The 256876-nt window shown below is 37.7% G+C and overlaps 7 protein-coding genes, 2 long non-coding RNA genes and 2 pseudogenes across 19 annotated transcripts; 9 read left to right on the forward strand and 2 right to left on the reverse strand.

Moving 5' to 3' along the window:
• Positions 1–3882: 3882 nt before the first annotated feature.
• ZBTB41 (zinc finger and BTB domain containing 41) lies at positions 3883–23176 on the reverse strand. Of its 3 annotated transcripts, none has more exons than XM_087890055.1 (12): positions 22887–23176; positions 20679–20848; positions 18667–19871; positions 15787–15994; positions 15004–15073; positions 13775–13922; positions 11152–11281; positions 9562–9658; positions 8900–9005; positions 8046–8151; positions 6599–6687; positions 3883–5550 (listed from the first exon to the last, which is right to left on the reverse strand). In XM_087890055.1, exons 3-12 carry the CDS (start codon positions 19778–19780, stop codon positions 4898–4900), a joined length of 2721 nt encoding a protein of 906 aa, XP_087746181.1. In that variant the 5' UTR covers positions 19781–19871; positions 20679–20848; positions 22887–23176; the 3' UTR covers positions 3883–4897. The 3 variants fall into 3 exon arrangements, with proteins under 3 accessions (XP_087746181.1, XP_060546063.2, XP_087746180.1); XM_060690080.2 differs by lacking the exon at positions 22887–23176 and adding an exon at positions 22452–22835; XM_087890054.1 differs by lacking the exon at positions 20679–20848 and having other exon boundaries at positions 22887–23153.
• Positions 23177–23265: 89 nt separating this feature from the next.
• Positions 23266–51010, forward strand: ASPM (assembly factor for spindle microtubules). The gene is made up of 24 exons (XM_034437472.3): positions 23266–24932; positions 29172–29315; positions 30355–31603; positions 31801–31896; positions 33896–34042; positions 34410–34652; positions 34973–35040; positions 35466–35607; positions 35900–36030; positions 36385–36560; positions 36655–36800; positions 36884–36969; positions 37886–38095; positions 39416–39620; positions 39722–39867; positions 39955–40074; positions 40168–40293; positions 40508–44635; positions 45114–45284; positions 46614–46806; positions 47432–47586; positions 48650–48826; positions 50388–50551; positions 50634–51010. Exons 1-24 carry the CDS (start codon positions 24636–24638, stop codon positions 50737–50739), a joined length of 8826 nt encoding a protein of 2941 aa, XP_034293363.3. The 5' UTR covers positions 23266–24635; the 3' UTR covers positions 50740–51010.
• Positions 38281–106420, reverse strand: LOC117677316 (uncharacterized). Of its 4 annotated transcripts, none has more exons than XR_015733168.1 (4): positions 106378–106420; positions 102386–102487; positions 44060–44110; positions 38281–38425 (listed from the first exon to the last, which is right to left on the reverse strand). It is a non-coding gene; the product is annotated as an uncharacterized LOC117677316 (long non-coding RNA). The 4 variants fall into 4 exon arrangements; XR_009622182.2 differs by lacking the exon at positions 106378–106420 and adding an exon at positions 106314–106370; XR_009622181.2 differs by lacking the exons at positions 38281–38425; positions 44060–44110; positions 106378–106420 and adding exons at positions 50356–50729; positions 52000–52104; positions 106314–106370.
• Positions 66668–83137, forward strand: F13B (coagulation factor XIII B chain). Its single transcript, XM_034437473.2, has 11 exons — positions 66668–66779; positions 70799–70999; positions 71503–71700; positions 72383–72559; positions 72682–72858; positions 75000–75179; positions 75965–76195; positions 77174–77380; positions 80484–80666; positions 81712–81925; positions 82890–83137. Exons 1-11 carry the CDS (start codon positions 66710–66712, stop codon positions 82891–82893), a joined length of 1842 nt encoding a protein of 613 aa, XP_034293364.2. The 5' UTR covers positions 66668–66709; the 3' UTR covers positions 82894–83137.
• On the forward strand, positions 99506–107529 carry LOC117677315 (complement factor H-related protein 2-like). The gene is made up of 4 exons (XM_034437475.3): positions 99506–99629; positions 102417–102473; positions 104195–104377; positions 105326–107529. Exons 1-4 carry the CDS (start codon positions 99569–99571, stop codon positions 105520–105522), a joined length of 498 nt encoding a protein of 165 aa, XP_034293366.1. The 5' UTR covers positions 99506–99568; the 3' UTR covers positions 105523–107529.
• Positions 107530–107874: 345 nt separating this feature from the next.
• On the forward strand, positions 107875–123960 carry LOC132711355 (complement factor H-like). Of its 4 annotated transcripts, XM_060690086.2 has the most exons (8): positions 107910–108306; positions 109789–109966; positions 110694–110861; positions 111869–112060; positions 114142–114312; positions 117681–117881; positions 118521–118703; positions 123279–123960. In XM_060690086.2, the coding sequence occupies exons 2-8, from the start codon at positions 109906–109908 to the stop codon at positions 123299–123301; spliced, it is 999 nt and encodes a 332-aa protein (XP_060546069.1). In that variant the 5' UTR covers positions 107910–108306; positions 109789–109905; the 3' UTR covers positions 123302–123960. The 4 variants fall into 4 exon arrangements, with proteins under 4 accessions (XP_087746183.1, XP_087746184.1, XP_060546069.1 ...); XM_087890057.1 differs by lacking the exon at positions 123279–123960 and having other exon boundaries at positions 107875–108306; positions 118521–118833; XM_087890058.1 differs by lacking the exons at positions 118521–118703; positions 123279–123960 and adding an exon at positions 118704–118833 and having other exon boundaries at positions 107893–109966.
• A 10152-nt stretch (positions 123961–134112) lies between these two features.
• On the forward strand, positions 134113–155456 carry LOC117677341 (complement factor H-related protein 2-like). 2 transcript variants are annotated; one of them, XM_060690082.2, is made up of 9 exons: positions 134113–134507; positions 137006–137179; positions 137763–137951; positions 140598–140780; positions 141057–141263; positions 146123–146302; positions 150155–150328; positions 153356–153523; positions 155033–155456. In XM_060690082.2, the coding sequence occupies exons 1-8, from the start codon at positions 134444–134446 to the stop codon at positions 153520–153522; spliced, it is 1338 nt and encodes a 445-aa protein (XP_060546065.2). In that variant the 5' UTR covers positions 134113–134443; the 3' UTR covers position 153523; positions 155033–155456. The 2 variants fall into 2 exon arrangements, with proteins under 2 accessions (XP_060546065.2, XP_087746182.1); XM_087890056.1 differs by lacking the exon at positions 137763–137951.
• An 8652-nt stretch (positions 155457–164108) lies between these two features.
• On the forward strand, positions 164109–191153 carry LOC117677314 (complement factor H-related protein 2-like; annotated as a pseudogene). The gene is made up of 9 exons (XR_015733165.1): positions 164109–164459; positions 166614–166787; positions 167368–167556; positions 170198–170380; positions 170646–170852; positions 171515–171695; positions 173923–174096; positions 176303–176470; positions 191120–191153. The product of XR_015733165.1 is annotated as a complement factor H-related protein 2-like (transcript).
• LOC148114667 (complement factor H-like) lies at positions 191086–231927 on the forward strand. The gene is made up of 12 exons (XM_087890059.1): positions 191086–191300; positions 193115–193288; positions 195936–196124; positions 199235–199417; positions 199671–199877; positions 201512–201691; positions 220161–220337; positions 220688–220864; positions 224465–224641; positions 227238–227420; positions 228399–228595; positions 231672–231927. The coding sequence occupies exons 1-12, from the start codon at positions 191237–191239 to the stop codon at positions 231681–231683; spliced, it is 1920 nt and encodes a 639-aa protein (XP_087746185.1). The 5' UTR covers positions 191086–191236; the 3' UTR covers positions 231684–231927.
• On the forward strand, positions 202458–214776 carry LOC148114668 (uncharacterized; annotated as a pseudogene).
• A 10469-nt stretch (positions 231928–242396) lies between the features above and the next one.
• Positions 242397–247268, forward strand: LOC148114669 (uncharacterized). The gene is made up of 3 exons (XR_015733166.1): positions 242397–242639; positions 243672–243738; positions 246790–247268. It is a non-coding gene; the product is annotated as an uncharacterized LOC148114669 (long non-coding RNA).
• Positions 247269–256876: the final 9608 nt, after the last annotated feature.

The raw sequence follows: 256876 nt of genomic DNA on the forward strand, positions 1-256876 counted from the left end.
CAAACCTCTTTTTACGCAGACAGTTTCAGCGCCCTCAGACTTTCCTTTTCTGCGCCGGCTAGACGAGCTCTGTGCCTTGGCAAACTGCTCTTTGATCTCCAGCGCCGCTCATTTCCACTCTGAGCCCCTCGCTCTCGTCTACGCCAACCTCTTTTTGATGTTTAAATCCACATAGGCAGGGAAAGTAGGTTTCGATCACGCCATTGCAACCTCCGATCTTCCTTGCTTCCTTCTAGTTGTCAGCTCCCCACAGCTTCAAGTCAGCCATTAAAAGGCTGACTCACTCACGCTGGTTTGACAGAGCCGCCCAGATTTTGCGAGAAGTGCTTGCGCTTCACTTTCTCGCTCGCCGGACTCCCTCTATTGTCCGCGGGGCTCTCCAGGTCCCGCGCCCCCGAAGGGATCCCCAAAACGTGGTGACAGGCAGTGTTGAGGAGTAGTGATCACTCACTCAGCACCATGTCGCCGCAGTTCACCAACCGGAAGTCCCTAAATGCTAAAGTAGGAAGCCAAAAGATAACCGGAATAACAGGCAAGTTTGGCCTTGGAGTACAAAATGAAACAGGGCACAGGCTGATAGAATTTTGTCAAGAGAATATGATGGTCATAGCAAACACCCTTTTCCAACAACCCAAGAGACGACTCTACACATGGACATCACCAGACGGTCAGCATAGAAATCAGATTGACTATGTGCTCTGCAGCCAAAGATGGAGAACTCTATACAGTCAGTAAAAACAAGACCAGGAGCTGACTGTGGCTCAGATCATGAGCTTCTCGTTGCAAAATTTAGGCTTAAATTGAAGAAAGTAGGGGAAAGTACTAGGCCACTCAGGTATGAACTAAATCATATCCCTGATGAATATACAGTAGAGGTGACAAATAGATTTAAGGAATTAGATCTGATAGATAGAGTGCCTGAAGAACTATGGACGGAGGTTTGCAACTTGACTTGTTAAGGTAATCCTCAATCTGTATAAATAAAAATGTAAATGTTCATTTGTTCAAAATTGTAAATCTCTGAAAGTTCTTCACCAATTGCCTTGAAATTTTGACACAACGTTGCATTTGAATACGTGCGTGTTTTTATATACCTATATTATATAGATGTCACACCTGTAACAGGTAAAAACATGCTTTCTTGAAAAACAGCGCCATCTGTTGGACGTAAAAGCAACACACGCTATACTAAATATTTTACGATTCCATTTCAATGTTTCCGATTGCATTGTTAAATTGAATTTTCATAGATTTTGATTTATTTTCATTTTGATTTAATTATTTTGTGCAACATTGCGTTGGAATTGAGCTGTGCCGTATCCCTCTGTAGCTCAGGTCATGCCTACTTTGCCTCCGTTCCACCAGTCTTTTCATTCGGTCGATTGGATTCAGACCTGAGTTGCCTTTCTCTACGTTTCTTTTTGGACTTTAACTTCACAGCACCACAATGGTAAGCGCGAGCTGGGTCTTTTCCCCTCAGCGCCACCGCCGCCAAACCCACAAGCAAAATGGCGGGAAATGTCAACCGCCGCGAAGCGTCCTCCCGACTAACCGAGTATGCCATACCTTTGGCAGGGACCCCGATGCCGCCTGTGGTGTGGAGAGCTGCGAAGGTGAAGGCGGTTATACTGGCAAGCCGGGAAACCAGCTCTTACACCCGCGGCAAAGTATCCTCGGAGGCGTCCGAAGACAAACCTCTGGAGCCCCAGGAATGCAAACTCACTGACGGCAGCCCAGGCAGATGCCTCCGCCAATCCCATGATGCGCAGCTCTCCCAACACAAGCACTAAATAGGTAAAAATCCAATAAAGCAATTGATTAAGCGACGTTAAAGTCCAAAAAGAAACGTAAAGAAAGACAACTCAGGTCTGAATCCAATCGACTGAGTGAAAAGACTGGTGGGACGGAGACAAAGTAGGCGTGACCTACAGAGGGACATTATTGGCACTCGGACAAAAAATATTGTATACCCATAAGACTGGGCCACATCAACGCGTGGCCAGGTACAGCTAGTTTACAATAAAAATTGAGGCCAAAATTTCTGTTGTTTAGACATTTGTTAAATGAATTTTACAACCTTTCTTGCCCCAGTGAATGACTACAGTTGTTAAGTTAACAACACAGTTAAGTCAACTGGCTTCCCTCTTGACTTTGCTTATCAGAAGGTCGCAAAAGGTGATCATATGACCCCAGGACACTGCAACTGTCATAAATATAAGTCAGTTGCCAAGCATCTGATCACATGACCTTAGGGATGCTGTGATGGTCATGTGAAAAATAGGCATGTCACTTTTTTCAGTGCTGTTGTAACTTTGAATGGTGACTAAATGAACTGTTGTAAGTCGAGGACTACCTGTAATTGTGGAGAATGGCAGTTGCCTCTGCGGAAGCCAGGTGTCTAGTGTCAAACTAAAGCTCCGGTTTCTGCTGCAATAGCCTCCTGCAGCCCTCTGCCAGTGAAAACCGAGCTCTCCCAAGCTCCATTTTCGCTGAAAGATGGCTGCTGGAGGCCATCATTTGGCACTCTCTCTGGTCTTGCCTGCCTCCGCTGGAGACAGTGGATCCCCCGTTCTGCCCGGGCCACAAGTGCCCCCGACATGAGTGACGTTGAGCTGGCCATGTCCCCCGAGGTCAAACACACAATGAAATCAAGTTTGACACCCCTGCTGTATTGCTATTCCATGCTTATGTCGAAGAGTCCAAAAAAACAATAAACTCATTAAAAGCCGTGGTGACGCAGTAGTTAGAATACAGCAGTGCAAGCTAACTCACTGCTCACTCCAGTTCGATCCTGACCAGCTCAAGGTTGACTCAGCCTTACATCCTGAGGTCAGTAAAATGAGGAGCTAGATTGTTGGGGCAATATGCTGACTCTGTAAACTGCTGAGAGCTGTGAAGGACTGTGAAGTGGTATATAAGTCTAAGGAGTATTGCTATTATTATGGCTGTCACAAACCAAACCTCTCCTGAAACTGCTTGGCCTTCATCTACGGTTCTTCCACCATGCTTCAAAGGAATCACATCACACCCAGATGGCTACATGAAACTTCTTCCAATCTTTACCAAAGTTAGAAAATTTATTATATTTAAAGTATGTCTTGCAACACACCAGTTTGGAAATAATCTTCAAATTAAATCCTTGTATGCAGATAGTATTATTAGGTTGCAATAGGTAAAAGACTCTAATCTGTATAGACCTGATTTAAGCACTAACCAGTATTATTTTATGTTTAGTTTTCAATTATATGGATTTTTTTCCTCATGCTCAACAAAGTTCCTTTCCCTTTTTATAATAAAAGCAATTGAAATTAGTATTTCAATTCCACAAGCCTTCATTTGTGCAGGTTTTATTTACAACGAATTATATTTAAATTATTATTATTTTCCCCAAAACACTCCATAAAAAAGCAAGATTAAGGAAGCCACAAACAAAAGCCAGGTTTACATGGTTGATTCCTGGATGGATTTTAGATTGCTAACAGCAATGACTCCTTCTGATACCAAAGACATTGTCTAGGAAGCAGTATTGCTACCTTGATTGTTTTTATTTTTTTTATTTTTTAAAAATTTGATTTATATGCCGCCCTTCTCCGGAGACTCAGGGCGGCTTACAATGCGTTAAGCAATAGCCTTCATTCTTTTGTATATTTTATACAAAGTCAGCTTATTGCCCCCACAAACTGGGTCCTCATTTCACCTACCTTAGAAAGGATGGAAGGCTGAGTCAACCTTGAGCCTTGGAGAGATTCGAACCAGCAGAAATTGCAGGCAGCTGTGTTAATGACAGGGTGCACTAAACCATTGTATTATCAAGGCTCTTATTTCACCTTATATTGAAATAGAAATGGTTTTAAAATTGTAACAAAAGAAATACAAATATAGTTTTAACTGTAAAGCTTTTTATAACATACAAAATGAGATATGTGCACAGTGAAAACATATGGGGAGGGGACTTCAATCCATAATTGATTAAATCTATATTTTTTACTCTTCAAGAATTTATTTTTAAAAAATTACAATTTTTAAGAAAAATACATGATTTTGAAAGCTAAACCACTGCATTAAAATGTCAACAATAATTTTTCATGCTCAACAGCTTTAAAATAACTGAAGTCAAAGAAAATATAGATATATTAACTTTTCAATTGTTAAGAGAATTTTCAGTAGAACACTTGTTTTAGTTTGTTGTAGCAAACAGACACCATAAAGGCCAACTGTGTTATAAATTTTTTGCACTATAGCTTTCTTCATGTAATGAACGGAATATTAATTCTCTCTCTTGGTCTCTCTCTATACGCCCACATTCACACAGAATAGCATATACTGCAGTCAGAAAAAAATTCATTAGAGAAATTATAAATAATTTTCTTTACAACGGCTGTGCATGTCTTAAAAATGATTTAGAATAAGTGTTTTTGATCTCAGATAACCACAGCACTTTTACACTGTTCATTAAAAGCAGCTGCTTCTTTTTCACATTTTTGACCAAATCTGAATAAAAATGTGGCTCTTTTAAGAGTGTGATAATGGAATTTGGTCTCCATTTAGTGATTAAACAAAAATTGAACTTATTTCATTTAAATGATTTTAAAATCTAAATTAGTTAACTAAATACAGTTTGTATAGTTACTTTTATATCCAGTATTTTTTTGTCTTCTGTCATACAGAAGAATGCTAGGATCCCTGACAAGAAGACACTTGTCACAATCTCTATTCTCTGCATTCCATTTCCCCCCTCTTCCTCTCTCTCCATACACACACACACACACACATCCCTATTTCAACATAATACCCCATTCATTTAATGAAATAGACAACAGTTTATATAATACTGTTAGCCATCAAAATGGCTAACAGCTGAAGACTAATGAAATATCACATTTCACAGACATGATCATTAATGTTCATTATTTGAAATGTTCTGTACAGAAGGAGCTGAATCAAGACCTAGTAACGTTCCGAGGTAAGTTTGTTCTCTAGGATCCAATATTTGTTCAGGTTTAACTGGATGAACTATATTTGCTGGTTGTGGAGTAAGAGTATATTTTTCAAGAAATTCCAGATCTGTTGTTTGCTGATAATCTGTTGGAGGGGGTTGTGAAGGAAGAATTGAGTGAGATGAAGTTGTAACAGGAGGCTGCGGTTGTACAAGATCAGACTGAGTTTCACGCATTCGAACAGATATCAGTGTCACTGGCACACATGTGTCTGATGGTACATTCTGTAGCATTGCCTTGGTATCCACTTGATAAGTTGTGTTCTGATCCACAAATGGTTTAGAATCACCTTGAAAAGCCTTATCATCTGATGTGTACTGAGCTGGTAATGACACAATTTTTTCATCTGACAATGAATTTTGCAGTTCATCTGCAGACTTCCCTCCATGTACGTGATCAGTATGGTATTTTAGTTTATCTTTTCGTTTAAATGTTGAATTGCAGTATTGACAGTTGAAAGGGCGAGCATCTGAATGAATAACCATGTGTTTAGTTAATGTCTTCTTAATCCTGAAGGACTGGTTACAAATTTGGCATTTGTATGGTTTCTCACCTGCATTAAAAAGTCAATATTAATAGAATAAATGTGCTATCTTTTATATCTTACCTATCATTTTTAATCTTTGTTATATAGCTAAACATTGTTTCAAATAATTTCTATAGAATACAGAACATCTGACACTGAGAAAAAAACGCAAGTCATTTTAATGTTTATTATTTCATTTTTTAAAAAATACATAATTTATTTTAAAAATACAGGAAACCTTCCATTTATTCCAAACTTTGTTTCAGGTGAGAACAAAGCATTGAGATATGCAAAACTGATATACAACATCATTAATTGATACTCTGTGACTTGCAATACATTCAGACAAGCTGATGCACGCTGATTGCCAGCCTTAGATCAAAAATGTGCTGAGCTACCTAGGTTAACAGAAAGCATTGTAGGGCATGGGGAGGCAAGGATGGGTGGGAAGTGAGTTTTAATTTTGTAGTTTTACTTCAAGAGGATTTTTTTTCCCCTCAAAAGTTCATCAAATAAAAAATAACTTTAAAATTCACACCTCAATGATCACACAGTTTATTAGTTTTGTTAGTGTTTGCTTGATTGTGTGATTTAGTGTGCTTGATTGTTTTGTGTCTTGCATTAGGGTTATGAATGAGAAGTCAAAATAGCTTCTTATCTTAATGATGACAGAGGGGATAGAAATCCATGCTGAATAGTATCAGCCATTCAACTTGCAGGAAGGTGGGCCAAAAGAACTGTTTTAAAACATTTCGACAACATTCTTTAATGAAAGCATTGGATTGGGAAAAATACTTAGTTAACTGGGGAAACTTGGAGAGTCCAACAACATGGAATATAGCATAAAGCAAGGAAGGGAATTGGGATAGATTAAGAATCCAAGAGATTCTTTAGCAAATCGTTGAACTGTGAGAATTAAGAACAATGCTCAAAATGTTCTGGATTAATTATTTTCACTACCCAAAATAGAGGAAACTGAAAAATAAAGAAATGCAAGCATTCTCTTCTGCTGCAAGCAAGTTTTTAAAAATAGAAGAGATCACAACTGAGTTTTTAGGCTACTCTGATTGTTTACCTGAATGTGTCCTAAAATGCATTTCTAAACTTGATTTCCCCTTAAAAACTTTCTTGCAGACTTCACATTGATGAAATGTTGCTTTGTACCTTTGAAGAAAAGCAAGTAAATAAAATATATTAGAAAATAGATTTTTTTACCAAGGAATGTTTTCAGGCTTACATAAACTAAATTACTATTATAGGCTTATTCTCATTTTCCCCTGTTTTTAAATTGTTTCTTAGAAATATATGTGCATTTAATTGTTTGCTTGTGGACAATTTCAATACCTTCACAAGGAGTGTTAACGCAAATAAATGTGTAACCCATCAAGAAATTCAGTTCTACCCAGTGATGGGGCTGGAGTCACAGTAGCCAGTTGTTAAAATTTTGGGGCAAATTTGTGAGTCAACTTGAAGGCAGAGCTGAGCCACATGTATTAATCAGATTTTGATGGCTAGCAGCATGGTGGCAGCAATGGAGCTGGCAGAGCTGGTCCTTAAACATTTACTAGTTCTGGTTCTATCTCTTGTAAATGGAACATTTTAAAGAAAGAAAAAGACCCTTAATGATGCTGTGATTCTATGTACTGTATATAACACTGCCTAGGAGTAAACCACTCTGTTATGTTTTTCATTTTTCATTTTTCTGAAATGATATAGGGTTTCCTGCTTGAGCAGAGGGTTGGAGTAGAAGACCTCCAAGGTCCCTTTCAACTCTGCTATTCTGTTAATCATATATAGGGTTGTATATAGGGTTGTAAACATTCATATTCTCCAGTACAAGGGTAAAGGATTAATGCAAAATCCAGCTATTCTATGCTGATTTAGGAACTTCATGACTCAAAGGCTACCTATCACAACAGTTGGAGAAGAATGAGAGTTATTATTAATTAAATATTGAAGTACACTTTCTATATCTTATTTTCCTTGGCCTTGTTGCTTTCAATTTCATGTCCCCTTTCAGCTGTCTGATACACACCCGTTTAGGATAAAAATTCATACATCTAAAGTAAAAAACCCCATAGAAAATCAAATTAGATAAGGCATTTAGATCTATAATTAGTATCTTCTCTGTTTGCTTCTCACTGTTTTGGATATGAAGAAACAGATGTCATGTATTATTGAAACCTTTTCTCCCAATGAAGTTTTCCCTGACTTGAAATGTCCCACCTGTAGGTATGCATATTTTGCTTTATATGTGATATCTAAATTATATTTTCATATTTTTATAATAATTGAAAATTATATCTTATACCATAATACACTATATTTTTTCAGCATTAGTATTCAAGGGGTAAAAAGAATGCATTCATATAAGACTATTTTTGGATCAATTAAACCATGATTTAACCAGAACCTAACCCTGGTTCTATTTGGTACAAATCAATCTAACATATCCTCAGATGTTGGATATGTTACAACAATATATCAATATTGAATATATTTCAATATTAAATTAAACTTACTTTTGCCACACTTTTTCTCCTAGATGAACACTTTTATAATGAACAGTGAGATGATCTCTTCGGCCAAAGCATTTTCCACATTCCTCACATTGATGGGCTTTCTCTCCTAAGGTGAAGCAATTATATATTCTGAATTAATTTAATAAAAGTTCCAGGAAGCATCCCAAAAAATGTCAGAGGCATCCAACTATTTCTGATTTTGGGCCAGTCACTCTCGCTCAGTCTAACCTACCTATACAAGATTATTGGGGGGAGGAGGGGGAGAGGAGGTCACCTTGAGCTGTATAAAGTAAAGCAGGATATAAATAAAATAAATAAATTAGGGATCAATGTCCACGGCTCGCCAGTATGTGATGATATATGTGTCACCAAGACTGGGAGCAGGGGGAAAAAGTAGGATTTGTCAAAAAATATAATAATAAATAAACTGCGGATAGGCTTAACATGTCTTTTAAAATTAAATTTATTATCCCAAAGGTAGGTGTGTGTGGGGGGTGGGGGTGGGGGGTGGGGGCAGGAAGGGATGGAATTGAGATTACTGTGTCCTGATTCCACCACTGATCTCCCTTCTGTGACCCTTGGCTGTTGAAAAAATAACTTTAAAATGTGCAGTTCCTTCATGAGAAAACAGTTGCATTCTAGTATACCTCAGTGTTTTCCATTAGTAGGAGCCTTTTCATTCATGGAATAACAGTCTGGCCACATATATTGGCATACATCCTCTTCATCTCTAACCAGTCATGGTGAAAACAGATATCCTTTCTTTCAGTAAGCCATTATTTTGTGAAATATAAACGAACGCTATGTTCCTAGATTCTTTGATTGAAAAAGGTAATGTCAATGCCACTCCTTACCTGAATGTATCTTTTTGTGTTTTGTAAGGTGATCATGGCGAATAAATGTTTTTCCACATTCTTCACATTCATATCTCTTATCATCATGGTGGACTCGCAGATGAAGCCAGTATTAACAGGAATACAAGATTAGCATCTGCATGCTTAATGTGCCATGATATTCAAATTTGAAAATCTAAATTAGTATAACTTACACTAAGGTTACATAACTTATATTAACTATAACTTAAATCTGAAAATCTAAATTAGTATAACTCAATAATGACACCATCTACTCTGAGAGGTTGCTATACTATTTCTGAGTAGATACTGTATGCCGCTACTGATTTTATTAAGTCTAAATAGTTTTAAATTTTGGAAAAAATGGGTCATGGAGTCTAGTTGTCTTATTTCCAAGTAGATGGGTAAAAATTATATTTAAATTTTGTACTTGTCTACTTGGAAATAGATGACCATTCAGATGAGCAAACTTTGGTAAAGATTGCTCATCAATAGTCCATTTTTTGCTAAAATCTAAAAATAACTTCCATAGGGATTTCTCTTATTGTAGTAATTAGTACTGAATTTTAATTCTACTTTTTAATGACAAGCTAGCTATAAATTGTATAACAATGTCGTTTCAAAGCATAACTGATTGTGGCATAACAGAATAGAAAGTATTACCTATAGGAGCTTCCATGACGAAAACTCTGCCCACAAATACTACATAGATGTGGTTTTTCTCCACTGTGAATTCTCAAATGTTCTTTTAAAGTTGTTCTGTAAGGAAGAAATTCAAATATAAGGAGGAAATTATTTCCTAATGCTTTTACGATACAATAATACATTTCATTCTAATACATTTAAAATGGCCACAATCTGATTTTCTGCAAAGTATAACTGACATCTATTGATAATGGACAAACTGTTACCAGACACTGTCAATCCATTGCCAATGATCACCGGATTTGGCTTTTTTTTTTCAGAAATACATGTATGGTTCTGGCATTTCTGCCATCATAGCATGTAGCACCCAGGACATTCTAAAAGTTTTAGTGCAATACTTTGGGACACCATGTACTGTACATCCAGTCTCTGGGGTCACTGTAGAAGTGTCTGTGTTAATGAAGATAAGTATTTTTATTTAAAAAATTTAAAGTTATAAGATTCTGTCATTTTATTTGGTGAATAGATTAAATTTTAATTTTAAAAATCAATCTGTTGTTCAATCCCATTCCTAATAAAATCACTGTTCATATTGATAGAAGTACAGGAGAACACTACCTTATTTATCATTTTAAGTCCCATGGAGTCACAAAGTTGAGAATTCTGCTATGCTATATAGTTGAATATGTAAATACATGGCATATAAAATAAACTTAGTAAGTGTGCCTATAGCACATAAAATGTGAGAAGAGGAAGAATCTGAAAAAGGCCGTTTAACACATTGATCAAAGGCTAGGCCTCTGCCTGTCCATATTCTTGTCTAATTCTATTGAGAATCAAGCCTCTGCTGATCTGAAGAGTCTTTATTTGGGTTCTGTCTTTTAGCCTTTCTTAGTATGTACCAATAGTCAAGTCTATCTTTATTAAGTAGGCAAAGCCTTCGATACAAAGAAGAAAATGATGATTTGGATAGCGTTTCCCAAAATAAAATGCATCTTTCTTCAGGATCATTCTTCAACTGTATAATCCCAGAACAGGTTGCTGACATATTAATGAGTGTCTTCTAAACTGCAAAGCACTCTTTCTTTTTTAATTCAAAGTGCTGTACAACACTCATTTGGTCTAACTTAAATAGGAGAAAGACAAAAAATTCACTGATATAAAAATGGAGAGCCAGTTTGGTGCAGTAAATGCTGGATTAGAAACTGGGAGATCCTGAACTCTGGTCTTCCCTTAGGTACAGAAACTGGCTGGATGATTTTAGGCAGTCTCTCTTTTTTAGCCCAACCTATTTCAAAGGTTGTTGTGAAGATCATAGGAGGAAGGAGCATTATGCATTCTGCCTTGAGTTATACAAAATAAAGAAGGTATGTACATCGAATAAAAACATACACCTGAAACCCTAAAAGTCATTAGAGTTTCCCTCGGCTCAGTAGATACAAATGATTGATGAGTAAAGACTTGGGAAGTAAATGGTATGAAATATTCTGAGAAACATATAGGTGCTGATCAACTACCTTTACAATATTTTTTTTAAAATATTGGTGAATTCATTGATCTACTTTCTGTTTAATTTATATAAAACACAGCATGTGTATTCAGCATACCTTTCTCTAACTGATTTTCCACAAATAAAGCAAGTCCATTTTCTCTTTCCTCCATGAGTGCATTCAATATGGCGCTTCAGATTTCCAGTGTCATTAAACTGACGACCACAAATATCACATGGAAAAGGTCCTAAAAAGACACAGGGATTCAATTTTACATTTATGCAATTTGAGCAAGTGATTCGAATAATTAACAAACACATATTTTGGAACACAAAAATACAAAACTGAACAAAATACTCTCTTATTTTGAAAAACCTAACCACAAGCACATTAATATTTCATTTTTAAACAGTCCATCATTTCTTCCCCAGAAGTTGCTTTTGATAATTCTGACACAAGTTTACCAAAACTTAACTACCAAAAAGGAAAATATTTTGTACAGATTTGTATTTTTTTGCATTCTCTTATTTTTTGTAAAACTTAAGCATAAACATATTGATACTACATTTTTATGGACAACTTGGTAAGCCATTAAATTATGGCGTCATAACTACCAAGAGTGACTCCCTGGACCAGTTTATCTATGAATTGTCTGCCATGTGATTGTTTTCTATATTTTTGCCAATATCTAAAACTATAGGTCTGACATAGCCAAAGTGGGCTGATCTGCCACTAAGATTTTTAAAACTTGATTGTATGACTCAAATAATCGTTTAGCATTATATTAGGAAAAACAGCCATGCTGCCTCTTGAAGTCTTCTTGGAAAGGAGAAAGCAATTGTTTTAACAGATGTTTATTAAATGAACAATTTCCTTCAAAATGTACCAAATTACCAATAGTGACTTGCAGAAAAGAAATGCCAGATTGAAGATGGCTCTTGAAAAGCAGAGGCATGATTTATCTTTATAAAATCCATTTATCCTTAAACAAAATTAGAAATACGATAGCTATTCATGCACTGGGTAAGTGGCCACTTTCTTAAATATTATTTGAAAAGCTAGGGAAAACATCCCTTAAGCTTCACAGTGCAAATCCCACATTCTTTGATTCAATTCTGCTTGATTTTCTAAGGGCCAGTAGATTTACCAAATTGCAGAATGTATGATGGTACTTTCCAGTATCATTTGTCTTAAAAATATCAAAGTCCTGCTGGAAAGCAGAGTTTATATTTTTCTTTATGAAAATTACCATTCTTGAAACAGGTATTCTAGTACCATGATGAAGGGATAAGTAGAAGACATTACAATAGAGAAAAAATTGGAAATGGTTATCCCCTCTTCTGTAGCCTGTGAATCCAAGCAAATCTGATGTTTCTATGTCAACATCACAACTACAGCTTTTAAAGCTCCAAAAACAAGGAGAGTGGAAAAATGCTAGGAAGTGCAGTTATATCTTCCAAGTTACATGTATTGTAGAAGGCCAATAACTCTAAGTCCTTCTCTGTTATTTTTTTATATTGAGAGGTACTTCAAAAAATAAATGTCATCTAATATTTCTATTTCAAATGTAATATAGTTGTGCTGATGCTGTCAGGTTTCGATATCGTCTTCAAATAAAAAAAATTGCATTTCCAAACAGATAGTCTTTGAAGAAATCTTTCATTTTATTAAGCACGACAATCTGGCCCCGATCGTGGCGTAGCCAGCTCTGGTTTCCTGACCCCAAACCCTCCCTTTCCGTTCCCCAAATCTCTGTGTCTCATTGGCCTTCTCCCAAATCACTCTCCCCATATCTACTACCTAAGCTCCCAGGAATGCCCCCCCCCTCATCTCCTAGGGGATATTATCTTCTAGGAAAATAAGTAGGTGAAGTGTCAAGCGTCCTCTTGCCAGCTGGCCCCTCTTCTCCTGCTTATGTCAGCACTAGAGTAAATGCAGGTTGAAGTGCTGACAGATGCATTAAATAGAATTGCAGCAATTTTTTTCCTAATAGATTTTAATGACAAAATTGACAAAAAAAAATGTCAATGTTCTTTTACTTGTCTGATTATTCAGTAAATGCACAAATTTATTACATGCGATTAAACAAATAATGAAATATAAACAGGTCAATGTTTCATATGTTACTTAGTTCTCAGCAATGAAGAAAATGGTTTAGGAGAAAATTTTTAATCATTTCTGGTCAAAGTTTACTGTTTCCAAGAAAACTGGGAAAACAATATGTCCAAAGGTTTAGTAGCTCACAAAGCTATTACATTTTTTTAAAACAAACAGAAAGTGACCCTGATAAGTTTCCCCACCTCTCTTCTGTTGTTGGGCTTTTATTTTTTTGCATTTTTCAGAATGCATTGAAAAACAGTTTTTGTAATTTTAAACTAGTGTTAAAAATCAAGTAATTGGTGAGGTTCATGGAAAATTGGCCTTCCACCAACTTCAGAATGAAGTGGTGAAATCAAATAGATAAGCTGAAGTGGAGGATGGGAAAAATACCCTGTGAGCTGCAAAACATGTATTGTAAATCCCTAACTATAACTAGATTAACTGAAATTTTCTGGGGTTTTTACTCAAACACCTCTAAAGAAGGATTCGTTTAATTAATTTGTCCAAAAATTGAACCTCATATCTTTAAAGCAGTTTAAAGAATTGTTCAAACACTGTGAATAGAGATTTGGAAAATTGGTATACAGAATTCAATTCAGCTAATGAATTAAAAACATATATGCACTGAATATTTTCTTACCTAAATGGAACTTTTCTTGATGTTTCAATCTCGTAAAGCGGGATTTAAAATGCTCTTCACAATAGGTACATTTGAAAGGCTTATTCTGAGTGTGAAGAATTCTGTGTTCTTCCAAGTGAGGTCTTCGTGTGAAAGACTTATTGCAAATCTATAGCAACAACAATATGCAATGATTAAGTAAAATACACAATCTTGAGCTTTCTGAAAAAAGTCAAGTTATCTGTGAAAATATATACACAAATCCAATCTTATCACTCAAAGGAATGAATTATAAATCAGCATATTACATTTACATTTGCAAATAAGCTGAGAATTTTAGGTGCCAAAATGTACCAAAGGGTTTGCCTTATCCAAGTATAGGCTTATCCATAGATATATACAGTAATATTTTAAAAGTACTTGTAATTCTTGTATATACTCACATGAATCTATCTGTAAATAAATTGACTCTCAAATATTTTAACCACAATACAATGAAAAATGTGGATTGGCTTATCCATAGATGATGCATTTTTCATACTCTTTTGGTTAAAAATTTGAGGGTTGGCTTATCTACTGATAGTTGTATATGTATGCATACATATGGCAGCTTTCTGGAAATAACTGTACTATCCAATTGCATAGTTATGACTATTTGCTTCTCTGTTAATCTTGTTAATTTCAAGTTTTATCATAACTTTAGCATATACAGTGTGGATTGCTACATACTATTTTCTCCATTAAAGTTACCTTATTAAACCATTGACCAAAAAAGACCATGCATCAATAAGCCACTAAGTCATATTACAGTACTTTTTATTTTTATTATCCTGAACCCAACTGCACCATGCACTATTTACACACTAAAGCACATAATGAAATGTAGGATTTCCCATTTATCCCTAACGTTATGATTTAGTAACTTTAACATAAATTGTTTTAGGCACTTATTACTTATCAGGTCCATGTACTCAAACAATATCTACATATTACTCTCACAGCATAAAAACAGCAACATAACGGAGAGCATGGAGCGAAGCTTTTGTCCATGCTCAAGAATTTCAGAGATTCCTTTCCTACTGCAGCTCCTTGACAAACATTCTAAAACAATTTACAATAATTCTAAATAGCAGTTAAAACAGAAAATTCAAGAACTTCAGTAAATAAATGCACAGCCTCTGATCTGGATTCAAGTCATAGATAAAAAAAAGCAGAAGTATCAAATAATTTCAGTGAAACCAAAAACATACCTCACATTTCCATCCTTCACTTTTTTTCTTCCTGGTAGACAGAAACTCTTGTACATTTTCAGGATGAAATCTGAGGAGGAAATCTACTAAGACATTATTTATTTAATAAATATAACACAACAAGAAAATCACTAGTTTGCATTTTGTTACTGCTTGCTGGCCTAATTGTATAATTATTAAAAAGAAATATTATCCTGTACTGCGTATAAAGAAAGCAAAATATTTGAAATTTCTTAATCTATATTCCCATTTGAAAAATTATGTATATAACCCAAGCTGAAATTTACAATTCGGCACCAGCACAAATGTTAACTGTTTTTTTAATCTGCTTTTAGTCATCCTCTTTAAGCACTTTTTGCCCCAATTTACTTAAACCACCTTTCAATATTCACCAAATAGCAGGACATACATTAAAAAGAATATGTAATACTACTGAACATACTGATATCTCATTTCACATGTGTACATGTTTGGTGGAGAGCATTATCCTGATTTAAGGTGCCTACACTACTGATATACTACTTTATAAATATACACAATTTTACCCAGCCTGAAGTCCTCTAGGTTTTCATTGACTCCAGGCAGGGTATGATTGGGAAAGGATCATGTATGTTATGCATGCTTTTAACATCCTACACATTTAAAATAAGTTGCCATGTATTTAACTGGATTATTGTTTATAACTAATATCCTGCAGCATTCAGTTATATAATTTTATAATAAAAGGAAACCAAATGACCATTCTATATTACCCAAAATGCAGTATGATTCAATGATACTTGCCTTTTTACATGCTTTATCAGGGTCTTTTTGGTGGCGTGCAGTTTGTTACAATATGAACATTTGTGTTCCTTTTTATGAAATTCCAATTCACTGTTGTGTTTTTTTCTGTGTACTGTTAAGTTAGATTTGGTTGAATAACGCTGCTGGCAAATATCACATTCAAAAGGCTTTTCACCCGTATGTACTCGAGCATGGCTTTCAAATTTTCCTACAGAATAAAAGATATATATTTTTAAATGAAAAACAGCTGATAAATATTAACCTCTAATATTATCACAATAATAGTATGTGCTATATGAAGTCTGTGAGAAAGTTTTAATACAGATTATTTTATAATGTATTATTTTTTAAAGAAGCCTTTCTAATTACTGGCTGGAACATCACCTTTTTTCATATAGCATATAGTGATAGGAATGTGATGATATATACCGTATTTTTTGGAGTATAAGACACACCTACCTTTTTTGGCGAGGAAAACAAGAAAAAGAAATCTGCCTCTGCCTCCCAGCAATTTTGCCTCGTAACAGTAAACAGCAAACAGCCTGCTTTACTTTCATTTTCGTTTTCAGCATAGCTTGATTAGCACAAGGAAAAAAAAAAAAATCTGCTCCAGCAATTTACCCCCTTGCAGCAAGAGCAGAGGCCCACGCAAAACAACTGAGAGTTGGGAGGCTGATCCAATCAACTTGTGCAAATTAGGCTGTGCTGAAGCTGAAAGGAGCTGTTTTTTCTTGCTGCTTGCTGCAAGGAGGTAACTGCTGAGAGGCAGAGGCCAAAGGATGGGGGCCAGTGGGTGGGCGGGGCTACATTCGGTGTATAAGATGCACCTAAATTTTCACCCCCTTTTAGGGAGGAAAAATACGGTAACTGCCATTCTTATACTCCGAAAAATACGCTAACTGCCATCCTACTGTATCATTTAACACTAGCTCTCAATCTATACAAAGGAGACTTATATAAAGGGCTGGAATACACAGTGAGTTGTTACTGTTGTGTATACACATTATTTTCATAAAGGTGGAACCATTCTTGTCTTAAAACAAGTTGCTAAAGAATGTCTGGGATTCTTTTTCTTACTATAATCTTACACATTCCTATTCCTATAGTCCTGGAACACAAAGCGACTAAGGATTGAAGATCATTATCTGAATATGATTGTATAAACGTGTCTAGAACTATATTAAGATTTAATTTAATTTTAAATAAACTAAGATTCTAAGCCCATACTACAATACGATGATAAACCAATGCAACTTTATTTTTATCTTGAATTGTTCAAATGTTTGATCATCCATAGGAGAATGCAGTTTGGTTAGTCTTCATGTAGGTGTTTATATTTGATATTACCAGGTACATGAGCTTTGGCAGCCATAAAAGGCAAATGATTTCATGTGTTTGTATTGTTCAAAAATATTTTAATTGTAGCATATTTTTTGAATTGTTAAACTGCCTAGAGTTATTGATTGAGATGGGCAGTTATAAAAATTAAATAAATAAAATAAAGGTTCAATTGAACTGCAAGCCTAAAATTGCATATTGGGCAAAAGGGTATCCAGAATCAGGGCTAGACTTTTTCTTCTCTAAGAGAGATTGCTATGCTTCTATTGATACAATAATAAATCGATAAGGTTACCAAAGTTACCACATACCAGTTGAGAAGCAATAATTTAAAGGGCAGGCCAATAATCTGTAGGCTCTCCAGTTACTGTTCAATTGTAGTTCCGAACAATCCGTTAGTACAACCAATGGTGATGGGTAAAAAATTATACAATTCAGTAGTATAACAGCCAAAAATTTCTACAACTAAATAGTACCAAAAACGTGCAAGTCTGCTGCAGTGTTTGAAATGAGCTATATGCATTTTACTTTGCATGGAGTTTATATACCAGTGAAGCTAATTACCGTAGGTTTCACAATGCATAGAATTTAGTAATGCTTATAGTGTATATCACAATGCTAATATATTTTCACAAAATGTAGGGACACATTCCTACATTGATTGAAGGCCCCAAATGGCACAGGTAGAATTTGAGTGGAGATGAAATATTTGAAGTATTTCAATATAGACAAATATAGACAAATATTTGAAATATTTGTCTATATTTGAATTATATAAACAAATATATATTTGTCTATATTTCTGAGGTCTTTCTAATTTAACATTACCTATTAATCTGAATACTGTTTGCCTGCAATTTGGGCATATGTGTGAGAGCACGCACAGTGTTCTTGAAATCTACTTGTAGGCAGATTCAAAATAAGATAACATTTAATGTGACACGTATAGCAATGTAGATACCTTACAGTTCATTTTTATTGTATTTGTTAATAAGGCCTAATGAAGTGATTCATTTACTAGACCTATAGTTCAATTAGGTCAAGACAACTGTACAGATGTGGTCATTAAATAATCTAACTTCCCAGGCTGTGACTGTCTGTTATTTCAGCAGCTAGGAGTTTCTCTAACTGCTTTCTGAGCATTTGAAAAATGACTCTTATAAAGCAGGAAAAGCTGTAAAAAAAATCTAACCTCTTCCAACTAGCAATCTGATAGCCAGCTGGGTCTTCCTCAGCTCAATTAACTGCAGGATTGTTACTGTGGGTAAAATAGGAAGGAGCATTATGTATGCTGCCTTGAATGGTACAGAGATATTGTGTCAGCTTGTTGATTTAAGGATTCAGTGAAGCATTAATTTTTACAAGGGATGCCTAAAGTTTTGCATGTACTGTTAAGTGCACCATGGATATATTTCAGATCTAATCACAATTCTATATATTGAATCTGGCCCTGGATGTTAACCCAAGATTGACTTTTTGATTGCTTTTAAACCTTTCTCAGCCACCCTGCAAAGGTAAAAGACAAAACATATTCTGATTTACCTGGTCGATCAAATATTTTATCACACTTAGGACACTGCAAACATTTTTTGCTGCTGTTCTGAAGAATAGGTGGAATACATGTGGAAAGATTATCTTCAGAAATATTTCCTGCTGGACCTTCTGGCTCATGGACCTCTCCACCACATTCTTTTTCACTGTGTTGTTCAGACTCAGTATCATCTCCCAAAGTGTCCTCTTCCTGCCCATCAGTGTTGTATTCACTTCCACTGTTCTCGGATTCATTGCTCTCCTTATTAGCAGCAATTGTATCTAAATTGGTATCTGATGCATTGCCACTTTCATTGTCACTCTGATCAAACTTGGCTGGGCATTTACGATTTCGCACTGATCGTCTAGTACAAATCCCTGACTTCTCAACCATTTTTAGCCCATGTTCTTTTTCCTGTGCAGAAGATTTGTGTGCTTTGGACAAATGATTTTCTAATGATTTCTTGTAACAAAAATTACGATTGCATAAAGTGCACTGATGATTGTTGGCTATTTTAGGTGTTTGTTCAATTGTCTTTTCTATCCGAGATGGGTTTTTTGTTTTCTTTTCAGTTTGTGAAATGGAAACATTTTCACTATTTAGCAATTTAACTGCATCAATAATATCTAAAAATTTTGCTGCTTCTAAAATTAAAGGTATTTCATTTTTATTTAAGAAAAACTGTGATGTGTAAAGAAACTCAAGCAGATGATGGAAAACTGAATGTGTTACATGATCCAAGGTAATAACATTTGTATTTGGATTTTTGCTCAAATAAGCATGAAAGTAACTGCTCCCAACAGCAACTACTACTTTATGGGAGCTAAATTCTTTTCCATCAACAATTATAAGAAGATCACAAAAAGACGTCTGCTTCTGTCGATCATCATTTAAATATTTAAGTAGATTTTTATTGTATTGCAAAGAAGTTAAAAGCTTTCTTTGATCAGACAGCAGAGAAAGTTCTTTGGAATATATGAGCTGGTCTGCAGTAGCAACTTCTGCAGGATCAACATGAGCTTCCTGTTCAGAGTCTGTTACAGGAATCTTATCAGTTTGCTCCCTTGGGTGACCAAGATGTATTTTGTCATCTACATTTACATTAAGCCTTCTTCTCTTCTTCATTGCAATTGTGCCACGTTAAAATCAGAACTGTTATCAATAAGCCAAACTTTTCCAAACAAATAGTTGCTTCAGTGATACTTGAAGTTATGACCTGCAAATGGATCAAATAGTTTTCTTTAAAACTAATGAAAAAAATTGATTCATTCCAGTTTAACACCAGTTAATTTACTTCCACATTTGATGAGGTCCTACGAATTGGCATCCACCCTCTCTTTCTAGAAAGCAAAAATTCACCTTGAATTGAACCAAAACATTTAAGTCACATGCATGATATCAAATTGTAAATAGTACTTATTCCTTTATTTGTCAACAGAAGTAATCAGAAAAATAGACAAGAAAAGCTGTTGTACCAGGAAACATTTAGATCCGTCTCCAGCTGCATCATCTCTTTCAAATGTTGCCACTAGTAACATTATTCAATGTACCTTGGACTGCAAGGTGATCAATTTGTGTGCCATTCATCTCATCAGAGTAATATTACTCTGGGCTGCTTACAAATATTAAAGCAGTAGGACAATAAATAAAAACAATACTGTTAAAAGATGGGGAGGAGGGGAACATGAAGCACATGGGGAGAGGTGAGTTCTTTCCTAACCCAATAGCTACCTCCAAAATGGGATACCCCACTGGAGCCCCAGGTCAACTGGCAGAACCAGATCTTCAGGCTCTTATGGAAGATCAAAAGAGTGGGTGCAGATCTCACCTTGAAATGTATGAGGCAGGAGCCATAGCAGAAAAGGCTCTTCTCCTGGACCTCATCAGTCAAAAATTCTTGACTAGTGGGGTCTGCAGCCTGCCTGCTCTACCAGTACTGGTAGGGCGAGCCAATCCCATTGGGATAGGATGGCTCTTCAGAAAACGGGCCGAGCCATGAAGGGCTTTAAAGGTGATAACCAACCTGTTGAACTGCAACTGGAAGCAAGCTGGCAGCCAATGTTACACTGGAATTAGGGGTCCCAAGAACTGCTTGTGGTGCTGCATCCTGCACTGATTGTACCTTCCAAATACTCTTCAAGGGTAACCCCATGTGGAGTGCATTGAAATAGTCCAGGCATGAAATGACCAGGGCTTGAATGCACAAAGATATTTATTTTTATTCACTGCAGAATAAACAGTTGGTCACTTAAAAAGCAGTCATCTCTACTCACTGATCTGTTTGACTAGTTATAATTGCCCAAGACATATACAAATGAGTATATGACTTAATTCTAATCCTTTTTCTTGTACTTAAAAATTAACATATGCAAGCAATAAAATGGAGTGCATGGATTTATCACCAAGAGAGAAAGTTGCCGAGAGCTAATAAGCAGTAAATGTGAATAATATCACATATCTTGCTAAACTATGATTTAATACATATTAAATTATTAAACCACAATTAGTGGGTTTACACATGACTCATCAAACAAATCAACCCAGACTTATCCCTTGAGGCACAAATTACCAATAATAATTATCAAATTATTCTACTCATGTACACATTACATGAAGATCTAACTCTCTGGAGAAAACTCTAATGCTGGGAAAGATGGAAGGAAAGAGAAAAAGAAGATGACCAGCAGCAACATGGATGAACTCAATTGAAGTGGCAATGACTGCATCCTTGGAAAACCTGAAATACCTGGTTAAGAAGAGATCATGGATAAAATCTGTGTCTATGCTAACAGCTGCAATGATTTGATGGCCCATAATAATATCAAAGTAATAACTATGCTTTACAAACAAGGGCTGGGTTCACACAACCCAGAACCAAAGAAACTACCATATAATTTAGTGTGTTATGTGAACCAACTTAATCATTCCTTATAAGGAAGACTCAGTGTATAAAAACAGCTGTTTCTTTTTTCCAGGCTGCAATTGTTATTTCCTCTATTCAGGTTCTTTTGCTCTTTTGCTTAAATGCTATTGCTCTAGGTCTAGAATACCACCCAGACAGCATGTTACCATGACTGCTCAACTGTTATTATTACCTGCCCCTCACATAACTGCTCGTTTTTTCTCCTTTTCAGTGTTTTATCTAATGCCTTTTGTCTGCACGATTCCAGAAACATAGCCTTAGCCACATAAAGGAATGGGAACATGTTCACCATCATCCTCACCCTAGATATTATTGGTCCTATCTTCCCTGCTATGCTTAGATGAGCAAGTGAGATGTGATAGATGGCCTTAAACAAGCAAAATCAGCCTTATCTGCAAGTAGCTGCTCCTTTGCTCTTTCTTTCAGTGGGTGATGAACATAATACCCGGCCCAATTGTCACATTATTAGTGTAAGGAGCAGATCAGAGAGGAAGCAACTTCCATCACAGTCCTCTAGGACAGCTGTCACAAACTTGTGGTCTCTGGACCACTGGTGGTCCGCGAGAAAATTTTGGTGTTCCGCAGAAAAATTATTTGCATTTTTTATATTATATTTATCTTTTTTTTAAAAAATCATATTAGTGGTCCGCAGGATTTAAAATTATGATTTTAGTGGTCCCTGAGGTCCGAAAGGCTGGTGACCCCTGCTCTAGGAAGCAACTTGGACAGGAGGGGGAAAAAAAAAAAAAGGCTAGCGGGACTGTTTTAAGTTTTATCCTTCCTGGGCCTAATCCTTCCTTCCATTGTGCTAGCAGAGATTGAGCAAGGAGAAAGGCGGCAGGAGCGTAAAAACATTTTGTTTAGCCTGCATACCGATGCAACACAACGGGAGAGGGAAGAAAAGGGGGGGTGGACGGGCTTCAAGGGACTTCCACACGAGGGGAACCCTCTCCATCGCTGCTTCCCCGACCTCTGTCGCAGGGTGGGCGGCAGAGGAAATTGCCAGGTGCCTTTCCTTTCTCAACGAGGTAGTGACAGCGTCCCCCTTTCCTTCACCACCACCCACAACAACCTTTAACCATGATCCGGCCTTCAAGGCTGATAAAACTAGGTTTAAACTAGATTTAACAGGTCAGATTCGCTCAGAAGCGGCCAGCAAATTAAAGCCGAGCCTCAGGCACGTCGGACTGTCGCCTCCCTCTTCAAACCACCCCCACCCCCGACCGGGATGGCGAGAGTAAAACTGCGCCCCTCGGAAACCCCCTGAACCCACCCGGCTTCCAACAAGGGGAGGAGCCTCTTACCTACCTTCCTCCCCTCGCCGAGGAAAGGGGCAAATAACGGTCCCAGGCGCGCGCTCTGGGAAAACGCGCTTCTTCCCCATTTGCCGTCGCCAGGCCGGCCTCCAGATTCCGAAAGGCAGCCGTGGCAAAAAAGAGGAAAGAAAAAAAAAATACACCTCCCCCCCTCAAAAAAAACACACCAAAAACAAAAAAAAAAAACACCCCACCGTCGCGCACCGTTAACCCCCCTCAGGTTTCGTCATCACTTCCGGGTTCCATGCAGGAGGGTGGGAGGGTGGGTGAGTAAAGGGTGACGTCACTCAGACCGAGTTTTTTTGACAGGAAGCTGGGCAGGTTTGTCGTTCCGGCTCTATGGCACGTGGGTGGAAAAAAGGAGGCGGAGCAAGAGGAAAAACGGAGGGATGGCGAATACGCGGGGAGTTTTTTTTTTCTCTTTGCCCTCCGGCTCCCAATGGGCGTTTGCGGAATGTTCACTGCAAAGCCATCAGCCGCCCCAGAAGCGAGTACTACTGTAATAACAGCGGTGCCCAACCTTTTCCGACTTGGCGGATCGGCGGCGACAGCAGCGGCGGGGTGGGGCGGAGAGATGAGAGAGGGAATGGTTCCGCGAAGGCAGCGGGCGAGCGCGCTCGCAGCTCTTATTTGCGCAAATGGACCGCGGTTCAGAACGGACCGCGGTCCCGCCGGGACCCCTGATTTATGTTAACGATAAGTGACTGGTATGTTTTGTGTTAAGTCACAGTAAATTGGCCTTATGGGTATTTTGACAAGATAAGTTTCTATTCTCTAGTCCCAGAAATAAATGACTTTGATAAACGTTCAAAGAGAACCAAGTTTTTTTAAAAAGGGGAGGGGCCAAACATTGAGCACGGATTCCAAATCACCACGAATATTTCCAAGGTTTATTTATTTACTAACATAAATAAAATTTCGAGAGGCTTTCAAGAAAAAGGATCTTTTCCAGACGGCATTGGTGGCTCTTCACTGGCAATTCAGACGGGGGGGTGGGGGGAAACATTTCCGAACTTATTTCAGGATGAAGCTGGAGCAGAAAGGCGGACTTGAGCGGAATAAACAACCGAAAGAAGAGTGTTTATATGGAGATTCTCAAGTCATCTTAAGTCGTGGTTGTCCCAAAGGTGCTTTTTCTAGAGGCAACTGGACTTTCTGGTTTTTTCTTTGAAGACGTTTCGCTTCTCATCCAAGAAGCTTCTTCGGCTCTTGAATGGATGGTGGGATCCAATCAGAGCTGGAGAAGCTTCTTGGATAAGAAGCAAAACGTCTTCAGAGAAAAAACCAGAAAGTCCAGTTGCCTCTTGAAAAAACACAATTGGAACAACCGAAACAAGACAAGTCATTTTCTCGAGAGAGAGAGAGACGGTTTTAAATTGAGCGCTCGCTTTGTTACTGATGCATTACATGATGAGTTCGGCAGTATTGAAGTGGGAAAAAGGCATGAAACCAGGATGGCAAAAAACAAAACCAAACATCTCAAGCTATTGGTCGAATCTTTGTTCAGAGCCGCTTGGCGATTGGAGGAAAAAAAAATGTTACGTGACAACTGGCTGCGGTTTTTTTTTTTTTTGTCAATCTCCCCTGATTGGCGGAGGCTGCTTGTTTGAATTCTCGAACGGCGGTTGCGAATCCGATTTTTTTGCGGGGGGAGGGGGAAGGAATTTGTGAATTCATTTCGGACGGGCGAAGAGCCTTCTGGTTGTCAACGGGAGACGTTGACGACGGTCGTTTCCCCCGTATGGACGAAAGAAGGCAGGCTGTGGGACCAGCCGGGCTTCAGGAACCGTGTCCTCCGGAGCGGAGCAAGCGCAGCGCTGCCTCCCCAGGCTGCGAGGATGGAAACGACGCCGTGCTATTACTCGGCCACTTCTCCCGGCCTCCCTTCCTCAGTTTCGGCTCTGTCCGCGTCGGTACTTCGTGCGTTCGCCGCCTGGCCGTGGAGAACCCCAACGCAGAGGCTATCCACGGGGCCGTCTACCGCCCGCCGCCCGCCTCCAAAGGCTTCACGGTGCAGCAGGACGGTTTCCTCCTTCAGGTGCTTTTTTTTTTTTAAGCAGGGGAAGGCGAGGCGGCGATGTGGTCTGGGAGGGGTCTGCTCAAATGCTAATGCTGAGGTCTAAGCCGAAGGCGGACAGTTGTTAACGGTCATGTAGCATTGGTAGCCTGAAAAATTGCCCGGTATGCAGGGACGGTTAAATGTCAACGACAAATGTAGCAATACTCCGCACTTATTTGTAGGTTTTGCTCCATAAATTTCAATTGATCAGGGACTGAATAATCTTTAGTTTATGGATGCCGTCTGCTGATGCTCTCCCAAAATCCTACTTATTTTTAAAGGGTGTGGTAAATTAACTTCTTGTTTACTGTTTCTAAGAAAGGGAACCTTGGGGTATGTTAATGGTTAATAAATGTATAGCCTCCCCAAACGAGGCTCCTTCTATGAGGATGGTTTTTTGCTGGATGTAAACTTCATGAATACAGGTAGTCCTCGACTTACAACGGTCTGTTTAGTGACTGTTCAAAGTTAGAATGGCATTGAAAAAAAGTGACTTACCACAGCTTTTCACACTTATGACCTTTCCAGCATCCCCATTATCATCTGATCAAAATTCAGATGATGGCAACTGATTCATATTTAGGACTGTTGCTGTGTCCCAAGATCATGTGATCACCTTTTGTGACTTTCTGACAAGCAAAGTCAATCGGGAAGTTTGTTACTAAATTTTAAACTAAATTTTGGGGCTCAGTTGTGGTTGTAAATCAAGGACTACCTGTACTTATTTATTTTATTTATTTATTTAATCAAATTTCTATACCGCCCTACTCCCGAAGGACTCAGGGCGGTGAACAGCCAAGATAAAATACAGATAATACAAATATTAAAATATTACTTCTTATATTAGGGCTTGTTAAAAGAATTTTTCGGATCCCTTTTCCAAGCCGGAATAAAAATAAGATGCAAGGTATCTGGCAGGTGAAAAGGAGATCCATTTATTCCCCAAAGCAAAGAGGCTTGTTCTTGGTGGTAGGCTGCAGAGAAAATGGGCTACTTTTATAGGGCTACTGGTCCTTGGTGTGGACTTAGAGAAGGCGGGAGTATATATATGAGCTGGTTCTAGTGCTTCAGTGTATCAAAATGTCAGTCTTAATTAGTATCTGTTGACTTGCCTTTTGCTGTGTCTGGACAGCCTATTTGTGGATATGGGGAAGGTGATTGAATAGGTTCTTGATAATTTTTGCTCAGGTACTTGGTTTTACTATTGTCAGTTGATAGCAGAGGTGCAATTTGCCCATAGTTTCCAGTCTCAGTGAATCATGGATTTGTGTTGACTAAGAGATAATTGTGGTGTAAAGAATATATATAATTATGATTATTAAAATAAAATACTTTACAGAGACTAACAGTTAACATGAACATTTAACAGTTAACACGAACATGCAATTTGGTGTGTGTGGGGAGGGGTTGCCTTCAACTCAGTATTGATTCCTGCCCACTACTTGGGCAGAATGGATGGATACAGTGCGTGCAGTTTTATTGGCAAGATTTCAGAAGTTTACCATTGTCTTTTCCTAGGCTGAACAAGAGTGACTGACCCAAGCTATCTTAGTGCCTATTGACTAGAATTCATGGTTTCCCAGTCTCTAGCCTGATGACTAAACCATTTACACCAAAGTGGTTTTTACTATACAACTTAACTTGTAATATCAGATATTGAGAGTAAGAGTCAAAAGTAGGTCTATCTATTTTTCTAGCTAGAATGTAGTACATAGTTACAATGATGAATCTCCAAAAGCTAAGCAGTTTTTGCATGGATAGAAATCTGTCAGAAAATCTCACTACAATGGGAGAAAAGTTGGGAAGTTGAAAAAAATGTGAAGAAGGCAATGTCATAATACCATTTCTGCATATAATATTGTCAAGAAAACTGCTATACATATGGTCTTTCTGTAACCTTGATCTTCACTTCAAGATGAAGAAAATCAATTTCAATTTGCTTATAGAAAAATCCTTTTTTCCTTCCTTTCCTTTTTCTCTTTGCCCTTGTTGGGAGAATTTCCCTGGGTTCCTTTCTTGAGCTGGGAGAGCATTAGCAGTTTTCCTGGGAAAGTATAACCATCCCCAAAATCAAGACGTGGAGTATGGCTGCTTTGGGGGCAACTGGCAACAGACTGGCCCACCAGCAAGTTTTTGATATGATTTTAAACCTTTGGTGAAAGACATGCTGTGAGGAAAATATATGGTTTTATGACTGGGAGAAAGAAAAAAAAAGGAAACGTGGCTTTCTATAGTTATAGGAAATATCCTTGTTATCTCCTTTATCAAAAAAGTTCTTCCTGGCCAGGGCATGGTGAAAAGAGCATGGGCATAGGTGTCAAAATTCCCAAATCTTTTAAGTGTTGATTCCAGGCTGCCTTTCAGGGTTCAATTGCCTTTAAGGACACATTCTAGATAAGGCTGTTAAAAGGCATGGTGGGGGGAACAGATCAGAAGCTTTTTAAACTGCTATCAACCTTTTCACAAATGTATATGTTAGTGGCTGGTAAATTATTTGAACTTTGGAGGCTTGTATAGGTTATTAAGAATTAAGTGTGCTTTTAGTGGTTTTTTTTTTTCTTTTTGTAAACTAATGTTGTTACAAATATTATTTATAGAGCACAGTCTTGGTCTGAATTTATATGAGTACGTGGTATTATAAAGATATTAATTGTGACAAAGTTGTCAAGATCTTGTTTCAGAAGGCCTTTTTTGTTTTTGGAATTGAGTGGCATAGAAATCAAATTTGCAGATGACACTAAGCTGGCAGGAATAGCCAACACCCCAGAAGACAAGTTCAGGATCCAAAAAGATCCTGACAGACTTGAACAATGAGCCCTTTCCAATAATATGAAATTTAATGTGGAGAAAAGCAAGGTTTTACACCTAGGCAGGAAAAACTAAAGATGTAAGTACAGAGTAGGTGAATCCTGGGTCAAAAACAGTAACCGTGAGAGGAGTCCTAGTGGACAATCACTTAAACATGAGCCAGCAGGGTCTTGGTTGTATAAATAGAGGCATAGAATCAAAAGAATGTGAAGTATTAGGACTGCTTTATAAAGCCTTTATAAGGCCACACCTGGAATACTGCATCATTTTGGTCACCACATTAAAAAAAGATGTTGGGACTTTGGAAAAAGTGCAAAGAAGAGCAACTAAGATGATTAAAGGCATGGAGACAAGAACATATGAAGAACAGTTGCAGGAATTGCATATGGGCAGTCTTAAGAAAAGAAGGACTAGGAATGATGGATTTTTAAAATTTAAATTGTATTTTAAAAAATTTTTATCATTTATTTTAATAAAATGATTTTTGAGTAAAAATCTATCTAAAGATAGTTTTCTATTTAAGATACATTAATAATTTAGTTTATTCATCATGAAATGGAGCTTATGTAGCATGGGGCTATATATTCTGCAATATTGGGTGAGTCAACAACAGGTCAGAGGAGGAGCCGCTGCGGGACAGATATGACAGTTGGTCTTTAAAAATTATGATTTAAATCGAGTTGATTCAAATCAAACCCACCCTATTCCTAACAGTAAGAACAATTAACCAGTGGAACAGCTTGCTTTCAGAAATTGTAGGGGCTTCATCACTGGAGGTTTTTAAGAAAAGTCTGGACAGCCACCTATCTGAAATGATACAAAGTCTCCTGCTTGAGCAAGAGGTTAAGCTAGAACAGGGGTCTCCAACCTTGGCAACTTTAAGCCTTGTGGATTTCAACTCCCAGAATTCCTCAGCCAGCAAAGCTCCAATTCTGGGAGTTGAAGTCCACAAGGCTTAAAGTTGCCAAGGTTGGAGACCCCTGGGCTAGAAGACCTCCAAGGTTTCTTCCAACTCTATTCCAATTGATTGATTTTGACATTTTGTTGCTACCTATTGGGAAACATTGTGCCATACCCGCAAAATATATAAGCATGATTTTATTCTCGTACAATATTTTAAAGAGCTATAATTTGACTATATTTAGGGCTACACTATGAAAGCCACAGTTCTGCTATGGAAAGCTCCTAAGTTTCAAAGCAAATTTGGAGATTGTACACAAAGCAAAATTTGATCTATTAGTGAGCCCTACTTTTCTGGAGAATGATACAATTAAATATACTCCTGGAATATAATTTTTAGCATTCAAGGAAATTAGGTTCATACAAGATTGCACTTGTAACTGGATATATTCATCATGTATTTGTCACAGACACCATGCCAACTGCTTATTTCATGTTTTTCTTTTGCAGCCTGGAGAGAGGATCTCTATATTAATAACATGGACACCACTAGAAGGCGGCAAAGTTCGAGAGCTCATAACTTTTATTGTAAATGATGTTGTAAAACATCAAGCAGTTTTGCTGGGGAATGCTGAGCAACCTATAAAGAAAAAGGTAAGATGCTCTGTAGGAAAGCCCACCCCCCATCCTGAATAAAATATTCTTTATTCTTAATATTAAAAAGAGGCAGAATAGAATATTTTCCCTAAAGGAGGAGAAACATCTTAAAGGCAGAAAGCAGCCCCACTCTTCCTGCTATAGGAAAACAGTCTCAAGCAGAAGCCTGAAGAGGCTAGGCTTTACGAATGGATATTTTGTATCCATTCAGAAAGCTGGACCATGACCCCATAGGAATTTGGCAACAGCCATTAAAATATTAAAGGGCATGTTCTTGCACAGGAACATGCATCTCAATCACAAAGTCCAAAGAATGTATAAAAGCCCACCTACTCTCTCTCAACCCTTTTTATCAGCCACCCCAGAAACATACTGCTGTAATTGGTTCCTGGCTACCAAATAAATAGAAACCTCCTTTCCAAAATGCAGCCTGCCTCCAGTTCATTTCTACAATGTCCTTCTCCCAGTTTGAAACAGGACCAGATTTTTCTTCCAACAGCTCTTTAAAATCTTTCTTGTTCTGATTTTTTAATAAAGTCAGTCTCTTCATTTGCAGGCAGGATATCCATTTATGTAATAAGCTTTTCTGCATAAATTGTTAGCATATTTGAAAAGGCATGTTTGGTTTTATTGAAAGCACAAAATCATATACCAATGTAATTAACGACGCAGAAATGTCATAGGTCTATGAGTTTTATAAATATTTAAAGTCTCCACAACACTTACATCTGCTATATACGTATTCTTGTCTGTCCTCTAAAATTTTGAATATAGCTCCCTTGGTTTTAAGCATCTTGAATTTCCCCCAACATTGGATTCAACAAAATGAAAAAATAGCTATTGTAAATAAAATATGCAGTAGAGATACAAACATAGTAGAGTTAAAATGTTGCAATCCTGATGCCAATTTTAAAAATGAGAATCAGTGTTCCTTTATATTTATTTCTAAATATGTCAGGAAGTATGAGCTTTTAATTTTATAGGGAAAATAAGGAAAAGTATAATACTTGCCTATGTGTATTTAATGTCATTTCAGAAAAATCTTTGGGATACTATTAAAAGAAGAACACCTGCACAGCAATCACGAAAAAGAGTGCCAGTCATTAAAAATATAAATAAAACATTTCAGATGTCTGAAAAAATAGAGAAAAATAGAAGCCCTCTTCAGTCTTGTGAGAATCTGGAAGTGAATTCAAACAGAATTTCACCTAATGGAAATTCCTTAATCATTTCCGAACATAACCTATCTCTTTCCCCTATTAGTCCCATCAGTCAGAAAAACCAACATGTCATTTATACTCCCCTATCAACTACATATTCTGTTCCAGAAGCACCAGCATGTCTTAAGTTATTAAATAATGTAACAGAAACCCCTACTGTTACAACTCTATATGATAATGTTTTGGAAAAAAAGAAAGTATGCCAACATAATATTATTAACTCAGCAGAAATGAATGCAAAATCCATTGGTACACCAGAACAATTGAATATATCTTTGAATCATAGGAAGATTTTAAGTCCTGATTCTTTTATAAACAATAGTTATGAAGTGACAGAAGATGCAGCTATAGCAATACCTATTCTTTCGCCTGATCAGTTTTTAAGAGAAAATCAAATGGTTATTCAGCCAAACTCAGAATGTAAAACAGTATCCTTTTCTTCAGATGTGAAATCATGTATGTCAACAGCAAAATTTTTGAAACAGAAAGAAAAGGTGCAAGTTTCCTTTTTTATGGAACCTCAGCTTTCCACCAAAGCTCCCAGCAATATAAATGAAAGAAATCCTACAACACATTGCTATGATAAGATTGAACAAAATGTCAAATCCAAGGCAAGTGATCAAGTTTTCTGCCTTCAGAACAAAAAAAAGCCTTTGCTTTCTAGCACTGTTATCAAAACTAAACCTAATCCTGAAGGAAAAGAAACAAAGATGTTAAAACTAAAATCTAAAAAAAGTCTTTCTAGTGCAATCGAGCATTGTGTGGACATTGTCCCTAAAAATGCAGACCTGGACACATTGCCAAGACTTCCAGTTATAGAAAGTGTTTCAAATGAAACTAAATGTATCAAAGATAAAGCCGGATTCATTTATTTGGAATCATCTCATAATCGTAAAAGAAAAAGTGGAGAATATTTAGAGGATGTTAAGAATGGAAGAGAAGAATATGCAGAAAATTTAAGAAGAAAAAGAACTTTGAAGTCCTGTGACGGAAATGGAAGCAAGAGTGCTTTGAAATTATCAGTTTCCAAATCTCAGAATGGAGATAAGCAAAAGAAGAGACATGGTAATGTAAAAAAAAAAAAGCATTTAATTTTCAATTGGTATTCTGTTAGAAAAAATAGTATTTTATGAAGCTCAGAGTGAGGCAATCTTTGGTTCGCATTCTGTCTTTTGTGATTATAAAGTGATAGAATAATTTGCTTATATAAATTATTGATCTTTTGCTTCAATTTCATGTTTACATGAATTTTTACCCCCCAGGTTCTGCATCACAAAAATCTAAGAATTTTAAAAGGACAAAAAATATTGTTCCTGTTGCACAGTCTCAACTGACTTTTGTGAAGCCTTTAAAAACAGGTAAACATAAATTCCTGGCATTTTGCACTTTGAAAGAAAGAGGCTTTTTAAAAAAATATATCATTTGAAATAATTTTCATAAAGTTTATCTAAAATACATTGAGTGAAATAGTAAAAATAGCAAAAGTTAGTAGAATTATATGGTTTGCATTCTTTTCATTTTCGTACTACAGGAGATAAAGAGCCACACCCTGTTTTTTAGCCTTTTAGGAAAAGCCTTAAAACAGCTGTGGTGACTGGCATGAGGTCCTGAAGGAGAAGCTGTTGACTGGAGTGGTTGGTGCTCAACAGAGAAGGCACCACCACGTCTCCATTTCAAACCCATTTAATTTTTATTTATTTTTTTGTAATTTTAATCTGTTTTTATATTTATAACTTTGAATATTTGTATATTTTATCTCACTGTAAGCTGTTCAGAACCCCTTGAACTGGGAGATAGGTGCCAAATAAATTTAATAATATTTTCACAGTGGTTCAAATATTTAATGAAGAATAGTTCTTTTTTGGGAAATATGTGGCATTAATTTTAATTTGTCTTATTAAACTAACATTACATACCAAGTTTCATAGTCTTCAGCATGAATTGATGAGTTAATAAATTGCCACATAATTAGCCTCCTTATTTCCTTGCCTAGATGGTAATTCTGATATATGGAATTTAACTTCTGCTCCAGTAGGTTCTTCTATAGCGTAGGCAGCCTTCCAGCATCCATCAGTATTTATCTGGCTAGCATCCTTGCAGCAAACAGCCTGGTCAGCTTCAGCATGTTATCGCAGCCTGATTTAGCAGGAGCAGCTGATTGACGGTTGAATCCGCCTCCCGGCATACTGCCAATCAGCTGTTCCAGGTGTGGGGATTGTCGCCGCCTCCCCACGTCCCATTTTCGGCCCGTTCCAGGCAGCGGCAATTGCCACTGCTCGCTGCCTGAAAGGGCCAAAAACAGGATGTGCAGAGGCTGAAAAGGGCTCATGGAGGCCAAAAACTGCTGAAGGGTGGGGGTGGGTGGGCGGGGCTTCAGCAACACTCGCTAAGATGCACAGACATTTCCACCCACTTTTTTGGGGCGGGAAAGTACATCTTTATAGTGCGAAAAATATGGTATATAAAAAACCTTTCTGGGCTCCAACTTTAGACTATCTCAGGGCTTCTGAAAAAAGCCAGGTTTTCATGGCTTGTGGAAGGGGGAGATTGTTCCATGTTACTGATGCTGGAATTTTTTGGTGCTCATCCTCTGAACTCCGTGAATGATATGGCAGAGATCAAAAAATTATTGTGTAGTGATTTAGACCCACGAAGAAGCAGAGTGAAGACTGATTTGAGAGAGTGAAAGGTGTGCTAAAGATGCCATTTTCAATCCAAAATGGGTAATTCCTGCTTACAATCATATATATTCATATGAGTGTAGACATAGTGTACAAACTGATGAGTTCCATATGTAGAACTATTGGTTGCATACACAGTTTGAACAAGAAAGCTAAGTGTAATAAAAAAGGAAGAATTTAAACAGAATTCACCTCAAGCTTGAAAATTTTTGGAGAATAATGGAGAATTATGTGAAATCTTAAAACAATTGTTCCATTACAATTGTTCATCTGTTCCGTTATCTCATATTTTGTGGTACTGTACAAAACATTGGAAAGAGACACTTCACAATCTTATTTAACATAAGCAAATCAACATTTAATCAGTGTTAAAGCAACCATGTGATTTGAAAGGCTTGTACTGCTCCTTTGCAAGTTTGTCTCCACAACTTTTTGTGCATTACATTTGATTGTAGCCAAAAGGCCGAGAAGCATGCAAAGCAGTCATACTAAATAGAAGAGCCAGTTACAGTGGAAGGGTTTATGTACTTCAAGAAATGTCAGTTTCCAATCCTTTGCTCAGCACTCCTAGTCTCCATCTACAGTTAGAAATGGAGCTTTGATATATTCTCATTAGGTGATAAGGATTTCAATGTTTCAGCAAAAACAATAATATAACTTTTAATTATTTTAAAAGATATTCCTAGGCATCCAATGCCTTTTGCAGCAAAGAATATGTTTTATGATGAGCAGTGGAAAGAAAAACAACAACGAGGTTTTACATGGTGGTTGAATTTTGTACTTACTCCTGATGATTTTACTCTGAAAACAGACATTTCACAAGGTAAAGTTGATCAATGGCATCTTATTATTTCAAGGGTTAAGAGTAGTTAAGAACTGTCCTGTGTTCCAGAAATTAGCTGTGTGTATATATGCACAAAAACTTTTCATTATAGTTCTTTCATGCATCTGCACATTTATTACAATCAGCTAGAAATATAGTTGTGTTGGACCTGGTACTATTATCTGAAGTCAGCCTAGCAATCAGATTAAAAGGTCTTTTCTTTTGATTGCTGGACTTTCTTAGGATTTGGTGTCATTTGTGCTCAGCAAACTTTAGCCATCTGGCCATCCTTCTAATGGTAATTCAATTATTTTTAAGATGAGATTTAAAGTAAGTTTTAAACTCACAACCATTTTCTCTTTATTAGTTAATACAGCATGTCTCATCCTGGGAACAGAGACTTATAAAACCAGTGTTCCTAAAGCACCAACAAAAGAAGAAGCATCATTAAGATCATATACAACTCGATGCAAATTAAACAAACTTCGTAGGTCAGCTTGCCGCTTGTTTACCTGTGATGAAATGGTGAAAGCAATAAAAAGGCTGGAGATTGAAATTGAAGTGAAACGTTTGCTAGTTCGAAAAGACAGACACCTGTGGAAGGATATTGGTAAGAATATAACTGTTTTAGAGCAGGGGTCCCCAATCTCCAGTTCATGGACTGGCACCCGTCCACGGCATGCCAGCAACCAGGCTGTGCAAACAAATGAAGCTCCATCCGCGGGATACAGGAAAAATATTTCTTCATGGAACTGGTCCCTGGTGTCCAAAAGGTTGGGGACTGCTGTTTTAGGAGGGGGCAGGGTTGGCTTAAGAAAATTGATGAATAAATTGATCGTGCCTCTGCTACTGATGTGATCAATATCTTTCTGTAACAATATTAAGAAATGCTTTCACTACATAATTCTTTTGCGTTTGTCTTTCTTTCAGGAGAACGACAGAAAATCCTCAACTGGCTTTTATGTTACAATCCACTGTGGTTGCGCATCGGCCTAGAAGTGAGTTTGTACTTTGTAATGATTATTCTGTAAGCAATATGCTATTCTGTAAAGTCTAATGATTGTGTTACAAGGAACTGTTCAAGATCAGGATAAGATATTCTTTAATGCAAAATTCTTCTGCTTGAGAACATAATGCTTAAATAGGCATCAGTGGCCAAAACAAGCGCAGTATTTTGTGGCTCATTAAGTTGATTTTCAGTGATGAGAACAGCTGCATTAACATAATAATATAGTATATTGTTTTCTTCCTTTCCCATACATTGTTCTATTGCTTCCTAAAATATTCTGTGAGGATAATATAGCAATGCAGACTTAGTGAATATGTTCAAGTTCCAAATTGTTGCAAAAATTTGAATGTCATCCTATTGCTACAATAGTTTTATTCATATTTTGAATTATTTTCACCCTTTTATCTTTGTCAGACAATCTTTGGTGAACTGATTGCTTTGGAAAGTAACAGTGATGTGATGGGTTTGGCAGTATTTATACTAAATCGCTTGTTGTGGAACCCAGATATAGCAGCTGAATACCGACACCCAACTGTGCCTCACCTTTATCGAGATGGTAAACTTTTTCTTCGCTATTATAATAGTAGTATTTCAAAATTGAGAGCAAGTTTGGTATAGTGGTTAAAGGCACCAGGTTAGAAACTGGAAGATTATGAGTTTTAGTGCTGCCTTAGCCATGAATCTAGCCAGGTGTCCTTGGGTCAGTCATTGTCTTTATCCTAAGAAGGAAATGGCAAACATTTCCAAAAATGTTTAAAAAATCCATGTACAAATCCAGATTGACTGAAAGAACAAAGGTAAAAAAATAGTTACAAGAAGCATCTCTATATAAAATATTGCATTTATAGGTCATGAAGAAGCATTGTCCAAATTTACACTGAAAAAACTTCTGCTACTGGTTTGTTTCCTTGATCGTGCCAAAGTGTCTCGAATTATTGAACACGACCCTTGCTTATTCTTCAAAAATGCAGAATTTAAGGTATTCTCACTTAAAATTGTCTTGAATTATGTTTGCCTATAATCTGTATGCATTTGTGTGTTTGAAAGACACAAGCCATGCTTATTTCTTTAGAATATTTTTTAAAAATAATAGATATCCGGTACAAGAATTTTTCAGGGCTGATTAAAATTTAATCAACAATGGGTTTATTACAAGTTTTTGATAATATGTAACTGGCAGTTTCATTAATGATTGTAATTAATGTCCATAATATTAAAAACAAAGTATACAGCTAGCAGTAATATTTATATTATAGTTCAGTGACTTAATTATGTAGGATAATAAATTATTGTATATGTGTACTGATTCCCTCCCCCCCCTTTTTTTTCCTAGTCTAGTAAAGAAATATTACTAGCATTTTCCCGTGACTTTTTAAGTGGAGAAGGTGATCTTTCACGTCACCTTGGCTTCATGGGTTTCCCTGTTAATCACGTACAGACTCCGCTTGATGAATTTGACTTTGCTGTTACAAATTTAGCTACAGACTTACAATGTGGCATTCGTCTTGTGTAAGTTTTTGCTGAATTTTGTCATTACAATTATAAAAATATATTGCATGAAGAAATTAATTACTTTTTAATATGAAATATTAATGTATTTAAGGAGAACTTTAGAACTGCTGTCATCAGATTGGACTCTTTCTGAAAAATTAAGAGTGCCTGCAATCAGCAGACTTCAGAAGATGCATAATGTTAAACTTGCTTTTGAGGCATTGAATAATCAGGGAATTCAGTTGAAAGATGAACATGGTAAGTACCAGACAGTAATGTGGAGTGGTATCCTATAAGTCTGTTGATTTTGCTTTTCATTAATCTGTTTCATTGGTTTATAGGTTCAACCATTGACACAAAGGATATTGTAGATCGACATAGAGAGAAAACATTTGCTTTGTTATGGAAAATAGTGTTCGCTTTTCAGGTACTGCATAATCATTGGTTTAATTTATCTTTAGAGCATAAAATAAAAAAGTATATTCTCTATCTTCAGAATTTCAGCAAACAATAAATAGTCTGTGCATGAAACTTAACATGGTATTACGTCTGCTTCATGCATAAAGCCGATGTATAAAAGTAGATGGCCTATACATAGAATTTGAGAGGAAAAATTCAAAATAGATGACAGCACCGATGAGGGTATATTTATTTACATTTGGAGGGCATTCATGAAAAGCTGTCATACAAAGTAGCAACTATAGATATTAAGATTTGAAACCTTTAAAATATACATATACATTATCAAGAAATTGAGTGCTATCGTTATTTAGATCTTAATTTTCAATCATTTTTCAGCACTGTGTGCAACTTTTTAAAGCAACCATATCTTATAACCATATGGCAACTGAAAGGTAGCTGCATAATTCCAAGGGAAAAAAAACAATTGCTTTAAAGCATTACAGGTAGAGTCAACTGTAGTGCTCTTTCATATTTCGGAGCATCTTTTTAGAATTGAGAACAAAGCACTGCAGAGTCCTGATTAATTTTTAAATAATGTATACATATGTATACACATATATGTATACACATATAGCTATATAGGACTGGTTTCCTAGATTAAGACATTATTTTCATAGCCTCTCTGAATTATTAGAACTTTCTGTAGGCTCTTTTCACAACCTGAACAAAATCAACATTTTTGAAAATGTGTAATATCCAAAACCTGTTGCCATTTTAGTTTTGATAATTTGTCTTAGCAATTTGTTAAGAGTTGGTATGTTTTAACATCCTAAACATTACTCAGAATGATTTTTAAAATTCCATCAGTAATACTCTCAGTTTAATTATTTCACTATATAAGGAATGTGTTATGAATAAAATTGTGGTTGGACCTTGTTTAGGTGAATATTTCTCTTGACGTGGATCAGTTAAAAGCAGAAATTGCTTTCTTAAAAAACATGCAAGTTACAAAATTAAAAAGACCTGATGTGGAATGTGTTAACAGCATGGGAAATGACACCAGCAGGACTTATTCATATGAAAGCTTTGGTGAAAATGTAAAACTGCTGATGGACTGGGTGAATGTTGTCTGTGGATTTTACAATATTAAGGTAAATAATTATTTCCTTAAACAATTTCACAAAGCACACTGTTCTGAGTATGATAATTATTAAACTTAACCAAATGTAATAAACGTGAATTGAAATGTTGAGACAAGTATATTTATGTTTTGATCATATACAGTATTTGTTATGTGGATTATTACTGCTGTGAAAACTAAAATATTAAAGTAAGAGTTGATTATGATAATTTATTCGTAACAGTATAGCATTTGCTACTGCCTTGTCTCTTCTTGGTATACTTCATTGATGCTAAATGGCATCATATGAATAGTTGCTTGCTGGTGGGTGGAAGATGATGGTGATGATGATTTAAGCAACCTATGGCACAGGAAAAAAGGTATAAATATAATGGCCTGGCAGTATGATTGGGCTTAATATATAAAAGATAATACTATGTTATTCAAAAATATATTCCATATTGTTACATTAAATCATTTGTCTGTACATTACTTTCGTTAAGAGATTATGTGACACTGATTCTTTTTAAAAACATTAAATTTTCTACTACTTAATGTGTATGCTCTTAAGGTAAGTTAATTATTTAACTTGATCTAAATTTTTAAATAGCCTTATAATATGTTCATATATTCTTCTGTTTTAGTTCCAACAAGTTGTTAAAAAACACTAAAGATAAATCTGAAATCTTTAAATAAGAAGAGCTTAAATACAAAGTTGATGCTTCAGTTTAGTTTAGCAAAAGTCAAGGATAAGATCTGTCTCACTGTGTCCTCCCCCCTCCCCAAATCCACGGCATCATCTAGTTGTGGAATAATATCTCAGAGTAATATTCTCTAGAAACCTGACACAAGAATTTCCAAATCATTTGGTATTACGTTTTTTATTTTTTATTTATTTTTAGAAAATGCACAAATCTTCCTAGCTGTCATTTAAGACTACCCACTTACAACAAATTTTCTTTCATAGTTAAAATTGAACAGACAATATTTGTAGAAGTAAAATGAATTTGCCCTTCCTTCCTCCTTCCCATCAGCTGACCTAGCCTTTCTGCCACAATTTACTATTCATACAGCCTTGTTTCTTTCCTATCAGCTTGCTTGTCTCCCAATCCTAAACTGCCTGAAAAAAATAATTTTAGGCTAGTACGTAAGAAAAGGTAGATTACTTTTTTAAAATAAAAGATCTTTGTAAAAAAAATATCCAGAGGAATACATCCCACGGAAGTTATTTATCTCAGAATAACTCCTTCAAGAACTGTTTTAACATAGATTTATTTACTTACAGATTTATAGATTTAGATTTTTACAACCATCACAGAGCTACCATTGTTTTTATGTTCCTTTATTCTAGGTGGAAAATTTCACAGTGTCCTTTTCAGACGGAAGAGTATTATGTTATTTGATTCATCATTATCACCCATGTTATGTACCTTTGGAGGCTATATGTAAACACACTACTCAAACAGTAGAATGTACCAGAAGTGGCACTCTTGGGATGAATTCTTCTTCTGAATCTGATGCTTCTCTAAATCTAATAAATGGAACTTTTGATCAAAGTGAGTTCATTAGAAACAGAGCTGGCTTCAAAGCAGGCTGGAATTATGAGTTACTATTTCTTCTTTAATATATTCCATTTTTCATGTTTCTGTTTACAAAGATATAAGTACTTCCGTGCTTTATAAAGAACTCCTTGATAATGAAAAGAGAAATTTTCAATTGATCAATGCTGCAGTTTCTGATCTGGGAGGTGTTCCAGCTATGATTCAGCATTCAGACATGTCTAATACAATACCTGACGAGAAGGTAAGCAGTACCTTCATTAAAATTCAAAGTTGTTTTATTTCCTCACAACATATAGTAAGTTTCTGTTTATATGTCCTTTCTTTTTAGGTAGTCATTATTTATGTGTCATTTCTGTGTTCAAGACTTATAAGTCTTTCTAAAGAGATTCGAGCAGCTCAGTTGATTCAATCTGCTTGGAGAAAATACAGATTGAAAATACTTGCTGAGGTATTCAGTTGCATTCTATTTTGCTCTTTATTGTCAACTCAGACTACTGCTAATGGAAGGAAAGAGGATTGTTTATATTATTATTTTTTTCAGATCAAGAAGCAAAAATGTAATGCTGTAGTTGTACTTCAAAAGCACTGGAGAAGATATTTGGCTGTTCTGGAACTTCAGAAATTAAAAAAGGCAAAGCAAGAAGAAACTGAAAGAATTGCAATCCAGGTATAATTGACTTTGTATAAAACCACTTGATCAAAATGAATCCATTTTTTACTTAAGGTAGTTAAGATATTAAGTTTTAATTCCTGAAGCCATTAGATTTCAAGTTCAAGTAAATAAAGGTTTTACTAATATAACATTTGTTGGTCCTCATACTTTATAAAACAAAACCTTGAACAAACAAATGTATAACTTGTGTTTTCTTCTTGTTATTTAGAGATGTCAAGAGGCTGTAATTGTCCTTCAAGCTTGGTACAGAATGAAGAGAGAGAGGCAGCGGTTTTTAAAAATGTGTGGAGCAGCATCTGTCATTCAAACATACTATCGTGCACATAGAGAAGAAACCTTTCAGAGACAGAAATTTTTGCAAATCAAAAAGGCAACTTTATGTTTGCAAGCAAGCTACAGGGGCTTTAAAGTACGAAGAATGCTAAGACACCAACACATGGCTGCTACTAAAATCCAGGCTACGTACAGGGCTTATGCTGCTAGAATGAAATATCAAAGTTTGATTCAAGCTTCCATTGTGATTCAGAAATGGTACAGGACTTCTAAAAGTGGATCCAAAATAAGAACAACATTCCAGGAGACAAAAGCAGCTGTGATTTCCTTACAGGCAGTTTTGCGTGGTTGGCAAGTGAGAAAATGGCTTCAGAGGCAGCATGCTGCTGCAATTACTATTCAATCTGCCTACAGAAAGTATAAAGCTATGAAAAGATTCAGGCTGGTGAGACGTGCTGCTCTTACTATACAGCAACATTATCGGGCTTACATCTCAAGTAAAAAACAACAACAGGAATATATTGTTCTTTACAATAGCATTTTATTATTCCAGGCAACTTGGAGAGGAATTATTGTGAGGAAGCAAATAGAAACACAGCATCAGGCTGCAGTGACTATTCAGTCCTATTATAGGATGCATGTGAATCAAGCTAAATTTAAACATTTCAAGAAAGCTGCAATTACAATTCAGAGATGGTATCATGCTGTTACTCAAGCCCGTAACACACGACAAAAATACCTTGCTTTAAAGGAAACAACTGTTAAAATGCAGGCAATTTACCGAGGTTTGAGAGAAAGGCAAAAAATCCAGTGCATGAATCAAGCAGCTATTTGTATCCAAGCCATGTTTAAAATGCATCGATGTAATGTTCAATATAGGACCTTGAAAAGGTCAGCTACTATAATTCAAGCACGATACAGAGCTTTCTGCAGAGGACAGAAAGATCGGAAAAAATATCTGGCACTTAGAAAGTCATCTCTCATCCTTCAAGCAGCTTACAGAAGCACGAAAATTAGACAGGAATTGAGAAGTAGTCACCAGTGCATACTAGTTATTCAGTCATATTATCGAATGTACAGAGAACGGAAAGCTTATTTAAAGCTAGTTGCAGCAACAAAAGTGATTCAGCGATGGTATCGTGCTTCCAGAGATACAAATGCTCAGATGTATAAATACAAAATGATGAAGGTTTCTGCTCTCCGAATCCAGGCGGCTTTCCGAGGTATGAAAACTAGAGTCCTTTTGAAAAAGATGCACATGGCTGCTATCATCATTCAAAGGAATTTTAAAGCTTTTGTTCAGAGGCGTAAATTTATTTTTCTTAAATCAGCTGCTGTGACAATTCAAAGCAGGTATCGAGCAACAGTACTCTCAAAACAGCAACGTGAGAAGTTCCTTATTTTGCGTAGAGCAGTGATTGTAATACAGTCTACCATCAGAGGCCTGCTTGTTAGGAGATATGTAAAGCAAATGCATCTAGCTGCTGCAGTTATCCAAGCAACCTTTCGAATGCACATAACCTACACTCAATACAGAACAATTAAGTCTGCTTGTATTGTAATACAGCACCATTATAGAGCATACCAAACAGTTAAGCAAACCAGAGATTTGTACTTAAAACAGTGTCACTCTGCTCTAATTCTTCAGGCTGCTTATAGAGGAATGAAAGTGAGGCATATGTTAAAGAAAAAGCATGAAGCTGCAGTAGTCATACAAAGTAACTATAGAAAACACAGGCAATGGAAATCCTACAAAAATATTCAATGGGCAGTCAGACTCATCCAGGCAAGATTCAGAGCCAACCAAGAGAGCAAAATGGCATCTCAGCAATATTCTTCCATTAAGAAAGCTACCATCTGCATTCAGAAAGCTTTTCGCAGGATGAAGGTAAGAAACCAAAAAAGACAGGAAGCTGCTATCTTGCTTCAGCGGAATTTTAAAATGCAAAGATCACGTAAAAATTACCTTGCCTTAAAAGCGGCTGCTATATCTCTTCAGAGAAAATATCGAGCAACAGTACTCTCAAAACGGCAACGTGAGAAGTTCCTTAATTTGCGTAGAGCAGTAATTATAATACAATCTACTATCAGAGGCCTGCTTGTTAGGAGATGTGTAAAGCAAATGCATCTGGCTGCTACAGTTATCCAAGCAACCTTTCGAATGCACACAACCTATACTCAATATAGAACAATGAAGTCTGCTTGTGTTGTAATACAGCATCGTTATAGAGCATACCAAACAGCTAAGCAAATGAGAGATTTGTACTTAAAACAGTGTCGCTCTGCTCTAATTCTTCAGGCTGCTTATAGAGGAATGAAAGTTAGGCATATGTTAAAGAAAAAGCATGAAGCTGCAGTAGTCATACAAGGTAACTATAGAAAACACAGGCAATGGAAATCCTACAGAAATATTCAATGGGCAGTCAGACTCATCCAGGCAAGATTCAGAGCCAACCAAGAGAGCAAAATGGCAGCCCAGCAATATTCTTCCATTAAGAAAGCTACCATCTGCATTCAGAAAGGTTTTCGCAGGATGAAGGCAAGAAATCAAAAAAGACAGGAAGCTGCTATCTTGCTTCAGCGGAATTTTAAAATGCAAAGAGCACGTAAAAATTACCTTGCCTTAAAAGCGGCTGCTATATCTCTTCAGAGAAAGTATCGAGCAACAGTACTCTCAAAACGGCAACGTGAGAAGTTCCTTAATTTGCGTAGAGCAGTGATTATAATACAATCTACCATCAGAGGCCTGCTTGTTAGGAGATGTGTAAAGCAAATGCATCTGGCTGCTGCAGTTATCCAAGCAACCTTTCGAATGCACACAACCTATACTCAATACAGAACAATTAAGTCTGCTTGTGTTGTAATACAGCATCGTTATAGAGCATATCAAACAGCTAAGCAAACCAGAGATTTGTACTTAAAACAGTGTCGCTCTGCTCTAATTCTTCAGGCTGCTTATAGAGGAATGAAAGTGAGGCATATGTTAAAGAAAAAGCATGAAGCTGCAGTAGTCATACAAAGTAACTATAGAAAACACAGGCAATGGAAATCCTACAAAAATATTCAATGGGCAGTCAGACTCATCCAGGCAAGATTCAGAGCCAACCAAGAGAGCAAAATGGCATCTCAGCAATATTCTTCCATTAAGAAAGCTACCATCTGCATTCAGAAAGCTTTTCGCAGGATGAAGGTAAGAAACCAAAAAAGACAGGAAGCTGCTATCTTGCTTCAGCGGAATTTTAAAATGCAAAGATCACGTAAAAATTACCTTGCCTTAAAAGCGGCTGCTATATCTCTTCAGAGAAAGTACAGAGCATTGGTTGTGATGAGAAGACAAACTAAAGAATATGCTTCTGTTCATGCAAAAATTATTTTTTTGCAGTCTGTCTATAGAGGCTTTAAAATACGGAAAGAAATCAGATGCCAGCATTTAGCAGCAACAGTGATTCAAGCAACATTTAAAATGTATAAAGTTAAACTAGCTTACCGGAAACTGAGATATGCTACTATCACCATGCAGAAGTACTATCGATCACATCTAAAGGAGAAACAAAAAAATACACATCAGGAAATTCAGAAATCTATAATAAGCCAGGTCACTTGCAGAGGAACAAAAATACAGCCAGAATTGGACATCATGCATATTTCGGCAACTGTCATCCAATCTCTTTATCGGATGTATGTACAGCAAAAGCATTACAAATTGATATGCTGGGCTGTGATAACTATTCAGTCTGCCTATCGTGGAATGATAGCACGCAAAAAAACAAAGAAAATGCGTGCAGCAAGAAACAGGCAGTTGTGTCATATAGCTGTGAATGATAGAACTGAAGCTATTGAATCAAAGAGTCAGTGCTATACAAATGAAGTCGGAGAACAATACCAGAAATATTGGAAAGCTGTAGTTTTAATACAACATTACCGATCTTACCCGACTATGAAACATCATTCAACGGTTTACTTGCAAACACATAAGAGAATAGTTCTTTTGCAAGCTACAGTGAGAGGTTTCATTGAACGGCAGAAGTTTTCCAGAATGAAAAGAAGTACAATAAAAATACAGGTATTTAAAAATTCAGTTTTCTCCAGCATTAATTGTTTCCAGTGACAATAGAATAAGCTTGAATAAATAGCAATAGCACTTAGACTTATATACCGCTTCACAGTGATAGCCCTCTCTAAGTGGTTTATAGAGTCAGCATATTGCCCCCAACAATCTGGGTCCTCAATTTACCCACCTCGGAAGGATGGCTGGTTGAGTCAACCTTGAGCCTGGTGACATTCAAACTGCCAAACTGCGGCAGCTGGTGATCAGCAGAAGTAGCCTGCAGTACTGCATTCTAACTGTGCCACTATGGCTCTTGTAGATTTCCTTGGATACAATTTAACTACAAATTAAAAGCAAAATTATGTAAGTCCACTACCTTTAAGATATGGAATATCCTTTTATAGCTGTCCCTCACCTATGTTAGGCTGCTGCTTTCATAATTTTATATTATGAGGCTATGAGCTCAAGTTTCATTTATATCCCTTTAAAACAGAGATGGTATCGAGGAAACTGGCAGAGGAAGAAATACCTGCAATATCGTAAGAAAATTATTATAATACAAAGAATGGTGAGAAGATGGATTAGCCACAGAAATACAAATACAGGTGGAATTCCAAAAGACATAACCCCCCAAAATGTTAATACTGGAATAACTAAATTTCAGGTAAGTAAATTTTCAGAAAAATGATACTGTTTAGAAATGTGCATAAAAGACAAACAAATTTATTTTCAAACCCAAATATTTTCTTTTGGAATTTTTTTTCTTAGGCATGCAGTGATCCAGATAAACGAAATCGCTTGTAATGAAGTTTCTGTTGTTCATAATTTAATTATGAATAAGAGGGCTGATGTGACCTATATTTGATGAAACCCAGCTGCGTATTTGGGAGGGAGGTTCCCCTCTCTGCAGTGTATTTCCCCAAGTTTCATTTAACTTAAATATTGCCATCTTGTTGGACTTTAGAAGTGCACCATTTCTATAATAGCTCCTCTCTTCTGAGTGTCAGGGTTCTTACCAATGCCCTAATAAAAGCAGGAGCCTCAAGCCAGTTTTCACGGAAAATCCAGTTATTTATTAGGAGCGCCATGTCGGTACGGACCTAGTTGAAGCCAGCTTTGACCCCACAGTTTGCGCCTTGCCTTTGACCCTGTTTCCCCCTCCCTCCCAAGGTGTGTCATTAGTCAACAAAGCAATTTTGTGGGTCATAGAAGTCACTCCCTCCGGCTGTTCCTGGTTTCTGTGGAGATGACTTTGACTTTGGCCTGCTAGGATGTACGTTGTTTTGACTGAGGGGCAAATTCCTCAATGCAGCTGTGAGGCTCGATTCCCCATCCCCCTGCCTATGGCAACTCGGGAGCAGATTAGGAAAGTTTAGTGAGTTGACACTGAGGTCTAACAGACCCCTATCCTTCTATTCTCCCAGAGAGTACTTAAAACCTGGCTCTTTCTCAAGGCAATAGAATAGGGCAAGCCCAGGTTAGGATGAGAATATCTGCGCATAAAAGAAATGGGGCTGAGGCATAGGGTTTTTCTGTTTTTATTGTTATTGTTGGTTTTTATAATTGTTTATATTGCTTTATTTGTAAGCTATTGTAAGTTTTAAGATGGGCAGCTATATGAATATTTTAAAAGAATAAAAAATAGTCAAATGATTTGCTCATTCTGTTTCAGACAACTTACTCTAAAAACTGCAAACATGAAAACAATTATCTTTCTCTAGGATATTCTGTGAACTAAATTTAAAATCTTGCATATTGCTCATTGGAGCAATTGGAAATGTTTTATGAATAGCTCATTCCCTAAAACTGTCTATTTGCAAATTTTCATCAAGTGACTTTCAGAATTTTTTTTTGAGAAAAACAATTGCCTGAAAAAATAGTGGAATTTATTTTTAATAAGCTATATATAGCTTATTAAATAAAGCTATCTTCTGGGAAGTTTCTGCCTCTTTTATTCCTTAAACATGTAACTTTTCCCTTCTCCCCTTATAAGGCACTGTGGAGAGGATATTCTTGGAGGAAGAAGACTGATACTCCAGAAACCAGATCTCTGCGAGACAGTTTGATCATTGCCAATAAAGAAAGCAAAGAAGAGAAGAAGCTTTATAATAGAACTGCAGTTGCCATTGATTATCTTCTTAAATATAAACATTTTTCTTATATTCTAGCAGCTCTAAAAGATCTAGGTTAGTAATTTGATTCAAGGGCAGTCATATTTTTAAATATCAGTATACAAACATTCTTCTATGTACAAAGTGAAAAACAGGAAAAACTAAAAACTAGTTCTTTTTATCGTCTTTAAAAGCATTGGTGTCTCAAATAAAAAAAAAATCAGAGAGATAGCTGGGCCAAAATTAATGTGTCTGAAAGAAATATTTCACCACTGGGTTGTTCCCATAATCAATTGCAATATATGGTGCAATTTGATTCATATATGTGGAAGGGAGGGAATATTTATGTTTTGATAACTTATCTTGACTTATTGATAGTTTTCTGATCATCTTCCACATGTGAGGCTGAAATTTGTGCAGTTGAGAAGTCCTCAGGCTATAGAAATTGGGTTTAAATAATGGTATGACTAGCAATGTAGAATGTAGTAACTCTAAATTCTAAATAATGTTGCATTTGAATTTTGTAAGATGCAATAAATAGAATATTATAGCACTAGACTAAGAGTTGACATGTGCAATCAGTTCTGGGGTTTCAGTTATATGAGGAATAGATTGGCCACTGAATTTATATTTCTTTCTGCAATATATTTAGGTATTAGTTTGAAAAGATGTAATATTTTTCCTATTTTTCTCTTGTCAGAGATAGTTACAAGATTGTCTCCTGTTTGCTGTGAAAATATGGCCCAAAGTAAAGCAGTCTGCATTATTTTTACTTTGATACGGAGCTGCAATAGAAGTGTCCCTAGTATGGATGTTATTAAATATTCTGTCCAAGTCTTGCTTAATTTATCAAAGGTATTAATTTATTTTCATGTTTGTTGAAATTAAGCTTTTTTATTGTTTGTAAGTTTGTATTATAAAGTTTACAACTGTTATTATTTTCTCATTTATAATAAGCGCCAGAATTTAAATTTCAGGTTATATTGCAAATGAGAGCTAAACTCATTTACACTATTGAAGCTTATTTCAAGTTTAATTTAGCACAATTCTAAACTGCCAAATTATGCTGTGAAAAGTACCAGTGATACTGGTTTTCAAAAAAATATTTCAGTCTAAAATTGATTAGAATTTTACGTAATGTGCAATGATTCAAATTGCAAAAAAAATTACTCATTATTCTTGTAGCTTGTATCAATCTGCCAAATAGTTAAAAAGCCCTTGTACAAAACATTTCAAAAAATTAGGGAAAGTATATTTTAAATTAAGGATGTTACTTAGTCCCACATAGTTACTGGAACTGCTTATCAAATAATTTATGATAATGTACCTTTAGTGAGTGTTAGTTGAATCTGTCTTGTATTGGGGGGGGCGGGATTTGCAGATGATGAAAAAGTACCAATCTAGAAGCACTGTTGCAGTTCCCTATACTGTCAAGCTATGGTTTGGAAAAACTGTATTTTGAGAGAAAGTTAAGAAAAGAAAGCCCTGTTTAAGCATTAGAAAAGAAATTGAATTTCATTAGGCAATAAAAAATCTTCTAATTTTCAAAACATTTAAGTAGTAAGACATTTATATATCCTAGAGGTGGGGGAGGGCAAGATCTTATTTTTGCTAGTAAAAGAAGACACTTGCTGTCCTCTCAATTCATAAGTTATAGTTAATTCATACGAATATATATTATAATAGTCATTGTCCTGCCTAAGTACAATCTGGAATTTAAAATATTTGCTAGAATAAACTTAGTTGATTCTGCTTATATTGTTTATACTTAACTAACAAATAGACACGAATGAGTTTTGATGCTGTAAATCATTGACATTTGTTTGTCATTCTACAGTTTCCATAATGATTTCACAAATGATGAACAATCCTAGGATTTTTTTTGAGAATTAACTTACAACTCTTCTCATCTGTTTAGTATGAAAGGACTACTGATGCTGTTTATTCAGTGGAAAATTCAGTAGAAACACTGTTGGATTTACTTCAGATGTACCGGGAAAGACCTGGGGACAAAACTTCAGAAAAAAGTGGTAGCATTTTTACCAAGACCTGCTGCTTATTTGCTCATCTCTCAAAGGACTCAAGAAGAGCTTCTGTAAGTTTTTTTGTTAACTTTTTGTGTCTTCATTCTGTAGGAATTGCCAAAGTATATATTCAAATATAAATAGAATAGAATAGAATAACAGAGTTGGAAGGGATCTTGGAGTTGTATATGTATTCAAAAATTGGAACGCAAATTCTTTTTCCTTGTTTGGGCCTGCATGCCAAAAAATAGAACTAGCCTTCAGGTTCAGATACAGAAACTAGTACTTAAGAGGTAGCAGTGTAGTTGCTGGAAATTTTTTAAAAACAGACATTCTAAAATAAAGTATTTTAGAACTGAATAGTGAGCAAATATTCCTACTTGCTCTCTCTCACACAGTGAAATTGGTTGTTTTAAATTAAAATGTATTTTCTGAGTAGGCAAAATAACAAGTTTACTATGTTATTATTTCACATATATCTGGCCAACTAATACTTGCTTATATATAATGGTTTCATATAGGATGTCGCTGATTCATCTTAAGTACAGCTAATCCTCATTTAGCAACCACAATTGGGACTGACAACTTGGTTATTAAACAAAGCAGTTGCTAAGTGAAACCATGACTGTGCTTACTTCAGCTTTCCTTTGCTTTCAGACCTGTGGAGGTTGTAAATTTGAGGGCTGGTTGCAAAGCTATTTTTTCATCATTTCATTGACTAACTGTTCAGGCACTAAATGAGGCAGTCACTAAATTAGGACTACCCTATAGTTAAAAGTAAATCCTGGCTATTAGATTCTAATAATGGGATTTGCTTCTCTTAGCTATGCTGAAGATAGGAAGTTGCTTCTTTGGGGGGCTCTGACAATTCACCACACCAACTTGCATGACCATTCACCACAGGACAACTTGGTGCAGGACAAGAGTTACACTAATATCAAAGAAATGGTGGAATAGAATAATTAAAGAAAGGATGCAAAAGGAAGGACAGAATGAAATGTGAATGGCAAAAATTAAAATATTTTTATTTATTTTAAATAATTAAATGTAATTGTTAAATTGTCTTGTGGCAAGTTGTCCCACAGGGAGTTGGCCATGACGAGTTGTCCCACAGCAGGTTGGCTGTGGTGAGATGGCCATGGTGAATTGGCTGTAGAAAGTTGGCTATGGCAAGTTGTCCCATTCCCTCTTTGGGGAATATAGTTGAATGTAGATAATTTCTACTGAACTTTGCCTTTTAATATATAGATTATAAATCAGGTTGACTGGATCCCACAATATTTAACAGCCTTTAAAAGTAGAACTTAGTTCAAACTATTCACAATTGATAGACCATACTACTTTAGGGGATGTTTTTTGAAAAATTACTAGCTCTTCCCGTTCTATACAATTCTGTGTTTTAACAAAATATGTCTTATTTTAAGTGTTTGAAATTGTCCTTTTCTATAGAGTAAATCCTGAATTTTGTGTAATATAGCTGAGACTAGCTTTAAAATGAAGTACTTGGTGTAAATGAGGCATACTGACTAAATTGGTCCAATTGAAAATTTGAAAGGATTTTCAAAGATGTACAGCTATGAGATTTCATTGAACAAAATACTATATTTTAACAACTGTGGTTTATTTTTTTAGGAGATTCGAAACAATCATAAAACAGTTGCTAGCCTTCGGAGATTGTTTAAACTTACAGCCCGTAAACATCAAATGGATGTCCAAAGAATGCGTGCCAAACAAAAAAAAGTTGCATACACAAATGGACAGAGTTCCATTGCTGTAAAAACAAAAATAGTTTCAAGGTAAGTCTAAATTGTTGTAACTTTAAATTTTCTGTTTCAAATCATACTTTTATTTTTATGGATTTTTTTTTTCATCCTATAGGCAGAGGCCGGATTGGGATTTAAGGAAAGATAATATAAGAGAGATAGTTGATCCATTGCAAGCCATTGAGATGGTAGTGTACACACTTGGAATTTCCTGCAATTAAAACATGGAAGAGTTTACAATTATGACATTTTCAGAAAAAAATGGCCTGGACTTCTTGTATCAATGTACATATTATGCATTTGTTTCATAAAGCTTGTTTACCTGTGTTTGAACTCATCTGTCAGTTAAACTAAACTTCTTATTGACATTTATCTGTTGAATTAATAAAATCTCAAATATTACTTTTATATAATTTAGAGCTAAGAAAAGTATATATTTTATACTGTGTACAATATAGATTGTTATTTTATACAATAAAACGGAAAAACTAAGGTTGTTAGTTAATGTAAAGTGTGGTTTTTTTTTTGTTTTAGAGAGAAATTTGAAACAAATATTAACAGCTTAATAGCATAAAATGAGCATGTAAAACTTGATTAAGACTGAGGGTTTGTCTGTGGGAAATTGCATTCTAAAGAACTGAACAGGATTATTGAAAGACAACACCAGAAAAAAATAATTAAAGCTCTGATAGGATTACTTCCCAAAAAATTATTCATTTTTCCCCTTTGCAACACTTTAAAAATAATATTTTTTTATATTTTGTTTTTACTTAATAAAATTATTTTCTGGTTTACAAATGGAAAGTAGCTTTTCTTATCTGTAAAATTCTTAGTTTTGCTTTACCACTATGAACCCTAAGTTTCCTATTGTTACTTCATGATAAGTTCTTTCACAAGATATGACTACTAAATGGAAACATCAAAAGTATGAAAAAAAACCCCTATCAGTAGTTGCAAGTCTATTCATATTCAGTTCATCTCACACTCTTCAATTACTAGTTTTATTGTCATCTTTTGTATCTTCTTCCACTGATATATCTGATGCCTACATATTCCTTTTTCTGTGGCTGGACCCATATTGTGAAACAAACTGTCTGGAGTTTAAGTAAACCTCATTCCCCATAATTTAGTAACAGACTCAAAACATTTGTTTATTATGGCTTTTTAATTGTATCAGTTGTTTTGATTTTTATTGTTTTTAACATAAACACATTATCTATCTATATCTATCTATCTATCTATCCACACACATATAATGTTTATATAATGTGATAGATAGATAGATAGATAGATAGATAGATAGATAGATAGATAGATAGATCACACAAGTTGGTAGAATCCTTTCTTAAATAATTTGACTTCAAATAAGCTTTTGATTTTCCTTCAACCACAAAAGATTTAAAAGTAATTCCTACATGTTTAAATGCCTTGGTCTGTTTGGTGGTAGTATTATTGTCTGTCAATGAGTATGGCTAACGAACCTTTTAGTAAACACTTCTTTTATTTTTTTAATAGTTGATTGCAAAGCTTCCTTTCAATAAAATGCATCAGCCCAAGGATTTGACCTATTATTTATTTTCTTCATCCTAGAGGAGCCCAGAAGAAAACAAAACATAAGGCTACTGCAATAAAGCAACACTCAATAATAGATACAAAAATAATGCAAATTTCATTTTAACAGAAACAAAGTAATAGCTAATCTAAAAGTTATGCTTATTTGCAATGTCTTGGTAAATATGATTTTACTTTAAAAAATTTATATATGTGATGGGGAGGAGGCAGCTAACATCCCTTTAGAAGAGTTCTATAATTAGAAAATGTTCTATTGCTGGCAACTGCGGAAAAGTTGAACCATCTGAGATTTTGAACAATTCCAGCCCAATTTATTTTACTTTACATTCATAAATAGTTTAAGGGGCAATTGAATGTCAATGTTTACAATGAACTTGTACCATAGTATTTTTAGGAATAGTGCTATTTAGTCCTGTTTAGCTTTCAGTTTAACAGTCTAGGAACCCCATCACTGGTTAAAATATGCTACCTTATTTAATTATTTTATTTATTTTATTAAATTTATATACGCCCTACTCCCGAAGGACTCAGGGCGGTGAACAGCCAAAAAATAAAACACATAGATTCTATTCTATGCGCATGCCCAAGATGGCGACGGTTGCCGAGATCGCAGCTTGAGGATGGGGACTGATCTACCCTTTGGGGTCTTTTGGGGGTCGTTGTGAAGATCTACGACCCCAGGCCCGGTTAGGAGAACTCTCTGCCTACACGGAGAGGGTCTTTTCCCCTCCGGATATTGAGGTTGGGCAGAGAGAGAGAGCGTCGGGCGATGTTGGGAGCAGCGGACTGCATCAGCTGGGCGTCGGCAGCGTTTTCCTCCAGCTGGAGCCCACGTGGGCGTCTGAATCGGCATGGCGGCGTTTTTGCCTGGGGCGCTGCTGTACGGCGATTTCCCAGGCTGAGGGGTTGCCCGGAGTGCTGGGGGAGTTGCCGGATTTCCCAGAAGATCTTTGGGACGCTGCCAGTCCTTTTGGGTGTTACGGCGGCGATGGCATGACTACGGCAGCTGTGATGGCAGTCCAGAGGGCCTGGCAGGGAGGAGACACCCCCCCCAGGAAGCTGGGGATGGGGGGGCAACGAGGCCGGGGGATCATCTGCCTTTTGGGTTGGGCGAGGACCTGGCATGAGACGCTTTTAGATCTTGGGAGGCCTCCATTGCTTATGTGGGGGCTGGAGGGGGGGCTAGAGATAACTGCCCCTGCTTCTCCCCAATGCTTCTCTGCCGGGACTATGCCCACCTTGGATTGTCGGCTAGCTCACTGACTCACTTGACGCCAAGTTTATCTGAATGGGGGCTGGTACATGGCTCCATCCCATCAGCTGAGAGGGCTGGGCTCAGTTAAACCACCGTGAGAGGGTGGCTCTGACGTCGGGGCCCTAGGGGCTGAACTGGGATGATATCGAATTTCTTGCATCTGCCAGCAGAGGGGACTTGACCATCGGACCAACCGCCGTGAGAGGGCGGTTTTTGGACCTGAGCCCCAGGTGCTGTGCTGTCTGCATTGGTTCATTGCTCCCATCTCACCACAAGAGGGGGTCGACTGGTTGATCGGACCACCGTGAGAGGGTGGTTGGGTCTATCGCCCCCCCTTGGACTGTGGTCGACCTGGAACCTGAATTCATCCTCTGTTGTGAGGGGACAGTGGACCTGGTCTTGTTGAAAATGCTTTTGAGACTCCCATTCCATGTCTCTCCCCTGGACCTTCTATATGGACCCCTAGGATATGGTTGCTCCCATCCTCTGTGGTCAAGATGTATTCCGCAGCGGAGCTTCTTGGTCTGCGAGACTCCCACCTCTTGCAGGCTTGGCCCTCCACTCTATTGAGGGCCTACCTCGATGACGGGCTTTGGAACCCCGAGAGGTAGCATGTCGCAAAGAGGGGGTTGTGGGGTTTTTTAAAATTGTCTTTTTGTAATCTTTTAAGGGGTTTAGGGCGGGGGGTGGGGAGGGAGGGGCATAGGTCAGGCTTGTTACAGGGGCATGGAACGGAAGGCGGGGAGCAGGGTGTGGAGCTCAGTGCTGGTGGGGTGGCGGGCAATTCCATCAGGACCGTGGTTGGGAGGGGCAGATATGGCGGGAGTAGGGGGCCACATCAGGTGGTGGGGGCACGCACCCGCTATCTCCAAGCGGTGGCATGCCTCGGCCTCCATGACTCTTCTCGTCTCCTCGGCTGTCCAGAGTCTCAGAGCCCAGGCCTTAGACTGATGCTGTGCAACGCCAGGTTCGTGGTTAATAAGGCCCCCCTCATTTGTGAGCATTGTGAGTTCCTGAAACTCTGGCTCACGACTCGGCTGAAGATCTGGTGGCTGCCTGGGATAGGATGGCCGCCGGTGGTCTGGACCGAGTCGTGCCTTTGCGGACTCTGACCCGACACCGAACCTGCCCAGCCCCTTGGTTTTTCGAGGAGCTGAGGGAGATGAAGCGCTGGAAAAGACGCCTAGAGAGCGGTTGGAGGGCTAGTCACTCCGAATCCGACCAAACACTAGTTAGGTCTCATATTAAGACCTATGTAGTAGCGATAAAAGCGGCAAAGCGTAACCACTTTTCCGCTCTTATTGCATCGGCAGATAACCGCCCAGCCGCCTTGTTTAGGGTGACTCGCTCCCTCCTACATCAGGGAGCGTGGGAAGACCCCTTGCAAGGGCAGGCTGAGGATTTTGCACAGTATCTGCACGATAAAATCGCTCAGATTCGGGAAGGCTTGGACTCTGACTGGGTAGATCCCGGCGGGGTGACTGAGGCTGGTCTTGAGAATGTTACCTGGGATGAGTTCGACCCTGTGACTCCTGAGGACGTGGACAGGATTCTGGGGAGGTTAAACGCAACCACATGTTTATTGGACCCGTGCCCCTCCTGGCTGGTACTGGCCACCCGGGAGGTAACACGAGGCTGGCTCCAGAGGATTATAAATGCTTCTCTGAGTGAGGGTTTCTTGCCTCCCGCCTTGAAAGAGGCGGTGGTGAGGCCCCTCCTCAAGAAGCCTTCTCTGGACCCGGCCGTTTTGGCAAACTACCATCCAGTCTCCAACCTTCGCTTTGTTGCGAAGGTTGTGGAGAGTGTGGTTGCGCGACAGCTCCCACAGTACCTGGATGAAACCGTCTATCTAGATCTTCAGGCCTGGGTACAGCACGGAGACGGCATTGGTCGCATTGGTGGATGATCTCTGGAGGGCTCGGGACAGGGGTTGTTCCTCTGTTCTGGTCCTGTTAGACCTCTCAGTGGCTTTTGATACCATCGACCATGGTATCATGCTACGCCGGCTGAAGGGATTGGGGGTGGGAGGCACCGTGTTGCGGTGGTTCTCCTCCTATCTCTCTGACCGGTCTCAGTCTGTGTTGGCAGGGGGGCAGAGGTCGACCTCGAGGCGCCTTGCTTGCGGGGTGCCGCAAGGGTCGGTCCTCTCGCCGCTCCTGTTCAACATTTATGTGAAGCCGCTGGGTGACATCATCCGTGGTTTTGGGGTGCGATGCCATCTGTACGCTGATGATACTGAGCTGTACATCTCCACCCCAGACCACCCCAATGATGCCCTCAAAGTGATGTCCCTGTGTCTGGAGGCCGTGCGGGTCTGGATGGGGAGGAACAGGCTTCGGCTCAACCCTTCCAAGACCGAGTGGCTGTGGATGCCGGCATCCCGGTATAGCCAGCTGGTGCCATCGCTGGCTATTGGGGGCGAGTCACTGACCCCCACAGAGGGGGCTCGCAACTTGGGCGTCCTCCTGGACACATGGCTGTCTTTAGAAGAGCATATGACGGCCGTGGCCAGGGGGGCTTTTTATCAGGTTCGCCTGATACGCCAGTTGCGCCCCTTTCTGGATCGGGACTCCTTGTGCACAGTCACTCATGCCTTGGTCACGTCACGCCTGGACTACTGCAACACTCTCTACATGGGGCTCCCCCTGAGGAGCACCCGGAGGCTCCAGCTGGTGCAGAATGCGGCCACGCGGGTGATTGTGGGAGCGATGTGGCGCTCCCACGTAACACCTCTCCTGCGTGAGCTGCATTGGCTCCCAGTGGTCTTCCGGGTGCGCTTTAAAGTGTTGGTTCTCATCTTTAAAGCGCTCCATGGCTTAGGGCCAGGGTATTTGCGAAACCGCCTGCTGCTACTGATAACCTCCCACCGGCCAATATGCTCTCACAGAGAGGGCCTCCTCATGGTGCCGTCGGTCAGGCAATGTCGGCTGGCGGCCCCCAGGGGGAGAGCCTTCTCTGTGGTGGCACCCGCCCTGTGGAATGAGCTGCCTCCTGGAATATGATTGATCCCGGACCTCCGGACCTTCCGCAAAGCCCTGAAGACATTTTTATTCCATCAAGCCAGCCTAGCCTAAATGGTTTTTAAATTGGGATTTTAAATTTTATGGATTTGGGGGTTTTAAATTGGGAAGCTAGTGATCTGACCGGACACTGGTAAGATCTCATATTAAGAATTACCTAGTGGCGATAAAAGCAGCGAAATGTACTCATCTTGCTGCTCTTATTGCGTCATCAGATAACCGCCCGGCCGCCCTGTTTAGGGTGACCCGCTCCCTGCTCCACCAGGAAGCGAGGGAGGACCCCTTGGAGGGGAGAGCTGAGGATTTTGTTCAGTATCTGTATGACAAAATCACTCAGATTCGGGAAGATCTGGACTCTGACTGGGTAGATCCAGTGGGGATGACGGAGGCAGGTCCTGAGAATGTTATCTGGGATGAGTTTGACTCTGTGACCCCTGAGGACGTGGACAGGATTCTGGGTAGACTGAATGCGACCACATGTTTGTTGGACCCGTGCCCCTCCTGGTTAGTGCTGGCTTCCCGGGAGGTGACGCGAGGCTGGCTCCAGGGGATTATAAATGCTTCATTGAGTGAGGGTGTCTTTCCCGCCGCCTTGAAAGAGGCGGTGGTGAGACCTCTCCTCAAGAAGCCTTCCCTGGACCCGGCAATATTGGCTAATTATCGTCCAGTCTCCAACCTTCGCTTTGTTGCGAAGGTTGTTGAGAGTGTGGTGGCACGACAGTTTCCCCGGTACCTGGATGAAACGACGTATCTAGATCCGTTCCAGTCGGGCTTCAGGCCTGGGTAGAGCACGGAAACGGCATTGGTCGCGTTGGTGGATGATCTCTGGAGGGCTCGGGACAGAGGTTGTTCCTCTATCCTGGTCCTATTAGATCTCTCAGCGGCTTTTGATACCATCGACCATGGTATCATGCTGCACCGGTTGGGGGGGTTGGGGGTGGGAGGCACCGTACTACGGTGGTTCTCCTCCTTTCTCTCCGACCGGTCGCAGTCTGTGTTGACAGGGGGGCAGAGGTCGACCCCGAGGCCCCTTATATGTGGGGTGCCACAAGGATCGGTCCTCTCGCCCCTTTTGTTCAACATTTATGTGAAGCCGTTGGGCGAGATCATCCGTGGTTTCGGGGTGGAGTACCATCAGTACGCTGACGACACCCAGCTGTACATCTCCACCCCGGACCACCCCAACGATGCCCTTGAAGTGATGTCCCAGTGCCTGGAGGCCGTACGGATCTGGATGGGGAGAAACAGGCTCAGACTCAACCCATCCAAGACCGAGTGGCTGTGGTTTCCGACATCCCGATATAGTCAGCTGGTGCCATCGCTGACTATTGGGGGCGAAGTATTGGCCCCCACGGAGAGGGCTCGCAACTTGGGTGTCCTCCTGGATTCACGGCTGTCTTTAGAAGAGCACTTGACGGCCGTGACCGGGAGGATTTTTCATCAGGTTCGCCTGATTCGCCAGTTGCGTCCCTTTCTGGATCGGGACTCGTTACGCACGGTCACTCATGCCCTCGTCACCTCCCGTCTGGACTATTGTAACGCTCTCTACATGGGGCTCCCCTTGAGGAGCACTCGGAGGCTCCAACTGGCGCAGAGTGCGGCCGCGCGGGTGGTGATGGGAGCGACGTGGCGCTCCCATGTAACGCCTCTCCTGCGCGAGCTGCACTGGCTCCCGGTGGTCTTCCGAGTGCGCTTCAAGGTTTTGGTCATCACCTTTAGAGCGCTCCATGGCTTAGGACCTGGTTATCTACGGGACCGCCTGCTACCACCAATAGCCTCCCACCGACCAGTACGCTCCCATAGAGAGGGGCTCCTCCGGGTGCCGTCGGCCAAACAATGTCGACTGGCGGCCCCCAGGGGGAGAGCCTTCTCTGTGGGGGCACCTACTATCTGGAACGAGCTCCCCCCCGAGATACGGAGGATTCCGGATCTGCGTACCTTCCGTCGCACGCTGAAGACGTTCCTATTCCAGCAAGCCGGCCTGACCTAAACTTCTCCTCTTTTAAATGGGAATTTTAAATTTGGTTTTAAATTATTGGGGTTTTAAATATGGTTCAGCCAAATTTATCTAACTTGTTTTATTTCTATTTTAAATTTTGTATTGATATGTTTTATTTCATGGCTGTTCACCGCCCTGAGTCCTTCGGGAGTAGGGCGGTATACAAATCTAATATTAATAATAATAATTAATAATAATTATTTCAATTCTTTTTAATTATCTTAACTTTTGTATTTGTATGTTTTTTAATTTTGGCTGTTCACCGCCCTGAGTCCCTTCTGGGAGAAGGGCGGTATACAAATTAAATTAATAAATAAATAAATAGACTTCCGGCGGCTCCGTATGACGTTGAGGACGCTCCCTGGGTGAGCGCTAGCCCCGCGACTTTGTTAGCCGCTAGAACAGCAAAAAATCAGCTGTCTAGCGGCGAAGAACCTTCCCCCCCAGGAGAAGAGGGGGAAGTGAGCAGCCAGGTGCAGGGTAGAGCTCCATAAGAGCCCTAGAATTAATTCTGGGGCTCGAAAAGTGTGAGCTCCCCAAGAACCTGGGAAAAGCTCCAAAGCCGGGACGCCTCTGCCAGAAGGCAGAGCAAAACGCCACGTCCGCCCCTGCTTTTAATTGATACAAAGAGAAAATTGAAGCAGGCAGAACAAAAACAGGAGACTACATAATTGCAAGTACTTACACTTTAATTCCTTTGAACATCGTTTCTTTTCGAGCCTATAAGAGCGGAGCTGGAGTGGAAAGGGAGGGGAAGATGGCGCTGGCTCGTTAAGACAAAGAGACGAAAGTGAAACTTAAGAAGAAAGTTGTTACAGGCTTGTTAACTCATTAATGCCTATCAGTTAACAACTCCGGTTAAAAATTTTTTGGATTTAATCTTATATCCTGGACTTTGGGAATTAAAATTTAAAGATTTTAAAGATTTTCTGATTTTTTCTCGCTGGCTATAAGAACTGTTTCTGAGACTGTGTAATTTTAAAATGGCTTCAAAGCAGACAAAATTGGTGTTGCCTAAAGCAGCGAGTGCGGGAAGTTCCCCAGCTCAAACTAGCAGGTTGCAAACCTTCTTGCCTCCGGCAGATACACAAGCTCAATTACAACCACAGTTACAACCACAAGCACAAATGTTAACACTTGAGATGTTTCAGGAAGCCATGAAAGAAATCAAAGAAGGTTTTAAAGAGGACATTGCATTTGCATTTAAAGGAGTCTCAGATCAAATGGAAGAAATGAAGGACATAATTAAGACAAGAAATCAACATATAAGGGAAGATATAGTCTTTGCACTCCAGGGACTGGCAAAACATGTTAGTTATGTAGAAGATAGAATTGATGAGGTTGCTCAAGCTAATGAGATTTTTGATGGTAAAGTTGAGGAATCACAAACTAAGATTGACAAAGCAGAAGCTGAAATGTTGTTGACACAATATAAGATGATGGAATTTGCCGTGAGAATAAGAGGCTTGAAAGAAAATCCGAAGGAAAATCTGAAAGAGATCTTTGAAGATGCTCTGGCACAATTTATAGGAGTGTCCAGAGGTGAACTCGAATGGCAAATGGATCGGATCTATCGTGTTAATTCATGGGTAGCTAGACAAAGGAAATTACCAAGAGATGTTGTGATTTATTTTGTCACCAGAAGGATTAGAAATGAGATTTTACAAGCTGCCTATAAAAATAAGTTGCAAGTGGCAGGACAAGAAGTTGCAGTATTTAAAGAAATACCACCCAAAATGCTGAAATCTAAGAAAGAGTATGCTTTTCTGGCAGATGAGCTGAGGAACCGACAGGTACAATACAGATGGGAAGTCCCAGTCGGATTATCAGTGGATTATGCAGGAGAGCGATATCGCCTTAATACAATTTACAAAGCAAGAGATTTTTATAGTAATATACTAAAGGCTGGACAACCACCAGTGCCAGGAGGCAAAAAAGCAAGAGAGGCAACAGAGGGAAGAAAAGAGGATCTGCAGAAGCAATTGGAAGGCGGAGCTATGAGTATGCAGGAGGAAGTACTGCAACTTTCAAGTGCTGTCCAAGCATGGGATATAGTTGAAAAACAAGAAGAAGGCAAAGATCAAAGACAAACCAGAGCAGCTACTAAATGTAAAGTTGAAGAGTTAAAAAAGTTACAAGAGCAGGCTTTAGCACAAGAAGTGAATATTGGTGTAGAAGCTGTGGGAGGGGCGAGACCTAAAAGAAAATTCCAAGTGGATTATCAAGCGGTTCTCGCCAAGCTTCGAGATTCTGAGGATGGCTTCTAGGTTCTTAACCTGGAATGTTAATGGTTTTAACTCACCACAAAAAAGGAAGAAAATATTTCACCATTTGAGACAATTTAAAAATGAAATAATATGCCTGCAGGAAACACATATAAGGACAACTGATCAAAAATATTTAATAAATACAAAATTGGGAACACATTTTGCTGCATCAGCCCCGGAAAAAAAGAATGGAATAGTGATTTACTTGAAAAGAGATTTGATGGCTAAATTAGTTGAGGCAGATCAACAAGGAAGATTTCTGGCAATTGAGATAATGATAGAAGGAAAGAAAACACTCTTATTGGGGATATATGCTCCCAATCAACAGCAAGAGAAATTTTATAAGTTGATACATACAAAATTATTACATTGGGATTATAATTCATGTATACTGATGGGAGATTGGAACGGAGTGTTAGACCCTAGTATTGATAAGAAAAGAATAGTACAATCTACCAAATTGCGATCTAGACTGCCTAAGACTTTTTTTGATATGATGGAGGATATGGAATTAAGAGACATCTGGCGTGAAAGGAATTATAGAGAACAAGATTTTACATTTTTTTCAGATAGACATCAATCCTTTTCAAGAATTGATTTTATATTAATTACAAATGATTTTTTTTCCAGGGTAAAGAAGATAAAGATTTGTCCCAGAATTTTAACTGATCACAGCCCAGTTTGGATGGAACTGGAGTGTGGGGAAAGAGTTAGGAGATCTTGGCGGTTAAATGAAAACCTTTTCAGATACGAGAAAAATGTAATAGAATGTAAAAAACTAATGAAGGAATTTTTTGTTTTTAATATGAACAAGGGAACATCTATGGATATGGTATGGGATGCTAGTAAAGCATATATGAGAGGAGTTCTGATAAATATGAATAATGCTTATAGGCGTAAACAAGTGGAGAAAAGGAGGGAATTAGAAGAAGAGATTAAGAAAAAAGAAAGGGTGTTAATTGATAACCCAGGGGATAAGAAAATCAAAGAAGAGATCAGTCTATTACGTGGGCAATTTAATATGATGCTTTCAGACCAAGTGGCAACCAATCTACAATATGCTAAACATAATACTTTTTGTAATGCAAATAAACCAGGTAGATGGTTGGCATACATGCTGAGGAAAAAACAAAAATCTCGTACCATAGAGAAAATAGAGTATAAAGGTAGAGAGCTGTATCACCAAAATATGATTAAAAAGGCATTTTTAGAATTTTATGCAAGATTGTATACTGCAGACAAAATACAAGGTGCAGAGGTAGAGACATATCTGGATAGACAGAATATTCCAATAGTTACAGAGGAACAAAGAGAACGGTTAAACCAATTAATAACAGAGGAGGAGATCCTCTCAACAATTAAACAGTTAAAAACTGGTAAGGCTCCTGGTACGGATGGATTAACAGCTGTGTACTATAAATATTTACAATTGGAGATGGTTTTACCTCTTAAATAATTATTCAATAGAATTCAGCTGGGTGAAGGGGTACCACCTTCATGGAAAACAGCTTTTATCTCGTTAATTCCAAAAGAAGATCAAGATTTGACACAACCCAAAAATTATAGACCTATATCCTTATTGAATACAGATTATAAAATATTTGCTAAGATATTGGCAAATAGGTTAATGCTAGTAATGCAGAAGACGATTCATGCTGACCAAACTGGTTTTATACAAGGTAGACAAATGAAAAATAATGTAAGACAAATTGTTGACATATTGGAACATTTGGAAAGGAATAACCAAATCCCTGCGGTGCTTATATTTCTGGATGCGGAAAAAGCTTTTGATCGATTAGATTGGCAATTTTTATTGAGAGTGGTTAATAGGATGCAATTTGGGAATTGCTTTATGCAGTCCATAAAAGCAATATATCAGGAACAGACAGCTCAGATAATTATTAATGGCAGTTTGACAGAAACTTTTAAAATTGAAAAAGACACGAGGCAGGGATGTCCCTTATCGCCATTATTATTTATATTAACTTTGGAGTTGCTGTTAAATAAAATACGTAATGCAGATGGGATAAAGGGAATCAAAGTTAGAGATTATGAATATAAGATACGGGCATTTGCAGATGATTTGGTTATGACCTTAACTCACCCAGTGGAATCAGCAAAGGTTTTGATTGATATAATAAAACAGTATGGTCAAGTATCTGGGTTTAAGATAAACATTGGAAAAACAAAGATGATAGTTAAAAATATGACAGTTAATCAAAAAGAGGAGTTACAAAGGGTAACGGGATGTGAAATAGTTAAAAAAGTCAAGTATTTAGGAGTTTATATTGCATCTTCTAATGGTAAATTGTATAAGTATAATTATGAATTGATATGGCATAAAATACAAGTTGAAATGGATAAATGGAAAAAACTACAATTGTCCTTGTTGGGTAGAATAGCAGTTATAAAAATGAATGTGTTGCCTAGGTTTTTGTTCCTCTTTCAAATGATACCAATACTAAAAAAGGATGCCAACCTGGAAGAGTGGCAGAAAGGTATTAATAAGTTCGTATGGCAAGGTAAGAAACCAAGGATAAAATTGAAAATAATGCAGGACATACGAGAAAGAGGAGGACTGAAAATGCCAAATTTAAAATTGTACTATGAAGCAGCTGTTCTATCAGCAATTAGTGATTGGATTAATTTAACAAATGGAAGGATATTGAATATTGAAGGGTATGATCTGGTCTATGGTTGGCATGCTTATTTAGTGTATGAAAAAAGGGTGGATAGAGCATTTAAGAGTCATATACTGAGAAATGCTTTATTGCATGTCTGGAAGAAATATCAATATAAGTTAAATGAAAAAATACCTATATGGACAGCACCCAGGCACGCAATAGAGAATACGAGTATAGAATGTAGACAGGATGTAATTACGTATAAAGATATTCTCATTATGGAGGGAGGTATATTAAAATTAAAATCTGTGAATGTGTTGAAAGAGGAGAAAATAATTCAAACATGGTTTCAATATGTACAATTACAAGCCAGATGGAGAAAAGACCAGAAAACTGGTGTTATACAAAGTGATGAAAATTTAATTAAACAAATTAGAGATCAAAGCCCAATGCATATAAAAAGATTGTATAATATATTGATAGAGATGGACTCGGAAACAGAGCTAGTTAAGGATTGTATGATAAAATGGGCGCAGAATTTTGAACAGCCAATAATGATGGAAACGTGGGAGAAAATATGGGTAACAAATGTGAAATTTACCAAAGCGCAAAATTTAAGGGAGAACTTTTATAAAATGTTTTATAGATGGCATCTAGATCCAAAAAAGTTATCTCGTATGTATCCGAATGTACAACCAAAATGTTGGAGATGTAATTGTGAGGATGCTACTTATTTTCACATTTGGTGGACATGTAAAAAGGTTAAAGTGTTTTGGATTAAAATCTGGTGGATTTTACAAAATATTCTTAAAAAGAGGTTGAAATTTACACCACAGCTGTTTCTTTTGGGTATAGTTACGGATTGTACAGTTATAGAGACCAAATTGATTTTGAATTTAATAACTGCAGCAAGACTGTTGGTGGCACAATATTGGAAGAAGCAAGATTTACCTACAATCCAAGAGTGGACAATGAAAGTTACAAATCTAGCGGAAATGGCAAAAATCTCGGCGTACCTGAAGGATCATTCAAATGAAAGATATTTAAGAGACTGGAGAAGATGGATAGATTATATTCAAAATAAATATCGGAATAAGAAATTGCAGATAGGTTATGAATGATTATATAGATATTTAGTGTGTCTTTAAGTAATAAAGCTAGGTGGGTAATTAGGGAATTGAAGAAACAAGAGATGTGAAATGTCATAATTGTTTAGATTAGGATTGATTATGATTGTGGAAGTTTATACCCTGTAATTTGTTCTGGGAAGGGGAGGGGGGAGGGGGGAGGTTGAGGTAGGGAAGGGGGGGGGGAAATATGTAAACTTTTTGTAAAACTTTTCAATAAAAAAATAATAAAAAATAAATAAATAAATAAATAAATAAATACAAACTTTAAAAGACAGTATAAAACCACATTAAATAATTTGGCCCGGGACAAATTAAAACACCCCCAATACTTAAGACAAATTTAAAATTTACAATTTAAAAAGTTAAAAGGGAAAAAGTTAGGCCAGGCCGGCCTGTTGAAATAAAAAAGTCTTGAGGGCGCGGCGGAAGGTCCGTAGATCTGGGATCCTCCGTATCTCCAGGGGGGAGCTCATTCCAGATAGCAGGTGCTCCCACAGAGAAGGCTCTCCTGGGAGCTGCCAGTCGACACTGTTTGGCCGACGGCACCTGGAGGAGCCCCTCTATGAGAGCGTACTGGCCAGTGAGAGGCTACTGGTGGCAGCAGGCAGTCCTGTAAATATCCAGGTCCTAAACCATGGAGCACCCTAAAGGTGGTAACCAAAACCTTGAAGCGCACCCGGAAGACCACCGGGAGCCAGTGCAGCTTGCGCAGGAGACGTGTTACATGGGAATGCGGCTGCACTCTGCACCAGTTGAAGCCTCCGGGTGCTCCTCAAGGGGAGCCCCATGTAGAGAGCATTGCAGTAGTCCAGACGGGAAGTGACGAGGGCATGAGTGACTGTGCGTAAGGAGTCCCGATCTAGAAAGGGACGCAACTGGCGAATCAGGCGAACCTGATAAAAAGTCCTCCCGGTCATAACCGTCAAGTGCTCTTCTAAAGACAGCCGTGAATCCAGGAGGACACCCAAGTTGCGAGCCCTCTCCGTGGGGGGTAATGACTCGCCCCCAATAGTCAGTGATGGCACCAACTGACTATATCGGGATGCTGGAAACCACAGCCACTCGGTCTTGGATGGGTTGAGCCTGAGTCTGTTTCTCCCCATCCAGATCAGCACGGCCTCCAGGCACTGGGACATCACTTCAAGGGTGGTCCGGGGTGGAGATGTACAGCTGACTGTCATCAGCGTACTGATGGTACTTCACCCCGAAACCACGGATGATCTCACCCAGTGGCTTCACATAAATGTTGAACAGAAGGGGCGAGAGGACCAATCCCTGTGGCACCCCACATATAAGGCGCCTCGGGGTCGACCTCTGCCCCCCTGCCAACACAGATTGCGACCGGTCGGAGAGAAATGAGGAGAACCACCGCAACACAGTGCCCCCCACCCTCAAGTCTTCCAACCAGTGCAGCATGATACCATGGTCAATGGTATCAAAAACCGCTGAGAGATCTAACAGGACCAGGACAGAGGAGCAACCCCTGTCCCGAGCCCGTCAGAGGTCATCAACCAACGCGACCAATGCCGTTTCCGTGCTGTACTCAGGCCTGAAGCCCGACCTTGAATGATAGTCTTATATATATAGTGGGTTACAATAATCCAAGTGAGATTATTAAGGCATGAATCACTTCAGTGTTGGGGAGATACTGTTTAACAAGGTGCAGTTTATTATATATAGGTGTTTAAAAACCTAGCTTAGAGCTATCCAGTCACATGAAAGACCTTTTAACAGATCAAGTAAGCGTTGCAGATTTTTTTCACATTTGAATCAATCTGATGAATTAACGTTTAATTATTATGAATTAGTAATTAAATATTTTCCCACACTTTTAATGTTACATTTGTAGAACTTGTAATGGTATATTGTGAAATATCCTAAAGGAGATACTGCCTTCCTACAACTTAGATGTAGATATACATAATTCTATTTGGGGAATAAAGTCATAGTGAAAAGAACAGTTTTTACCTGTCAAACTTCATATAGCTGGCAAGCCAAAGAAGTAAAAATGATATGGATTTCAATAAAAGTATTTTATGCCAGTCTAGGAGTAAATACAGAAGAATGGGACATTCATATAATATGAATGTCCCAGCTTGATTAAAATGAGTTAATTAAGATTAAATCTGAGTCATTTTTGATTGAATCTGAGGCCTCAGTCATTACCTAGACTGAGTAGCTGTTTAAGAAATAATCTTTCAATTTACCTTCTGAAACCTTCCGGTCTGTCATGATCTCCTATAAATTATTAACTGAACTGACTTCAGAAATGGAGTAAACTACCAAAAGTGGGATAATACAAACTTGCCAGGAAAACACTCAGGATGGGGTATAAAAGGTGGATGTTTTCATTTCTAATAATGTTTGCTGCAATAAGGAAACTTCTTGCTGAAGGTAAAAATCAAATATATGTTGTGGTTAAAATGTCACTACTTTTTCAAGAATTGTAAGGCAGTAGATACTGATGTCCTAGCTTAAAAAGTGATGTGTGTATCATCCCCTTCTGATTACGTCTTTATTTTTAAGAATATATGTAAAAATGTATAATTGCATGCATCTTGAGAGGCTGAAAGTTGTGTTAACAATCAAAAGATTTTGGATAACAATTTAATCTTAACCAAGTTTTGTGTGTGTGTGTGTGTGTGTGAGTGAGTGAGGGAAACATGGTAAATAGAAGATCATATTTATCGGGATATAACATCATTATACAATAAGCCTCACAAACGAGCATTTTAATTGCATTGTTTTGTAAGATTTTTTTTAAAAAAAATTGTAAACTTTATTAAAACACATATAAAAACATATAAAAACATTTACACAACAAACAACACGTAAATAAATTAATCTTTTGAAGCTTTGTTTCGTATTGGTCCTTCAGTTAATACAGTTGTACTTATTTCCCTTGGTCTTTCCCTTGGTTTTCTTTTTCTATTTCTCCCTCCCCATTCTCTTCTTCCCCTAAGAATTCCCCCTTATTAGTCTATGTACTGTATATTTGGATTATGCCTTTCATTTTAGGTTTCCCTCTACAGATTTGTCTGCCCATAGGAAGTTATTTATATACATATTTACACTTTTATCCTATCCTTCTTCTAAATGTATTCCTTTGTTAGTGGAGTTATGCCATTGATACCACTTATCCCATATTTTATAGTACTCTGTCTCTTCCTTTTCCTTTAACTCCTTTGTTAGCATATCCATTTCGGCACACTGTGTAATTTTGTCCATTACTTCTTCTTTCATTGGAATTTTTTCCTGTTTCCAGTTCTTGGCATACGTTATCCGCGCTGCCGTTAGAATATGTATCAGCAAATATTTTATTTCTTTAGGGTATGTTTTGGTGAAAATTCCTAACAGGAAAGTTTCTGGCTTCTTCTCTATTTGTAGTTTGGTGATTTGTTCCAGCCATTTCTTAATGTTGGACCAAAATTTCTTTGCTGCCGGGCACGTCCACCATAGATGGTAAAAGGTACCTTGTGGGTTTTTACATTTCCAACATAGCACACTATTATTCGGGTGTATTTTAGCTAGTCTTGTAGGCGACATGTGCCACCTGTAAAACATCTTCAGCTGGTTTTCCTTGTATGCCACCGCTAATGTTATTTTTGTGTTCAGTTGCCAAAGTTCTTCCCATTTCTCCAAGTCTGTTGTATATTTAAAGTTTTGCATCCATTTAATCATCGTATTCTTAACTGTTTCCTCCTCCAATTTATATCGCAACAGGAATTTATAGATTTTACCAATTAGTTTCTCTTCTGAATCTAGTATGATTTTATCTAACTCTTGTTTTTCTTTGTAAATTTCATATGACTTTATATATTCCTTATGTTTTGATTGAATCTGTGAGAAGGTCCACCAATCTATTTCTCTGTTTAAGTCTGTTTCCAATTGTTGTTTAGTTTTCAATTTCCCTTGGTAATCAATTAAGTCTTTGTATCTAATTATATCTGTGGGTTCTATTAGGTTTGGATGCCTTAATGCTTCTGATGGTGAAAGCCAAGTCGGGATTTTTGTATACTGTTGTTTTTTAATTTTGAGCCAGATTAATAGTAATGTGTTCCTAAGTGTGTGTCTTTTGAAGTAAGTATGTGTTTTATGTTTTTCGTCCCATAAAAAGGAGTGCCAGCCTAGTTGTAAATCGTGGCCTTCTATTGTTAATATCCACTGTTTTTCAGATCCATCCAATCTTTGACCCATGATAACACTGCCGCTTGATAGTAAAGTTCCCAATCTGGGAGTGCTGTTCCCCCTCTGTCCTTGGTGTCCTGGAGTAACTTCAATTTTATTCGTGGTCGTTTCCCCTGCCATATAAATTTAGAAATAATCTTATTTAAAGTTTCAAAGAATTTTTTCTCTAACTTATTGGCGCAACTTGGAACAAATATAACAGTTTTGGTAAGGTGTTCATTTTAATAGTGGAGATTCTTCCCATTAAGGAGATCTATAGGTTTTTCCAATTATCCAAATCTTCTTTTATCTGTATCACTAATTTATCATAATTATTTTCTCTTATTGATGAAGTTTTTGGTGAGAGCCAGATCCCTAAGTATTTTATTTTTTTTTTGTTGCTTGGATTTGTATCTTGTTCTCCAGTTCTATCTCTTGGGACTTCGTAAGGTTTTTTAATAGTAGTTTCGATTTATTCCTGTTTATTTTTAGGCCGGCCACCTCTCCAAATTCTTCAATTTTCTTAAACAGCTTTGGCACTACTTCTAGTGGCTCTTCCGCTATGAATACAAGGTCATCAGCAAAAGCCTGAACCTTGTACTCCTCTCGTCTTATTTTTAACCCTTTAATTTCCTGGTCTTCCCTAATTTTTTTTAGCAAAATTTCCAGTGTTAAAATATACAGAGCGGAGAAAGTGGGCAGCCGTGTCTAACCCCTTTTGTTATATCAAATTGGTCGGTCATGTCGTCATTCAAAATTACTTTTGCTGTTTGTTTGGTATATATTTCTCCAATAATTTTTTCGAAATTTGTTCAGAATTGCATGCTCTCTAATTGCCCTTTTAAAAATTTCCAATTTAAATTGTCAAATGCTTTTTGGGCATCAAGGAAAACCAGCGAAGCTTGTTTTTCCGGATGTGCTTCGTAATATTCAAGTGCATTTATTATTACTCTCATGTTGTTTTTAATTTGGCGACCCGGCAGAAATCCATTTTGGTCCATATGAATATAATTATTCAGTACTTTTTAAATTCTTTCCGCTATAATTATTGCAAATACTTTATAATCTGTGTTCAATAGAGATATTGGTCTATAGTTTTGGATTAATTGGTGATCAGTATCGTCTTTAGGTATGATTGTAATTATGGCTTCCGTCCAAGTTAATGGGATTTTTGTCTTCTCTAAGGCCTCATTGTATAGTTCCAGCATGATCTCTCCCAATATTTCTTGTGTAGTTTTGTATAATTCCATCGGTATGCTGTCTGGTCCTGGAGTTTTGTTATTTTTTTGTTTTTTCAGAGCAGCTTGCAATTCCATCTTTGTTATTGGCCTATTTAACATTTCTCTCTGTTCATCTGTATTTACTGGAATATCTGATCTTTTTATGTATTGTTTTATCTTTTCATCTTCTACTTCTTCCTGTTTATATAAGTTTGCATAGAATGTTTGAATAATTTCTTTTTTCGCTTTCCTAATGTATTGGATTTCTCCATTTGCATCTCTAAATTGGTGTATCATCCTTTTATCTTTATCTCTTTTCAGTCTGTAGGCCAGCCATCTCCCAGTTTTGTTCGTGAACTCAAAGTAATTCTGTTTGGCCATTTTTATTTTCCAAGCTAATTCCTTTTGGTTTATCAGATTTAAATTATGTTTGATTATTTTCCATTCTTCTTTTATTTTTTTACTATGCGGATATTGTTGCAGTTTATGTTCTATATTTTTTAATTCTTGGTACAGATTATCTGCCTGTTGTTTCTTTTCTTCATTCTTTTTCCCTATATATGCTATGGTCAGACCTCTTATATATGCTTTTGCTCTATCCCAAGTGTTCTGTAAGGAAGTGTCCTCTTTTTTATTTATTTTGAAAAATAATTCTAGTTTCTTTTCTAGCATCTGTTTAAATTGTTTTTGTTTACAGATTCTTGTTTTGTAAGATTTTTTAAAGGACTGGTATTTATTCATTAGGTTCTAACATACTTTTAACAACTTCACTTTCCAGAATGTTTAGATCTTATAAAGTGAGCAAACCTACATATATATAGGAGGGTTTTTGTCAAAATTTGAGTCATGAAGTAGAAACGATGTATTCAGCTGGATTCTTCTGAGCATAGTCACTGATAACATATTTTAAAGACATGAGTTTCAGTCTTTTTTTTCATTTGCCTACTGTCCTTGGTTGAAATGAAGTGGTTTGAAGAGTATATTTTTTCATTTCTTCCTACTTGAATATTAATATATTTCTTCTAGACAAAGCTTGTGAGTTCCCCAATATAGAAAATGGAAGGATTGCACTATATTATTATAGTTTTAAAAATTATTATTTTCCAATGAAGAAAGGCGAAAAGCTCACATATACCTGCTTGGCTGGGTATTCAGCTGAAACTGGAAGTCAAAATGGAAGGGTAAATTGCACCAATGAAGGCTGGACACCAGTCCCCAAATGTTACAGTAAGTCTACATCCTTATCTTTCTAGTCTGGTTAGAAAAGAAATGTTGTATTCTTCATATGATAAGAAAATTTGAATGTTATATATAAAGTATAGCTAGAATGAGCAATCTGTATACATAATTTGATAGTTAAATAACTGACAAAAAAGTTCCAGGTTGCTGTTGTGTCCATGGGATGCTGCAACTGATTGCAAATGTGAGCTAGATGCCAAGCATCTGAAATGTAATCACTTGACAGTATGGGTGGATATGGCAGAATGGGTGATAAGTACCTTTTGGGGGAGTTTTGTTGTAACTTTGAATAGTTGTTAAGTATCGAGTAATTAAGCAAGGAAACTCTGTAGATTTCTCAAGCTATTAACATGGCTTCTTCATGTATGGAATTTGGTTAAGTGACTATGGGTCCTTTTTATAATATAATTCTTGCCATGTAAGAGTTTAATTTTTATGAACAAAGGAAAAAATATAACATTTTTCTCCTCTTTTTCTTTAACACACTAAAGAGAAATGCGTCCAACCTACTTTAGATAATGGTGTTTTTGCTGATATAAAATTGTCTTACGACATCTGGGAAAACTTAAAATATAGTTGCCATTCAGGCTACCAAACTCCAGAAGGCAAGAGGGATGCAAATATACAATGTCTTCAAGATGGATGGTCAGTTCAGCCACAGTGTATGGAAGCCACTAAAGAACCTTTAGGTAATATTAAACCCATGACCCATTGGGTCATTGTTTCAAAGATATTTCGTTTAAAAAAACTGAATGACCAGAGGTGGATAAAAAAAATCATGAGACTGGAAGAGTCTTCCAACTTCCTATTGTCTTTCCCATTGAATTTCCTTGTGGGAAGCTGGCAGTAAACCTAGAAAACCTTCCTTCCTTCCTTCCTTCCTTCCTTCCTTCCTTCCTTCCTTCCTTCCTTCCTTCCTTCCTTCCTTCCTTCCTTCCTTCCTTCCTTCCTCACCTCCTGAAAGTTGCAAAACTTTTCATCCTTTAACACCCATCGTCCCCAAGATAAAAAATCTTGCAAAGATTGAGGATGCAGTTCTGGCCAGGCTTGGAGCTACTTGCACAGAACCTGCCAAATAACCCAAGAGACCAATAGAATTAAAGCTGACCTTTAATTAATTAGCTGAAGTCAATTAATCTGGAAAAAAGCATTCTGAGTTATTTTGACTCTGCTATACCTGTCTTAATTTATGCCTAACTCATTGCTTCCATATTTAGGCTTCTCTCAAAATAACTTAAAGTGTCAGTGAATTAAAAATATCAACAACAACAAATATAATGACATCTGTATCTTGTATTGTTTTCTGCACAACCTATTTTTCCTCTTCTCTTTTTTCAATGCCTGTTTGGTTTTTCTGCCATTTGTTTTCAGGGACTTGCTTAGCTCCAGATCTGTTATATGGTCACTATCATACAGTGCAGAGAGTGTTCAGTGTGAATGACAAGCTCAAATATGAATGCCTGGATGGATATGTTACAGCTGGAGGAAACACAACAGAAGAAGTGCTGTGTCAGATTCAAGGGTGGTCGCTTGTTCCCAAATGTACTAGTAAGTTAATTTACAGGACTTTGCTTTAGGCCAAAAACAACATTGCTAACTAGGCGCTATCTGTCAACAATGAAAAATATATCACTTATTCATGTGCATTCTTATTTTGCCTTGCTTTTTAGAATTAGAGTGTTCATCTCCAAATCCTGTTGAACATGGAAAAGTTTATCCCAAGAAAAGCATTTATGAAGAAGGAGATGTAATTCAGATTATCTGTTTGGAAGGTTATACTTTAAGAGGATCTGAGTTAATTCAGTGTTATTACTTTGGCTGGGATCCAGAATTTCCAATATGTGAAGGTACTTCTTTTGTACTATTCATAGATCCCTATAACTTTGTTTGGTAAATTTGTATACCATATTTTTCGGAGTATAAGGCACACTGGAATATAAAATGCACCTTAGTTTTTGGGGAGGAAAATAAGAAAAAAGCTGATTGGCAGGTGGATCAGCCTCCCGGAATACTTCCAATCAGCTGAATTTTAGCAACAGGTTCCTTGGTTGTGAGCTCTCTGCCTTGTTTTTTGTTTTTTGTTTTTTTGCTTTTTTTTTCTGCATCTGAAACTTCTGAAACTCTGTTTCAGAAAAAACTTTTTTTCCTGCCTCTGAAAACCTCCGAAACAGATCTTCAGAAAAAAAAAGCCTCTGAAGCTCTGTTTGGGGGCTTCTTTTCTAAAGCTTTGTTTTTGATGCTTTTTTCAGCCTCTGAAACCTCCATTTGAGAAGCTGGGCGGGGCTACTTTCGGAGTATAAGACGGGCCCAGATTTTCACCCTCTTTTTGGGGGGGAAAAGGTACGTCTTATACTCCGAAAAATACGGTAATTGCCCATCTCACAAACTTGACTCTGGCACACAAAACAAGAAAAATACTTAACAAAAATCTATTAAAGACAATAAAAAAATTGAAAGTCATTTAGAAATCCATCTGCAAGACAGTTCATTCAATTTCCCTAGCAACAGAGCCACTTTGCAGGCTCCATGCCTACTGCACGTTACTGGATTCCCACAGCCACATGTTTTCAGGCCCTTCAGTAAAGTCAGCAAGGTCAGGGTCAATCTTAGGGGGAATGGTCATTCACAGGGTGGGTGCCACAGCAGAAAAGCCTCTCCTACTGGGTCCCATCAGATGAACTTCCTTTGTGGATAGGACCTGCAACATGCCTTTCTTGCCAGTCCTGATGGGATGGGTAGATGTGATTGGGAAGAGACAGTCCAAGAGTGGGCTTCAGATCCTTTAGCAATGGGTTCACTGCCCCATTGCTAGGTGGGCATGGCATGGTGGGTGTGGCCTAGTTGGCTGCCTGCATGGGAGATGGGGCGCTTTTCACCCTCCAGAGGCTTTTCACCTTCTCGAGCCTCCGGGAAAGTGAAAACTGCTTCCCCCAGCATCCGGAGGCCCTCCGGAGGCCGGAAATAAGCCCGTTTCTGGACTTCTGGAACCTCCGGCAGGCCCTTTTTTGCCCTCCCAGACCCCCTGCGCAGCCCCTGCAGTTACCTGGAATGATGAATGGGCCATGTGGAGACTCAGGGGAGGGGAGGGGTGGCCTGCCAGGGATGGAATTTGGGGGTTCACTGAACCCCAGACATCTTTGTCTAGAGGATCACCCAAACCCTGTTGAACCCCCAGGAGCTCACCCCTGGACAGTCTCTCAAATAACCCAGTCCCATGCTATATTTAAAGTTCAAACAGGCAAGTGCTCTCCTCATAGGATGTCCTTTAAATTTGCCTTCTAACAGAGCAGATGTTAAATCCACTTTGAGATTAGTCAGGCAGGAATATATCTGGCTAGCTTCAGAATCAGATTTGATTCCAGGATTTAAAGAATAGGTCATTTTGCCATTAACAATAAGGACTTGCTTCTCAAAAGGCCTAGCCTGCAAACAGTTAAAACTCTGGGGACAGAGTAGAAGTTAGAGCAACCTTGTTTAATTGACAAGAGTTAAGCTTTAACCATAGAGTTAAGTCTACCAGCCATATGTGAGCCTCCAATTTGGTAGAACAACCTCCATTAATACTTTCATTATACAATGTATTCCTTTTCCCTGAGCTTCACCAAAATCACTAATTATGTAATTTGCTTTAAATATGTTGCAGAAATAGTTAGGAGGGAAAAATTATACTGAATCATTAAATGAAGAGCATAAACCAAATGCTCCTTTTCTATATATAGCATGTTAACCCTTACAATTATTTTTTTCAAGTAGGTGTGTTTCACATTTTGGTTACCTGGAGGTCTGTGATGGCTACTTTGATTTTGCTTCGCTTATTATCTTTGAAAAGTGTAGTAAAAGCGATGTGCTTGATTTTTTTTTTCCCTAGATAAAAATAATGATTATTTTGTCCAGATTTCTTTGGACATGGCTTTTCTGAAAGAATATACTGTAAAACTTTTACTAAAACAAAATGGTATTTTGCTATTATTTATTATTCTGATTACAGAAAGAAGAAACAAATGCCCTCCCCCACCTCAGCCCCCAAATACCAAATTGCTAACCAATTTAAGAACCTATCGTCAGGGGGATGTAATACATTATCAGTGTGAGCGTTCATTCCAGCTTAATGGAACTAGAGAAATCCGATGTGAGAATGGGAAATGGACTTCACCTCCCAAGTGCATAGGTCTGACTCTAAATATTGATGTTAGATAATTATATAATGGAAGATGGAATTTTACTATATAGTGTAATGCCTATGTTGTGTATTTTCTTTTCAAATATAAATGTGATATGCATTCAGGGATATTTAGTCATCCAAAATAGAATATTCTAGATATCAGACATTCTGGATAGCTAGTTCTATCTATCCAAGAGATTCAGATGATATTATTTCTGTAATAATATCTTTATTCCCAGAACTAAAAACTGTCCCTTTTCTATGTCAGAGAGGTGTAGATGTTAAAGGTCATGGTATCAGGCTGTGCGCAGCACACTGCCGCACCTCAGATGCCTATGTATCTTGCATGCCTATATGATCTCATTCTGGCTCTGGTCTGTATTATCTCACCTTGCTTTCACCATCAGGAGGATGGCATCTTAAGGGAGGCGAGTAGTATCTACCATAAAAACACTGTCGCTAGTTTGCCTTTCTCTGCTTGTAAAAACTGTATAAAAGCAATAAATGCTGCGAAGGCAGTCAGACATCTTTGCACTTTGCAAATGATTGGACCCTGATTTCTACAGAGAGGCAGTAGAAGCACATCCTTTTGCTGAGTTCTGAATTTTCCTAGTTATGACTTTGTTAACTTCAAGCTAACATGTTGAGAAAGAGAAAAAGGAAATTTGTAACTTAAAAATGCAAAAGGATTGAAATGCCATTTACTGTATGTAATAATTTTGATAAAGTATAGTTGAACATCATTAAATTGTTATTGTTGTACTTCTCTTTCCATCATTTTTATTTCTCAGATGTGGGCAGGGCATTGACCACAGAAGATTATCGGACTGTAGAAACTGGTGGGAACTGCAATTCCCCTCCTGTAGTTAAAAATAGTATTACTGTTAATGATATTGGTCAGTTGGCAAGTTACAGCCCTGGATCTTTAGTGGAATATGCATGTCGTCCCTTACATATAATGAAAGGATCCAGTACAGTTCATTGTATCCATGGAACTTGGACTGAGCCACCAACTTGTTTAGGTAAGCTTTGAAGAATAAATAGGATACATTATATAAATGATTAAATTGAAGAATTCTGTGAAATCCTGAATAAATGAATGATGTAATGCCAGATCTTAATATTTTTAAATTTTAACATATTTGCCAGCTTTCATTCAAGATCTGAAATATTTCTAGACAGCAGATATGTACTACAGGAATATTGAAAACCGGTTATCATGGACATTTTCCCCAAGTATGATGAATGAGCTCAGAACTTTGTATTAAAAGTTCCCATCCCCCATATGGCCATATATATCTTTTTATTTTATATAAAATGACATGTTATATTATTCTGCATCAACAGTGTATCCTTGGATGCCTAATCCTACTTATATATTGCAGATGAAAGATATTAGATTGAAAGACCACTATAGCATATTACTGTTCTATGAAATGTTTATTTACAAATTAGGCTAAATAAACATGCAGCATTACGTTTCTATAAACCTGATAATTATTCTTTAAAAGTATAATAGTTGTTTTTCTCCAAAAATTTCTTCTCCTAAACCATTTGAAAACTGATTGCTCTAAGTGTGATTAAAACACAACATTTGACCAGCATAATTAATATTCAACATGTATCTGAACATACTGTTTGGTTATCCCAATTAACATACTTTCATTTAATAAGAAATAGCTAACAATAGATAAACTCTGCCCATTATACATTTTGTGTTATGGATTGAGCTACTGCAATGTGAATGATACATGAAAGGATTAATCAGTTTGTTTTTTTATACTGGGGATCATGATTCTGTTGATCACCACAAAGCTTTACTCTCTAAGGGAGGAGACTATAAAAGGCAACAAATCATTGTTAACCATAAATGAAGAATGTTTCCCTTTCCCATCTCCCAATATCAACAATCAACTAGATTTGTGCCTTGGTAATTACTGAGTATCAATAATTTTTTAATCACAGAACTTAATACATTATTGTTAACTCTTGCCTTACAGAGCCATGTTTAGCTAGAGAAGAAATTGCTGGCAATTACAACCTAGAAATGAAATGGAAGCTTGAAGAAGAATGGTATTTCATGCATGGTGATTTTATTGAATTTGTATGTAAACCAGGATATGTTTTGCCACCCTTAGTGTCAGAATCCAAATTGCTGGTGCAATGTAATGATGGACAATTGAGATACCCTCAGTGTATTTCCAAAGGTAAAATGATGCTGTTCTTAACAAAAGTTTTATCTGGAGTTTGGCAAATTCCAACATTCTCAGATAGCAACTATTTACAGTTATGACAGTGATGAAAAAGTATGATGAAAAAGCTGTTTTAGGCACAGTACTCTTCAACATCTTCATCAATGATTTGGATGAGGGGATAGATGGGGAACCCATCAAACAGACAACACCAAACTTGCAGGTATAGCCAAAACTCCAGAAGATAGGTTTAAGATATAGAAGGATATTGACAGACTTGAACATTGGGCACTATCTAACAAAATATGGATGGGGAGAAACAGGCTCCGACTCAACCCCTCCAAGACCGTGTGGCTGTGGCTTCCGGTGTCCCAATATAGCCAGCTGATGCCATCGCTGGCTACTGGGGGCGAATCACTCCCCCCCACGGAGAGGGCTCGTAACTTGGGCGTCCTCCTGGATGCACGGCTGTCTTTAGAAGATCATTTGACGGCCGTGGCCAGGGGGGCTTTTTATCAGGTCCGCCTGATACGCCAGTTACGCCCCTTTCTAGATCGGGACTCCCTACGCACAGTCACTCAGGCACTCGTCACTTCCCGCCTGGACTACTGCAACGCTCTCTACATGGGGCTCCCCCTGGGGTGCACCCGGAGGCTCCAGCTGGTCCAGAACGCGGCCGCGCGGGGGATTATGGGAGCGACGAGGCGCTCCCATGCGACACCTCTCCTGCGCGAGCTGCACTGGCTCCCGGTGGTCTTCCGGGTGCGCTTCAAGGTGTTGGTGACCACCTTTAAAGCGCTCCATGGCTTAGGGCCGGGGTACTTACGAGACCGCCTTCTGCCACCAAAGCCTCCCACCGGCCAGTACGCTCGCACAGAGTGGGCCTCCTCAGGGTGCCATCCGCCAGACAATGTCAGCTGGCGACTCCCAGAGGGAGAGCCTTCTCTGTGGCGGCGCCCACCCTCTGGAACAACCTCCCCCCAGAGATACGTACAATAAATGTCGGGCCCTGAAAACCCATTTATTTCAACTAGCTGGGCTGGCTTGAGTTAAATTTTAAATTGATTTTAAATTGGGTTGTTTTAATTTATGGCCAAAATATTTAATTATTTTAAACTGTTTTTAAATTTTGTATGTTCTGTTTTTTACTTTGGCTGTTCACCGCCCTGAGTCCTATTGGGGAAGGGCGGTATAGAAATAGGAACAAATAAATAAATAAAAATTAAATTCAATGGTGAAAAAAAAGTAAGGTTCTACATTTAGGCAAGAAAAACAGAATGTGTAGGTACAGTATAAATGGTGCGTGGCTCAATAATAGTAACTGTGAGAGGGATCTTGGAATCCTAGTGGACAACTATTTAAATATGAGCCAGCAGTGTGCTGAAGCCAACACAGTTGTAGGCTACATAAACAGAGAGATAGGATCAAGATCACGTGAAATGTTAATACCACTTTATAATGCCTTGGTAAGGCCACACTTGGACTACTGCATCCAGTTTTGTAATGATGTAAAAAAGATGTTTAGACTCTAGAAAGAGTACAGAGAAGAGCAACAAAGATGATTAGGGGACTGGAGTCTAAAACATATAAAGAAACAGTCGCTGGAATTGAGTATGTCTAGTTTAATGAAAAGGACTAGGGATGACATGATAGCAGTGTTCCGGTATCTCAGGGGCTGCCACAAAGAAGAGGCAGTCAACTTATTTTCGAAAGCAACAGAAGGCAAGACAAGATACAATGGATGGGAGACCTAGAACTAAGGAGAAATTTCCTGATAGTTAGAACAATTAATCAGTGGAACAACTTGCCTCCAGAAGTTGTAAATGTTCCAACACTGGAAGTTTTAAAGAGATTGGATAACCATTTGTCTGAAATGGTATAGGGTTTCCTGCCTAAGCAGGGGGTTGGACTAGAAGACTTCCAAGGTCCCTTCCAACTCTGTTATTCTATTCTATTCTAATTATGCAACCAATGTCCATGTTTATTACTTTTGCAGCCCCACCCTCTCCTTCAGGTGTTCACCATTACAATGTTACTATGCATTGTCCTGTGCCTAAGCATTCTTCTGCCCCTTTGCAGAGCAAAGAGATTGCATAAATAAGTGGGCTGCTTTCCTCTCCTTAGGGACATGCAGTATGTCCCTAAAATGTATTAACCACAAGATAATAAGCTCAGCTCTGTGATCTTAATTAATTAATTAGAATCATGGGCTGGTTGGCAGCGGATGCCTAACCAGTTTCACAGTAAAGGTTTGCGTGCCTCCTAAGGGGCTTGTGGCTTGCAGTTGCAAGCATGCTAGGCCAGTGGTTCTGAACCTGTGGTCTGCAGATCTCTGGGTGGGCTGCACTATCATAGGGGGTCTGCGAAGACTTAAAGAAATGTTATGATTTAAATTTTGAGTTATGTCTTGTGGCTCCATGGCCATGGTCTGTGGTCACAAAAGGTATCCATGGTGCATGGTGTTCTAGGCAAACAGCCAATGCAAGTGCATTTGTTTCAATGTATATTGCCCACTGTGTGCATGCTTATTCTTTTATGTAAATATAGACAGCACTTCTGTTCTTACTCGTTTTTCCAGTGCTGGAAATTATGGGGGAATGCAGAAAAGGGATTTGCCCTTTTATCTGACTTCCTCAGGAATCAATTTCTGAAAACTTTCCTTGCTGTTTGGGCTCATCCAGCTGTTTGGGACCATATCTTTCTTATGCTGCAAAGCACAGAAAAAGTAAAATTTCAAGCAAGTAATGTGATTTTGCTTAAGCAAAGATTGCATTGCTTAATGAATGAGTTGACAGAACCAATTGCAAACATGGATGGTGGTTAAAAAGTTCAATAATTGTATTACAGTAATGAGATTCACCAGTTATGTGCATCTAAAAGTTACTTTTTTATATAAAAACATTGATAATAATATATATAAAATCAGAATGATAACTCTACCTCTCACTTTGAATGGGGAGGCATTTTACCCCAATTTTATAGTTTACTACTCTATAAAATAAGGATTGCAGGAGAAAATTTGTGCAAAAGCACCTTTCCTCTCTCAATTTTAAAACTGATTTTATCCATAAACATTACTGTCTTATGCTACCTTTATTTTTTCTACTGTGTTTTGCAGGCTTAAGTGCTAACTGTGGCCCTCCACCTTCCATAGAAAATGGGGTTGTTATGGGCTCATTAACAGAAAACTATGAAGATGGTTCAACAATACAATACAGTTGCAATGAATATCATGTTTTGCAAGGTTCCATAACAGTGTTTTGTTCAAGAAGCCAATGGACTACTCCACCTGCTTGTATAGGTATTGTATAGTAGTGTTATCATTATAACACAATGCAAATAGATACCAAATAAACATGGAGCTTCAATGCGTTTCAATACATTTTAGAAAAGCATTTGTGTCTTCATGTCTAAATGGAGGGCCCTCAATATAAAGTTTTCCAATTGCTCAACTGTATTACATGGCAATGAATTAGATGTTGCAGTCATCCTTTGTAGCACTGGAATGAAAGCTCAGATTTGGTATATAACAACAGTGAGACTGCTCTTGAGAAATGTGATTATCATTCTGCGTGCAGCTTGAATGTTAAATTATTGAAGCTTCAGTAACCTGGGTTTGTAATAATGTTTCCCTGATTGTAATAATATCTCCCTGATTCATGATTTGATAATGGATGAGAGGGTTGATTTACCATGTATTAGTGAAATCTGCTTGGGCATGAAGGAGTATATTCCCATCTCAGAAATGAGACTATCTGGGTTTCAAGCATGGCTCTAGTTGCCACTCTTGGTGATGGAATATCTATTGTCATCTGAGAGATGCTGTTGACTTTCAGAGGCACTGCCCCACAGATAATCAGCTGTGAGGCCCCACTGATAAGATTGATTTCTAGAGATCAACTTAATTGTTGTTGTACTGTCTTGTTCAGATTCCCTGCCTGAGCTGCTCGATGTTGGTGTTAGAGTTCCCCAGACTCTATTTGGGGGACTTCAACTTTCTCTTCCTAAATATGGAGCAGGAAGCAGCTCAGAAGTTCATAGCCACAATGCAAATCATAGATCTGATCTCACTTAGATTATTTTAAGGCCTGACTCACAGCAGTGGTGTTAGCCCTTTGAGGTAGTCCAGACAAGAAACAGAACAATGAATATTAACTTTATCTTCAAATTAGCAATCTAATGGAGTGAAAATAAGCTCTTATTAATTCTGATTTATGAAGTTGTAGTTCAATAATATTTACATTTTATCAGATGCAGTATAAAAAGAATCCTGGTATCTAAGGGAAATGTTCTATTAAATTTCATGGTATGGTAAAAAATAATAATATTGTGTTTATTTTCTAAAGAGCCATGCACCTTGTCACAGGAAGAGATGGCAAAAAATAATTTGCTTTTGAGATGGAGTTTTGACAATCGACCTTATTTTCTTCATGGAGAATTTGTTGAATTTGTATGCAAAGCATATCACTCTACAGGACCTCTATCAAATTCACCCTCTGAATTTAGAGTACAATGCCAGAATGGACAACTATTTTACCCACAATGCGTTAGGAATCAAAGGTAAGCAAAACATTATCTGCAGCGTATTTTCATACTTATGTAGTCCTATGTTTTCCTTATTCAAATGTATTTTAAGGATTTGGGTATATTGGCTAAAAATGATATTGGGACAATCAGTGGTGGTTGGCTCCTGGTTCTCTCTGGTTCTTGCGAACCGGTAGTAAAATTGGCGAGAGGTTCCACCCACCCGGCCGGACATCATAATGGATGATTTGCGCATGTGCAGAAGCACAAGAGAAAGAGAGAGCAAAGGGAGCACGCACGCATGCTCCCGTTGCGAACCGGTTGTAAAGGTAAGTAGAACCAACCCCTGGGGACAATGTATATTTAATATATTTATCCAAAGTGTTCAAGCACTTATTTATTGCTACCTCAAAAATATCAATTTCCAAAGACTTCCTGTTTGGTTTCTTTCATTCTGCCATAATTAGAAAAATAGAAGTTTTTTATTTTTTAATTTATCAAAGCTCCGTTGAACCTGAATTATTGGCAATATTAAAAACAGATATGTTCTACTCTATTAAATTAAGTATCTCTTACAGGATTTAGCTTGATGTAGAAGACTTGATGGATATTTATACAATGTATCTTGTAATTGTATAAAGCACCTTGTAAAATAGAGAAAGGGAAGGTATTCTAGTATGGGTACATAAAATGAAATTAAAGCAGGAGATAGTGTCAGTCTGTTCAAGAATATGAAAAAAAACCTTATTGATATAAAATTCTTCCTCTTTTTTTTTTTTAGATGAGAGATCAGTTGACAGAAAATGCAAAATTTTGCAATAGGTTATTTGGAAGTTACAATGGTTTATATAATCTCTTTTTTGAGCTGAGCAGTACTGCTGTTTTCTCACTTATGAATAATTAATCTTATATTCTAAACCAAGTTTTAGAAGTACTGGTTATAATTATATACTCTGTGTCTCTTTGTAAGTAATGCTTAACATATTTTGTTTTTCTTTAGATAAGAAAATTGAAAAAAAAAACCTTGAGTGACTTCTCTGCCTCATTTCATGTTGCAAGAAGCATGCAAATTAACTTTCATTATAGTACCTTTTTTTTTTTTTTTTTTTTACTGCTGGAAGATATAGTTACTCAGGTTTATTGGATTAGCTGTTGGCTTCAGCATGCAACATCATTTGAAGACTAATTCTGATTTGGATTCAGATAAATAAATATTCATATTTATTACAATAAACAGCTTTGCATTTACCCACTTCATTTTTTAAAAAAATACCAAAATTCCTCCAAGTTATTCTTTTATTTTTCTTCTTAATAATATACCTTAAAAGACTTTTTCATATATGAGATTAATCAGCATGCTCCAGGTATTCTTATGTGACACGGTAACAGCAGGTTTAACAACTGACATTTTATATATTAAGCCTTTTGAGGGTGAAGGCTTATTCTCTGAGCTTAAGCCTGTTAAAAACATTTGCTTAACAAAATATTGTATTAGGCCCCTCAGGATGCACTTTTTCTCATACAAAAATCTTAATGGCCTTCCATGAAGTACCTTTATCCACTGTACAATTCCAGTGGGAACCCAAATTGCTATGATTGTGCATAGAGAAATTTAGGAACTCTATTATGAAAAAAGTCAAGAGCAGAACCTTGGCTATTGGATTTGAGAGGTTCATTGCAAGAACAACAGTTCAGGTAGAGAGATTGCCGTTACACCGAGTCTCCACTTCCAGGAATAAAGGAGACACCTATCTGAATGATTTTGTCAGATGTAAATGCCTTATTCTCCAATGTGTAAATAATGTATATATGGAACATCAGAGGTTAACTTATTCTTTGGACTTTAATGTATTCATAACTTACCACTCCCATTCCTAGCTCCACCCCTTGTATATATAAGGAGCCACCCTCACCATTCTCGTCGCTTCTACCTTGATATTCAGTGAATATAGAATGCCTATCATAATTAAAAAGAAATATATTTAAAGCTCTAACTCCTATTATCTTTATTGAGTCTGATCCTGAAAATATTGCAACAAGCTGATAGCAGAGGATGGTTAATTGACTCAATAAGTAATTAAAAATGTCCAAGAAAGATAGGCCCAACACCAGGGCCTACAGCAAAGAAATAGAAACTGATCAAGAGATGATCAACGAATCCACCAATGCGATTTCGAGAGAATCCGAAGAATACACCACTGAAGAAGAAGAACTAATGAGTGAAAATAATGACCAGAAAGAAATCGAAATAGAAAATAACGAACTCAGGTCAGAGATATTAAAGATACTAAAAAGCCAAAAGAATGATGAAAGTCTCATCGCGGACCTCCAGGAGATGCTGAAGAACAGCGGAGCAGCGAGAGAGAAAAACGTCATTAAAGAAAAACCCAAAGATCAAAAAACCGTAAGTGAGATGACTACTGAGAAAATAGTTGTTAAAAAGAAAAGATGTGATCCCGCGCGAAATTTTGAATGGCAGCCATCTTGGTTTCAACGAACTTCAAAAGAGAATGGAGCAGAGCCAATCAAAACGCTCAGTTCAAAATTTCTGGCGCGAAAAACACTATCAGACGAAGAAAGTGAGAAAGAAGTCTCAAACTCTTCAGATGATCCAAAATCAGAAAGTGAAGACGATTTAACAAAATCTCAAGTAAAATCAGCAATGAAAACGCTTTTTGCTGCTTTTGGGCCAAGACTGAAAATTACCAAGACATCTACGAAGAAGCAAGAAATCAAACCGGCGACTCAAGACCTGCACGCTCCCATCCTGACTTCGAAAGCGACGACGCCCGAGCCCAGAGAGCCATGCCGATTTCGCCCTACACCACAGACAAAATCGAATACCAACGCACACAAAAAGAAGAAAAGAACCGTCGCCACCACCAGAACCCCAAAAACCGAGCCAGAGACCGACTCATCTGAGGAGGAGCGGATCGAGAGAGCTGAAAGGGAGAGAACCTTCCACGACGCCACCAAAGAAGAAATGAGCAACGCGCATGTGCGAAACTACGTAGACGACCCAGAAGGACTTGAACTGACCAGAGAACCGCGCAGACTCATTGCAAGCATCCCAATGCCGTTCTGTAATTTCCTGCACTTGAGAGATCACGGACTGCCCCAGGTTGTAAGTAATGGACAGAATAATGTAGGTAACTTACCCAGTGACTTCCCAAAACTTAGAATTGATGGCATTAATTTACAAGAGTGGTATCAACAGCTTCAGGTTATTTTCATGAAAGAAAATTTACTATTCTTTATAACTAGCCCTCCAAGAAGACCTTGGACTTTAAAAATAGATTGTTTACATCATAGAGCATTTTTCATAATAATATCTAGCGTGTCTCCTGCAATGTATCATAGCATCAAACCAAACCTAACTGTATCAGAAATAATTCAATGCATGTTTAATCTATTTCACAGCGATAGCGTAGCTACAACCACAAGAATGTCTAAGGATTTCTTTTCCTCTAGAGTAAAACCAGGGGTTTCTATAAGTGAGCATTTGATAAATCTAAACAAAATAAGAGCTGAGCTACAATTGAGGGGGGAAGTGATTTCAGATCAAACAATGAAAAGTGTTATTATCAATTCACTTGATCCATCATGGGATAGCTTTATGTCACACTTAGATACCATTAATTTGGGATATTTATCCATAGAAAGTCTATCTAACAAATTGATAGCAGAAGACAATTCAAGAAAAAATCGATCCAGTAACCAAACAGACCACAAACCTTTTAGGAAAGTAGTCTTTCAAGATAAACATAATGAGGCCTTTAGATGCTACAATTGTGGATCCAGGGAACATAGTAGAAGAGACTGCCCCAAAGTCTCAAGAGAGAGACATAGACCAGAATATAGGAGCAAATATAATTACAGACAATCTTCCACAGATAGACACAAATATAGAAGTCCACCAAATTACAAAGAAGGTAGAAGGGGTAGAGAAAATTCAAAAGAGAGGAAATCTGGGTCACTGAATGGGCTAAATAAACAAGACAGCACCAGAACACAGCAGGATGAGAATAACAATTGGCTTATTGATTCTGGTGCAACAAATCACACCACCAACAACAAAAGTATATTATCTTCATTTATAGAAGATAAGTTTGTGATAAAGGTAGCTAATCAAGAAAAGGTTCAAGTACTAGGCAAAGGAAATGTGACCTTGCCTGGTCTAGGGAAAATAGAGGGGGTATTATTAATCCCAGAAATACCTCACAACATACTAAGTGCCATAAAATTAAGCAGAGAATCTGATATCAATATAGTTTTCTCAAAGGGGAAAGCAACTATAGAAAAGAACAAAACAAATGTAGGTACTGTAATGATAAAAGGAGGTCTACCCTATCTGATAACTAAAGAAAGATGTTTACATAACATTGATTCAAATATGGAAGATTGTATTGAAGCAGATGATGAAAATGTCAGTAACAGTGACAATGATGAGTGTAGAATAACTCATGATCACAAAAATACATACAAGGAAAAGAAACCAAAAATAGGTAAACCAATTCATGATGAGTGTGCTCACATCTTACACAGGAAGTTAGGACATGCAAGCTTTCCTGTAGTACAAAAAATGACTGAACACGCAGAAGGTGTCAAAATAAAAAATTGTGAAAATTATTTGGAATGCTCAGTATGTAAGTCCACCAAACTAAAAACCAGTCCAAGACCAAAAAAATCTAACAGATCAACTAACAATATTTTTGATTTGGTACATATGGACTTAGTTGGTCCATTAAGTCCCTCAATTACCTATAGAAAACGTTACTTCCTAACAATAGTGGATGACTACAGCCGATATGGTTTTGTTTACACATTAAAGCACAAGGATGAAACATTTCAGAAATTTAAGGAATTCTACAAACGTATAGAAACACAACATAATATCAGAATAAAGCAAATAATGACAGATAGGGGATGTGAGTTCATGTCTAAAGAATTCTCCCAATGGTTAAAGGATAGAGGAATGTTACATTTCACGTCCAATCCTTTTTCTGCATTTCAAAATGGAGTTGCAGAGAGGAAAAATTCCACACTACAAACCATGATTAGGTGCACATTAGAGGATGCTGGTTTAGGCAAACAATTTTGGTCAGAGGCATTACATTATTCGAATTACACTCAAAATAGAACCTGGTCCAGTATTGTGAATAAGACACCATATGAGGTGATGTACAATAGAAAACCTAAATTATCACACATGCACATATTTGGAGTCACTGCAGACGTACACATACCTAAACAATTGAGGAGAAAGGGAGAAAACGTATCCAGGAGATTAAGATTCATGGGATACGAAACTGGAACCAAAGGGTACAGATTTATTGATAGTAATAACAAATTTATAGTATCCAGAACAGCTGTGTTCCATGAACAGGCCAATTGGTCAAAATTGCACCTTAATGAAATATTTCCTAATAAATGTAAAGATACGATATCTTGCGAGGAAGGAACAACAGAAAATCAAAATATTAACAAAAGTAAGAACAAAACCAAAACTTGGACTAATAGTCAGCATAAAATAAAGACAGACACATTAACAAAAAAGGAAGCTAGATATTTGCATGATAACCATAGCAAGCCTGAAAGAACTATTAGAAACAATAGAAACCAAATACCAAATAAATACAAAGATTACATAATGCATATGAATGGAGAACAAATAACACCTAATACATATGAAGAAGTATTGAAACTTCCACATGAAGAAAGAGAAAAATGGGAACTAGCTATGGAAAAAGAGATGGAAAGTTTACAAGGATTAAATGTATTCACACCTGCGATCGCACCTAAGGATAAAACAATTATAGGTACCAGGTGGATTTATAAAATTAAGAACTTAGAAGGAGGCAATACCTTATACAAGGCTAGACTAGTTGCACAAGGCTATGCACAAAAATATCCAGAAGACTATACTGATACATATTCACCCACAGTGAGAACAGAGAGTGTCAAAACAGCCCTTGTAGTAGCATCTGCACTCAATCTGGACGTATTCCAATATGACATACAGACCGCATACTTACATGCAAAATTAGATAAGGAAATATATGTAAGAGCACCACACAGTCAATACACTAATAAGAACGAAATTTGGTTATTAAATAAGAGTCTGTACGGATTAAAGCAATCCGGCAAAAGATGGTACGATTGCTTGGTAAAAGTACTTAAGACCATGGATTTCAACGCCACCACTGCTGATAACTGTTTCTTTGTAAAAAAGAGTAATGATCATATTGAATTTGTATTAATTTACGTGGACGATATTTTATACATTGGAAAGCATAAAGAGAGCAGGGAAATCTTTGTAAATAAGTTAAATGAACACTTCTCACTGAAATCTCTGGGTAAAGTGAATAAATACCTTGGTGTGCAAATTAACAAAACTAAAAGGGGATTCAAACTTACACAGAAAGATAAAATCATCGAACTCCTAAACAAATGTAACTTAAATAATGCTAAAACCTGTGACACCCCTATGCAAACTGATTTTCTTAGAAACACTGATGAATCTTCCCCTGAGTTTAAAGACAACACATTTTACAGATCAGTTATAGGTTCACTCCTTTATATATCTAATTGGACTAGGCCAGATATTGCATTACCTCTCAATCTATTGTCAAGATATGTTAGTAAACCAACCTTGTATCATTGGGAAGCTGTCAAAAGAATTCTAAGATATCTGAAGGGTACATTAGATTTTTGTTTAATGTTGGAACCCAATAATGACAGAGAACCAAAAATTACTTGTTATGCTGATGCAGATTGGGCTGGTGATACATCATGCAGAAAGAGTACTTCTGGTTATGTTTTTCTATTGAATGATTGTCCAGTTTACTGGTATACTGGTAAACAAGAACTAGTAGCCACTTCTACTACAGAAGCGGAATATGTTTGTTTGTCTAAGGCTGCAAATAACCTTGTATGGTTCAATGATCTGATCACTGATGTTTGGAAGAAACCCACCTTACCATTTATTATGCATGAAGACAATAAAGCGGCCATTGAAATATCCAGATCCGATGCAATTGGACAAAGGTCCAGGCATATTGATATAAAGTTTAAGCATGTGAGACAACTGTCTCAAGACGGATTCATTAAAGCAATACATTGCGATACTTCTGAACAATTAGCTGACATATTAACAAAACCCTTACCTTCTAAACAACACAAATATTTAACTTCTAAATTATATGTATTATATTGTCCTGAATCAGAATGTAATTGGTGTTGTGTAACGAACCGGCATTTAGAGGGGGATTTGTCAGATGTAAATGCCTTATTCTCCAATGTGTAAATAATGTATATATGGAACATCAGAGGTTAACTTATTCTTTGGACTTTAATGTATTCATAACTTACCACTCCCATTCCTAGCTCCACCCCTTGTATATATAAGGAGCCACCCTCACCATTCTCGTCGCTTCTACCTTGATATTCAGTGAATATAGAATGCCTATCATAATTAAAAAGAAATATATTTAAAGCTCTAACTCCTATTATCTTTATTGAGTCTGATCCTGAAAATATTGCAACAGATTTGCTATTTCATCCTCAGCAACTACTTGAACAACAGATAGTATTTTTTGGATGGGGATATTTGAAGATCAGATGTCAAGATGAATGACAACCTGGTATCTGTCTCCCTTTTATACATCACTGGAAATAATGAGCAATCACACTTTTCCAGATAATCTCTTCATACCAAGGCCATCCCTCACAATCTGATTCAATTCGTGAGCAACATAGATGACTCTAACAAAGATTTTTAATGGGTTGCACTTTTCATGTTGTTCTATTGTCCCTGTCTATGATTGAATTTAGCAACTCAATATGAATAACTCATCTGCTGTGTGAGTCATATTCATTGCCCACCACAAAGCAGTACCTACTAGGGGTGCGGTTTTGCATCATGAGAAGTGCTGTGCTTATTGTGGAAGGTATTAGCAATAGCACATACAGTTATATACTGCCTCATTGTGCTTTACAGCACTCTGTGGGTGATTTATAATGTCTGCATATTGCCCTCAACAATCTGGGCCCTCATTTTACTGAAGGATGGAGGGCTGAATCAACTGAGCTCCATCAGGATCGATCTCAAAGTTTGCCTGCAATACTACATTCCAACTACTGTGCCACCAGGGCTCTTCATTCTTTTATTTTCACCCCATTGAAATCAGTACATGCTGAAGGAAAGGTAAGAAGACAGGGCCCACTCCTACTGGACCAGGATAAAATAAACATAAGGACTTCAGCTTATTGCTACGCTATTCAAAACACTTTCTTGCTGCATCCATGATTTGGGTAGGTCCTGCTTGGCTAGCAAAATTGCTGGGTGAGAAGATAAAGCAGTTGGTGTAATCAGATGGAGAAAGTAGCAGAATCCATCATCCTCCAACATACAGAATAGCTAGCTGGTCATTCAAAAGTACCATCTGGTGTTTTTTAACCACTCTTGCTGCCAAATGACTGCTTCAAATTGTGGAGGGATCTTGCTGTTTGAGAGCCAATCACTTTTTGCTAGTAATATGGGCTCTGTAGTAGTAATTCTGTAGTAATGTCAGAGATAAACAAAACAGGTGTTTTAGTGCTGCCAAGATGGAAAGTTGTCCCCTCTTCCCCCAATGTTGCAGTGATTGCAAACAGCGCAGAACTGGTCTTTTAAGCACAACTTAAGAGTTTTCCAGTAATGGGAGGTCTGCTCAGTTCCCAATACCACCACATTACATTGTCTCAGTTACAGAAAGAATCTTCTTCATCTTCACCCTGACTTTTGCCCTCAACTCTAGGGTTTCTAATGGAGCAAATAGACTGACTTCAGGTAAGTCCTCGCTTATCAATTGTGTCACACAGCAACCATTCAAAGTGATGACAGTTCTAGAAAAAAAAAACTTTGTGATCAATCCTCATAATTACAATTTTTGAAGTCCAGCAGACACATAATCACCAATCGTGTGCTTCACAACCAGCTTGTGACAAGCAGAATTAATACAGAAGGTAGAATTAAAATAATAAATGAAAATCATGATTTTTGTTGCTTAGTAACCACTTAAAGTGGTATTGTTTAAAGACTAAAGGGGAAGTAAGGTCATAAGCCTAGTTGCCATCCATATGATTTTCTGTTTAGCGATTGTATTCCGTGGCAGAGATGCTAATCTCAATTGTGGTTACTAAGTAGGACTATCTGTATCCGAAACATAAACACCACTATCTCCTTTACTTGTGTGAGTGAAGAATTCTGCTGGTCCCTTCCTCAGCCTTACCCACTGCACCATCAGTTGATAGAATTGTTTCCTCAAAACTCAAGAGACCTCAAGTTTGTTGTGGAGCTAATATGAACTTTATCCCTAAATTTGAAACATATTTACATTTCCAAATAGGCTTCTTTGCCCACCCAAAAATGCAAATCACCAAGTAATTCAGGCAAAGCAAAAGGATTTATTAAGGAGGATCAAGTCTTTGCAGGAATTAGGTAAGGGTAGACTAGAGGAAAAAAAGGACTAGGACATGATAGCAGTATTCCAGCATTTGAGGGGCTGCCATAAAGAAGAGGAAGGTTAGCTTATTTTCCAAAGCACCAAAAGGCAAGACAAACAACTGATGGAAACTAATTAAGGAGAAAAGCAACCTGGAATTAAGGAGAAACTTTCTAACAGAGAACAATTAATCAGAGGAATGGCTTGCCTTCAGAAGTTGTGGGTGCTCCATCACTGAAGGCTTTTAAGAAGAGATTGGGCAGCCACTTCTCTGAAATAGTATAGGGTCTCCTGCTTGAGTAGGGGGTTGGACTAGAAGACCTCCACAGTCCCTTCCAGCTCTATTCTGATTATTATTATGATTATTAAAACAAATGATATATACATTTTTCTATGTAATAGGTCAAAAGGCAAGTGATCAAAGAACAAAAGACATTGATTACATGTCAGAACACTAGAAAACATTATTCTACATAGCATTCCATAAGTGGCATATTTATGGGTTATATTTCTCTTTGCCAGCTGGGATTGTTATCTTTCTTAAAACTTAAAATTGTATTTATACACTCTCTATTGTTTAGTGATGAAAAAACAAGTTCTCACATGCTGAAAGAAATAGCCTGGACTAAGAAAAAAAAATCCTTGGAAATTAAAAAAAAAAAAGGGGGGGGGCGCTAGACTAAAAATGCCAATATCATACCTTCTAAATTGCTAAAAATGAAGCCTAAAATTCTAGGTAACCTATCACTTTTCCCTGAGGAAGAGGAGGAATAGTACTAAATAATATTAAAACTATTTCTTACAACATGATTTTATCACTCTGCCCCTCCCCCTTTGTGTAGGAAACCTTGGCTAGGCCCTCCCACTTTATAATTCTCTAATTGGCTTTACTCCCTCAGCTATGGCTTATTCCATTGTTTTATTTTTATTTATTTTTTTACTTAAGGGAAGTCCTAAACTAAAGGTGGGGAGAAGCTTTAAAGGCAAAACAGGACTTCCGGTTGGTGATTTGCAGCGACAGGGTGTTGAGTGAGAGCTCGCTGCTCCTCAACACCTTTTAACATCGCGTTTTGGGGATCCCCTCGGGGGACGCAGGACCCGGAGAGCCCTGCGGGCAAAAGAGGAAGCCAGGCAAGCGGGAAGTGGTTGCGATCACCTCTCGCTGGACCAGGCGGCTCTGCCTAACCAACGCGGTGAGCCGGCCATTGATGGCGGGCGCGAAGCAGCAATAGCCAACAAAGACGGGAAGCTAAGAAGAAGATCGGAGGTGCGGTGACAGATTCAAGCCTATTCCCCTATACCTACGATCGTGCGGCAGAGAGGGGATCAGTGGTGTCGGGAGAGGAGTGCTCGGAGCGGCGAGAGGCAGAGACGGAGAGGGTGGAGCAGCTTGTACTCCCGGCGATCCGACAAGCCGAAGAGCAGACGAGAAAACGGGGAGAGTGGATTGCGTCTGCAAGGAGCTTTGGAGAGTGTGGTGTGGTGAGAGAGTAAAAGAAAAAGGAAAGACTATTGGTGTGGCTGGCTTTTGGTACTGGGATTGAGTGGAAGAAAGCAGAAGAAATACAGTGATTAGCTGTTTGAGGCTTTTAGCAAACAGGAAGTGCTTCCATTGAATCGGAAGAGTGGAACAGCAGCGGTTGAACAAGAAGACGCTCTGGCAGAGACTATTACCATCGAGTTTGGTTGGAGCCCAGCAAAGTGGGAAATTGAAGATTTCCTATTTGTACTCTAAAATTCCGTAAATACTATAAACACTATAAAACAATATACTTATACCCATATATTTATATGTTTATATCTTTCCTATCTTTCTCTTGAGTATATGTGATATTAATAAGTGAACTCTGTTTTCCTCTCTAACTTTATAATTTTATAATTAATATTAATTAGATCTCTTAAGCCATTTTATAGATATATACAAAAAAAAAGGTTGATTATATATGAGAATTTAGATTTCTATAATTATTACTAGTTAAGAGAAAAAAGGGTTGGATTTGCATCTTACTAATTAAATTATTATATAGGATTTTATATCTACTTATATTTATTGTAATTTATTTATACCTATTTATACTTATTTATATCTATTATATCTATTTATATCCAACCTTTATTAAGATCTGAACTTAGAATTTATTAGTTCATTAACTTATTGTGGTCAACTTATACAATTTAGAATATCTATCTGTATTTATCTATATCAATACTACCCATTAGGAACTGAAATTAGAATTTATTAACTTAAAATAATTACTTGTATTGCTAGCCTATAACAATTTATATATATTACTTACTCTTTTCTAAGATTGAATTTAGATTTTATTAAGTGATTAATTGATTTGTATCGATATTTTGTCTACCTATTTGGAGGAGAACTATATAATTATATAATTAGTGATTGTTAATTGCTGGAAACTTTATAGTAGCCCGCTACAGTATTTTGGAAATTTAGAACCTAGTATTAACTGGAACTTATTGAGAGTGTAGAGAGGACCAATAAAGGAGCGAAATAAAGGTCTAAGAAAGCTCCTCAGAGAAAACGTGGCAAGTGCCACTGGATGAGAATTTGGAGAAAGATAGAGGAGATAATAAGAGATCAAAAATTGGTTCTGAAAGAAATGGCAAGTCTGACCTCCACAATTGCAAAAACTGCTAAAAAAGCGACATCTATACCTACCCTAGCGATGTCTTCCCCAGCCACCCAGAAATCAGTAGAAGGTCTCCAGAAACTAGACAAACCCCCTATAACTCCTACACTGCAAACGGTACAAACATCCCTCCAGTCAATCCAAGAAACAATGCTTGCGATGCAAGAAAAACTTTTGAATAGTCACTCCGAATTAAAATCAGACATCCATGCTCTTGATTTTAAAATGAATGAGATTCAAACTGCTATTGCTAGTAACGAAAATAGAATTTTAAAAGCAGAACAAAGAATTGAAAAAAACGAGAAAAAACTGGACACAGTAGACCAAACTTTGTCGGCACAAAACAAAGAAACGGAAGACGCGCTGATCCAACTTGAGATGGACAAGGCCTCGTTTTTCTTGCGTTTCCAGAACATCCTGGAAGATAAAGATGAGGATTTAGGTGACAAGATAGCGGAGTTGATTGCAGAAACTCTGCAGCAAGACAAGCAGGAAATAATTCGTGAGATTGATGAGGTGTACAGGGTCCAGACAAATTACGTAAGAAGAAACAGACTCCCCAGAGAGGTCCATGTGCGCTTTGCTAGAAAAAAAGTTAGGGATATCCTGTATAACATAGCTCGGGAGGAAAAAATTACCTATGGGGGAAAAGAAATTAATATTCTGAAACAAATTCCGAGAAGAGTGAGGGAAAGGAGGAGAAACTATAGGTTTTTGACAAATCATCTAAACAGGAGAAATATAATTTTTAGGTGGCTTTTGCCAGAAGGACTGCAAATTTCCTGGCAAGGGAGGAAAATAAGAATTGATTGTCTAAGTGATGCCCAAGACTTTTTAGAACAACTAAGGGGAGGAGAGGAGGAACAAACCAGTAAGGAGGATAACGAGATAGTAAATACGGAAGAAGAGATATCCCAAGAGCAAATTACTAGGGAAGACATAGAAGAGGAGAAGAAAAAGGAGGATACTGAGGAAAGAGGGAAAAAATCAAGACCAGTGAGAGCAGTAACTTTAAAAGGTAAATAAGAACAAGAGACTAGAAACTAATTTCAGGAATGAACGATACCAAGATCATATCGGTAAATGTGAATGGATTAAATGATTACAAAAAAAGAAGGATAATATTGTCGAAATTGGTGAAACAAAATCCCGATATTATCTGCATCCAAGAGGTCCATATAAAAAAAGATGAAGCTGAATATTTAAATTACTGTAAATTTGGTAAAGTATTTTCCTCACTAGCTGAGAAAAGGAAAAGGGGGGTTGCTATCTATGTTAAGAAAGGAATAATGGCAGAATGTAAATATAAAGATGAAAAAGGGAGAATACTCATAGTTGAAATAATGAGAGGTAACTCTAGACTGCTATTAGTAGGGGTTTATGCACCGAATAAAAAACAAGGGAAATTCTATAGGAAACTGCAGGAACAGTTGGCAAATTGGGCACATCTTGAAATATGTATGCTAGGGGACTTTAATGGAATTGTAGATCCAAAGCTTGATTATAAGTGCGATATAACCAAAAAGAATAAAAGATCTCCCTTACCAAAGTTTTTTTTTGATTTGGTGGATGAGATAAATTTAATTGACATGTGGCGTACCTTACACCCCCAGGACAGACAATATACATTTTACTCCATCCCACAGAACTCCTGGTCCAGAATCGATATGGTTTGGGTTACTAGAAAATTGGCATTAGAAATTAAGAAAGTTAACATGGACATCAATACTTGGGCAGATCATAAGCTCCTCGAAATTAGATGGTCTCATGATACGAAGAAAATACAACAGAGATGGAGCTTAAGGACCAATCTCCTAAATGAAAAAGAGTTCACACTCAAATTGAATGAAGAAATCAAACGCTTCTTCTTAGAAAATGGAAATCGAGGGACAGCCAAAGAAATTGTGTGGGACACTATGTAGGCCTATGTCAGAGGAGTAGCCATCTCATATACTGCCTTTAAAAATAAGGAAAAAAGGAAGAGTAGAGAAGAACTTACTCAAAAATTATTACAAACTGAGGCTGAATTACAGCAACGACCGGGAGATGAGGCGACAAAACAACAGTGGTTGATGATGAGACATAGACTGAATCTATTGGACCAGGAGGAGATAGCTCAAAAAATAAGAAGATCTAAGCATTATTGTTTCGAGAACGCTAACAAGTCGGGGAGATGGCTCGCATATAAATTAAAAAAAGAGAAGGAAAAAAACCAAATACTAGCTTTAGAAGACCCACAGGGCATCCTGTTGACGAAGGAAGAAGACAAATTAGAAAGCATAAGAAAACTTTATGAATGTCTTTACAAAAATGAAGGAATTGAGTTAAACAAGGTAGAACAGTATTTGTTGGAAGCCAACCTTCCTCAAATTCCGGAAGAAGAAAAGGAAATGTTAAATGAAAAGATCACCATAGGGGAGTTAAGAACCGCCTTATCCAAAATAAAGAAGAACAAAACCCCAGGCCCTGATGGTCTCCCCGGAGAATTATATCAAAAATTTGATGATGCTCTGAAATTGGAATTGTTAGAAATTTTAAATGATGTTATTGCTGGTATAACAATCCCAGACTCCTGGAGGGAAGCGTACCTGACGATCATTCTGAAAGAAGGTGCCGACCCGAAGCAGATCTCCAACTATAGACCTATCTCACTGCTTAACGCAGATTACAAATTATTTATGACTATAATAGCGGAGAGATTCAAGAAAATTTTAAACCGATGGATACATAAGGATCAAAATGGTTTTCTCCCAGGGAGACAGATTAGAGACAATCTGAGAACAGTCCTAAATACTTTTGAATATTATGAACAACACCCTGGAAAACAGATGGCTTTAATGTTTGTCGATGCCCAAAAGGCATTCGACAACCTGAATTGGACCTTCATGATAAACCAAATAGATCTAATGGGATTCGGGACTAACTTTAGGAGGATGATAGAGAATATTTACCAAAATCAGAGGGCAAATATATTAGTTAACGGAGGCAGAACCCAGACATTTCAGATCCAAAGAGGAGTTAGGCAGGGATGTCCCCTATCCCCCTTACTTTACATTCTAGCATTAGAGGTCTTACTTAGAAGGATTAGAACTAATGAAAATATCAAAGGCTTGAAGATTAGGAAGGAAATATTTAAAACACAGGCTTTTGCGGACGACGTTGCCTTCATAATAGAAGACCCATTAGATACCAGCTTAAAATTAATGCAGGAAGTTCAGAATTATGGAGAAGTCGCGGGCTTTAAACTTAATAAGAACAAAACCAAAATAATTGTGAAAAATATGACAAACCTACAAACGAAAGAATTAGAAGATTTATTAGGCCTCCAGGTAGTTAAGAAGATAAAATATCTGGGAATATGGATTACGGCGAGACTCTCTTCATTAAAAGATGATAACTATATCCCGTTATTGCAGAAAACTAATCAAGATCTTGATAGGTGGAGGAGGCTTAAATTGTCCCTGACTGGTAAAATTGCGGCGATCAAAATGAATATTTTACCGAAATTTCTATTTCTATTTCAAAATATACCGATATCACTAGATAAAAAATTTTTTTTGGATCTGAATAAACATATCAGGAATTTTCTGTGGGAGGGTAAGAAATCGAGGATTTCTCTCAAGACACTTCAAGGGAAAAGAAATTTGGGAGGGTTCGGGCTCCCTGACTGGGAATTATATCAAAAGGCGGCAAAAATAATTTGGATAAAGGAGTGGATCAAATTACAAGAAGGTAGAATCTTAACACTAGAAGGACACGATCTCCTTGAAGGATGGCACGCTTACCTCTGGGATATAAAGGATAGGAAGAAAACTCATTTCCATAAACATAAAATTAGAGAGACATTGATTCGTACGTGGCTGGAAATTAGACAGAAGATATATACCAAGGTTCCTAGCTGGTTGTCGATTATGGATGCTCTAGTGGCCCCAAATAGAAGAGAGAACTATAAAATGGGCACATATAAGGATATCTTGGATGAAGAAGGGAAGCTCAAACCCTTGGAAGTACTGAGGGACCAGGGGTTTATTCTGGATTGGTGGAAATATCTTCAGATTAAGTCTAGATTTCAAGAAGATAGAGATAAATGTGGTATTGAAATGAAATATGGATATTTTGACAAAATTATTTGGGGACCAGATAAGAAAATGCTATCGAAAATCTATAACTTTATATTAGATGAGGATAGAGCCGAGAAGATAGCTAAAAATCAGCTAAGCATTTGGGAGAAAAATTTAGGATATGGCCTTAATTTCAATGACTGGGAGATAGCTTGGAACAGAAATCTCAAAATAACGAAATCGGTAACATTCAGGGAAAATCACTACAAAATGCTGCATAGGTGGTACCTAGCCCCGGACAGGCTGGCCAAAATATTCCCAAATTCCTCTGCTTTATGTTGGAAATGTGGAAAGACGGTCGGCACCTTTTACCATCTGTGGTGGACTTGCCCTGAGACCAAAAAGTTTTGGTTAAAGATTCGACTCTGGCTCTCGGAAATAATGGGACAAGAGATAGCCCTGGCCCCGGAATCCTTCCTCTTAGGTATGATTGAAGATGGCCTCGACAACAATAAAACCCAACTGGCAATTCAAATTATTACTGCGGCTAGATTAGCCTTTGCGAAACTCTGGAAATCCAACTCTACCCCCTCTGAAGAAACATTAATAAATAAAATTCTAGAGTGCGCAGAGATGGCCAAATTGACGAGCGAGCTAAAAAATGAAGAGAACTTTAAGTACTACGAAGTATGGGGAATTTGGTATAACTGGTTAAAGAATAGGATAAAAATATGATAATAGGCTACGATTTGTTAGACACCCGAAATGGACTTAATTGTATAGAAATGTAGAGAATTGTATAGAACTGCATATTGTATAGCTATGGATGGAATTCATTTAATGTTTGATCTATGAAATGTGTAAACATTGCACCTCGGATCAAGATTGTGATTGTACATTGTCTTTTTAAAAATTGGAAAATTCAATAAAGTATTAAAAAATAAATAAATAAATAAAGGCAAAACAGATCCCTTTTTAAAACAGAAGAAGATTCCTATTTAGAATGTGTATGTGTACTATATCTACCAAGCAGCAGTAAACATTCAAATATAACGAAGAATTAGTTCTCCAAAATATAGGATAATCAGTCTTTCTCAATATTCTTTGCTCAAATGACATCCCCACCCCCACTTGCTTGGCAGAGATCATTTCATATGTTTGTACACTAATGTGTGGGTCTCAGAAAATCCCATGTGGGTTTTGTTGTATAATGAATTAGGTTAGGAATTTCAAGTCTGTTCACCATTGTCCTTTCCTTTGACAAATTCTGAAGAACATTTGTCTTGGGTAAGCATATTGCTTAATACTTTATAATGCAGGTTTCTAATAAACACAGAAGTCTTGTGGACTTTGGAGTATGAATAAGTAAATAATCTGTTTTGTGGATCCAGAGCTGAAAAACCTCCCCAAGGACAGTTATTGGTGTCAGTGATAAAAAGCCCCAACTGAACGGTGTCGATGTTGACAATCTGAAATACCAACATGCACTGTTTTGGCTATATAATTTTTGTCCTATTATGGACAAATTGTATTCTTCAGAAGGGTAAGTTATTCAAGGAGAAGTAAAAGTTGTCCTTTTTTTTTGCAGGACAAATAGAGTTTTATTAGTACTTTTTAGGAAAACTAGAGAAAAATATCAATTATTTTAAATTAAGTCTTATAAAACAAGAACATGTCATGAGAAAATTGTGATTTATCATATTTGTATTTAAATCAGATAATAGGATTGTTCTTTATATTGCAGCTCATGTTCATTGGCTAAGTAAGTGTGGTTAGATGTTCAATCATGTCTATTCAGCTTATGTACTGAAATGTAATAACATAATAGTACTTGATATCCCTTTCTGAATTTTGCAATAGTTACAGAATTCACAGGAACTTCTACATTAAGGATGGATGTGTACATCTGTTGTGGCCCCTAAAGTCACCTTTATCTTATTTTAAAATTTGGAATTCTGTATTCCACTTCAAGAGATGCAATAATTGCCTGTGACAAATATGTGTGGGTTTATCATTAAATTATTCGTAAACAATGAGGTTAGGTGGAAATGAAATACAGATGGTATATTATGTTGTAAGTAACAGAAAGACTTAGTTGAAGATTCTTATCAGTTCTCATCAATAATCATCCACTGATTTTTATTAATCAATTATTAATAATTCAGTTGTTAGTACAATTGAGAAAGTCATTTTAGTTAACAGATTTTGAAAGACCAACATATTATTTGTTATATAATTTCTTGGACTTGTATATAGTTGTTGACAGGGGAAACTGGTTGCAAAATTTTTCATGTGCCAAAATTATTTGGCTAGGTTTCAGCACTAGTTTTGTACTTTGACAAGGCAAACACACATATTATACTCTAACCTCCAGTTACAAAACCGTGCATTTGAAGAAGTCGGTAAAGTTTGCAAAAATGTATGGCAAAATAACTTTTGCTAGGCATTAAGAAGCTTCAAGTAGTCACCAATATTTTTCTATTGTTTCCCAGTTGAACACATTACAATGGAATTGTTATTCTTATAACAGCTATCCACTGAGGAATATTAATAGCATCCATGATTGAGGGCTGCACTTAATATTTTCTCTGAAGACAAGTGACACAGTTGGTGGGACAATAATGCACTTGTGAAGTGCTATGTCACACATGTGGTCAAGGGCCAGGATCTTTTTGTGTGTATGTGTAGGGAGTGGTTTGTTTTTTCTTTTCCTATTCGGTTTTTGAATAATTGTTTCAGTATGTATAGGAAAACCAGATATTGCTTTTGACCATAATGTTGGGCTGTGGTGTGCAGCTTTGGAGCTAGCTAACAGATTGACATTTCCCGTGGGGTTCCTTGTTTGATCCCTACCACAACACTTGTTGTGTACAAGTATGAAGTCATTGTAAAAGTGCTGGGGAAAAGTCTGAACAATAAGGCAGCTTTCATGGTCATGGTCAAATATACTTCATATCTTAAGAACAGTAGGCAGGCAAGTGTGTAACTATAATGGTATGTGAGAAAGGCCTTGGGAGGCTGGACAAAAAGATCACGCAAAGGGAATAGTCAGGGAAGAGACAGATTAGCCCACAGCTAGATAGTACAAGAGGCAAGAGGTCCAGAAAAGATCCTCCCTAGTTTCTCTGGCTGTAAAAGAGACAGGTGTGGATGGTGTGGAGAAGGTTTATATTTTCATACAGGTAGTCCTTGACTAACAACCATTTGTTTAGTGACTGTTCTATGGTACTACAGCACTGAAAAAGTGATTTACGTCTGGTCCTTGCACTTAGGACTATTGCAGCATCCCTATGGCTGCGTGATCAAAATTCAGGCACTTTGCAACTGGCATGTATTTATGATGGCTGTAGCATCCCAGGATCATGTGATTGCCATTTGTGATCTTTCCAGCAGCCCTCTTAGGATAAGCAAACTCAGTGTGGGAAGGCTGGTTCACTTAACAACCACATGACTATTTAACACCTGCAATGATTCACCTAGCAACCATGGAAAAAAGATCATAAAATTGGATGCATCTCACAACAATGACCTTGCTCAGCAATGGAAATTCTGGTCCCAATTGTGGTCATAAATTAAGGACTACCTGTACTTACAAGTTTATGCCAATGTAGCCAATTACAATAAAGTAAATTCAGCTGATCTGGTTGTTTTTTCTAACTGATTTATCCTGTAGTGCCAACATCAATCTTGCAATCTCCCTTTCTCTTATCTGACCATTCCCTTGGCTGTGTTTCTGCCTAATCTCCCAAAGCCTTTCCAACACACCATTACAGCTGCTGATTCAACATTTACCAGCTCTGAATCATGCTAAATGAAAAAGCTCCATTACTATTCCTGACTTACAATCTTCTCCTTTCCAAAACAATTAGAGGGGAAAAAAACTACACTATAAAAAAAAAAGGCAAGTGGTTTCACAGAAAGAATGCTTAACCAATATTGAAAGGGTTCCAGACCTTGAAATGAATGAAACTTAAGTTTTACATAATAATTATATTCATTGATTTCAATGTAGGTGCAAAATAGTCCAACTGAAAAAAAAAATGAGAAGGAGGGAATCAGTTACTATGAATTGATGTTTCTTTGTGATACATAGAAGGATTTACAAATGGTTCTATAAATGAGAATGCGAAGTAGCCATTGCATCTACATTTTGCAAAAAGTGAATTACTTACAGGCAAGAATTTTTACTCCCAAAGAAATGGCAGAGCTTATTAGTGCAGAAAAAGATCATTAACTTATTCCATTAATAGAAATTAAGTTCTTCTCTCTGCAAAACTTAATACAATTGAAATTTACTACCTCCTTTTTGCAATCCGCATTGCTCTTTCAGTATCCCAGCAGATGCAAGTTCCATATGATGACTTGGTCAATCTACTTACTGAGCCAGGTAAGATACAAACTCTGTAATATATTAAAAATGAATTTTGAGAAGGGCATTAAACCTTATGTGAGATAGATCTGTGTATGCTTTTTTAAAAAAATGAACAAGTAAACAATAAAATATTTCAAACTCAGTCATCTCAAACTCAGATTATCATGCATACATACACATACTGTATATCATGGACAAATTTATATATAAATATACATACTAACTCAAGATGGCAAACATATCCGATACTCTTTCCTCCTATGAGATGTGTTGGCCTAAGAAAGAATAACTGGCACAAAGCATTCAGTTGTCATTCATGCCTAAGGCAGGCCTAGAACTCACAGGCTCCTGTTTTCTAGGCTATCATTGTAACTACTAAACCAAACTTGATTTCCATTGAATGTTTACTGGTGGACTTTACAGTAGAATCCCAATTATTGAAAGAATTCCACTAAATTTGAATCCAGCCCAATGTGATACATATTTTCAATATGTGAGAAGCATATTTTTAAAGTACATATTACAATATTATTGTTTCATGCTAATAAAATATCAATGGGCTACGAGTATTGTGGATTTCTTAGGATCATACATCTTCGAAAGTGTGATATTTTATCTTTATCTAGGAACTCTTGATAACATCAACTTTGTATATTGTCAAGAAAAATAGTCTTGTTATATCTTATGAAAATATCCTAACTCTTCAATGTTTCAATTTTCACAAGTGTAATTAATTATGTTAATTTAATATTATTAATTAGTTACAATTTTTTTAAAAATACTTTTTTAATTTTTATTTTTTAAAGTAAAAATTACTTAAAACAATAAAATAAATCTTGATTTTAGGAAAAAATATGCAGAGGCAAATGTATATTATACCTGGCAATATTAATTCAAAAAAGATGTACATTTACACATACACCCAACGAATTGCATGTTTTCTGTAGCACATCTATTTTAATTCTCAAGCAGATATGTTTCTAGCCTATAATCTGTGACCTTGTTAACCCAAGATTCCAGGAACAGAAACTAATTCTGTAACTAAGCTATGGTTCCTCATCAGAAAAATATATCCTAATATCATACAGAATTAATAACAGAGATGGACAAAAAAATGGGGAATGGTAGATAGGAATTGTAACTTATTACTTAACCTTCCAAAGTTAAATGCTGGGTAAAGTGGGAGATCAGAAGTATTAGAAATGGAGAGCTTCTGGAAAGATTCACTTTTTGAGATATGATAGATTATTGTATCCTTTGGAGTATTTTTAAACCAAAAACTGGAAGCATTTTGAGACATAATGGCACAGAAGAAACTGCTTGCAATATAAAGAGGAAATCAATCTACTTCATGACCAGCCTGGATTGGAACTAATTTATTAAGATTGATTTTAATAACAAGAATTTTTGCTCATTGTTTTATGACTTTGTGGAAATTTTCTTATGGTTATTAGAATTTATCACTGTTTATAATGAAATAAAATATATTTTTGTCTAATAATGATGATTAGGATATTACTTGGCTGTGCTCTCTCATAATAATTGAACAGGAGCAATAACAGTCACTGAATATAATATAGAATCCAATGATAAATAGCAGAAAGTCTTTTGAAATTGGCTTTCAGAGTAAAAAACAATCATTCTGTTTATTCCATGCTTTTATATAGTACAATTATACCCAGGGCTGACTTGTTAGTCAGTCTACTATATCCATTTATTAAATATTTTAATTGTAGAGATTCCAGCAAGTTGTGGTCCTCCACCTGCTATTGGTAACGCAATGCTTCTAAACAACAGAAGACAGGAATTCTTATCAGGTGAAACTGTGATATATCAGTGCTACAGGCTGTACGAAATGGAGGGCACTCCAATTGCAAAGTGTGAGAATGGCCATTGGAGAGGTGTTCCGAGATGTGTTCGTAAGTATACAGTTTAAAACTGAGAAATCCTATAGTGTTGGCAAAATATCCTTCTAAGAAAAACACTAATCACACCCCCAAAAAAGCATAAAAATGGCTATTTTCTCTGATATTTTTGCTTCCCTGCAAAGGGTGTTTTAGATAGGGATTTTTCTATAGCGGCACCAATACCTTAGAATTCTCTTCCCCACTCAGTATAGTCAGCCTCATTTTTATTGTCCTTAAGACATATTTTTATACTTTAGTGTACTTTATATTTTAAAACATATTTTTATATTTCTCCCATAATTGTCATGCCCATTTTGCTATCACATCTTAATATGCCATATATTCTTCATGCATTTTCTATTTTTTTAAATAATATTATGAGTACTAGATTTTGATGCTTGCAATGCTTTTAAATAATTTGGGATATATTTTATTATTTGTTTTTAATTTTCCGGATGGATCTAGTATTTATTTTTGGATTTTATTTGTCAATAGCTGCAGGATCGCTTACTCGGAGCATGCATTGTATGTATACACACACACACGTATACAAATGTGCAAATAAATAATTACAAGTTCCAAATTGGGACATAGTTACAATAATTGTCATTCTGTAGTATAAATGGATATATTTATTTATTTGCAGCAGGGTAGTTAGGAATTTTTGCTCAATAGTTAAGTTTTTTTAGAAGATCAGAGTCTAAGACCATTATAATCAGTATCCAAAATCTAAGACTCTCATGGTATAGCATTTCTATTAGTCTGATGAAATTAACATGTTTGATATGATTATTACCCCTTCAATTTATCTATGTTATACTTAAAAGTTCACTGTGCATTATTTAACATAAGACCTAAATAAAAAAATTAACTTTATTAATTATTCTGTTCTAATTATTCGGCACTATTTTTAGTGTGCTATATCAATTTAATATATAAGTACATTTATTTATTCTTCAGAAACTTGTAGAGCTGATGATGTTGATATGGACCGCAACAATATTCAACTGAGGTGGATTACCAAGTCAACCTCTATGAGATCATCTGATTATTGGATGGAGTTTGTGTGTAAACCAGGATTCCATAAGCATCCATTATCATCACCATTTATGAAACAATGTGTAAAGGGACGATGGGTGTATCCCAGATGTGTATAATAGAGTTAAGTATTTTTTAATTCGCCTATTAAAAATCCACACATATTCATATAACTTTTTCCTTGCATGTTGGCATATAATTGCCTGTCTTTAAGGTACTTTTAAAAATCAGAAAGAAAGAATGAAGGGGCAAATTGTGTTGATTCTTATCCTGTCTGCTGACATCTCCTGTAATTGGTGATTATTTGTGAGCTCTTTGGTCTTTAGAATCCTCAGAAGTGAAACTTACCATATTTTTCAGAGTATAAGACACATCGGAGTATAAGATGCACCTACCTTTTTTGGTGAGGAAAAGAAGAAAAATAAATCTCCCTCTGCCTCTGAGCAATTTTGCCTCGTTGGACCAAACAGCAAACAGCCTGCTTTACTTTCATTTTCTTTTTCAGCATAGCTTGATTAGCACAAGGAAAAAAAATCTGCTCCAGCAATTTACCTCTTTTCAGCAGAGCCCTGTGCAAAACAGCTCAGAGCAAATCAGCTGAGAGTCGGGAGGCCGATCCAATAAACTTGTGCTTATTAGGCTGTGCTGAAGCTGAAAGGAGCTGTTTTTTTCTTGCTGTTTGCTTGCAGGGAGGTAACTGCTGCGAGGCAGAGGCCAAAGGGTGGGGGCCAGTGGGTGGGCGGGGCTACATTCGGTGTATAAGATGCACCTAAAGTTTCACCCCCTTTTAGGGGGAAAAAGGTCTTATACTCTGAAAAATATAGTAAGTGATATGTTTTCATCTGTTCAGAAGAACAAATACTAATCAGGTTTCCTATTTAATCATAATTCCCACCCCTTCTTGATTTACATTGTGTGCCATCTCAAAATCCCATCTGAAGGAAGGATCACAGTACATTACTCTGCCAATCCACCTTTCAACTGTAGACCATTGTAAGAATCCTAGTACCTAGAACTGCTGTTTCAAACTGGCATTTCAGGTTGCTATAGCAAACTCACAGGAACCAGGATATTTTAAAGGGAAACACAATGATATTCAACATCTGCAGCGCAGAAACTGCTAATCGAGCATCACTATGTTTCCTTGAAAATTTAAAATATTCCACAGCACTCCTATGTGAATTCATTGTTTCTGTTAAACTCATAGTTCCCAAACTGTGTGCCATGATGCCGCAAGGTATCAAAGCCAGTTCATGAATTGAGGGGCATTGTGAAAAACCTACTGAGATACTATGGGCACCATGAACCAAGAATGTTTGGGACTTACACACTTTTCCAAAGATTGATTTAGTCCTGACAGCTTATCAATATCATCTGTAGTGGCCTCCCATTAGTTTAATGGGGCTATGTGTTACAGCACTGCTATATAAACTATCCTTTCAGCATTCTGGCCTGTGGTTTCTATTTTAAAAATGTGCATGTGACAGATAACTTGTGTAATTATTTTTTCAGCCATTAATTAAAAACAAGGCCTTTAGTTGTAAAACAAAGAATGTTAAATTAATTGCTTTAAAACTTTTAGGAGTTTACTAGGATAGCAACTGACAGAGCAGGTCATATTGTACTGAAAAGAATTCTAAGGCTACCAGGTGGTAATTAAAGAAGCTACAATTCATCAAGAAAATGTGAGGATGACTGTGTTTGCCATAATCTGTTTAATTCAAATTATATACAATACATAGAACATCGCATGAGTTTTTATCCTTGTTAAAAACTCTCATTTTTAGAAAGCTGGGATTTGTATAAAGGGAAATATGTTTAAAAGCATCCTGTATATTGTTATTCTAATTACATACTGCTTAAGTTGTTCTAACATGTTAATGTTAAAGAAGATATAAGGAAGAAGCAAACCTGCTGGGATGAAATAATGTAAGCCATAAATTTGTCACTTGTGGAAAGTTAGGTAGAATCAATATTCTTTATTGTTTGAATCTCACATATTATCAATGTCTTTTATTCTTTGATCACTTGATTCCTGATGTATCACATATATTTTGTATGTATCATTTGTTTCTGTATTGTACAAAAAAACTCCCCTTGAATAAAGACTGCTTACTTTGCCTGAATTACTTGGTGTTTCATATTTTCGGGAGGGCAAAGAAGACCCATTACAAAGGTAAAAGTCCCTCACTCATATTCAGGGATCCAGTTCTTATCAATGCCATGTCAAACTTGCGATGTCTGAGTTTTGAGGAAAGTTAGATAAAATCAATATTTTAAAAATGCTACTACTTATAACTGCAACCAGTATCGGTCGCCATAACAGATTATGAAATTTGGAAATGCCTCACCTAGTTTTTCAACAGTTGTGCTTTGCACATGTGGGGGCAGCCAATGAGCATCTTCTGAGAAGATTGTCAGTTATTTACTAAAGTAGTTGCTTAGCAACCAGATGGAAATGGGGGGGGGGAGGAAGAATTCTTCAAAATAGAATAACGGTTATTTATTCCCTTGCAGTAATAAAGTAAAAGGTAAAACCCACCAAGGGGATAAAAAGGAACTGTTTCTGACAACCAGGATAGACGCAAAGTGAATTATCTTCTCTTCATCTTCAAGCTCCAGAATAGACTCCAACAGTATGAATCATATTTTAAGGATACCAGGAGTGGGAAAAGGCAAAAAGCTGCACATATGACATCACATTTCATCCTTCATTTTCTCCATTTCAGTTGTAGTCAGAGCAAAGTGGACCAGCAAAAAAAAAGTGGATTGAAGAAGGGCATTTTATTATGCAATCACTTGTCTCATTCATGGAATTGTTACCCTTAGTAGATTCTCATTTTTTTTCATGCCATTTTTCTTTTCCCTATCCCACAGAAAATCTGTTAGACAGGAAGGAAAGAGTAAGTGAATGTCTTCTGATTAATTGCACTGGAAGCCCTCCATGTGGAAGCATCCAACATTTGGTAGCTTCCCATGAGTGGATGATTTGTAAAATATATACAAAAAGTAAAAAAAATATATAACCATTTAATTAGTAAACAAGATAATCATGTCCCAAGCAATTTTTAAATTATGAAACAGGCAGGAAAACAAAATCTGCCATGCTATCTGTAATAAACAAACACCAAACCATTAGTGTGCTGGTAAAGATAACACATTGCTATGCTGTGCTAAGTCACTAGATGACTAACAGTTGTTCAATGCACTAAGCATTGTTTTTAACCTGCTCACAAAGTTATGAAACCAAATAATTAGCTCTTGCCAGTCAGGGCAAGCCAACTCTAGGACACCACTGCCCCAAATTCATAAGTCATTGGTAATATCTGTGGGAAGAAGGGGAAAACAATGTTAAAGTGATTGTGAGATATGTTTGTACCAGATTATAATGTGTGATGACCGGGAACCTCTAGTTTTGCAGTCTTAACTCTAGGTTGCAAAGGTTTTCCTAAAGCTGATTGGCAGAAGAATCAAGAAAGCGTTTCTACCTCAGTAAAGAAAAAGTAGCAGTAATTTTCAAATCGGCAAAGCAAAAGAAAATATTTCTTTCTCCTGGAAGAAATAGTATCTATACGGTTAAATATAAGAACCCGTCAGTCTTCTGAACATTCTGATGTGGTGCCATCACAATGATATGATGAAAAATGCTTTGTCTTCTTTCAGAAAATTGCAGTCTCATTACATTTTATCCTTTTTGTACAGACTGAAGGGTTCAGTTGATTCAAAGTATAGAATTAAATTAATTTAGAAATACTCAAGAAATGCTTCTAAAGCAGGACAAATAATATTAGAACTCCTCAATAGATTGTTTTATTTAAAATAGAAATGAATACATTTCCTAGGTGGTAAAAGCGCTGAGAAAGAATGAGGATTTGAGAAGATTCTAGCTTTTAACTACAGTGAAAGTTTTAGCAGGATCCTTTTCAGGGAAAGGCATTGAATTAATATTTCCTAAACATTTCAGTAGTCACTACCCCTTTCCCCATGCAGATTTCAGAATTGAGATTTGGATACAGGCTCTTTGTTGAATTTGGCAGTCTGCCTTTTGTTAGAAGGTAATCCGGTTGCTTTTTAAAACACAGATCCAAGATCCATAACTGAATCTTGTGATGTTTAAATCAATTTTTTTCTTGCTTCTGTCTTCATGATCTTTTACTGAATTGGCTATTTTTAAATATATTCTTTGCCAAACAGTTTCATATAGGATTCTATTATTCAAAAAGTCTGCTTGTGTTAATCCTTATTACTGAAAATGTAAATCAGAACTAATATATCAATTTAGCAGATAATTTTAAGTGGATTTTACAGCTGAAATAAATTCTACTTATGTTACAGTATATAAAATAAGGGGACTTTATGTACTAAACAGTAAAACATACACACAGGGAAACAATTGGTGAAGTAAAAGGAGAAGAAGAATATTTAAGATATTATTTGTTGGAAAAATTAGAACAAATAGAAGATCTCATTCTGAAAATAATTATTAAATTACTATAAGCCTAATGATGGATTGGCTGCTGTGCGTTGTATCATTTCTTCTAGAAATATGTACTTCTGACCATGGTGAGTTCTCAATATTTTTAATATGGACATAGCTATATGAAAATATAACTTTTTCATATATATATGACAAAAAGTATTCTATGAATTATTTCAGAATTGTAGAACAAATTCCTATAAGAATTAGATTTGCAGGGGAAAAAAAATCAGTTTTGCATTTTTTAAATTTAAAATTGTAAAATTCTGGCAGCTATATTATTAATTTTCCAGTTACTGTAGAACAGTGGCTTAGTACACAGTTAGATGTTTATGAAGTTGTTCAGCAGAATATTATACTTCTTAGAATGCTGTGACATGCCATTTACATTTGGTGTTACTATACATAGAAATGTATTCTTCATAAGCATATAATATATTGGCAATCCCATGCTAATGGTTACAATAACAACTGCATTCTTTATCAAAAACAAAACATATTTATCTGTTTATTTATTTATATCGTATCTTTATTAGTTTAATCAGTACTAAAAGCAATACCATTCTCCCAGAGTGGTCAATATTAGAAACACTGGAATGCAGTGAGCTAACAGGGTCATTATTTAGATGCTACTTTAAAAAGGTGGCTATTCTGAGGAAAAATGATAGCACAGGAATATGAATGAACTTTAGGAGAAGGAATAATATGTAAAATTGGAATCTAACTTAAGAAAATCATGCTGCATTTGTTGTGCTGCCAAGAAAAAAAAAACAATAAATACAATTGTCTGCATGCTGCTAACTGTAACTTCAGTCTGCAGCCCACCTGAAATTGATTTTGGAAAGACTGAAATGAATAAACAAAAGGAATATCTGGAAAATGACAGAATACAGTATAAGTGCCACCCTGGATATGATCTGGAAGGGTCTGACTGGATAACATGTAAAGCAGAAGGTTGGATACCTCCACCAAAGTGTTTTGGTAAGTGGGCTATGTGATGAAATGATTGCTTCAATGTAGCTTGAGACAGTGGTGAAATTCACATTTTTTTACTACCGGTTCTGTGGGCGTGGCTTGGTGGGCATGGTGTGGCTTGATGGATGTGGCAGAGGAAGGATACTGCAAAATCCCCATTCCTACCCCACTCTGGGGCCAGCCAGAGGTGGTATTTGCCAGTTCTCCGAACTACTCAAAATTTCCACTACCGGATCTCCAGAACCTTTCAGAATCTGCTGAATTTCACCCTGGCTTGAGAGTAATGTAAGTAGAGGAATAATTGAACAGTCCTCTATAAAGAAGGTGGGAAAGTTTTTAGCAAAAGTGAAAGAGAGAGAGCTACCAGTTGGACATACAGGTAGATCACAATTGGTAGGAGTTCAAATAATGTGAATTATAAATTGATATCAGACTGCATAGTTAAAATTCAGTTAATGCAAGGCTAGCATGCACACAATTGAGACTAGCACATTGGCAGTTGAGGCTAATACATATGGAGAGCTGCTGAATTTTAGATGCTAACCATTGTATATACAAAATAGAGAAAAGAAAGATTCTGTTCAAGGAAAGCTCAAAAATAAGAGGTTCATTTGAAGAACTACAGCAGAATACTGGAGACAGCAGGTACACTTTGGATATAGGTTTTTTTATGGTTATACAATATTTCATAACTTTGTAATATTTATGCTTTGAAATTTTAATTGTCTATTTTCATTGAGCCTATTTTCAATTACCCTATTCTTATAATAGGACCACTTTGTGGGAATCATTTTCCATACTACGTGAAACCTACCTGTCATAAAGAAAAGCAGATAATTAGCATAAATAAATAATGAATGAATGAAAACAGAGGCACTGCTGGCCATTCTTACATACTATAACTTTTAAGTACATACATAAATTTATAATTAGGTAAAAAAATATAATTAAAATAAAGGAATATCAGCTTCCAACCCAAAGGCAATCTATATTTTTTTCTCACTTTCTTTTAGCACCCTGTATTCTCACAAAACAGCAGCTGGGTGACAGAAATCTTCTTTTGAATGGTGGACAACGACATTCAGAATGGATAAGAAATGGGCATACAATAGAATTTACATGCAGGAAAGGATATTTCATTGTATCTCCTTCTATCAGAAAGTGTGTTGATGGGAATTTAACTTTACCTTCCTGTAATCCTTCTGGTAAATGTACTGTTATTGTGAATCAATTTCATTTGGCTTTTTTTTAACCTTAACAAATTAATCACTATTTTTTTTTCTTTTTCGTGTCTTTCATTTCCCTGGATTGTTGTTTTCTTTCTATTTCGATTATATATTTGGACCACCACATACCTACATATGACCTAGGGTTATTCATATCCTATTTAAAAATGTTTCCCGTTTGCCATATCTTGACCTATTTGTTTCTCAGATGCCTCACTGTTATCAGAACCAATCCTGCTTTTTATGTTCTTCTCCCATTTCACTTTATATTACTGGGTCTGATCTATATATTCTTTTTTTACAATTAAAGGTCCTGACCTAAACCTAGATTAATTAAACACATCAAAGCTCTAACAGATGTGTATGGCATTTGAGAATTATTTGGTGTGTTTTCATAGCAGCTGCAGAGACTTTACTACTTTGAGAGTTATATACAGGTAGTCCTCAACTTACATCCATAATTGAGCCCAAAATTTATTTGGCTAAGTGAGAAATTTGTTAAGTGAGTTTTGCCCCATTTTAAGATCTTTCTTCCCACAGCTGTTAAGTGAATCATTGCAGTTGTTAAGTTAATAACTCAGTTGTTAAGTGAATCTGGCTTCCCCATTGATTTTGCTTGTCAGAAGGTCACAAAAGGGGATCACAACCATCCTAATTATGAATTGGTTAGCAAGCATCCAATTTTGATCATATGACCATGGAGATGCTGCAACGGTTATGTGAAAAATGATCATAAGTCATCTTTTTCATTGCCGTTGTAACTTCAAACAGTTATTAAGTGAACTGTTGTAAGTCGAGGACTACCTGTAATGATTTGCTTCTAAAAGGAGCAGAATGATATAAAAGTTATCCAAGATTTTCAGAAGTAACAGGATAATATATTTTTATATAATATATTTTCCACATAGATAAGGAATAGTGTAATGAAAATGATTTGTTGTTTAGATTTTCTTGAGTTCACATGATAACTGGTTTTATCGAGGAGAATTTTGGGCCATTTACCTTTTAGAAACACAATAGAAGAACACAATATCTGGTCCTGAACAACACTTTATAAAATTAGGATCTGCTGTTTTCAAAAATCTGTCATAACAAGGTTAACTTTCTATTTCATAGAAGGGCAATTGTGATTTCTAAACACAAACTTAGTTTAAATCAAGGTGGAGAAAATGAAATTATTTTTCAACGAAATTATTTTTTACTATAATCAGGGGAATTATAAATTTTAAACTGTGGCTACAATTCCAAGCTAGAACTTGGTGCATGAGAAAGAAATAAGATACCAACATTCATTAATAATCAATGGAAAGAACCTGCGTAATGATTTATGTGTTATGTATTGTGTCCTTCTAATGGTGCAGAGACTTCTATTGCTGCTTCTACCACTTCCAGGAGACTGTTACCACTAGTTTTGAATTCCTATTCATCAGGTATTAAAATAGTATGATGCCAATAAAACATTTTGAGAGTATTTTTTTTAGGAAAACTAAAAGTGGTATTCAGTAAAGATATAGTTTCCTGGCATCAGTTCTACTCAAATACATACATAGATATTTGAACATGCTGAAAAGAATAACCACAATCTTATTCAGGTTAACTGACTACATTTGCTGAATTCTTTGCTTTTAACTAATTGTTGGGGGACCTTTATCATTTTACATATGCCAGTTTAAGCAACATAACTGTAATAACAATTTGGAAAGCAAATTGCAAAGACATTAAATGAGGAACTGCATTATTATCTTTCAACAATGTTTTTGAGAGCAAAATCACTTGTTCAGTTTGTTTTATATCCTCCGAGAGGGGGAAAAAACATATATTTTATTACCTTGGTCCAAAAATAAGCCAGGGAAGCAGCCCAAGAAAGCAGCAGGGCAAAAATTTAATTACCTTTCTAGATGTTGTTTTCCAATTACATGTAGCTGCATTGGAACCACAGATTGTCCTCATAATTTTGTCAGAGCATAGGTATCATATAGGATACCAGCAACTATAGAATGTTGATAGAAAATAGAGGAACATAATAACTTCATAACAATATTTCTATTTTTCAATACAAGTCATTTGCACTGCTCCACAAATAGAAAATGGTAGCTTTTTTCCTCTGTGGACTCGTTACAACATTGAAGACATAATCTATACAACATGTAAACCAGGATATATGCTTGAAAGTCATAAAAATTCCTCTAAATGCACCAAAGATGGCTGGTCGCCATATCCAAAATGTGTCAGTAAGTAGTTTTCACAATACTGCGGCTGTGCATATTTTTTTAATTCAATGCCAAATCTTAAAGGACTGATAATATATTCAATTGTACACACCTATATTTCTGCAGTACTCAAAGTTAGTCTTTTACTGTTATTTTCATTTAATTATGGATAAAATAGAAATGACATGCTATTCCATATGGCAGTGTTTCTCAATCATGGCAACTTTAAGGCATGTGGACTTCAACTCCACATTGGCCCTGGAGGATACAGACTGCCTGGATCCATACCAATAGGGTTTCAGGCCGGGGTACAGCACGGAGATGGCATTGGTCGCACTGGTGGATGATCTTTGCAGAGCTCGGGACAGGGGATATTCCTCTGTTCTGGTCCTCTTGGATCTTTCGGCGGCGTTTGATACCATCAACCATGGTATCTTGCTGTGACGGCTCGAGGGGTTGGGAGTGGGAGGCACCGTTCTACGGTGGTTCTCCTCCTATCGCTCGGGCTGTACGCAAGCGGTGTTGGCAGGGAGGCAGAGGTCGGCTATGAGGCCCCTCACTTGTGGGGTGCCCCAGGGGTCAGTCCTCTCGCCTCTCCTGTTCAACATCTATATGAAGCCACTTGGGAAGATCATCCGTGGTTTTGGGGTGCGGTATCATCAGTACCCTGATGATACCCAGCTTTTTATATCCATTCCAAACCAGCCCAGTGATGCCCTCGACGTGATGTCCTGTTGCCTGGAAGTGGTATGGACCTGGATGGGGAGGAACAGGCTTCGACTCACCCCTGCCAAGACCGAGTGGCTGTGGGTACTGGCATCTTGTTCCGATCGAGATGTTCCATCGTTGACCATCAGGGGTGAGGTGTTACCCCCTGTGGATAGGGCTCGCAACTTGGGGGTCCTCCTGGATTCACAGTTGTCTCTGGAAGACCATGTGACGACCGTGACCAGGGGGGCATTTGCCCAGGTTCGCCTTGTGCGACAGTTGCACCAAGATGCCCTACGCACCGTTACTCATGCGCTGGTCACCTCCTGTCTTGACTACTGCAATGCTCTCTACCTAGGTCTGCCCTTGAAAACCACTTGAAGGCTTCAGCTGGTGCAGAATGCGGCCGCGCAGGTTGTGATGGGAGCGTCCCGACACTCCCATGTTACACCCCTCTTGTGCAGCTTGCATTGGTTACCAGTTGCCCTTCAGGTGAGGTTCAAGGTGCTGGTTATCACCTATAAAGCCCTTCATGGCCTAGACCCGGGATATCTGTCAGACCCCCTGCAGCCAGTGACAATCCCCAATCGCCCGGTGCATTCCCACAGACAGGGCCTCTTCAGGGTGCCGTCGGCCAGACAGTGTCGGCTGGTGACCCCCAAGCGGAGAGCTTTCTCTGTGGGCGCACTCACCCTCTGGAACTTCCATTGGAGCTCCGGATGGCCCCTGACCTTTGCTCGTTCCGCCGCGAGTTGAAGACCTGGTGGTTCCGTAGCCTGGACTGATGGGTTTTTTTTAATGAATTTTAAACTGTTTTAAATTGGATTTTAATTTTATATCATTTTAATAAGGCATTTTACCGTTGTGAGCCGCCCTGAGTCCTCGGAGATAGGGCGGCATATAAATTGCATAAAATAAATAAATAAATAAACTCCCAGAATTCATTAGCCAGCATATGGCAACCATTGAAGATTCTAGCCTGACTTCATATTCCTTCCTGTTTTTCAGATCCATATTTTCTCTCACATGCTCTCTAGCTAATTTGAAAAGTGCTCAATTTGAACACTGAGTTGAGTTAATTTAAAGTTGACCCTTTATCATAAAGGAATCATGTAGGCTTCAAAAAAAAAATAGTGCTGAAAAAAGCTACAAAACAGCAATTAATGCAGGATGCTGTGTAGTAAGGTAAAGACATTATAACTACAGGACTAAAAATAGGAATATAAACAGGTAAAACAACTGTAACATCATTCCCCTTTCCTAAGTGTTGCAAAGTTCCAGAAATAAAACACTTATTCAAGTCTAGTTTTTGTCAGAATAAAGAAACAGGGCATTTTCGGGCATTTTAAAATACTTGTGACAAAATCTCTTTATGAATTTAGATAGCTCTTGAGTAACAACCACTCGTTCAGTGACCGTCCAATATTAAAACAGCACTGAACAAGAGGGATTTATGATCTGTGAAGTTGCAGGTATTATGGTATCCCTGTAGTCACATGATCACAATCCGAGTGCCTGGTGCCTGGCTCTCAAGTATGATGTTGCAACGAGCCATGATAACATGATCACAATTTCCAATGTTCCTGATGGCATCCCACAAACAAAACTGCTCCTACTTCTGTTCTCTCCTCCCCCCAATCTCACGCCATAGTACCCCTTTGCAAAACCTCAGTCTCTCCTGTGATACAAATTTTCTGTGTCTAAATTGGGAAAGTGGTTTTAGTGATCCCTATAAGATAGCATTTTGAATTGATATAGGCATCTGATGCAAATCTCAATAAAAAACAACAGCTTCTTGAACAGGAAATATGACATCCTAATTGGACCTTAATTTTTCATTAATTCTGATAATCATGGCTCCAGTCAAGTTTAGTATTATGTCCTGCTGTATTTTTCCTTTTACTGTCTTTAGTAGAGAGATAGAATATGCACAGTAAGATTGACAAATATGCAACCTTGCAGAATTTCCAAAGTATAGAAGTGATTAGTTTTGATCACTTATGCAGAAAAAAAATCTTTTGTTATTGCAGTTATTCAAATCAGCTTTTTAGCCTTGTGAGAAATTTCCTGAAGTTTGGAAATTACTTTGCATGTTGTTGAATTTGATAAAATACCCTAGGTTTCAACTGTTTAAATAAAAAAAATATGTTGAACTAGTAAAAATATTTTTTAAATATGATGGCTGCCATAGATAGATTGTCATTAATCAATTTTGGTAGCCTTAATATGGATAGATTAGTGAGTGAGGGATTCCGATCCTAAGTACGATTTCCATTCATGGAGGAATTTTTATTCAGTTTTCTGGTTTTTGAGAGAGGACTTCCAGATGAAAGTAAGGGAAACAGACAAATACTACTTGCTAGTAGTATTCCCTGAGTAGAATTGTCCTTGCAGAGTGTTCCTTGCAGAATGCTTCCATTTGTGAAAACAAAGATTGATTCAAACCCACAATGGCTTCAGCTTTAAGACAGAAATCCTAAATGTATTTAGAAGTTCACCTGCAATCAGTAGACTAAGTTTTCATTATGGAGTATAAAGTTGGGTAATCCATTTTGATGATTATTATTTTAAGCTAGTATTTTGAAATGACACACAAGAGAACTTTCTAATAATGATGAAAATGGGTGGAATAGGTTGATGTTTTGGAATGGATTAATTGTTTGTCTTTACTTTCTTCAAAGGAAAACAGTGTGACTTTCCTCATATAGAGAATGGAGCACTATCCTGGTCCAACATATATTATAGTGATGTCTCTTTTCCCAAAAAAGTGGGACAAATAATTGGTTTCAAATGTAATCATGGTTTTCTGCCAAGAAATAAAAAACATTGGGATAGAATCAAATGCACTAATTTTGGCTGGGATCCAGAACCACGATGTTATAGTAAGTGCATCATTGTTTAAGTTTCACTTTTATGAGTTTGGAAAGCCCCAACAATATTAACTTTATTTTAAAATATAATTAGCATTAATCTATTTTAAAAACTATTACCAGTAGCATTCTATAATGCATTGGTAGGGCTGAAGAGAATTCAAAGGCAAAATTCTTTTGCAACTTCTTAAAACAAATTTAGGAAGTCTTCAAACATCTTTGCTTTGTTAATTTATGAACCAGTTTTATACACTTTTAAATACAATTTTGCAAGGAATTACATATTTTAGATTTCTTATATATTTTCTATTATCTGATATCTAACAAGAAAAATAAAAAAGAATGTGTTATATTGCATTTATTTATCAATTTTTAGAAATTGGAGTAGTAAAAAAAGCTACACTTGGTTAATTACCAGAAAGTCCAAAAACCCTGAGCATTTTTTCAATTTCCACAAAAATTTCAATCAAATTATTTTTATTGTATCTTTTTTCTTTCTTTTCTATTTTTCTTGTTTTTCCTTTTTTGCAGTTTTTACATTTCTTTTATTTTTTCTTCCTTACTTTATATTAGTTTGTTAGTTTTTGTTGTCGCGTTTAAATTTTTAAATAACAATTATATTATATATATATGTATCTGTTTTCTTTTTAGAACAGTGCATTCCTCCTAAAAACTTGCCACATGGTCATGTGACTTATAACTATGGGAGTACTTTCATAGACGGTGATGAGATTTCATTTAATTGCGATATGGGGTATTATCCTGAACACCATTTACCAATAGCCACATGCAGAAATAATGACTGGTTTCCCACTCTGAATTGTGTTTCTGCAGGTAAACATCACTTAGATCCCTTCTATGTATTTCTGACTATTGGAGAGCAGTACACATTCCATCCAATTCATCTTCCATTCCCTAATCTGGCCTACTCCCTCCAGTTGCACAATTAAAATTCAGCTCTGGTTTTCTTTGCTTTCTTGAAATAATATACGTAGCTCCTTTTCCCAAGCACTAATATTTTAATTGACCAGAGAGAGTTATTTTTAAAATGGGAACAAAACTATCAAAACTAACTGCCTAGTTAATTAGCTTTTACTCATTGAAACTTTATTTATGATGGTTCAGCAGTTAAATTGAGGAAATAATTTTGCTTTGGCAAAATTATTTTGTCCATTGAGTCTTAACAATTTGGGAGTCCTCTTTTTCTTCTTCCGCTAGAATCTGAGGAAGGATTTATTTTAAGTTTTAACAGAACTTACAGAATGAAAAAGTGGTTACCTCTGTGCAGAGGTCTGGATTAATGTAGGGCTTATTCAATGGTCTGATCAAAAAAATATTTAGTTGAAAATAACCACGGTGGGGAAAAGAAAGATCATGACAGTTGATAGGAAGAAGGGGAGAAAGTATCCTCCGGAAACTGAAAAGGTTACTTACTAGAAGAGAAAAGAAATACAATATTGATAGCCAAATCTGGTCCTAGGTTCTGCTTTGGTTTACCTTCCCAATAAGCAACCGAGTCGGAAGATAATTTAAAAGCAGTTTATTAGGGAACCCTGGTAAAGTGAGATCTCCCTATGAAAAGGGAGAACCCCGAGACCTATATTACATTCCTTTGTATAGTTAACACAACAAAGAAAATGCAAGAGAGAAGTTGATTGGACAGCATAAAAGTGCACAGTAAATCAACTACAAAATTGTTTGAAGTGAGATAACCAGATGCCAGTTGACACTAAGAATTTTTTTCTTATCAGGATATAGTCTCCAGCCATCCTTCTGTAGCTTATCTTTTCAGTTTAGGAATGTTAGAAGCTATCCAATCAATCTATACAGCCATAGGATAAGAAATTTTCATATATTCCAGTCTAATGGTTTTATAAAACCGTATCACCTTATCATGCCATTTTAAAAGACACAGAAGTAGGTCAAATTAAAATACAAAATAATTATGTTTAAAATACCAAGTAAAATACAACATATTTTAAAATACAATATAACTATGTTGCTAACAAAATACAAAGTCCATGTCATGTGCCCCTCAGCATAGCTTAATATAGGATTCGACTGGAAGCATCACGGCGGGACAGTCAGGAAATTAGCGGGCTCTGATGAGCTCCGTGAAAACTCGGACTGACGAACCACTGCTGAGGGGTCTTCGGACCAGAAGCATCCTGCAGGGACAGGGAAGAAGGAGAGGCACCTCGGAAGACCAAGAGGAACAGGCAAGTTCCTCGAAGGTCAGAGAAACTGTCTATGACTCAGTGGCGGGGGGTGGCAGCCATTGCAGGTGTCATGAAGCTGGGGCAACCGGACTACGCACTGAGCAGGAGTGGTGAATGGAATGGAGTTTTTTGAAGCCGGGTGAGTGACAGCCAACCCATAGTTGAAACAACAATAAGGGAAAAAATGTTTAACTTGAAGACCCCTAGCAATAAAACGGCAGCTAATGAGCACGGGAGGAAGAAAAGAAGATCTTGAAGCACAATTTTAAAGGGACAAAAACCCAATGGAAAATTGGCTTTTGAACAAAATTACTTGGAAAATAATCTGGAAAATTTTAAAAATGAGAGAAATTACCCCAAGATTGGTTAAAGGATCAGAAAGAAACAAATAAATCCTTTTTCCCCCTTTCTTTTTTGAATCTTAAGAAAAACAAAAGAGAATGGACAATAAACCCTTATAACAGAAGTGTTGTATAAACAAAAGAAAAAAAAGGAAAAAAGAAGTGAAAAGAGCTGTTTAAATTCAGACTGGACTATAAAACTGATTTGATATTTTTAAAGTTAAAAAGAAAAAGAGAAGCTAGGTAAGATTGCTAATATAGATTGAAACAAAATGGATATTTGTTAGACAATCAGAAATTGTGGATTGCAGAGAGACACCTTCTGGAGTAAAAAAAAGGAATATAGCAACTTGGTCTTTGTTCTGGAAAATTGTGAACTTTACAGATAACAGCCGTGAGAACTTTTGGGGAGGTTTTCTCTGTCTGCAAGTGGCTTGACTTTGGGAATAAAGAGTGGGGGGGGGGGAAGGAATACAACGGAATTTTTAAAATTGGAACTCAAAAAGAATAAAATGGTGCAGGAAATTAGAGAAATGATTAAATTGATGTACTTGTCATGGAAAATGGAAATAAGAGAAATAATTACAATGTTACATGGAGGATTAAAATCCAAGGACACAAAAGCTGACATGGAACATATGCAAGCTGAAAATAAAGAAGACAAAGACAATGTCATTAAATATAAAAAGTAACTGAACATGTGGATAGCAATAATAAAAAGGAGGTTTTTAGAGATTATATTGGGATTAACAATGAAAAAAATAAAGAGGATGGAAAGAGACAAATAAGGAAGGAAGGGTGGAGCAGAAAGAATATAAAGAACTTAAATGATTACACTGGGATTTACAGTGAAAAAATAAAAAAGAGAGAAAAAGGGTGAAAATAACAGGAAATATAGGGCAAAATAGAAGAGTTCCGGACTTTGAAATACAAAATGATAATACTGGGCTAAACAGTGGGCTAAACAGTGGTGAAACCAAAAAAAAAAAAAAAAAGAGAGAGAGAGAGAGAAAAGAGAGGGGGAACAATGGGAAATATAGGGCAAAACAGGAGAGATCAGGATTTTAAGGCACAAAAAGAAAAAAGGGGAAAGAAAAAGGTAAAAATGAAAATGAAAAGGGAGAAAAGCAAAGAAATGAAAGAGGAATATGATGTATATGACTAGAATTGAAATATGAATTGTAATAAGAAATAATGTTAAATCATATAATGGTGAAAATGAACTGAAAAATATTTGGAGTAATAATTGAAATATTTTTAATGGTTTACGGTGGTACATGTATAAATGATTAAGTGATGATTTGGAACAATATATGGAGAAAGCTATATGATTAGAGGATAAATAGCTAGAATATTTTTAAATTTAAGGAAACTAATAAATGAAATATTTTTAATTGCATATCATGGTGAAAGTAGAAATGATTAAGATGTGGCTTGGAGGAAGATATGGGGAAAATTATTTGATATATGAAAATGGAACTAATTGGAATATCCACACACACATACACACACACACACACACACACAAGTTTTGGTGTATTCGGATCTTTTCTCGTATAAGATTGAGAGTATCTTGGTGACGTTTCAATGAGGTCCCACTCGTCATCTTCAGGCTGGTGCCTTTGGCTTCATGCCTGTGCGAGCAAAGCATGATCGGAGCTGCCGACAAGTCGTTAAAACACAAAAGACTAATGGGCACACAGCTAGGACCTTGCCCACACAGGATGTTACGAAACAGCCAACTAATCTGCAAACATCAACTCCATCAACTAATCAAGATATAACAACACAGCCAACCAACCTGCTTACAACAACAAAGCCAACACTCCCCACCTCCCCACCAGTATTTATAGAGAGACGGCATCTCCGATCATGGTTTCTTCACACAAGCACAAAGCCGAAGACACCAGCCTGATGATGAGTGGGACCTCATCGAAATGTCACCAAGATACTCTCAATCTTACATGGGAAAAGACCCGAATATGCCAAGACTTGCATACCTGTACCTGTGAAAACCTACAAAAACACACACACACACACACACACACACACACACACACATACACACACACACACACACATCTTTTCCTTCTGGTTCAAATATATAAATGAAAAGGATATCTACATAATTAATTTATTTATATTAAAATGTTGGATTGTATTAGTAAAGGAAATGTATGTTATAAAATAAGTGGGTTTTATTATTACTACAAAAATTAAATAACTGTAACACCACATAATTAATTAATTTGATGATGGATATAAAAATAGATGATAATAGGAAGGGATTTAATATAGAATAGAAGGGAAAATGGAATTTAGTTAAGATCAGAGATGAAAATGAAGGATAATATTGGTAAAAAAATAGATGAAAATAAATATTATGGCAAAAAGGAGGTATAGAAATTGTAATTTTAGTTGAAAGGACTAAAAATTGTTTAAATTTGTTAACCGGCCAAATACTCTGTTCAGCAAAAATACATTGTATGTTTGTGTGTGTGTTTGTGTAAAAAAAATAAAAAAAAACTTTACATAAAAAAAGTATAGCTTAATATAGAAGAGTAATAGGATAATAGTAGGATATAGAAATAATTCCAAATTTGATAATTGTTTTCATTTTCATTTCATTTGCATTTGCATTCAGCAATATCTGCTTTTTCAGCATGGTTGTTCCTTATTTTGCTATTTCTGTTTTCAAAATATAGGAAGTTTTACCATGGTGAAACTTCCAGTTCTCTCCCACTTCACTGTTATAAAGGGCAATAACAGCAGCTAGAACCATTCTTACTGAATCTAAGTTCCAAAGTGTCTATTCCTAAATAATTGTGTATGCATTGTTTATTTTACAGATATTCATCCATCAACTGGGTGAAAGACAGTTCACCCTTCTCCTCTTTCTTCTCCAAACACTCTAGAAAAATGAGAGTACCAGCCTGCTCTTTCTAATTCTATTAGCATGATTTTGATAGCTTATTATATAGATGCCATATGCAGAATCCTACTGGAGAAAGATTCAACTTTAAAAGATTAGTCACTCCTGTATAATAAACTCAAGGCAATCCATGGTTTATAAATCTGAGATATACAGCACAGAAGCTACAACTTACAACAAATAGGTCCTAGATGCATTGATCCTTTGTATCATCGATTTGTATCTTTATTTACTGCTTTCTCTTTGTTTTAATAATAACTGAATTCACTGAAGTGCTTTCAAATGTATTAAATCATCTTTATTTTGTGCCGTTTTGGTTACATAAAGAAATAACCAGCTTTGGATTTTAGATTTTTATCAATGGACCAAAATGTTATAATGCCTTTTTCTAATTAATGAATCTCCTGGAACGTTTATTAAATGTCCTATATCAATATATGCATTTCTCTTCTGTAATTATAGATAATCTAGTCTACATATAAGGTACTTGCTGTTATTCCTATTAAGCACGTGTGAGCATTCTGCCAAATATTCGCTTGAAATAATGGTGAGCTCTAAGCACAATTTTATTTGTAAAATAAAACCAGGACTCTGTAGAACTCCTGCAGTGAATGTTTTATTCCATTCTCATCCGAAAGATGACTTTACAAAAGCTGAATTACAGAATAGTATAACCTATGCCATTTTTCCCACCTCCAATTCTACAGATTCATATAAATGAAGAAGAAGGTTTTAGTAGGTGAACTTTACCAGCATTTAAATAATACTGATATACAGATTCTCATCTGTTTTTATATTATGTGTATTTAGATATACAGACACAATTGTTAATTTGTCTTGTGAGAAACAGATATATTTTCTGAAATAAATATGTTAAAAACAGCAGCAAGCTTTATTTATTTACCATTTTGAGGATTTAATATCTTAAAAATTAAACCTTTCTATAATGAAATCTACTTATATTTTCTCTAAAAGACTAAAAAGGAATAAAGGAAATTTCTTTCCTTTTGTAAAATCACATTTTCCTTTCTAAAAAGAACTTTTCCTGGTTGGTAAGAGGAGAAGGATAGATATTGTATCCTTCTGATAAGGAAGCAATGTCTTATTTTTTGTCTTCTTCTAGCCCTGGGAGCTGATACTATTTTGACCTTCGGAGTATTTGTATAAATGGAACCTAATCCTAGATCTGTAAAATCTGGGGAGAAAAAAATAAGTCCTAAACTGTACAAACAGTTTCCCTGATATAATTGACTAATGGTTAACTACATTTGGCTGAAGACTGTAAAAATCTAGAGGAATTTAAGAAAAGTATTGGATATCTGAAACTTCCTGTAATTATTCCTATAACTATTGACATAATAAATGCAAAATAGATATGTCTGTAACTAATTTAATTAGTTATCAAATTTCTATTCTGCCCATTTCACCTGAATCACTCTGGGTGATTTACATAAAATTGCAGTGTTAAGCCCTGCAAGAATAAGAAGAGAGTTTGCATTTACAAGCATTTTTCATAACTCTCATGTCTAATAATCTACAAGTGAAGACCTTGGAATGTTTTAAAATTGATCAACCCTGGAACAAGTGGTGATTTTTTTTTTCTTTTGAAGATTTCGAATCACTGCTGGAAAAGCTGAAATATTGCTTGATTTGTTTGTTATAACATTGCAACACAAACTTCCCAAAATTCTTGTGAGGTCCTCTCTTAGCTGCAAAGACCATATTCTTATTCAGATAATACTTCCTCTTCATGAACAAAAAGCAACCCAACAAACAAAAGTGAGGAAGTGACAGGTAGTAGCTGGGAGAAATCAGATGAAATAATGAAACTGATGAGCAGAGGTTTGGTAGTTCAGACATTGCCTGAAGAACTATGAAGAACTGGCTGCTCCTGGTAGTTGCTTTTATTCTCTGGCCAGGTTGCTCTTCTCAAAATGGTAAGTTAAGAAGATAAGAAATCAGGGGTTGCTAAGGGAAACAGTTTCTGCTGCAGTCATTAAAGGAACGGTTACTTTTAGCAAAAGCAAAGAGTTCTATTTTTCATTTGTGGCTTTCTTGAAATTTGTAATGCCAGATTCTTTAAGAATGTCATAAACTCATAATTACAATCCCCTTATCATATGCAAAAATTTTCAGCAACTGATTGGTGAATAGCAAAAATAGCAAATAGCATCAGTATTGTAAATTCACACCTGTTTGGGGAGATTTTCTTTCAGTTAACAAATAACTTGATACCATAATAACCAAGTGATTGCCATGTCTAATAATGCTACTTTAAAACTGATGTAAAAGTTTACTCTTTGATTTCATTGAAGTATTTGTGTTTAATGGTTTATTTTACTTATAAACAAAAGGATCCCTAAATGTTGAAATGAACAGGTGTAAAAACGGAATATATTTATTGAATATATTTCCACATCATTCAACCCCTCAGATGCTAATGTACTAAAATCAGAGATTACAGAAATAGAGGACTTTTCCTAGCAATAAATCCTGCTGAAGCTTTCAGACCCAAGTTTTTTTTCCCTGTGTATATGTAGAAGAACATGTTATCAGTACTGCAGCTATCTATACTTTCCCCCAAGTCCATCGGAGGTTGTTAACTAGACTAGGTTCTTTTTCTCTATACTTCCCTATAGACGAGGTGATTGTTTTATGATGCCCTCTATTAATGCTCTGCTCTGCCGCTACAGCACATAATATCTCCATAAGAGCATCGATCATGGAGGGACCCTCTGCAATTTCTGTAACATTTTATGTAAAGGAGATGAGTCTTCATAAATCAGAAATTTGAAATTTTAGAGATGCATCTCAATTAGGTTTACATCAGGATAAAAATAAAATCAATTAATAAATATTTGAATTTATGGTAAGAATATCCCTTAGGAGAGGACAGGTAAGATAATATTCACTTTACAACAGGGGTGGATTCTACTTACCTTTACTACCGGTTCGCAACAGGGCCGCACTTTCTCTCTCTCTTCGCTTGCGCACGTGTGCTCTCTTCTGTATATGCAGAAGCATTTTGATGATGTCAGGGTAGGTGGGCAGAGCCTCCCACCGGTTTTACTACCGGTTCTATAGAACCGGTGCAAACCAGGGGCAACTCACCACTGCTTTACAAGACACAGGAGCTTTGACTGCATTTGCTTATATTCATACTAATCAAAACTTTGAGCCAGTAATTTATTTATCACTGTTTTGGATGGTTGCCAGCAAGTTGCTAGGGCTGAGCTTTCTTGTTTCTTCTTTTTAATCAATTAATAAACTAAATTGCTCCCCATACCCAGCGTTGCTCAGGTTAAACATCAGAAAGGGAAGGTTACATATTATACATAGTCTGATCTGTCCCCGTCCACACACACACACAAACACAGCCAGCTGAGGGTTAAGGAAACACTTTGGCACACACCCAGGTCTTATCTCCAACTTGGCAGCGATATACACACCGTCTGCCAAGTGCTTTTATTTCCACAAAACAGAAAGATAAGATACTTAGCGTACAAAAAGTTCAATCAGAATAATATTTCTCTCAGCAGTTCCGGACGAGGCTTTAGTGACTATCCAAGGTTTACTTTTTGTTCGTCACAAGGATCACTGGCCACCACCCTCTATTATATAGTCTCTGGGGTGTGGTCCAGTGACTCAGTTCTAATCCCTAGCACGCCTCCTGAGCTGCTGCAATCGTTTATCACGCCTTCGGAGGCGTGCATCCAAGAATGATGTTTCTCCCTTGCTCTCATCCGAGCCACCTGTCTCCCTGTTAATCTCCTCTCCCTCGGCCGGCACCTGAGACAGTGCCAGAGGGGAGGGGCCTGGAGAGGGAGGCCTGGCTGACTCCTCTTCCTCATGCTTGGAGCTTTCTTCCTCCGATGGGACAGGCTCAGAGGGCGGGGCCACAACATAGTCCTTGAGTTATGACTCACTTGGATTCTGTCCATCATGGTTATAACTTGTTACAGTCCTAAAGAGGGTCGGTCACAGGATGTGATGTGATCAGATTTTTTATAACCATTTTTGTTGTGGCCATAAACAAATTACCATGGTCATTAAGCAAATCCACAGTTGTTAAGTGATCTAATGGTTCACTATTGATGCAGTTTTGTTGAAAACTGGAAGTAAATGCTGGTTTTTGGGCAAAATTGTTAGAAAACAAGGTTGTGTAACCAGGAATGCTGTAAATGGCCATAAATGCAGCCTAGTTGTCCAGCACCAAAGTGTATTCATGTGACCATGGTGAAAGATGACTGTTGAAACTTCAAATCTGGGTCATAACTTCCTCCCCAGGTAAATTCCTGGAAACTTCAAACAATCACTAAATCAAGGACTACTTGTAGTGAGGATTAAGTGCCTAGCAGGTATTAGTTTCCAATTAAGATAAAACTGGGACATGATTATGTAACTTGGTTTAGAGCAGGAAGTTTGTTATCTCACAATTCATGAGTCGTTCATAAGAGTTACCATATTTTTCAATGTATAAGATGATACTTTTTCTTAAAAATATTTACCTAAAAATGAAGGGGCATCTTATACACGGGGGTTGAGAGGAGAATCGTGGTTGCGAAACTGCCGATACCTTATCTCTGCAAACTAGCCTCACAAGTGAAACTTCCGATTGCAGAAAAAAGCTAACAGGTTTCTTCCAGTCATGAGCCTTATGTAACTGACATCAGCTGATGCTATGGAGAGCATGTAGCCAGTGCCCAGATGTGACAGGGAGCGGTAATGTTGGAGCGTTCTGAGCCCATAAAAATGTCAGAAAACAAAACAAAACAAAAATACCAGTACTGGTAAGTGAATGTCTTACTCTGCAAAATAAATGTCTTCTATTTTGATATTGATTTTTGAATTTTGGGTACGAAAAATGGGGGAGGGGGCATCCTATACATGGGGGTGTCTTATAGATGGAAAAATATGGCAATAGGAACAGTGAACTTGTTGAAGCAGGTAAGATAATTTAATGTAAATATAATTTCAGCATGTGAAGAACCAGATGAGATTGACTTTGGGGAAATTGTGAGCACTGAGAAAACCAAGTACCTGGAAAATGACTGAGTGCAATACAGGTGCTACCCTGGCTATGTCTTGGAGGGACCTGAATGGATTCAGTGTCAGGGGCAAGAATGGACACCTCATCCACCAAAATGTTTGGGTAAGCCATCATGCTTTCTTTGACTAGTGCAGAACTGGGAGAAAATGTAAAAATCTTCCAATAGGAGAAAAATTACAGCTGCCAAATTCCTTGAGAATTAGCTTGGATTTGGATCCACATTTTCCCTCTACACTGGAGCCACACATTTTCCTGGTGTCAGATTTTTTTTTTATTTGAAAGCTGGAAAAAATAAACTGATCTAAATTGTTGAATAAGCAAGCAAGTCAGTGAATATAATTACATGATATTCAATGGGAAGCTTATGTTCACTTATGTGGAATGCTGAATAACTGGGGGTAAGGTTACATCTGGATAGAAATTCAGTGATTAATAAGGTAGAAAAGTGAATTCTGTCGCTATGAGATCAAGATTTCTGGCTGTTCCTCCAGTTCCCCAAGTTTATTTCTCAGGCTCATTACAGATATTAGGATGGAATTAATTCAACAAAGGACTTTATAATATTTTTGGATAGCTCAGAAAATGTTTCAAAGGTTTTGCTGATCAAACCTATAATGCTAGAAGAGTTAAATAAGTGGAAGGACACTGACTCATATGACACAGGATTGCCTCACTATTAACAACAATAAGCTCATTAAAATGAGCAATAAGAATAATGTCTGTCTGTCTGTCTGTCTGTCTGTCTGTCTGTCTGTCTATCTATCTATCTATCTATCTAGATAGATAGATAGATAGATAGATAGATAGATAGATAGATAGCTATCTCTATCCATCCATCATCTATCTATCTATCTCTATCCATCCATCATCTATTCATCCATCATCTACCTACCTATCTATCATCTATCTATCTATCTATCTATCTATCTATCTATCTATCTATCTATCTATCTATCTATCTATCTATCTATCTATCTATCTATCTATCTATCTATCATCTCTAAGGAGCCAGGGGCCAATCTTCCATACTTAAAAATGCTGAGAAGTTTTGCATTACATTTCAACAGAAAATGGAACACTCCAGCTGTCTCAATTTTTTTCCATTACAATTCAGTAAACTCATAATGTCTTTGCAGAAGATTCTGAGTTGAGTTGTTTGTTCTTAACTTGAAATAAAGAACACCATCTGTTTGTGCATGCTCCTACGAGCCATTGCGTTTTGTAAACCAGGCTGATTTTCTTGGGGGTGAAATAGAGGGAAACCAATGGACAAATTACTTTCCTTGAGAAGATCTACCTTATTTATTCTTAGAATTTTTATAGGGAAGTTTCCCAACAATTGCATCTCATTTCCAAAGTTCATAAGTCTCTGTTGTAAATATCTCTGCAGCATCCATAGTTTAAAAATTCTCCTTAAAAACACAGCATTCATCTTGCCATGAATGTCCAGTCTATCCTTCACCAATTCCATTATCTCAGAATTTCTTGTACTCATATTCCTTTCAATCTATTCTGGCAGATCTATACTTTTCAGACCAAGCACTTTCTTGGAATATGATCTGGCAGCAAGAGATCATATTCCAATACATCAAGTTGCAAATGAAATACATTTGTTATTTCTTGCTTTTGGATATCATTCTGGGTTTGGTTCAAAGCAATTGTTGACCCATCAATATTTTAATTTATATTTTCAACCTATAAGTTGGGCAGCATTCTTTTTTTCAAGTGCTTCCCAGAAAATTTGATCTCCTTTTAGAGACATTTTGAAAAAAAATCACTGTACTTTCCAAGGACAAAAGAAGCAGATAAATCATAATCCAGCCTCCACAGAGAAAGATTGAGATAAAGTTTTGTTCCCAAAATCAAAAGTGCTGAAAAAACGGATATTTTTTCCATCAATATTTAAAAAATAAAGACCAGAGCTCTTTATATTGTTTAAAGAGCTAGAAAGAAAAAAATCATAATCCTATATAAATGTAAATCCAATCAGATGACTTTCACTGCCAAACAATGTATTTTCTCCTTACAGCAAAAATGAAAGTGGTTTGGAGTTTGATAGTAAACAGTGAAAAAAACAGAAAAAAATTTAAAAGTTAAAAGTGCATGAAGGGATTATCAAATAGGTCAGCAATCAATTAATCATAAATCAAAAGTTGGTAAAGTTTTAAAAAGTGCAATTAAAACCCAGGCCTGGTTAGGAAAAACAAACAACTGAAAGGAAAATATAGTAAGAGACCCAACTTTCTGGACTCTCCTTATTGAGAATTGAATCCCTCTTCTCTGCAGGTACACAATCACCAGAGGGTCATGTTGGGTCCTTCCTCTTCTCCTACTCTACTCTTCAAAAAACAGGGAGCAAAGCCACCAAATAACTGGCTTTGGAGGTAAAATCAGCTGTTCATCAGTGGGAAAAAAGAGTCACCAGCCACTTAACATGCCATCTTGGGAGAAGTCCACCAATAGTTTTATTATTAAGAATCAAACAAGGGTATATGATCCAGAGATGATGATTTTGGTGATTTGTGGTATATAAAAACTGTTGTAGACTTTCTATGAGTAAAATGCAATAACAGATCATTAACAAAGGGCCTTGAACTTTAACTTTGCTATTGCTTAACCTGTTAACCATTTTTTTCTTCATAGAGATAGTGTATGACAGGTCAAATTAGATTGCAAATAGATGTACAAGTTTATAAATTTTGGATTTGTTTTGCAAGAGGGGCAAGTTATTATTGCTGCAATATATTTGGCAATATTCAATGGGGGAAGGATAATATGCTTTTCTTTTTAATGTTCTTGTCTAATTTTTTTTTATTTTTATTAAAAAAATTCCTTTATATTTTGTATTGTAATCTTTTGAATAAAATAAAAATAAAAAAAGAATATCTACCTTATTTTCTTTTTTTAGCGCCATGCCATATCACAAGACAACAACTAGCAACAAAAAACTTGTTTGTGTTTGGAGGACAAAGAAAAACAAAGTTTATTCAAAGTAATGATAGCCTTGAATTTCAATGCGATGAAGGACATGTGCTTGTGGCTCCATCAGTCAGAAAATGTGCTAACGGTTACATGGAGTTGCCATTATGTATCTCTGGTAAGCATGTTGTCAATATGATGGATTTCTCTAGGATTGTAACTAATTAAAATAATTAATATATCATAATGAATATGAACATTTGCTTCTAAACTTCCTTTTTGAAAAGAGTGATTTACTAATCACTGAAATCACTCATATTTGATGAGCTGTGGTGGCTCACTTGGTTAGAAATCAGTAATGCAGGCTACTTCTACTGACTGCCACTGCCAGCAATTTGGCAGTTTAAAATTCACCAGCTCAAGGTTGACTCAGCCTTCCAACTTTCTGAGGTCGGTAAAATGAGGATGCAGATTGTTGGGGGCAATATGCTGACTCTGTAAACCACTTAAAGGTAAAGGTTCCCCTTGCATATACTGTATGTGCTAGTTGATCCTGACTCTAGGGGGTGGTGCTCATCTCCGTTTCTATCATTTATTTCTGTGTATTCATATAGATACACACACACACATGTAATCCTCAATTTAAAACAGTTTATTTAGTGACCATTCAAAGTTACAATGGCACTGAAAGAAGTGACTTACGATGGTTTTTCACATTTATGACCATTGCAGTATCCCCTTGGTCATGTGATCAAAATTCAGATGTTTGGAAACTGACTCATAGCAAAGTCAATGAGGAAGCCAGATTCATTTAACAACCATGCTACTAATGTAACAACTGCAGTGATTCACTTAATAACAGTACCAAGAAAGGGTGTAAAACGGGCAAAACTCACTTAACAAATGTCTCACCAACAGAAATGTTGGGCTCTATGTGGTCGTAAGTGTGTGTTGTGTATATGTATACAGATAGATATAGATATAGATATAGATATAGATATAGATATAGATATAGATATACTTATACTTATACTTATACTTATACTTATACTTATACTTATACTTATACTTATACTTACACTTACACTTACACTTACACTTATACTTATACATATGCAAACTATTCTAAAGATACAAGTTCCAGGTGTAGCTATAAAAGAAGAGCCAGACATCACAATCTCCAGAACTTAAAATATATTATCACTTAGCTTTTGTCAGGCTCTGCTAACATTGTCAGAGTGTAAAAACTACCAACTACCAAGAGATATTCGCTTTTATACATCATTGATCAATGATGTATAAATTTGATAGCTAAATTTATAAATTTAATTGATCCTAAGAACTCTGTAAGGGGCGTGCATGAACACACCAACGTGCCTACCGTTCCTGTCCTAATGTCCCTTTTTATTTGTATCCATTTAATGTATTCATAATGTTTATACATTTCATGCATTCATAATCATGTTTATACTTTTATCTGTAATCTTATATATGCTTGACAAAAATAAACAAAAAACAAAAAACAAAACAAAAAGTCTTCTAACTTCTCACGCTATTACCCAAAACTGTGATGAAGATGGCTAGCCAGAGAGCATTATAAGAAGGAATTGCTTTTCTTCTGAAAGCTGTTAAAGCTCATGATGCTTCTTCAGCTCTTTTACATGATACAAAAATGGATGATAACTGTGGTTTTGGGCAGATTCTTTGGACATGCAAAGTGCAAAGAGTAAGAAGTTCCCTGAAGAGAATTTGTAGTTGCTGATCATGGGCAAAGACAGAAGAGTTTCTGCAGAAAGGGAAAGAATCTGTGATATCAAATGCATGCCATTATGCAAACTTTTATGTAAACAATTTATTTCATCTCAACAACACCCTCCTGACATATGTGGCATAAGTTGTGGTTTATGTCAGTTGTATTTCGATATTGCATTAGCCAATTTTGTGGCTTGATGATGTTTGCATGGGGCTAGAGGGAGAAAATATGCAGAAAAGTTCATATTAAAGGTGATTCTACTCCTGTAAATTAAACCCGACTGAGAAACCAATGCCACGGTGGTTAGTACTACATTTATTGTACTAGCTACAGTTATAGAATCTTATAGATCCTGGGGGGAGATAAAAGGTGTTTCCACTAATGATACACGATATTGAGGACTCAATTCAAAATGTATAAGACAGTTAATATAAATATATTGTTTTCTTTGGACAAGTTAGATGGAATTAGCAGCAAAAAATACTTCTTATACAAACTTGTAAAAATAATGAGACTTTTGAATTTAAGAAAAATATATTATAAAATAGTGACACCATGTTTTCTTTAAAAGACCTCCCCCCCAAAAAGGAAAATAAAATGTAGTCACATTTTCCCTTGTACATGGGAATTTTCCTGGTTAGTAAGAGAAGAAGAGTAGATTTTGCATACTTCTGATATGAGGTAATGTTATTTTCTCTGTTCTTCTATCAACCTGGGGGTTGATACTATTTTGCCCTTCTGAATATTCGTAGAAGTGCAACCCTATCCTAGATCTGCAGTATCTAGTGGGGAAAAAAACAGGTACCAAAGTGTACAAACACTCTCCTTGATATGATTGGCTAATGGTTAACTACATTTGGCTAAAGATTGTTAAACTTCAGAATCATTTAAGGAAACTATTGGATAGCTGCAAACTTGTGGTTCCTATAATAATTGACAGAATAAATGCAAAATAGGTATGTCGAATATAAAATGTAATTTAATTAATCATCAAATTTCTACACTGCCTATTTCATCTGAGTCATTCTGGGTGCTTTACAATAAAAATACAGTGTTAAGAGCTGGAAGAATGAGAAAACTATTTGCATAATAATTTTGCTGTTAGCTTCTGCTGCTTATCAACCCTGGAAAGCAAGTGACAATTTTTCCTTCTGAAGAGTTTGAAGCACTGCCTGAAAAACTGAATTATTTGCTTCATTTCTTTGTTGCTATATTATTCCAGTAATATTTCTGCCTCCCAAGTTTCTTGACAACAAATAAACATAAAATGATGAAGGGACGGTAGTAGCTGGAAGAAATGTGCTGAGATATCCAAATTGCTGAACTGAGGTTTGGTAGTTCAAACATTGCCTGAAGAGCCATGAAGAGCTGTTTCCTCCTGGTTGCTGCTTTTCTTCTCTGGCCAAGCTTCTCTTCTCAAAATGGTAAGTTAAGAAGAAGAGAAATCAAGGGGTTACTAAGTGAAACCTCTTTTATGGCATTCATTAAAAGAACAGTTATTTTTAGCAAAACCAAAGAGTTCCATTTTCCATCTGTGGCTTTCGGGAAATTTGTAATGGCAGATAATTTAAGATTATCGCAGACTTATATTTACAAACTGATTTGTGAACAGCAAAATACTTTGTTTCAGTATTGTAAATTCACACCCTTTTGAGGGATTTTGTTTCAATTAATAAAGACCGTGAAACAATAATAACCAAGTGATCCCCATATCTAATAATGCTACATTAAAACTGATGTAAAAGTTTACTTCAGAACAGAATACAGAATAGAGTATAGAGTACTCTATTGAGGTGGAAGTAACCTTGGAGGTCTTCTGCTCCATTTGCTCTGGCAAAGAGGCAGCGGCTGCAGGCTGTTCACTCTGGCAAAGAGGCGGTGGCGGCAGGCCACTCGCATCAGCAAAGAGGTGGCAGTGGCAGGCCGCTTGCACTGGCAAAGGGGTGGCAGTGGCAGGCAGGCCACACCAGCAAAGAGGTGGTGGCAGGCCACTCACTCTGGCAAATAGGCGGTGTCTGCAGGCCATTTGCTCCGGCAGCAGCTGCAGGCCTCTCATGCCAGCAAAGAGGGAGAGGGGCAGGCCGCTTGCGCCAGCAAAGAGGCAGCAGCAGGGGTGGCAGGCCAGTGTCTCAGAGCAGAGTCACGCCCAGCTGCACCAACAAAGGCCAGAAATAGCCACCCACCATTTTCTGCTGCAAAAATATTTTTTAAAACCCTGACTGTCGGGAAGCAAGACCCAGCAAGAGATGAGGCACCAGAGAATCAGCATTGCTGTTGCTACACAAAGATAAGTCTAAGGCTCTGGCCATTGCCACTGCCACTGTCACTGTTTTCTGGGCTGTTTTCCGGCTCTGTTTCAGGCCGTTTTGGATGTTCAGTAGTAGTAAATAAATAGAAATGTAAATTGTACCTTGTTGAGGCTTTTGACTCAATTTCCTTCTCTATTTCTTTATTACTACTGAACATCCAAAATGGCCCAAAAAGCAGCCCAAAAGTTACAATCCACTTGGACTCTGCTCATCATGGTCAAAACTTGTTATCGCCATAAAGTGGATTGGTCACGTGACTGATTAGATTATCCATACCCATTTCATGGTGGCCATTAAGTAAATAAATGATTCCAGCAATCACTGTAAGATAAGCAAATCTATTGTTGTTAAGTAGGTCAACGTTGATATGTTTTGCTGGAAATTGGAAGTAAATACTGGTTTTCAACAAAACTGTCAGAAAACAAGGTCATGTGACCATGGGATGCAGCAAACAGCCATAAATGCAGCTCATCTCTGCAGCACCAAAGTGCATTTATGACCACGGAGAAGGGTGACTGTTGGAATCTGGGTCATAAGCACCTCTCCAGGTAAGTTCCTGGCAAGTCCAAATGATCACTAAATTGAGGACTACCTGTAGTGAAGATTAAGTGCCCAGCAGGTATTAGTTTCTGGTAAAGGCAAAAGTGGGAAATAATTATGTAACTTGATTTAGAGCAGGAAGTATGTTATCACACAGTTCATGACACATTCATGAGAGTCTTTGGCCCCCATAGAGAGGGCTCGCAATCTGGGAGTCCTCCTGGATACGCAGCTGTCCTTGGAGGAACATCTGACGGCTGTAACCAGAGGGACCTTTTGTCAGGTTCGCCTGATTCGCCAGTTGCGGCCCTTTCTTGATCGGGATTCCCTGTGCACAGTCACTCATGCCCTCGTCACCTCTCGCCTTGACTACTGCAACACTCTCTACATGGGGCTCCCCTTGAAGAGCACCCGGAGGCTCCAACTGGTCCAGAACACAGCAGCGTGGGTAGTGACGGGAGCAGCATGGCGCTCCCATGTAACACCGCTCCTGCGTGAGCTGCACTGGCTCCCGGTGGTCTTCCGGGTGCGCTTCAAGGTGTTGGTTATCACCTTTAAAGCGCTCCATGGCATAGGGCCTAGCTATCTTCGAGACAGCCTGCTGCCACCAACGACCTCCCATCGACCCGTGCGCTCCCACAGAGAGGGCCTCCTCGAGGTGCCATTAGTCAAACAGTGCAGGCTGGTGACCCCCAGGTGGAGGGCCTTCTCTGTGGGGGCACCTACCCTCTGGAATCAGTTGCCCCCAGAGATAAGGAGAATCCATGACCTCAGTGCCTTCCGCCGTGCCCTTAAAACCTTCTTTTTCCAGCAAGCCGGGCTGGCCTAATTTTTTAAGTGTTTTTAATTGTTTTGTTTATTGTTTTTAATTAATGGGGCCAAATTTATATATATCTTTTAACTGTATTTTAATATTTGTATTTGATGTTTTTACTTGGCTGTTCACCGCCCTGAGTCCTCAGGGAGAAGGGCGGTATACAAATTAAAAATAAAATAAAATAAAATAAATAAATTAAATAGCAAAATAAACTTGTTTAAGCAAGTAAGATAATTTTATGTAAATATAATTTCAGTATGTGAAGAACCAGATGAAATTGACTTTGGAGAAATTGTGACTACTGAGAAGGTCAAGTACCTGGAAAACGATCGAGTACAATACAGGTGCAACCCTGGCTATGTCTTGGAAGGACCTGAATGGATTCAGTGTAAGGAACAAGAATGGACACCACATCCACCAAAATGCTTGGGTAAGCCATCATGCTTCCTTTAACTGGAAGAAAATGTAGAATTGCAGCTTCTTTCATTTGAAATCCAGAAATCTAGTTACATCTGGATTCAAATTCAATGATCCGTAAGGTAGAAAAGTGATCTCTGTTGCTATGGAGTCAACATTTCTGGCCAGGACTCAGATTTCTTTTATCTGAATTGTTGTCTCAATAGTGGCTGTTCCTCCAGGTCCCCAAGTTTAATTTTTCTCTCATTACAATTAATAGGATGGGACTGATTGAATGAAGGATTTATAATATTTATTGGATAGCTCCGAAAATGTTTTAATGGTATTAGCAATAGCAATAGCATTTATATACTGCTTCACAATGCTTTACAGCCCTCTCTAAGTGGTTTACAGAGTCAGCATATTGCCCCCAACAATCTGAGTTCTCATATTACCAACTGAGTCAAGGCTGAGTCAACCTTGAGCTGGTTAGAATTGAACTCTGGCAGTCGGCAGAATTAGCCTGCAATACTGCATTTTAGCAACCATGGAATAGAGGGAAACCAATGGACAAGTTACCTCCGTTGAGAAGATCTTGCTTATTTTCTGTTTTTTAGCACCATGCCGTATCACAAGGCAACAGCTAGCAGCAAAAAAATTGTTTGCATTTGGAGGTCAGAGAAAAACTCGGTTTATTCAAAGTAATCATAGCCTGCAATTTCAGTGCAATGAAGGATATGTCCTTGTGGCTCCATCTGTCAGAAAGTGTGTTGACAGTTACATGGAGTTGCCTTTATGTATCTCTGGTAAGCATGCTCAAAATATGATTGATTCCTTTGAAATTAGAACTAATTAAAGAAATTAATATAGCAATAAATATGCTTCTAAATCACATAGTAGCTGTAATTTAAAACAAAAATCTTAAGTACATCTACTTGGAGAAGAATGTTCTGGCATTTTCCCAAAGATATGAATTATATCTAAGGTTCAATCCAAAATCTTGAATTTCAGCTAAGAATTATTATTTCATGTGGTTGAAGATATGCATAAGATCGATAGGAATAGGAATTTGTTTCAAAAATTGCAAGGGTTATATAAAAATATGTTGATATATAATTAGGGGAGAACCATATTTTGCATGATGAAAAATCGCTTTTGTTTGAAATTGGCTGGATGACTTTATTAGATACAGTCATCATAAATTATTATATACATATCAACTTATGACAATTGAGCCCAACATTTCTCTTGTTAAGTGAGACAGTTTTAAAGTGAATTTTGCCCCATTTTATGTTTTTCTTGCCAAGTAAATCATTGCAGTTGTTAAATTAGTATCACAGTTGTTAATCTGGCTTCTCCATTGATTTTTAGAATTTAGAATACTTTAGAATATTTCATTTCTTAGCAGTCCCAGACTGAATAGAATTGAAGATTAACTCTTAATTCTTCTTCATCATCATCATCATCATCATCATCATCATCATCATCATCATCATCATCATCTATCCAAATCTGCCTATCCCAGGTCCTTGGTAAGGACTTGATAAGTAGACAAAAATGCCAACTGTCTTTCTGCCTGAGGAGAAAGGAAACCACAGATGAGAAAAAGATCAATTCCTAATTGACAAAATGTTTTTGGAAAACTGCAAGAGAAGGAAGATGAACCTGAATATAGCATGAATTGACTACAAAAAAGCATTCAACTCTCTGCCTCATGACTGGATAACCCAGTACCTAGAAATAACAGGAGTCAGTAGAAACATCACTTTATAGATCAAGTCTGTTCTAAAGATGTTATAAAATCTGACTTAAGTAGTTGGAAGAAAGATGAGAAATTCAGAGATGCTATCATGTGTAGAAAGTTACTGAACCATTGAGGCAATTTCACGAGTAGCTGACAATGCGAAGGACCAAGTGCAATTTTGGAATAAAAATCTGCCACCAATCTTTATGATGATGATGATTTAACTGTAAACTTCCCAGTGCAATTGAAAGAAGAATTTCAAGCTAATTTACAACTTTGGAGAGGACAAGTTCCAGACTTTTTCTTCATGAATATAAATGAGCTTGAGAACCCCTTGAGAAAAAGAGAAGTTTATAATTACTTGGTAGATATCTCAGAGAAACAAAAAGATTTTAATCTATGAACATAAGCTGGAAGGAGTGACATAAATTTAATGAGTTAATTGGAATTAGGATGGGTTTTTACCAGTCTGCTACTGTGTTTTCCCGAAAATAAGACCGTATCTTATATTTTTTTGAACCCCAAAATAAGTGCTTTGCCTAATTTTGGGGGAGGTCTTATTATTTTGGGGCACGTGGAGCAAAATGGGGCTCCTCTTGCCATCTTATCTTATTTCCAGCTCTGCATTTAAATATTTTCATGGAGGGCTTATTTTCAGGGGGAGGCTTATTTTAGCTCATGCGCTCAAAAGCCCGATTGAGCTTATTATCACAGGATGTCTTATTTTCGGGAAAACAGGGTATATGTAACTGAAAGAAAGTTTTAATGTAACTCTATATTTGTAAAGTGGGTTTGAAAATGTGTTTTATTTCTGTATATGTAATGCTTGAGTAATCCCTTAATCTTGTAAAATATTATTGAAAGTATATTTGAAAGTATCTATGTTAAGAGGAAATTTAAAAAACATAAGCATTTAGTGATTTTACTAATATTTTTAAAGAAAAGTTTAAAGTTTTAAAATGGATGTTAAAGAAAAGATTTTTTCTCTTTAAGATTAAAGAATCTGAAAAAATATAATGATTAATTTGGCGAATGTTAATGATAACTGCTAGTAGAAATATATATTATTTTCTGCAGCAAGAAAAGAAAGTTGAGACGGTTAAATTGATTGTTTTATTTAAAGAAACTTATGATATTTTGCTATTTTGAATCATCTTCTAATTCCAGAAATCTAACCATTTTTGGGGAACGGCAAGGCTATATCATATATGTGGACCAGCCAAGTAAATTTGGAAAATTGCTACTATTTAAATATCAAAAACTGAATTCAAGAAATGTATAATTATTCATTTTAGAAAAGGCTATTTTTTCTGCTAAGAAAAAATGACACTGTATAATTTTTTTCATAGATTCATGACAAGAACAGATTAATTTAAAATATTAGTAACATATGTGAAATATATTTTGGTGATTTATATCAATTTAATATGTTAATTCTTAGAGGAGGAATTGTTAACTTAGCCATTTTTAAGATGCTTTTATATTAGTCATTCCTTAGATTATCTGTTCCATAGATCTATATTGCTGTTTTTTCCGTGTATATTTCAAAAATACAATAAACACATACAACTTGAATGTTGTATGTGTTTATTCATTAAAACAGATTTATTGGCATCTTTTGCAATCAATCAAGAAATACAGATAATCTCAAAGTTTTAGGTTGGAATATGGCCAAAGTCTTTACCCTTCATGCTTTCATATTTAATAGAAAGAGGGCAAAACTGCAGTGGTCCACCCAGGACTGAGAACGGAGACATTTCTACTTTATCTGAGAAGCAATACAGATCTGGCTCTTCAGTAGAATTCAGATGCCAAAAATATTATGCCATGGAAGGTCAGAACAGATCTTTCTGTGACAATGGGACCTGGACAAAAGTGCCCATTTGCCTCGGTAAGCAGAAAAGAAATCCAAGTCTTCATCCAATTTCCTTTAGCATTTTCAGTCATTAGGATCCATTCACTGCTTTCTTTCTTTCTCACATAAAAATGTTTCAATTGGTCTTGCCTACAGCAGCTCTCCTTTATCTATAGGTTTAGTTCTACATCTGAGATGAACTGGTTAGTAGATGAAAGCTAAATTCTATTGGTAGACCTTTGCAACAAGATAATATGACACATTTGGATCCTGACTTCTTCTCTAACAGATTTATTTTCTTTTTCATCTGAGATCCCTGTATGATTCCCAAGGCTGAACTGGAAAGGCAGAAGATAGAAGTTAAAGATGGAATGGATGCATCTGAAAATACATTTGTTCAACGTGGTCATTCTATTGAGCTCACCTGTAAAACAGGATATGTCCTTGCAGCAAATGCTTCCCAATCAGCTTCTGTAATCCATTGTAATGGGACACCACCTGTAATTCCTAATTGCAAAGGTGACTCAAAAAGTTTAATTTTACAAACTGTGGCTAAGTTAGTGCAAAACCAGCACATTCATCCTTGAGAATTTTTCAAAAAGATTGATCATTCATCATTGCAGGGTAATATATCTGCATGGCAGGGATGTCAAACTGGTGGCCCATGGGCTGGATGCGTCATGTGCAGGCCACGCCCACCCCAGCTCCGTGAAGGGAAAAAATGTCAAGATACGTCATGTGACGCTATGAGTTGGGCACCTGTGGTTTATATCATTGAATGCTACAGTAATTGCTTTTGCCAAAACCAAATCCCACAGCTGAGTTACTACACTTATATTTTTAAAGAATTCATAAACTATTACCATACCAAAATCTGTACAGCAGTGGCAATAGAAATTCCAACTCGGTTATTAACAAAAATATAGGAACTTTTTGTTTTTGTTATTGCTAGAAAACATTGCTTTGCCTCTGATTTTGGGACTAGTAGATTAGTGGATTTCATAATTCTAGTAGTTTAACATCTCCCAGAACCAGTACTTTCTATACAGGTATAGGAAGAACTTCATGGAGATGTTTATTTGTGCATTCATGGCATTTCTCTATCATGTTATTACTTCTAGGCAATTTACAGATATAAAAAGAGAACAAAATAATAAAAATTGCACTTATACACACATGTCCCTGTAGTTCTATAGTTACCTATAAGTGAGGAGAGAGGTAACAATCCTCATCTTAGGGCAGCTGCAAGAAGAATCATTCCCTGACCAAACTGATAGTTTGGGATCCTTAGTTAATGTTTTCTTGCCATCCAAGCTGAACAAGCAGTGGTTATTTGGAAAGTTCAGTGTCATAGACAACCCATTCTTGAACCATATCCAGCTTTAATGGTAGTGAGCAAACCCTTAGATTGCATTCAGAGGAACACCTCTATAGCAGTGCATTCAATAATATTACAGAATTAAAATTATGCAGCGAACATGCAGTGTACCCCCAGGGCAATCCCAGGAAGAGCAAATTTATTAATTGCATGTTGTGAAGCTGATTTCAATACACGACAACCATGTAGATTAATTTTCTTCAGGACAATCTGTCCCAAGTTTGATCCTTTAGATCATCTATCAGCAATGTAACTGAGACCACCATTAACATCAGGTAACAGCAGAACCACTGCAATATTGAACCCCTAATTTGAAAATGCTACTGGGACTTACAGTGGGACTCAGTAGCAACTATGGGGCCATCACATTGTAGCTTTATGTTTCAATTCAACACTAAAGTACAGGGAAAGAACAATTATAGCAACTTGTTGAATTTATTTACGATCTTCCAAATAAACACAAAGGTATTAAAATATTTTTAATAGTTATGGATAATTTCACAGTATTATTTTAGACACCAAGTAATTTAGTTAGCTCTTAGAAGTAGGCGTGACTGCTGATTAAAGTGGTCTGATGGTGATATGGATATATATATATATATATATATATATATATATATATATATATATATATATATATATATATATATATATATATATATATATATATATATATATATAGTGTGTGTGTGTGTGTGTGTGTGTGTATGTGTATTTGTTTTCTTTTCTTTTCGTAGGTCTTTATGTGTATTTCTCTTTAGCCAGGTTCTTCCTAAGTAAACCAAGATTTTTATGCAGCCCTAGTTCAGTGAGATCCCAATCCACTAGTTTCTAGGCTTTTTTTTCCAGCAGCCAGCAAGCTCCCTGCTGCCCATTGTGAGACTAAGGAGACTAAGATAGATCTATTTCGGCTGCATAAAAATCTTGGTTTACGTAGGAAGAACCTGGCTAAAGAGAAATACACATAAATACACATAAAGACCTACAAAAAGAAAAGAAAAGAAATACCGTACCTTTACAGGGAGGATACATGGGATGAAGGTGTGGCTAACTGATGAGGGCTTATAAATCCGAAATAGATCTATCTTAGTCTCCTTAAGCCAGTCTCACAATGGGCAGCAGGGAGCTTGCTGGCTGCTGGAAAAAAAGCCTAGAAACTAGTGGATTGGGATTTCACTGAACTAGGGCTGCATAAAAATCTTGGTTTACGTAGGAAGAACCTGGCTAAAGAGAAATTCATATATATATATATATATATATATATATATATATATATATATATATATGTATGTATGTATGTATGTATGTATGTATGTATGTATGTATGTATATATATATATATATATATATATATATATATATATATATATATATATATATATATATATATATATATGTAGGTCTTTGGTTATTCGGGTTTTCTCTCGCGTGAAATTGGAAGTGTCTTGGCGACGTTTTGATGAAGTCTCATTCGTCATCTTCAGGCTGGTGTTTTCGGCTTCATGCTTCTAGGAGCAATGTGTGATCGCAGCTGTTCCTTCCTTATTCTTATACTTATACACTTATTCTTCTGTTGGTTTGTCTGATGTATGTGGTGGGGCAGGCGGTCGGAGAATAAGTGCATGCATTGAAGAACACAAGAATTCAGTCAGAAAAGAGGAACCAACTTCTTCCCTGGTCCAATACCTTAAAGCCACAGGACATGAAATTGACTTTAAAAAGACCAAAACTATCGCCAAAACTGAACACTTTAACAACAGAATAATCAGAGAAGCCATCGAGATAGAAAAATGCCCACACAGCATGAATAAACGAGATGATTACCAAGGGAGCCTGGATAGCTCAACAGACAGAGCTCTGTAATTTAACACCAGCTGTCTGCAATTAAAGTAAGATCGAATCTTGCCAGGCTCAAGGTTGACTCAGCCTTCCATCCTTTCTAAAGTAGGTAAATTGAGGACCCAGTTTGTGGGGGCAGTAAGCTGACTTTGTATAAATATACAAAAGTATGAAGGCTATTGCTTAACGCATTGTAAGCTGCCCTGAGTCTCCGGAGAAGGGCGGCATATAAATCAAATTAAAAATAAAAAAATAAAAAAAAATTAAAAAAAATGATACCTCCCGCCTACCAGCCATATGGAAACTCACCCTTATTGACAAACGAGTCCCTAACACAAAGAATGACACCAGTCCCACACTCACAAAAACCACACAGGATGTCACCACCACACATCCACGCAAAAAGCAAACTCAAACCCACACCGATGATGAGGCACAACCACAAACCAGAAGCCAGACCACAGCTGCATCATTAGCCACTTTAAACCCCTCCAATCCATACATGAAGCAAACTGACACCCACCATGAAGATGTGGCACGAGCACAAACATGAAGCCAAACAACAGCAACACAGCTCACCAGCTCAAATCCCCCTGCAACTCAGACTAACCTGAGCACAACCAAGCCCCCACCCAAACAGAACACACCCCCAGCCAATCAGAGCACAGCCAAGCCCCCACCCAATCAGAACACACCTCCACCCAATCAGAACACAGCCAAGCTCCCACCCAATCAGTTCACACCCCCACTAAGCAGTTAAAAGGAAGAAACAGCTGCAATCACACATTGCTCCTAGAAGCACGAAGCCGAAAACACCAGCCTGAAGATGACGAATGAGACTTTGTCAAAACGTCGCCAAGACACTTCCAATTTCACGTGGGAGAAAACCCAAATAACCAAAGACCTACATACACCCGCGAAAACCTCAGAAAACAAATATATATATAAGGCCATGGGACATAATATAGATTTCAAAAAGGCTAGAACAGTGGTAAAAGAGGAACATCTTAATAAGAGAATAATTAGGGAGGCTATTGAAATTGAAAAGAGGCCACACAATATGAATAGACAAGATGACGCCTCAAGTATTTGGAAACCTGCACTGAGGGAAACTCGAATTTTAACATCAGAGGATAGGCAGAGATTCCAACAGGCAACCAGTGGTGTTGTAATGTATACAAGAACCCTTTCCTCTTTGCAGTTGATAGCTAGCAATAGGGAGAGAGAGAGAACCAAGCCAGAAGATATGCTAAGATCTCAACAGGCAACCAGTGGTGCTGTGATGCCTACTAGAATTCTTACCTCTTTGCAGTTGACAGTTGGTAATAGGGAGCCAGAGAAAACTGGACTGTTAACATGCATTCAGGCTGCAGCTAGTATAATGAAGCATGACCCACAGCTTCTAAACTGATAATAAAGGCCCAAAGATGACAAGGTAGAGAGCTTGTCGAAACATTGCCTAACCTTTAAAGTGTTGGTTAGGATTTGAGCCAGAATTTTTGAAAGACCTTACAAAGGGTTTTTGTTTGGGAATTTAGAGGATTCTGAGCTGGGATCTTAGCCAGGATTTTAAACATTTTAACTAACAAACTTATAATGACACGGGAAAACACCCGAGATTTTAACTTTTTACATACACACACCCACAAAAACTTAAGAAGACATACACACACACACACACACACACACAAACACACACATATATATACTGCTCAAAAAAATAAAGGGAACACAAGCAGAAGACATCCGAGATCTGAATGAATGAAATAGCCTTATTAAATACTTTGTTCTTTATATACAGTAGTTTATACATTGCTCAAACAACTAAAGGGAACACAAAACTACTATATGTAACGAACAAAGTATTTAATGAGCAGTGTGTGTATGTTTGTATGTGTGTGTGTATATATATATATATATACATACATACATACATACATACATAAGACCTTGTCTTTTTTTTTTTTTTTGAACCTTGAAATAAGCGCTTGGCCTTATTGCCATGTGCTCAAAAGCCCAATTGGATGTCTTATTTTTGGGAAAACGGTATATATCTTTATTAATGGTGTTGCTTTCTGTGCTAATAGAAAACAGTGTTCATCATCTGATACAAGTGCAAGTTTTTCTTTTTTCAATACAGCATATGATTTATTTTGTCCAGAAATTACATGCAACTCTCCAAGAGTATTGAATGGTTCTTTCCGACCTATTAAAAATATATACCATGATGGGGATTTAATTCGAATACAGTGTGACAGTGGATTTATACTTGAAACAGATTATGGAGGAAAGGTGGTTGAATGCACAGAAAATGGATGGTCACCTTCACCAAAATGTGTCTGTAAGTAAAGGTTGCATATATTACTGATTAGGGCCAATGTATTTAACTCTGCACAAGTGTACTTTTTCACATTATTTTACATGAATTTCTTTCTTTCTTTCTTTCTTTCTTTCTTTCTTTCTTTCTTTCTTTCTTTCTTTCTTTCTTTCTTTCTTTCTTTCTTTCTTTCTTTCTTTCTTCCTCCCTCCCTTCCTTCCTTCCCTTTCTTTCTTTCTTTCTTTCTTTCTTTCTTTCTTTCTTTCTTTCTTTCTTTCTTTCTTTCTTCTTTCTTTCTTTCTTTCTTTTCCTGCCTACCTGCCTGCCTGCCTGCCTGCCTGCCTGCCTGCCTTTTCCTAAGGAACAAATTTCACCTAGCACATTTTAGCAGATTTTGCACATATTTAAAGTTTTTATTTAGTTGCAACAGGATACAGGCAGACATAAAAGGAAGATGTTCCATCAGAACAGAATAAACAAAATTTCAGCCTGGCAATTATCTCAAACAACTGATAAGATCTGTAACTGCAGTTAACTCTTTGAAGGAATATTGCCTGAACTTTTCGGTATGATAAATAAAGAGGGGTTTTGCGGGGTAAGGAGTCTGTTTCTTGTTTTTGCTAGAAAACAAAGGTAGACTGGGTCAGAACACAATCACTGTTCATCTACACCGCTCTTGCACTTTCTTTGTTGCCTCAGCTGTCCAAGCTTCATGGCAGCCATAATGGCTGCCTCTTCTGCTCATCATAGGTAGGAGGGAAAAAGAAACCCTGGGTCAGACAGGAGAGTTGCGGCTCTCTGCAACCTGCAGGGCGCCCCTCTTTTTCTTCATCACCCACACAGGGTGGCTTTAGCTCCTTTTGGAGCCCTCTAATGGTGAGAATTCGGTGTGGGAGCATGAGTCTGCTTCTTGTGTCCAATGTTACCATGATGTCAGCTGGAAGTCACCTTAGTCCAGTTCTAAGGGGGTGGTGGGAGGAAGCTAGATCTCAAATGCTTTCTGGAAGGTTAAAGGGTTTTCCGTTGAGTAAGGATTACCATGGAAAAGGCAAGGTTTCTAGGTCTCCTAATATGGCAATATTTAAGGGAAGATTTAAACTTAATAACTAGCAATGTCATGACTCTGACTTCAGATTCTATTCTAAAGACACTGCTCCAGCTGAACCTTTGAAATATCAGTCTCAGGAGACACCAAGACAAAATTCAGATAAGGAGCAGCTGAGATCATGTTCCCTTTGCTGGAAACAATGTCTAAGCCTTGGTACCAGTGGTGGGTTGCTCCTGGTTCGCACTGGTTCTATAGAACCGGTAGTAAAACCAGTGGGAGGCTCTGCCCACTGACCCCGACGTCATCAGAAGAGCGCACGTGTGTGAGCGAAGCAAGCCCGCGTGCGGCCCCGTTGCGAACCGGTAGTAAAGGTAAGTAGAACCCACCCCTGCTTGATACTGCTGTGAGAATTTTGTGAATTTTGTTCATGTAAGATATATTGAACCTCTGACAATTGAACTGGCTGACATCCCTAAACTGACTCTTGGAATCCTGGATTGGATTTGGGATATACTTCTGCATGCTCATATTAAAAAAAAGAACACTTCAGGCAAGCTTCTGGTTCATTGATATTCTTTGTTCACTGTTTATCACTTCAAGCTTGAAATAAATTTGCAAAATAGTATCACCATAGCGACCGTAATGGAATATGAAATGAATTTAAATTCTTTTCTTTAACTATCCTCTCCTTCCTGCTACAATTTTTTTCTGATTTTCTAGTAATAGCTATTTCATTCATTTGTTATCCAGAAGGAAAATGAGTCAAGTACAAAACTAAAAGCGAGGCTTTTCTTTGTTTTTCCTCCTTTTAGCTATTTCTTTAGATCCTTATACCTTTGATGCTTTCTGACATTCTGTAATTTTATAATCATATATTCTCTCTCAAGTTTACTTTCTTATGGATTTTCCTTGTCATTATTTAGCAAAGTCCACCAATTCTGTCTTCACTACAGCTCTAAGCAATCAGCATCTCCTTTAGCATCTCCTTCATCAGCATCATTGGGGTGGCAATCACCATCCCAATGATGCCCTCGAAGTGATGTCCCGGTGCCTGGAGGTCGTACGGATCTGGATGGGGAGGAACAGACTCAGGCTCAACCCATCCAAGACCAAGTGGCTGTGGTTTCCGACGTCCCGATATAGTCAGTTGGCGCCATCACTTATTGGGGGTGAGTCGTTGGCCCCCACGGATGGGGTTCGCAACTTGGGCGTCCTCCTGGACTCACGGCTGTCTTTAGAAGAGCATATGACGGCCGTGGCCGGGAGGATTTTTTATCAGGTTCGCCTGATTCGCCAGTTGCGTCCCTTTCTGGATCGGGACTCGTTACGCACAGTCACTCACGCCCTTGTCACCTCACGCCTGGACTACTGCAATGCTCTCTACATGAGGCTCCCCTTGAGGAGCACCCGGAGGCTCCAACTGGTCCAGAATGCGGCCGCGTGGGTGGTGATAGGAGCGACGTGGCGCTCCCATGTGACTCCCCTCCTGCGCAAGCTGCACTGGCTCCCAGTGGTCTTCCGGATGCGCTTCAAGGTTCTGGTTACCACCTTTAGACCTCTCCATGGCTCAGGACCAGGGTACTTACGAGACCGTCTTCTGCCATCAGTAGCCTCTCACTGACCAGTTCGCTCCCACAGAGAGGGGCTCCTCAGGGTGCCGTCAGCCAAACAATGTCAACTGGCGGCCCCCAGGGGGAGAGCCTTTTCTGTGGGGGCACCTGCCATCTGGAATGAGCTCCCCCCAGAGATATGGAGTATCCAAGACTTACGCACCTTCTGCCGCGTCCTAAAAACATTTTTATTCCAACAGGCTGGTCTGGCCTAGCTCTCCCTTTTAAATTAGGTTTTAAATGTTTTATATAAATTGGATGTTTTAAATTTGTTTCTTGAGCCCAAATTATTTAATCTATTTTTAATAGCTTTTAACTTTTGTATGTTTTTTTTTATTTTTATCTTGGCTGTTCACCGCCCTGAGTCCTCCGGGAGTAGGACTCATACAAATATGATAAAATAAATAAATAAAGATATTTATGGTTATTTAGTTCAGTGTTTCTCAACCTTGGGAACCTGAAGGTGAGTGGACTGAGAATTCTGAGAATTGAAGTCCACACATCTTCACATTGCCAAGATTAAGAAACACTAGTTTTTTAAAGAAGCAATTTGTAAAAATAACATTTCAAATGTGACTGTACTTTTAATTCATTTAAAACTTAAGTCACATTCCTGTCAAACTTTTTGCAAGTGACTTTAAATTCTTAAAATTGTTGTTTGTTTTCTTTAATCCAGAAGGAAGGCTCACTGTTCAAGTCTTTTGCTGTTCTGAAAATCCCTTTTAACTTTAAAATTATTTTGATCCAAATGTGCTTAAGAATGTAAGGTTTTAAGTGAAGCCAATGTCCTTAGAGTTTTCATTGTATTACATTGGCTCTTTGACTTCCTCTGGGACAGGTCTAATCAGTGTTGATGGGAAGAGAGACCTATCCCACAGCTCCTGATTGCAAGTTGCTTCAGTGCTCCGTACTGCTCCCACTTCTGTTTAATATTAACATGAAGACACTGGGTATCACTGAAAAAAATTCATTTGATTATGAAAATAACTGAGTAACCGATGGCATTAGGACTGATTATTGCCCATTCCCAATGATTATGATAAAAAGCCATTTATTCAATGTGATCCTGTGTGGATTCTATTTAGATGAAAAATGAAATTAGAAGTACAGACTTCTTTCTAATCATTTAGATTTGTTAAATAGCATTTCTTTTTTTTATTATTATTCCAGTGATTACAGAGAATATTAATGAAGAAAACTTTTGTTTGCATTTTATAGTCGAAATAACTTGCCAGGCAGACTATATTGAACATGGAACCATATTATCTCCAAAGGTCATTTATAAGGAAGGTGAGAGAATACGATTCTCCTGTAATGAAGGATACACATATGTTGACAGACCAGATGCCTTATGTACTGAGACTGGATGGAGTACAATACTTCAGTGTACAGGTATGTATGTTTTAAATCATCATGGTTACTCTTAAATCTTATACACACTGGATGCATAGGATTGCAGCTTCAATCAATCTGAAAAAATTCTGGTGGTTTAGGAAAGGAGCCTTTGTGTGTTTGTATTTGATTTCATTTTCACCAGAGATACTTACAGATAACATGAATAACAAGTATTCTCTTAGAAGAGTCATCTTTCTTTTCTTTAACATGTAAAAATGCTGTTTCAGTTTTCCTCTGAATCTATGAGTTATTTATAGGAATACTGTCTAGGTCAGTGATGGTTAACCTTTTTGGTGCCGAGTGCCCAAATCATGCATGCGAATGCATGCGTGCGTGTCCCAATCCGCAAAATGTAATGCGAGTGCCCTCTGTGCATGCGCTCCGCCTCCATTATACATGTCCTCCATGCATGTGCCTCCTTGCACCCCGTTTTGGCTTCCAGGCTGGTGCGGGTGGCAGAAATGGAGTAGAAAGGTAAGTATACTGTGGGGAATCTGCGGAGATCGGGGAAGGCTCTTCTCCCTGCACATGCGTGGCAGAGATCCAAAGACCAGCTGTTGACGGGAAGCGCACGCATGTGCGCATTGGAGTTGGGCTGGGACAATGGTTGATGTGCCCGCAGACAGAGCTCTGTGTGCCACCTGTGGCACGCATGCCATACATTCGCCATCACGGATCTAGGTGATAGTCCCATAAGGCAGCAAAAGAAGCTATTTTTGGAAGCATTGGCAGAATTGACCAACAGAAAACCAGTGGCCATCAGATAGTGTTCAGCAGCAATTTTATTTCAGATGATGTTTTTCCATAGAAAAAAAATTCATAGAAAAAAGTTTCAGATTGTCCATGTAAAAGAGGTGGGATTGTTTAGTATTGTTGAAAGAAAAAATGGTGCAATGAAAACTAGTAGTGATGATAGTGAATCTCACTGAAAGATTCCTGTCTTGATATTACATCTCCCAACCTATCATCATTGACCAGCAGCTGTATCTTCCATTGTGTTTTAGAACCTTGCACAAGCCTTCTGATGTTTCTACTGATTGCTATTATTTCTAGGTGCTTGATTATCCAATCATGTGGCTGGGAGTAATCAACCAAAGCTATGTTCAACTTGGATTTCCTTCTCCTGCAGTTTTCTATAATCACTTTATCAATTAGGAGCTGATCTTTTGTTCCTCTGCTATTTGGGTAATTTGTTTTTAAGTAGATGCTATGTTTTAGCTACTAATACATACACCCCAATGTGAAATCACAGCTGCCAGTTTTTTAGCTACTGTTTGCCTTAATTCATATCAATTTCTTCCCAAGAACCTAAAATGTCATAATGTATTAGGGTAGCATACTGTATTTCTGGATCCAAATAGTGTGGCAGGTTGTAGATGATGCATGGAAATTTTGTGAATGTGCAGATGTTTTAAATGCCATCCAAGATTTTGGGATATGACACCTAGTATGCCAATAATGACTAGGGCCACCATGGCAAGATTATGCCATAATGTAAAACAGCATGGTGACTTTGGACCAATCAGTCTCAGCTCAACCTATATCATATGGTTGTTTTGAGATTAAAATGGGAGTATGAAGGAGTATTATGCATTTTGGCCCCTTTGAATTACTTAGAAAGCAATAAAGCAGGATAAAAATTGAATAAATATTTCAACTTTGATTTTCAGATCTTAACACTTTGTGATCTTTTTCAATTCTTGTTTCTGATTCTGTTATCCTCTGATACTGCGGTCAATATTCCACACTTTCTTATTTTCAACCACAGTTAAACCTGATTTGAGGCAAAACTTATCTATTTGTATTAGAAAATCCCACAATATTTTAACTTGTTCATTTTCAACTTCTTTTCCAATTCTATGTTCCCACACATTTTTTGTTATTTTGTTGTTTTTAACCATTTATGTGATTTCTTGCATGAGCTGAGTAAATGATCTACTGTTCCTTCCTTCTCTGCATAATATGTACTTTGAATCATTTGACAATTTTTCAGTTGTGGTCTTAATAGTATTAGTTTGAATAGTTTGGTCTTCAGCAGCTAAAATAAACTTTTCAGTTTCTTTTTTTTAATGTTCCAGTTGCAACCATTGCCAGGTTTTATCTTTATTCTCCTCAAACCTTTATAGAAATGAACTATGTAGTGCTTTTTCTTGATGGGATTTTGATCAAATTTTTGTTAAATTATTTCAATATTCATTTTTTTTTATTTCCAGCACATTCAGCAAATTCCAAGTTTTAACTTGCATCGACACTTGTTCTGGGCTTTTTTATATATATAATCTACTAATATATGGTTTTATTATTGTTATTGTTGTTGTTATTTTAGACGTAGGTAAGTAAGTACTAAATTATTTAAATGTAATAAATCCTTGGGAAGGGGGTCAGTGAACAATCTCAATTATCGTGAAGGGGATGATGAACTGAAGAGTTTGGGGAAAGATACAGGTATCAGCTTTCCTCTGCCAAATGTCCTCTAGGTTTGATACATGCCAACTTTTGTATGTTGATGTTGTTTAGTAACTTGTGCTGCAATCACCAGCTATCCAGGTGATATTGTTCTCTGGTATTTTCCCCATATACTGTACCTATTGAGAAAGTAAGAATGATTCCCTTGACAAAGAGATATGCAGAAACTATTGCCTAGGGAAAATGGGTTGAAGCACTTTTAAGTTGAAAAAACCAAGATAACATTTTGAAGGCTCTCATGAATTCTTTACTATTTACTGAATGAAGGAAATTGAATATAGCACAATCAGATGCATAAGATATTGTTATTTTAACAAATTTCATGATGGTAGTCTTAAGCTTCCTTAGGCCATCCATCTGGCGAGGCTGACTAAAATTAAAACACATGATAGAGAGAAATGTTCTACAGCTTTTTTTTCTTTGCAAATTGAAAAAAAAAGATCATAAACAAAATACATTCTATAGGTCCACTTCAAGGTTTATAGCACGAAGACCTCTCCTAATTTTGCAATACATTAATCTCATAGGCAGTGACTCCATATTTATCTTCCTCTATAGAAATTCAATGTCCACCTCCACAAATGAGGAATGGCCTCTTTCGACCTTACCGATCTCAATATATGTATAATGATGCAATTGAGATATGGTGTTCTCCTATGTCAAATTTTGGAAATAAATTTTCTAAATGCACTGCTAATGGTTGGAGCCCACCTCCTCTCTGTTAAGGTAAACAGCTTTTTTTTTTAGTTTCTTTGTTTTTAGTTTCTTTCTAAAGCAGAAATTGGTTTATTGTTTATGAATGGTAAATTGCTTTATTGACAATGAATGATTTATTATGAAATAATAATAGTGGCAGTATAATTTATTAGATCTAGCAGTAGTGCTTGTAATTCACCCTGTTTGTTAGCCAAACTTGAGCATTTGTATGTAAGCATTTGAGAACTTTATGTCTATCCATGGGTATGTTTCCTGGATCTCCTATTTGGTGTTTGAGATTTTCATCAATAGTGTTAGGGTGTGTGTAAAAAGTATTTGTTGCTTGTGCAACGAGCAGAGCAGAAACACACAGGGAAGGAGATAAACGTGCAGCTCGTGTGAGAAAAATACTTTATATACAAGATAATAAGCAGTCTCGGTGTAAGTAAAACAGTCCAAGGTCATAAACAGTAATATCAGTCCAGTAAGTATCTTCCCTTACCAAAGCAAACAGACTTTAGTAACTCTCGGTATACAGTACCATATAACAATTCAGTCTAACACCAATCAGCAGAAAGACGCAGGAAGCAACAGGAACAGGATCAATCAAGAACAAGGAACGCTTCTCTGCGCTGCTTATTTATGCACTGTAGCCTAATTACAGGGTTCAACAAACTCTGATTACGTGGCTCAGTTGTTTCTTAAAGAAACAGATATATTGCCTGACCAACAAGTTAGGAGTAAGCTACAAGCTGAACCTAACAAATAGTTTTATAGCTTCAAGCTTTTATAGCTTGAAGGAGAAAGGCTCAGATCTCTGATGAATTTCATCCTAGCTTGCAAGAACATTTTGGTGGCACAAAATGTCAACTATAGTTTGAAGTATACTATGGAGTGTGCAAAACGACATTAGAATAGAAAAAAATAGGATATTTATACAGGATATTTCTCTATAAATTAATAGGCAGGGACAGAGGTAAAAATAACTGCCACATTACCTGCTCCGGGTGAATTTTTCATTATAAAATTCTCGGGTTGGAGCCAGTAGTCCATTGCAATCAAAGACATTTCGTTTAGTAATGACTCGTCCAATTCATCTGATACATTTCAGAGGGTCTACTCTGAGCAAAACTAAATTTGAATTCAGTTCAGTTGCTTTACTCATCCTAAAGGTTATTCTTCAGATTCACTCTGTCAGTCAGGATACTAAAATATAAAAAAATTCCAGATTAGCATCAAGATTCCTAAAATGTTTAAGGTTTTATTGAATCAACAATGATTTTAGAGATGAAAAAAAGAAGGAAACAATTGTTAAGTGACAGAAAGCTGTACAAACTAATCTAGAACAAGTCTCCATTTTGTTCAATTGATTTAATGTGCAGAAATATAGTAATCATGTCTGATATTTCATTCATATTGCCCATGTGTAGAATCAATTTAATATTGCAAAAGTATCAAGGGTGCATTCTGCTACAGAGGAAGAAGTATAAAATGTAGTTCCTTAAAATATAATTTGCAAATTCATATTGTATTTTGTAGATTTAAGACAATGAACAACAGCAGCCCATCTGGACATTAGTAATTATGGATCATTCTCTTTAATAACAGTTCATGAAACTTCACTGTGATCTCTGGATTGTCTGCAACAGTTTGCAATGGATAAAAGCCTACTTTCTAAAAAATTACATTTTAGTACTTAGTATTATTGATGAAATGATAATGCAGTTTTCAACAAATATATTGGTCATCTTTATTATAATATATGATATACATTTTTCAAAATGTACCTGAAGTCAATCATGCATACCTTTATGTATAATTTTTTAGCCAAAACATTTGATTAAGGAGAATAACAAATCATCAGCCCTTCTTAAAGTAGTGACAATAGACAATAGATCATTGAAAATATTTTAGCATGAAGTGTTGATTTCATTACATAAATAAAACTCATCTGTAAAAATCATTTTCATTTCTTATTTTCTAAAGATATGTAAATTTTCACAGATATCGGCTAAGATGAATAGAGGTCCTGATGCTGATTGAGCTCAATGGTTTCATCAAGGTTTATACTTACAAAGCTCTTTCACAATACTTTTATTCACCGGGAGCATTCACTGCCATGTGTGATGATTTAAATTTATATAAAGGTAAAGATTTCCCTGTCAGTCATGTCCTACTCAAGAGAACGATGCTCATCTCCGTTTCTTGGCTGAAGGAGGTAGCATTGTCTGAAGGTAATTTCTGTGGTCATGTGGCCAGCATGGGTATAGGCCAAAAGGTGCATGGAATACTATTATTTATTTATTTTATTTTATTGAATTTCTATACCGCCCTTTTCCTGAAGGTCTCAGGGCGGTGTACAGCCAAAAATAAAACCATGACAATATAAAAATTAAAAGCAATTTAAAACAATTAAATAAATTGGCCAAAAAACTCTAATAAAACAACCCATTTAAAATAGTAAAATGTTATTATTATTTAGGCCAGCCCTGCTTGTTGGAATAATAATGTTTTTAGGGCGCGACGAAAGGTACAAAGGTCGTGAATCCTATGAATCTCCGGGGGCAGCTCATTCCAGAGGGTAGGGGCCCCTCTTCAAGGGGAGCCCCATGTAGAGAGTATTGCAATAGTCCAGACGGGAGGTGACGAGGGTGTGAGTGCCTGTGCGTAAGGAGTCCCGGTCCAGAAAGGGACGCAACTGGTAAATCAGGCGAACCTGATAAAAAAAAACCCTGGCCACAGCCATCAGATGGTCTTCTAAAGACAGCTGCGAGTCGAGAAGGATACCCAAGTTGTGAGCAGCCTCTGAGGGGGTCAAGATCTCACCCCCAATAGTCAATGATGGAGTCAACTGACTATGATGGGATGCCGGAAACCACAGCCACTTGGTCTTGGAGAGGTTGAGTCTGAGCTTGTTCCTCCCCATCCAGATCCATACGGCTTCCAGGCACCGGGTCATCACTTCGGGGGCATCATTGGGGTGGCCCGGGGTGGAAATGTACAGTTGAGTATCATCAGCATACTGATGGAAATCCACCCCGAAGCCACGGATGATCTCGCCCAGCGGCTTCACATAAATGTTGAACAGGAGGGGCAAGAGGACCGACCCCTGTAGCACCCCACAAACTAGGCACCTTGGGGTCGACCTCTGCCCCCCTGCCAACACAGACTGCGTACGGCTGGAGAGAAAGAGGCGAACCACCGTAGAACAGTGTCCCCCACTCCTAACCCCTCCAGCCAGCGCAGCATGATACCATGGTCGATGGTATCAAAAGCCGTCGAGAAATCTAACAGGACCAGGACAGAGGAACAACCCCTGTCCCGAGCCTTCCAGAGATCATCAACCAATGCGACCAATGCCGTTTCCGTGCTATACTCAGGCCTGAAACCTGACTGGAATGGATCTAGATAGTTCCTACTGAAGTGGTACCTATTAATCTACTTACATTTGCATGCTTTTGAACTGCTAAGTGGGCAGCAACTGGGGCAAGTACTGAGAAGTCATCCTGTTGCATGGAGCTTGGGTCTTGAACATGGGATGTTAGCTCTCCAGGTGACAAGCTCAGCATCTTTAATTACTGAGCCATCACATTTCCTATGTCTGTCTATGTCAAGGAATAGTCTGTCTGTCTGTCTGTCTGTCTATCTATCATCATCTGTGTATATGTGTGTGTGTATATATATATATTTGTCTGTGTCTGTCTGTCTATCTATCTGTATATGTATGTGTGTATACACACGCACGCACACACACACACACACACACACACACACAGAGAGAGAGACAGAGAGAGAGACAGAGAGAGATGATAGACAGATAGACAGATAAACAGACAGATAGACAGATAGACACACACACACACACACACACTGGATAGTCCTCGACTTTACAACACTTTATTTGGTGACTGTTCAAAGTTACAATGTCACTGAAAAAAGTGGTTTTTCACATTTATGAACATTGTTGCATCCCCTTGATAGCGTGAACAAAATTCAGATGCCTGGAAACTGATTCATATTTATGACAGTGGCAGTGTTTTAGGATTATGTGAACCGCCCCATTTGTGACCTTCTGACAAGCTAAGTCAATGCTGAAGCTAGTTTCATTTAACAACCATATTACTAATGTAAAAAAATACAGTGATTCACTTAATAACAGTAGCAGGAAAGGTCATAAAATAGGTAAAACTCACTTAATAAATGTCTTACCAACAGAAAATTTGGGCTCAATTGTGGTTGTAGATCAAGGTCTCTCTCTCTCTCTCTCTCTCTCTCTCTCTCTCTCTCTCTCTCTCTCTCTCTCTCTCTCTCTCTCTGTGTGTGTGTGTGTGTGTGTGTGTCTGTGTCTGTGTGTGCATGAAAGTTTATGTCAGTTGTGTTTTGGTATTGCATTAGCCAATTTTGTGCTTTGAGGATGTCTGGATTGTGCTAGAGGAAAAAGAATGCAGAAAAGTTCATATTAAAGGTGATTCTAGCCCTATAAATATTCATATATATGCAAACACACATATGTAGATATTTGCATACATGCATATACACATATATCAGTTAAAAAGCCTTTTTGCCAGTTCCTGGCAATAAATTTTGCAATGTTTACCAAAGCTATGGCTCAAAGTCCTCCTCACACTGAATCCTGAAGTTATTCTTGCAAGACTTACTTTATCTGTCCTGCAATAAATCATCCTACTTTTCATTTTTCTAAAACTGTTATACTCAGGCATTATATTAAGAGTTCTACCACAAACAACAGAGAAACACATGCAGTTTTCTAACTTCTCATGCTAATACCAAAATTGTGATGAACATATATTGTTGGCTAGAGAGCATTACAAGAAGAGATTGATTTTCTTCTGAAAGTTGTTAAAGGCCTTCCTTCTCATGATGCTTGTTCAGCTCTTTTACATGATACAAAAATGGATGATAACTGTGGTTCTGGGCAGATTGTTTGGACACAAAGTGTAAAGAGTAAGAGGTTCCCTGAAGAAAATTTGCAGTTGCTGATCATGGGCAAAGATAGAAGGGTTTCTGCAGAAAGGGAAAGAATCTGTGATATCAAGTGCATGCCATTATGCAAACTTTTATGTAAACAATATAATTCATCTGTACAACATCCTCCTGACATATGTGGCATAAGTTGTGGTTTATATCAATTGTGTTTTGATATTGCCTTAGCCAATTTTGTGGCTTGATGATGTCTGGATGGGGCTAGAGGAAACAGAATGCAGAAAAGTTCATATTAAGTCATAAATCATAAGTTTATTTTGTCATATATGATAACAGGTAAAAGTATAAACATAATTTGAATACATGAAAAGAGTAAGTAAATTAAATTTAATTAAAGGTGATTCAATCCCTATAATCTAAACCAGACTGAGAAATCAAGCAATGAATTAGTGAACACCTCGAGGCAAACAAAGTAATAACCAAAAGCCAACATGGGTTTTTCAAAAGCATATCATGCCAGACAAACCCTATTCATTCTTTGACAAAGTGACAAAATTAGTGGACCAGAGGAATGCTGTGGATATAATTTACTTGGACTTTACTTTATTCTTCTTAAATTATTTAAATTGGGTTGTTTATTTTAATTACGGGCCAAACTATTTAATATTTTTAGACTGTTTTTTAAATTTTATATTTGTGGGTTTTATGCTGGCTGTACACCACCCTGAGTCCCTTTGGGAGAAGGGGGGTATATAAATTAATTAATTAAGTAATTAATTAATTAATTGATTGATTAATTAAATAAATAATAAGCCATTTGATAAAGTAGACCATAACCTACTATTTGATAAGATAGAAAAATATGGGTTAGACAGCATCACCATCAGATGGATTCATAACTGGCTGACCAACTGCACTCAATGTGTAGTCCTCAATGGAACTGCATCTACATGGAGGGAAGTATACAATGGAGTACCCAAGGCTCTGTTTTAGGCCCAGTACTCTTCAAAACGAGAAGATAGATGGGGAACTCATCAAATTTGCAACTGACACCAACCTGGCAGGAATAGCCAACACTCCAAAAGATAAGCTTAAAATACAGAAGGATCTTGACTGATTTGAATATTGGGCGCTCTCTAACAAAATGAAATTCAATGGTGAAAAAAGTAAGATTCTACATTTAGGCAAGAAAAGCAAAATGTACAAGTACAGTATATGTGATACTTAGCTTAATAGTAGTAACTGTGAGAGGGATCTTGGAGTCCTAGTGGACAATCATTTAAATATGAGCTAGCAGTGTGCTGCAGCTGCCCAAAAAGCCAACAAGTTGTGAATGCTCCAACACTAGAAATTTTTAAGAATAGATTGCATAACCATTTATCTGAAATCAAATAATCCTCCCTTCCAACTCTGTTATTCTATTCTGTTCTGTTCTGTTCTGTTCTGTTCTGTTCTATTCCAATGGCATGGTGGTCAGTACTACCTTCATTGTACTAGCTGTTATAGAATCTTGCTCGTCTTGGAGCAGATAAAAAATGTTTCCACTAATGATACAAGATGTTGAGGTCTTTTTCACTCAATTCAAAATGTATAAGACAGATAACATATGTGTTGTTTTCTTCAGAGAATTTAGATGGAAATGGCAGCAAAGAATACTTCTTATACAAACCTGTAAAAATAACAAGACTTTTGAATGTAAGAAAAATGCATTATAAAATAGTGAACCATATTTTCTCTAAAAGACACACACACAAAAAAAGGAAAATAAAATGTAGTCACATTTTCCCTTGTACATAGGAATTTTCCTGGTTAGTAAGAGAAGAAGAGTAGATTTTGCATCCTGCTGATACAAGATAATGTTATTTTCTCTGTTCTTCTATCAACGTGGGGGTTGATACTATTTTGCCTTTCTGAATATTCATAGAAGTGCAACCCTATCCTAGATCTGCAGTATCTAGTGGGGAAAAAAACAGGTACCAAAGTGTACAAACACTCTCCTTGATATGATTGGCAAATGGTTAACTACATTTGGCTAAAGATTGTTAAACTTCAGAGTCATATAAGGAAAGTATTGGATAGGTGCAAACTTATGGTTCCTATAACTATTGACAGAATAAATGCAAAATAGGTACGTCAGATATCAAATGTAATTTAATTAATCATCAAATTTCTACACTGCCTATTTCATCTGAGTCATTCTGGATGCTTTACAATAAAAATGCAGTGTTAAGAGCCGGAAGAATGTTTGCATAATAATTTTGCTATTAGCTTCTGCTACATATCAACCCTGGAAAGCAAGTGACAATTTTTCCTTCTGAAGAGTTTGAAGGACTGCCTGAAAAGCTGAACTATTTGCTTCATTTCTTTGTTGCTATATTATTCCAGTAATATTTCCTCCTCCCAGGTTTCTTTTTTTATTTTTTTTATTGAAAGAGTTTTCAAATACAAATTTTTCCCCCTTTTTTCCTTCCCCCCCTCCTCCCTAACCCCCCCTCGCCACCCATCCCCCCGTGACTTCTTCACACCAAAAACCTAATTCATAACAGATTACATAATATTTTAACATCGCCTTACTCCCTCCTCTATATACTGACCCTTACTTACTAAAAGTATTATTAATATTGTTACTTTCCCCTTTTACCATACATTTCAAAAAAAAAGCAGTCTGCTATAACATTGTATGATAACTTCTAGTTTAGCATAATATTATTATAACTCCCAATTTAGCAATAATCTGCCCTTTTTGTCCTCCCCAAAACTTATATCTATATATTATTACAACATTTCAAAGCAACCTTCCACTTTAAGACTGTATAATAGATCCTACTTTAACATTTATTCTTTGTGTATATTAATATAACATTTCAAAGCAGCCTTCCCCATAAATCCTAATTTAACATTTATTCAACTCTATCCATTTCCTCCACTGCCCTAAATATATCACTTAAACATCCCTTTTCTTAAGCTAATCCATCAGTAGACTAACATATTTCCACCCACTTTCCTACAAAATTACCATGCACAACAATTCTTAATATCTTTAATCCACTGCCCACTCTGCTAAAATATATATATATATATATGTATATATTCCGTTATTTAAAAAAAGAAAAGACAATAACTTTAAATTTATAATCCATATAATATCTTCTTTGATGTCTTTCCACTGGATTGTTGAGTCCCTCATCCATAATTGGGTAACGTAGCATCCTGGTGCAACAGTTTGTTCAAAGTCTTCAGTCATCATCTGCCCCCATCAGTAATAAATATCCTTATATATATATAAAAGTAAAAACAACCACCCGAGTGACATTATGATTATATTCCATATAGTTGTAATTGTGGCTTTCATCAGGATTATTAATTCCCATCATCCTAATGGGTAACAACCAGATCTTCTGCATGCCCCAACGTAGCTCTCTTGCCTTGTAGCTCAGAATAGTTATAATATATTTATCAATACAAGAAAGAAATCCAAAATAGATAATTCAAATCCAACAGTTTAAGGCTCTTTTCACATCCCAAAATTACGGCATTGCAGAGGTCTGTCACTGTCCTCAGGATGATATTAACCAATACTTCGCCTCCACTATCTTTTCACATATTCATTCATTTTTTTAAAATCACTGGCTTCACCGTTGCTTAATTTAGAAATTTCTGTTTTTATGAGACCTATTTCTTTTTTTCTTTTCTTTTTGTGGGTTTAATTTCCATCCTGTTTTCCTTTCTACAAGTTGTATATCAACTGATCGGTTTTCATTCTGCTTTATAAGTTGATCTTGTTAGTTTTGTTTTTGTATCTCATATTTCTCTTTTGCCAATTGTATATCAGCTAATTGATTTCCATACTTGTCTTTAACTTGGTGAATCATCACGTTGAAATCAGATGCCGCTTCTCTCATATTTGTAGATAATCCAGCTGGGGTATCGAGAGAATCCAAAGGCAATTTGTCTACCGCAACCTCTGTAATTCGATGTTTTCCCTTTATTTCCAACTCCTTCTGCTTATCCTGTATTGTGCCTATAGATGTTAAGTTCATTTTCAAATTTTTTTGATAAAATTCTTCCGCTTTTTCAACAGTATCTAATTGGTATCTTTCTCCTTGATATCTCAATATTATGCCAACTGGGGCATCCCACCTAAATGGAATATTTCTGTATTTTAACTCAGTCACCAGAAAACCAAATTTCTTCCTTTCCGTTAACATCTTGGGGGGGAGCTCTTTGTAGATCCATATCTTTCTTCCATACAATTGCAAAGTAGAACTGAAGGAATTTTGCACAACATTATTCCTAATTTCTTTATCTGTAAAATAAATCACCACATCTCTAGGCAATTGCCTTTGCTTTGCAATCCAGGAGTTTATTCTGAACACTCTGTCAATCCTACAAAACACTTCCTCAGGTTGAACCTTTAAAATCCCAGCCAGAATTTCAGAAGATATTTTCCTTAAATCATCTCTGTTATTTTCCTGCAAACCTCTGAGTCTGATCGCATATTCTGTAAAATTGTAATGCACCATTAGGACCTCTCTTTCAATCTGTTTTTGCATTTTTCTGCATTACAAGACTTTTGTTCAACCTCCATTTTAGGTTTTTCTTCTGAGCTATTGTCTTGAATGTTTGTCAAATCATTTTCAATTTTTTGTATTTTATTATCCAAATTGTCCTCAATTTCTTCCACTTTAGACTCTAATAAGTTAGTATTTTCATCCAACTTAATCATAAATTCTACAAAACCATTAGCCATTTTTATAATCTTTCGATCCAGAATATCAAACTTTAATTGCACTAATTCTTTAATTTCCTGCTTAAATTTTTCAAAGTTCTGATTCACAATCTCATCCCTTCTTACAATCTCCTCCAAAAGAAATTCAATTATATTAAAATCAGTTTTCTGAGACTGGAGCTTTAAAACTTGGTCACGTAATTTGTTAATGGGGGAATCCCCCCCCATTGCTTGTTTGTCCGGCTTTAATGCCATATTTCAACACAGACAAACTATTTATTTTTTTTTTAAAAGAGAGGCAGCAGAGAAAAAAAAACTTCTTTCCAACCAAGATCAATATCAAATCTCCAGGAAGAGAAAAAACACAAAAGTAGAGCTTTATTTTCAGGTGTAGCCAAAAATATTTATTCAGCTACTTTGTATCTCAATAGGAAACGGAAGGACTCTCCCTTTCAGCCCCTTCTCAAGCCTCGGCAGTCGCCCTTTTTAAAGATTCTTTTTTCCTTTTCCTTTTCCTTCTTCAATAATTGTTATAAAATAAATGAGATACTTGCAATTCAGGGTCACAGGTCCAGCTCATATCCCTTCAAATGTAGCCAGGAGCATTTATTCTGCTACTTTGTAACTTAATAAGAAACGGAAGGACTTTCTCTTTTCAGCTTCCCTGCTCCAGTTTCGGCAATCGCCATTTTAAAAGGTCTTTTTTACTTTGTTGAATATCCTTTGCGAAATAAGTATTAATACTTGCAATTTAGGGTCACAGGTCCAGATCCAAATCTCATCATCTTTAGTTAATCTGTTAAATATCTTAAAAAGCTTGTCTTCGTAGCCTTGTTCTGCAAAAAGGCAGAAGTCTCCCAACGCCCGGAGCGGGCGGCGAGTGCTATAGGGAGCTTCCTCCGCCCGCCCCCAAGAGTAAAAAAAAAACCCTGGGGGCTACGGAGAGCTCTACCTACACTCACCTGCTCTATCCCACATTTCCTCCTGGAAATGGGGTTTTTTGAGCCGCCTTTGCGCTGTACAGGCGGCTCTTTACAGGCGAAGGGGCTGGCGGTCCCGAGAGACTGTCTGGTGGCTACGAAGAGCAAACCGGAAGCCTCCTCCTCCCAGGTTTCTTGACAACAAACAAACATAAAATGATGAAGGGACGGTAGTAGCTGGAAGAATTGAGCTGAGATATCCAAATTGCTGAACTGAGGTTTGGTAGTTCAGGCATTGCCTGAAGAGCCATGAAGAGCTGTTTCCTCCTGGTTGCTGCTTTTCTTCTCTGGCCAAGCTTCTCTTCTCAAAATGGTAAGTTAAGAAGAAAAGAAATCAAAGGGTTACTAAACGAAACCATTTTTGCAGCATTCATTAAAGGAACAGTTATTTTTTAGTGAAACTAAAGAGTTTCATTTTCTATCTGTGACTTTCTGGAAATTTGTAATGGCAGATAATTTAAGAATATTCCCTCTAAAATACAAGATTTTTCAGCAACTGGTTTGTGAATAGCAACATTATTTTGTATCAGTATTGTAAATTCACACCCTTTTGAGGGATTTTGTTTCAGTTAATAAAGAACTTGATACAATAATAACCAAGTGTCTAATAAAGGTAGTTTAAAACTGATGTAAAAATTGACTTCAGAACAAAATATAGAATAGAGTATAGAATATAAAATAATTCAGTTGGAAGTAACCTTGGAGGTCTTCTAGTCCAACCCCCTGCTCAAGCAGCAGACTCTATACCATTTCAGACAAGTGGTTGTCTAGTCTCTTCAGGGATGAAGCGCCCACAACCTCTGAAGGTAAGCCATTCCACTGGTTAATTGTTCTAACTGTTAGGAAGTTTCTCCTTAGTTCTGGATTTCTTCTCTCCTTGATTAGTTTCCATGCTTTGTTTCTTGTCTTGCCTTCTTTGGAAAATAGGTTGATCTTCTCTTCTTTGTGTCAGCCCCTCAAATATTGAAATACTGCTACCATGTCTTTAGACTAGCCATACCCAATTCCTGCAACTGTTATTTGCATGTTTCAGTCTCCAGACTAGTGGTAGGTTGCCCCCAGTTCGTACCGGTTCTATAGAACCGGTAGTAAAACCGGTGGGAGGCTCTGCCCACCGACCCCGACGTCATCAAAATGCACTGTTGCGAACCAGTAGTAAAGGTAAGTAGAACCCACCCCTGCTCCAGACCCTTAATCACTGTATTATCTCCAGGCACTTTCATTGAAGTATTTGTGTTTAATGATATATTTTACTTAAAAACAAAAAGGATACCCAAAAGTTGAAACAAACAGTTGTAAAAATGGAATATAATTACTGAATATATTTCCACATCAAATTTCCACTCAGATGCTAATGTTCTAAAAATGAGAGATTATAGAAAAAGAGGACTTTTCCTGGCAATAAATCCTAATGAGGTTTTCAGACTCAGTTTTTTTTTCTCTACATAATGTCTGTGGCTTCTGTAGCCTTTTAAAAAAACTTTTTATGCATACATCAAAGATTTGAAATTTTAAGTTGTATCTCGGTTATATTTACATCAGAATAAATACAAAAGCAATGAATAGGTATCTAAATTCATGGTGGGAATACCCTTTAGGAGAAGATATGGTGGAAAATATTTACTTCACAAGATGCAGAAGCTATATTTGCTTATATTCATACAAATTGAACCTTTGACCCAATCATTTTTTTTTTACTGTTTTTATGATTGCCTGGGAGTTTCTAGGGCTGAGCTTCTTGTTTGCCCTCCTTAATCAATTGGTTTATATTTAATAAAGTAGCTTGTATCCTCAGAGTTGTTCAGTGTTAGGCATCATCAAGGGAAGGTTACATATTGCAGGTAGTCTTGGAGTTACAATCCACTTGAACTCTGCTCATCATGATCAAAACCTGTTATGGTCATAAAGTAATCAGTCATGGGGCTGATTAGATTTTCACAACCCTTTTTATGGTGGCCCTTAAGTAAATACCATGATTCCAACAATCACCTTTCCAATAATCACTGTAAGGTAAGCAAATCAAATAACTTACAGTTGTTAAATAGTTCACTGTTGATGCAGTTTTTCTGGAAATTGGAAGTAAATGATGGTTTTCAGCAAAAACTGTCAGAAAACAAGGCCAATGGACCATGGAATGCAGCAAATAGCTATAAATGCAGCTCATCTGCGCAGCACCAAAGTGCACTCATGACCATGGAGAAGAGTGACTATGGGAATCTGGGTTATAAACTCCTCTCCAGGTAAGTTTCTCGCAAGTCCAAATGATCACTAAATTGAGGACTACCTGTAGTGAAGATTAAGTGCCCAAGAGGTATTAGTTTCTGGTAAAGGCAAAAGTGGGAAATAATTATATAACTTGGTTTAGAACAGGAAATTTCTTATCTCACAGTTCATGACACATTCATGAGATTAGCAAAAATAAACTTGTCTAAGCAAGTAAGATAATTTTATGTAAATATAATTTCAGTATGTGAAGAACCAGATGAAATTGACTTTGGGGAAATTGTGAGTACTGAGAAGGTCAAGTACCTGGAAAACGATCGAGTACAATACAGGTGCAACCCTGGCTATGTCTTGGAAGCACCTGAATGGATTCAGTGTAAGGAACAAGAATGGACACCACATCCACCAAAATGCTTGGGTAAGCCATCATGCTTCCTTTAACTGGAAGAAAATGTAGAATTGCAGCTTCTTTCATTTGAAATCCAGAAATCTAGTTACATCTGGATTCTAATTCAATGATCCGTAAGGTAGAAAAGTGATCTCTGTTGCTATGGAGTCAACATTTCTGGCCAGGACTCAGATTTCTTTTATCTGAATTGTTGTCTCAATAGTGGCTGTTCCTCCAGGTCCCCAAGTTTAATTTTTCTGCCCATTACAGTTAATAGGATGGGACTGATTGAGTGAAGGATTTATAATATTTATTGGATAGCTCCGAAAATGTTTTAATGGTATTAGCAATAGCAATAGCATTTATATACTGCTTCACAATGCTTTACAGCCCTCTCTAAGTGGTTTACAGAGTCAGCATATTGCCCCCAACAATCTGAGTTCTCATATTACCAACTGAGTCAAGGCTGAGTCAACCTTGAGCTGGTTAGAATTGAACTCTGGCAGTCGGCAGAATTAGCCTGCAATACTGCATTTTAGCAACCATGGAATAGAGGGAAACCAATGGACAACCTCCGTTGAGAAGATCTTGCTTATTTTCTGTTTTTTAGCACCATGCCGTATCACAAGGCAACAGCTAGCAGCAAAAAATTTGTTTGCATTTGGAGGTCAGAGAAAAACTCGGTTTATTCAAAGTAATCATAGCCTGCAATTTCAGTGCAATGAAGGATATGTCCTTGTGGATCCATCTGTCAGAAACTGTGTTGACGGTTACATGGAGTTGCCTTTATGTATCTCTGGTAAGCGTGCTCAAAATATGATTGATTCCTTTGAAATTAGAACTAATTAAAGAAATTAGTATAGCAATAAATATGCTTCTCAATCACATAGTAGCTGTAATTTAAAACAAAAATCTTAAGTACATCTATTTGGAGAAGAATGTTCTGGCATTTTCCCAAAGATATGAATTGCCTCTAAGGTTCAATCCAAAATCTTGAATTTCAGCTAAGAATTATTCTTTTGTGTAGTTGAAGATATGCATAAGATCGATAGGAATAGGAATTTGTTTCAAAAATTGCAAGGGTTATATAAAAATATGTTGATATCATATAATTAGGGGAGAACCATATTTTGCATGATGAAAAATCGCTTTTGTTTGAAATTGGCTGGATGACTTTATTATATACAGTCATCATACAGTTATTATATACATATCAACTTATGACAATTGAGCCCAACATTTCTCTTGTTAAGTGAGACAGTTTTAAAGTGAATTTTGCCCCATTTTATGTCTTTCTTGCCAAGTGAGTCATTGCAGTTGTTAAGTTAGTATCACAGTTGTTAATCTGGCTTCTCCATTGATTTTTAGAATTTAGAATACTTTAGAATACTTCATTTCTTAGCAGTCCCAGACTGAATAGAATTGAAGATTAAATCTTAAATCATCATCATTGTCATCATCATCATCATCATTATCATCATCTATCCAAATCTACCTATCCCAGGTCCTTGGTAAGGACTTGATAAGTAGACAAAAATGCCAACTGTCTTTCTGCCTGAGGAGAAAGGAAACCACAGATGAGAAAAAGATCAATTCCTAATTGACAAAATGTTTTTGGAAAACTGCAAGAGAAGAAAGATGAACCTGAATATAGCATGAATTGACTACAAAAAGGCATTCAACTCTCTGCCTCATGACTGGATAATCCAGTGCCTAGAAATAACAGGAGTCAGTAGAAACATCACTTTATAGATCAAGTCTGTTCTAAAGATGTTATAAAAACTGACTTAAGTAGTTGGAAGAAAGATGAGAAATTCAGAGATGCTATCATGTGTAGAAAGTTACTGAACCATTGAGGCAATTTCACGAGTAGCTGACAATGCGAAGGACCCAAGTGCAATTTTGGAATAAAAATCTGCCACCAATCTTTATGATGATGATGATTTAACTGTAAACTTCCCAGTGCAATTGAAAGAAGAATTTCAAGCTAATTTACAACTTTGGAGAGGACAAGTTCCAGACTTTTTCTTCATGAATATAAATGAGCTTGAGAACCCCTTGAGAAAAAGAGAAGTTTATAATTACTTGGTAGATATCTCAGAGAAACAAAAAGATTTTAATCTATGAACATAAGCTGGAAGGAGTGACATAAATTTAATGAGTTAATTGGAATTAGGATGGGTTTTTATCAGTCTGCTACTGTGTTTTCCCGAAAATAAGACCCTATCTTATATTTTTTTGAACCCCAAAATAAGTGCTTTGCCTAATTTTCGGGGAGGTCTTATTATTTTGGGGCACGTGGAGCAAAATGGGGCTCCTCTTGCCATCTTATCTTATTTCCAGCTCTGCATTTAAATATTTTCATGGAGGGCTTATTTTCAGGGGGAGGCTTATTTTAGCTCATGCGCTCAAAAGCCTGATTGAGCTTATTATCACAGGATGTCTTATTTTCGGGAAAACAGGGTATATGTAACTGAAAGAAAGTTTTAATGTAACTCTATATTTGTAAAGTGGGTTTGAAAATGTGTTTTATTTCTGTATATGTAATGCTTGAGTAATCCCTTAATCTTGTAAAATATTATTGAAAGTATATTTGAAAGTATCTATGTTAAGAGGAAATTTAAAAAACATAAGCATTTAGTGATTTTACTAATATTTTTAAAGAAAAGTTTAAAGTTTTAAAATGGATGTTAAAGAAAAGATTTTTTCTCTTTAAGATTAAAGAATCTGAAAAAATATAATGATTAATTTGGCGAATGTTAATGATAACTGCTAGTAGAAATATATATTATTTTCTGCAGCAAGAAAGAAAGTTGAGACGGTTAAATTGATTGTTTTATTTAAAGAAACTTATGATATTTTGCTATTTTGAATCATCCTCTAATTCCAGAAATCTAACCATTTCTGGGGAACGGCAAGGCTATATCATTCATATATGTGGACCAGCCAAGTAAATTTGGAAAATTGCTACTATTTAAATATCAAAAACTGAATTCAAGAAATGTATAATTATTCATTTTAGAAAAGGCTATTTTTTCTGCTAAGAAAAAATGACACTGTATAATTTTTTTCATAGATTCATGACAAGAACAGATTATGTTTTTGTGTAATTTAAAATATTAGTAACATTTGAAATATATTTTGGTGATTTATATCAATTTAATATGTTAATTCTTAGAGGAGGAATTGTTAACTTATCCATTTTTAAGATCCTTTTATATTAGTCATTCCTTAGATTATCTGTTCCATAGATCTACGTATATTGCTGTTTTTTCTGTATATATTTCAAAAATACAATAAACACATACAACTTGAATGGATATTCATTAAAACAGATTTATTGGCATCTTTTGCAATCAATCAAGAAATACAGATAATCTCAAAGCTTTAGGTTGGAATATGGCCAAAGTCTTTACCCTTCATGCTTTCATATTTAATAGAAAGAGGGCAAAACTGCAGTGGTCCACCCAGGACTGAGAACGGAGACATTTCTACTTTATCTGAGAAGCAATACAGATCTGGCTCTTCAGTAGAATTCAGATGCCAAAAATATTATGCCATGGAAGGTCAGAACAGATCTTTCTGTGACAATGGGACCTGGACAAAAGTGCCCATTTGCCTTGGTAAGCAGAAAAGAAAGTCTTCATCTAATTTTCATGAGCATTTTGAATCATTAGGATCCATTCATTGCTTTCTTTCTTTCTCACATAAAAATGGTTTAATTGGTCTTGCCTACAGCAGCTCTCCTTTATATATGGTTTCAGTTCTACACATGAGATGAACTGCTAGTAGATGAAAGCTAAATTCTATTGGTAGACCTCTGCAACAAGATAATATGACACATTCTGACTGTCTTCTCTAACAGATTTATTTTCTTTTTCATCTGAGATCCCTGTATGATTCCCAAGGCTGAACTGGAAAGGCAGAAGATAGAAGTTAAAGATGGAATGGATGCATCTGAAAATACATTTGTTCAACGTGGTCATTCTATTGAGCTCACCTGTAAAACAGGATATGTCCTTGCAGCAAATGCTTCCCAATCAGCTTCTGTAATCCATTGTAATGGGACACCACCTGTAATTCCTAATTGTGAAGGTGATTCAAAAAGTTTAATTTTACAAACTGTGGCTAAGTTAGTGCAAAACCAGCACATTCATCCTTGAAAATTTTTCAAAAAGATTGTTCACTCATAAATGCAGGATAATATATCTGCATGGCAATACTGTTTATATCAGGGGTGTCAAACCGGTGGCCCATGGGCTGGATGCGTCACGTGCAGGCCACGCCCATCCCAGCTCCGCAAAGGGAAAAAATGTCAAGATATGTCATGTGACGCTGTGAGTTGGGCACCTGTGGTTTATATCATTGAATGCTACAGTAATTGCTTTTGCCAAAACCAAATCCCACAGCTGAGTTACTAAACTTATATTTTTAAAGAATTCATAATCTATTACCATACTAAAATCCATACAGCAGTAACAATAGAAATTGAAACTTAGTTACTAAAAAGAATATAGGAACTTTTTTTTTTTGTTACTGCTAGAAAACATTGCTTTGCCTCTGATTTTGGGACTAATAGATTAGTGGATTTCACAATTCTAGTAGTTTTACATCTCCCAGAACCAGTAGTTTCTATACAGGCATAGGAAGAACTTCATGGAGATGTTTGTTTGTTTGTGCATTCATGGCATTTCTCTATCATGTTGCTGCTATATATATTTTCTTGTTCAATACAACAGATGATTTATTTTTTCCAGAAATTACATGCAACTCTCCAAGAGTATTAAATGGTTCTTTCCGACCTACAAAAATATATATACCATGACGGGGATCTAATTCGAATACAGTGTGACAGTGGATTTACACTTGAAACAGATTACGGAGGAAAGGTGGTTGAATGCACAAAAAATGGATGGTCACCTTCACCAAAATGTGTCTGTAAGTAGAGGTTGCATATATTACTGATTAGGGCCAATATATTTAACTGCACAAGTGTACATTTTCACATTATTTTACATGAATCTTTCTTTCTTTTCTTTCTTTCTTTCTTTCTTTCTTTCTTTCTTTCTTTCTTTCTTTCTTTCTTCCTTTCTTTTTCTCTTTCTTGCCTTTTTTTCTTTTTTCTTTTTTTCTTTTTCCTTCCTTCCTTCCTTCCTTCCTTCCTTCCTTCCTTCCTTCCTTCCTTCCTTCCTTCCTTCCTTCCTTCCTTCCTTTTCCTGCTTGTCTTTCTCTAAGGGACAAATTTCACCCAGCACAGTTTAGCAGATTTTGCACCTATTTAAAATTTTTATGTAGTTGCAACAGGATACAGGCAGACATGAAAGGAAGATGTTCCATCAGAACAGAATAAACAAAATTGTACAATTGCAATTTCACTTATTCACCTTGAAAAGTTTCTAAATACATATGGGATGTGTGCAAGAAAAGTGTTTTAACAAAGTGTGGAACATCTGCTTTTCAAATAAAGAGGAATAACCAAAGTTATAGGCCATTCATAGGCAGATAGATACACGTCAGAAAGCATAAAAACAACACAGACAGTATTACTTTCTGTTAGCAAAATAAGTAGGGCTATTGTAATTATGGATACAAATTATAGATTGGGGAAACTAATGTTTCCTAAATTTTGAACTGAAGAAACAGTAGGTCTAAAAGTTGCTAAATAGCTGGAAATGTTGAATGTTACAGTATGAAATGAATAGCTTTAGAGAGTGGAAGAAAAGGCAGAGGATAATTTATTACAACTGCCTTCTTCCAGAAATGAAAAGAATCTCACTTCCTGATTGGTGCACAGACATATATTTATTTATTTCATTTAAATAGCTGTCGATTGTGTACCAAGAGCTGGGTGGCTTACAACCAAAATATAAAGAGACATCTCTGTATAATGAAAAAATGCTAAAACCAAAAACCTAACATCATAATCAAACTTAGGTCACCTTAGTCCAGTTCTGTCTTCACTACAACTCTAAGCTATCTGCATCCCCTTTAAAGTATGTATGGTTTATTTATTTCAGTGTTTCTCAACCTTGGCAAGTTGAGGATGAGTGGATTTCAACTCCCAGAATTCTAAGGACTGAATCCCACACAACTTCAAGTTGCCAAATTTGAGAAACACTCATTTAGAGTTTTTTAAAGAAGAAATTTGTAAAATAATATTTCAAATTTGACTGTCCTTTTAATTCATTTAAAACTTATATCACATTCCTGTCAAGCTTTTTGCTAACGACTTTGAATTGTTAAAATTATTATTTTAATATTTTGTTTAATCCACAATGAAGCTCACTCATCAAGTCTTTTGCTGTTCTGAAAACCCCCTTTAACTTTAAAATAATTTTAATCCAAATGTCCTTAAGAAAATAAGGTTTTAAGTGAACCCAATGTCCTTAAAGTTTTCATTGTGTTACACTGGTTCTCCTTCTTCCTGTGGAATAGTTCTAATCAGTGTTGATGGGAGGAGAGGTCTAGCCTACTCTTCTTGCTTTGCAGGTTACCGGATTTTCCTGTGTATAAGACACTACTTTTTCTTTAAAATATTTACTTGAAAATGGAGGGGTGTCTTATACACAGGAGGCAGAGAGAAGGCCACACATGCTGGATGAGCCTCTCTCTCTTATATGCAACTCTACCATTCCTCTCTATTGTAGTTGTTTCCTATATCACATTGCCACTCTAGGTTTCATCTCTATTGTTCCTGTGATGCATTTCCTGTTCTTGTTGTATTACTCATTCTAACAAGATGGCTTCTGCACAGTGATGGCTTCTAATGTGCTTGCTACAAGAAACTACATGAAACATGGGGGCGTCTTCTACACGGGAGCATCTTATAGACAGAAAAATACAGTATCTCAGTGCTCATCACTCTCCCCACTTCATTGAAACTTCCCAATATCAACAGTAACATGAAAACATTGGATGAGGTTGAAGGCATTTCATTTGATTGTGAAAATAACTGAATAGTAGACCGCATTAGGATTGATTATTGTCCATTCTCAGTAAGTATGATAAAAGAGTCATTTATTCAATCTGTTAGGATGAAAAATGAGATTAGCATTACAGATAGACTTCTTCCTTCTCCAATCATTTAGATTTGTTATTTAGCTTTTTAAAATTATTATTTCAATGATTATAGAGAATATTAATGACTTTTCCTTGCGTTTTATAGTAGAAATAACTTGCAAGGCAGACTATATTGAACATGGAACCATATTATCTCCAAAGGCAATTTATAAGGAAGATGAGAGAATACAATTCTCCTGTAATGAAGGATACACATATGTTGACAGACCAGATGCCATATGTACTATGTATGGATGGAGTCCAAAACTTCAATGTACAGGTATGTATGTTTCTAATGGTCATGGTTACCCTGAAATCTTATACATACTGGATGCATAGGATTGCAGCTCCAATCAATCTGAAAAAATTCTGGTGGTTTAGGAAAGAAGCCTTTGTATGTTTGTATTTGATTTCATTTTCACCAGAGATACTTACAGACAACATGAATAACAAGTATTGTCTTAGAAGAATCATCTTTCTTTTATTTAACATGTAAAAATGCTGTTTCAGTTTTCCTCTGAATCTATGGGTTATTTATAGGAATACTGATTGCCTAAAGTAGCTATAATTATTAAAGGAATAGTTTAAAAAGAGCTACTAATTCTATAATTTCAAAATTGTAACTTTCCATGATATATAAAAATGCAGGGACCATAGTTTCCAGGAACTTGTGGAACCAAACAACACACTGTATTGTCTTTTAAATTTAATTGATCAGACTTAAAATGTCCAATGTCTTTCTTCAGGAGAGGTCAGAATTGTTTTGAAGATCATTTGGGACAAACATTTATTTGGATCTGTTATCAACCATACATAGTCTTACTCAGCAATAAATGTAGGCCCAAATAGGAGTGAATGTTTCATTTAACATTTCTAGGACATGGGAAACATGTGACAGATTGTGTCTAACTCAAAGTTTAGAAAAAAAGCATTTGTTTTCTTTAGGGACAATATAGATGATAGTCCCACAAGGCAGCAAAACAAGCTATTTTTGGAAGCATGGGATGAATGAAGCAACAGAAAATCAGTTGGCCAACAGATTGTGTTCAACAATTCTATTTCAGATGATGTTTTTCCATATAGCCTCAGATTGTTCATGTAAAAGAGGTGGGATAGTCTGTCAGATGTTTTTGATGTTTTATAGCCATGCCCTAACTTGTTTAGTATCGTTGAAAGAAAAATTGGTGCATTGACAAATAGTAGTGGTGATACTGAATCTCCTTGAAGGATTTCTGTCTTGATATTACCTCTCCCAGCCTATCACCATTGACCAACAACTGTGTCTTCCATTGTGCTTTAGATCCTTGCACAAGCCTTCTGATGTTTCTACTGATTGCTATTATTTCTTGACGCTTGATTATCCAATCATGTGGAAGGGAGTTGAATACCTCCTTGTAATCAACCAAAGCTATGTTCAAGTTAGACAACTTCCTTTTCCTGCAGTTTTCCATAATCATCTTATCAATTAGGAGCTGATGTTTTGTTCCTCTGCTATTTGAGTAGTTTCCTTTCTACTTAGTCAGAAAGAGCTTGTTTTTAAGTAGATGCTATTGGACTGTTTTAGCTACTAATACACACCAATGTGAAATCACAGCTGCCAGTTTTTTAGCTAGTGTTTACCTTCATTCGTATCAAGTTTTTCCCAAGAACCTAAGTTGTCATAATATATTAGGTGAGCATGTGAATCCAAGTAGTGTGGCTTTTTCTAGATGGATGGAAATTTTGTGAATGCGCAGATGTTTTAAATGCCATCCAAGATTTTGGGATATGACACCTAGTATGCCAATAATGACTAGGACCACCATGGTAATATTATGCCATAATGTAAGCCAGCTGGGTGACTTTGGACCAATTAGTTTATCTCAGCTCAACCTACATCGTATGGTTGTTTTGAGGTTAGGAGTATGAAGGAATATTATGCATTTTGGCCCTTTGAATTACTTAGAAAGCAATAAAGCAGGATAAAAATCAAATATTTCAACTTTGATTTTTAGATCTTAACCCTGTGATCTTTTCCAATTCTTGTTTTAGATTCTATTATCCTTTGATATTGCCATCAATATTCCACACTTTCTTATTTTCAACCACTGTTAAACTTGGTGTGTTATGAGCTGAGACATTATCTGTTTGTATTCGGAAATCCTGCAATATTTTAACCTGTTTATTTTCAACTACTTTTCCAACTCTATGTTCCCATCCTTTTTTTGTTTCTGGAACCTGATAATTTTGACAGTTGTTTCAGTGAATCATTTTGACGACTATGTTATTTTGTTGTTTATAATCATTTGTGTGATTTCTTGCATGAGCTGAGTAAATGGTCTACTGTTCCTTCCTTCTCTGCATAATATGTAAAGATCATAAACAAAATACATTCTGTACGTCCACTGCAAGGCTTATAGCATGAGGATCTCTCCTCATTTTGCAATATATTAATCTCATAGGCAGTGACTTACTGACTATGTATCTCTGTTCATCTTTCTCTATAGAAATTCAGTGTCCCTCTCCAGAAGTGAAGTATGGCATCTTTCAACCTAGGCAATCTCAATATGTGTATAACGATGCAATCGAGATAGTATGTTATTCAATTCCATATTTCCGAAAAAAGTTTTCTAAATGCACTGCTAATGGTTGGAGCCCGCCTCCTCTCTGTTAAGGTAAGCAGCTTTTTTTTAGTTTCTTTGTTTTCAGTTTCTTTCTAAAATAGAAATTGCTTTATTTTTTATGAGTGGTAAATTGCTTTATTGAAAATGAATGATTTATTATGAAATAATAATAGTGACACTATACTTTATTAGAGCTAGCAGTAATGCTGGTAATTCACCCTGTTTGTTAGCCAAACTTTGAGCGTTTGTATATAAGCATTTGAGAACTTTATGTCTGTCCATGTTTTTTTCCCCCTGGGTCTCCTACCTGGTGTTTGAGATTTGCATTTTCCTCATCACTCATTACCTCATTGTTTGATTTGTTTTCTTGGGCTTAGGTAACATGTAGCCCACTTTACAGAGAACTTTTCCTTCTGAAGCTAGTCAGGTAGCTCAAAGTGAAATGGCTGTGGAAGATAGCTAATAGTTCTTTGGGAAAAGGGAAGGTTCTCTGTCTATTGAAGCATCACAGATAGACTGCATAGCACTTGGAGTAATAGGAGAAATCAGCAAATACCACTTTGATACAGAACAAGAAATTATCGGTAAAAGTGGTTGAGCAGACTGACTTTTTTTTTTATGGCACATGAATAGAATGATTGCAACAATAGGGGAAAAAAGATAAGTTGAAGAGTTTAACTTTGATTAAATGAGGAATGGAGGGAATATTACTGAAATGAGAGGCAGAAGGCCTGAACACCAAAAAAGGCTGCATGCAAGTAGCTGCAGGAATGAAATGAACAGTTTTAAAGAGGGAAAGGAAAAGACAGTAAAAGTTAGGACTGTCTCAATCTGTGATTAATGGAAACACAACAGCCTCATGTCTTGCTTGGTTTATAGACACTTGCGAAACACAATGGGCACACACCAGTCTCTATAAAATTTGTCAAAAGCCACAAAATATTTAAGCACTTTGAAAATCTATGTTGTCGAGAAATTGTCAATCAACTATGACTTATCCAAAGGTGGTAAATGGGAAATTAAACAGAGATATGGGTATGCCTAACAATTCTGATGCCAAAATATTTTTGTATAAAAATTGAGCATAATAAAAAAATAACCTCAAAGAGGCAAGGAACAATAATCAAAGAAAAAATAAGTTAGCCAGAAGGTAGGCCAGTATTTGAGCTTTGGCAGCAACTTCCTAAAACATTCCAAGTTTCCTGCTTAACCACCCTGAACACAAAAACTGTAACTTCACAGGTCTTCCCAAAAACAAAGAATTCTGAAATCAGGAGCTATCTTGTTATACTAAATCACATTGAGATATGACATATGATATTATGACAACACCATTATCTGAATGGAGTCGCTTAGAAAAAGATACTGTGGGGTTATATTGGGGTGGTGGTAATTTTTTGGTTCTGCTTATATTTGTATCCTGCTTCAATATCCAGCTATTGAATCAAGGTTACTTAACATGTTTTATGGAAAAAAGGGAATATAAATCTCTTCAGTCCTAGCCCATAGATGTAGTATGTATAGTATGATTGGCAATTTTGGTGGAAAAAGTATAAAACTTTTTAATACTTTTTTAAAAAACAGAAACGGGTTTGTTTCTATGGACAAACCAGAAATTATGAAGTTCTCTCTGTTGAAAATCTCTTCAAAGATACTAGTGAGGTTTTACGTTCTCATTAGAGATCACAAGATACTTTTTAAAATTATATCTTGTGAAGCTGCCTGAGGCATGCATGCAATGAATTTATTCGTTGTATCTTCATTGTATCTCCCTAATATGTACAGTGACTTCGAAGCAACTCAGCAGCATCCAGAAAATGGACATCTAAATCCTAAAACATTCCTGGCTGGACATTCTACCTCTTACAATCAAAATCTGAATCAAATCATCTTCTCTTTCAAGGTTCCTTGAGTTTTCTTGACAGGCTGCTAGGTAGATGGGAGCCCTTCTCACAACCTGCAGTCTAGTGCCACTTTTTGTCTTAAGACATTAACCTGTCCAGCAGGAAGTGAGGGGTGGTCATGGGCGTTCAGTATTGGACCAAAATCATATCTACTGAATTGTGAATTGTATTTCAGAGGTGCAATCTGCTATTCCATCTATAGTAACAAAGTGAAATAGTATTTCTTTATCTATTGAATGATATCCTTGCATTTGAATGGCAGATGTTTCTGAACCTTAAGCTTAGAACTGGAAAGAGAAATAAGGATGAAGGAAAAAATGACATAGAGAAAAGGTTGACCAAATTTTCCTGATGAGAGAGAGAGAGAGAGAGAGAGAGAGAGAGAGAGAGAGAGAGAGAGAGAGAGAGAGAGAGAGAGAGAACACCTGTCTAATCTTGATGAATACAAATCACTGGGACCTGATGGATTACATCCCAGTGTTCTAAAGGAGCTGGCAGATGTCATCTCAGAACCAGTATCCACATCTTTCAAAAATACTGAAGCACCAGGGAACTACCAGAGGACTGGAAAAGAGCTGATGTGGTTCCCATTTTAGAAAAGGAAAAAAACAAAAAACCAGAGCCAGGAAGCTACAGACCAATCAGCTTAACATCCTGGGAAGTTATTGGAAAAGATAATAAAAAATCAGAACAGCCAACATCTAGATTCGAGTAAAGTAATAACTAACAGTCAGCATGGGTTTGTTAAAAACAGATCATGCCAAACCAATCTTATTTCATTCTTCAACATAGTTACTAAAGTAGTAGACCAGCTGTGGACATAATATACTTAGACTTCAGCAAGGCATTCAACAAAGTAGACCACAACCTGCTTCTTGGTAAGCTAGGAAAAAGTGGGATAGATAGCATCACCACCAGATGGATTCGTAACTGGCTGACAAACTGTTCTCAACGAGTAGTCCTAAATGGGTCTAGGTCTACATGGAGGGAAGTAAGTAGCGGTGTACCACAAGGCTCCGTCTTAGGCCCAGTACTCTTCAACATCTTCATAAATTATTTAGATGAGTGAATAGCAGGTGAATTCATCAAATTTGAAGATGACATTAGGCTGGCAGGAATAGCCAACCCACCATAAGACAAGTTCAAGTTCCAAAAAGGTCTTGACAGACTTTGGGCCCTGTCTAACAAAATGAAATTCAATGTAGATAACAAGTAAGGTTCTACATTTAGGCAAGAAAAAACAACTATATGTATACAGGCTAGATGAAACTTGGCTTAATGCCAGTAATTTTGAGAGGAATCTTGGAGTCCAAGTGGATAATCACTTAAATATGAGCCAATAGTGTGCAACAGCAGCCAAAAAAGCCAATGCAATCTTGCATTAATTGAGGGATAGAATCAAGATCACTTGAAGTTTTGGAACCACTTTACAAAGCCTTAGTAAGACCACACTTGGAATACTCCATCCAGTTTTGGTCACCACAATAAAAAAAAGAAGTTGAGAGTCTGGAAGGAGTGCAGAGAAGAGCAACAGAAATGGTTAGGGAGCTGGAGTGGAGCCTAAAATGTATGAAGAACGGTTACAGGAAATGTAACCGTTTCCTTTACATGTCGTCGAACATCTAAAATCTCCTCCACTTCATAATGTTGTTCTCTGCCTACATCCACAGATGGAGGTGGAGGAAGTGGGGTTCCTCGTATATTGGAGATTCCCACCGGACGTAGGAGGCTACTATGGAAAACCGGATGGATTTTCCCTAGCAGGGGGGGCAACTGTAACTGTACAGTGACAGGGTTGATAATTTTAACTATTGGGAATGGGCCAATATATTTTGGGGCAAATTTTTTGCATGGCATCTTGATGTTTAAGTACTTAGTGGAAAGGTAGATCCTCTGACCCACATGGAAAGGTGGTTGTGGTTGCTGTTTCTTATCCGATTGGTATTTGTACCTATCCACTGCCTTCTGCAGGGCATCCCTAACATGGTCCCAGACTCTTGCCATTTTGCACAGCCATTCCTGTAACCCCACCTCTTCAGATTCTGGGTGGGGGCACTCAGGTATCGGGACGAATTCAACCCCTGAAACAATATGGAACGGGGTATATCCGGTGCTGCTATGTATGTTGTTCATGTATGCGACCTCGGTGAAGGGTAATAGGTCCACCCAGTCGACTTGTTGGTATTTGACGTAGCACCGGATATACCTCTCTACCATTGCATATTTCTGTCAGAATTTGGCTGTGAACTGTACCCCACGATCGGAGATAATCTTTTGGGGCACTCCATGAAGGTGGTATATGTTTGTTAAGAACAGTTTGGCTAGCTTTCTAGCCGAAGGTAATCCCGGGGCTGCACCTGTTGCAGCTGGAAGGGGAGCCTCAGCTGGGATGCCCCTGCCAGCCCCTCAAGTTAGGAGCGCTGCTGTTCCTGGGGGACATGCCCCACCTCCAAAGATGTCCCATCTACCCCACAGTGTATGATGATCTTAAAGAGGTGTTCAGTGAACAAGACTGTGATATCCTGCCTCCCCATCGAGCCACTGATTGCGCTATTGAGTTCATTCCAGGAGCTATTTTACCTGAACCCAAAATGTACTCAATGACGCCGCAAGAATTGGCAGAGATGAGAACATATATGTTGGCACGGTTGGCGGAGGGATGGGTGTTTACAAAATTAGACCTACGGGAGGCCTACTATTAGATTTTATAGGAAAAACCCAGGAAAGCCTGGGGAGGGGATGGATGGGTTCCGTAACCCTCTCTGCTTTTGACTTCCAGACAGCCACATGGTAGGGGGGCCGCATGTCAGCCAACGTCGGGGCTGACATTCCGGTGGGAACAGAGGGAGACAGAGTGTGCAGCCCACGTTCCTGCCCGGATATCTTGCCTTGCTATCACTTGCCCCCTCCTGCATACAGACGGTGGAATCCTCTTCCTTCAGCTGTTCACATGGAACTCCAGCTGAGGGCGGATAGGACTGCACTTGCGTGGATGAGGTCCCGGCTGCATTAGCCAGCATTAATGGAGGTTTATCAGACCTATCCCGATCGGAACGGCCCCAACGAACCAGGACTAATTGCACTGAATTACTGGCCAGAGGAAGGCAGCTAGAGCCCTCCAATCAGCACAGGGATTTGGGGTGGAATCTGGGGGAGGAGTAACGCTAGGTTTATAATGAGAAGGGAAAGCACGATAAGGTTAGAGCTGACAATATTTCAATGTAATTGCACTGAGTGATTGTCGGAGCGTGCCGAATTTAGAAAGATAAAACTTTAGAACAACATCCACCTTGTTGTCTGCGATTTATTTTCTTATCCTGATTCGGAACCTGATAATGGATATGTGTAGTCTAGTGAAAAGGACTATGGGATACATGATAGCAGTTTTCCAATATTTGAAGGCGTCTACAAAGATGAAGGTGTCAAACTACCATATTTTTCAGTGTATAAGACGCACCTTTTTACCCCCAAAAAGGGGGTCAAAATCTGGGTGCGTCTTATATGCTGAATGTAGCCCCGCCCACCCGCTGGCCCCCACCCTTCGGCCATTTTCAGCCAGTTCCAGGAGGCAGGGATCTGGGTTAGGGCACAGCCTGAGGAACAACCCTCCCTCTTTGGGACAGTCATGGGGGGGGAATCTGCCCAGCAGCTTCAGGGAACAAGGCAGGTGCCACGATTTGTGGATGGTCACCCCTCTGGCAAACACTGACTTCACTCCCCAGCAATGTGAGGAGCTGCCGCCGCTGCTGCCTAAACCCTCTCTGCACCCAGGAGCCAAGCCGAGCTGAATGGGAGCCCCTAAAGGGAAACATTCCTCCTTTCAGCCATTGCTGCCAGATTCCCCAATGCAATTCTCAAGAGGGCGGCAGACCTGCGATCCCCTTCCCGATTCCAAACATGGGGTGTGCAGAGACAAAAAAAAAAAGTGCACCGTATTTCAGGCGGCGGATCTGGCCAGGAGGAAAGAGAAGTTGAGTCTGCTGAGAAGGGGGATGGGGGCGCGCAGCTCTGCAATGTGCAGAAAAACACTTTCAGGCGGCAGCGCTACAATCTCCTCCCCAAATCCAAAGCACTTCCCAGTTCCCCGCTGCACATTGCAGGGGAACTGGCCGCCACCTGAAGCGCGACTCTTGAGAATTGCATTGGGGAATCTGGGCAGTGATGGCTGGAAAGGAGGAAAGTTTCCCTTTAGGGGCTCCCATTCAGTTCGGCTTGGCTCCTGGGTGCAGAGAGGGCTTAGGCAGCGGTGGCGGCGGCTCCTCACATTGCTGGGGAGTGAAGTCAGCGTGGCCAGAGGGGTGACCAGCCGCAAATCGTGGCACCCGTCTTGTTCCCCGAAGCTGCAGGGCAGATTCCCCCCCGCACATACCATTCCGAAGAGGTTTGTTCCTCAGGCTGTGCTCTGTCCCTCCCCCCAGAGCATGCGAGGGGTCTCTTTGGGGGAAAGCAAGTAGTCCCTGCACCTCTTGCTTGCAGGTGAAGGAGGAGGGCGGTGCCACCTTAAAATGCTGGTAGGCAGAGATAAAATACTTTTTTCCTTGTATTCCTCCCCCAAAATTAAGGTGTGTTTTATACTCTGGTGCGTCTTATACACCGAAAAATATGGTATTTTCCAAAGCAAGAGAAGGAACAATGGATGGAAACTAAACAAGGAGTGAAGCAACCTAGAGCTAAGGAGAAATTTTGTAATGGTGAGAGCAATCAACCAATGGAGCAACTTGCCTTCAGAAGTTGTAGGTGCTCCATTGGAGGTTTTTCAAAAAGTGACTGGACAATCATTTATCTGAAATGGTATAGGGTCTTCTGTTTGAGCAGGGGCTGGACTAGAAGACCTCCACGGTCTTATCCAGCTCTATTATTCTATGTCATATGTTCCTAATGAACTAATAAAAACCGATACAAATTCAGACTGATCCATTGAAGATGTTCTGCACAAAGTGAACTCAGGCACAGGGTTGCAGGGTAGGTGTCCATGTATTTCCAAGCACGGTCACTGGGTATGTTCAGATTTGGCAGACCTGTGATTCTACACAGGCACCCTTAACTGTGTCTTAGCTACAGGCTGTGGTTCTGCACAAGCACTTTATTAGTGCCTCAGCCACAGGAGGCTGTGAAGTTCTGCAGTTTAAAAACTCCAGCCTGCTTTTGAGAAATAATATAGCAGCCTCAGATTCCAAAGAAGAGTTTAATGATTCTCCAAAACTTTTTACACAGTTAGACGTCACCAACATGTGGGGCAACTCAAGACATATTTTCATAGAAGGCAAGAAAACCTGCTGCTTAGGCTTTAATACATAAAATGGTTACTTCAGGCCCAGCTTGTATGGATGTTGCAAACTGTGTTGTAAAGCTACAGTTTAGTGAAGGGTCACTAAATGAACTATCGTAAGTGGAGGACTACCTCTATACTGGTGGCAATCACAGCCAAATTTTTTGAAGATTTTTGTGATCTAGAATATAGGGACATTTTTCTTATGTTTTATTTATGTCCTCTCAACTCTGAAATACTAATAAAAGCATATGTTAAAGGGAAATAAAAATTATTTGTCAGTGATGTTTCATTAGAATGAAGTATGAAAATATTCCGAAGAAATATTTATGTGAGGGGAATTATAGTGGTATAAATCCCTTTTTCAGGAGGGAAGGAAACATGATTAAATTCTAACCAAGATATGACTTTCAGACAAGAAGCCTATATTCTTTATAAGTCTCCAAGAATTAATTTTGCTAGAAATAAAACAGTGATAACTGACATAGTTCATCAATTCAATCTGATCCCATAGATGCCTCCAAATTTTCTAAGGAAAACCATAGAAAAAAGTTTCTCTTGGCAATTATTAATGTGCTATCCAAATATGCCTGGACCTCCTTTTTATCTAATAAGTCCACTGTGAGGCAGCTGCAGCCTTTCAGAACATCTTTGAAATAGGTTGTATACCATGAAAGTTATAGAGAAATGCTAGGAAATATTTCTCCTCTGAGGAACATTTGGACATGTTATTGCATTCATTACTCGGCTCTTCTTCTTGTCCTCCAGGGCCATTCCCTTTTTCCTCTATAGGTCCTGGGGGAGATAAACACTGTTTATATCAATGGCCACTAACCTTTTGGGCACCAGGGACAAATTCTATGGAGAAAGGTTTTTCTACAGCCCGTAGGGGGCATGGTTTCTGTCACAAGTAAATGCCTTATTCTCCATTATGTAAATAGTACATGAACAGGGTATCAGGGGTTAACTTATTCTTCACCTCTTAATGTATTCATATTTCACCACTCCCATATCTAGCTCCACCCATTGTATATATAAGGAGCTGCATACGTCCATTCTGTGCTTCTATCTGTGAATATTCAGTGAATATAGAATGCCTTATGTAAATAAACAGTGATTTAGTTGAATTGATAATTCTCAACTTATTTATTGAGTCTGATCCTGAAAATATCGTAACAATCTGGTAGCAGAGGATGGTTAAATTGACTCAATAAAAACTTAAACATGTCTAAAAGAGATAGGCCCAACACCAGGGCATACAGCAAAGAAATGGAAGCGGATCAAGAAATAATCGATGAGTCCACGAATGCAATTTCGAGAGAATCTGAAGAATACACCACAGACGACGAAGAAATAATAAATGAAGATGATGACCAAGAAGAAAACGAAATAGAAAACAACGAACTCAGGTCAGAGATACTAAAACTTTTAAAAAGCCAAAAGAGCGATGAAAGTCTCGTCGCGAACCTCCAAGATATATTAAAGAACAACGGAGCAGCGAGAGAGAAGCACATCGCTACTGAAAAATCAAAAGACTCAAAAATAGTGAGTAATATGCTTGCAGATGAAAGCGCAACGAAGAAGAAAACCAACAATCCCGCGCAAAATTTTGAATGGCAGCCATCTTGGTTTCAACAGACCCCTAAGATGAGCGAAGCAGAGCCAATCAGAAAGCAGGATTCAAAATATCTGGCGCGAAAAGCCTTACTCGATGCAAAAATGAAAGAAAAAAAAATATATACCTCAGAAGAGTCAGACACAGAGAACGAAGAAGATTCAATAGACATGCAAGTAAAATCAGCAATGAAAACGCTTTTTGCAGCATTTGGACCAAAACTGAAGATCACCAAAAAATCAACAAAAAAACAAGCAAGCGAGCCAACGCCTCAAAATCTACCCGCTCCTATCCAGACGGCGAGAGCACCGACGCCTGAGCCCAGAGAGCCCTGCAGATACCGCCCCACGCCACAGACTAATCCAAGGACCAGCGCCTTCAGCGAAAGAAAACGAGCACCCGCTATCACCAGGACTCCAAAGATCGAGCCGGAGACTGATTCATCGGAAGAAGAACAAAGCGAAGGAGCTGCAGCAGCGAGAACCTCTCACGGTGACTCCAGGAACGAAATGAGCAACGCGCATGCGCAAGACTACGCAGACAACTTCGGAAGACATGAGATGCGGAGAGAATCATACAAACTCGTCGCTAGCATCCCCACGCCGTTTTGCAACTTTCACCATTTGCAAGACCACGGACTACCTCCGGTTGTAAGTAATGGACCCAACAATGTTGGGAATTTACCCAATGACTTCCCAAAGCTGAGGATAGATGGCATTAATTTGCAAGAATGGTATCAGCAGCTCCAGGTTGTCTTTATGAAAGAAAATTTACTCTTTTTTATTACTAACCCCCCCAAAAGACCTTGGACTCTAAAGTTAGATTGCCTACACCATAGAGCATTCTTCTTATTAATTTCCAGTATATCTCCTGCCATGTATCACAGTATTAAGCAAAATCTGACTGTCTCAGAAATTATTCAATGCATGTTTAATTTATTTCACAGTGAAAGTGTAGCCACTACCACAAGAATGTCTAAAGATTTCTTCTCTTCTAGGATAAAGCCAGGGGTTACCATAAGTGAACACTTAATATCTTTAACAAAATTAGAGCAGAACTGCACTTAAGGGGGGAAGTGATTTCAGATCAAACGATGAAAAGTGTTATCATCAACTCACTTGACCCATCATGGGATAATTATATGTCACATTTAGACACAATCAATCTAGGATACTTATCCATAGAAAGTCTATCTAACAAGTTAATAGCTGAAGACAACTCAAGGAGGAGTCGTTATAGCAACCATATAGAACACAAACAATATAAAAAGGTAGCATTTCAAGAAAGATACCATGAACCATTTGGATGCCACAATTGTGGGTCCAGAGAACATAATAGGAGGGATTGTCCTAAAATTCTAAGAGAAAGATATAGGTCAGAATATAGAAATAGGTACAACAACAGACAACCTTCCATTGATAGACACAGGTATAGAAGTCCACCCAACTATAGAGAATGTAGAGGGGGCAGAGACAATTCAAAGGATAGAAAGTCTGGTTCACTGAATGGGCTAGACAAACATGACAACATTAACATACAACAACCAGAGAACAACAATTGGCTTATTGATTCTGGAGCAACCAATCACACTACAAATAATAAAAATATATTATCTTCTTTTGTAGAAGATAAATTTGTAATCAAAGTAGCTAATCAAGAAAAGGTTCAAGTAATAGGTAGAGGGAATGTAATCTTACCAGGCCTAGGAAAAGTAGAGGGGGTATTACTAATACCTGAGATACCTCATAACATACTTAGTGCAATAAAACTAAGCAGAGAGTCTGACATTAACATTGTGTTCTCAAAAGGAAAGGCAACATTAGAGAAAAACAGAACAAACATAGGCACAGTAATAATCAAAGGAGGTCTACCTTATTTAATGACAAAGGAGGAATGGTTAAACAACATTGATTCAAATATGGAAGATGACAATGAAATAGATAATGGAGACAATAGTAACAGTGACAATGAGGAACATGAAGTAACTCATAACCACAAAGATACACACAATGAAAAAAAACCTAAAATAGGTAAACCAATTCACGATGAGTGTGCTCATGTCTTACATAGGAAATTAGGACATGCCAGTTTTTCTGTAGTGCAAAAGATGACTGAACATGCAGAAGGTGTTAAAATAAAAAATTGTGAAAACTATTTGGAATGCTCAGTATGTAAATCTACAAAACTCAAAACTAGTCCCAGACCTAGAAAGTCAACGAGATCAACTAACAAAATTTTTGATTTGGTACACATGGATCTAGTTGGTCCATTAACACCATCAATTACTTATAAAAAACGTTACTTTCTAACCATTGTGGATGATTATAGTCATTATGGATTTGTTTACACATTAAAACATAAAGATGAAACCTTTCAGAAATTTAAGGAATTTTACAAACGTATAGAAACACAACACAATATTAAAATAAAACAAATCATGACAGATAGGGGATGTGAATTCATGTCTAAGGAATTCTCCCAATGGCTAAAAGACAAAGGAATGTTACATTACACATCTAGCCCATTTTCTGCATTCCAGAATGGAGTGGCAGAGAGAAAGAACTCAACATTACAAACCATGATTAGATGCACATTAGAGGATGCTGGCTTAGGTAAACAATTCTGGTCAGAAGCCCTACAATATTCTAATTACACACAAAACAGAACTTGGTCCAGTATTGTAAATAAGACACCGTATGAAGCGATGTATAACAGAAAACCAAAACTAGCACACATGCACATATTTGGAGTCACTGCAGACGTACACATACCTAAACAATTGAGGCGCAAAGGTGAGAACGTATCCAGAAGACTTAGATTTATGGGATACGAGACAGGTACAAAAGGATACAGATTTATCGATAGTAATAACAAATTTATAGTTTCCAGAACAGCTGTGTTCCATGAACAGGCCAACTGGTCTAGAATACATCTTAATGAAATATTCCCAAACACCAATCCAGGCACTAAACTCCAAGAAAAAGGGGATAGAGAAGAACATAGTAACAACACGCATAAAAATAAAGTCAAAACATGGACAAATAGTCAACACAAAATAAGAACAGATTCATTAACTAAAAAGGAAGCGAGGTATATGCATGACAATGATACTAAACCAGAAAGAGCAATCAGAAGTAGCAGAAACCAAGTGCCAAACAAATACAAAGATTATGTAATGCATATGGATGGAAAATCACCAACACCTAACACATATGAGGAAGTGTTAAAACTTCCTCCTGAAGAAAAGAAAAAATGGGAATCAGCCATGAGTAAAGAGATGGATAGTTTACGAGGGCTAAATGTATTCACACCTACAATTGCACCAAAGGACAAAACCATCATTGGCACTAGGTGGATATATAAAATTAAAAATTTAGAGGGAGGCAATACTCTATACAAAGCTAGATTAGTTGCACAAGGTTATGCACAGAAATATCCCGAGGATTACACAGATACATACTCCCCCACAGTAAGAACAGAGAGTGTCAAGACAGCTCTGGTTATAGCATCAGCACTCAACCTCGATGTGTTCCAAAACGACATACAGACTGCGTATTTACATGCAAAATTAGATAAAGAAATATATGTAAGGGCACCCCACAGTCAATACACAAACAAAAATGAAACTTGGTTACTAAATAAAAGTTTATACGGGTTGAAACAATCTGGTAAACAATGGTATGATTGTTTAGTAAAAGTACTCAAAACTATGAATTTCAATGCCACTACTGCTGATAATTGTTTCTTTGTCAAAAAAGAGGATGATTCACTAGAATTTGTATTGATCTATGTGGATGATATTTTGTACATAGGTAAACATAATGAGAGGAGAGAAGCATTTGTAACAAAACTGAATGAACATTTTTCATTGAAATCTTTGGGTAAAGTAAATAAGTATCTTGGTGTTCAAATCAGTAAAACCAGAAGAGGATTTAAGCTTTCTCAAAAGGACAAAATCATAGAGCTCTTGAAAAAATGTAATTTAAGTAATGCTAAGCCTTGCGATACTCCAATGCAAACTGATTTTTTTGAAGAATACAAATGAATCATCCCCTGAATTCAAAGACAATACATTTTACAGGTCAGTCATAGGTTCACTTCTTTATATCTCCAATTGGACTAGACCTGATATTGCTTTGCCTCTCAACTTATTGTCCAGACATGTTAGCAAACCATCACTATACCATTGGGAAGCTGTCAAAAGGATAGTAAGGTACTTGAAGAATAGTTTAGACTTCTGTTTGTTATTGGAACCTAATACTGTCAAAGAGCCCATCCTCACATGTTATGCCGATGCGGATTGGGCTGGCGATACCTCATGTAGAAAAAGCACATCTGGTTATTTATTCTTCCTTAACGGTTGTCCAGTTTACTGGTATACTGGCAAACAAGATCTAGTAGCCACTTCAACAACAGAGGCAGAATATGTTTGTCTATCTAAGGCAGCAAATAACCTTGTATGGTTTAACGATTTACTTTCTGATATTTGGAAGAAACCCATTTTGCCTTTTATTATGCATGAAGACAATAAAGCTGCTATCGAAATATCTAGGTCTGATGCTATTGGACAAAGGTCCAGACATATAGATATAAAGTTTAAACATGTGAGACAATTATCTCAAGATGGATTTATCAAAGCAGTTCATTGTGAAACATCAGAGCAAATAGCTGACATATTAACAAAGCCTTTGCCGTCTAAGCAACATAAATACTTGACTTCTAAATTACATGTCTTATATTGTTCTGAATCTGATTGTAATTGTTGTAATATATCGAATCGGCATTTAGAGGGGGATTTGTCACAAGTAAATGCCTTATTCTCCATTATGTAAATAGTACATGAACAGGGTATCAGGGGTTAACTTATTCTTCACCTCTTAATGTATTCATATTTCACCACTCCCATATCTAGCTCCACCCATTGTATATATAAGGAGCTGCATACGTCCATTCTGTGCTTCTATCTGTGAATATTCAGTGAATATAGAATGCCTTATGTAAATAAACAGTGATTTAGTTGAATTGATAATTCTCAACTTATTTATTGAGTCTGATCCTGAAAATATCGTAACAGTTTCACCTGCTGCCTGCATCCCGTGGATGGGGCTTCACTTGTTTGCGCGGATTGGTTTCTGGCATGCCATGGCCCATGCTGGTCCATGGACTGGGGCTTGGGGACCCCTGGTTTACATTAGAGAAAAAATGAGGGGATCTTTTTGACTCAATTCAAATTGCATAAGAAAGATAATAATACATATTGTTTTCTTCATAGAAGTTAGATGGAATTTGCAGCAAAGAATTTTTCTTATACACCTATAAAAATGAGAGTTTTGAATTTAAGAAAATAATTTAAAATATTGACAACATATTTTCTCTTAAAGACAAAACAGGAAAAAGGGAAACAAAATGTAAAATCAATTTTTTCCTTGTAAAGGGGAATTTTCCTGATTAATAAGAGAAGGGTAGATCTTGTATCCTTCTGACAAGGAAGCAATGTCTTATGTTCTCTCTTGTATTACCCAGAGTTGTTAGTATTTTGACTTTCTAGATATTTGTTGAAGTTCAACCCAATCCTAGATCTGTGGTATTTGGTGAAAAAACAACTGGTACCAAATTGTAGCAACAGTTTCCCTGATATGATTGGCTAATGTTTAATTGCATGTCGCTGAAGATTGTAAAAGAAGTTTTCATAAAAATTATGTATAATAATTTTGTTGTTAGCTGCTGTTACTGAAAACCTTGGGAAAGTTCAGAATTGCTCAACACTGAAATGAAAGTATTTTTTTTTCTTATGAAAAAAACTGCCTGAAAAGTTTACTTTGTTTGCTTTCCCACCGCAACACAGAGTCCTTATTTAGCTATCGAGATCATATTCTTATTCCAGTAATACTTCCTCTTCACAAATTTCCTAGCAACAAGCAAAGCGACAAGCAAAAAGGAGGAAGGAATGATAGTATCTTTGCGAGATCAGCTGAAAGAGCCAAACTTCTGAACGGAATTTTAGTGGTTGGGAGATTACCTGAAGAGCTATGAAGGCCTGGCTGCTCCTGGTTGCTGCTTTTCTTCTCTGGCCAGGCTTCTCTTCTCAAAAGGGTAAGTTAAGACAAAGAGAAATCAAGGGGAAAACAGTGTCTGCTGGATTCATTAAAGGACCAGTTACTTTTAGAAAACGCAAACAATTTCATTTTTCTCTTGTGGTTTTCTTGACATTTGTAATACCAGATTCTTTAATAATGTCATGGATTTATAATTCCAGTCCTCTTTTCAAATACAACGTTTTTCAACTACTGATTTGTGAATAGCAAAATACTTTGTATCAGTATTATAAATTCATGCCCATTTGGAGGGTCTCTGTTTCAGTTAATAAGGAACTTGATATGATAATAACCAAGAGATTACCATGTCTAAGATGAGGCTTCATAAATCAGTGTTTGAAATTATAGAGATACGTTTACATCAGGATAAATACAAAGAAATCAGTGGAAGTCTAAATTCACAGTGATTATATCCTTCGCAAGAAGATGAGGATAATATTTTTTTTTCTACTGAATATTGACTTCAGTAGACATTGAAGCTAAGACTGTATTTGTTGATATTCATAGTAATATTCATACATTTGAGCCAATCATATATTTATCACTGTTTTTTCATGGTTACAAAAGTCAAAGAAGAGGAGAACTGGAACTGGCCTCAATCAACAGAGAACATAAAAGGCATTCCTTTCTCCATAATTGCAAAATTAAATGATAACACATCAGTAGAGTGAGTGTTATCCCATATTAGGCTCTTACTTTCAAATATGTTAGGTGAAGGGTTAGATATAGTTATTTGGCAATTATTTTCTTCCCTTGTTTCTACCCAGTGTGGCGGATTTGAAATGTATATTTGCATTCTTATTTATGTATTTCTAAAGAAAGAAGAACAAGGGAAGAACATGAGAGTGTTAAAAACTACAGAAAAAATTCTGTGTGGCAGCATTTAGACCTGATAAAAACAAACAACTATAGATAATATGTATTGAGAAATTAATATCAAGGTTAATAGTAGTAAGCAATGGTTTAATATCTCTAGGAAAGGAAGCATTAAAAATTTTGGTCAGATGTTGCTGACAAAGTATACAGGGAAAGAAGACAGGTTGATTACAACTGAGAAAGGTTTAATCATGAAAATCCAATTCAACTGTCAGAAAGATTTCTCAAAGGACCAACCAGGGTAAACCAACATGCTGGCAAGAACAAAATTCCATAGAATTACATATTTTGGGGGAAAATTTGGAGAGAGGGAAAACCTCTCTCTACCTCCCTATACCTAGATTTGCTTAGATTAGGCATCAGCAAGAAAAGCTAACATATTACAAGTAGTTCTTGAGTTATTACCCATGTGGAACCTCCCCATCACTGTCATAACTTGTTATGATCTTAAAGTGAGTCAACTCCCATGACAATTTTATGATCTTTTTGTACTTGCCATTAAGCAAATTACTCTAGTCATTATACAAATTCATAGTTGTTAAGAAAAGCAATGATTCGCCATGGGCAGAGGTCTGCCAAAAACTGGGAATCAGTGTAGGTTTTTGGCAAAACTGTCATAACACAAGGTCATGTGTTTATAAATGCAACCCAGTTTCCCAGTGACCAAAACGTGGTCATGTCACCATTGGGGTGGGCAACTGCTGGAATTTCAAATCCAAGTTGTAAGCATCCCCTTTGGAACTTTGAAGGTCATTAAACAATGAGTCATTAGTTGAGGACTATTAAGTGTGTAACAGGTACTCGTTTGCTACTTTAGACAAAAGTGGGAACTAATTATCTAGGAGGGAAATTGGTTAGCTCGCAGCTCATAAGGGTAAATAGGAAGAGGAAGTTTGTCAAAGCAGGTAAGATAACTTAATGTAAATATAATTTCAGCATGTGACGAACCAGATGAGGTTGACTTTGGGGAAATTGTGAGCGCTGAGAAAGCCAAGTATTTGGAAAATGACCGAGTGCAATACAGGTGCAACCCTGTTTATGTCTTGGAAGGACCTGAATGGATTCAGTGTAAGGGACAAGAATGGACATCTCATCCACCAAAATGCTTGGGTAAGCCATCATGCTTTCTTTGACTAGTGTAGACCTGGGAGAAAATACAGATTTCATTCAATAGGAGAATAACAGCTGCCAATTTAAAAATAAATTAGCTTAAATTAGGATCCAGGTTTTACTGAAGCCAAAACTGTTCTGGTATCAGCTTTTTCGTTTGAAATCTGGAAAAATGAACTGTGTTTCATTTTCCTGATTTGCTTGAATGAGGAAGCAAATCAGTTGATATAATTAAATAATATTAAATTGGAAGCTTGTGCTCACTTATTAGGAATCTGAGAAACTGTGGAATTCAGCTACATATGGATACAATATCAATGGTTAATGAGGTAGGAAAGTGAATTTTGTTGCTATGAAGTCCAGCCAATTAGAATGCTTGATATGTTTACACTTCTGAAGAAGAAAAATATTCGAGTCTAGCAATTAGGATTAATTCAGCAAAATTGACAAGATTCCTGCACTATCATTTCTTCTGTATTAATAGTACACAAACTAGATCCCACCCTCCTTGTGGATAATTCATCACATTCCCATATTCTCTCTGACTATCTTTCTGTGAGATAACAGAAGATCAAACAATTCAGTACAGTTTCTCCAAAGATTATTCAGAGGACAAAATACCATCACTAAAATATTTCTGACTAAGACTCAGATTGATTGATTGATTGATTGATTGATTGATTGATTAATTAATTCATCCATTCTTCATATTTCTAAACTGCCCATCTCCTTCAAAGAGGGAATGTATCTCTTATCTTGGTAGTAGCTTTTCCTCCAGTTCCCCAACATTGGTCCCATTGGGGAATTAAAGATTCCAGATATTAGGCTGTTGTTATTTATTTCTTAATTTTTGATGGGAAAATTCTCCTTTCTTTAACCCGGGGTGTGGGATGCCTTGCATTTTGAAAGCTGTTACAACTTATCTGTTTATCTGCTGCTCTTGTCCTTGAATAGAGAAAGAAAGTGTTTCTCATGCTTTCAAATGAAATAATTTTTTGGGAAGGAAATGCAAAAAGAATGCACTTATTTGAAAATATAAACCAAAAAATTGATGGATCAATAACATTTGTGCAAACTCAAGATGAGATCCAAAAGCAGGAAATAACAATTTGAGGAATTGGAACCCAAACAGTTTCTGTAAGATGTGAAGAAGGAAGTGCTTGATTGAAAAAATATAGATTTGCCAGAAAAGATTGAAAAAAATATGAATATAAGAAATTCTGAGACAATGGATATGATGAAAGATAGACTAGACTTTGTGGCAAGGGCAATGTTGTGTTGTTAAGGAGAATTATTCAACAGTGGATGTTGCAGAGATATTTACAACAGAGTGTCAGGTCCACCATCATGTCCTGCCATTCTGTTGAAGGAAGGCTTGCTGGCATTTTTTGCATGCTTTCACTTTTGCTGAACTGCTTGGGAATCAGGGAGGGGGGTTGTCTTCAGAGATGGAGCAGACTCCCTCTCAGCTGGTTCCAGCTTGATTCCAAGGCCATCAAGTCCTGAGAGTGACTTGTTATCTGCCAAGTACCTCAGCATTCTCAAAACATCCCTGTGGCATCACATTGGCGAACTGGTCACGGGGTTTGGGTTTTGGGATAATGGAAGAATTGCTTTGTGCTTTGCATGGGACCTTCATATTCTGCCTGACTTTACTGCAACCACTTTCTCTCAGTAAAAATTCTTTTGATTCAACTCAATGTAGCAAGCAGTTAAAGCTTTCCTGAAGGAACAGTTGGTGCAGGTCCTTACACAGAGACTTGTGAACTTTGGAAATGAGATGCAATTCTTGGGAAAGTTCCCAATTAAAAAGCTAAGGAAACGTTACATTATAACAACCAAACATTTGACGCTGGACTCAAGAGATAATGACCAGGGTGATTTCTGGTAAATACCAAAACATACTTTTAACAGAGTGGTTTGAACTTTAACTTTGCTGTTGTTTAAACTGTTTTTTAAAAAACATATATGAAATGTATCACAGGTCAATTGGGTTACAAATAGATGTACAAGTTTAGAAATTTTGGACCTGCTTTGCAAGGGGTGGGGGAGTTATTATTGTTGCAATAGATTTGTCAGTATCCAACTAGGGCGATAATATATGTTTTTGTCTTTTTTTAATTCACCTTTTTAAAAATGGTTTTGTCTGGCTTTGTTTTGTCTCTATTTTTTTTTCCTTTGGGATTTTGTATTTTAACCTCTTCAATAAAGGAAAAATTGTAAAAATAAAATGAAATATAGGAAGCCAAGGACTAATCTTCTCTGCTTAAATAAGTTGAGAAATTTTGCATCATATTTCAATAGAATAGCTGTCTCAAATTTTGTTCCATTACAACTCAGCCAACTCAAAATGTCTTTGCAGAAAATTCTGAATTGGGCTGTTTGTTTTTAGCTAGAAAGAAACAACATCATCATCTGTCTGTGCATGCTCCTACAAGCCAGTCCTCTGTGAAAGGTCTAAAAACTATAGCAGAATCATAACTTGTTTATCATTAATATTGTACTCTAATTTGGCTTATTTGATTTTGACCTGGAACTATCCATTGTGATTGGTAAACTGGGTTGATTTTCTTGGTAGTGGAATAGAGGGAAACAAATGGATAAATTACCTCCCTTCAGAAGATCTACCTTCTTTTCCCTTTTTTAGCACCCTGCAGTATCACAAGACAACAGCTAGCAGCAAAAAACTTGTTTGTGTTTGGGAATCAAAGAAAAGCTCGGCTTATTCAAAATAATCAGAGTCTGCGGTTTCAGTGTAATGAAGGATATGTCCTCGTGGTTCCATCAATCAGAAAGTGTGTTGACGGTTACATGGATTTGCCTTTATGTATCTCTGGTAAGCATGCTGTCAATATGATGGATTCCTCTGGGATTGTAACTGATTAAAATAATTAATATAATGAACATGAACATTTGCTCCTAAAATTCTATTCTTTTAAAAATGATTTAATCTTCACTGACATCATTCACATCTTGGTTTAGAATTTTAGTAGTTGTAATCTAAAACAAGAAACCTGAAGCACATCAGATTGGGGAAGGATGTTCTGATATTTTCCCAAACTCTTGAACTTCAGCTAAGAACTATGATTCCATGTGGTTGAAGATATGTATAATATTGGTAGACATAGGAATATGTTTCAAAAATTGCAAAGGTTGTATAAAAATAAGTTTATGTCATATCATTAAAGGAGCCCCATATTTTGCATGATGCAAAATCTCTTTTGTTTGAAATTGCTTGGATGAATTAATCATATAGTCATGTTAATATTGATCTGACTGGTATTATTATTTAATTAATAATTCCATAGGTTTGGGTGATGAAGGATATTTTATTTTTCTTTGTTTGAAGACATTGAATTTTCAGATTGTTATGATAATTTTTGTAGCTCTACAAAAAATTAGTCCAGAAGATATTTTTTAAAATTGTCACTCGGTCCCTTCATCGTCATTTATAAGAGCCATGGTGGCATAGTGGTTAGAATGTAGTACTTTAGGCTATTTCTGCTGACTGCCAACCGCCAGCAGTTTGGCAGTTTGATTCTCACCGGCTCAAGGTTGACTCAGCCTTCCATCCTTCTGAGGTCGGTAAAATGAGGAGCCAGATTGTTGGGAGCAATATGCTGACTCTGTAAACTGCTTAGAGATTTGATTTGATTTGATTTGATTTGATTTGATTTGATTTGATTTGATTTGATTTGATTTTTTTATTTTATTTTATTTTATTTTATTTTATTTTATTTTATTTTATTTATTTATTTATTTATTTATTTATTTATTTATTTATTTATTTATTTATTTATTTATTTATTTATTTATTTATTATTTGGACTTATATGCCGCCTTATCTCCAAAAGGACTCAGGGCGGCTCACAACAATAAAACACATACAGTCCAATCCTTCCTTTAAAAATACACAATAAAACTATAAAACTATAAAAACCATTAAAATCCCCTCTAAAACCCCTTCAGTCCAAGAGATGTCTGTAAAGCACTGTGAAGCAGTGTGAATAGCACTGTGAGGTGCTATTGTTATTTGTAGGTGGAAGTCTAAATCTTGTGCATTTTCAATCTGATAGAACTATTTCTCCTAAGAAACATATTTATAAAATAATTAGAAAGTGATGTAAATTGAATAAGCAGATAAATTGTTAGCATGTTGTTTAAAACAAGTGAAACAACAAAATATAAAGCTGGAAATATCTACATAAGAGGGCCAGAGCATTACAGATCCTGTAAAAGTAAAAGTTAATTTATTTTTTTCCAATGGAATGAGCAATTATATAATGCTGATATTACTATGCAGTTATTTGCACTACTATCTATGTGTAATAATTAATTTAACTGAATATTATCCTTTACAGTCTTTAATGGAGAATCATTATGTGTCAGTGTTGCAAGGTAGACCCAGACAGGATGAATGATCAGATTAGCTAATTCTAATTTTCTATAGAATTACATTAATAGAATCCTGCAATCCTAAAGTACATTCCTTCCCCCCTGTGTCCTTTACAGCCCTTGAAACTGGGAGGGTCTCTTCTCAACCACTTGCCCTGTCTGTTCTGGGCAAGGGCTAAGTTGCCTTTTATCTGATGGTTCCCTTGGCTGCATTTCTTTTCCCTTTGTCCTGAGATCATTTCTACATACTATTACATCATATATTTCTGTCAAGATCTTGGACAACATAGAGCAAAATCGATGCTCTATGTATCAATGTATAGCAAAAAAAAAAAAAAGTGGTCATGAACATTTAGGTGCATTTGTGCTCTATTGAGGTGTAGATCAGGGGTGAAATCCTCCCGGTTTGGACTGGCTCGGGCGAGTAGGCAGCGATGGCGGCAGGCAGTTTGGAGAACCGGTAGCAAAAATCCCTGCCCCCACCCCCCATGCCCAGCTGAGCCGTGTGATCATCAGAGCATTTTTTTCCCTTTAAATGGCTCTGACGAGCCAAGCTCTGACGATCCCAGCTGAGTTGCCTGCTAACCGGTAGCAAAAATCCCTCCCCCTCCCCCTCCCCAGCCTCCAGATTGCTTACCTTACCTGCTGGTCGCAATGCCTGCCTTGCTTCGCTTGCTGTAATACCTACAATCCATTGCATTAGCAAGCAACTGAATCTCCCTGCCTGCAATCAAGCTCATCGGTGAGCAGCTCTATCTGCCTGCCTGCCTTCCTGCTTAGACTTGTGGACTTCAACTCCCAGCAAAGCTGGCTGAGGATTCTGGGAGTTGAAGTCTACAAGTCTTAAAGTTGCCAAGGTTGGAGACCCCTGTTCTATTAGGTAAGTTTTTTTCCCCTTTGGGAGCTTTAAAAAAAATAGTTAATTGGGTTTTTTTTTAGTTGTTCTTTTTTTAGACCTAGCCATTTAAAGTTTAGGAAGTTTTAAATTTAGCTGCTTTTATATAAAAATAAAAATAAATTAAAATAAAATAATATTTGTGCAGCTTTCTGAGATTTAGTGTGTTTCTGTAGTGTTTCACTCTAACTACACAAACAAAGCTGTATGTGGAATTTTGTGTGTGTAATATGTGAAAGTTGGTTTTTTGGGCTTTTTGTGGCTGTGTGAGGTTCCTGCTTGTTGCAGGGGCCATTTTGGGTCTGGCACACATGCTTTTACATTGTGGGTGAGCAGTTGTGTTGTGTTGTGTTTTGTAGGTTAAAAAAGGGCAAAGAAGTGACATTGACTTGGCCACGCCATCCAGTCACCTTACCACCAAGCCCTGCCCACTAATTAAGCCACACCCACAGAACCGGTAGCAAAAATTTTTAGATTTCACCCCTGGTGTAGATTGTGTTTTTATTCTGAATTTCACAATACTTAAGTAAGTAATAACTTATGAAAAATTAAAAATAATAATAATTTTAAACCATTTTTTTTGTAATTGTTATTTTAAGGAATGTCAGCAACTCCAGCTAACATTTCCTGGCCTATTGGTTTTTTCTATTTAATAGAGAGAGGAAAAAACTGCAGTGGTCCACCCAGGACTGAGAACGGAGACATTATTACTTTATCTGAGAAGCAGTACAGATCTGGCTCTTCAGTAGAATTCAGGTGCCAAACATATTATGCCCTGGAGGGCCAGAACAGATCTTTTTGTAACAATGGGACCTGGACAAAGGTGCCCAATTGCCTTGGTAAGTAGAAAAGAAAATCTTCATTCAATTTTCATAACATTTCTAATCATTAAAATTCACTGCCTTCTTTCTGTCTTGCTTAAAAATCATCTAATTGGGCTTGCCTGAATCAGCTCTCCTTTATATTCGATCTCATTTCTGTGTCTGAGGTGAAGTAGCTAGTAGATGAAAGCTAAATTCTACTATTAGCATTTTGCAATGATAATATGATGCATTTGGATCCTGACAGAATTTCCTTTCTTTCTCATGTCAGATCCCTGTATGATCCCCAGGACTGAACTGGAAAGCCAGAAGATAGAAGTTAAAGATGAAATCGATGCACCTGAAAATATATTTGTGCAACATGGTCATTCTATTGAGCTCACCTGTAGAACAGGATATGTCCTGGCAGCAAATTCTTCCCAATCGGCTTTTGTAATCCATTGTGATGGGACACCACCAGTGATTCCTAAATGCAAAGGTGACTTTAAAAAGTTTAATTTTATAATCCTGCTATCACCAATCCACAGCCAAAGCACTTCAGTTTGAGCCTATTTATCATTAGAGCGGGAATAAACCACAGTCATTTACATATGTCCTTTAGTGGGGCAGATATTTTTATCTCTCTGAAACCTCCCTGGACTGCACTTTTCCATTCTGCAAGGGCCCAATGGAAACTCTTGGGATGCAGTTGAAATAGGAGAAACCTGAAAGACTGCAGATTGCTGGAGAGGGAGTAGTGCAATGAAAGACACACCTATGGCCATTTCATGGCTAAATTATTGCAATAACTGCCACATTGTACCCTTGAGAATTGTTCATCAATGTAAGGTAATATACTCACATAGCAATATTTTTATATCATTGAATGGTATCGTAATTCGTTTTGCTGCAGTAAATTCCATACCTGACTTACTACATATTTCTGTTTTTAAGGAATTTATAAACCAAAATCTAAACACTAATACCAAAAGAAATTCCAATCTAGTTGCTAGCAAGAATATAGAAACTTTTTTAGTTACTGCTAGAGAACATTGCTTTGCATTTGATCTTGGGACTAGTGGAGTAGTGAATGTCTAATGAGGGACAGTTTAGCAGTTCCACCTTTCCCAGAACCAGCAGTTCCACCACAGGTATCAGAAGAACTTCGTGGAGATGTTGGTTTGTTTATGCATACATGCCATTTCTGTACCACGATTATCCTTGTGGATTCCAGGAAGTTTACAGATATTAAAATAAGCAATAAAATAATACAAAATTCAATAATATGACTAAAATCAAATCATAAGAAAAATGAACTCATATAGACAAAACTGCCTGTGGTTCTACTGGCTTCAAGAAGATCAAGAGAGCGGCTTTCATACTCAACTTAGGGCAGCTGTTTCCAAGGAGGGGAGCTGCAAAGAGAAGATATGATATTACTCCCTGACTAACCTGAAAGCTGGAGACTCTTAGTTGTCTTGCCATCCAGGTTAGACAAACCATGGTTATTTGGAAAATTCAGTGTCATACTTGTCATACGCTTGAGCTATAACCAACTTTAAAAGTCATGTCCAACACTTTGGATTGCACTCAGAGGTACATTGGTAGCCAGTGCAGCTCCTGCAGCAGTGATGTAACATAGCAGAACTAAATGTATACACTGAGCATACAGGATATTGAATTCCAGACCAACTGATGTTTTGATGGTATCCCCAGGGCAATTTCAGGAAGGGCTAATTAATTGTTTAATTACATTCTAAGAAGTTGATATCAACTCTCAGCAATCACAAAGATTGATTTTCTCCAGGAAATCTGCCCCAATCTTCAAATCTTCCATCAAACTGTAGCTTTATATTTCAATTCAAAATCAAAGTGAAGGGGAAGAATAATTACAACAACTTTCTGAATTTATTTTTGATCTTTCAAATATTAAGATGACTATGATTTTAGATACTGGCAGTTTTAAATTAATTGTGCCCATCAGTATGTATGTCTATTGATTAATATGTTCTTGTGGTACTATATAGATATTAAAAATAGTAATAATATTGTTTTCTATGCTTATGAAAAGCAACGTCTACAATCCGATACGAGTTTTCCCTTTTCATATAATATATGGTTTATTTTCTCTAGAAATTTCATGCAACTCTCCAAGAATATCTAATGGTATTTTCCGACCTCAAAGAACTATATATCATGATGGTGATCTAATTCGGATTCAATGTGACAGTGGATTTACCTTTGAACCAGATAATGGAGAAAAGGTGGTTGAATGCACAAAGAATGGATGGTCACCTCCACCAAAATGTATGAGTAAGTAGAACTAGTGTACATTACTATGATTGTAGAATGGCTGATTATTTAACTCTGTACAAGTGTACTTTTTAATACTATTTTACATGATTTTCAAGTTTTCTACCAAAGGGACATATTTCATCCAGAGCATTTTAACAGCATTTACATATATATAAAACGAATTTTTCAGAGTATAAGACACACCTTTTTACCCCCCAAAAGAGGGTGAAAATCTGGGTATGTCTTATAGTCCGAATCAGAGGTGGCTTTCAGCAGGTTCTGACCAGTTCTGGAGAACCGATAGCAAAAATTTTGAGTAGTTTGGAGAACCGGTAATAAAAATTCTGACTGGCCCCGCCTCCATCTATTCTCTGCTTCCCAAGTCCCAGCTGATCGGGAGGAAATGGGGATTTTGCAGTAATCTTCCCCTAGATTGGGGACGGAATGGAGATTTTACAGTATACTTCCCCAAGCCACACCTACCAAGCCACACCCACAGAACTGGTAGTAAAAAAATTTGAAACCCACCATCGGTCCGAATGTAGCTCTGCCCACCCACCTGTTCCCACCCTTCAGATATTTTTGGGCTCCGTGTGTTGCATTTTTAGGCGGTTCCAGGTGGTAGGGATCTGGGTCAGGGCACAGCCTGAGGAACGAACCTCTTTGGGATAGCTTGGTGGGGTCATCTGCACAGCAGCTTCAGCAAACAAGACGGGCCCCATGGTTTGTGGCTGGTTCCCCCTCTGGCCACTCAGTGGGCCGCTCAGGGCAGACAATGGCCGTGATGAGTTCACGCCCCAGCAATGTGAGGAGCCGCTGCCACCACAACTACCTGAGCTCTCTCCGCACCCAGAAGCCGAGCTGAGAGAGAGCTTCTAAAGTGAAACGTCCCTCCTTTCCAGCCCTCATCACTCGTTGGCCCGATTCCCCAATGCAATTCACAGAGCCATGTTTCAGGCGGTGGCTGGTTCCCCTGCAATGTGCATCGGGGAACTGGGAACTATTTTTGGATTTGGGGAGGGGATTGCTGCGCTGCCACCTGAAAATGCTTTCCTCCTCAATGCACATTGCAGAGCTGCATGCCCTCCTCCTCCTTCTCAGCAGACTCACCTTCTCTTTCCTCCTGGCCAGATCTGCTGCCTGAAACGCGATGCACTTTTTTTGCCTCTGCATGCCCCGTTTTTGGAATCGGGAAGGAAAGCATTTTTGGGTGGCAGACCCGTGATCCCCTTTCTGATTCCAAAAATGGGGCATGGAACATGGTGGACCCTACAATCTGAACCTAGGGCCTGGCAATTATAGTACCAGTCTTTTATTATTATTATTATTATTATTATTATTATTATTATTATTATTATTATTATTGATAAAAAGAGCAATATGTTCAAAATCCATATATATAGTATATTCTCTGGTTACAGTTCTTTAGAGTAATATTCATCTTAATCATAATAGTAGTTTCTAATAGTAGTTTCATAATAACAGTGCTTTTCCCTCATAACATTAATACATAATTAGTAATACTAATCAAAAATAATCAAAATTAATAAATTACAGTAAACAACCCTAATAGTGAGATTAATCTTTCTCTTGTAATCTTCGAGATTCTAACTCTTATTTAACTATCGATAGGACAGATCCCATACCTCAAAATGTTCAGTGTCTTCCTTTTCTTTAATTTCAAATATTAGTTTATTCATTTCAGCACATTCTAAAATTTTTGTTATCTTTTCTTCTGTGGGGATCTCCTCGCCCTTCCAATGTTGTGCGAGCATGATTCTGCTAACATATGTACTATTAAATATGTGTTTTTTTACTATATTGTCAAGTATGCTGCCCAACAGGAATATTTCTGGTTTTAAATTTATATGTTCCTTTATTTTAATTTTATTTATTTATTTTATTTTGAATTTGTATACCGCCCTTCTCCCTGAGGACTCAGGGCGGTGAACAGCCAAGAAAAAACATCAAGTACAAATATTAAAATACAATTAAAAAGATGTATATAAATTTGGCCCCATTAATTAAAAACGATAAACAAAACAATTAAAAACACTTAAAAAAATTAGGCCAGCCCGGCTTGCTGGAAAAAGAAGGTTTTAAGGGCACAGCGGAAGGTACTGTATCATTTTTTTCTAGCCAGGTTTGTATTTTAGTCCAGTATTTTTTTGCTTTTGAACATGTCCACCATATGTGGTAATACGTGCCCAGGATTTGGTTGCACTTCCAGCATTTAAACATTCTGGCTAATCTTGCTGGTGGGAAGTACCATTTATAAAACATTTTGTATAAAATTTCTTTATATGCAGTGGACAATGTCAATTTATAGTTTCTGTCCCACAACTTTTGCCATTTATCCAATTCTATGGAATACCCAAAATTTTTAGCCCATGCTTTCATCATTTCTTTTACTTGCTCCTCTTCCATTCTAATAGTCAATAAATAATTATAAAAAATTTCAATCAGTTTATCCTCTGGTCCTGTTAAAATTTGATCCAACTCTGTTGGTTCTTTTAAAAAATTCATACATTTTGGCATCTTTATGGTATCTAGATTGTATCTGTGGATGCGGCCACCATGCTAAATTTATCCCTTGGTTATTCAATTCCTGTTTGTTTTTCAATTCCCCCTTCTCATTTGAAATATCTTTGTACCTTACATTTTTTCCCATGACCATCACATTTGGGTATGTTAGTGCCTCCATCATGGAGAGCCAGACTGGCATTTTCAAGTAATGTTTTTCCTTGATTTTTGCCCATACTGAGAGTAGGACATTTCTAATGTAATGTCCCTGAAAGTATTTACAGGTGAAACTCGAAAAATTAGAATATCGTGCAAAAGTTCATTTATTTCAGTAATGCAACTTAAAAGGTGAAACTAATATATATGAGATAGACTCATTATATGCAAAGCGAGATAGTTCAAGCCTTGATTTGTCATACTTTTGATGATTATGGCTTACAGCTCATGAAAACCCCAATTTCACAATCTCAGAAAATTAGAAAATTAGAATATTGTCAAAAGGTTCAATATTCTAGGCTCAAAGGGTCCCACTCTAATCAGCTAATTAAGCCATAACACCTGCAAAGGGTTCCTGAGCCTTTAAATGGTCTCTCAGTCTGGTTCAGTAGGAATCAAAATCATGGGAAAGACTGCTGACCTGACAGTTGTGCAGAAAACCATCATTGACACCCTCCATAAGGAGGGAAAGCCTCAAAAGGTAATTGCAAAAAAAGTTGGATGTTCCCAAAGTGCTGTATCAAAGCACATGAATAGAAAGTTATGTGGAAGGGAAAAGTGTGGAAGAAAAAGGTGCACAAGCAGCAGGGATGACTGCAACCTGGAGAGGATTGTCAGGAAAAGGCCATTCCAAAGTGTTGGAGACTTTCACAAGGAGTGGACAGAGGCTAGAGTCAGTGCATCAAGAGCCACCACACACAGAGTGATCCTGGACATGGGCTTCAAATGTCGTATTCCTCTTGTCAAGCCACTCCTGAACAACGAACAACATCAGAAGCGTCTTACTGGGCTAAAGAAAAAAAGAACTGGTCTGTTGCTCAGTGGTCCAAAGTCCTCTTTTCTGATGAGAGCAACTTTTGCATCTCATTTGGAAACCAAGGACCCAGAGTCTGGAGGAAGAATGCAAGATGCTTGAAGTTCAGTGTGAAGTTTCCACAGTCTGTGTTGATTTGGGGAGCCATGTCTTTCCCCTTTTAAATGGAAATTTTAAATCTGGTTTTAAATTATTGGGGTTTTAAATTTGTTCAGCCAAATTATTTAATTCATTTTAATCTATTTTATATTTTGTATTTATATGTTTTATTCTATGGCTGTTCACCGCCCTGAGTCCTTCGGGAGTAGGGCGGTATACAAATTCAATAAAATACAAAATACAAATACAAAAAATGTCACCTGCTGGTGTTGGTCTACTGTGCTTCATTAAGTCCAGGGTCAACGCAGCCATCTACCAGGAGATTTTGGAGCACTTCAGGCTTCCTTCCACAGATGAGCTTTATGGGGATGCTGACTTCATTTTCCAGCAGGACTTGGCACCTGTTCACACTGCCAAAAGTACCAAAACCTGGTTCAATGACCATGGGATTACTGTGCTTGATTGGCCAGCAAACATGCCTGACCTGAACCCCATAGAGAAGCTATGGGGCATTGCCAAGAGAAAGATGAGAGACATGAGACCGAACAATGCAGAAGAGCTGAAGGCCGCTATTGAAGCATCCTGGTCTTCCATAACACCTCAGCAGTGCCACAGGCTGATAGCATCCATGCAACGCCGCATTGAGGCAGTAATTAATACAAAAGGGGCCCAAACCAAGTACTGAGTACATATGCATGCTTATACTTTTCAGAGGTCCGCTATTGTTCTATGTACAATCCTTGTTTTATTGATTTCATGTAATATTCTAATTTTCTGAGATTGTGAATTTGGGGTTTTCATGAGCTGTAAGCCATAATCATCAAAATTATGACAAATCAAGGCTTGAACTATCTCGCTTTGCATGTAATGAGTCTATCTCATATATTAGTTTCACCTTTTAAGTTGCATTACTGAAATAAATGAACTTTTGCACGATATTCTAATTTTTCAAGTTTCACCTGTATGTGCTTTATATTTCTCATGCCATAGAAAGGCATGCCACCCCAGTTGTAAGTCGTGTCCCTACAGTACAAGTAATTGTCTATGTCTCAGGATTATCCATTCTTTTAGCCAGGTAAGGGCAGCTGCTTGATAGTATAGTTTGTCAGCCCAAAACCTCCTCTATTGATAGAGTCTTGCATTAATTTCAACCTAATCCTTGCCTTTCTGCCTTGCCATATAAATTTGGTTACCATTCTATTTAATTCCTTGAAATATTATCTTTCTAGCTTTATTGGAATTGTTTGGAACAAGTACAACAGTCTCGGTAAGATATTCATTTTGTCCCAGTCTTTAAGAAAGGAAGAGATGAAGGAAGCTGGTTTTAGAGAAGATATGGGCACCAATGTTTTGTCCTATAGCACTGATTAAAAAATATTCAGCCAACATTGTGGTATCATTGTATGTTGCCCTCATTGATCTTGAAGCAGCTTTTGACTCTGTATTCAGGACCAAATTATGGGAGTAGCTGGAAGTTGCATCAATTGATTATCTCCATTTAGAGGTGTGGACTGATTAAAATTCTCACTGCTCACTGTCAGGAGTTTGAATCTGATCAGCTCGAGGTTAACTCAGCCTTCTGAGGTCAGTAAAATGAGGACCCAGAGGTTTTTTTTTTTTGGAAAAGTTTTTCAGTTTTATTTCTTATACAACATAATATAAAATGTACATTTTTCTTACACATACCGTATTTTCCGGCGTATAAGACAACTTTTTAACCCAGGAAAATCATCTCAAAAGTCGGGGGTCGTCTTATACGCCGGGTACCCGAATCTGAGTTGCTGGCGCTGACCGATGACACTTTGGGAGCGCCGGCAACATTGAGGGGAAGCTGTACTCTGAATTAGTTCCAACCTACAAGAGGTGCCAGGCAGTGCGCGGCCCACGAGAAAGGAACGTGTCCCCACTCTACCCCGGAATTCGGGTCACCTTCCTTCCTTTCCCAGCAGTCCACGGTGAAAGCGGCGGCGCGGTCGACCTGGGCCAGCGCCTTGCACACCTGGCTCTGAGTCTCCATTATGAGAAGCTCCATGTGACTTCGCATGTCTCCGCCCCAGTCGTGCAGCTCTCGCAATCCGCTCACCGGAGGAGCCATGAAGTGCTCGCACCGCCTTGCCAGATCTTCCTCGTCCTCCTTTCCCCACGGCTTTTCCCGTTGTAATTGCTGCTGCTGCTGCCGCCGAGGCTGCTCCTTCATCTCCGCCCACCGCACCAGACCCAGCCCGGCCAGCACCGCCGTGGCTCCCGCAGTCCAAGAAGATCGGCACCTGGGCTCGCAGGCGAAGGGTGGGAGTGCGCAGCGATCAACGCTGATCGCAGCCACCCACCATCGCCCCAACGGGAAGAACCGCCCGGCAGCGATTCCAAGGAGCCCGAAGCGAACATCCTGGAGCAGCACGGGCTGGCCCAGAGGATTAAACCCCGGGAGCCCAGGTGCCGAACCCCGCACAGCAGAAAAGACATGACAGCCGGTGCCCAGTTCCTTCTGCAGCCATCCGGATCAGCGTCCAGGCTCGCAGGCAAAGGGTGGGAGTGCGCAGCACATTTTCCTGGCTTGGCGCCGATCCGGACGGCTGCAGAATGAACTGGGCACCGGCTGTCATGTCTTTTCTGCTGTGCGGGGTTCGGCACCTATGCTCCCGGGGTTTAAGCCTCCGGGCCAGCCCGTGCTGCTCCAGGATGTTAGCTTCAGGCTCCTTGGAATCGCTGCCGGGTGGTTCTTCCCGTTGGGGCGATGGTGGGTGGCTGCGAGCCTGAAAGAGGTGGTGAAATGCAGAGCAATACCTCGTGGGGAAGGAGTCCGCCGTGGCTCCCGCAGTCCAAGCGACGCCGATCGCTGCCACCCACCATTGCCCCAACGGGAAGAACCGCCCGGCAGCGATTCCAAGGAGCCCGAAGTGAACATCCTGGAGCAGCACGGGCTGGCCCAGAGGCTTAAACCCCAGGACCCCAGGTGCCGAACCCTGCACAGCAGAAAAGACATGACAGCCGGTGCCCAGTTCGTTCTGCAGCCGTCCGGATCAGCGTCCAGGCTCGCAGGCAAAGGGTGGGAGTGCGCAGTGCATTTTCCTGGCTTGCTTACCTTAGCTCAGTGGTTGGGGGGTCAAACAACCCTTTCACAGGGGTTTTGATGGTGGTGCAATACAGAAAAATGAGCGCAGCCCTCGCCATCCGGAATGAATGGTGCTGTTGTGGCGGTGGGGGAGGGGGCGGCAGAAGCGGGAAGAAGCGGCGTTTGCGATGGCTGGAAGCTGTGGGAGTGAAGCACAACTTTCATTTGTACGGCAGCAGCATTCCGCCTTGGTATATTTGTGTCAGGAGTGGCGCAAGGCAGCCTTTGTTTCCTGCTGCCTGGGACTCAGAGTGGTAAATGGCGTCTGATCCGGAGAGCTGCTGGATTTTGCTCTCTAATCCGGATGCCAAATCGGCCCCCTGCAAACTCTCGTCTCTCAAGGAGCGCTCCCTGAAGCGGGGCTGGAAACTTTGGTTGGACTGCTTGAGAGGAGAGCTTGCAGGGGGGCGATCTGATGTCTGCAATGGAGAGCGGCATCCGGCTTTTTCTCTCCGCTGTAAGAGCGCTGTAAGAGTGGCAGCCCTCATCTCCTAATGCTTGGGACTGCAAAATCCAGCTGCTCCCTGGACCAGTCACCATTTACCACTCCGAGTCCCAAACATTAGGAGATGAGGGCTGCCGTTCTTACAGCACTCTTACAGCGGAGAGAAAAAGCCGGATGCCGCTCTCCATTGCAGACACCAGATCGCCCCCCTGCAAGCTCTCCTCTCAAGCAGTCCAACCAAAGTTTCCAGCCCCGCTTCAGGGAGCGCTCCTCGAGAGACGAGAGTTTGCAGGGGGCCGATTTGGCATCCGGATTAGAGAGCAAAATCCAGCAGCTCTCCGGATCAGACGCTATTTACCGCTCTGAGTCCCAAGCAGCAGGAAACAAAGGCTGCCTTGCGCCGCAAATATAGCAAGGCAGAATCCTGATGCTGCACTTTCAGCAGACAGATGAGGGCTGCCTTGGCCATCGGCTGGCGCAAATATACCAAGGCGAATGCTCATGCCGCACAAGTTCAAGTAGTGCTTCGCTCCCACACTTCTTCCGGCCCTCAGTCTCTCAGGGAGATGCTTGACTTCCTCTCAGCCCCAAGACACTGGCTGGCCCATGAGATGAGAGAGAGAGAGAATGAGAGAGAAAGAGAGAATCAGAATAAGACAGAGAGAGAAAGAGACAAAGAATGAAAGAGAGAGAAAGACAGAATGAAAGAGAATGAGAGAAAGAGAGAGAGAGAGTGAGAGAGAGAGAGTGAGAGAGAGAGAATGAGAGACAGAGAAAGAGACAGAATCAAAGAGAACCAAAGAATCAGAGAGAGAATGAGAGAGAGGGAGAGAAAATGAAAGAGAATCAGAGTGAGAGAATCAGAATGAGAGGGAGAGAGTGGGGAGAGAGAGAAAGAGAATGAGAGAGAAAGAGTGGGAGAGAGAGAAAGAGAAAGAGCGGGAGGGAGAAAGAGAAAGGGGGGGAGAGAAAGGGGGACAGAGAGAAAGAGAGAATGAGAGAGAGTGGGGGGGAGAGAAAGAGAGTGGGAGAAAGAGAGAGAGAAAGGGGGGAGAAAGAGAATGAGAGAGAAAGAGTGGGAGAGAGAGAGAAAGAATGAGAAAGAGGGGAGAGAAAGGGAAAGAGTGGGGGAAAGAAAGAATGAGAAAGAGAGGGGGAGAGAGAAAGAGAATGAGAGAGGGGGAGAGAGAAAGAGAGAATGAGAAAGAGTGGGAGAGAAAGAAAGAGAGGGAGAGAGAGAGAAAGCGAAAATGAGAGAGAGAGAAAGAGAGAATGAGAGAGAAAGAGTGGGAGACAGAGAGAGAGAGAGACAGAGAGGATGGAGAGTGCCTGAAGGACCCCATCCCGTACTGGGAGTCCAGGTGCTTCAGCAAGCGGGGCACTGGATTCGTATTAGTGGTCTGCGAAATTTAAAATTATGAAGTTGGTGGTCCCTGAGGTCCAAAAGGTTGGGGACCCCTGGCCTAAGACCATCGGAAAACACATATTTTTGATGGTTTTAGGAATAACTTTATCGTTGGGGGTCACCACAACATGAGGAACTGTATTAAAGGGTCGCGGCATTAGGAAGGTTGAGAACCACTGCCTTAGCTGCTTGCCTTGCTTCGCTTGCCTGAATCCATTCCATCAGCAAGCAACTCCCTGCCTACAACCAAGCAGGCAGGGAGTTGTGGACTTCAACTCCCAGAATTCCTCAGCCAGCAAAACAAAGCTGGCTGAGGAATTGTGGGAGTTGAAGTCTACAAGTCTTAAAGTTGCCAAGGTTGGAGACCCCTGTTCTATTGGGTACGTAAGTTTTTTTCCCCTTTGGGATCTTTAAAAAAAAATAGTTAATTGGGTTTTTTTTAAGTTCTTTTTTAGACCTAGCCATTTAAAGTTTAGGAAGTTTTAAATTTAGCTTTCATATAAAAATAAAATAAAATAAAATAAAATAATATTTGTGCAGCTTTCTGAGATTTAGTGTGTTTCTGTAGTGTTTCACTCTAACTACACAAACACACAAAATCTCACAAAGCTGTATGTGGAATTTTGTGTGTGTAAAGTGTGAAAGTTGGGTTTTTGGGCTTTTTGTGGCTGTGTGAAGTTCCTGCTTGTTGCAGGGGCCATTTTGGGTCTAGCACAGCTACTTTTACATTGTGGATGAGCCAGTTGTGTTGTGTTGTGTTGTGTGTGTGTAAAGCGTGAAAGTTGTTTTTTGGGGCTTTTTGGGGCTGTGTGAGGTTCCTGCTTGTTTCAGGGGCCATTTTGGGTCTAGCACAGCTGCTTTTACATTGTGGGTGAGCCAGTTGATGTTTTTTTAATTTTTATTTGGTGTGCGTTGGAAGAGGGATAGTCTTATACGGCGAGTATAGCCCAAACCCTATATTTTAACAGGAAAAGTAGGGGGTCGTCTTATACGCCCAGTCGTCTTATACGCCGGAAAATACGGTAATTAATCATACATATACATGCTTTCCTTAAATAAAGCATTAAAATAAAGCATTTTAATTACATTCGGAGTTGCTCTTCTACCCTTTCTTCCCTCATTTCGCAACAAACCTTCTTTTTCTCCTCTTTTCCTTCCCTCCCTCCCTCCCTCCTCTCCTCTCCTACTTTCTCCTTCCTCCTCTCCTACCTCATCCTACTTCCCCTTCCTTTCCCCCACTCCTCTCTTCTTTTCCCCTTCTCACCTTCTCTCCTACTCCTATCCCCTACCCTTCCTTCCTCTCCTTTTCCCTTTCTTCCATTCCTCTCCCTCCCTCTCCCCTTCCTACCCTCTACTCCTCTCTCCTTTCTATCTTCTTTGCTGTGGAATATTCTTCTTGTTTAGTATCTGAGCAACTCCTGTATTCTAATAGTATATACTTTCTTTCAATTTCTTTTCAGATTTATTCTATCTATCAGTGCTTTCATCATAATTGTACGTTTATTATTATTATCTTCTTTCTTTCCCCCCCTCCCATCCTCCTTTTTCATTTACTCTGGTGTCATCTGGATTTCTATTTCTTTTTTATCCTCTCCCTCATTTAACTTTCTATTATCTAAATCATTTATCTATCCTCTTATCTTCATATTTCTTTTCTAACCATATATAAAATCTTCCCCGTGTCTTGAAATACACTGATTCCTCTTTATCTCTTATTCTTAAAGTTAATTTATTCATTTCTGCACAGTCTAGTTTTTCCCATACTACCAACAAACCAGGGGTGAAATCTAATTTTTTTTGCTATCGGTTCTGTGGGCGGGGCTTAATTAGTGGGCGGGGCTTGGTGGTAAGGTGACTGGGTGGGTGTGACCAAGTCAATGTCACTTCTTTGCCCGTTTTTAACCTACAAAACACAACACAACACAACTGGCTCACCCATAACGTAAAAGCAGCTGTGCTAGACTCAAAATGGCCCCGCAACAAGCAGGAACCTCACATAGCCACAAAAAGCCCAAAAAAACAACTTTCACACTTTACACACATACAACACAACACAACTGGCTCATCCACAATGTAAAAGCAGCTGTGCTAGACTCAAAATGGCCACTGCAACAAGCAGGAACCTCACACAGCCACAAAAAGCTCAAAAAACCAACTTTCACACTTTACACACACAAAATTCCACATACAGCTTTATGAGATTTTGTGTGCTTGTGTAGTTAGAGTGAAACACTACAGAAACACACCAAATCTCAGAAAGCTGCACAAATATTATTTTATTTTAATTTATTTTTATATTTATATAATAGCAGCTAAATTTAAAACTTCCTAAACTTTAAATGGCTAGGTCTAAAAAAAAGAACAACTATAAAACCCCCCAATTAACTATTTTTTTTTAAAAGCTCCCAAAGGGGGAAAAAACTTACCCAATAGAACAGGGGTCTCCAACCTTGGCAACCTTAAGACTTGTGGACTTCAACTCCCAGAATTCCTCAGCCAACTTTGCTGGGAGTTGAAGTCCACAAGTCTAGGGACTTCCGGTGGCACCGCAGGCACCGAGGACACTCTTCTTCTGAGCGCCAGCCCCGCGATCTCGTAAAGCCGCTAGAACAGCGCAAATCAGCTGTCTAGTGGCTTGTCAACTTTCTCTCTGGGAAAAGGGGAGGAAGAGAGCAGATGGGCGTAGGTAGAGCTCCCCAAGGAGCCCCAGGAACAATTCTGGGGCTCGAAGGGTGAGAGCTCCCTGGAAGCCTGACAGAGCTCCGGATCCGGGACGTTTCTGCTTTAAGCAGAAGAAGACACCACGACCACCCCTGCAAACAATGCTTGGATTAAACATCATTCAGAAGCAGGCTGAGCAAACTCAGGAGAGATTAGAACTGCAAGTACTGAACTTTAACTCCAAATGTGTATTACTTCCTTCTGACTTATTAAGGGGAGAAAGTGAAACCAAGATGGTGATTGAGCTTTAATGGGGCATGAAAGTGAAAGTTAAAAAGGAAAGTTTTTTTTTCTCAGCGAGGGCAGCCCCTGTGCAAAATTAGAGATTTGTGCTTTTTTTAAAAAAGGAGAAGATTAAAGAATTACTTAAAGACTGATTTTTGGATTTGGTGGATCTATTGTTCTGGCAGCTGAGTAAATTTAAATTGGAAACTAAAGATGGCTTCAAAACAAATTAAGGCTATTGTCCCCAAAAGTGCTGGGTCTTCGCCAGCTCAAACGTCCAGATTTCAATCTCTCTCTGTTCCAACGGAATCAACAATATTAACACTTGAAATGTTGCAGGAAGCCCTCAAAACACAAGCTTCTGATATAGAAAAAAAATTGTTTCAACGTTTCAGGAGCAAACACGTGAGGTTGCTGAAGAAATTGAGCAAGTCAAAGAGACTATCCAAAAACGAAACCAAGAAATTAGAGAAGATATTATCTTGGCAGTACAAGGATTGGCAGGACATATTGAAGCAATAGATAAAAAAGTGGAAGAAATTAAGCAGTCTAATGAGAACCTTGAAAATAAAATGGGGGAGGTCCAGGGCAAGATGGAAAGAGTAGAGGCTGATGTGATAATGATACAATATAGAGACATGGAATTTGCTCTGAGAATAAGAGGCCTCAAGGAAAATAAGCAAGAGAATTTGAGAGAGATCTTTTCAGAAGCATTTGCGCAGATAATGGGAGATCAAAAAGCAAATTTTGAATGGCAAATTGACAAAATTTATCGTGTCAATTCATGGATGGCCAGACAGAAATATCTACCAAGAGACATTGTAGTTTATTTTACAACAAGAAGATTACGTAACGAAATCTTACAAGTCACGTTTAAAAATAAACTTCAAGTGCAGGGGCAGGAGGTTTTAACATTGAAAGAAATCCCCCACAAAATGTTGAGAATCAGAAAGGAGTATTCCTTTCTGGTGGAAGAACTGAGAAACTGACAGATACAGTATAGATGGGAAGTTCCAGCTGGTCTAGTGGTGAACTATTCAGGAGAAAGATATCATCTCAATTCAGTGTGGAAGGCAAGAGATTTCTATACCAATGTGTTAAAGGCTGGATGCCCACAGCCCCAGGAAGCTAGAAGGAAGACGGAAATAGAGGGGGCAAGAAAGGGGGAGAAAGACGAATTGTTGGCACAGGGCCAAAAGGGTGATTTGCTTATCCAAGAAGAATTAATACAATTTTCGACTACTGTTCAAGCTTTGGAGATAGAAGAACCTAAGGATCAAAGACAGACTCGAGCGGCAGCCAAGCGTCAAGAAGACTTAAGAGTGTAGCAACTTCAAATGATTCAAGACACTACAAAAACAGAAGCAGTGGGAGGAGCAAGACCAAAAAGTAAAATGCATGGAGATTTCCAGCAGATGCTCCAAAAGCTTCAGGGGGCCAAGAATGGCAACTAAATTTTTGACCTGGAATGTTAATGGCCTAAATTCACCACCAAAGAGGAGAAAAATATTTCACTATTTGAAACAGTTTAAAAATGATGTAATTTGTTTACAAGAGACTCATATTAGAAGTAAAGCTCAAAAATACTTAACAAATGCAAGGTTAGGTATACATTTTGTCGCATCTGCTCCCGAAAAGAAGAATGGTATAGTTATATATCTAAAAAAAGACTTAATTGCCAAATTAATTGAAGCAGATGATCAAGGAAGATTTATAGCAATTGAACTTTTAATAAAAGGAGAAAAAATACTTTTAATTGGAGTCTACGCACCGAACCAACAGCAGGAAAAATTTTATAAGCTTTTACATTCCTAATTATTATAATGGGATTATAAATCATGTATTTTATTGGGTGATTGGAATGGAGTTTTGGACACTAAAAAAGATAAGAAGGGGCTCTTGCAGAACATTTCAATGCGTGCTAGATTGCCAAAATCGTTTTTTGAAATGATGGAGGTTATGGAGTTGAGAGATATTTGGCAAGAGAGAAATCCTGGAGAAAAAGACTTTACCTTTTTTTCTGATAGACATCAATCCTTCTCTAGGATTGATTTTATATTAATCACAAATGATTTTTTTTCCAGGGTGAAGAAGACGAAGATTTGTCCAAGAGCTTTAATGGATCATAGTCCAGTTTGGATGGAATTAGAGAATGGAATGGGATCTAGGAGATCTTGGAGGTTAAATGAAAATCTGTTTAGATATGAGGAAAATGTAAAAGAATGCAAAAAATTTATGAAAGAATTTTTTATTATAAATATGCATAAGGGTACATCTATGGAAATGGTTTAGGACGCAAGTAAAGCATATATGAGAGGTATTTTGATATATTTGAATAATAAATATAGACACAAACAGGAAAAAAAAAGGAAGGACTTAGAAGAGGAAATTAAAAAAAAAGAACAAGCTTTGATATTGAACCCAGCAGATAAGAAAATAAAAGAAGCAATTAATTTATTGCAAGGGCAATTTAAAATGTTAACGGCAGATCAGGTCGCAACTAATTTGCAATATGATAAACATAATATTTTTTGCAATCCTAATAAACCAGGGAGGTGGTTAGCATATTTGCTAAGGAAAAAACAAAAGTCACGGACTATAGAGAAAATAGAATATAAAGGTAAAGAGGTTTATCAGCAAAACATGATTAAAAAAGCTTTCTTAGAATTTTATACGAGATTGTATGCTAGTGACAAAATTCAAGGTACAGATATAGATAGATATTTACAGAAAGAGAATATTCCTGCAATTACAAAGGAGCAAAGGGAGGGTTTAAATCAACTAATAACCACTGAGGAGATTATGTTTGCAATTAAGCAGCTGAAAGTGGGTAAAGCTCCTGGGATGGATGGTTTGACAGCTGCTTATTATAAACGTTTGCAGTTAGAAATGGTGGGACCACTTAAAGAATTATTTACTAATATACAATCTGGAGGAGATGTACCCCCATCTTGGAGGACAGCTTATATTTCTCTGATTCCAAAGGAGGAGCAAGACCACACCCAGCCAAAAAGTATAGGCCCATATCACTTTTAAATACAGACTACAAGATTTTTGCTAAAATATTAGCAAACAGGTTAATGACAGTCATGCAACAAATGATTCATAATGATCAAAGTGGTTTCATAAATGGTAGACAAATAAAGAGTAATGTAAGGCAAATGGTTAACTTATTGGAGTATTTGGGGAAGAACAACCAAATCCCTGTGGTGCTGATATTTCTTGATGTGGAGAAAGGATTTGATCGATTGAATTAGCAATTTTTATTGAAAATAATAGAAAAGATGCAGTTTGGAGAACATTTTATAAAATCTATTAAGGCAATATATCAGAAACAAACAGTGCAAATAATAATTAATGGTAGTTTAACAGATACTTTTAATATAGAAAAAGGAACAAGACAAGGATGCCCTTTGTCTCCATTTTTGTTTATCTTGACTTTGGAATTTTTGTTAAGTAAGATAGGTGGGTCGGACAAAATAAGTGGAATTAAGATTAGGCAGTATGACTATAGATTACAAGCATTTGCAGATGACTTGGTTGTTACTTTAACCCAACCATTACAGTCGGTTGCAGGTTTAATGGATATAATTAATCAATATGGACAAGTATCTGGATTCAAAATAAATGCAGGGAAAACGAAGATAATAACTAAAAATATGACTATCAATCAAAAAGCAGAATTAGAAAGATTAACAGGATTTGAAATTGTAAAAAAAGTTAAGTATTTAGGGGTCTATATTATGACATCAAATGCAAAATTATTTAAGCATAATTACAATCCGTTGTGGCAAAAAATACAGAGAGAGATGGAAAACTGGAAAAAATTACAATTATCCTTGTTAGGAAGGATAGCAGCAGTAAAAATGAATGTTTTGCCTAAGTTTTTGTTTCTTTTTCAAATGATACCTATACTTAAAAAAGATGAGAATTTGAAGATATGGCAGAAGGGTATTAATAATTTTGTCTGGGCAGGGAAGAGACCGAGAATAAAACAAAAAATAATGCAGGATACACGTGAAAGAGGAGGCCTCAAAATGCCTAATTTAAGATTGTATTATAAGGCAGCTGTTCTATCAGCAATGAGTGATTGGATGAATTTAACAGAAGAAAGAATATTGAATATTGAGGGATATGATTTGGTTTACGGGTGGCATGCTTACTTATTATATGATAAGAAAGTGGACAAGACTTTTAAAAGCCATATATTAAGGAATGCTCTATTGCGTGTCTGGAAAAAGTATAAATATAAACTAAACGAGAAGTTACCATTGTGGGCAATACCCAGACACGCGATAGAGAATATAAGTGTAGAGCAAAGGCAGGATGTGATTACATATAAAGAGCTTCTTAACAAGGAAAGGTATACTACAATTAAAATCTTTGAATCAACTAAGAGAAGAAAGGACAATTCGAACATGGTTTCAATATGTACAGTTGCAAGCTAGATGGAGAGAAGATCGGAAAATTGGTTTTTTGCAAAATGAGGAGAATTTGGTAAAACAGATTAGAGACCAAAGTCAAATGCATATAAAAAGGTTGTATAATGCATTGGTAGAAATAGATTCAGAGACGGAGTTAGTTAAGGACTATATGATAAAGTGGGCACAAAATATTGAAGAACCAATAATGATGGAAACATGGGAAAAAATATGGGTTAGGAATGTGAAGTTCACGCAAGCCCAAAATTTAAGAGAGAATTTTTATAAAATGTTTTATAGATGGCATCTGGATCCTAAAAAGCTAGCCTGTATGTATCCAAGTGTGCAACCTAAGTGTTGGAGATGTGAATGTGATGATGTCACGTATTATCATATATGGTGGACATGTAAAAAAATTAAGGCATTTTGGATAAAAATATGGTGGATTATTCAAAATATTCTTAAAAAGAAGATAAAATTTACACCACAGTTCTTTTTGTTAGGTATAATTACAGATTGTACTGTTATAGAGACTAAATTGATTTTAAATTTAATAACAGCAGCCAGACTCTTGGTGGCGCAGTACTGGAAGAAGGAAGACCTGCCTACTATTGAAGAATGGACATTAAAAGTAGTGAATTTAGCAGAGATGGCCAAAATTTCAGCGTATTTGAAGGACCATACAAATGAAAGATATATATCGGAATGGAGAAGATGGATTGACTATATTCAAAACAAATATCGGACTAAAAAGTTTCAAATAGCCTATGAATGAAATCTATACTTTTTTTAAAAAAATATGATTAGTTAGTTGTAAGGGGAGTTAAAGAGCAAGAGGGAGTTTGGAGACCACAGAAAGTTAGCTTATTTTAGCTTATGTTTGTTATGTTATACCCTATTTTTGCTCTGGGAAGTCCGGGGGGTGGGGGGTTGGGGGGAGGGGGGTTGGAGGGAGAGGGGAGGGGGGTGGGAGGGGGGATGAGGGGAGAAAATTGTTGTATTGATTATTAAAACTTTTTAAATAATAATTAAAAAAGAAGTCCACAAGTCTAGGCAGGAAGGCAGAAAGAGCTGCTCACCGATGAGCTTGATTGCAGGCAGAGAGATTCAGTTGCTTGCTAATGCATGAATTGTGATTGTCATGCGATCAGCAGCTAAGATAAGCAACCTGGAGGCTGGGAGGGGGGGAGAAAAAAAGAAACTTTTTTTCTTTTACATGGCTCTGGCGATCCAAGCTGAGTTGTCTGATTAGCAGGCAACTCAGCTGGGATGTCAGAGCTTGGCTGGTCAGAGCCATTTAAAAGGAAAAAAAGGCTCTGATGATCACGGGGCTCAGCTGGGCATGGGGGGCAGGGCAGGGATTTTTGCTACCGGTTCTCCGAACTACCCGCCGCCATCGCTACCTACTCGCCCGAGCCGGTCCGAACCGGGAGTGTTTCACCCCTGGTCCAATGGTCCTTCAGAACCTGGCCCCTGGTTCCCTCCTTTGAAGATAAAGAAAAACTTTATTTAAAAAAGGTTTTAATACTTATTTTAATAATTTATATAGTTGACTATCTCACAAAAGTGACTCTATGCAATGAACAGAAAGTTAAAACTAAAACACAAACACTATATGAAAATCAAACATATATGCACAGTCTAAAAATCACTCTATTTCTAAATTAAAGTATAGAACTGAACAAATCAATCAGCAGATTTCCATTAATTTGCTTTTAGAATGTTGTTTTAATAAATTCCCGAAATACCTGAAAATCTTTTTTGTGGTTTCTCTTTGAGAAAATCAAGCCAGAGAAGCATTTATGCAAATCTAAAACCATCAGGTTTTTTCCCTTGCTAAAGAAAATGTATTTAAGTATATGCATAATACAATTATACTTAAATCATGCAATATTAATGTATGCTCTTATGACTTAATTGTATAGATTATCTAGTTCATTTAGTGACCATTCAAAGTTACAATGGCATTGAAAAAAGTGACTTATGATGATTTTTCACACTTACAACTGTTGCAGCATCCCCATGGTCACATGATCAAAATTCAGATGTTTGGCAAGTGGTTCAAATTTATGACGGTTGCAGTGTCCTGGGCTCATGTGACTCCTGACAAGCAAAGTCAATGTGGAAGGCAGATTCACTTAACAACCGTGTTACTAACTTAACAAATACAATGATTCACTTAATAAGTGTGGCAATAAAAGTTGTAAAATGGGTCAAACTCACTTAACAAATGTTTCACTTAGCAACATAAATTTTGGGCTCAATTGTGACTCAAGGACTACCTGTATTTAGAATTTTATTTTAAAAAATGCATTGGACTTCTGAAACAGACAGTCTCCTATGAATGAATTCTTTGCAAAGGTTAAGGTAAACAGGTGAACAGGGCTCTTGCATCTTAACTTTTTAAAACTGTTATTGATAATTATAGGCTTATTTTTTAATATTTAAAGAAATCTTGGCATAAATTGATTTATACTGAAAGTTGTTTTTTCATTTTTTTCCCCAGAACAGTCATGTGGTCCGGCCCCAGTAATCCCCAATGCTTCACTGGAGCAAGAAGATAGCGAACAATATGATTCTGGAAAAATAATAAATTATACATGCAATCATGGATTTGATACTAAAGAATCTACTAAAATAACATGTACAAGAGGACAATGGGTAGGATCCTTCACTTGTAAAGGTACAGTAATTTTATTTTTGAACTTCTCAAGGTAATTGTTTTTGAAGCAACATTGTTGAAAAGTGATGCTTAAAGGAAAGAGGCCAAACTTGCTGTCTTTCAATCTATGCAGACTCAGACAAACAGGTATTTGTTGTTCCAGAGATTGAATGATTCTTTACATTGTGTGGGCAAAGAAGGCTAGACTAAAATAACCAATGGAAGCATTATTGGAACTGATCAACATGTGAACAATATTGTAACTTTAGCTGGCCTAATATTGATGATATATTTTGTCATAATTTATTTTTGGCCTATATTCTCTTGAATCAATTCAGAAAATTGAAGTCTTGTATCCTCTATCCATTTAGATGCAACATGTCCCACACCCCCTATAGTTGAAAATGCTGAAATTATTGAAGATACAATGAAGAAGTACCTGAATGGCGAGAAAATAAATTATCAGTGTAATGATGGTTTTGATATACATGGATCAGCTGTTGTAACGTGTAGACAAAATAACTGGTCACGTTTGCCAAGATGTGTAGGTAGGAATGTATGGTCTATAATATTTTTGCTGAGATTCACAAAATTCACATGGAGAGTACATTTTTTTAAAAAATCAGAAATTAAATATTATTAATCTGAACCATTCATCCAAGATGAGCTGATCCTGTGTTGTTTCTCTTAATTTTCCTGTTTGACAAGTAGATAAGCCTGTGGACATTTTGATACACTCATAATTTTTCCACCCATCCCCAATTGCCCAACTTCCAACCCACAGTCCAGCATTCCCCCTCAGGTGGCCTGCAAAAAGGAGCAAAATATAGCCTTTAACTAGTCAGGAAAAAAAAAAGTTACAACTTCATTGCAGGACTATTCTTCAGAATAATTAGAAAGGATGGGGAGACTCTTGCCAATGGTAACTGGTATTTTGAGCTCTAGAGGGCAGAGACACTGAGAGCTGGGAAACAGGATGAAGCTGAACTTCCTCCAATTTGAAATGTCTTCTTTTCTGTTCAAGAAAAAATGCAGCTCAATACCCTTGGTAGTATTTCTTCTGCTTCAGAATTTCCTAATCGGAGGGTGGGGGTGTCAGCCTAGATATCCAGTCTATGTGAGGTCATGGAAACGCAGCATGAGGGACAGATTTTAGATTAGTACAATATTTGTGCCTGGAAATATCACCTGTGGTTGACTTGCCTACCTTGAATGATCTAATTTGTATGCGTATCTATTTTTCCTCCACTTCTACCCCATCACAATCTAGAGACTGTTAGCTGCTTATATAGAGTATAAAAACCAAATATAAAATCCTCAGTATAATCAACTGTAAAAATAGTAAAGCAACAGAACGGAGTAAGCAACCTTTAATCTGTTGTCTCTCAGCCAGATCTGATGGTTTCCGAACATCAGCAAAGAATATTGAGACTATCTCCCTCACAGCCTAGGGTAGAGGATCACAATTTGTTTGTTTGTTTGTTTGTTTGTTTGTTTGTTTTGTAAAGCATGTATAAGATAACAGATATAAGTATAAACATGATTATGAATACATGAAATGGATACGAATAGATGGGGACATTAGGACAGGGTAGGCACATTAGTGCACTTATGCAAACCCCTTACAGACCTCTTAGGAATGGGGTGAGGTCAACAGTAGACAGTCTATTTGCATCCATTGCTTTGATATCCAGCTTCATGACAGACTGATTGGAAGGGAAAAGGCCAGAATAGTTCATCATGCAGGGGTTCACTAGATAGCTTCTTTTCTGCATGTAGTTCATAGAAGGATTTAAATTTCTTGCAGAATAATCCAGTTATTTATTTATTTATTATTATTTACACAAACACAACTCTGCCATTAATCTGCGGCTGATCAGATATCATGACAGTATAATCTGCGGCTGATCAGATATCATGACGGTATTGATTGAAAGCACCCGGTTTCATTTCTTCAAGATCAGTAGAAACAGGTGCTGTAGGAGGAGGAGGAGCTTCCTCTGTCTGTAGCCTCACACTCTCCTCACCTCAAAGGGAAGCAGCCTCAAGTCTGCAGCATCACTCTTGTATTTTCTGTGCTATAGGATGTGGGTTGACAGTTTTGGTTTCATAATAATAATAATAATAATAATAATAATAATAATAATAATAATAATAATAATAATAATAATAATAATAATAATAATAATAATAATAACTTTATTGTCATTGTATGTGTATACACAGTATACCCATACAGCGAAATTCACTTAACACCCAAAGACCATGTCCAACACACATAATAATCTCCAAACACACTCCTACCCACCACAATTCCCCACCCCTAAACCACCCAAACATCCACACAACAGACCAAGTAATGTCCAAAAGCTCACTGATGGTGGCCCTTTAGTTCATTGTTGAGTGCAATTATAGCTCTGGGATAAAAACTATTCAGAAAACATGTGGTCTGAGTTTTAATTGTTTTGTATCTTCTGCCGGAAGGCAACAGTCCAAAAAGATTGTAAGCAGGATGGGAAGAGTCTCTGAGAATGTTATGCAACTTCCTCAAACAGCGAGATTTGAAAATGTCATCCAGAGCTGGTAGCTGGAGCTTGATGATATTCTGGGCAGTTTTAATGATTCTCTGTAGAGCTTTTTTGTCATCTACAGAGCTGTTCCCATACCATGCAAGAATGTAGTATGTCAGGACACTCTCAATGGTGCTGCGATAGTAGGACAGAAGCTGAGATAGATTTATCTTCCTGAGCATTCTCAGGAAGTACAGCCTCTTCTGTGCCTTCTTCACAAGCTTGTTAACATTCATAGTCCATGAGAGGTTCTTCGAGATATAAGTGCCCAGAAATTTAAAACTACCATCCCTCTCCACCTCCTCACATTTATGTACAATCGTAAATGTACATCTTTCTTCCTCCTGAAGTCAATTATAAATTCTTTAGTTTTTTTGGTGTTAAGTGTAAGATTATTTTCTTTACACCACAATGTCAGCCCTGTACTTCTTTTCTGTAAGCAGACTCATTGTTCTTATTAATGAGCCCCACCATTGTTGGGTCATCTGCAAATTTAATAATTGCATTGGTGTTATACAATGGGGTGCAGTCATGTGTGTACAGGAATAAAGGAAAGGGCTTATTTATTTATTTATTTATTTATTTATTTATTTATTTATTTATTTATTTATTTTGTCGCATTTCTATGCCACCCAACTCCCAAGGGACTCTGGGCAGCTTACAACAAAGAATAAAACAATGCGAACAATCCCATAAAAAATGTTAAAAGAAAAACATTAAAACATTAAAAACTTTAAAAATGTTAAAACACATGCATTTCAATTCGTGGCTGGGTCTTGCAAGATCATTATAACGAGATCAACGGCCCCAAGCTTGCCAGAAGAGCCAGGTCTTCACTGCTTTGTGGAAGCAATAGGGTGGGGGTGGTCCAGACCTCAGGAGGTAATTGGTTTCAGAGAGCCGGGACAGGCACAGAGAAGGCCCTCTGCCAGCCGACATTGTTTAGCTGACGGGACCCGGAGGAGACCGACTCTGTGGGATCTTACCGGTCACTGGGAGCTATGTGGTAGAAGGCAGTCTCGAAGATAGCCTGGCCCTGAGCCATATAGGGCTTTAAAGGTAATGACCAACATCTTGAATTGCACCCGGAGAACAATAGGGAGCCAGTGCAGCTCGCGGAGAATTGGTGTAATGTGAGTGTATCTAAGCACACCCACTATAACTCGCGTGGCTGCATTCTGGACCAACTGTAGTCTCCGAACACTTTTCAAGGGTAGTCTCATGTAGAGCGCACACAACCCTGGGGGGCTCCTGTGCTTAGTATCAGAGTAGAGGAATGGTGGGATCCCATCCTTACTGACTGTGGCCTATCTGTCAGAAAATCCTTTATCCACAAACAAATCCTCTGATTTATACCCAAATTGGACATTTTAAGAAACAACCTGTTGGGTAAAATGGTGTTAAAGGCAGAGCTATAATCCACAAATAACAGCCTCGCATATGTCCTCTTTGTTCCAAATGATTCAATACAGTATGGACAACAATAGACATAGAAGCGGGAGCACGTTTTCAGACATTTGCTTTAGGAAAACCAAGTCCATTTTATTTGAACGGGACAATTTTTTATTTAAATTTTAGATGTAAGATGTTCTTCTCCCCATCGAATTCAAAATGGTCAGATTATTGGTGAAATAAAGGCAAAGTATTTGCCCCGGGAGAAGGTGCAGTATCGATGCTACACAGGTTATGCTCTTCTTGGATCTCCTTTCATTACATGTTCGAAGAATGGTTGGACAGAAACACCACGTTGTACAGGTATTTATGTGCAGATCTTCACTATGTAGAAATGAAGATAGAATTGGAAATGAATTTGCTTTTACTTCACTGTCTCTTTCATGTTATTTTGAAAAGGTTCTATCAGGCTTTTTCAATATTTTATTGCTAGAATTGTAAAATTTAATGTCCCTGTTGAACTGTGAAAGTACAATATATTTTCCTTAACATTGTCCCTCTTCTACAAAAATTTGAATTTCTACTTATATAAATCTATTCAGTTCATTTCATAGCTAGAAGTCTTTTCTCATTTGAAAGAGTATGTGACTTTTGGAGCACAAACTATTTCAAAATTAGCCTTTCCTTCTCAGTCCTATATCATAGAATATGTCCTATCATAGAACATAAAACTGGTTGTTATTTAAAAAATCTCATATATATTGCATATATTACTTATGTTAACTTCTCCATCTGTTTTCACACTTATAGTCATCATTCTACCAAGATATGTAGATTGACTCATTTGCTTAATTTCTCCATTTATTAAAAAATTTGTATTCTCCTTTCCCTTTCAAATTTAATCATTTGAGGGTTTCCTACATTGCTCCTCATTACACCATTCACATGACTAACATTCACTCAAATCATTTACATTCTCAGCCAACATAGTGACTTATAAATGAAATTATGTTCATATTCATGTCCCCAACCAATGCAGGCCTCCTTATAAGGGCTTATTATACTTTTATAAAGGAATATATAATAATTACGCAACACCGTGTGTGTGTCTCACATATCCATGTCTAACGTCCTGCTTAGTTAAATGCTCCCTTGACTGTCATGCTTGCTTTCTCTCTAATACCTCTATTATCATATTCAGCAACCAACTTTCAACTCTACACAAAATCTTCCAAAATTTCAAGCCAATTTTCCATTATTTCATAATTCACTTATTTTCCTCCAGGGTACCAAGGCCTAGTCAAATACTGTAACCACTTATCATTGAAAGCACATTTTAAAATTTCTCCTGATGTAGCATCAAATTTGCCCATCCCTACCATTTTTCATCATTTTCTGCCTTTTTCTGACTTTTCCTTTGATGCTAATATCAGTAGCATTCAGTTCCATACCTTTCAATTCCATCCTTCAATTTATCCCTATTATTTGCATTATAACTTCTATAATGGGAAGGAGGACTTGGGCGATCATCTTCAGGGCCATGTGGAGGAATTTGTGAAATATCTGATGGGAAAAGTTGCTTGTATCTATTCTCAGTAGGAGACCAAACATAGAGCAGGTCCATTAGAGATTCCCAGGGAATGGGCTTACCCAGGTATCTGGGAACAGGTTGATTCTGTTAGATCTGAAGAAGTGGACAGGGTCCTTAGAGCTGTCAGTGCAAGTGCCTGCCTATTAAATTCATATCCCTCCTTACTGGTGAAAACCTCCAGTGGTGATCAATGCATCACTGCAGAAGGGGGCATCCCTGGGATCTTTTAAGGAGACATTAGTCTGTTCCCTCCTTAGATGCTGTGGGTGACTGGATGAGGGACAATAGGCTTGAACCCTGGTAAGACTATGTTGCTATGGCTTGGAGCTTGGGATCTGGGAATTTAAAATCTTCAGTTCTGGATGAGGTTGGGGGTTACAACCTGTGGGTTCTTGTAGACTTACAATGCCTGCTCAACGGCACATGTAACTTTTCTGTTACATGAGTTGCACTAGTTGCTGTTTGCTTCCAAGTCCAATTAATATGTTAGTTATCATCTTTAAAGGCCTTCATGGCACAGGGGACTATGTCACCCCAGTGGGATTGACCCACCCACTCACTCTGGCAAAAGGAACATGCTGCAAACCTCCTCAGTCAAGGAACTTTGCTAGCAGGATCTGGTAAATGATCTTTCTCTGCCATGCCTCCACAATCTGGAAAATCTTGCTGTTGGATATGAGATACGCCCTCACCCTCTAGGCCTTCTGGATTTGCCTTAAAACCTGGGTCAGCCAATTGACTTGGGGCCATGATGGAGCTCTTTACACTGGAAGTGACTGGTGAACTAAGAAAGAAGGTTCTACCACTGTGATGCTTATGTACTAGTTCCTAGTTTTAATCAATCTCTATTAATTTTAATGTTTATAATTTTTTAATGTTTTTTCTATTCTTGCTTTTATTGTGTTGCAAGCCTCCCATCACTTCAATACTGAGATGGATAGCACAACATCCAGTACAACTACACAATTGATTTGTGCAGAGTTTGAACAGTTATTAATGGAAAATGGGTAATAAAAATAAGAACACCTTGTGGGGAGATGCCGTTTGTCCGAAAGCAATTGCTATTTGTTTAAATACAGATCTGACTTTAGGTATTAAGAAAGTAATGACTATATTTTCTGAAGTTGAAAGACAACACTAAGGACAGCAGTAGTAATCATTTTCTGCCTATCAATTGACCAAGCTGTATGATATTGTTACTTTTTAAAAATAAGAATTAGTATAATTTTGAAATGACTATGTTTCTTATGAATTTTGAAATGAATATGTTTCTTATGAATATGTTTAAAATGTGTCTCTGTGTGTGAATACACTATAATATTTGTAATCATGAGGACTCTTGCTCAATAGATTCTGTATCTATTATAGATTTTGGGGGAAAATGTGGACGTCCACCTTATGTGGAGAATGGAGACATTGTGGACTCACCCAAGCTAATCTATTTACATTCTGAAAGTGTAATTTATCAGTGCCAAAATTATTATACAATGCAAGGTTCTCCAAGAGTGACTTGTCAAAATGGTCGTTGGTCACAAACACCAACATGTAGAGGTATAAGTAATATCTTTAATTCTTTATAGATTTAATCTTTATAGAGAAATATTTTATTTTGGGAATGGAATAAATTTCACACATCAGACATGTTATGTCAGTATGTTAGTGCCAGAAAATATTTTACTTCCTTGTAATTGAATAAAAGTAGTAGTATTATGAACCAAGATAAAGTAACTTTCTCAGAGAGAAACTGCTTCATAATGGAGAATTGTACAAGATCTTTTGCCATGTAGAAATGTTGTCCTCATTTTGTGAAACCCTCCTGGTGAAATTCTGCTTTCCCTAAACTATATTTCATAACAGACATCTTTTTAGTCAGTGGCATTATTGATAAAATTCAGATTTTAGTTTACTTGAGTTCAGTAAGTAGATTTTATTTTTCTTAGTATTTCACAGATCAGAACACTGGGCCCTCCATTATCATCATCATGCCATCAATCAGTCAATCAATCATTCCTTGAACAAAAATTACAAAAAGTCATGTTTCCCAACAATCCACTAGGGCTCTTTTTGAATGATAGTATAAGTTGAATCTCTAGGGAACTAACATTATTATTTTTTAAATAGGCTAAGTATGGATGAAGACTCTGTTGACTTAATCACATCTACCCTATTTAGTCAATGTTGAAAAAGAAGATATGAGGTGACATTATAAGAGAAGTTGCCTGAACCTGGTCTTCTCCTAATCCAGATATTCAGTATGAGGAAATTTGGAAGAAGGGGACTAAAATGTTTTTCTTCTTCCTTCTACACATGTAACATTGTCTTGCTTAAAAAAGTTTTAGTTCATGACTGATAATTAGTTCATGAGAGACAAAATAAAATAAAAGGGGGGGGGAAATCCATTTACATAGATCTCTAATCATTTTAGCCAATTACAACATAGAATTTCTAACCTAAATTTTAATTGCTTTATCAAATGAATTCCTCAGTGTAAAACTTTCTATTTGTCATCTGATCTGTGTCCTTTTTCAGCTGCTTGTTCAGCAAGTGAAGAAGATTTGAGAGAACACAACATAAGGCTGAAGTGGGACAACGGGGATAAAATATATTCTGAGGATGGAAATGTAGTGGAATTTGTATGCTTAAGAAACTACATACCACATCCAGATACCAGATCATTAAGAGTTAATTGTGTGGATGGGAAATTTAACTATCCGCGTTGCATTCCTGTATGTATATTTTCAGAAAAATACTTTAATTCACCAATATTAACATTTCTTTCGCTTGTCTATATCTATATACCTGTATATCTATATCTGTGCATTAAAAAAAATCACTTGAAATATTTAAAAGACCTAGGTCTGGCAGCTAAATTTGTTGATGTAATGTTTTCTAAGGTAACTTGGTCTTCTGCATTTCTTCTAAATCAGAACACTTCTTAACAGACTTGATTTAAACATTGATCATTGATAGACAGACTTGAACATTGGGTGCTATCTAACAAAACAAAATTCCATGGTGAAAAAAGTAAGTTTCTACATTTAAGCAAGAAAAACAAAATGCACAGCCATAGTGTAGGTGGTACCTTGCTCAATAGTAGTAATTGTGAGAGGGCTCTTGGAGACAATAATTTAAATATGAGCCAGCAGTGTGCTGCAGCTGCCCAAAAAAATCAACACAGTTCTAGACTGTATAAACAGAGGGATAGAATCAAGATCACGTGAAATGTTAATACCAGTTTATAATGTCTTGGTAAGGCCACACTTGGAATACTGCAAACAGTTTTGTTTGCCATGATGTAAAAAAGATGTTGAGATTCCAGAAAGAGTGCAGAGAAGAGCAATAAAGATGATTTGGGGACTGGAGACTAAAACATATAAAGAAGGGATGCTGGAATTGGGTATGTCTAGTTTAATGAAAAGAAGGGCTGGGGTGACATGATAGCAGTGTTCCAATATGTCAGGGAATGCCACAAAGAAGAGGGAGTCAAGCTATTCTCCAATGCAACTGAGGGCAGGACAAGAAGCAATGGTTGGAAACTAATCAAGGAGAGAAGCAGCCTAGAATTAAGAAGAAATTTCCTGACAGTTAGAACAATTAATAGGTGGAAAAACTTGCTCCAGAAGTTGTGAATGCTTCAACACTGGAAGTTTTTAAGAAGAGATTGGACAACCATTTTTCTGAAATGGTATAAGGTTTTCTGCCTGAGCAAGGGGTTGGACTAGGAAACCTCCAAGGTCCCTTCCAACTCTGTTGTTTTGTTAAGATTCATTTGTTAAGCACTATGGGGACGGGGTTAATACTTAAAAACAATGAGGAATGGGGCTGGAATGCTGAATCTGCCAGCATTTCATCTCTTCTGGTCTGTTGATCAATCCTGACAGATTCCAAGATGAAGACCTCTATGTTAAACCCAGTGGGCTATTTTCACTTATTTCATTGGTCGCAGTCAACAAATTTAGTTGCCTCAAAATGAATGGTTCCAAATGAACACACATACATTTTACTTTATTTATTTCATTTGCATTGATATTGAAATATTCTCCTGGCTTTTGAACTTGCATATGCAACTTACTCACTTGTGTGTCTAGATGCATTTTAAAAATACCTATCAGAAGCCACAGGACCAGAAATCCAGTGGGCTATTTTCATTGATTTCATTGGCCTCAGTCATCAAATTTAGATGCCTGAAAAAGAATTGTTCCAAATGAACACTCATACATTTTACTTTATTTATTTCATTGCATTGATATTGAAATATTGTCCTGTCCTTTGAACTTCCATATGCAATTTACTCACTCATGTGTTTATATGCATATTTATAAATACCTACCAGAAGCCGCAGGGCCAGAACAAAAAGTAAAATTACTAAATTAGTAACACTTGATAATAGCAATAGCAAAAGCTCTTAGTCTTATAGACCACTTCATAGTGTTTTACAGCCCTCTCTAAGCGGTTTACAGAGTCAGCATATGGCTCCCAACAATCTAGGTCTTCATTTTATCAACCTTGGAAGGATGGAAGTCAACCTTGAGCTTGTCGGGATCAAACTCCTGGCAGAAGGAATGCAGAGGTAGCCTGCAATATTGCATTCTAACCACTGTGCCACCATGGTTGTGTAATCATACATTATATATTACATGTAAAATGAGATATCCCACGAAATATTTCTAAGCTTAGAATAAATGGAAAAATAGATTGAGCAAGAACACTCTCTGAAATGAATTAGACCAGATTGATTGATTATCTATTAGTAAATGAGATTCTATTGACTTCCAGAGACTACTAGATCCAACCTAAGAATTACTTGCTTTCTGTTGAAAACTTTAGGGTGCACACTGATTGAATTTGTTGTACTGAGCACAATGAAATCAATGAAAAGAGCTCATTGGAGTTAAATTAGACTTTTCAGTCATTTCATTCTCAGGACAGAGGGATCTCCTGGTCTTCAGTTTTGGAATCTGACAGGATTCAGCATCAGATTAGAAGAGATGAAATGATGGGCAATGTTTGTGCCTCCTTGTCCCATGCCTCTTTGTTTTTAGGTATTAACCCCACTCCCCATAGAACTTCTTTCCCATTGCTCTAAATGGAAGGAATTTCATTTGGATCACAGGAATCCCCCATTATATGATGAGTTTGCATTTGAAATTGCAATTAATACAAATGCTATTAGTGAAATACAAATTTTGCTGAAATGTACATGTAAATATCAAATATATGTATAGTGTACATTTTATTGGAAATCTTCCTAGTTAACAAAAAATGATTTTTTTTCTTGGCATTGCTGTGCTACAGTTCCCAGTATTCTTCTATTGGCTGTGTTGTCTGAGGATATTGTGAGTTTGTTTATTCACTGCATTTGTGTTCCATCTTCCCTCAAGTGTATCCACTGTGAGGATGAATTAAAGTTTGGTAACATCTAATTCCCCATTCCTATATTTAAAATGTTGGTGTTTTGAGTTCATTCTGACTGCCAGAGCTTATATCCCAAAATATAGAGAATGCCCAATAAATTATTACAGTCTATTACATGTCATTGTGTCAAAAGTAATCTTAAAAAAGATAGAAATTGCTCAGTGAAAAAACGGGCTAGAGTTCTTGAATCTCTTGAGTAGTTTTAACCATTTGATTTAAAAATGGTGATACTGACTTTCAAAATTGTCTTGGCCATGTTGTTTGATATCTCAAAAATTATTGCAGGCTGCTTTCTGCTGCAGATCATATGAATGAGTTTAAAAAATAATTACATAAAATGTACAGATGCAAATTTATTTATTACTTACTGTTCACTTTTTATTTTAGAGAACTGCGTAAATGAAGAACAGGATATATACAGCACCCTTTAAACCAGAAGATGAACGTCTGAAATTATGTATCATTCTCTTTAATATAACCACATGAAGCTGGATTGTATACAGTTATAAATGGTGGATCCAAACCTAAAAGCCTACTCTGTAAAAGACAGATTTTACCAACTGAAATTACTGTGAAAATGATAACATTTAAAAACAAGTTTATAGAACATCTTTAAGGCAGATATATTATATATATTATAATATAACCTTATAAATATATTTTTAAAATGCATATTGAGTGAGGAATGTAGATTTTTATATATATATATATATATATATATATATATATATATATATATATAAAAATTGTAAACATTTGATTAATCTGAATTATCAATCAACAGCCCATCTTAAAAGAATGACAATAGATAATTGAAATTGATGTTTTTACATACAGTATAGAGGTGTTAAGTTCTTTTAAAAAAATTTTTTAAAATCCATTAATCATTTTTGCTGCCAAACAATTTGTAGTATATTTTGTAAAGATACATTTAATACTTCAGTTTACAGTCTAATTCAAGATCCAGAAAGAAATTGGTGCTCTGGAAATGTTGCTCTGGAAATAGCCAAATGTATTTTGATGATCAGAATTTGATGGAAGTATGAAATTATATAATTATAAGTAATTAAAAATTAAGATAAAGTTTAGAAATTGGCACAAGCCTTCCCAAACTACATTCCTTCAAAAGGTGTTATTTAACACAGAATGGGCTAGAATTTGCCATGTTATAAATTCAGTCTGATTCATTGCTCTATACAAAGTGAACCCATTCAAAACAAACCTTGTAGCACCTTTTTGGATTGCCAACTCCCTTCATATTTTTCATTACCCTAGACTAACAAGGCTATGCTTCCTTTAATGAACAAAGTGAAGGGAACTTCATAAGGAATTTGATGTGTCCTTTTTGAATATGATAGAGCTGTTTGGTGGAAACTTATACAGAAGTATAAGATGTTATCTCAATGGCCAATGAGTTCCCAATGGAACTCAAATCTTAATTGATTTGCTAGATTAGGTCAGCCACTGCTGCAGTTGATGGAATACAAGTAGTCCTCATTTAGCATCCACAATTGGAGCCAGCAATTCAGTTGTTACAAGAAATAGTTGCTAAGTGAACGATTGTATGACTGCAAACTTATGTTTATGGTTTTACTTCAGGCCTATCAAACTGGCAGCCCGCGGGCCGGATGTGTCACATGCAGGCCACACCCATGCAAAGGCAAAAAAGTCCCAAAATGTCCTGATGCATCACGTGACACGATCGAGTTTGACACCCGTGCTTTATAGCATCAGATGGATATGACCCCATATGCCCAATTGAAGAGAAAGGTTTCTGGAACTTGACTCACAAGGAAGCCAGATAACAGGGCAGATCTTGTAGCCTTTAATCCTGCTCCCTTGCCCTTTGGAATATTCACTCTGATGCTGGGATAATTCATAAGAAGAGAATGTTTATAGTTGCATTCATTTGAGGGGAAGGGATTACAAGAGAGTAAGCAGGCACACCAAGGGAAGCATACATTGAAAAGCATTCACTCTTTGCCTAGTGCAATTCATGAATCATTTCAGAGGCAAAGAAAAGCCTTTAGCTGAAACCTGATTAAAGCATCAGTAGAAGTGCCAGACGAAGGGTTCCAATCAACTAAGATGACAAAACTGAACTAGTTAACTTGCAGTTAACACTTTTTAGGGAAGTGCTACACCGGGAAAAAAAGCAACTCAGAAAGAATAACCTGTTTAGTCAATCTCTCCACTCTGCAACAGGCAGAGAAGAAAAAAATGGACCAGACACAGGATATCTACTAACTGACAATATTGCCAAACAAATGACTGGCAGAGAGATGCTGCAAAAGTTGCAAGAGATTTCTACCCAATGAAGTACACCAGATCAAGAAATCAGCTCTATGGGGAAAACAGAACTAATTTTTCATGAGTATCTTGCAACTCTGCTTATCTTTTACCTTCCCTCCTTACAACCTTCTAAGTCAGGGGGAGTCAGTTTGATCTCCTTTTTTTTTTTTTTTGCTTTAATTTATATGCCGCCCTTCTCTGGAGACTCAGGGTGGCTTACAATTGTTAAGCAATAGCCTTCATACTTTTGTATATTTATACAAAGTCATCTTATTGCCCCCACAATCTGGGTCCTCATTTCACCTACCTTTGAAAGGATGGAAGGCTGAGTCAACCTTGAGCCTGGTGAGATTTGAACTTGCAGTAATTGCAAGCAGCAGATGTTAATAACAATTAATAACAGTGCATTAGTCCACTGTGCTACCAAGGCTCCTTACTAATTACCATATTTTTCTGAGTATAAGTCGCACCTTTTTCCATAAAAAAAGAGGGTGAAAATCTGGGTGCGACTTATACTCCAAATGTAGCTTCACCCAGCTTCTCAAATGGAGGTTTCAGAGGTTGAAAAAAACATCAGAAAAGAACCCCCCAAATAGAGCTTCAGAGGCTTTTATTCTAAAGCTGTTTCAGAGGCTTTCAGAGGCAGGGAAAAAAGTTTTTTCTGAAGTTCTGAGTTTCAGAAGTTTCAGAGGCAGAAAAAAAGGCAAAAAAAAAAAAAAAAAAAGCAAGGTACAGAGCTCACAACCAAGGAACCTGTTGCTAAAATTCACCTCTGGGAACAACTGATTGGAGGTATTCTGGGAGGCAGATGCACCTGCCAATCAGCTTTTTTCTTATTTTCCATCCCAAAAACAAGGTGTATCTTATACTCCGGTGCATCTTATACTCCGAAAAATACGGTATCTCCTTTCCTGGCTTTATAAAAAGTTTCTGCCCTTGTTATTTCTATAATTGTTTCTGAATATTCTTTCTAAGGTCCTCTCCATGATTCCCTATAGCAAAGGATGCAATATTCCAGGGTAAATTGTTTATCTAGTTGGTCCCTATTGGTTGGTCCCTATTGGCTCACATATTGAACTGGAACTCTTTCACACAAACACACACAAACAGATCAATGCCATAGGAATCTATGATGGGTGAGCATGTGGGGCCTACATCTAATACTATAGTTAAATCTTTATAACTGCATCACATGTGTGGGAATCATTAGAAACTGCTTAAAGGAAGATACAACAAAAGGAAGTGATATTTCTGCTTTTAAAGAATAGAAGGCTGAGTGAACTAGCCAAACAAAGGCATGCCACTGCTTTAGCTGCTCTGTTTGATAAATTAAAGGATCACAAGTATGCCAAATGTGATCCTCAGCTTAACATGGCAATTGGGACCAGAATTTCCATCACAGAATGGCAAAGTACAGGTAGTCCTCAATTTATGACCACAATTGAGCCCCCAATTTATGTTAAGAGAGGAATTTGTTAAGTGAGTTTTGCCCCATTTTATGACTTTTCTTGCCACATTTGTTAAGTGAATCACTGTAGCTGTTAAATTAGTAACAGGATTGTTAAGTGAATCTGTTTTCCTCATTGTTTGTCAGAAGGTCCCAAAAGGTGACCACATGGCACCAGGACACTGCAACTGTCATAAATGTGAGTCAGTGGTCAAGCATCCAAATGTAAATCACATGACCATGGGGATGCTACAATGGTCATAACTGTGAAAAACGGTCTTAAGTCACTTAGTGATGTTGTAACTGCTTCTTTCTTCCAGGTTGGATGAAGTAGGCTTGCAAAAATAACATGCACTGTTCAGTATGAACAGAGGTTCAGACCAGAGTTTTGGTAAACATTGCAAAGTTTAGTGTCAAGAAAAAAAATTAACTCTATATGACAATGAGAACAGACACACATTACAACATTAAAGTATCTTCCACTCCAACTGAGCTAATTAATATTCAAGGGAATTTCTGTGTGTTCCTGCACTAGAAAGGAACACCCTTAAATGAGAAAAATATCTAAAGAACTGAATATGCTTTTCAGCAATAGCATTTAGACTTATATATCACTTTACAGTGCTTTACAGCCCTCTCTAAGCGGTTTACAGAGTCAGCATATTGCCCCCAACAATTTGGGTCCCCATTTTACCCACCTTGGAAGGATAGAAGGCTGAGTCAACTTTGAGCCTGGTGAGATTTGAACTGCCAAATTGCAGGCAGCCGGCAGTCCGCAGAAGTAGCTTGCAGTACTGCACTCTAACCACTGCACCACTGTGGCTCACTACTGCACCACTGTGGCTGACTCATTTTAATATTAAATTATTAAATAATAAAACATGTATAATATTTCAATAATATTTTTTTTTATTGAAAAGTTTTACAAAAGGTTTACATATTCCCCCCCTTCCCTACCACACCCACCCCCTCTCCTTCCCATCCACCCACCTCCCCACCCCCTTCCCAGAACAAATTACAGGGTATAACCTTCAACAATCATAATCCATCCTAATCTAGATAATTATAACATTTAACATCTCTTGTTCCTTCAATTCCCTAATTACTCTACTAACTTGATTACCTAAAAAACACACCAAATATCTATATACTCATTCATAACCTATCTGCAACTTCTTATTCTGGTATTTACTTTGGATATAATCTATCCATCTTCTCCAATCCCTTAGATATCTTTCATTTGAATGTTCTTTCAAGTACGCCAAAATTTTTGCCATTTCCGCTAGGTTTGTAACTTTCATTGTCCATTCTTGGATTGTAGGTACGTCTTGCTTCTTCCAATATTGTGCCACCAACAGTCTTGCTGCAGTTCTTAAATTCAGAATCAATTTAGTCTCTATAACCGTACAATTCGTAACTATACTCAGCAGAAACAGCTGTGGTGTAAATTTTAACCTCTTTTTAAGAATATTTTGTAAAATCCACCAAATTTTTATCCAAAACACTTTAACCTTTTTACATGTCCACCAAATATGGAAATATGTGGCATCCTCACAATCACATCTCCAACATTTTGGTTGTATATTCGGATACATGCGAGATAGCTTTCTTGGATCTAAATGCCATCTAGAAAACATTTTATAAAAATTCTCCCTTAAATTTTGCGCTTGTGTAAATTTCACATTTGTTACCCATATTTTTTCCCAGGTTTCCATCATTATTGGTTGTTCAAAATTCTGCACCCATTTTATCATACAATCCTTAACTTGCTCTGTTTCCGAGTCTATCTCTATCAATATATTATACAGTCTTTTTATATGCATTAAACTTTGGTCTCTAATTTGTTTTATTAAATTTTCATCACTTTGTGTAATACCAATTTTCTGGTCTTTTCTCCATCTGGCTTGTAGTTGTACATACTGAAACCAAGTTTGAATTATTTTCTCCTCTTTCAACACATTCACAGGTTTTAGTTTTAGTATACCTCCCTCCATATTAAGAATATCTATATATGTGATTACATCCTGTCTACTTTCTATACTCGTGTTCTCTTTTGCGTGCCTGGGTACTGTCCATATAGGTATCTTTTCATTTAACTTAAATTGATATTTCTTCCAGACACGCAATAAAGCATTCCTCAATATATGGCTCTTAAATGCTCTATCCACCTTTTTATCATACACTAAATAAACATGCCAACCATAAACCAAATCATGCCCTTCAATATTCAATATCCTTCCATTTGTTAAATTAATCCAATCACTAATTGCTGATAAAACAGCTGCTTCATAATATAATTTTAAGTTTGGCATTTTTAACCCCCCTCTTTCTCGCGTATCCTGCATTATTTTCAATTTTATCCTTGGTTTCTTGCCTTGCCATACAAACTTATTAATGCCTTTCTGCCATTCTTCCAGGTTGGCATCCTTTTTTAGTATTGGTATCATTTGAAAAAGGAATAAAAACCTAGGTAAAACATTCATTTTTATAACTGCTATTCTACCTAACAAAGACAATTGTCATTTTTTCCATTTATCCATTTCAACTTGTATTTTATGCCATATCAACTCATAATTATATTTATACAGTTTACCGTTGGAAGATGCAATATGAACACCTAGGTATATAACTTTTTTGACTATTTCACATCCCGTTACCCTTTGTAACTCCTCTTTTTGATTTATTGTCATATTTTTAACTATCATATTTGTTTTTCCAACGTTTATTTTAAACCCAGACACTTGACCATACTGTTTAATTATATCCATCAAAGCCTTTGCTGATTCCACTGGATGAGTTAAAGTCATAACCAAATCGTCTGCAAATGCCCGTACCTTATATTCATAATCTCTAACTTTAATTCCCTCTATCTCATCTATATTACGTATTTTGTTCAACAACAGTTCTAAAGTTAATATAAATAATAATGGCGATAAGGGACATCCCTGCCTCGTACCTTTTTCAATTTTGAAAGTTTCTGTCAAACTGCCATTAACAATTATCTGAGCTGTCTGTTCTTGATATATTGCTTTTATAGACTGCATAAAGCAATTCCCAAATTGCATCCTGTGGGAATGAGGTAGCCATGGTGTATGTGTAGATCAGACTGGTTGGTTGGAACACATATGCGGAGCCTGGCACCGAAATAATTTGGAGATCATGAATCATTAGACTGTTTAAGTTTTGTTTTTGCTTTAGGTATTGCTTTCCTAGAAATCATATGATTTACTGTAGGGATTGTAGGATATGAAACTTATGTCCATATATGGGGTAAATATGTAGTAACTGAATACTTTCCTTTTAGTCACGAATGTAATATGAGAATGTATAGCTGTAATCATGTCTTCTGATACGTCCTACACCCTTTAATAAAAGAGAGGTCTGGAGTCAGCTCGAGGCTCTCTCATCCCGAGAAACACCTGTGCCTGTGTCTTCTCTAATCTGGACCCCTCATGGAGAGCCCACCAGATGATCGCAACAGCATCCTATAAACCACTCTCAATAAAAATTGCCAGTCCAAACGATCAAAAGCTTTTTCCACATCTAAAAATATAAGCACCGCAGGGATTTGGTTATTCCTTTCCAAATATTCCAATATATCAACAATTTGTCTTACATTATTTTTCATTTGCCTCCCTTGTATAAAACCAGTTTGATCCGCATGAATCATTTTTTGCATTACTGACATTAACCTGTTTGCCAATATCTTAGCAAATATCTTATAATTTGTATTCAATAATGATATAGGTGTATAATTCTTTGGATGTGTCAAGTCTTGATCTTCTTTTGGAATTAATGAAATAAAGGCTGTTTTCCATGAAGGTGGTACCCCTTCACCCAACTGAATTCTATTAAACAATTCTTTAAGAGGTACAACCATTTCCAATTGTAGATATTTATAGTACACAGCTGTTAATCCATCCGTACCAGGAGCCTTGCCAGTTTTTAACTGTTTAATTACTAAGAGGATCTCCTCCTCTGTTATTAATTGGTTTAACCGTTCTCTTTGTTCCTCTGTAACTATAGGAATATTCTGACTATCCAAATATCTCTCTATATCTACACCTTGTATTTTATCTGCAGTATACAATCTTGCATAAAATTCTAAAAATGCCTTTTTAATCATATTTTGGTGATAAACCTCTTTACCTTTATACTCTATTTTCTCTATGGTACGAGATTTTTGTTTTTTCCTCAGCATATATGCCAACCATCTACCTGGTTTATTTGCATTACAAAAAGTATTATGTTTAGCATATTGTAAGTTGGTTGCCACTTGATCTGAGAGCATCATATTAAATTGCCCTCGTAATAGGGTAATCTCTTCTTTAATTTTCTTATCCCCTGGGTTATGTATTAACACCCTTTCTTTTTTCTTGATCTCTTCCTCTAATTCCCTCCTTTTTTCCATCTGTCTATGCCTATATGCATTATTCATATTTATCAGTACTCCTCTCATATATGCTTTACTAGCATCCCATACCATATCCATAGATGTTCCCTTATTCATATTAAAAACAAAAAAATCCTTCATTAATTTTTTACATTCTATTACATTTTTCTCATATCTGAAAAGATTTTCGTTTAACCGCCAAGATCTCCTAGATCTTTCCCCACACTCCAGTTCCATCCAAACTGGATTATAATCCGTTAAAATTCTGGGACAAATCTTTGTCTTCTTTACCTTGGAAAAGAAATCATTTGTAGTTAGTATAAAATCAATTCTCGAAAAAGATTGATGTCTATCTGAAAAAAATGTAAAATCTTGTTCTCTGTAATTCCGTTCACGCCAAATATCTCTTAATTTCATATCCTCCATCATATCAAAAGAAGATTTAGGCAGTCTGGTTCGCAATTTAGTAGATTGTAATAGTCTTTTCTTATCAATATTAGGGTCTATTACTCCATTCCAATCCCCCATCAATATACATGAATTATAATCCCAATGTAGTAATTTTGTATGTATCAACTTGTAAAATTTTTCTTGTTGGTTAGGAGCATATATCCCCATTAAAAGTATTTTCTTCCCTTCTATCAGTAACTCAATTGCCAAAAATCTTCCTTGTTGATCTGCCTCAACTAATTTAGCCATCATGTCTCTTTTCAAATAAATCACTATTCCATTCTTTTTTTCCAGGGCAGATGCAACAAAATGTGTTCCCAGTTTTGCATTTATTAAGTATTTTTGATCAGTTGTCTTTATATGTGTTTCCTGCAGGCATATTATATCATTTTTAAGTTGTCTCAAATGATGAAATATTTTCTTCCTTTTTGGTGGTGAATTTAAACCATTGACATTCCAGGTTAAAAACCTAGAGGCCATCTTCAGACTCTCGAAGCTTGGCAAGAACTGCTTGGTAATCCTCTTGGAATTTCTTTTTCGGTCTCGCCCCTCCCACAGCTTCTGTACCAATATTCACATTTTCTTGTGATAAGGCCTGCTCTTGTAGCTTTTTAAACTCTTGTTCCTTACGTTTAGTAACTGCTCTGGTTTGTCTTTGATCTTTAACTTCTTCTTGTTTTTCAACTATATCCCATGCTTGGACAGCACTTGAAAGTTGCAGTAATTCCTCCTGCATACTCATAGCTCCGCCTTCTGCTTGCTTCTGCAGATCCTCCTTCCTTCCCTCTGTTGCCTCTCTTGCTTTTTTAACTCCCACCGATGGTGGGTGTCCAGCCTTTAGTATATTAGTATAGAAATCTCTTGCTTTCCATATTGTATTAAGGCGATATCGCTCTCCTGCGTAATTCACCGTTAATCCGACTGGAACTTCCCATCTGTATTGTATCTGTCAGTTTCTAAGCTCATCTTCAATAATATTCTTGAGGATATTGTGTGATGCAAATCAACTCTGGGATTTAATGACTAGGACATTCCGAAGGAAACATCAGAGATATGATACATTTTTGTGTCGATCGATCAATCTATTCAATTTAATTCAATCTGATAAAGGATCTGAACCAAACAAAATGATTAAATGGTACATAAACATCAGCAACAGAACATTTTTCTAGAGACCCACATGAACCTATTGCTCAATGGAACTCAGAGTCATTTGTTTATAAATACTGAGAGATGATATTCAAAATCTATCCAATTTAATTTAATTCATTAATTGGTTACTCTTGAATATACTACACACACACACACACATACACGTGTGTGTGTGTGTGTGTGTGTGTGTGTGTGTGTGTGTACAGTTAATATTTCGGGTTTCTTCCCGTGTAATTGTGAACATATCCCTAAGAGGGTAGAAGTGACGTTTCGACAGAATCTCATCTGCCATCATCAGGCTTATGTGAAGGGTCTTTTGCTGTAACTGCTGTTACTATTTCAAATCTGGTGCTGGAAATCTGGGATGGCTCCACCTTTTCATTCTGATTGGTTGGGAATCTCAGTTTGTGTTTATTGGCTTGGCTTCCGGTGTATGGTCGGTTTTTCTCCACCAGGTGGCAGGGCTTCATCTTTGTGGCTGGCTGGAATGTGTTTTGGCTGGAACTTTTGGCCATAGAGGCCTTTTGATTAACACTTGATCTATGTTTTATATTTTGTGTTAAGATTCGTCTATCTATGAGAGCAGGTTTCCAAATAGTAGGCAGACGTGAAGTGTCATCACGTTTATTCATGCAATATGGTCTTTTCTCTATTTCTATGGCTATACTCAGCATACTCTCCTCAGTGATTACTTCCCCCCTTTGCATTAGTTCAGCCCTGGTTGCATTAAGTTTCAATATATGTTTGCTCATGGGGACCCCTGGTCTGAGTCTAGCAGAGTGGAATTCCCTGGATATCCTTGTTGTGGTTGCTCTGCTCTGACTATAGAATAAACCGTATAATTTTTGCATGATCTCATACACAGTTAAATTGTTACCTATGCTAGGATACATAGTGGGTGGAATACTGGTCAACAATAGATAAAATGCCTTGTGGTGAGCAGTCAATTTCAAATGACCAGGGCCTCTCTGGAGGTTTGGAAATTAAAAAGAGTACATTTTCTTTCATAAAGACAATCTGTAGCTGCTGGCTCCATTCTAAAAGATTCCCTCCATCTATCTGTAATTTTGGAAAGTTAACAGGCATTGTCCCAGAATTGTTTGAATAGTTACTCACTGAGGGTAGCTGTCCATGGTTTTGTAAATGAGGGAACTCACAATAAGGCACGGGTATGCATGTTGTCACGCTGTACTGATTTGTCTCTATGTTCCTTTCCTTTCTCTCAGTAGGTGAAGATGTTGTTACTCTGTACTGATTTGTCTCTATGTTTCTTCTCTCTCTCTCTGTAGATGAAGACTGGGCATGCACGAAGCTCATTTGGCACTGGAAGTCGTAAGGTGAGGAGCTCTCGGCTGCGGCTCCTGCATCTAGGCCCAGGCCTGCCGGAGGGGGGTCGGATTTGCCCCTGAAGTACCTGAACTGGGTGCTGGATGTCCGGAGACACTCCTGGACAGCTGGCTCTCTGCTGGACATCGGCAGGAGGCCGATGTCGCGGTCGTCGGTCGAGGACTTCCGGATCTCAGCGGCCCGGCGGCGGCGACGGCAACAGCAGCGGTGGATCCGGATCGGCGGATGCTGGTCACTGGGAGAATGAAGAAGCCCGGAGGTGGTCGCAACATGGGTGAGTAGCTGGCTTGGTCATCTTCCCTCAGGTCTTGCAGCGGCGGCTGGAAGGGTGGTGGGTTCGAATCCTGCCGTGGGATCGGCCCGTGGGCGGTCAGTGTGCTGGGCTCGTTGCGGAGGTGCGTCCTTCTCATTGGGATTGGCGGGATCGGTGCTTCGCCCTCGAAGGTCGGTTTGGTGTCCCTCTGGTTCCTGGAGGCCTCCTCGCGGCTCGCAGCTGGCTCGGGAAGTTGGAATGTGGAGCCAAAGGCTGCCTCCAGTGTTTTGATCGCTTTTTCTACTTCGAGCTCGGTAGGCGAGCTCCTGGTATCTTGGATTTGCCCAGCGTAGTCATTTTTTGGGCATTCTCCGTTTGATTCGGGGTCCCCGCTGGTTCGTGCCATTAAATTTGAACCCAGGCTTCCTATTGGTTGCTGGCCATTCCAAGATGGCCGCCGGGAAAATGGCGCGAAAGTGGGCTCGTACCGGTCCGGGGTATTGGGCTGGAGGGACCCCTCTCTTACCGGTGTGTTGGTCTCCTGTGCTTGTTCCTGGGCTTTCATTGCTGCTCCATGGCTTCTCAGGAGACTTTGGAGTTTTGCGATGAGCTCGCCGTTGCTGGCAGGCATTTCCATCACTTCTAGTATGGACAGTCAGAGTCTATCTTCCTCCTGGGCTGTGCTTCTGTTGCGGTCACTTGCTGCTCCCATCTGTCCCTCATCTCTGGGTGGTGAGTCCGGCTCGAAGTCCTGTCCACCTTCAACTGGGATGTCCTTTGGTGTGGCACCTTCGGATGCCAGTAGTTCAGCCATCCTTTTGGTGAATGCTCTGGTGTTTACTCTGTTCTCCTTTTTAGAGTAAACAGCTCGCTCGGTCATCATTCAGAGTTATGGGTAACCATCCTCTGCTACCATATTTGTTAAGAGTGATGGATCTAACCCAATAACTCGCAAGACACAGGTACATCTTTTCTTCAATTCTTTATTGCAGGCCTGGACTGTTCCTAGGCCCATTCATCTAATAGTCACTGACTATGGTCTATCTCTTGCAGGTATGCATCTGGAACTGCTGGATGGCCTCGTGGTGAGTTCTTTTATACCCAAGGGGAGGAGTCAGAGGTAAGATGGCATGATGGGATATGTGGTCATGTTAACCCTTGCATGGTCATGGTGGGAAGTGGCAGGGGAGAATTAGACATTTAACCTGACACATACATTCAGAATTGTTGTTGTCAAAGCAAGGTTCTGACTTCAAAGTCTCTCTTCTTCAAAATTAAAGAAGAATTCAGAAAGGTTATTTGGACATTACGCAACCAGACAATTCCTCTGTTGTTCAGTGAAAAAGCCTACTTTTTTCAAGATGAACCTGAAAAAGAAGTGTCACTACTTTAATAAATCAGCTTCAAAGATTTTCTTTCCTAAAGGCCTTTTTTACCTTCCAGAGAAGAGATGGTGAGTGTAGATAGTTTAGGCAGGGGCCACAACTTCAACAAAAGGATGCAAAGCTAAGCACAACACTGTAAAGCTTTGGGAAGCCTTTTCTTGCCAGCCTGTGTCTGGGGCTTCACTAGTATAACATTCCTTTGAGTCTTTGCCTTCAGTGCTATTCTGGCTGCCCTGTTTTCTCTCCTGTGTGTCTGCTAGAATGGCTTGGCCTTTTTAAGAAGGAGACTATTATGCTTTCTTTGGGGGAAAACAAAGATTAGATTTTCTCTAATCTACAGGAATCACTTCTCATTGGGAGAGCAAAAATACATACAATCTCTCCAATTTTCTCTTGAACGACTTGGTGAGGGACAAAGCTTGGGGGCTCTGAGGCACTCATTACTACTTGTCTTAAATGCAAAGTTGCTTGTTATGGGAGATTGCAGTTACAAAAATAACAACAAAGGAGACAAAGGCTGAAAGATGTCATGACGGTTTGTGTGTGTGTATGTATGTGTGTATGTGTGTAAGATTTTAGATACAGTAAAAGAGAAACCTAAAAGACACAATAAGTTCAAGAAAAGAAAGAAAAAAAATCCTGTTATGAAATAGTATGACTTCCAAACTTATTCTCTCTCTCTCCCTCTCTCCCTCTCTCTCTCTCTCTCTCTCTCTCTCTCTCTCTCTCTCTCTCTCTCTCTTACCTAACCATCATCTTTCATCATCTCTATCCATCCCTAATCTCCATCTATCTCCATCTATCTAATCTATTTTGTATGCCACCCATCTTGCCTGGACTGACTCTAGTTGTCTTACAATCATTCAATCATTATATTAGAAATACTATTGTCCCTCTTAGCTCTCCCAGAAATCCCTTCATCCCTTATTTAATTTTCACCTGTTTCAATAATAAAATTTATAAATAGTCCTTTCACTTTTTTTCTTCTTTTAGCAAGAGGGCCATAAAAGGTGTCTGATCTTTTTAGAAATCAAATAGTTTTCTCCCTAATCAGAGAACTCAGTTTTGCCATGATTTATGACTCAGTGACTCATATGGTTAGAACACTGGGTTGACAATCTGAAAGCTCACGTTCAAAGTGCTGCTCTATGATGGGGTGAACTCCTGTCATTTGCTCCAGCTACTGTTCAGCTAGCAGTTTGAAAGCATGCAAACACAAGTAGATAAATAGGTACCACTCCAGTGAACACATTAACAGGAATATGGTGGGCAATGGTGAGAAAGGAAGGAAGGAAGGAAGGAAGGAAGGAAGGAAGGAAGGAAGGAAGGAAGGAAGGAAGGAAGGACTGAAAGTCACTTTTGTCAACCCAATGTCTGTTTGGCATGTGCTTTCTTCCAAAGCTCCTGGTGCTCTACTTTAGAGGTGCTGGCAACATCCCTTCAGATCTATGTTGTTTTTAAATGAATGTAAACCCACTTATCAGCTAGATCAAGGCTGTCAAACTCCTGGCCCATGGGCTGGATGCATCACATACTGGCCATGCCCACGCCCACTTTAGCGAAGGGGGAAAAAAAAGTCCCGATATGTCACATGACACCGCCGTGATGATGTGAGTTTGACACTCCTGAACTAGATCTTCGGTGTCATCTCTGCCACACTCTGCCAAGTGTATCTCAATGACAGAGATATTGTTGGGAACATAGTATATTTTTAACATTAAAGCTATAATCTTGAAAACTGCAACACAATGAAATTAAAGAAGCATTCCAGACAAGTACCACCTTTTGTCTGATTTCTATTGCAGCAACACAAAGCTTATTTACCAAGTTGCTGATGTAGGATTTGAAGTCTTCCAAAAGGAACATCGCCAGGTGATTATCTGGTCTTCCAGCTAAGTTGCACAATAAGGCTGAAATGACCTAGTGAATTTACAGAGTGAATGGTCCTATTAAATATACATGCAGTGGATACCTCTTATTGTTTCTATCTTATTGGTAAGAAACTTGCTAGAGCAGTGGTAAACTTCTTAACTGCCAGCGACAGAATTATAACCATCAGAATTCATGCTAAGCTTCTCAATATCACAGTTACCCAAGTCTGTGCCCCAAAGACTGCTTCAACAGAGCTTGAAATAGAGGGTTTTTGTGCCGTGGTCTAAGAAATTCTGATACAATTGGTACAAATATATATATAACTTTATTGTCATTGTATGTATATTCACAGTATACCCATACAACGAAATTCACTTAACACCCAAAGACCAGGCCCAACACACATAACAATCCCCAAACACACCCCTACCCACCACAAATTCCCCGCCCCTGAACCACCCAAACATCCACACAACAGACCAAGTAATGCTGTCCAACAGCTCTCTGATGGTGGCCCTTTAGTTCATTGTTGAGTGCAATTATAGCTCTGGGATAAAAACTATTCAGAAAACATGTGGTCTGAGTTTTAATTGCTCTGTATCTTCTGCCAGAAGGCAACAGTCCAAAATCATAAATACGTGGTTCAAACAAGTGCAACTTATACACTTGGACCTCACCAAATGGACTTCGCCATAATCAGGTCAACCTTATGCAGTCATTAATAGTAGTTTTCACTATTTTGTTTAAAAATGGTGATACTGACTTTCAAAATTGTCTTGCCCAGGTAGTTTGATACATTAAAAATTATTACAGGCTGCATTCTGCTGCAAATCAGATGAATCGGTTTAAAAAAGAATTACATAAAATGTACAGATGCAAATTTATTTCTTTATTCTTCACATTTTATTTTACAGACCTAAGCAAATGAACAATAGGACACATACCACACCCTTTGAACCAGAAGATGAATTTCTGGAGTCGTATATTATTTTTTTTTCATATGATCCCATGAAGCTGGATTGTATATACACAGTTATAAACAGTGGATCCGAATCTAAAAGTCTATTTTGTAAAAGATAGATTTTACCAACTGCAATTACTGGGAAAATAATAACATTTAAAAATAAATTTATAGACCACCTTTAAGGCAGATAAAATTTTACAGTATAACATTATAAATAACTTTTTAAACATGTATCTGGAGTGAGAAATGAAGAATTTTTTCTATATACTGTAATTTTACCTTTAAACATTTGATTCATCTGAACAATCAATCAGCAGTCCATGTTAAAGCAATGACAATAGATAATTGTAGTTGATATGTTTAGCATATGGATTCTTGAATTCTTCAAAAAATAAAAGAAATCCAAAAATGATTTTTATTGACAAACAATTTGTAATATAATTTGTAAAGAAACAGAGATGCACAGTAAACATTTCAATTCACTATCCAATCAAAAATCCCCAACGATTGCTCCTCCTGGGGTTGCTCTGGAGTTAGCAAAATCAGAGGGAGGTTCAGCCAAAAGGATTTCTGCCTATTCTAAAATCTAACGTGGGAAAATCACAAACAGATATAATGCTTTGTTTTTCTTTTTTGCTTTGTTTTCCTTTTTTTCTGTTTGGACAGTAAGATATTGTATAAAAATGTACTTATTTAATAAATTTATTTATTTATTTAATAAAATTTATATGCTGCCCATCTCACCAGCAAGTGATTCTAGGCAGTTTACAATCAGATGATGCAATCAGATGAATTCGGGGCGGTCTTATTATCAGGGGATGTCTTATTTTTGGGGAAACAGGGTAAGTAAAACAAGATTGAGCTACATCTTAGAAATTGATGCAGGGTTTCCAACTACATACCTTCAAAATCTATTATTTGACACAAAATGGGCTAAAATTTGCCGTGATATAAATTTAGACTGATCCATTGAAGATGTTCTGCACAGAAAATAGGCATCGGACTGCTTGGTCCATGTTTTTCCAAGCATGGCCAGAAGGCAGGTTTAGATTTTGTAGAGCTGTTACTCTGCAGAGACACTATTAAATGTGCCTTAGCTACTGGCTGTGGTCCAGCACACGCACTATTATTAGTGCCTCAGCTACTGGTGGCTGTGAAGTTCTGCAGTTTAAAAACCCCTGCCTGCTTTTGAGAAATAATATGGCAGCCTCAGATTCCAAAGAAGAGTTTAATGGTTCTGCAAGCCTTTTTACACCATTGGACACACCAACATCTGGCAACTCAAGATATATTTTCATAGAATGCAAGAAAGCCTGTTGTCTAGGTTTAAATAAAGAAAACGTTTACTTCAGGTCCATCTGATGCTTACCAAGCTGCAAGATGGGGAAAAGATCATCTTTATCTTTCAGCAAAGGACATGCAGCAGGTAATTAACTGGTTTTTAGTTACTGGTCAGTAAAGCATGGTGGTAGAGATAGCACAATGTTTTATATTTTGCAGACCCTGAATCAATACCACATGATGGATTCTACTAGTTCGCACCAGTTAACTTTCTAAGCAGTTTGGAGAACCAGTTGTTAGACAAAATCTCCTTCCCCCCCCCCCCACTTTATAGGGTTAATCCTGTAAGGAATTATAACATTCTGGTGTTGTTTCTAGCCTAATCTTTATTGCCCTGCTTACAGAAACTGCCTTTCCATTAACCCTTACTATATTCTTGGCAGTACACCTATACTTACTGTCACCTCCGGAGCTTCTCCTGAGTTTTTTTTTCTTTGCTTGACTTTCTTAAAGAGGAAGAGTTGTTTTAAGCTTTTACACTGCTGTTGGGAGGAAATACTCCCCTGTTGGAGTTCTTCCAGCTGGGATGCAATGATCAGCACTTTGAAGAAATAATTGAATAACAAAGCTGCCGGAAAGAAGCTTTTAATGAGAAGGAACCAGAATGAGTGACATTCAGCAAGGCTTCTTGACTATCTAGAAAGATTGACATTCAAACGTGACTTTACATACCCTTTCTGACTTTTGGTCTAAAACTGTTTTTTGATGAAGTTTAATTCTGTGCTTGGTGATGTTTAATCCTTTGTTTATTGATGGGATAATTTTCCCTATTCAGCTTTGTTTGGAAGGAAAAATGTTAATCTCTGTTCCTGAAAAGAAGCAGCTTCAGAAATCTGGTTAGTTCCTGTTTCTATTTGTTCTGGTAATTGGTTTAACAAGCAACAGCTACTGTGTTTGCTCCTTTGCTTCATTCTGGAGATCTTAAATGACCTCTCTGCTAAAGGGTTTCACTTTATGAGCAAGAGTTGTCTGCTGATAGTTATTGCATTTAAACTATTTTAATTCCTCAAGGTGCTCTGGCACCCTCCCTGATTTGTAACTCCAGTTTGCAGGTATTTCTAATCTAATGATTTGTATTTAGGGATTGGTATTCTTTGCTTTGCAAGCAAAGAAGCTTTTTGTATTTTTGTACAGGTAATCCTTGACATACAGCAGTTCATTTAGTGACCATTCAAAGTTACAATGGCACTGAAAAAAGTGACTTATGACTGTTTTTCACACTTACAGCTGTTGCAGCAAACTGTCATTAGGGCAAAGAAGCAATGTCGAGTTGGCCATGCCCACCCGGCCACATGAAGCACTGCAGTTGTGAAATGAGTGACATGGTTGTTAAGAATACTGCAACAGGCATAAATGACAACCGGTCATAAGTGCAAGGACAAGTCAAAAGTACGAGGACCGGTCAGAAATAACTTTTTGCAGCCCTCTGGGTAGTCCCTATGTGCATAGGGACTACTCAGAGGGCTGAAAAAGTTATTTTTGACTGGTCCTCGCAGTTTTGACCAATCCTTGCACTTACAACTGTCCTCACATTTTACGTTTTGCACCCTATCTTGTCACTGTGGTAAAGGGAAGCACTGCAGTTGTGAAATGAGTGACATGGTTGCTAAGAATGCTGCAATGGGCATAAATGTGAGGATGGTCGTAGGTGTGAGGACCGGTCAGAAATAACTTTTTTCAGCCTTCTGAGTTGTTTCAAGTAGGTTTAATCATCAATAAAAGCACCTTAAAAAGCCATCATTACAAGTATATATCTACATATGATAGGAACCAGAAATACCTCACAGATGCAGCTATAGGCAGCTCCTCAAGAGTCAAGGAATACATCTCAAACTAATCCTGCCAAGACTGTAGACATAACCCTTGTAACATCTTTCCTTTTTCATTAATACAACTGTCACATTTTGAAACATTAAAAACCCCACTAACCCCATAAGCATTACATATATACATTAAAATGATATAAAACACTGTATTACTAAAGCACTACATTGTGAACCATACGAAGTTCCGATGCAAGCGACTGTAACATCTTCCCTTCATATTAACACAACTATCACATATTAAGACATTATAAAACATTGTGAAACATGCAGAGTTCCGATGCAAGCAACTGAAAACCTATTTATTTCAACAAGCTGGGCTGGCCTGAGTTAAATTTTAAATTGTTTTTAAATTGGGTTATCTTAATTTCGGCCAAAATATTTAATTATTTTAATACTGTTCTTAAATTTTGTATGCTTTGTTTTTATCTTGGCTGTGTACCGCCCTGAGTCCTATTGGAGAAGGGCGGTATAGAAATTTAATTAATAAATAATAAATAAATAAATAAACTGTATCATCTTCCCTTTTCATATTAACACAACTATCCCATAATAAAACATTAAAAAACATTGCAAAAGTGTTCAAATTGTAAAAAGGAACAATATCAACACTTTCTACAAATAGAGTCTGTTAGATTATAGAAAAAGAACAATATCAACACTTTCTACAAATTGAGTGTATCAGGTGGTCGCGAACAACAGTCAACTGTGAGTAACAACTGGCCCTCTTGTGCCAATGGCTCTCTTTGCACTCTGGGCTTCTCCGTCCTCACTGGAACCACTGGGCTCTTCTCGCCGCTTACTGGAGGGTCCGGCACTTGACTGCTATTGGGTATACCCGCTTGCTCCGAGCTCTCATCAACATTAATCTGAGGTCCCACCCCTGTGCATTCCTCATTGTCTATGGGTAAATGCGGCATGTTAATATCAGATACATCTGGCCTGTCCACAGGATATGTAAAGTCTGGCCACTCAGCTACACGCAAGTCTACCCAATTGCGACGATACAAAGTTCCTTCAACATCCAGCAAATAGGAATGTGGAGCCACTTGTTGTAAGCAGCTACCCATTTTCCAGCGACCTATTTGATCTCCAGGCAACGGTTTCATCCGAATCTGCTCCCCAATCTTCAATTCTGGCAAATCTCTAGCTGAGTTGTCATATCTTGCCTTGACCGCTTGTCTCTTCAGCCGTAACTTTTCTTGAATCCTTTGTATCATCGAGGGCTCAAGCAGCCTGTCGGACACTGGTAGTGATGTCTTTAGTCTCCTTGCCATCAGTCTATGCCAGACTACTGTCCATGCCCTCAGATAAGGTATTTCTCCAATGTAGAATGGCTTTCCACGGGTCTTTACCTTCACTGTGAGCTTTCCTACATAGATTCACAGCTGATTCAGCTTTGCTGTTAGCTTGGGGATGACGCGGTGATGCAGTGAAGAGGTCACATGCTCGAACTCCCACTCAGGGGCAAATTAAGATAGTCTGCTTGGTTAACTTTAGCAAAAAAAGTTTGTTCCTGTTGCATCCAGCAAACTGTCTGATGCTCATGTTCTCCTCCAAGTGTCACCTGATTTAATGTAGCACTACTCAGGGTATCACTAATATACATTTCACATCCTGGCTTATAGACAACATTTAGGCTGTAATTCTGCAAACTAAGCATCATGCTCTGCAGATGTTTGGGAGCACACAAAAGGGGCTTCTTGAATATGGCTATTAGTGGCTTGTGATCAGTTTCAGCTATGATTATATCCTGGCCATAAAGATAATGATGGAAAAGTTGGCAGGCAAATACAATACTTAAGCACTCCTTTTCAATTTGAGCATAGTTCAACTCAGCAGAAGAGAGCGCTCTGGACGCATATGCGATCGGCTGACCTTCTTGCATTAGGCAACATCCTAGGCCATTTTTGCTCGAGTCACTTTGAATGGTAACAGTCTTTGTAACATCATAATATTTTAACACTGGAGCAATAGTGACCAAGCGTTTTATCTCCTGTACTGCCTGCTCATGCATGGGGAGCAAATGTCAAACTGCATCTTTGTCCAGAAGGCGTCTCAATGGCTGGCACACCTCCGATAGGTGCGGCAGAAATTTTGCTAGATACGTAACAAATCCGATAAATCTCTGCACTGATTTAACATCAGCAGGTGATGGCATCGCCACAATGGCTCTAATCTTTTCTGGATCAGCTCGTGAAGACAAAGTATGCCCATGGAAGCGGACTTCGTGCACCTTAAATTGCCACTTTTTTACACTGAGCCTTAACCTTACCTGCCTAGACCAATCCAATAGTGCTATTAACTTCTCATCATGGTCAAAAAGTGAATTTGACTTCTGGCGGTGACGTAGGGTCGAGGCGGCACGGGAAAAAAAGAGCTCTATTCCCAGTGTCGGATTTCTAAGTTTTTGGTGCCCTTTCGGGCAAAGATCGGTCCTGGAGGGGAATCTTCAGAGGAGGCGAGGAGAGGTGCGATCTCCAGGCCCACCAAGAAGGACCCTCAGTTCAAGCTTGGAAGAAGTCAGCTGGTGCAGCTGACTCAGAGGCCCGACGCCCCGAGCGAGACCAACGGGAAGCAGGAGAGTGAATACGGTGCTGAGAAAAGCAGTGTGAGCAGAATAAGAAACATTAAGAAATGATAGAAGAAAGAATGGAATCTTTAGATTTAAAAATGATGGGACTAAATAAAGAATTAGAAAACAATGTGGCACAATTGGAGATGGAAAGAGCTGCATTCTTCTTACCTTTTCAAAATGTGGTGGAAGACAGAGAGGAGGACCTAACGTTTGTAATGGCGGAGATGATAGCAGAGGCCCTCCAAAGAGAGAAGGATGAAATAATAAATGAGCTGGACGAAGTATACAGAGTCCACACTAATTATGCGCGACAAAACAAATTACCCTGGGAGGTACGTGTAAGATTCGTGAGAAGGAAAGTTAGAGACATTGTGTATAAAATAACAAAAGATGAGCCTATGTTGTATAGGAACAAAGAAATAATTACACTGAAACAAATTCCAAAAAGAATAAGAGACCTATGGAAGGATTATTGGTTCCTGGCCACGTTACTAAATAAGAGATTTATACCATTTAGATGGATAACGCCAGAAGAAATGTTGGTAACGTGGCAGGGAAAGAAAATAAGGGTGGACTCACAAAGTAAAGTAAGAGATCTATATGATGAAGTGATGGGTATTGAAACATCAAGTAATAGTAAAGAGGAAGTGGGATGAAACACTAAAGGAAAACAAAGACGAGAGTGTGAAAGACCACTAAAGGAAGGAGAAAAGAGGAGGAAGGAGAGATTCAGGAGGAAGAAGGAGTACAAACAAGGGGGGGAAAGAAACAAGAAGAAACAAAAAAGAAACAACAGGAAAATAAATAAGAAATGGAACAGAGCCTAAAAATTCTATTGTTAAATGTAAACGGTGTTTGTTATGTATTGATACATTTAAGCGGGAGTTTCAAATATTTAAGTGTTGCTGATTGGCTGACAGTCACTCCTGGAGTGTATATAAGGAGGGCTGCTGCCAGAGAGTTTTTGTTGAAGTCTCACTCTATATTAAAGAGCTGTTGTCACTTGCTTGCTTGTGCCTCTCATTATTCCCGTGCTACAACATTGGCGATGAAGGTGGGATTGAGGCCACAAGAAGCGAACCAGTGAGACCCTCGAGCTTCAGCTAGGGTGACGAAGTGAACTACAGGAGACATACTGGCATGTCTGCCTACGTTCCGCCCAAGCCCTTCGATCCTGCTCGCGAGAAATGGGCATCCTACATGACGAGGTTCGAGTGCTCCCTCGAAGCCAGCGACATGCAAGGACTCTCCGCTAATCAGAAGAGAGCCCTATTCCTAAGTCACTGTGGACCAGACGTGTTCGAGATGGCGGAGTCCCTCTGCAAGCCAATGCCAGTCCAGACCGTTCCCTGGGACACACTAATGGCGACTCTCCGAGCACACTATGCTCCGGTGCCCTCCAAGTTCGTGCAGCGCTACAAATTCAGACAACACGTGCAGAAAGAGGGAGAGCCGGTCAGTGCATACATGGCAAGCCTTCGTAAAGCCGCAACGCATTGTGACTATAGAGACTTAGACGACGTGCTGCTCGAGCAGCTAATATGCGGCGTTTGGGATACGAGACTGCAAAGGCAACTGCTCGCTAAACCCAACTTGACACTGGTTGGAGCCCTAGACGAGGCCAGGGCTCACAAAACCTCTACAAAAGCCACTGATGCCTTGCAGCGACCATTGGCAAACAAAGATACTCCCAAAACTACACCAGTGCATTGGGAGGACGTCAGATCCAGCTCAGAAGGAGAGTCCAACGAGGACATCTGCCCCACCGAGCACAAAAAGACAGAAGTAAACAGTCATCAGAAAAACTGTTCTAGCTGTGGCAGAAAGCACGAGAGACAGACCTGCAAGTACTGAGACGCCGTTTGCAGGCACTGTGAAAAGAAGGGACACTTGGCGAGAGTCTGCAGGGCCATCATTCACGGACAATTCCGGCCACGTGACCACCACAGCCAACCCGAAGTGGCTCGTTCAAAACAGCCAGTCAAAGATGGTGGCGCGAAAAATCGGCGCGAAATTCAAAAATGAGACGCCTACAGTACAACCGTCAACCGGGCCAGCAAAACCAATGATGACAAGATCTACACTAAGGTCGAGATCAACAGTCATCAATGCGAGATGGAAATCGACACCGGATCTGCACTATCTATAATGTCATGGGCGACCCTGAAAACCATCCTACTAGCGTTCAGGAAGAATCAACCAGCAAGACAGAAGTCGTGCCTCCTCGACTACCAGGAAAATCGAATTCTGGTTGAAGGCATCGCCACAGTACAAAACACATACAGTGAGTTTAAGAAAGAACTGCCACTAACCATTGTTAGCAAGCAGCTTCCCAGCCTCTTGGGCATGGGGTGATTCCGAGTCCTCAGTATGGGTTTCACCGGCATCCACAGCCTAAACAAGCCATCATTGAAAGACGACATCCTACACGAATTCCGGGATGTCTTCGATGAGGCGTTGGGCAAGTATGTGGGGACCCCAATTTCTTTTAATTTAGACCCCAACGTGGTCCAAGTAAGACTGAAGGCTAGGCGGGTGCCTTTCGCATTGAAACCGAAAATCGATGCGGAATTAGACAAATTAATAAGGCAAGGGGTGTTGGTTCCCATTGACCACGATAAATGGGAGACCCCAATAGTCACCCCTATAAAGGCCGACGGCTCAGTTAGAATTTGCGCTGACTACAAATGCATGATAAACAAGGCTTTGCAGCAGAGCGCCTATCCGGTGCCAATCGTGCATCATCTACTACATTCCCTGGGGCCCAGCCAAATTTTTGCCAAGCTAGACCTGGCACAAGCGTATCAGCAGCTGCCAGTGGACGATGCCACAGCTGAGGCGCAAACAATAGTGACCCACAGAGGGGCATTCAAATGCACCAGGTTGCAATTTGGAGTAAGCGTCGCGCCTGGCCTATTTCAAAGTACAATGGAGCGCTTGCTACAAGGACTTCCGGGACTGGTGCCGTACTTTGATGACATACTAATAAGCGTCCAAAACACAGAGCAACTAGGGGATAAAGTTAGGAAAGTGCTGCAAAGATTTAGGGAAGCGGGACTGAAACTTAAAAGAAATAAGTGCATGATCGCAGTCCCCTCTGTCGAATTCTTGGGGTACAGGGTCGACGGTACAGGCATCCACCCCACAGAGAGTAAAGTAAAGGCAATCAGGAATGCCCCCACCCCTAAATCGAAAACCGAGCTCCAAGCATTCCTAGGGCTCCTGAACTTTTATACCATGTTTCTCAAAGACAGAGCCACCGTTGCAGAGCCCCTGCACAAGCTACTAGGCAAAAACATCCCTTGGGTGTGGGGCAAGGCCGAAACAGCATTTGCTGCTGTTAAAAGACTCTTGTCAGAGGAAAGTTTCCTTATCCAATACAACACAGAGCTACCGCTAGTTCTTGTTTGTGACGCTTCCCCCTTTGGCGTCGGGGCCGTCCTGAGCCATAGACTGCCTAATGGCCTAGAGGTGCCTATTGCCTACTACTCTCGCACCCTGTCCAGCACGGAACGCAATTACAGTCAGCTGGACAGAGAAGCATTGCCTGCAATAGCAGGAGTTAAGAAGTTCCATGAGTATCTTTTTGGCCGAGAATTTGAACTTGTGACTGATCACCGGCCGCTGCTGGGACTTTTGGCCAGAGATAAACCCACTCCAACTGCGCCATGGGGCGCAGTCCCGCTGAGTTATTAATGGGCAGAAAGTTGAGGTGTGTATTAGACAGATTGCACCCAAATTATACACACGAGAATTATAAGGGAGAAGTAGCGGGGCTAAGACAGTTCCAAATCGGAACACCAGTCTTTGCCAGGAACTATGCCAGCAGACCATTGTGGGTGGCTGGAACCATCGTAGGAATTACCGGCCCAAAATCCTACACGGTAGATGTCGGCCATGACAAACTCTGGAAACGCCACATAGACCAGTTGCACAAATGTTTAGATAACAAGGTCTATGATAACCTGAAAATAACAGTGCCTAACTACAATGATTTTCCCCAAACAGCTAGCTCAAGCCCGAGTTCGAGGGAATACTTAGCTGACAAGCCCTGGTTCCAACGCCGCCCCGACGAGTCGACACTCCCAGCCAGGGAAGACCACACCTCCGAGGAAATCCAGGCGGTTCCATTGGCGGAGCCAGGAGAGACAAAGAGTCCCTCTGACCGGCTTGACGCCTCACCCAATACTGAACTGCGCAGGTCGACCCGAGCGAGAACACGCCCTGGTCACCTGCGAGACTTTGTTTGTAATTATGTAAATAGTTAAATGAATAGTGCCTTCTGGGAATGGAGG

This window comes from Pantherophis guttatus, chromosome 3 (assembly GCF_059756535.1).
Source record: "Pantherophis guttatus breed Tessera chromosome 3, ASM5975653v1, whole genome shotgun sequence".
Classification (NCBI taxonomy): domain Eukaryota; kingdom Metazoa; phylum Chordata; class Lepidosauria; order Squamata; family Colubridae; genus Pantherophis; species Pantherophis guttatus.

Excerpts from the sequence above, each read along its gene's own strand:
- ZBTB41 (XM_087890055.1), bottom strand. The coding sequence starts at position 19,780 with ATGAAGAAGAGAAGAAGGCTTAATGTAAATGTAGATGACAAAATACAT. Across the intron at positions 13,923-15,003 it reads GTGAAGGATGGAAATGTGAG|ATTTGCAATAAGTCTTTCAC; the intron begins GTATGTTTTTGG and ends TTGTTGCTATAG. Across the intron at positions 6,688-8,045 it reads GGAGAAAAAGTGTGGCAAAA|GTACAAAGCAACATTTCATC; the intron begins GTAAGTTTAATT and ends TTTTCTTCAAAG.
- ASPM (XM_034437472.3), top strand. The coding sequence starts at position 24,636 with ATGGACGAAAGAAGGCAGGCTGTGGGACCAGCCGGGCTTCAGGAACCG. Across the intron at positions 39,621-39,721 it reads AAATGGAACTTTTGATCAAA|ATATAAGTACTTCCGTGCTT; the intron begins GTGAGTTCATTA and ends CTGTTTACAAAG. Across the intron at positions 47,587-48,649 it reads TCTTGCTTAATTTATCAAAG|TATGAAAGGACTACTGATGC; the intron begins GTATTAATTTAT and ends TCATCTGTTTAG.
- F13B (XM_034437473.2), top strand. The coding sequence starts at position 66,710 with ATGGGGTATAAAAGGTGGATGTTTTCATTTCTAATAATGTTTGCTGCA. Across the intron at positions 72,859-74,999 it reads AGAATTTCCAATATGTGAAG|AAAGAAGAAACAAATGCCCT; the intron begins GTACTTCTTTTG and ends TTCTGATTACAG. Across the intron at positions 75,180-75,964 it reads TTCACCTCCCAAGTGCATAG|ATGTGGGCAGGGCATTGACC; the intron begins GTCTGACTCTAA and ends TTTATTTCTCAG.
- LOC117677315 (XM_034437475.3), top strand. The coding sequence starts at position 99,569 with ATGCACTGTTTTGGCTATATAATTTTTGTCCTATTATGGACAAATTGT. Across the intron at positions 102,474-104,194 it reads CAATCTACTTACTGAGCCAG|AGATTCCAGCAAGTTGTGGT; the intron begins GTAAGATACAAA and ends TTTTAATTGTAG. Across the intron at positions 104,378-105,325 it reads AGGTGTTCCGAGATGTGTTC|AAACTTGTAGAGCTGATGAT; the intron begins GTAAGTATACAG and ends TTTATTCTTCAG.
- LOC132711355 (XM_087890057.1), top strand. The coding sequence starts at position 109,906 with ATGATGGATTGGCTGCTGTGCGTTGTATCATTTCTTCTAGAAATATGT. Across the intron at positions 109,967-110,693 it reads AATATGTACTTCTGACCATG|TCTGCAGCCCACCTGAAATT; the intron begins GTGAGTTCTCAA and ends CTGTAACTTCAG. Across the intron at positions 117,882-118,520 it reads TCCAGAACCACGATGTTATA|AACAGTGCATTCCTCCTAAA; the intron begins GTAAGTGCATCA and ends TTTTCTTTTTAG.
- LOC117677341 (XM_060690082.2), top strand. The coding sequence starts at position 134,444 with ATGAAGAGCTGTTTCCTCCTGGTTGCTGCTTTTCTTCTCTGGCCAAGC. Across the intron at positions 137,952-140,597 it reads GTTGCCTTTATGTATCTCTG|AAAGAGGGCAAAACTGCAGT; the intron begins GTAAGCATGCTC and ends CATATTTAATAG. Across the intron at positions 140,781-141,056 it reads AAAAGTGCCCATTTGCCTCG|ATCCCTGTATGATTCCCAAG; the intron begins GTAAGCAGAAAA and ends TTTTCATCTGAG.
- LOC148114667 (XM_087890059.1), top strand. The coding sequence starts at position 191,237 with ATGAAGGCCTGGCTGCTCCTGGTTGCTGCTTTTCTTCTCTGGCCAGGC. Across the intron at positions 220,865-224,464 it reads ACGTTTGCCAAGATGTGTAG|ATGTAAGATGTTCTTCTCCC; the intron begins GTAGGAATGTAT and ends TTTAAATTTTAG. Across the intron at positions 224,642-227,237 it reads AGAAACACCACGTTGTACAG|ATTTTGGGGGAAAATGTGGA; the intron begins GTATTTATGTGC and ends TATCTATTATAG.